Source organism: Pseudopodoces humilis, chromosome 8 (genome assembly GCF_049639895.1).
Source record: "Pseudopodoces humilis isolate 2021_Gansu_Grassland_sample_001 chromosome 8, ASM4963989v1, whole genome shotgun sequence".
In the NCBI taxonomy this organism is placed as follows: domain Eukaryota; kingdom Metazoa; phylum Chordata; class Aves; order Passeriformes; family Paridae; genus Pseudopodoces; species Pseudopodoces humilis.
In genome coordinates this window covers 10,256,645-10,502,831 of record NC_142207.1, presented here as the reverse complement: position 1 = coordinate 10,502,831, position 246,187 = coordinate 10,256,645, and the positions used below count along the sequence as shown (strand labels likewise).

Sequence of the window (246,187 nt, the reverse complement as noted above, 5' to 3'; positions counted from 1 at the left end):
TGTACACAGCAGAGAGGCTGAGCAAGGATTGTGCATCACTTTGTTCCCCAGTGTTGGCTTAAACAAGATATAAATAGCCCACAGGGCTGTGTTAGTCCTGCTAACCAAGACCAAGAGATGAAGGGCAGCAGGGCCAAGAATTTTGTGCATACTGGAAGCTGGAGAGGAAATGGTTTTCCAAATAAAGAAAGAGCCTGAGATGTTGGATTTGTTTCGTCTGCCAAAAGGAGGGAAAAGGAGGGAAAAGTTCCCAGAAGAGTGAATGCTCTGGGATATGGCAAACACAAGTTGGGAGTCCCAAGATGAGCATAAGCTTCTATCCCAGCCCCTGCAACCCCAGAGGATGATTTGGTTCTGTTGTAATCCATCTATCTCTGACCCAGTAACTATGTCCTTACTTGTTCAAACCAGAGCAACTCCTTCAAGAGAGACTGGAAGAGACTTGCTTTCCAATCTGAGCCAAGAAAAGCAGCCTAACAAATCTCCATTTCCTCTTACCTCCCTCTGTAAAATTGCATTTTGGATCTGACAGTCACGTTGACCCTTAAGCCCCTCCTAAATAGTTGCAGTTGGGTGAAAAAGCCTTGGGAATTTTTCTAAACTTCCACTCAGACCAAATTAAGTCCCCAAATCTTGCTAACTTAAAATCCTTTTGATAGGCATCTGCAAAGATAGATTGATATTACTGGTGAAAAAAGATTAGAGGTAAGGCCTGTGCTGTTGCAGCATTTAATTTGGGAGTGAAAAAGCAGATAAAACTCCCATCGTGAGTAAGCTCTAAGAGAATGCTTCAGAGAGTCTTGTTTCAGATGGAATTGCTTTATGGGTGATTTTGATTTTAGAGGCGAACTGCTTTTCAAAAGAAAAGTCAAGACCTGGCAACATAGTCTACAGATGTTTAGTCTGTTTGCCTTTTAAAAAATTAAAGTCAGAATCACTTTCCATATTCTTGATAGTGCTATATTACAAGAAAGAAATGTTGGCTACATGGATTTCCTAGAATAACACTGAACCCCTGCCAACTGTGTTTTACAAACTATGAAACAAGCTATTTGCTCTAAACAACACTCGGGGGAGTGGGGACTGCTGCCCATGTGCACCTCGTTTTAATTTAATAGCTTACTTTAGTGTGATTGGGCCTGTAATGGAACACTGGGATTGCAGGAGTAAACTCTGAAAACTGAGAGGTGGGGGGAAAATCAGCTTTTATCAGCAGGTGTTGAGCACTGTAGCCAAACGCTGGCATTTCCTTTGCCTTTAGCAGCCCAGCATCCCTGAGTGTTCCATGGCTCTGCGGGATCCATAGGAGTGCAGCCCTTTGGCTAATCCGGTTGTGCACATTACTGCTCTGTGCTGGAACTGATTGGAAACCAGAATTTTTCCCATTAGTTTCTTTGACTGGTCATAAGAAAATACTATGTTTTCTCTGCACATCCTGCTTTTATTTACAGAGCAAGGAAGGAGTATACCTGGGTGTCTACAAAGGAAATGAAGCCAAATGTTATTTTTTCTGCTGGCAGTCAGGATTCCTGGGGACTGACCATTGCTGCTGAATTACTCCCTGCAAAGCACTGTTGACTGGCGTGGCTTTTGCAAGGTTTTGGAAGGTACTGTGTGGTGCAATATTGCAAAAGATCTCAGTATCCAAGGCAGCAATTTCCAGCCTCTGGTTTCCGAGGAGTTAAGCTGAAGTGTAAACTCTGTCCATCAGCCCAGTGTAGTTGGTTTTGAGATAGAAAAAAAGATGGTCTGTTAGCCCAAAATTTAGGAAATCACAGTTCTCATGCAGGCCCATGGGATGTCTGGGTGTTTCCACACAGTTGCCCTGGTCCTTGGTTTATAAGATTCCTGCCCCTGGCAGTCATGTCCTCCTACCCAGAGCCATCGGCACTGCTGCAGGGAGACAGCTCTCCTGAAGGAACAGTTATTCTGTGTTTGCTTAGAAAGCATAATAGGGCTAATTATTCTCATTAGCTTTGAGCCACTAATAAATTATCTTTCCTATTGCTCTTCCATCACTCTGTAATGAGAACCATTTAGCCAGATTTTGCAGATACTGCTTGCTCCCTCTCTACAGCATGATTCCCTGCAAGCATCCATCATAGGAAAAGAGCTACGTGAACAAAATCTTTTCAAATTAGTCTCTGGTGCCCCAGTTAAGTGGGTGTCTACATCGCAGGCATGCAGAAGAGCCTTCTTCATTAATATGTGCAATTCTGCGCGAGCTGATTAGCTCTTGCAGCTCATTTGATAGCAAATGTGTAAATCCGTCACACTCTAAATGCCAAATATGTGCACAGCTAAATTATGGAGAAGTAAGAAACTGCAAGAGTTGGGAGTCTTTATTTGGAAAAAGAGGTCCTTATCCCATGCATTAAATTGGAGCTCTGGGTTCATCTAGAGCATTCGTCACTCCTCTGCTTTGTCATTTTACTGCTGGCAAAATGAATAATTCTTTGTGTCGTGTTGCTGGTTCTTTCAGGATGTGTGGGTGTTTAATTTGGTGCCCAATATTTGTAACAGATACCTGGTATCCAGCCTGAGTTCCTGTAAGACAACAGTCATAGCACAATGCCATCTTCCTTGTGCAGGACAGGAAACCAATCAGTTACAACTATATATTATTAATAATGCACTTACCATCACTTCACATTTATTTTTTTTAAATTTTTTTTAATTGTAAAAATCTCATGAAGAAAAGGAGGGGAATGAAGTTAGTTTTTTTTACTGTCCATGTTTTTTAGCCAGGGCAATGCTGCATAGTGTAATTAATGTCGTGGTGCATCTGCCAGCTCAAGGGAAGCACTAAAGAGTGTCACCTGTCAGCAGGGAGGGGTTGGTCTGCTGCTGCAATACAAGTGCCCTTGGCCAGTTAATTCTGGGACCAAAGAAGGAAACTGGCCTTAAGAGCTCCTAATTTATGCATGTTTTTCCTCCTCTCCATGCCAATTAGCTACAGAGCCAGCCCAGCCTCAGGGCCTGGACACACCAGCTCAGGGCAGCCAAGCACCCTCTGTTTTGTTTTCTCTCAGTAAGTAGAGAAATTGCAGTGTGAACCCAGCCTGACCTCCAACATATTTTTGCATTACCTTCTGGGCATACAGGCTGGGGGAAAAGCTTCCCGCTTCCCACTTCCCAAAAGTTCTGGTGTGGGAAGCTGTCTTTCTCCAAGCTGAGCAAACTCTTCAGAGAACATTTCCTAGGAAAATGTGCAGTACAGTAATGGATCTCTGATCCTGGAGCCTCCAGGTTGATGGTGAGGGGATGCTTATTACTGTACCCCACCCCACAAGCACTGAACAGCATGAGCACATCCAGTATTTCCTACTGCATCCCCAAATGCACTGAGACCTCTCCAAGGGTGTAGGCTTTGCTTACCAAGACAGCTCTGGGTTGGTCTCACCTGCAGTGGGTGCACAGTCCTCCCCAGGGGCAATATGGGTGAGAGGCTCTTTCTTTTCCCTTTACACAGAAAGACAAACATCCTTTAAGGCAGTTCTTCCCTGATCCAGTGGGAGGTGAATGGGGCCACAGGAGAGGTGCTGCAGAAATGCAGAGATGCTGCACAGTGCTGCCTGGTTCCATGCAATTCCCTTCAGACTCTGGGGTTCATCGTGCCTTCCACCTGCAGTACACCACAAAAGTATTGTCACTGCTAACCTTAAACTTAACTCTCTGCCAAAGCTTTTCTTAGGCAAAAGAACAGCACAAGAGGAGCGGCTGCAGAAATCAAAGAAACAGAATTCACCGTGGAATAAAGTCATGTCTCTCTGGCAAGGTACTGTAGTATGAGGTGCATTAGGTATATTTTGGATGGATGTATAATCTTAATTGTTGTGTATTGTTTGTGTTGTAATCCCAAGATCCAGGTCCTCATTATTCTAGATGCTGTACAAATATATAAGAGTCTGTCATGCATGGAAAGGCTTTTATTATGTAAATAGTCAGGTTGGGAAAAAGAAGTAGTGTTATCTCTGTTTTACAGATGAGGCAGTGAGACCAAAAAAACCCAACAAAGCATTTTGCCCAAGGACACACAAAGTCTGTGGGTCAGCAGTGGACTTGAAATTCAAGTCTTGATTTCATTTCTTACTAACTCTTCTTTCAACTTGTGTACTGCCCACAACATAATTAAAATTAAGCACAAAGAAGACAAGACTCTGTGCAATTTATCTCTATCTGAAACTATCATGCAGCACCTCTCAGCCAAATCCTCCCCTACTCTTCTCTGTTCAAAACGTGCATTTCTGCCATGCCCAATGCCCGTGATCACAAGTCACTGTACATGTTATCCTCTGATTTTCTGCAACATGTATCAGTTAACTATAAAGCTGTTCTGGAAAAGACCATGTTGCATGTGGGGTTGTGTCTCAGTTGGACCAGCCTGCCAAATTTGTATTCCAATCCTTTAAAAAAGTGATTAACTTTAGTGATTAACTAACACTATTTAGAATAAAAAAAGATGCATATACATTTCTGCTGGGAATATAGAGTCAACCAATCTATAACTGCTGCTCAACACTATCTGCTAGTCAAAATTGTATATTGATGTAAATAACTAATCTATACCAAAGACAAATAAAACATGGATTTTCACTGATAAAGCACAATATATTTTGTTTTGTGTACAGCAATATTTTATGTCAGGCTTTTAGAAAGAATGTGGGAGGAGAGTTGTAAAAGTAATGACAGTCACTGGAAAGCAGAATAAAATGGAACGAGTATTTACTAGGCTAGATAATATCAAACTAATTTGATAGGTTTCTTTGACAGAGTAATTAATTAGCTAGACAAAGAAGGGAAATCGGGCTGTATGGACGTGAATAAAATAGCCGATGAGGAGCCGTGTATAAATTTCTATCTCCTGCATGGAGAACCCTGAGATTTATAGGGGAACTGCCAGGCATACATGGTATTGGAAGATGAGAAGCTGAACTGTACTGAAAGGGACTTATTCAGAGCTCCTAAACTGTAAGACTGATTGTTATTATTTTCATCAGTGACCTATTTGGAAAACAGAGGTGTCTGATCATAAAAATACATTGAAGTCACCAAGTTAGGAGACATCATCAGTGTAGAGAAAGTTCAGAATATCACACAGAAAGAGCTGAACATCCTTGAAGAGTGAGGCCACAGAAGTAGTAAGGGAGGTAGCAGCAGACAAAATTCTGCAGGAAATCTCCAATAATGCTGAAAGATTTCATGTTTCAGTGCAGCATGGGCATGGAAAAGGCAACTGAAACTCTAAAATGCAGTAGGAGACACATTTGCAGCACAGCAAGGGAAGTATGAACATCCTTGACTAAGACCCTAATTAGATTTTGTGGAATAAACACATTATTCTGATTGTGTTAAAGAAAGCTGGGTTCTTAATGAAATGGGTACAGCAAAGGGTTGTAAAGAGGAGACTGGAGAGCCTTCCATGGAAAGACAGCCTATATAAAGGGCTTGTTTAGCCCAGCAGCTGAAGAGTGAGATGTGTTTGATTACTTTCTGTAAATACATCAGGTAGGGGGAACATTAAGAGTAGGCCATCTGTGTGTATGAGCAAGTGAGTATAAATTGCCCATGAATAATTAAGACTATCAATTAACTGTTCTATATCTACCTGCATAGTGAGGGTGTAAAAATTATAGGAATGAAGCCATACCTAATTTTTTGGGAAGCTCCCAAAATGTATTAAATGGACCATGTGATCCAGTCGCCTGCAGTACCTGGGGACTGGATTTGATAATCCAGAAAGTCCTGCCCATCCTGCATCTTAGTGGGTTTCTATTACAGTGAGCCACCACCTCCATTTTATAGTCTTATTACAGTACCTATAATCCTTTCAATCCTAAGATACCTTTCTATCCTTCTGAATTAAATTTCAAATAGAACAACCTAACTGTGAAGTACAAAGCCATATTTGTTTTCTTTCTTACTCAATAAATTTGTTGTGGTGATTATCATAAACAAAGAAAAATTTCATTAGGGACTATGAGTTCTTTTAATATAAATTATAGTGTTCATGGCACAACTGTACTGACAAATAATGATTTTTTTATTTATTTGAATTGTTCAAATGGCTCCTAATGAAATTTTTGGCCTCATGAAGTGATCAGCTTGGAATGACTTTCCCTTCTATGAAAATATTTAAATACAAACAAAGTCTGCCAATGTGTTCAATTACAGTCATGCAGGGAACTGAAGGGATTATGTGTACTAGGAGTATATTCATGTGGCTTTTCAGATCAGCTGCTTCTACCAAAAAGGGAATAAAGTAAGCAGAAAAGCCCCAAAGAGAGACCATCACTGTTGGAATGGCTTGGGACATGATCATTAGAAAAGCTCACTGTTATTTCCATAAGCCCATAATGCTTATGGCCCTGTAAATAAAAATACATTAACAACACATTGCTTTTCAAACTAATTGAGATGCAGTGTGAAGATTACTTTCCAGAAACAGGACGTTCTTCATGCAGGAGATCATACTGGGCCCTGCTGCAACAAGAGCCATTGGGATATCGCTGTATTTTGTTCTAACAGCTGCATTTATTACCAGTGAGAGACTTTTTGTGACATTATGAGGTTGATTCAGTCTTGCAAAGCTCTTGAGAGTTAAATACTAGTGTTCCAGGAAAGAAACTTGTGGGCCCAGTGCAGGACCTTAAGACTGAATCAGCAGAGGAGGTTTTTAAAAGAGAAGCAAGGAAATAAACTGCATATTCTGCTGATGATTTTTATGACCTTGCTCACACTTCTGCTGATGCTGTGTTAGCAAGAACAGTTCATTCCAGTAAGTTTAATCCTTGCTCTTGTGATTATAGACACAAGTTTCTCTAAAATCTCCAAAATCAAATGCAATTTTTTAGAGTGTGAAATTGTTAGAAAGTCACAGGCTTTTAGACAGTGCCATGATTTCAGGAGCCTGAATAATACCTGCAGCTTCAAGCACCAAACTTTAAGAAAGATTTAAGAAAGAAAAAATGGTACAGCGAAAGGAGCAATAGAATGAGAAATGTGCAGTAAACAGAAGCTGGGCTATTTTTTTGCCTTTTGGGTTTGGAAAAAAAAAAAAAAAAAAGAGATTAAGACTTTGAGTTTAATTAGTCTAAATCAGAGAAGGTTTTTATTTTCCCCATAAAAACAGTTACAAAGTGGATCAGTAATCTGATGTATTCCACAGTTTAATTTGCTGCAAAAAACCTGAAGCTGAATTTTCCTTTCAGAACTTTTTTGTTGCTCCTGTGACTCCATCACTGATGAGCACAACTACTGCCAGCTCCTCAAGCTTGGGGAAACCTGATTTTAAAATCATATTAAAATCCAGTGGACAGAGCCTAAGGGTTTGTCTTCCCTACCTTTAGTCATCCAAAGCCGAGGTGTATAAATGCAGCTGGACACGTCTGCTCCCTGAAGTGACTGAGGAGAAATAGCAACAAAGAGCTTCTTCACAGAGGGCAATTTCCAGCTCACTGAACTTCGGTGAAGTAAATCCTGTCCTAACTCATCTCTGAGCATTTGCTCTTGGGCTTTGCTTTCAGCTGGCTGATGACACACTCAGCAGGTGCATAGCTTCTCTGTTTCGCTCATGCAGCAGCACCTCGCTGCATTTCTGAGCAGTCTGGCACCATGGGCACTCTGTCACCTGTCCTTCCCATCTCTTCAACCTCTGACACTGTCCACACCTCTTTGTCTCCTCATCTCTCCTCCTCATTCTGAAACACCTCATTCCTGCACTTTGGCATCCCTTTGCACTGACTGGATTTTCCTCCTATGGATCTGTTTTATCTCTGGCTGCAGCTTTCACTAACGCATTCACTGCACGCTGCCCCTCTGACAATGTTTTACTGCTTCCGTGTCTTAGGGGAGTCAGTGGGACAAGAAAAAGACGCAATGTCAAGTGTTAAGTGGCTTGTTAGCCATGCAAATTCTTGAATAACAGATACGATTTAAGTTCACCATGAGAGCTGGGAGGGTTGGAGCTGCAATCACACTTCTGACTCTGCCACTATCTTCCTCAGTGACCTTGTGTGATTTATTTAACCTCTTGGGCCCAGGTTCACCTGAAAATAAAGAATAATGTGATTTTTTCCCCTTAGGAATCTTAACTAATATATTTGTATACAATACTTGAAATCCTGTTTATGTAAATGAAAAATGCTTATCTTTTTTCTTTAAAACATTTATGAAAGGTTAAGAGAGTTTTAGGGTCAAAAGATAAACATTTTGGAAGAACTAGAAAAATGAAAATTACACATGTAAGCACTTATCACAAACCTTTAGACAGCCTCTAATTAAATAATCACTAGTTCTCTGCATTACAGTAGATGCTATCATAAGCTGTTAAACTGTGTAGCAGCTTGTAATACTGTGCACTCTGTTTATACAGGATAAGGACGCTCTGGAAATTATTCAGATTAATGTATCATCTTCTGTGTGCTTTACTTGTGCATAGTCAGTCAGGGTTGAGATGTTCCCATGCTCTGCTCTGCAAAAGCCTGACAGTTTTTTCCTGACAGGCCAAGATAATGACTTGCAGATGCCAAGCTGTGTATTCAAACACACAGATCTTCCATCCCTTGTGAGGCTTTAGCCAGACCTGTTGATGGTGCACAACCTTGGCAGTTCCTGCCAACAGCCAGATTTCGCTGAGAGGAGGATGCTCAGGAAAGGCTCTCCAGGACATCAGTTTTTCTTGAGCTTTTATGTTCAGAGAAAAACTACCTCACCAAGTAGGTGACCTCTCCTGCTATGGCCGCTCTGCCCACTGCTCCTTTCTTCCTCTGCCACATCTCCATGCCAGCCCCACCTTCTGACCCCCACTCTTCCCATCTCGAGTCTGCTCTAAAAACAGTTGTTCCCTTTTTGCCAGTTCTCCCTCTTCCTCAGCCCCAGAGCCACAGTTAATCCTGTACCCCTTGCTGTGGCACTGCTCGACTCAGAGAGCTCGAGCCCTTGGCTTGGCTGAGCTTTGCTTGAAGCACAGAGAAGAAAGCCTGGAGGCTGAAAGGGTGGAATTAATCTCCAGCAACAGCAATTTACTCTTCATTCTAAGATCCAAGAGATCCTTTTTCCTCACCTGAATCACTGGAATAGGGAGTGATACCCCTCTGATATCCAGGGTTGCCATAGGTATCCACTTAAAATTGCTTGGAGAAGGCAGAGTTGAGGCTGGAGGGCACTGATTTTCTCCAGCATCATCTTCCTGATCCCCTTGCTCCTGAGTAGAGCTCAGCAGAGTCCAGAATGCGAGGTGTGTTACCTCTATCACAATGCTACTGTGCTACAGGCACTTGGATAGTAACAGATGAAAGGAGAAATTAAAATACATTAGTGAGAAAATAAGCTGCTTTCATTTGAGATTTGAGCCAACAGACTAAAACTGTGTGATTTGGTACGAAAACGATGAAGTTTAAGGGTGGTACAGGGAGAAAATTATCCTTGTATCGGTAAAGAAAGTAGTTTTAAAATAGGAACCTCACTCTAGGGTTACTAATGTGGTTTGCAAACTTTCACTTTTGTATTGTCATTTATTATTGAAACATGCCCATTTGATTTGCTGGGGAATGAGTGAGTTTAGCTAGCATCTGGTCTCATCTCAGTGCACCTTTGCTGGTGGCTATTCTGTCCTCATCACACACGGGCCAGCAGCCACGCTTGCTGCCCCAGCAGAGGACCCTAAACACACCTGGTTATTCACACAGTGCCAAGCATATGCGAAGGGCTGTGTGATCCATGAAACCTGGTGGACACCAGCCAGCTGCTGTCAAAGTAATTACATGGAACAGCCCAAAGAGCACAGCTCCTAAAGCTCAGAGTGAATTATCCTGGAGGAGGCTCGGGGGTGACCTTATTGCTCCCTGCAACTAACTCCCAGGGAGGCTGGAGCCAGGTGGGGGTCGGGCTCTTCTCCCAGGGCACAGGACAAGAGGACAGTTGTAAGATGCACCAGGGGAGATTGAGACTGGTCATTAGGAAGCACTTCTTCAGAGAATGGGTGATTGGACACTTGACTGGGCTGCCCAGGGATGCGGTGGAGTCACCATCCTTGGAGGTGTTTGAGTAGACTGGATGCGGCACTCGGTGCCTTGGTCTGGTTGACATGGTAGTGTTGGGTCATAGGTTGGTCCCGACGATCCCGGAGATATTTTCCAACCTAATTCTATGATAAATCCAGCCTCAGAAAAGGCGAGACAGCGCTGGTGGTGGCTTCCCTGCTCCCGCCCGGGCGGTGAGAGACAGCCTGGCCCGGGAGTCTGACCGTCGCATCCCAGCCACGCAAGGGTGGCGTCCCCTTCGCACGCAGCAGCCCCGGGCCCCCCGCAGGCTCCAGCGCGGCTGCTCCAGCCCCGCGGGCCGACAGCGGGGCCCGCCGGGACCTCCCGGGGCGGCGGCGCCGGGAGCGCCCGGAGCCCCCTCAGGGCGGCCCCGCCCCGCAGCGCGCGGCCGCAACGCGCGAGGGCGCTGCGGCGCGCGCGGACGTGTCCGCCCCCCCATTCCCCGGCGGGACTCGCGCGCCGCCGCCCCGCTGCCCAGGTACGGCTTGCGCCCCCCGCGCGGGGCCGGCGCCGTGAGGGGCGCGGGCGGGCGGGACCCGCGGCCGGAGCCGCCGCCCGGCCCTGCCCGCCCGGCCCTCGCCGCGGCCTCGCCTCCCCTCCCTTCCCATCCCGCCTGCCCTCCCCTGCCGGCCCCAGGCCCGGCCGCGGAGCCTCAGGGCCGGCTGCGTTGGCGACTCAGCCGCGGTCGGCGCGGGGCCGCCGCCGCCGTCTCGGGGGTGCCGGTGGCGGCGGCAGCGCCGCTGTCGCGGGCAGGGCGGGCGCGGGAGGCAGCGAGGGCCGCTCGGGGCTCCTGGCAAGCGCCGCCCGGTAGCGGGAGCCCGCTGTATGTAGGGGTCTCCGCCGCCCTCCAGGGTCTGCAGGAGATTGTGTGAAGTTTTGTGATCTGGAGCGGTGCGGATCCGCCTAAGTCAGTGACCACCGAGTCAGCGCTTCTGCTGCAGCTCCAGATGGTCGTGTCGGAGCTGCCACGTAAGTAGGTGGTAGGTGAAAGGATCAAGCTCCCAAAATTTGGGACGCAACTTCTTCCGTTCCCTTACTTTTTCAGAATTGTTTGGACGTTAGGATGAATTTCTTCAGAAGGGTTGATTATATACTGGATTGGGAAGCTAGGAAGGTGATGGAGTCACTGTGTCTGGAGCCACTTGTTAAGGAAAGACTGGATGTGGCACTTAGCGGTGGCTGGTGACGTGGTGCTGGCAAGTCACAGGTTGGACTCGAAGATCTCAGAGGTCTTCTCCCACCTCATTGATTCTGTGAATTTTGATTCTGCCTCTGAGGTCTCTTTCCCTCTGGCTTTATGGAAAGGATTATATTGGCTGGTGATAAAGGATTATTCCCTTGTCTCATACCTGGTGATGTCAGTGTGGCTTTATTTGTTGTGTACTTCTGTGGTGCTCCAGTTTGTACCACGAATTTCTGAAGTATGATGTACAGTGAAAAAATTAAGGCTCCTTCCTGTGTAGTGCAGCTGTCACAACCCTCAGAAGCAGGGGCAATAAATTGTCCAACAGTATTAGCTATACTTAAAGAAAACACGGAAATTTTATCTTTATTTTGTGTCAGACAGGAGTGCAGCTTGCACACACTTCCCAGTTTTATATTTTCTGGAAGGTTTTTATGGGAGGCAGGCATCCCAGCAAGAAAGGCTGTGATTAAGTTGGCTGAAGGCTATCAGGTGCATGAGGGTAGGTTTGCCATTACACTAGATCTGCTCAGAATTTTGCAAAAGCTAGATTTTCTTAAGGTGAAATATCCTGAGCAAATCATAGTCACAGATCACTTTCAAACACTTCTTAAAAGTGTTAAAAAACTATGTCAGATAGGTTTAAAACAGTTAAGGATCAGATCACAAGTTAGATGATGAATTTGTTACAAAAGGCTGGAATGTTACAGTTTCTATTTTCAGGGTTTCTAGGACTTTTCTAGATGCTGCTTCAGGATCAAGTACCATTATAACATGGAAATAAACAACATGATAATTGAATATGTCTTAAAAAAAAAGCACAGTGAAACAGGCTCTGGTTTCCATCACCTGAGGTTTCTCATTCATGGGAGGAAATGAAACCAGGCACATGTGCTAATTCCTAGTTGTGAAACAGTGGATGCTGACACGTGCATGAGAAATTGGACAGCTCTTGGGAAGGTGGAGTAACAGAGGAATAGCCACCCTGCTGACCCTTACCTGTCTGTGGCCACCTTTCTCCATCCTCCTCTTTTCCATGAATTCTCCCAGTCCTCATTTGCAGTGAGGGCTGTGGAGGGGAAATCAATAACGATGGGGCAGAAGTAAATTCTAACTAAGGGAAACAAGAATGGTGCAAGCATGGAGTGATGCTTCTGTGATGTACTGTCCCTGTTGGTGTTCATGTGGGGGTCAGAATCATGCTGAGCAAAGGGTTGTGATTTGATTTTAATACCCCTGGTAGTTTTCTGTGAACTTTTCCAGTTGCCTCTTAAATTCACATAACATGTGAATTTAATGGACAGCAGCCTGTGACAAAGGGTTCCACTGGCTGGTGAGATGTTTTCAACCTTTGTCCTTTGTCATCTTCAGGTGGTTGAGGGATATAGAATTTTTGGAGGAAAACATATGAATTTAGTAGCAATTTGGTGAATTACTTAAAGCAGCTTTGAATAGATGCTTAAAAAAGATATGTAGAGGTAGCTCTAAAAGCACTGCCATATCTTTCTTCAACCTCTAAATGTATAAGTGCATATCAAATTTACCACTTGACTCCTTGTGTAAAGGTGTATTGTTTTGAGAACTGGGTAAAGTAGATTTAGTAAACTTTTTTTTTGTTAATACATTTTCAGGTAATGCTGACTGTTCTGTTACAGTATGTGTATTATACATCTCTTGACATATGTATGATCTTCCAAAGTAATTTTCTTTTATTAGCTCTGGTTTTTAGATAGCTTTCTGATTCTGCTGTTAGGAGGCTGAGAAAAAAGTTCATATTTTCACTGGGTGGATTTTTAAGATGAAGGTAACAAAACCTAACTGGTGCCAAGATCTTCAGCTCAACACAATTTCTACCTTGCATGATTTCGTAGTTTGTTGAGAGAATTGGCTTGTTTCACTAGAACCTTGTCTTCTGTTACAGAGTGTATTTCTCTAAATACAGGTAGGGCTCTTGAAGAAAGTTTTGTTCAAGATTTCTGCAAATATTTATTTACATACAGAATAGACATAAAAGTTGAAAGAATACCTCTAAAGATGTCTTTATCATTTGCTTTGTCTGTTGTCTATGCATACATGCTGTTAGTGGTATTTATGTTCTTCGTCCTCAGTTGTAGGAGCAAAGAACTGTGATGAGATTGGACACTGAAAATCTTAATGCTTTGGAAATAGAGCTGTGGTTGTGCTGTGCTTTGTTCCTGAAGTGTTCTGAGCAGAGGAGATTATGGATTAATCAAGCATAGCAAATGAGGGGAATGATGGAGTTCAAAGTCAAAGGTTGTGTAAAGCTGAGTTACTCCTGTACTGTGCAGACAGATAACATGTTTTCCCATTTTAAACACCTCAAGTGATGTGACTTCCTGAACTTCACTTAAAGAACACAGAAACATTTAAATATCTCTGTTATCCTAGTTTTCCTTTGAGTATCTTTTGAGTAACCTCCCTTGGCTATGTTCAGGCCTTTCCAATATGGCCTCACAAAAAGAGCTGAAGTGTGTTTATACTCGGTAAATATGTTTATTAACTTTTTCTGTTTGTTCTTATCAGATAGCTCAACATGAACTTTAACCATCAAGATCATTTAAAAAGTGAACAGAATAATATCTTTTCTTCAGAGAGCTGGCTGCGTGACTCTGGGTTTCTCCTGCAGTGCAGTCCTATTCACTGCCTTTTCCTGAAACAGGACATGGAGCTATGTTCCTTTCTTCATGTTAGGTGCTAAGGAAGTTACTTGTTTCATCAGGGGAAATGCAGATCCATGAAATTACATTTTGTGCAAGTAAGTTAATGAAGGGTTATTTAAAGTTTGCTATCACATCATTGCTCTTTTGTTTAAATTGATACAGCTCCCAAACATCCCTGTCAGGATTGAGTTCTGAGTGGTAGAGGTGCTTATTGTCAGAGAACCACTGCAGTTTAAAGCTCCTCTGCAATTTTGTCACGCTCTTGAGCTGCTGTCTTGTTTATACGGTTAGGAGCGTAGTTAAGAAAATGAGTCCATGTGCATTCCATGTGAATTGTCCTTCTAGGAACATGAACTCAGATATAGGTAAAAGTTTCTAGAACTATGGGTTTAGTTTCTTGACTGCTCCATGCCAGCAAGCTGATCTACAGGAAGTCCTGGAGTTGGGTTTGTTTTCTGGTTTTGTGTCCAGCTGATGGAAGCACTTTGTTCAGGAGGGAATTCTCTAGTGAAGTGCTGAAATAACAAGAGCACCTGATAAAAGCCTCAAGGTGTTCAGCAGGCTGCAGTCAGCAGTGGCTTCCACTGCTGTTACAGCTTTGGGGAGAGTCTGATGGCGCTGTACAAGTAAAATACAAGGCTATTAATTTGGAATTTATTCAGCTAATGTGATGGATCTCAGAGGAGGTTGAAGTTTGACTGCTGATGAAGCTGGATTTACTAAACTGAAAATGACAACACATTTTTAGTGCTTTCATTATTATGCGTCTTTCTCTCTGAGGAGTAAATAACCTTGAAAAGCCTGAATATTGTTGATTATTCATTAAGTATCCTGATGGATATATAATCTTTGGGGAGTGGGAAATAGAGAAGATGAGAGTTCAGGTAAAAAATAGCTATTGCCTCTCTTTTGTGATGAGGTAGTGTCTTTTTGGGGAAAATTTGGATTTCTGACTTGTGAGAATGCAGTCATTCAGCTGCTGAGGCTTATAAAACACCCTTAACGTCATAGTTTGAAAGGTTCTGTAAAGATATCAGTATCACACACAAAAGCATATTTTATCTGTATCCAGAAATCTGTTTCTTTTTGCAGTTTGTGACTGTATGGAACTTGAGTAGCATCATCTGAGGGAGGCAAAAATATTTTTTCATAGTGTCTGAAGTGATAGGTGTAGTATATGGTAGGAGTCTGCAGAGCAGTGTTAAGAGCTGAGGAAGTGTTTTCTTTTGGCTTCATATAAATTCTAGCAGTTCGCCCACTTGTAGGAGAACAAAATTGTGTACTGATGCTTAGCAGATAAGTAATCCTTTTAATACTTGCCTTGCTAAACTTTTGAATGTTTTGATTTAATGTAAGGTTTGAATAACTCTTTTGTGGCTTGTGTAGACTAGTAGGTCCTGTTCAGTTAAGACTCTAGTTTGAGTTATAGTTGGAAATCTTAACTGTGCCCCAGTTTAGGCCTGAACCCACTGTAGAGCTTGAGAAGTTTGATTGATCACAGTTGACTCTGTTTCTGCTTTTACCTTAATTCTGATTCCTCCTGATTTATGTTTTGTTGCAGGTTGTTGTTAACTCAGTTGGCAATGTCTATGATTTTATCTGCTTCTGTGGTCCGTGTGAGGGATGGACTCCCACTTTCTGCATCTACTGATTATGACCAGAGCACGGGAATGCAAGAATGTAGAAAATACTTTAAAATGCTCTCAAAAAAACTTTCTCAGCTTCCTGATAGATGTACTCTGAAAACTGGACAGTATAATATAAAGTAAGGCTTGTCATTTAAGTATTTGCAACATCCTAGGTTGTGTCTCTCTGTAAGTGAAAAAGTTAACTGTTCACATTAGAAGTGTGTTATCAAGCTAAGATTAATTCTTGGCGCTATTTATGTATCAGAAATTTAAAATCGAGAAATTGTAGAAAGATTTGGACCTATTCAGACTTTCATGGGAGTTCCTTTGTAATGGCACAAAGTCATAGGACATTATGGGAAGAGTGGCTTTACACTGAAAGAGTATGTTTGGATTAGATATTCGGTAAGATCTTCTTTATTGTTTATAGTTCACTTGCACTTTAACTGACATAAATTCTGGCTCTAATTTTGAAATTTTAAATGAGGTGAGTAATTTCATTATAACTCCTAGTTAACCATGTAGAAATTAGAGTGGTGGAAAGGGTACCTACCATCTGAATGATCCTAGAAAGTGCTAAGACCTCTCCATCTACTATAGGGATGTGTGAGTTTCCAGCATTTCTTGGATTAAAGCCCAGGATGGACTAAATAGTTTCAGGGTTTATTTTTTTGTTTGTTCGTTTGTTTTTGTTTTGTTTTGTTGTTGACAGGCCAACTACAATTGGCCTGGAAACTGATTAGCTTAAAACAAACATTTAAAAATGAGGTATTAATCAGGGTAGATTTTATTGCTTTTGTCTTTGATTACTTTTTGTACTGTAGGTTATCCAGCAAGATTTGAAAGAAATTGGAATGTATCATGAAAATTGGAACTCTGATGAATTTCCTAAATGCAACAGAATATGTATATTGAAAACTGTCTTTTTCTGATTTCATTATTTGCCGTCTCTTGTTGTCCTTGCAACTGTCTTTGGAGAATTATTAATTCTGCATTCTGCAGAACAGTTTTATTCCTGTGTTCTAGAAAGAGCCAAGAGCCCTCCCCCCAATCTGAAGAAAAGGTTTTGCATTTTTGGGCTGCACCAGATCATATATTGTACATCTGAGATGAGTGAAAAGCTGTTATGGGACAAACCTGCTGTGTTTCTGCATCCTAAAACTTTGTTATTTTCTGTTTCACAAGTGTGTGTATATGTGTGCACATGCACACATATAGACAGACACATACATGTAAAACAGCTTCTCATATGATTGTACAGTGTGGTGTTCAAGTAAAACATTGCCTAAAAGTAACTTGTTTTTCTTTTAGAATAATGTTGGACTTTTCAGTAAACATGTATTCCTTTGCTAGCCCAGATAAGTTTTTGTTTTCCTGGTTATAGAATATGAGATCAGACTAGAAAAGCAGTTAACTCACTGAATTTAAATTTGAAATTTTGGATATGTTTTCTCAATTCTAGCTTTATAAGTTCTCTGGGAGTAAGCTATATGATGCTGTGCACTGAAAATTATCCCAGTGTCCTGGCTTTCTGTTTCCTGGATGAGCTTCAGAAGGAGTTCATCACTACCTACAATATGATGAAGACGAATACTGCTATCAGACCATACTGTTTTATAGAGTTTGGTAAGGAGCTGCCCTTTTCTCCTTCATTCTCATACTAAGACAAATGAGTATTTAAATAGATGCAACTTAATGCACACAAAAAAAAAATGTCCAAAGCTGTTTATAGCTCTATTTCAGGTGGATTTAGAATCCGATTTAACTCCTGTTAGAGTCAATAAAGAAATGCTTCTGGGGGCATTAAATTAGGCTATTGGAGTTTTATCCAAACTTAGTTCTGTTCATTCCAGTAGGTTTTCATTTAAGCCTTGTGTGACCAACTCTGGAGTTCATCTTCTGGCTAATACTAGGAGTTGTTTGACTTCATACCTGTTGAAATACTTAACCTGTGAAGTCACTGAGCTTCTTAAATTTCTCAAGTAAAAGATTGCAGTTTCATGTTAGCTCTTAGCTGTGCTTCCTTTTGTTCAATACATGAAAGGGAGAAATTTTTATTTGTCTGATAATGTAGTGGAACATTTAATCTTCAGACTCCAAATGCAGCTTATATATATCAGATAACAGCTGTTGTGAATTCCATTAATTTATGTTATATATTAGAAATTACTGTAATTAGATATTCTTATAAAACACATTTGAGCAAAAAGAGCTGCAGTTTTAGAAACATGGGGGAAGATACTTCAGTTGGTTAATTCCTGTCTATAATTCAATCAGTTATTGACAATATCTGTATAACATTATTGTCCTCCTTGTGAAGATTTCTATGAACACTTTTTTTCTTCCACAAGGTAATTTTGAATAAGGATATTTACTAAATTAACAGAAAAGCTTGAAGTGCAGCAAATCCTTTGTATTAGAAATGCATTCAGTCTCATGAAATGAAAAGTCATTTGTTTATTCTGTTATTACATAATTAGATCTTTAGAGCTTAATTTTTTTTTAACTGCAGAATTAAATAGCCCATGATGTATTAGGCACAAAACAGAAATAGCATTAAAAATCCAAGATAAATGCAAGTATTTCAAACAATATATTTCAGTTTGTGAACTGAAAAGTTGCATGGATTATGTAATTAACAAAGTCCATAGAAAAGTACCTTTTTATTTTAAATTTTGCAGATAATTTCATTCAGAGGACCAAACAGAGATACAACAATACACGTTCTTTGTCAACAAAGATGAATCTTGCTGATATGCAGACAGAAATCAAACTGAGACCACCATATCAAATTTCTGTGTCAGAACTTGGTTCAGCCAATGGCTTTTCTCATATACCTGTGGGGGAGTATAAGGGTACTGGTAAGATATCTGCAGGTAAGTTCCAGACTTGCATTGTTGTATCCTTAAATGAGACAGATGCAGCAAAATTCTTTTCTTCAAAAAAAGAAGCTTTTATTCATTTTTCCAAAACATAAAGCTGGTATGACCTTATGTGCATTTTAGCTCAGATGTCTGTTTTGTCTCCTGCTCCAAATACTTACCTTCCCAAGGCACTCAGAGGAAGAAATGACTCTGTTCAATGAACTGCTTTATTGAAGGAAGAAAACCTTGCAAATGAAGATGAGCACTTACCAGAAGATGATTTTTATTTTTTTGCCTTTTAACATTTCTGAAAATACTGATATTTTTGCCTAGTAAGACTCAGTGTTGACATCAGCTGAGGGCAGTGTCAGGAGTTGGAGTAGCTGGAGGGAGAAGCATCTCTTTAGGAATCCTCTACAATGGTGAAAATCCAAAGAGCTGTGCTCACTCAAAGATGCACTCTCTAAAATGAGTGCCTTGTGTACAATATTAAAAATTGCAATTTTGTATAAAACTGCCAAATTCATTTAAGTAGTCATTAATTTTTTAAAACTTTAATTTGTTTCATGTAGGCAGTAAATGTGGAGTTACGGGGTTGAGCTGGGTTAAAGGTTTGTGCTATTAAGTGAATCCTCTGAATGGGTTTGAGGTCCACCTTCAGATGTTTCCCAGCAAGACAGAAGCAAAATGCCAAATCCTTGCACTGATACATGGACTTGACATGTGATACTGACATCATCTGATTTCAGTCATCCAAATTTAGTGAAGCAAAATCGTAAATAGAATGGAAGGAAGTGTTGATTTTAATTAGTTAATATATTTCCCTTTTTTTTTTCCCCAAAAGTGCTTCTTTTTATAAATTATCCTGAGCAGGCACACACTGATGCTGTTCACTTTACAGTGTCAGGGTGCAATCATAAATCATAGAATTGCAATCATAAATCTTAACACCTCCTACAATGTTGTAATAAATGAGATTTTGTGCAGTTTATGTATATGTATATATTAATAGGATCTCTTTTCCAGTATTTTATCCTTATTATGTACTTACTCATGAGGATTACTCTAGAAGATTGAAAACTGCTTTCTATGGAAGATGAAAACCAAACAAAATGAGTAGGGTGACCTGTTTGTACTCCAGGGCCCTGATTCTGAGAATTCCAGGTGCTATGAGACAGTGTAGAAATAGCTTGCAATCTCTGTGTTTGCAATTTGACTGTATTTGAGTTAGATTCAGGAAAATTAGGAAGGGAAAAGTGTGAAGGTTTTAAATTGTTTAAAAGAGTGGAATCTTCTAAACAGTACTGTACATACCTTTGTCATCTTCTTCCGTGTGTGGGCTCTTTTTAAAGGTGTGTAATGCTGTGATACCACTCTTTTGCCACTTTTGATTCTTACATTGTTGTTTACTCTTAATGTTTTCATCTAATCCTGCTTTGTGGAAAGGCTTATGGTGGCAAAAGGGGCAGCTGGTTAACTGAAAATTGTATAGATTCGAACTTCCTGCAGTTGGAAAAATAAAAGGCAATAAACACGAGAGAATTCAGCCTGTGTCAAAATTGGCTGGTTTTTTAAAAGTTGCCCATGTAGTGGGGGATGTGTTTTTTGTCACTTTTTTTGAGTAAGAGTGTTGGAAGGTAATATAGACCTAAATTAAAAAAAACATTGGGATCATTTCCCTTTTAACTAAAATAGAAGATTCAGCAATAATTGGCAGGTGATCTTCTATTTTTTTTTACTTACCTCTCCACAATTTCTTACAGAAGCAATTCTGTTGTCCTCTTTCCTTTCCATGTCATTTTTCTTCTGTTTCTCTTTCAATTGCTTTTAACTTTCTTCTTCCTCTTAATTCCATAGATCTCGGTTCAGTTATCCACTTCCTTCCTTCAGTTGCTGTAGAAACTCACCATCAAAGGGCTGTACATTTTGACAGGCTTGCTATTTCTTCAGCTCTTCACATTTTAGATGCTATTGAATAACAGTGTCTTTTTTAGAAAGTCTGCTAGTGGTTTTGTAGTTCTTTACATTCATCACTTCTCTCCACCCTTGAAAAGAACTTTCTCTGGATGTTTGCTGCCCACGCAGTTGGCTGGACTTCCAGATTTCTCCTTTGCTCTAAGGACAGATTCTTACAAAAAAATGTTTTGCCTAGTGGAATTTCCTGAATATGCTGTACTGTTAAAAAGTAGGACTTTCTGGAGTGAACTGTGTTAAATGAAGTTGGAGAGCATCCAGAGGTGGGAAGTTAGGTGGATGCAAATCTTGTTTAGTTGTGCAGAGTGGCAGGCATTAGCTTGGGCCGTGGGGGGAAGCAGTGGCTCTCACTTGCTCACACTGTGACTGGATGTGTAGCCAGGGTGTGGAGTCCAGGCCTACTGTGCTGGCACTGCTTGCAGTAGCAGCCCTTTTCCCTCTGAGAGTTGTGCAGTGCAGTGAGGAGTAGGGGTAATTCTACATGTGGGAAGCATAAAGTGTGCAGATTATGGATAGAATCTTCCTGCAAAGGTACATGTAGGTGTTGGCAGGCATTAGAAATAGGGTCACAGCATGCTGATGTGTGATGTTTCAGGTTAGGATAAAACTATTATTTTCTGAGCTTTTTTTCAGTGAAGAAACAGTTGTCAGATCAAAGTTTTTTTTTTTGCTTGATACGGTATACTCCATGCTTTTGGGTTTTTTTTTCACATTTTAGTTTTAAATAAACTTTCTTACAAGTAATGTAGTTTCTCATGTCATATAAATTTCCTGAACTTTTATTTAAATGTCAACATTAAATTCAGAATTAATGCTTTATTTGAACTGAGAATTTTTGATATGGCACTTAAGCATATTTCCAAGTTTGGTGGCTGTACCAATTTGAAGTCAACTGTCCTTTACCCTGCCTTCTCTGACAATTCTTCTTAATTCTTTTGGTTTTGCCTTCATCTTTTGTATATAAATGATTCTTGTGGCTTTGATGTAACACTAAAATTTGTTAAGCTCTGTAGAGTTTAATGACATTAGTAATGGTACATAATGTCCTTTATATTTTTTTGATTTATTTTTCATATTTTAGTAAGAGAGAGGTTACTATTTTATGATCTTCGTAGACTCTGTTGATTTAGCTGACCAGACTCTTTACTTTCCCCCCATGGTTCTCAAAGAGGTGTTATAGAAGCTGTTACAGTGCACAATGATTTTAAGTTACCCAGTGCATGGGGAAAAGGAGATTTTCTGAAGAGCTGGAGAGCAGAGAGCAAATTTTATCCACCAGTTAATGGATAGAATTACTTTTGGCTAAAAACAGTCATATACACCCTCAGCTTTTTGCTAGTCTCTGGCTGAGAGGGTTTTAAAAAAGCCAAAACAAAACAACCAGTTTGGAGTCATTGAAAAAGAGTGGTGGTGTATGCAAAGAGCACATTTATCATATCTAACCTTAACTGAGTGATTGCTGGGAGTAATGTGCCCTACAGTTAGAAAACCAATGAACTCTCAAAGTTAAACATGGGTTATGCTTTTCTTTATGAAAAAACACAACTGCTTATACACTACTAAATTCAGCACAAATGAATTAACTGAACTCATCCTGTATTTTATTTTTGTGTTATTGTGCACTCATAATTAGACAGCCCTGCCTGCTTATCAATAGCTTTTGTTGGGGCTTTTTTAGGTTCTGTAACTTCATAAGCTGTTTGAAAAACCTTTTTCCTGGGTGTGTGCAATACAAACAACTGGGATTGACACCCCTCTCTCTATTAATGTTACAGTTCATTAACTTCATTGTTTACATCTTTACACTTGGTTGATTTGAACAGAATGATTTGAGTACAGCTCAGTAGTCCCATTGTTACCCCAGTGTTGCCCAGACTGTTAAGAGTTTTGCATTGTTTTTTCACATTTGCTTTCTGTTATTCATTATGGAAAGGGACAGTAATGAGGAACATACATAACTGTTACATACTTGTACATGTCTTGTGACCCTAGATAAGCTTGAAAGAGTGGGTATGCATGGAAAGAGTGTTTTAATTTTGTGTTTTACTTGTAAAAGGCTAAGCACAATCTGGAAGGTGCATATAAGATTGCAAAAGAGATCCCAGCTGAGTTTCAGAGCAGTTTCTTCATGTGTGTCTTTGGTAGCACTCGCTGTGTTTTTAAGGAAGGGGACTGTGATAGCTCTGCCTCAGTGATCTGTTCAGCAAACAAGCTAAATCAGTCTCAATATCTCACTAATGCATTAATGTTAAAGAAGAGTGGGGATTGTGAGAAAAGGTCTTAAGTATGTGACTTATTAGCTGGTTCTAATAGTGGACAGATTTCACTAGCAAGTGCATCTTTTACTATTGATTTCCTGGCATGTTTGGGCAGCCATCAGTACCCTACCGAATAACTGGAAAATATTGAGATAGAGACTAAATATATCAATTATATATATCAATTATAAATCTAAACTGGAGGAAAGTTTACTTTTTGCTAAACCTTGTGCTGAAACATTTACAATGTTTTGTATTTTTAGAAAACAGAAATGACATTTTGTGGTTTGTTTCAGCAATTTCTTGAGCTAAAAGCCACTGACAAATGAGATTATTATTTTACTGAATTTCTGAAGGCATTGCTTTGACCTTTGATATCTTTTTTTGATCTGCTTTGCAGCTCCTCATCAGCGTCTGGAACCTGTGACTCTGCCAGGGATTGTCTCATTTGTGCTTAGTCTGTTATGTGGAGCTTTGAATTTAATCCGTGGCTTCCATGCCATAGAAAGCCTTCTCCAGGTATTGTACAAGTGTATGAATTTAAAAGTTATGCATCATAGCAATCACAATTTTTGTTTTAGAAGATGCTGTTTGATGAGTTGTGCCAGTTTTATTTGAGAAGTACTGTTTGTGAGGTCAGGCCTCTGTTACAAAATCTGTATTGTTTGTGATCCCTGCATCCTCCTTGAGTGTGCTGCCTCATTCATCGAGGCTGTGATTTCAACAGCAGTGGAAGGTGGGTGGCCAACTCCTTCCCTGGTACCTTGGTAGCGGTGAGGATGTGAACATAATGTTCTGTTTTCTAAATTTATGCCAGGGTGTGAGGCGTTTAATTTCTATAGATGCTATTTAAAAACGTTTGAGTGAAATAATGAACAGCTTTGAAAATCTGGGCAGTTTTATTGAAAAGTCCACAGAGCGGGAATCTTTAAACAGGTTTTATAAAATAGTTTTTTTTAGAGAACTTTTGTAGTTTTTTGTTTGTATTTAATAAACCTTATTTCTCTTTGTGTATTGTAAGGACCAGTGTCAGAAAATTGTTGATTTCTTCTCAACTCCCCTCCCCAAACTGTCTCCCCTGAACCCATATTTTTTCTGTAAAATCTCTACTATGGCCCTCCCTGTAGCCTTTCAGTTTCTTTCTATTCCATTTCTTCTGCTGGTTGTATTCCCACAAGTGCTACAGTGTCTCTAATAATGGGTCATGCTTTCAAGCAATTCAGGTGAATATGCTGACAGTACTTAGCAGGCATGCACAGAAAGTTATGTGTGTTGCCACAAAAAAACCAAAGATGTCTTTACCATTTAATGGCTGTTATTGTGGTGATAGACATAGAAACTAAACACCCCATGGATGTTTTCTGAGAGAAAATGGTAATCCTCTTGCTTACTTGGTAGATAGTCTTTTCATTCTAATATATCTGGATTTCGTAGAGACATTTAGGTTGGAAAAGACCTGAGTCCAGCCATAACCCAGCACTGCCAAGTTCACTAAACCATGTTCCAAAATGCCACATCTACAAGGCTTTTAAATTCCTTCAGGGGTGGTGATTCAGCCACTTCCCTGGGAAGCTTGACAGCTCTTTCAGTGAAGAAATTTTTTCCCTGGTGCAGCATAAGGTGATTTCCTCTCATCTTACCCCTTACCTGGGAGAAGAGCCCAACCCCCATCTTGCTACAACTTTCTTTCAGGTGGTTGCAGAGAGCAGTGAGTTCTCTCCTGAACCTTCCCTTCTCCAGGCTAAACAGCCTCAGTTTCTCAGATGCTCCTTGTAAGTCTTGGTCTCTAGGCCCTTCAGCAGCCAACTGCGATATTTTTGATACCTAGTGGATTTTTTTAGGTGAAGAAGAATACCTGTATTCGTTATCTTACATAGTATTGATATATGTAAAGATTGAATAAACAGTACTGTTGAGTCTCAGCATTTTGTGAAGACTAGTGGATAGATGAACATTTGTGGAAATGTTTCATGCTAGGTCCTTCTTTTTGAGTTGTCTTTGGTTTGTTTTTTAAAGAAAGGCCAAGTTGAACCTACATCTCTACTTTATCCCTAATTAGGTTTTTCTGTGTTATGTGCATTTCTCTCAATGTATAAATAGGAATGATTTTAAAGTATGCTGTAGTACAAATAGTACTGAACAGATTTCTGTCAGTTAGTGTGATGTTGCTAAAACTTATTTTGTTACCTTTCTGCAGCTGAGTTTTAAAAACGAACACCAATGTTCGATTAATCTAAGTGATGACAGGACATCCAGTTAATTTTATTCTCTGTGTTATTGTATCTGGAGGTAATAGATTTCAGTACGGATGGAAGATAATTTTCATTTCTGACAAATGAGGCACACTAAAAATTCATTAAAATTTCTCTTAATTTACTTTATTATGGAAAAATCCACAAGGTTTAGGGAGAAGTAATCCAAAACTTAATTAATGGAATGTATTGTGAGAAGTCATTCAAAAGCATCTCTCTGAAATTACTGTTTGCTTTATCATCAGTGGTTTTATTTGGGTGTTAGTAAAATTCTGTTACAATCTGTAACTGTACTCCACCAGATACACAGTGGCACTGGGGCAAAGACACACTGGGTAGAAGTTACTGCATTGTGTATGTAATTTTTATGTGCAGACATGCAAAGTTTTTCCTTCACAGCACAGGACATGGAAATACTTCACTCTGAACATACTCTCAGCAGACACAAGTTGTTCTTGTGAATGCACCACCATCTTCTCAAGTGATATTTGCTCTCAAGGACAAACATTTGCATGAGTACCCATTGTTTTCCTTGGAAAGTTTTTGGTGGTTGCAGATGTTTGCTAGAAATGCAGTTAGAATAGTCATTGAGTGTGGAAATCTACTCTGCTCAGCAGAGTATTCTCTTATCAACTTATTCAAACCCATTTGAATAAGTTAAAGGATTTGTTTTCTAAACACATCGTAGAAAAATCTGTCACTTCAAGTAAGTTTTTCCATCTTTCCTTCAAGAGAACCTTATTTTCCAAGTCTGTTGGATAAATTCCTGTGCTGCTGTTTGCTCTCACTGTCTGAGCACAGAGCTGCCTTCGTTATTCTCTGTGTAGAGTTTTATCCCACCCTAGTGGCCAGTTTGTGTCTTTTCCTGTTAACCTCATTTCCATTTTGTGAAACTTTAGGAAGGCACAATTCTACAAAGTTGCTATTAAAGGTGGCTACCAGTGTTTAGACTTTAATTTTCGAAGGCATCTGGAGAAGGTAAATATCCAGTGTTAGAGAGGGACTTCTTTAAAGCTTTTGAAAATCTTGGCAAGAGTTGTTTGTTGTGAATAAACAGTGGTCAGACTCCAGGTCATGATTTTTTTGCAGACACATGGGTAAGCACTCATTAGTCCTAATTCTCAGTTTAGTGTGGTAAAGGAATTGCTTTAAATCCCTATGTGAAACTACTTTAACATGCAGTAATTCGTAACTTTTGTACTGTAAATGCCTGGTATTTCACTTGTTTCTTTGTAAAACATGGCTTTTTGTTTTATTCTTGCAGAATGAAGGTGAAGATTTCAGCTATGTTATTGCATTTTTTCTTGGAACAGCAGCCTGTTTGTACCAGGTGTGTTTTTCTGTTTGCATAATTCACTAGAGTTTAGAAACATTACCCAGTTGTGCGTAAGTGTCATTACGTTTTCTTAAATGTCACAGACACTTGAATAGGGTGATAATAAAAAATATTTTCTGCTCTGTTTTTTTTCATTAATCATAAAGTATCGTGTAGTAGTAGATTGATACAAAGAGCTTCTGTTTGCCAGCATTTTTTCTCCAGCTGGATGATTAAGACATTTAATTAAGATAATTATCTCTGGAGTCACAAGCAGTGGAGGTTACATTATTTTCTTGAAATAATAGTTTCATAGTTCAAGTAGACTTAACCATCTGAATAAATTGCTTACTGCTTCTCCCTGATGGGCAGATTTAAAGTAAATACAGTAATACTTAAGCACAGCACCCTGGATACACTTTAATGTGTATCTTCCTTTTCAAAGCTTGTGGCCACTTTTCACTGATTTCCTGCCTGACACTTCCCCTTGTTTTTCTTGTCTTTCAGTATTCCATTTCTGCATCTGAATATTGACTTTCTGTTATAATTTATAGCAAGGTGCCTGCTGGCATCTGTCATTCAGTGACACTGCTGTTACATTAACCTATGTCTGTGTCTCTCATGCTCAGTTGCTGTTACTATAATTACTTTGACTTTTAATCTTAGACTTGTGGAGTATGCAGGTTTTACTTGTTTCTGTGTGCCAGTGTTTAGTACTGTGTCAGACAATAATATAAGAAAATGCCTTTCTATCAGTCTTTTGTCCAGGTTATCTGTAATCTTCATACTCTACAATTTATCTCTAGCAAAGTGTCGCAAAACGTGACTTCTGTTGTTCAGCACTTGTTGACTATCCATCAACTTCTGCCTTAAATAATTTAGATTGATGTTAATTTTCCATGCCAGCAGTCTATTCCATATCAGATAAAGTAGAGCTCCTCCATTCTTTTTTTCGTGTAAAAAATGCACTTCTTCCCTCCTCTCCTGAACTGGAAACCTTATTCTTTATAAAGTATTCATGTCTGTCCATTGAGACATGAGGATGTGTATCTTTCCTTCACTGTTTGCTTTGAACTGAGCTGTCTGAATGAAAGAATCCATGCAACTTGGAATGTAGGCTTTTTATTAATACTCAAAATACATCTATTGAAACTCTGTTTCCCACTGTCTGGTATCATTCCTGCAATATGTGATTGGTCAGTTTTCAGAAGTGAGGGTTGTTGGTTCTCTGGCAAGTTCTGATGTTCTTTGGCTACAGTTAAGAGCTCAGGACATTAATTTTCTGTGTTGCCCAACAAGAACGTTTCACTGACATTTCACTGTCATTCACCCACCAGGCATCCTTCATGCTGTATTGTCTTGTTCAGTTAATAACAATGCAGCGGTGTGTCTCTAGTTCCCAAGAAATGGTTAGAACTCAGGTATGCTGGCAAAAGAACAGGACTTACATGGATGTTTTAGGCTCACTGACAGTCTAGTGTTGATTCATAGTTTCAAGTCTTTTTTAAAGAAGAAAAAATAACAACAGTCTCAGTTGTACCAGAAGTGGAAGGTATCAGAAGCTGATCCTTCAGTCATTTCTTTACGTTCATTAAAAAAAACCAAAATCAAAAATCAAAATCTTCTCTGAAGTAGCACAGAGGAGCCTTCTTCATAAAAGCATGCTCAGTATAACACTTGATGATAACATTTCCCTTTAGTAGAAGAAAAACAACCCTCAGGAGTTTCCTAACAGTACTTGTTACAGTAAGCTGTTAAAACTGTAGTGTTTTGGCCTTTTGACTGTTTTTTGGCCTTTTCATCTGTTCTGTAAGGGGCACATCCAGTAGTTCAGAGCTAGACCAATGAAAGATACACTTCAGAATTCATTTAAAACAGTTCTTTAGTAAAAGTCACAGTCATATGACATCATGTTACAGTAACATTTTTAAACTACTGTTTTCAGGCCTTTATTAATCATTTTGATGAAGCATATCTTGACTCTTATTTTAATCTTGGAAGCAGTCACACTTGTTCATACGTTGTCAGTGGAAGTGACAGCACTAGGAAATTATCTCAATTCTTACTGCTGAGATACCAGTACCAACTAATTGCTCTTTTAGATCTGCTTCTTGAATTTGTCAGCACAAGTAGGTTGCATTTACTCTGCTCAGAATGGCCAAGCAGGTTCAGAACACTTCTGTCTGGGTTTTGAAACATGCAGGTTATTCATCTCTAGTTTTATTTTGCTTTGGAGGAAGGACATATAAATCTTACTGATTGTGCCAGTCTCTGACAATACTTAGATATCCAGACACTTCGAGTAGTTTTGCTGCTCTCAGCTACACTTGCAGTGGAAATGCATGCTTTGTAACAAAAGTGGTAAGAGTTCAAATAGAATATAAAGTAACCTCAATAAATTGCATTGTTCAGTTGCCTTTTTTTTGAAGAACATGAAAAATGAAAAGAAAATTGAGTTTTTTGATTGATAAAACATGGCAAATGCCCAGGAAGAACAGAAATGGCACTTAGATAATCTGTTGATGGATGCTATTAAATATGTGTGACCATAGTTATAAATCCATTTGGAACAGATTTGGAATAGAAAGTAAGCATAAATACTATTGTTATCTACCTTAAAGCTCAGAGAAAAACTTCCTTCAGCAGAAATGACCTGATCAAGGGAAGGGACAGAGGATTTTTTTTTCATTTTGTAGCAGTTAAGGGAGTAGTTCAAACACGAGAAGAAATAAAAATAATGTCTGGGTAAAAGCTGTGTCCTTTTAGAGATAAAAACTGAGGCAAAAGACTTGAACAGATTTCCTGTTACAGTAGGAAGAAGGCTGAGTAGGGAACTGTGGGCAGTCCTGACAGACTGTGTTACACCACATTGTGCAGAACATTGCCTAAAATGTGCTAGAATTCCAGGAGAGTAGTTGTGTCTCTCCAAATGTGATCAGTTCTGCAGCAGACGAAGCAGGGCAGTGGGTGTGGGCCTCTGCATCTGCCAGGTAACCCTCAGCATCACAGCATCACTTCTGGCAGGACACTGGGAGGTGTTTGGGGAAGTGCTTTGTGCTGAGCTCTGGGTCCCTGTCCTTCCTATTGCTTTCCTGAAGAAGACTGCTGTTGTTCCTTCTCCACTGCTTGAGTAGAGCAGAGTTTATTTTGACCAGAGATTGCCAGGAACATCCACTGTCTTTTGTCATAGGCCACTCATTGCAGGCTGTAATTAATTATTGTGAAAGAATTGTTCTCAGAGAGGGTTTAATGCAAGCAAAATGTAGCCTTGTATTGGTATCAGGTACTCTTCATCCTTCTATGACTGCTGAATTGATACTGTTCTTCCATGTCTGATTCAGACTTTTCCTTGGTTTGGGCTGTAAGTTTTCAGTGACCAGATTGTTTTTCTTCAATAGAAGTTATTTTCCATGAAGTAACCTGATTTCTTTTTTATTTCCTGACAGTGTTACCTGTTTGTGTACTACACAGGCTGGAGGAATGCCAAATCCTTCCTGACCTTTGGGTTGATCTGCCTGTGTAACATGTACCTGTATGAACTGCGCAACCTGTGGCAGCTCTTCTTCCATGTGACTGTGGGAGCTTTTTCCACCTTACAGATCCGACTGCGACAACCCCAGGGAAAGTCTCCTGATTACAATGTCTGACAAGTCCTGGAACATTGAGACCAAGTCTTGTTCCAGTAGTTACTCTCAGGAATGTAAAGCTGTTCTCCAAAAGAAGAAGCTGTCTGAATGGGGCTTTTTTTTTTTTTTCTTTTCTTTCTAATATATCAATGTAAGATGCCTATGGACATTTTACACTTGGTGGTTGAACCTTTTTTTAATTATTTTTTTATTTTCTTGAAAAGGACACAAAAGAATATGGGACTAGAGGAGGAAAGTGAAACATATCCATGCAGTGAAATGTATATGTAGAATATGACTGGTGGCATAAAAAAAGCTTCATTCATACATTCCTGGAGATAATCTGATGTGGAACTATCTGATGGTATTGCATGATCACATTATCTGATGGTAATGTGGAAATACATTTGTACATTAATGGAGGAATGTGTAGAGTATGTTCTGCATATCGTGCAAGCTTTTCACTTCCAAGGTCAGTTTTGCCTTTGTGAGGCAGTAGGGAATAGGCTAAATAATAATAATGCTATTGCATATTAGCAAACTAGATGTGGAATATGTAAGATACTAAATTTTGGAATGTTTTATTTTGCATTGAAATATATGTGAATGTTTTCTTAATTAAAATGTAACCTGGAAACTCAGTTTCTGGGGATTGGCTTCACCCATGGCACTCTTTCTTGTGCTGTAAGTTCTTTCATGTATTTTCATTTATGATTTTCTTTTAATTATTCTTTGACATTGATTTATGTAGATAGGGATAATTTTTTGTAATTATCCAAAAAGTTCTGCCACTGAATCCAGGATTCTTGCACACTTCATGTGTTTGGACTCTGGAAGGGTTGAAAGAGAACGGATTGGTGAGTAAATGGAGTGACTTGTACTTGTTGGATTATTGTTCTTTTTATATGTTCTTCCTTTCAGAAATGGATGAATAATTAGCTCAAACCTGAGACAGACAACTGGTGACAGGAAAATAATAAATCAGTCTGATTAGCTTAAACAAGAAATACAGGGATTGTGTTGATTCTTTGGGCTTTATGCGTTGGGTGTTTTTGAGCTGGGATAAAACCTCCGTGATCTAGTTGAGAGAACAATTGTATGCTCCCAAAGCTGGTGAATCAAACACAAGCCCCAACCAACCATACAAGACCACCATCACTTACATTGGGATTTTATACAACAGTTATTTATGATGTTCTATAATGTATAAATAGATGTAGGTTTTTATCTATAAGTTGTAATCAAGCCTTAATGGAAGAGAGGTTGCAATGCTTTTGTGTTGCTGGATTTGGAAATTGGCAGAGATCTGCTGTGCTATGAAATGCTGGCCCAGGCAAATTTTCTTGGGTATTTCATACCAAAATGTTATGTTTTAAAATAAGTTATTTAGTATCAGATATTATGACCAAGAAAAAAGGAACTGGATATCTTCCTTTTTAAATGATGGAGTATTAGTTAATAAAATTGTGCATAATGCAACCAAGAAGAATTAGAGGATGAAACTGCAATGGGAAGTGGTCTGTCTCAGACTGCTGTCTGAGGTGAAGCCTTTGGAGACCCCTTGATGTGCAGGCTTCAGGGCTGGTGCTTTGCAGTTAATTTTCTTCCCTCTCCACTTAGGGACAGGGAGGAAGGTGTTTATGAACATGAGCAGCAAACAGCCTTAGCTTAGTTCCAAGAATTGCTTGTATTAGCATCCAGTGCACCATTCTGAAATGGTGAAGAGCAGCCCTTTGCCATTTAAAATCAGTGATTAAAAAATAGAGCTATTATAAGTGTAAAACTAGGTTTTATTTTGCTTATAGTGTCTACAAGAACTCTTACACCTGTCTTTCCACTTCCACTGATAGGCAGGGAAGCTATTACGAATGCTTAATTTTTAACTCAGGTTGTTGTGCACATACAGATTTTTTTGTTGCATCATTTCTTTGGTTTATATGTTGGCAGAGAATTTTGTTTTCTCTGAGGCACTGTCCTTTCCTTCTATTCCCAAAGATCCATTTTTAAGGAATGAAAACTTCCTTTGTCATAGCATCTGGAGCCATTATTCCATTCCAGTTATGCTGGCATTAAACTAATTGCTGATTAGCAGGTATAATGAACAAATGCAACTGCCAGTATAACAGAAAACAGTTGGGGTTTTGTTTGCTTGTTTTTATAGCACTGATAAAATCCCATTTCACAATGAAAAGTTAATGAGCATGACTGTTCTTCATTATGTGGTATTACTAGGTGCTAAAAACATGGCTTCTTAGCATGTTTGAGTTTGACTGTAATATTAGAACTTGCTGACATTTTGGTATGAGATCAGAACCAAGATACAGCAGGCCAGGCTGGAGGTGAAAATTTATTGAAAATTCCCAGGATTTCCTTTCTGCTTACACAAAGTCAGCATTCAGGCAGGGGCTTCCCTGCTGATTTTACTGGGTACTTGAGTTACCGGACTTAGGAAGATGAATTTAGGAAAGCTGATTACTCTTGAACAGCAGGCTTTACTTCAGTATGAAGTGCAGATGGCCATTTGTGGTTGCTCAATTGTTCTGTGGGATTTAGTAAAAGCAGAGCCCATTTCATGCTGTATAGATAAAGGAAGATCTCCTGAAGGTTGGAATGGGTTCATCCAACACCCACAACAGAATGTTTATCTTTCATAAGGTGTCACTGTATTTGCTTTCAGGAAGGAATGACCAAAGGCTTGCCTGACTTACAAAAGGTAGGTATATAATGCCATTTCCAGTAGATGGCAATAGTTATTTGCATCTAAAATTCTCTGTTAAAAGATCTCTGGGACGAGCTGCTTACAGGGAAGCTCGCTGCAGCTGCTGTCCCCTGGAGCTTTTTATTGGAATGGCAGGGCCGTGCTGCCCCAGCCGCCCCTCGGAGTGTCAGTGCTGCTCTCCTGCTGCGGTAACTCGCGGCTGGCACCTGCTCTCTTCAGGGGGAGCCACGGGACAGGGCTGGCCCCAGCAGTGCGGCCACCTCACCTGCCCTGCAGGCCAGTGCCAGGGCACAGCAGGGCTTGCAGGGACTGAGAGGTGCTCAGGGACAGAAAATACATCTCTGCTTTTTACAGGAAACTACCTGGCTCCCAAATGGCAGGGAAATGTTGCTGCTCCTGCCCCCCATCCTGCTTGAAATTCAGTTTTCTCAGACTTCCCCCCCCACCTCCCCAGAGCCTACTTGCTCCTTCAGTTGCAAGGACAGTGGGTCAAGAGCATGGAAATTTGAGTTTTTTCAGCTTAAAACAGCTAAGCTGCCCTTTTCCCAGCAGCATCCCAAGCTTGCTCTCTCTGACAACTGAACTTCAGTCTGGAAGTGATGGTACTCTGAGGAGCACTTGGGAAACTTAAAAGAATGAAAATATTTGTCTCTGGGCATAATTTTTGGCCAGGTGCTGGTGTCTGTGGATTGTTGTACAACACATAAACATCCAGGCTGGAGATATTTGTAGTGCGAGACACACATATAAGAAATTCAGTGTGTCTCAAATGTATCATTTTATTGTATGCAGGCAGATACTTGATGAAGCAAGATCTGTGTTGGGGGGAAGTGGCTAAACACCATAAAATTTATCAAAATGCTTTCTGGGTGGGAAAAACATACATTTGGGGAAAACTATTCAGCCAGTCTATGTAGAGTAATTTGAAATGAAAGGGCACAGCATTGGAGACTTCTCTCCCCCCAAGAATACCCTTCTCCAGATAGTTAAAAAAAGTTGCTTACATGCACTGTCCTAAACTGATTTTGTATGATTATTTAGGAGAGCATAGAAAGTATTAAATAGTTCTCTGCCAATTTTCATAAAGACTGATACCTTAAATACTTAATGGCTTTTTGTTCCTGCAGCTGTGTTCTCAGTACACTCATAAAATCCCTCCTAACCTGTAACAGATGCTAGGGCATTTGGTTTTTAGCTGCCTGTGTAATGTCTTCTCTACTAAAAGAAGTCAACTGGAAGCTGCAGGGTTTTGTTTCTCAGTTCTACCTGAGGCTCCTGTTAATTGGTACAGTCACGTGCAATGTTTACTTTTACCTGTAAAGATCGAAAACGTTGCATTGGCAGCAGTGCTGCCTCCTTCCGGTGTCCTTGAGAGGACAAGCACTAAGGTACCTGGGGAATTCTTCAGCAAAGGTGATGTGCTTTTGAAAATACAAACTTTTTTTTTTTTTTAACAGTACACACACACACACACACAAATTTAAGATGTTCAGATATGCCAGTATATTTTCTCAGCTGCCTTGAGACTGATTCCAAGGGCAGTTGGGAGTACAAAAAGGATCAGGGCCATCCATCAGTGCCAGACAAGATCTGGATGTTTCTGTTTGCAGATCCAGCATCTCCTACACAACTCTCATCCCACCAGGCAGATGCAACTAAAATAAAACAGAGACACTTTACCAGTGAAACAGTGTTTAATATAGTTAAATTACTTAAATAGATTTCAATTTCCATGGGAAATCATAACTGTATCCATTTTTGCAAGGTCCAGAGTAAAGAGTGTGTGAATACCCCTTGAAATGATCATGACACACTGTCAACAATCACAGCTAGAGATACTGGGGACTTGAAATTTCATTGACAACACAACTTCATAAGATGAATCAAAAGTTAAGAAGACTGCAGACTTTTGGAAAGCAGAAAGCAAACCTAAAACCAAGTGTATGGCATGAAGGTAATGAAACTCGGTGAGGGACAAAGGGGATGGGAGGTGGAGGAGGGGAAAAAGGCATAACAGCATGATGTAACTTAAGTATTTTGCAAACCAGGAAGGATGTAAAGGAGCAAAAGTATAGTACAAGGGCAGACTTGGCAGTTTTACAGAAGTCAATATACTATACTTTTCAGAGATGTTTCCTAGTGGAAGGGAGAAGGAAAGGGGCATTGCCATTTAAGCTCATGTTTAAATGGCTTAATGCTCAGGTCATGCTTAGCAATAGAGCAAATTAATTAAGACAGGTCCATGGATTTTCACTTATTCTCATTGTTGAGTAGGAAAAAGAAATCGCCACCACCATAGTGCAATCATTATGCTGTGAGTACTACAATAATTCTGCCCTGAGAAGAGTGGAAAACTAGTTTATTAAATGTCAAAAGATTGGAGTGATTTTTAGTGCTAGCCAAATTCAATATCAAAACTTTCCCCTCATAGAATATAAAAAATATAGCTTTTTTAAAATTATTTTCTTCTTTTAATAAAATATCAAGGGATTTTTCTTTCATAGTTAGAAAAGGTACATAAATGATAACAGTGAACTATTCAGAAACCCCCCCCACTAGTGATAAAGATGCCCAACACAGTATCAATGGCACTATTTTAAGGTCGACCACCTCATATACACACTTGTCATCATAATAATTTTTGAAGATCACCTAATTCCTGAAAATTGAAAATCTGTGAATCAGTTTAAATAAGTGCTTACTACAGGAAAGTCAACTCGATGATGCAGCACATAGTTCCTTGTAATGTCACACGGCAGTTACAACATCAGACAACTCTCAGATCAGCAGGATTCTATTAAGACCATCTATGAAAAATTATGCTTTTAAAATAAAAGTTCAAATGAGCTTTTTTTCCTTTTCTCATAAGAGCCCCTGGTAATAATTAGAAGGTTTGGTTAGAGCTCTTTTTGACATGTTTGATACATCTCAGTAGCTAAAACTCAAAGGTCCCATTTCCATTGGGAAGCCGCCACCCTCCGCTGGAATGCTGCACGGAACAATTCTGTGACTACCGCGGGTTTTTCCTCTTCTTTGGGGTTGTAGATTTTTCTGGATTTTCATTTTAAAATGCATCTGATTCAGCCTGGAAACTCACCTGTTTGTTGTTGGTTGATTGTATAGTGATAATCTGAAAACTGCCAAGTCTGTGTTCAGAGTATTACACAAAAAAATTACACAAAAGTCTACAGGTTATATACACCTCCCCCCACACCTCGGTGTGGACAGCCTGCCTTCTAATTTATATATAATTTACAAAATATAGAATTTGGTATATCTGTTAGATCTCCATGTTTTCAATATTACAAAATAAAAAATACAAAAAAACCCACAACAAATTTCAGGGGAGTTCCCCCCACAAAGTGTCTCTTGTTTACATCTAGTCTTTCCCCTGTAAACTGATAGATACCAAAGAAGAGCACAGATGACTTTTTAATAAATATGGTTGTAGAGCCATCTTCCTTTATCCTGATCTTCCCCTTCATCAGGTGTGCCAGCCCCACTCAGCAGAGCAGTCATTTAGCCATGGAGAAAAAGGGAAAAGAGTGGGCCAAGGCTATAATGTCTTTTCACACTAAAACATTACCAATGCCCTTCTAAAAGGCCTTTTTGTGTGCTGCAACAGTGGGTGTCAGTTTTGAAAGCCCATTCAAAACAGCTAATAAAAGCACAGTGGTACACTTCAAATAGCTGGCAGTATGGGATGGAAATATGATGGGAGTGCAAATCCATTCCAAAATAATGCTTTGTAGTGAATCATACATTCCTTCAACCAAGTAAATGTTGTGTTGCGTCAATAAATACTTAAATAGCTTCTTTTGCCATCCTGTGGTAGCAGCCTTTTTAAAAATGCCGAATTCATGTCTTATCTGTGAACTCTGTAGTGCACATCTTTGGTCAACTTAGCACACAGCCAGGAACAACTCCAAGGTGGTTTCTTTCTTTTGCCTTTCTTGATGGGTGGCCAAAGAATTTGCTGATACCAGCTCTAGAGTCATGGGGTGAAATTTCAACTGTGCCGCATGTTCAGCTTCACTGCCAAAAAATGATTCTTCTCCGATTCACAATCCTGGGTAATGCAAAATCCGTCTTTGTGTGGTGCTGCAGTCGGTGCTAACTAATTGGAGGCCCTTCATTTAGAAAGTAGGTGGTCATTTCTCCTTTGCCTTTGACCTTTATGACCCCTCGATACTCCAGCTGGTAGTTGTTGGCTGCTAAAACCTGGTACATGTCCGTGGTTACCTGCAGAATAAACAAGAGTAAAGAGATGCTTGCCTTGTCTTCCACAGTCTATCCTTCTGCTTTTGGAGTAATCCATAGACAAAATAAATAGGATCAGTGGTTTTGTTTCTAAGTCAATCAATCTTTGCACATCAGTCACTAACTGAAAGGTTGGCACAAGTTGCTGAACAAACACAGCTATTAAAATCTGAGAAAGTACAGGTGTCATACAGTTTACGTCTGGGGAAACTGCATTTTTCAAGGAGGTCACTGGATAAAGTGTAACAAATTAGTGACATTTTTTTAAACACACCAGTCAGTTCAGTCTACTCAGATGCATTCATTGTATCACTGGAGTTGCAGTAGGAAAACAGGTCAAACTTACTAAAATGTCCTCAAAAATTACCTAGAAGTTACACAGTGAATGTACAGCTTAGGAGTCAGGGGTTGTTTTATGAAGGAGAAGGTAGTGGGCAATGGGAGAGAACTGACTGAATGAAATACTCTAGCCAGCATCCAAATTGTCTCTTCAGACGCCAGTCAAAAATAATCACTTGTGCTGCAGAACAATAGAAGCTTAAAGAGCAGATTTCCTGAGGTATTTATTTATTACAATGTATTTTCTCACCCTTTTTCAGGTGGCTTTACACAGACCATCTCGTAGGGAAGCTTAAAGAGTGATGTGTAAGTATCAATCCAGTTAACAGACATGCAAGGAAACAGCGTGACTTTACATCAGCTGCTCTATTCCTCTAACTCTTCAGTATTTTCCCAAGGAATGACATTCGGTTACTGTGGACATTGGCTCAGCAAAAGCAGGACAGTGGAATTAAATCACTCACTGGAAAGGTCACATCTGAAGGCCAAGGAGATGTGTGATTTAAACAATCCTCTTTCTCTGTTGTGTATCCCCCTCCTGCTGATGCCTGGACCCTTGCTGGCCTCATGCCACACATGGCACAGTGAGCAGTAAACTGAACTACAGACATACGTAGCTGAATCATGCCCTTGGAAAATGAAACCACCACCACCACACACAGCTGAGCAGCACATGTGAGCAGGGATCAGTCAGGACTGTGCTCAGTGCCTGAGAGGCACACGGGGAAGGAAGCTCAGCTCAGCCCTTCTACCCAGAACTGAAGTGCAAGATTTCAAACAAAGGTTGCAATGTTGGTCATGATTAAAAGACAAAACTTGCTGGTACCATCAGCATTCCCTAAGTGGCTTTTCTTTCAGTTCTGTGTAGGTAAATGTATAGAATAAAGGAATAAAATGAAACCAAAATTTCAATTCTAATTAAGTTTAAAAATGTGTAAGTGACACAGGGCTGGCAGCGTAAGTTTTCAAGGGATTGCCTTACCTGAATCCTGTCAGGCACTCCTGTGCTGTCCATTCTGCTGGCTACATTCACTGTGTTGCCCCAGATATCATACTGGGGTTTGCGGGCTCCTATCACCCCAGCTACGACAGGACCAATGTTGAGGCCTGGAAGGAGCGGAGAAGTATGCTCAGATCCATTTGATTGAGGCAGGTTATTTTCCAGACAGTAAAAACCCATCCTGAGGTTCACTGGTTCTAGCTGTGCTTTACCCTGACATGTAAAGCTATGGCCAAACTGTGGGGAGAGAAATGTAAAAATAGAATTTGGCTTCTGTGATCCATTATGCCCAACTGAGCGGCAGCTTGGGCTGGATCTGCTCAATCCAGAGCTATTTTCCAGTGCCAGATAATGAGATAAAGTTTGTTTGCCACCTGGCTAACAAGCCAACTGCTCACTTGAAGTCAGCACATACCTGCTGCAATGCTGAGGGCCTGCAAGGCAGCAGCCCAGAGCCTTCCAGAAGAAACACTACACTTAACATCCTCAAATTTCTTCTCCCTTTTCTGTCACTTTTTGTTCCCTGACTTGAAAGACAATTTAATGTCAAAGAATGCCAGAGCTGGAAGCACAGGGGCAAAAAACAAGCCCAAGGTGAACCACCATGTTAGACCATGCTGTGGTAGGAGCTACACTGCTTCTAATTCCCCAGGGAACTTCACTGATGCTGCTATACCTTAAAAAACCACTGTGATGTTTCATAGAGGCTGAAGTGGTCACCAGGCACTTCAGACAATCAACATCACTGTATAGCTAATGTAACATCTGTGTTTTTTACTGTCCATAAAATCCCCACCTCAGAATGACCACTACCTACATGGAATCCTGTGAGCACAAGGACATTACCTATCTTCATCTGGAAGTTGTTGAATGAATGCTCATTAATGTATTTCATTTGGTCCATTAACCTCATGGCAAAGTCTGCCAGGGCTTTGATGTGTGTCTTCCCTTCCTTGTCATAAGTGGAGTCATTGAGGCCTGAGGCAGCCATGTAGGTGCTGCCAATGGTCTTGATCTTCTCCAGCTGCCGGAACTGGTCTTCACTTATTATCTGTGTCACAAGAGCAAAAGAAGCAAATAAACCCTGACAAACACAGGTAGTGGCTGGTAATGTCCATGCCACATGTCCCACCTTGCTGCAAGCATTACAAAGTAGTGCACAGAGCCACTAGAGAGGGAGAAAGAGGATTAGATATTCAAAGGAGTGACAAGGAAATAGAAGGGATTTCCGTCAGGAAAAAAATAAAACTGAAGACTCCTAAAGTAAGGAGAAATGAACCATGATTTCGACAAACCATCCTCCTCTTCAGGAGCTCAGCAAAACCCAACTAAACTCCTGGATTCAGTTCACTTTGTTCACCCAGATTTTCTGTGACTTACTTCATCAAAATCAGCAATGATCTCATTGAGCAGCCTCAGACACTCCACCCCTTCATTGTTGGCTTCCAGCTCCACATAAAACTCAGAGAAGTTGCTTATGGAGGCGAACATGACAGCCACACACTCGCAGGACTGGTAGTACAGTTCATCATTGCGCCGCTCCTGAGCCAGGAAATGGGCTGCCACATCCTTCGGCAGAATGTTGTGGAGGAGGCGTCTGTTGTAGGCCTGCAGCTCCTCCATCTCCTCCTTCTCTTCCGTGGCCTAGTTTAGGGGGGAGACAGTGATGCACTTACTTTTTTGGTAGCTGCTCTGGGGAGGGGAAAAAAGCTGAAAATTTACTTGCAGTAGGGGCAGAAATAGAACAGGGCAAACTGCAAAGGAGAGCATAACCAGAGAGATGCAGAAACTTCTGTTTTGCAGTGGAAAATGTTCCATCTCTTCATGCACACATGTATGGAAAAGCAGGCAGAGAATAATGCCAGAATCCAGCATTGTATTTCTGAGCCCTGAACTGGGTAACCACTCAGCTCACCCCTTCCATTGTTTTGCCATTTATAAATGAGGATTACAATGTTTATCTGCTTCCCAAGGAGCTTTAATTAATTGTTGTTTCCTCAGTGCCTTGTACTCAAACCACAAAGACCTGTAATTAGAATTATGTCCTGCCACCCAGAAGGTAGGAAATCAAACTAAAACCTGCAGTCCTGTGACCCCCCAGCCATGAGTGCTGGCCAGAGCCCAGGCCTGTCCTGCTTCCTTGGGAATCACATACAGGGCCCCAACATCATGGGACAAGTACTGAAAACACTAAGAGTGAACCCAGGGACAGGAGCACAGTGTAGCATTATCCTCACTGTGCTGGTTACCCAGTGCTGCTGCCTGGGGGCTAATGAGGGCTGGACATTGAGCCAGTTCCCACTGCTTAACAGGAAACTGAATGAAAATGCAAATGTGAATCACACCCTTGAGCACAGCAAAATCACTGAACTCTGGGAAACAATTCAGCAGTGAATATGAGCTTCCTATACTTATAAATTGTGTTACATTACATGTTCCTGCAGCAATAACAGCTCAGTTGCCCAAATAAATTAATCTCAACCTTCAGATCTATAACCCTTTACCATGGGGACCATCCAAGGTATATTTACAAGGAAAAAAGAGGCTGAAGAAAATAACTGGCATGAGATGCACAGAGTATGCAAAGTACCAAAGAAGAGCAGAGCATTATTAGCATGCCCAGTTATAAGCCAGATTCAGATTAAATTCAAAGGCACTTTATCCCACTCCTCAATTTGACAGTAAAGAGCTCAGTCATTTTATATTAACACCAAAGACCACACATGATCCTCCCACAGCCAACACCCACTAACCTGAAGTTTCCAGAGGAAATCAAGCCTTGCAGTGGATTCCACTTGCTGGGCATGCAAGTACAGTGCCAGGACAAAGACAGTAATGATGACAGGGGTCACAATCTTCAGCGCGACTCGTGTCGTCACTGAGGGGCTGCAGCCAAGGAAAAGCAGAACTTCCCCATTACTGGAAGAACACAGCCCTGCTGCCCCCCACACTTCCCACTTTAAGGCTAACCAGCCTCTCAGGAAAAGGCTTTTTTTTTCTTTTCTTTCCCCTCAAAGCCTGTGTTGGTAAAGGGACAAACAGTATCTGCAAAAAGCTGGAGACTCTGGCTCAGGGATGCCAATTTCTAAAGGAGCACTTGGAAATTGGAAATGTAATCCAACTTCTTAGAAAGGGTTCTCACTGATACAAAGGCCACTCCCCAGAGAATGGCCACACATGCTAAGGGTGACAACACTGATATGCTGACAGCCCCTCAGAGTGTGCTCATCCTGTCTTCTGCTCTGCACTAGCTTCTCCAGGTTCCTGAGTCTGGAACCGCTCTAACTCATGGCTTCTCTAATTAGTCACTTCTTAATGGGCTTTGTCGTGTAAGTGCTCTGTAAGCTGAAAAGAGCACTAAGGCACATTCACACCTCCTCTGACAAGCAGGCAAATAAAAACTGTTAAATATGAATTATGGAGTTACACAGCATGAAAATATTTTGATAAAGCCTTTAAATTGTATTATAAATAAGCCCTGAGCTGACATAAGTCCCACAAGAAAGAGCATGCTCTGACAGTAGCTATACATACAAAAGGGCAACACTCAGTCCACTCAGGGCATCTGCACTGTGTTGTATCAACCCACAGCACTGCACAAACCCAGACACTGCTGCTGAGTCAATGCACTGATATTGCACCTTGTGAACAGAAAATACCTACCAACAAAAACCTATAAAATATTTCATGCCAAAGTGACTCACCATGAAGATGTATCATTTGCAGACACGCTGAAAAAAAAGCACAAACATAAGGTCAGTGGAGTGTTTGGCTCCCTGCAGCTCTTGCCCTTCTGCACATCACTACACATCACCTCTGCAGTGTGGAACCTCTAACACTGTGTGGGGCTACAGCTCTTTTGAAGCAGAAAACTACTAAAAGACGGGAGGGGGAAGAGAAAAACAGGCTTCTGAGCTACACTCAAAATTCCAGAATGATCATGTGACATGGTTAATGTGGGTAAAATATCTAAGAAACATTAAGAGTGAGAGAATAATTTGGGATTTTAATGTCAGTGTGGGATGCTTGGCAAATGCCTGCACATCCATCACTACTTCATTAGGTCAGACTACAAAATTTGACCTAAGGAAGAAAAGCTTTGGGCTTTTTTATCTTGTGAGGTATAGCTCTTTTCTTCTCCTTTTATTGTGGCATGGAGATGGTTTAATTCCTTTAACTCTAATTCTGCTCTCTTCTTTTGCACATTCCTCACTGCCAGCTTGTGCCCAGCTGTGGGTACCACACACAAGGGTACTAAAGGAAGCCCTTTAACACATTCCTGTTACTACTGACAATTCTGCAAAGTACCCACGTGTATCAGAGCTGCTGGGGGAGATGGAGGGTGTGCTTTTGACATTGAAAGCACAGAACTGAGCTTTCTGGTAGGTAGCAGCTGTCTGAACTCCTGATTGATTGATTGCTTAATGCTGCTGGCTTTGTTCTCGAGTGTGGGTGGAGTATTAGGTGGCTGAGAACCATGCACAAGCATCTTTTAAAACACTATCTAAATGGAAGGAAAGAGATGAGTGTTTAAATTACTGTAGTGTCATTGATGCAATTAGAACTTTGCAGGCTAGAAATGTGATACTAGCCTGAGAATGTGACAGCCCTCTAGAGAGCTTCAGGCCAGTTTCATGGGGTTAGAGGGAACCTTGCTCCACAATCAGACATCTAAATGATCAAAACAGGCAAGGGAACCTAACTGGGCATAACATCAAAAAAATAAAATCATAGTGACTCTCTAATCTTGTTTGTTCCAAGATATTTTGTGCAGTTCTGAGCATGGAATTTCTTCTGATCTGGATTTTACAACCCACTGTTGTCTTTCACATAATCTATTGCATGGCTCTTGGCCAGCTCCAGCACTGAACATGTATGCTTGGACACAGGCACGGTTTGGAAAGCCTGGGGACTCCCACATTAAAGGCTGGATCTAGCTGGAGACACTTCCCACATGCAGCATGATTCCCCTGCTTCCCTAAATCACCACCTGGCCAAGGATGACTGACTGCCCCCCCTTTCACTCTCTCTTATGATGGGAGCATGGCAGACACGACCCTCAGTCCTGAGGCTGCAGCTCACTGTGGGTGTTACACATGCTCTAAAACCTTCATCAGAGACTATGAAGTGCAGCAAACCCAGTATTTACAATAACTCTCTGGATAAGTGAAGATGCCCAGTGCAAGCAGTACGGGTATTACATTGCTAGGTTGTTCTCCCATGGAACAGACATTTCCAGTAGCAGATGGTTCTTTAATTACTGGAAGGGAACACAGAGAGAAGCTTGCTAACTACACTCCTGCTCAAGTGAAGTGCACATTTTTAGCAGGAATGGCAGTTCATTTCAGAGACAGCTCCCATAGGACCAGAGCATCTCACTTTTCCCAGCCACAGTGGCAAGGACAGACAGCTGGAACAGAGATGATGGGTTTGATGAACAAATCACAGGGCAAAGCTTTTTGGGCTTCCCTGTGCAGGAGCTCAGTTTAGAAGATCACATTGGCCCATCCCAGATTTAAACCAATGCATTAGTTTTACCTTCTGCACACGAAAAAGGTAACTCATGTGCATGATGCCCTGTGCATCCTGTTACACTCCATGCCACACGCTGGTGTGGCTGCAGTCAAGTCTAGCAACTCCCAACGTGCTGCAATCAGCCTTTCAGCTGCCTGCATGCTGGGCTGGTTTGTACACAGAAGTGTGAAGAGACATCTGCATCACTTCTAATTAGTCAGAGTACCACAGTGGCTGCAGAGCAGACACTAATTATGTAGCTACAATGGGCACCCAATTAAAGCAGTATGAGGTCATGGTGGCTTTTCTGTTTTTTTAGTATCAGCTGGACAATAATGTCCATCTCTGAACTCTGTGTTACATGCTGAGCTCCTATTTTCTACAACACACAAATGGCCTTCCAGACACTGGGGCAATAAATAGACATCCATGGAGCTCTTTGGACAAAAAAAAAAAAATGTCCTGGATTCCACTGGAATCCACTGGAATAGAGCTGAATTTCTTCCTAGCTGGTGCAGTGCTGTGTTTTGGATTAAGTATGAGAATGATGTTGATAACATGCTGATGTATTAGCTGTTGCTAAGTAGTGTTTATACTAAGTCAAGGACTTCTCAGCTCCTCAAGAACCCCAGCGAGCAGGCTGGAGGGACACAAGATGTTGGGAGGGGACACATCCAGGACAGCTGACCCCAACTGGCTAAAGGAGTATTCCATACCATATGGCATCATGTTCAGTATGGGAACTGGGGGGAAATCTGGCCAGGGGCTGCTGCACAGGAACTGGCTGGGCATTGGTTGGTAAGTGGTGAGCAATTGTACTGGGCATCATTTGTTTTGTCAATTCTATTATTACTATTATTACTTTCTCTCTTTTCTATCCCATTAAACTGTCCTTATCTCAACCCATGAGTTTTCTCACTTTTCCCCTTCCAATTCTCTCTCCCATTCCAGCACGGGGCAGTGAGTGCCTGTGTGGGGCTGAGCTGTAGCTGGGGCTGAACCACCACACAAATCCCATTTAGGGAGAGATAATACAGCACCACTGAAAGCTATTTCTGGGAAAACATGCTAACCTTCTCCACTTTATTACTGACATTCTGATTGTGAAGTGATGTAAATTATACTTCCAAGTGCTGTAATTTTGCTTAGTGTTTGAATTACAAGAATGAAATTATATTTGAGATATAAAATGCTTTTATTTCACTAATTGTGTCATAAAACGCTAAATAGCTTCTGCTGATGGAACACCTAATATCTGGAAAAAAGGAAGAAAACCTCATTCTCCCTATGTCTCCCCACAGAAAGCTCCATGGGGTTTCCTACCTAATTTCACTCACTTGAGTTAACAAAATAATTTAAGTGATTACTGCCAATGGCAGAAAAAACTACACTTCCATTAACTGGCAATGACAGCAAAAGCTGTATATCCATTAATTATTACTGGGCACTCGGGAACGCTGAAATCATGGAATAGTCACGTGAAGGAGAGGAGTAACCAGATGCATTGGGATTGAAGGGCTGATGGTTAATGATGGCTTGAAGGGCTGATGGTTTATGGCCATGCTGAAATCTGAGCAACTACAGAAGGCATTTCATAACACACTGGGAAGGGCCATGGCAGTCTTCTCGAACACCCTCCTGTCCAAGGCAGGAACAACCACAGCTATCAGCCTTGACAAATAGTTCACCTAAATAGGCATAATTTGATACACTCACATTTAAATACAATTGTTGCCTACAAGGGGAAGTCATCAAAACAGGGAGTTAACACAACAATGCAATTCCCAGCGAGAAACAAAACTTGTGGAGGACAGGCTTGTGGGTGTGCCAAACTTCCCTCCCTGGTGTGGGGACCTCCAGGAGATGGGGAACCACCACAGCAGTGGAAGAGGCTGCCACCAGGATTTATGTCTGACCTGATGACAAGCCAGCTTTTTTAAGTAAAAGGGCAACTGTCCAGTCCCACTGAGCCCAGACCCTTCTGCTGGGAATTGTGCTGAGCCCAGCTGTGATATTGGCTTTTCTAAAAAGGACATATGTCCAGCAGCAACTGGCAGGAGATCACTGACAACATCAAGCACCACCATTTCACCACCACAGGCTGGGTTTGATATACTGTGGTGGCTCACATCACATCTCTGAGCCAGGTCAAGTTTGTTGGAGGATTTTTTTATTTTAATTTTTTTTTTTCTTATTTGAGAAATGACATTTCTATATTGGGAGTGTAATACCAGAATTAAGAATGACTAACTACAGCTCCCCATTTCTGGAAAAAAGGAAATACAGATCCACTCTGATTCCAGTTATATTCTGTTATTAATAGATAGTTCATTAGTCAAGTCCCATATTAAAAAGATCTTAAGGGAACTGTATTCTTCAGAGGTGGAGAGCAGCACTGGCAAAGCTTTAGCTTCAGCCATGCCTTCTCTGGTATCCTGCACTTCCCTTGCTAGCACCACAGCCTTGGCACTCCCATCCACCTAATGCCACACTGAAACCACCGTATGAAAGAAACCAGGTGAAGATTTCAGAAGTGAAAGGCACTTACTAGGTGTTGGCTGTAACCAGGAGATCTGCATTGTCAAAAAGGTTGACCCCTGGCACTTCCACAATGAGAACATATATAAATTCAATGATTAACATAAGGATCAATTTTCCAATACAGCTGATCTGAAGGAACACAGAGCAGGCCAGGAGACTCAATAAGACACTGTAGGTAAAGTACTGTATAAAGACAAAAATGGGATAAATAAACAGAAGAGAGATGAATGTCGGCTGGATAAATCAAAACTGAAAACAAAGGAAACTAAACACAGGATAGAAAGGGATTGGTAGCTATGTAGCTGAGTTGACCAAACTTATAAACCTGGTGCTGCCTGTGGAATTCTCCCATGCTACAGAAATTAAAACTGAATGGATGAAGAAGAAAACTGTGGCATTTTTTTCCAGGCATTATGTGCTTCACTCTCAAGAGGCACGGGCCTCACAGCCGGACACCCCAGGTTGTGATGTAGCTTTTCCCTGGACACAGTTATTAAGCTAGCAAAAAGAATCACCCAGTTATGCTGGATTAAGTCGTGCTTTAAGGCCAAATTCTAGACTCAAATTTGCATATCTGTACAACACATAGGACCAAGGCAATTCACACTCCTGGACAGATGCCCGCTTGAGGCCAGTGGGGAAGCACTGTCCCCTCTGACGGACACACTGGCTCCATCGGCAAGGTACAGGCTGGACAAACGTCCCCATGCCCATCCCATAATAATTTGTCCAGCCAGCAGCTGCAGAGGTGCACATGTGTGGCTGTGGAGCACCTCTGGCACACCTGGGTGGTGCAGCAGCAGCTCCTGCCAGGCAGGGAGCAGGGTGTTCAGCATGCCACTGCTTCCCTGCAGACTGCGGGTGCCATTTATGGCTTCTGGGAAAGGTAGCAGGGATGCAAAATGAAGAGAGGCATGTTACCCAGCACACCACCTTCCTGCTATCAAATCTGTGAAGATTTGTGCTTCCACTGTGTCTGGACAGGCCTATTTCTGGCAAAAACCCCATATCATGTGCCTGAGGCAATCCATCCTTTCACTTAAAAGCAAGCCCTAGTATAAGTAGAAATATGCTTATGTTCTGATCTCCTGTATTAATAGTCTGATATGTTAAATTAGAGAAAACAACTTGTACAGCTTTTACTCAGCTCCTCAGTCTTGACTGAGGGGTAGGATGCCATTGTGGCATCCTGTCCTGTGTGGACACAGGGAGCAACAGGCAGCACCTGTAGCAGATCCAGCATGTGCCTTGCAGAGTGCTGGTGAGGGACTCCTCACTTCTTAGCCCACTGAACAGAAGGACCTGGCTCAAGGCTGCCAGAGCAACCTCAGTATGCAAAATGGTTATTCCTCATTGCTTAAAATTCCTCTCTGTCCTGGGCCAGCACTCCCTACAAATTCACGGTGGGCACAGACTGTTTCTAGATCTCCACTGTGCCAGGTTCTGCTCCTGGGTCTTTCTGCAGATACACTAAAGCCTTTGCAAGGTTAAAAGGTGCAGTAATGGTGGTCTCAGGAACCTCACTGAATCACATAGGGACCATATTCCTGTTAAGTTAAAAGGAAATATGTTCAGTAGGATACCAAGACTTTCAGTAGCACCCTGGACATCTGGATGGTAACAGATCCACCATAAATCTGTCAGGTCCCCATAAACCCAGATGACCTTGACATAAATTCTACCTCCATCCTAGACAAAGTTGTTTTTCCTTTTCAATTTCCAGTAAACAACACATGTAACAGCCGTGACCTAAAAACTCAGAGAAATGTCTTGAATAGCTATGAAAAAAGATTATTTTTTTTCCTTTGTAAAGTAATCTACCAGTGTAAAAAACATATTTGTGCTGGTTTGGGTTGTGGGTTTGCTTTGGTTTTTTTTCCATTAGAAGCATTTTAATTTTTTCTAAACGAGATGTCCTGAAGACACAGGAATTGCATTGCAAATTGAAGCAGACCACTGCCTGGGCTGCTGCCCTGTTTGAGGCCAGACCTACCATACCTTGGGAAAGAATATATAAGCCAAGTTTGTCATCAGGATGTAAAACAGTGGAGGGAAGCATCAAATCTATGACTAGACACTGATTTTCAGATAGAACTGAGCACCCACAAACTCCTTTGAAATGACTTGCAGCTCTGCATGCCATTAAACACCTCATGGAGAGGGACATTTCCCCTGCTACAGGCAGGATCCAACTATTTTAAAAGCATAGTAATTATTCAGCCCTGAAGGAACTTAAACATTAATGTGGATTCATGGTAATAACTTCAGGCACTGAAGTCTGTGTGTAGTAGCCTGTGTCAGTCCTGTAATGTCAGTCAAGAACAACCTTGCTTTCCTTGGAATCACTGAGATTTATCACACAGGTTTTATAGCCTTTTTCAGACCGACCTCTGAAACCCATTTTTCCCAACCAATACCTCTGGAAAGTTGCAGTTGGGCAAAGGACTGTCACAGAATCCCTGCAAGGTGCCCAGGCTGTAGTTGGAAGTCAGGTTGCTGATAAGGCATATGTCCACCCGGTCAGGAGTGATGTTGTATTCAGCAGCCATGCAGCTGGCAAGATCCACAGTGCTGCACATGAACTGGAAAACAAATATGGTATTAAGCTCCACAGCACAGACAAAGAGAAGAAAACAAAATAGTTTATATCAGTTTAAAAGCCCCTTGGAAATAGCTGTAGTAATGTGCAAAATATGCAACATAAAATCATCAGCTTATGTTTTACTGCATGTGCCGTAGCTATGGTTTTTCTCCCCCAAAATATTAATTAACAAAATCCAGGCCCCAGAGAACAGCCTATCGCTCTCTGAGCCCTAACTCAGCATAGGTGTTTGGAATCACAGCCAGACCACCCCAGTCCCAAAAGTGCAACTGGAAGCAGAGTCGCCACGGTGCCCATGAGCTGACCTCTGCACTCGGAGCAGGAGCAGCACCATGCAGGACTGGCACAAAGCTCGAGGAACACTTACATCCCACTCAGTATGGTGGGAGTTAAATAACACATCAGCCTCGTGCCAGCCCTTCCCACAGGGATACGCATCAGGTTGGCTCCTGCACTTGGAGCAGAAGCATTTAAAGAATCACGAAAGGACCTGGGCACAAATCAGTGCCAGGCATATAATGGGCTCTAAGGATGAAGCTGCTGAGATCCCATTTCTCTTCTGTGCCCAAAAAGCAAAGGGCACCGACCTCAGATGCTGTCAGTCCTAGGCAGGATGATGTTAAATTCAGTGGTTTTAAGGGTCACAATGCTGCAGAGCACCAATAAGAAAACAATGAATGGATCAGAAGGAAATAATGGACGTACCATGTTGACAAAGGCAGACAGAAAAACCAGGATAATGGCAAAGACTCCAACTAAGGTACTATTGGTCCTGGACTGTACAATCTTCTTAGAAAGAGTCTGGAGAGGAACTGGGAAAAGCTGCATGAGAGAAAAAAAAATCAGACACATAAAATCCTTGTTTTACAGATTTCAACCTGCATTTGAGCTGCCTGCATCCTTTTACACGGGTCTGTGTGGATGCTGCTGGAGGATGGTGATGGGGGGGATGGCAGCTGTGGGACAAGGGTGAGCAGACGTGACTGCCTCATGGCAGCAGGCCCAGCTGGCTCTCCAAATCTACTTAGCCCTTCCTAATGGGAGCGATGTCTCCCGAGCCCAGATAGCATGGCTTGCAGGGCTGTGCTCATCCTGTCGTGAGAAGCAAAAAACAAGGCATCTGTAACTGAAATAGCCAGGAGCTTGAGCCTGGAAATTACTGGAGCAAAAATTTAAAAAGGCAGAAATGAAAATACACGTCATGTCCCTTTGATCACCAAGGCGTATCGCAGGACTCTCTGGTGCCATTTCAGACACAGACTGTTAAACAGCCCAAGCAAGCCCTGATCTGTCAGACCCTCGGCAAAAGGCGCTGCAGAGATCAGCTGGCCCGGGCTGCTCTGTGGCTCTTGGAGATAAAAATACCGGCGGGTGAGGGCAATCAGGGAGCTGCCAGCTGCCCCAGTGACTTGGTGCTGCCAGGGCCAGGAGCTCCCTGCTGCTGGCTGTGGCCTGTGAGCCACGCTGCGGGTGTGGCACCGCATCCGGGCTGGAAATGTCCCTGCGCTAGAGCAGAGTTTGAGCCGGTGCCCTTCGCAGCCTGGGTCACCCCTGAGGCCTCTCTGCATCGTGCTGGCTGCAAGAGCCTCCAGGAGACGGCCAAGGCAGCCCTGTCCCTCCACGTGCCACCGCTGTGCCACTGGGAGCTCAGGGCTGGAGCAGCAATGCCAGGAAACCCTCGTGCACTGACAGCTGCCACAGGGACTGTCCTCCCACAGTGCCCTGCCCCTCCACACCCCCATGCCAGAGGGGCTCTGCCCAGGACTGCCAAAGCCTTCTCCAGAACCCAGCTCTCCCTTCCCTTAATCACTGCATGAATAACCAAGCCACTAGAGGGTATTTTTAGAGATACAAAGAAACAGCAGCACAGCGCCATGGCACTGCAATTTAACTATGACTAATGTTTCTATTAAAAGTCTTGCTTTTCCCTTTTATCCTTCACTCTTACATCTTTGGATATGCAACATTTTGTCAGGGCTGTGCTTCCCACACAGCAGCCCTACAGTGTAATTACCGAGTGTTGCAGCGGCCAAGGTGCTGATTAGCTGGTGACTTTTTACAAAGGCAGGGAGAGCTTGTGGCAAGAGTTTTGGAAGAGTAGATTTCACCTGCTACCAGCACATGCTCCAGGTGAAAGGAGAGGACAAGGCTCTGTAGGGGACTGGAGAAAAGGGGAAAGTGGGGTTGTAACTTATTTGCACTGAATGAGGATTGACTGAAATACACTGGAAGCTTATGCAATCCTTCAGGCCCAATGGCAGCCACTATAAAACAAAGGAAAACACCTTTCTCTCAGAAATAAACCCTGACGACATAGAAATACTTAGCTTTGTTGATAAGCCATGAGCCAAAATATCTCTTTGCCCTACCATGTCCTGCTGCTTCCACACTGATATCACCTAGCAGACCCCTACTAGGGACATGGAAAATCCAATGGGGCTTTCCTCTGCTCTAGCCCCTATAGGATTTGGAAGGAGAAGGAGGATCTGTACTGCATTTAGAGTTTTCTCACTAGACTGGAGCTGGACAGGTTTTCCTGCCACCTCTTTGTTTATACCTCAAGGCCAAGCTCCACGAAGGTATTCAGGGATCCAACCTCCATCTGTAATCTCTGGGAAATCAAGCACCTAAATAAAACTTTGGAGTTTTTTGTTGTGGATCTTGGCTCAAGCCCCTGCTGCCAACAATCCCAAAAAAGCCTGACTTTGAACCAAGCCTGAGATATCAAGCAAAGCAATCAGTGGAAGACAGTTAAATTGTAATGAAAACATGTTTTCTTTGTATTAATCTTGGTTCTCATTACTTTGCAAACTAGGAAAAATTTTAGGTCAGTAAACAAGTACAGCTGGGAAAAGTCCTGAGGAAGAAAGAAATGCCAAAACCCCTAGGAGGTCAGGGCTGCAGTTGAGAGTGCAACAACACAGTCTTGCCATGCATCTGAGGAACCTCTGCCTCATGAGGACTCGTGAGGGCCCTGTCACGTAAGTCACACTCTCCCCATTTCACAGAGGCAGATGGAGACCAGGAACACCTGCAGCTTGAAGGACTTCTATGATAGACATGGGGAGCCTCAGGTCTGACAGCTCAGCTCCATTCTTGCAGTGCTTCCTCCATAAAAACATCCCCCACTCAGGGGTATAGCACAAACATAGAAAAGAAAGATTACTTTCCCTCCCATTCTTGAAAAATCAAGAATAAGACCTCTTCTGTCTTTGTAAAAGAAGCAGAATAGTAGGACATTACAGTACAGTGAAAAGCCAAGCAGCACTGCTGGTTGGCCCACTGGCTTGTACTGCCCAAAGTGACACCCAAATCCTGCCTGGGTGAAGAACAGGAGATCTGATGAAATGGCAACTCCCAGCTCGCATGTGCACATCTGAGAAGGGGCTGAGAGAAAGGATGTGATCCATTTGGGCAGCTGACATCCATGTTCGGGCAGCCACACAAGAGTGAGGCCACTCATCAGCATTCTTGAAATCCCCATGCAAAGAAAAATAACCACAATGGGGAAAAAAGAAAATTGGATTGTCCAGTTGATTCCAGTTCACTCTTAATTGAAATGCCTAAGTGCAGGTGAAGAAAGGGCACTGCTGTGCAGGTGAAAGTAAAAGTTTAGAAAGTGATCCAACAAGCAGTACGTTGCACTGAAAATAATCCATAACATCCAGTCAGTTGCATGACAAAATTACTCTAAATAATAAAGCCCTTTCTTTGGAACAACAGCTGATCTAGGACAGAAGAGAAATATTTCTTCTTTTTGTCTTCTTAACATCTAGTGTGGGTATGGAAAACTGCTTAGATAATTGCTGTTATGTTGTAAGATGAGGTCTTTAAGGTCTGATTTTTCAATTTGTAATAAAAGCCTTTGAGTCATTTTGAAGTACATTAAGATGCTTCTGGAGTAAAAGACAACATCTCTAGGCAACTTGATGTTGCAAGTCCATTTATGTAACTTATTTCACAGTGATTTATTAGTCTATTAAAAAAGTACCGTTTTCAGAGGGTTTTATTTTTTTCTGATCAAGACAAAAACCCCAAATGCTTTAGGAGCATCTAGACCAGCTTTGGAAGCCAAGAAAGTGACAGGCAAGCTACACCTATGCATAGCTACAGAAAAGCTTATTTTCTCATAAAACTTGAAATTTCTCTCCTATGAGCTCCCAGAACCATACAAGAAGTTGAATTCCACACAGCAGTGTAGATACCAGAAGTTAAAGGATTTTAAGAAAAAAACACAAACTTGATAAGTTAGTAGCAAAACAGATGTCTGTCAGCAGAGTATTTGAGAAGGGACCCTGTTCCCATGACCTTAGGCTCTACTGGGAAGGGACACCACCTCACAGTGGCCAAGTCTTCGTGGAGCATCAAAGCAAAGAACTGGAACTCTTGTTTATTACAGCTGAAGAAACTTGGAAAGCCAAGCTGGCTGTGCTAGCAGCTCCAGGATCAACTTCTAGTCCGTGGAGAATTTTATAGTGGAAGATAATAATGACGGCGAAAGAAAATAAAACATGATCAAGCTGTTCAGAAAGAGCCTGCTGGCCACTGTCAAAGCCAGAGATGGAGAGGCCAAAACAGGGAGAGAAAATCTCACATGAAAACTGGGAAGAGGAAGAAAGAAGAGGCACTTATAATGTAACAGCACAGCAAACAGGCAAAAGTTATGCTTACACTGATGTCCTGGGGTGGACACCTGCTTTCCAGCTTTGTGTGGAACAAACTGCTGGTATTTAAAACACATGCTCTCCTCTCCCACATCTGAGAGTGAAACAAAGCAAACAATGCTGACATCCCTGTCTTCAGGGATTTCATCTGAAGGATCTGTAAAATTGCATTCCTTCTGCAGGTGTGTGAAAGTGTTTCCTGGAGCAATGTGGAGTATAGAAATAAAGTAACACCCCTTATCCAAGGGCTGGGTAAACCCATTGCTTAAAAATCAAAGACTTGAAACACCAAGATCCTGGATGACAGAAGTGGGCTGCAACTATTAGGAGCTGCTGCCATTAGACATGGAGCTGACAAGCTAGAAGTATCTGTTCCCTGAACAAGCCATCTCATAATCAGGTGCTGTCAGCAGAGGCTAATTTGGAGCACTAAGAGGGGTAATAGAAACGGAACTGGAGCTAGAAGGCACAGTATTTTCATTATTTGCAATCTCTGCACAGAAGCCACGCTGGATGATACATGAGCATTATACATGAGCATGTTGTGGGGATGAAAACTCACTGCTGGAAATGTCAGGGGCTTCAGAAAATCCCATTAAATTCTGATGTTATTCTGAATTCCCTCTGATGTCTTGTGCATCCAGAGCCTATCCACCGAGGCAAAGCCAGCCTACAAACAGTTGCTGGCACCAATGAACAGACCTCTTTTACAGCAATTTGGAAGATTGAGGCAAAGAAAGAAAGAATGAAATCTGCCTGCCATCCCAGGGACATGAAAGTCCTGTGTGCCTTTAAAATTAATCAGTAACTAAGATCAGTAATAATTTTAACTAAAAAGCCCAAACCAAAACCAGAGGATTTGAATGATGATAGAAGAATCGAGTGCTGCTGTCAGTATGTGGAAGTGGCCTGTAAAATGCCAGTGAGTGACAAATGGAACCTCGCTGGCTGCAAGTCAGGCAGCTCGGGAGCTCCAGGCCTGGCCCAGCTCTCGTCCCAGCAGAACCAGTGAGCTGGGGTGGCCCTGCTTGGCTGGCAGAGTGCTGGGATGGTGCTGCCAGAGAACTGCAGTGCCGGGAGGCAGCACAGCTCGGCACCAAATTCCCAAGTTCTCTGTGGCTGTGACCAAAATCTTATCACATTGGTGGTTAATTAACTTCTAAGCACATTAACTGCTAATCACATTAACTGCTGATACCAGGTAACAAATGGATTACTTCAATGGATGCATCCTCAAGTGCAATGGGCACATCAAGTACAACCAGGCATCTGTGGGTACCATTCCCCAGCTCAAGGCACCCAAGCTTTCCTATCAGCAGTGTTCTTTCTGACTACTTCTCGCTGCTGGTAAACAAGCAAGACCAATGGGATGCTGCACTTACAAACTAGGCTCCTTTTGATGTTGTCATAAGGCCAAAGGAAACCCTGAGTGGGTACTTAAGTTCAAATAGAAGTTGAAGCTTCTTTCACTGGGAACAATCTGCAACTCTTACTATATGAGAAGGCAAAGTTTAATTTCCAAATCTAACTTTAAAAAAATCAAAAAGACATGTAAGGTGCAAGTCTGTCAAGAGCACCCACATTCAACTGTTGAAAATGGCACAGAGAAGGTAATTAGAGTGAGACAAGTAATCTGCCTGACATTATCCATTATCCCACTGTTTCATCTGCAGGAAACATAATGCTACTGAGCTATTTTATTCCAGGCACTGAGGAACAAAGTTGAGCTTGGGCTAAGGAACCTGAATCTGAACATGTTCCATGTTCAGACACTTCTAGACTAGAAGGATCCCTAAAACTGAAACACATCAATGTTTTTTAATAGGAATACCTTTAAGTGAAATAGATGAGCACAGCACCTTTCCCACAGTGCTCACTGCCAATTTACCACAGGCTGACAAGAAAAATTAATATGTTTTTGGACTTCACACAATGTATTTCTTTTCTGATCAAAGCCAGCTAGCTACAAGAAAGAGCCCAGCAAATGTTGGAAGCTCTGTAGACTCATCTGAGAAAGGCTGATAAAATTCTATATGTTTATGGCTTTTACTTCCCTCCAGGACATTTTTCCTTGATGATATTCTGCTTCTGATTATCTGCCTACCCAAACACACATATGCAGCAGGGGCCAGTACACAGGCAACTCTGCAGGAAGTTTACAGGGAAGAAATGAATGGTCAGGGTTTGGTCCCACACTGGAAAATGTGCTCTTCTTATATCAATATGCGAGTGTCTGCAGGGGACTTAACAGACATGCAGATCCACAGAGTGATTACTTCTTGCTGAGCTACATAGATGCCAACCCTAACAGCTGTTTGCAGCTCATTCTGCCTATCAAAGGCTTTTTCTATAACCCTTATCACATAGTGTGGAAAGGATGGCTAACAAAAACACTCTGTTAGCTGAAGAAGCAGATTGCTGATCTGGTTATCTTAGGCAGAGGACTACAAAGAAACCACAGTACTCACCTTTACACAGGAATAAATGACTGAAACAAACACCACTGTGGTCAGGATCAGGAAACAGGTCAGGTAAAAACCCAGCATAAATGTAGAGCTGAAATCAAGGAGAGGTTTGGTTGGTTTTGTTTTCGTTTTTTAAATGCACACTGTATAGAACAGCTACAGCTCTGCTCTCCAGAACACATTTGTACAAGCTATGACACACTGCACAGGCTTTCCAATTAGGATAGCAGTAGGAGACACGAGGTGCCTGGAATACCAACAGACACTCTGGCCTATTTAGAATTATTCGGACAGGCAGCAGAACAGAGAATGCTGCATCTTTTACAGCAATCACCTTCCTGTTGGGGTGACAGAGGTGGGACAGAAAAACACTCCATGCACTAGAGGAGGTGACAGAACAACTTCTTGTGGCAGTCAGTCCCCAGTTGGCTGTGGGGAGGGCATCCTTGGGAAGGAAGGCAGGCTGAGTGCTGAAGTGCAGCTGGGTGGGAACAATCTCAGTGGGAATCTCACCTGTCTTGCACAGGGGATGTCTGTGCAGCACCACTCTGTGCTCTGCCTCATGCATGGGATGGGAGCAACCACAGCGTAAGTGTAGTCAGGGATAACAGCCTTCTCTTGGCCAGCTTGAGAGGTTCCTGCTCCTCCCAGCTTTGAAGTACAAAGAGGATTCCAGGGCCAACTTTGTACTGTGAATTTTCATCTGTTTTCCTCATGAAGATATTCAACACCAGTTTCCTGGTGATTGGTCTTAGTGTGACAGGATAGGCCCCTCCCAGGAGTCAGCCTTGTTAATAATCTAAAGGAAGTATTGCGATGTGACATTGAGGGCAACAACACCAAAGCCAGCTGGTCTCTGTGTTCTCTCATGACTAGTAAGATAACTGTACTTGCTAATTCACTGTTTGAGCCTTTTTGGAAATTCCTTAAAGCTATTCCTCTTTATCATAATAAATTGACACTGACATTCTGTCTCTGGTTTCAAATTCTGATTCCACGGTGTGTCTTTCATGAAGATCTGATGGTGACATTCATGCACCTGTGATTTCAGTTGGTGTTTAACTGCTACTTTCAATAAAAGACCAAAGCTATCCAATTGAAATATAAGTAAAAACAAAGCAAAAGGTAAAGAGAAGTGTATCTGACCTGCAGTTTACTCTTGAACCAAATCACCTTCCAGACAGGCCAGGCTGACTAAGGACACTTCAGAACTTGCAGAAAAAAAACCCCAAATAAACAACCACCCTCCTTATGGGCAGCATAGAAGGAGACTGAACAGCACAACGTTTACACCACACTGCCATAAGGGATCCTGTGTAGTACAAAGGAGGCAGCCATATGGTTGCCACATATCAGAAATTGTCAAGTTGTCATTTAAATGTTAAACTGGGTTTTATGGAGACAGCATAGTGGCTGCTTAGGGAGTTTGATGAGCAACACAAGGCTGGTAGAGGGCCTCTGCAGGTGTGAAGTTATGACAGCAATATCCAGAAATCCAAAGTGTAAGCCCCTGTTAAATTAGCTACTCTCAGAGAACATTTCTGGATGTAATTAACAATGCATTAATTGCTGGGAATTATCTAGTTCCAATTTTGAGCCTCTTTCAGCTTCAGTTGCCATTTCCCCAAGCAGACCTGTCTGTTTACACAGTGCATTTGTCCTGATGTTATTTTGCTGATTCAATCCTTCTGTGAGCACTCCTGCCTGGGAGAGCGAACAACAAACATCAGACTACGTGTTATTTCTGTGCTCCTCCGAATATCTGATCTGAACACTACAAACCAACCTCTACTCAAAAAAGATCTGTGGTGGGAACAGACATAGAAAACAGTTGTAACGGCATAAAATAGTGCTGGAGCCCTCTTTAGGGACAATTTTTTGTCTTCTTGTAAGGAAGATAAATTTGGAGAATTTTCAGAGATTCTGTGATCTTATTCTTCAGTTTAAAAATGACTAACCCCAAATTTATTTCCAACACAGCATTGCTCAGTGACTGGTGCATTATTGATACTAAATCAGAGCATAGGAAATACCCACATGCTGTAATTTTAAGTGACTTTTAAAGAACTCTTTGAGAAGAAGTCCCATTTCTGCAAAGCTCACGGCTGGAAAATATTTAGTGGGTTGAGCTGTGCCTTGCAGACAACGCTGCAGACCACTGCAGTGGGCCAAGAGCACCATGCCCCACAGCCCTGAGGAGCTTATGCCATTCTTGCCTGAGGAAAGAAATGACTTCAACCCTTAAATCTGGAGTGAGCCACAAGCTCAGGCATGTGCAGCTCAACCCCCTCTCTACCTCTCTTCTTGTCCAGCTGCTCTGAGTCCAGAAGAATAAATGTATGAGAGATTATGCCTCATTTGCTAAGCAGACCCTGAGACCTCAGTGCTCTGAGCAATGAGGCTGTGATGGGTTTTCACCTCCCTGTCCCACTGCGTTAAGAGGACAGCCCAGCCTTGTGCTGTGAGTGTGTGCTGTGCCTTAGTAGGCAATCCTTCCTACTCAGTGATATTTGTTTTCACAGGCTTATAAATCTGCTGAACTGAATTTCCTAAGATGAAGGTAAATTATAGGAGAAATCACATCAAGAAAACAGAAATCCTCCCATGCCAGTGAGGAGGTTTTAATCTGCAGTAGAAATGGTTGAAAACAATAAGCACCATGCACCACTTGAGCATGAATTATTTAAGGATTTTTCTCTTCCCCTTGTGTTCTGAAATTTCAAGAAAAAGAAACAAAGAAAAGTAGGCTGGAATATAGGAGGGGGGCAGATGGGAGCAAAGGGATGAAAGGGTACTCACTGTGGCATGATTATGATTTGAACAAAGCAGATGAAGAGGAAGACTAGGGAGGCACAAGCCACGTAGGCTCCAAACCTGTCATCCACCTGCTTGGAGTACTGCAAAAAAACACAGTTATGTTAGTGGGAAATTTGGCTGGCTGCCTTGCTCCACAAAAACTTCTTACTTGGCTTTTGTCTAGGTCCTTGGAAAGCAGTGCTGGCAGGAAACAACATTCCCAACTCCCCTTCTCCCTCAGGCAATCTGTAAGGGTTTGAATGGGCCCAGAGGCCAGGGAAGAAACCCACAGAGCTGGGTGAAGAGAGGATTCATCAACTGCACCTTGCACGAGGGGAACAGAAATGGGTTGAGACCAAGACTCTAGGTCACTGCCATCAGACCTCAACTTTTTCCATGGGCAGTTTCCTCCAAGAGGGACAAATGCTGCTAATGAGAAAACCTTGAATTTGGTGCAGATGACTTGACTTGTTCTAATGACAGAGCGAGGCTGCTATGGTTTCACATAGTCACTCCTTCCTGCTTGTCAACGTATCGGCCACGTGGCAGCTGTGTCCGATTCCCAAAGATGCTTTATTTAGCTTGAAGCTCAGTTCTCAATGTTTGAACCACAAAATAAAAGGTGCTCTGAACAGGTGAGCTGCTAATTTCCCCGGCAGTTTTCAGCTAGAAAATTGAGGAGGAGTGGGACGGAAATTACATGCTCAAGCTTTTATCCAGTCCCACACTGATTCATTGAACAGCTGTAAATCCTGAAAAGCTCTGCTTTTGTAATAGGTAGTCATTCTTGTCAAGGAAAGACTGTTTCTAAATAAAATTATAAAATAATTAGTGCAAACTTATGAAGTTTTTTCCATTGAATAATGAGTCTAACCCAAAGACCACTCAAGCATCCTAAGGATCTGCTTGAATAAAAAAATTAAAGCAAAAAAAGATTACTTTCTTTGTGCAATTGCATCCAACATTCCTTATGGTACCTTTAACAATGTCATCCAGGTACCATTAGACTAGAAAATTTAACTTTGCAGCCATCTAGAGCTGATGGTAGCTGATTGTTTCTATGATACAGTCACAGAAATGATCTTTGCCTTACAGCAATATCTGAAACCAAATCAGAAAGAAATCAACTTCTCATGAGCTTTAGGTCTGTTACTCCACTTTCTCCCATTTGTGGGATAGACAACTATTTATTGCTTAAAATGGGCTCCCAAGAATATCCAGAGTACAGATTGCATCCCAATGAGCCCTAATAGTATCTGGGGCTCTTTGGGGGGGTAAAGGGCAGGGAAAAGTCCCTCCAGAGGTGTTTCAGAGCTTAGGTAGGCTGAAGTGGGTCTCTCCAGTGATTTGAAGGAGATAAGGTGTGTGACTACAATCTCAGTTTAGAGTCTCAGAGAAACAATCTGGTTTATTCTGAGTTCCCTTTACTGCTTATCACTGCATATTCATGTGTGTCTGATAGAAATGGCTTCATTTTCCTGGCCAGTGCTCTCTTCAGATGACAATGATTTTTTCAGGACAAGTTATATTAAGGTTTCCATGAAGAAGCATGAATTTTTTAAGATCACAACCCCACCTCCAGCACTAAACCATAGCTTAAACCCTAGATATAAAAGCCTGACCTTCTACAGGAGAATTAAAACTCTTAACAAGCCTGTCTGATGCACTGCAATGGCTTTAGGACAAGGTTACCTTTTTCTCCAAGTCAGGCTCCCTGAATGTTAAGAGGAATTTGCGCACGTGCTCAGAGCGTAACCGATCGATGCTTCTGGCGTCGATGGCCCGGCCCAGAAACTCGTCCACTTCATCCTCTGGGTTCATGCTCTCCTGGGTACTCCTGAGGATGTCATGAAAAGGGAGCATAAGAGCACAAGATAATTTCTGCCTCTGCACCATGTGTTATCACTGCAGTGTATAATGAGCTGGAGGTTAATGGCACTTTGCTTATGGCAGCTTCAATTGGGAAAGGGACTGGGAGCAGAGAGGGGAGTGATAGCACCTCTAGAGCTCAATGCCAGTCCTGAGTCATTATTACAAGCCTTCTATTTATTTGCCCTTTTTCTATACATCTGTTTCCTTGTACTCAGGTCTCATTTCCCTCCCTCATTCTCTAAAACCACTGGGCAGCCTCCTTCCCCTCCCCTTGTCCTCTGACTTATTCTTCCCTGCACTGCTGTAGCTATTAATTCCTGCACTGAAAAAATTATTTATTCTTCCAGTTATATTTCTTCCTTTCTAATAACAATTTCTGTAAATATTACTACGAAAATTTCAAAACTTGAACAATTCTCCCTTTTCGAGAAAAAAATTGTCTACAGAACAAACATGTGGCCTGACTCTTCTTCACAGTTACTTATGAGCATAAAACATAAAACAGAAATAAAATTTTGTTTACAAGATATTTACTTAACGAAAGGTTGCAAAAGAAAAAGGCAGCAGAAGAAAAAAATACAAATTAGATTCTGCTTTCTAAATGCGTGGAACAAGATCATAATCTTTTGTATCACTGTTTTGCTGAATCTCTGCTATAGCTTCAAAAAAATGAAACCGATTTTGAAAAACTGTTGAGAAAAAGTAACACTGTAAACTTAATTGTCCTGAGGCATTTTGCACTGAGGATCAGGAAACCTGAAGCACCTCCCCAGATTCTAGTTATTTTTAAAATCTAACAGTTTTTTAATGACTTGATGCTGCCACTTTAATGGTGTGTCCTCAAACGAGCCATAGGCAGAAATTAAAAGCTAATCCTGAAGTGCTGTTTTTCTGCTCTGTTTGCATGATTGCTGAGGTTATCCCCAGGGTTTGCCAATAGTTATCCACGGAAATATGCCCCTCCCTTGCACTGGGGTATATTCCAGCACATAACTATTTCTGTGTGCAAACCCCATGGTGGCACAGCGACTTAGGGCTTATGTTGTGTAACCCTCAGTTTAGGCACTCTGGAGGAAAAATCCTGGGGTCTGACAAGCATGATGAAAAGCTACTCTGCTTTATTTCCCTGGTTTCATTTGTACTGCACCAGAGCACACAACGCACTCTGTGTTGCAGCCAGCAGGCTCCCACAGGTAAGCCTGTACTGGAAAGCAGCTTACAAACTAGAATGTGACTCTGTTTTAAAAGTTAAACGTCTCTTTCCAAAAGGAAGTCTCTTTTAAAGCTTTCTGCAAAACTGGATCAGATTTTGAGAAGCCCTCTGTACCTCAATTCTTCTGTGAACCTCTTGGCAAGAGAAAAATGAATCAGGTCTATCTGCTTATTTCCATTCTGCCACTCCTTCGCCCAGGCAGTGAGTTCAGGTGCCTGCACCTCAGCTGGGCTATGATAACACATCAGTGGCATCTATTTAGTGGCCATACAGCAATTACAAGCCCAGTTTGTCTCAAGGTCTCTATTTTAGCCAGCCTTAGTATTTCAGAGGGGTTGGGGGAAAGAATTTTCTTATTTTTGGGCTCTAAAAGTTATTTAGTTCCTAGAAATGCATATAATCAGAAAATAAAAGTGTTTTTTTGACCTGTAAGGTCAGGACATTCAATTTACTTCCTCAGAGGAAGTACATCTGCTTTAGCATTCAAGGGGATGCTGCTTATTTTCATTCAGTCCTTGCAATGTCTTCTGGGCTCATAAAAATGAACAAGGAAATCATTAGGCTTTTTATTTACAGAATGTCTTCCAAGATCCTGTGAGTTATGCACACACTTGGGTCATTCACATTTCCCCATTTCGTACCACGCACGGGAGATGCGATGCATTTTCCACTGGGACCAAAGCAAAGGACTCAGCTCAGCATCTTGGCAAAGAGAAATCAAATTTCAAGTTCCAGTCTGAAAATGCCACTCAGGAAGATGCAAAGTGAAGAACCTGCCTGCTTAGTCTCCACCTCAGCTGCCTGCAGGTTTATAATAGGTTATTTTACTGCTCAGGGTGTTTCTAATACTACAGTAAGCTCCAAGGTTGTGTAGAAATCCCTCTGCTGGTTCTAAGTTGCCTTGCTGGGACACTGGCAGTGGGCAGCCACCCTCACACTGAAGGGAAGCTCAGTCACCTCACACAGACTGAGCTGCTCAGGTGACTTTCACAGCCCATTGTACCCAAGCTAAATTACAGTTTGGGTACATTTACATAAATGGAATTTTAAATTGGCATACAAAAGTTCCCTGTGCTAAGGAGTGCCCTGGAGGCAGTGCCTGTAAGTCAGGGCTAAGGTACTGCCATGGACTAAAGAAATTCATGTCAAAATGCCATGTCAAAATGATATATTGATAGTGTGGTCGGTAGTTGGGATGGTGTGGAAATGAGGATTTCAGGCTGCCATGAAGCTTCCCAAAACACATCCTAAAAGCAGTGCTGAGATTTCTTCAAATGCAGCCAACAGAAAATTGTGTCAAGGGACAGGAACAGCACAAACAGCGCTTGTAGCAACTTTTTCACTCTGCTTGTAAATGTGAACACTACCAATAATGCAGAGATGCTGGCTTCAGAGTGGTCCAAAATTGTGCTTCCGATTTAATTACTTTCTGCCAATGCAGAGTGTGACCACTGCCAAAACTACATGTATGCCATAATTTTAAATGCTTCATGCTTAGATTCAGTAACTAAACCTGCACTCAGGCATGTAAGGTTTGGTCCTGTTTTCAGGCATGTGTTGGTGCCCATGTCTTCCTCTGCTGCCAGACAGAAGTATTGACCCTCAGTATTTCTGCATGTGAAGGAACTGCCGTAGTACTCAACATGGTTTAGGTATATAATTTTAGCCATTCTCACCACGAACATACTCTTCTAGAGATTTATTTTTGCCAAATCTTTGTACTTGAGTTAAACAGATTCCTGGATGAAGAGAATCAGAGGCAAGTAGTAGCTTCTTTTGGTACTGAAACAGGAATTCAAAAATCCTGAAATCTGTATAATAAACTGGCACTTCTCTGAGTGAGACAAGCTCAGCTATTGGCTGTAACAGCCTAAGGAACCTTTCAAACTACAGGATGGAGACCAGATATTATGGTCCTTGGAGCAACAGAGGAGGTGCTGTTCCTCAGCTTTGGGTGAATCTGCTGTAGACCAGCACTGAGGAAGCTGATTTTTCTGTTTTCTCCCAGAAACCAAGAGGAAAAATACTATTTCATGAGGGATACTGAAAATCTGTTGTAATCTGTTAGTTTTTTTTTTCCCCAAAGCATATCTAACATCAACTGAGTTCCTAGCATCCATGGATACAACAGGAAACTGTGGGACCAGTGAAACATCTCAGGGTGCACAGGGCTAAATGTTACAAAAATTGAGTTTGCAGGGAAGGGCAAGGGGAGGAGAAAATGACTCTTAATATTGCCATGTTCAAACTTATCACTTTCCTTTTAGACAGTTGTTCTCAGTGCTCAACAACCATAATGTGAATTTTCCCACAGCTGGATGCCTCGAGCCCACAGAAGAATTTACCTGTCCCAGCTCACAGAAATCCAATTCTCAGCAGCCTGAGAAACATGATAAGGAGCAACAGCAACATATTTTAGGCACCAGTCTCCTCTACTGTTGCCTAATTCGGTCTAAGCAAGCTTATAATTGATTCCATTCAGTGGGACAGAATGTGAAATTATTCTAAACACCTTCAATACAGGAAATACTTTTGATATGTCCAGTTGTAGAAGTGAATGTTTAAAAAGTGAATGTGTTTGGGTTTTTTCCTCCAAAGGCAATTTTCCAAAATACCACTCTCATTAAATTGTTATTTTATCAATTTCTCTAAAGTTCTATAGGAAAAAAATAAAAATACTGCTAAAATTTGGCTATATTTTAGAGCACGAAACTTTAAATTTAATTTTTCAAACAAGCTATAATTTTTGAGTTTATTTTTATATGTAGAAATAAGCAATGTTCAATAATGAGTAATATAAAATATATGCAAATAAACTCAGAAACAATACAGGCATTTTAATACATACATAAACCTTTCTTACTGGAGATGTCCAACACTTTGGAGGAAGATTTTGTCCTGGGTTATTTTCAAAGAGTGGAGATTATTTGGGGCAAGAGGAAGTGCAGCAAAAGCATTTTAATTATAAAAACAAGTTAGAACCACCAAATAAATAAATGTTTTGAGGGCAGTGGCTGTTCTGAATGCACATCAGTCAATCCTGTGCCCTCAACTGGCTTTCCCTCCAGGGCAAACCTCTGGGGAGTCCAAGCATTATTTTTGGCTTCCGGGCATCAATTTTGGTCCTTTTTTAATATGAGAAAAAAATCCCAAACGTGTAAACATAAGAGTGTATGACAGAAGTAAATTTGCTTACTTGTCCTTGGGGTCCTCGAAACCCTGAAAGAAAGGAAAAGGGCACAAGGGTGAGCAAACAGGCTGACCTTGAGAGCACAAAGCATCCCGGGAACGTCGTCTCACAGGGGACTTCTCAGGGCGCTCATTTGTTAGGTGTGGATGGACGGCTTTTCCCACCCACAACAATATTTTGTGCAGTGGTGTCAGCGGGCAGACAGAGCAGCTTTGGAAAAACACATTCCTTCAGATATTAATTCATGGAAGTGCAGATAAAGGAAATGTTTCAGCTGACTGCTGGCACACTTTACTTCAGGTGTCTTCTTTTTAGCAGTCACCATTACAAATGATACAATGGAAATTATACTGGAAGTATTTTACTTGAAACAAAACGCAGAACAATAACAGAAATCAACCTCTGTATTCAACAAAGCTGCATCTCTTTATGTCAGGGCTCAGCTAAGGACAATGGATGTGTTTTTGGTTTTCATCTCTCCCAGGGGTCTCCCTGCTCCTTCCCTCATCACATGCACACACAGACTATGTTTCCTTGAGAAAGATTTCAGGAATTATTTGTAATATTTGCAATAGCCCAGATATTCACAATTCTTTCAGAAGCATCTGAACTGATTAAGTGTAAGTATTTGTGAGTTATCCATAGTTTTTTAATGGCTAGAAGGCCTTACACGAAATGTTATATGGAGGCATAAGTTTATATGTTTAACATTAACATACCTAACAGACCAAATTGCAACAAAATTGCCATTTTGCACAGGCTGAAACAAAATGTGCCCTCTGACATCTTGGCTTAAATTTAACTGTAGTCAAGAAAAGTTGTATATTTGACAAGTAGGGTCAAATACTCAAGCACAGAGTCTGTACCCTGTGTTCCAAAACATAAAACAAATGTAGCTGGGAGATATGTAGGATTGCTTTTGTTTTTCTCGCAGAGACTTCAGGCCAAAACTGCTTGGGGCACGTGAGGATTTTCCAGCTGCTGGACCTGCAGCAACAACCATTCTGGGGTCAGCATGCTGAAATCCATCCTGACTGAAAATCAAACGTCTTTGGGCAAAAGTCTTCCCACAGCTGCCTTGTCCAACACCATCAGAAACATCAACACTGACCAGATACTAAACGAGAACAGATTTTGCCCTTGCAATGAGTTAGGAATGCGGCCACATGGCAGAAGGAAAGCCAACACAGTGTCCCTGAACAGCACCAGCTTTGCCAGAGGGAAAAAGTGAGGTCTGTCACTCAGATCAGCAGCCAGGACTGAGATTCACTGAGAGAGCAATTTCCATTTTTACCCTCTCTATTTCAGACTAAAACCACACTTCTAAACAGAAACCGCCACTTCAACTTAACCCATTGGAAATTCAGATCAAGGAAGCCTCTCAGTCCCATGTCACAACCACCAGCAGATCCAGTGGGAAGAAGGAAGTAGTAATGTTGATTTAAAGTTAGCATGTCCAGTTATCCAAGCCAAAAAAGAAAAAAAAAATTAAAAAAAAAAGAGTGAAATGATCATTCAGCTTTTTGTTGTGTTTTTTTTCCTTCTTCTTTTGCCTAATTATTTTACAGTTGTCAGAAATATCTGATTGATTTATTTATTTATCCTCGAAGTAATCCTACAACACAGTGCCAAAGCAGAAAGCTCACTGATTAATCATGGAGACAAAATGCTCACTAATTTGTCTGGTGTCATAGTCACTTAGGCTGCAAAAAAAAAAAAAAAAAAGAAAAATCAACTGAAGATGAATAGCTACCAGCCAAGAAATAAGCAGAGGGAAGCGATGAGAAAACAGCCAGTACTTGCTTATTAGATAGATATCAAGGTCACATTTTCAAGCTTAGCCAGTTGGGAACTGGATGACTGACTGCAGTGGGAGAGTCCCCTAAAATGGTCTGATTTTCACAACCAGCTCTGTAACCTTCCATCCCACTGAATGCCTCAAACAAAACACAGATCTACCACTCCTGCCTTATTGATGTACAAGTTGGAGGACACAGGCTGACCAGGTCAAGTTACTAGAACACCTCAGCAAGCACATCTTCAAAAAATTCCCCAATATTTCAAGTGTGGAAAAATATTTAACTAGCCATTTATATGGGTGAACACTTAATCCACATGGAGTTTGATTCTGCCCTGCTTCTTTCCCTCAGAAAAACTGCTACAAGGGAAATAATTAAAATAAAAGAGAATTAACTGATGTAGCTTTTCAATTGATGATACTAAATTGTGCTTGAAATTCTGGAAATTATTCTTGCTGGTAACTCAAATTAAATTGGTGTTTCAAAACTAAAGACCAAAAAAATACGTATTTCAGGTAAAACTGAAAAGGAAAAGACTATCACATTTTCCTTACTGGATCTTCATTTAATAAGGCTAAATATTTAAGAGTGACTTGAACTTTAATTAGAGAGAATCAGCTTAAAATTAAATGTTGTAGGAACTTCTTTAAGTTAAGCAAATTAAATGATTCACTTCAAACACTCCCATTTCATACTAAAGATACTTCAAGCAGAAATGCAAAAAATGGAATTGTTATGGAGAAAAGTCTTTGGAATTATTTTAGGAAAAAAATCCTTAAACACAGCTCCTTAAAAACTGGTCATTTATTACATGATATCTTTCTTATTTGCAGGGGAAGACTTTGACAGGATATAGAGCAAATATACCTCTAGGATCTGGTGGTGACCAGTGATTTTCCTCTGTCTCCACTCAGGCATCCATGTTTCAATCACTCACCAGGAAGCCTTTCAGGTGGAGGCGGTGATCGCATGCTCAGGGTCACACTGCCCTGATCCTTCCCAATCCCACGCTTCCCAATCCTGATTTGGATTGGGAAGGAAATTTCCCCCTGGGTTTTGATTAATGTGCTTTCACCTCCCCCAGTCTCGTGGGCAGGCTTGGTTCATTGAAAACTCTGCACTTCAAATTATTTCCTTCCCCTTGCACAGGGCTTGAGCACTAACGACATATTGGTCTTTTTTTTCTTCTCCACAGCTGGCAAATGGTTTAGTATCTTCAGGTGTTTTGTTCCATTTAAAGCCCTTGGCTCAGAGTAAGGCTGCTCCCATCAATTGCAATGGTCTGTGTTATACACAGGATAAACACACAACCAACCCTGCAGGTATAGAGTCTACATGGATTTTTCTTCATTCCTGCTCATAATCTGGTAGCCAAACTTCCAAACTCAAGCAGGAAAGAGAAACACAAGGCACTAAAGGCACTGTCCAGCACCCCTCATGCCATCTGTGTGTGTGTCCCACTGGAGGCTGGACAGCTGGGCTGGGCTCAGCTTGTTTGGGTACTGCTGCACAGAGATATGCCAAAACTGGCATTTCTGCACAAATGCATACAGAAATCTGAACCCCCAAGAAAAACAAAAAGGCTGGTAAAAATGGGGTGCCTGTCATTTAGGAGAGGATGTGTAAAGGGATAGGAAGAGAAACAAGCAATTCCTGGACATAAGAATATAAATCCTCTCTTGTCTGCTTATGGATTTGTACCCAGCAGGCTGAAACAATGTCAGTGGTTTTCTAGGACGCTATGAAGAAAAGGCTGGGAATTGTCAGCAGGGATGAAAATGGCAAAAGTGATGATGGCTACAAGAATCAGACAGACAGGAGTTCACAGGAGTTCAAGAATAGCTCCATAATCATGATGATAAAGTAGCCCTTGTTCAGGCCAGAATTTCTTTCCTCCAGAAGGGACTACAAGGCATGAGAAAGGCTTTATCACAGTGCAGTACTAATGGACTGCTGCACATAGGACCTCATGCAAATTTTATTCAGTCTCATTTTAAATATCCCTGATACTGGTGTTTTTCTCATTCCCCCAGGAAACTGTATTACTCTGCCATCAGAATGCAAAAGCAAAGGTAACAGCATTTATTAATTGCTCTGAGACTAAGACAGTCCTCTCTTTGACTTTGGAAACATTAACCCAAACTCAGCTGAATCAACTCCCTTAAAGGCTCTGCTCTTTTGTCTTTTCTACAGGAGATTATTAAAAAAGCCTTATTTTTTTATGGCAGGTCAGGTGATTCAGAATCTATACTGACATCCTCAGTGGGAGTAGACATGCAGGAGGAAGAAAAAAAGGAATGTTATATTACTGCATCCATCCCTATGGCCCCTAAGGCTTACTACTTTATGGGGGATATTATATGAATATCTATTGTGCTAAAAGCTCATATGACTGCCATCTCTCTGCTTGACTTCTAAATTAGCTAAGCCCTTTTCTTTGAAGATTAGAACTGATTCCTTAAATAGTATGATAAAGTGTTTGTCAAAGACATGACAAGCTGACTGCAATACCATAACACTTCAAATCAAGAACAATTAGAAATAATAATTCTAACTTCTAGAACACTCACTGGAATTATTACCATATCGTAAATATGCAAAGAAAAGTGGAATAGATTTTACATGCTTTTAACTTTTCATTTAACTCCAAAAATAAGACAGTAGAGGGGCTGATGAGCTTCATGACCTTCTTAATGGCAATGTGTGTGGGAAGTATGAATTCCACCCTTAAAAACTTCGTTCTCAACTCCAGCAAAGATCTTAAAAGCAAAAATGACAAAGAAACTAATTTTTCTTGCCCTGTTCTCATTCCCAGAAGAAAGTCAAAATAGAATTTACATGATGTTAAAGCAGAAATCAAAATAACTTTCAACTTAGGGACAAAATGAGCTTCGTAAGAGTTAAGGCCAACTTGCAGAGGTGCTTCCCAGAGACAGTGACCATGGAAAACAGAAAGGGAGAGTGACAGGTTGAGAGTGGATGTTGTTAAAAACAAACCTGTTTTGGCTCTACCATAAAACTAATTATTCACATCTATTTTCAGCACTGTTGTACCTTCTGCTTTGTCCCTGTGGTCAAAAAGACAAGGCTATGAAGATAGATGCTGTCAGGTGTAAATGTAGAAGCAAAACTGAAGGACTTCAAAGCACTCAAGCCAAAAATAACATAATTTCTGTTTCCAGAGTCCAGAAAGAATAAAGCCTGATAGGAAGGATATTTAACAAGCATCTAAGTGCAGAACAACAGACTGGCAGAAAACCAGTTTATGAAACAGATTAAATGATGAGTGTGTCTGCTATAGCTGGAACACAGACTAATGAGGTCTGAAAAGGAAAGCTGAAGTGCTCCATTTCTGCAGCCCACCCCACTTGATAAATAGACATTCATTCCACGGCACTCATCACAGATGGTAAAACACTCTGCTTTCTTCAACTCTAAAATGATTCTGTAGTCCTCAGCTGGCAGACCAGACCTGGCCAATACCATGAATTTATCTGGGCCATCAGATTTAAATCTAGAGATCATAAGAGGTTACTTTGGTTGATACAGGCTTTCTCTACCTTACTTTTAATTAACTTCTGTCTCTGAACTCACACCACTGAAAAGTGCAGGTTGCTAACACTTTCCAGTTTTCTGAGAACTCTGAATCCAAATTTCTCCAGTCCAAAGGTCACACTTTCAAGTGAAATGGTTTCTGGTTCTGTGCCTCATTTGTGAACAGTTTTTAGAACTTGCAAAGCAGACATAAAAATAAGCAGTCCTAGAAACGCTCTCAATCAGTTCCTGGCTCCATAATCTCTGCCCTTCCATGTCTATGCTCCAAATGATGATAAACACAACAAACTTCTCCAGAAACTACTGTTAGCCTTCTAATCAGATGCAGACAGACTGGATCCAAGCCTAACCAGCCTTAATTGAAATTGCCCACTGGTGCTGGGCAGAGCTGCTCACCCTCTCTGAAACCCAGACCCAAACCTGCTGAGCTGCATTAAGGCTTACTGTCTGTTTGAGGAAACTTTGGAAATCATTCCGGTAAGTGCCACAAATCCACCTGTGCAATGCTTCCATGAACATCAGAGGAAATCTTTCTGTGAATAAAAGGGAATTATATCCTTATTTTTGCAGGCTAAATTTAGTCCCCACTCAAAACCAGTCTGACACATTTTAGTACCGTCTTAATCCAAATGACCTTTCCCCGTATAAGTAAAATTTACTCTAGAAAAGGGTATGGAATGGTGAAAAAATTACCAGTGCAAGGTTTCTGAGCCAATATCAAACTCTATCTTAAAAAGAGGGATTCTTATCCCTCTTTTAAATAAGTAATCAAGGATGACTGCAAGTCCTGATCAACTAGAATAAAAGTTAGGCTAGCAGATGAGGATACAAAACAGCATAAAGCCTCTGACAATTTGAGCAAAGTACACTGTACTTCCGCTCACTTATATGAGATCCCATGGATCATGTGAATCAGGCAAACCCTTTTTCCAGGTGAGCACCAAGGAAATTACACAGTATAACTGCTGGATGGGATTCCTCTCCTTTCTGTTTGAGAGCTATCAACACTAAACTGGCTCAATAAAACCCAGACTAGACTAACATTTTCCTCCCAGATCTACAGCAATACATGGAGATTACAGCAGAAAGGATTTTGAGAGTTTCTCCCTGCTTGATTACGAGTTAGATTACTACAACAGCAGTGAAAAAATATTGGGTCAAATTCTTCTCCATTGGGAGCCTGTGTCCAGCTTTGCTGACGTCAGTGTTGCAATTACTAGATTTAGCAGATGATTGCTGGAAAAGAGGATAATGATGACCTGCAGTTAAATGAAATCTTTTGAAGGAGGGTGAACCCTTGGTGCCCGATTTGTGGACTCAAATCCAATTCTCTTTGACAGAGCTTACTGAGGAAAACTTGTCTATGGAGCTTTTATTTTCAATTTTAATTGTTTCTGATATTTAAGAGGTAGAATTGGCACAGAACCAGCTATGGCATCTGTTCCTCTGAGGCACCTGTTACCCAATTTTGATTTCCAAGTAACAAGATCTATTGTAAGGGCAACTTGGAGACATAAAGAGAGGAAATGAGCTGTATTTACAATACAAAATGCAAAGAACTGTTTGATTTAGGACAGGGGGAACAAGACAAAGAAGTATTTTATCATTGAATGACCCTGCTTGTAGATGAGTATTATTTCATTAGAAAACAAACACCAAGCAACCAAATATCATGTGCAGATGTGCAGAGCTCTGAGCAGCAGCACAAGGAATCAGGCAGCACCTACCTGAAAGAACATGTTCTTTATCATGCCAGCCATATCCAGGATCCATTTTTATAACCTTGTCTCGTATCTTTAACATCTGCATGTAGTAATATTTCCTACACATATATAATCTCTATTTGATTTTATGTCAGTTTTTACTTTGTAACTAGCATCGACTTCATACACAATTTCACTACAAATTAAATGGTTCATTAGCTGCTCTCAGCCTCATGACAGAAGCACGGTCAGACTGAAACCAGAATTGCAATCTTCGGGGCTTCCTTTTCTCTTCCTAAACTTCCTAATGTTTAACCTTTCCAGCAGCTGGAAAATGAAAAGAAATCTGCCAGGCTTGTACACAGCACTCAGTAATCCCGTTAGCCACTCTGCTTATATTTGATTGTGACAACTCAGAGGAACCTGCTTCTGAAGCAAACCTTCCCCAAAGCATGTACCAGTGAAACAAGCTAAGCTGTCATACCAGCCAGTGTAAAACACCTATGATGGCCTTAAGATCCAATAGCAAGACTTCCCACAAATGATTAGAACTCATGACACAATGCCTTTTTTTTTTTGTTTTGGAAGCCAGCATGAGGCTGTGTCAAGTCTGGTTATAAGACCTCAGAAATGTCCAGCATATTCTGAGCAGCAGTCCTGATGTGAGGAGGCCACCATGGTACTGTTGTACAGGGAATTGAAGGGGCATTTTGGGATGTAATGTCTGACATGACAAGTTGTGGATGCCCCTTCCCTGGAATTGTTTAAGGCCAGGTTGAACAGAGCTCTGAGAAAGCTGTCTAGGGAAAGGTGTCCCTGTCTACAACAGAGGGGTTGGAATGGGTGATTTTTAATATCCCTTTCAACCCAGGCCGTTCTTTGATTCCCTGATTAATAGAACCTCAGGATGAGTGCTGGGCTCAGCAAAGGCACTCCCTCTTACCAATGAAATGCCCAGTGCTCAGTGGGAGGAAGAACAACCATTGGGCTGGAAAGCACCAAGTAGGGAACAAACTTGACCAGGGAATCAGAGATGTGCAGAGACTCTAGGTTATAATCTTCAACCACAGAGAGCATAACTGTAAAGGAGAGAAAAACTGTCTTCTGTCTACTGTGAATAGCTCATGCAGCACCATGGCTTCAAACTGAAGTCAGGACATGTGAAGTAAAACACTACAAAAAATCATAAAACTGTTGAAGGAATGCCCAGCAAGACTGTGGGTTTTCCATTCTTTCAGGTCTTTAAATAAGGGCTAGACAAGTATCTGTCAGCAATGCTGGGGGTATAGCTGGCTCCTGTACAAAGAGATTGATGGCACGAAGCTCCATGCAGCCTAGACTGGAAACTTTATAAAATCTTTACAGGTATCTCATATTATTCATATATTATTTATTCCCTATACATTCTCCTAATAGGGTCTTTTTAACCTTATTGTTTTGATATTTGCAAAGGATTTTGTGATTTTCCAGACTGAAAAGCCCTGAATAAAATAATTAAGATTCATACAGGAAAATCAGGGATTTCAGAAGCTTCTTATACAGCCTGTTCCTTGCACCCAAATTTTTTTTTAATTTAGACCCTCCTTTCAGCAAATTGGGATGATTATTTTTAAACCTGCCCTTTACAGTCATGGATAATGATTTATCATTATTTTTTGTCCTTATAAATGTTCCTGTATTTGAAGACTTCTGTTTTTAATCAGTCTTCTCCCTTCTAGGTTAGAGCAAACACAATATTTCAACATATTCAGAGGACACACTATTGAAACTCTGCTAATTTGTAATTTTGTCCACTAGATTAACTCATCCACATTCTGCTAGTTTATTGTAATCCCAAATGGGATGTGCTTTTCTGGATACAAACTTAATAATGTTGAGCAGAGTAAAAGATGCAAGAGAATAATTTGTCAGTTAGAACAGCCCTGTAATTTTGGAAAGAATCAACATTTGCCTTTTTATTGCTGTTTACAGCAAACCTCTTTCAGTTTACAGTCAACTACAATCCCCAAATTGGTTTTTCTTTAATAGCAATTTTGTTTTGCTGATGAAAACTGAGACATGAGTATTATTTCCAGAAGTCTAAAATTCATCAATATTTATAAAAGACCTCTGAAATATATACTGAGAAAAGCAAAGTATTTCTCAGTGGTGTATAAATATTGTTATAGCTATAAATATACCTGTACTCTCAAATGCTTTCAAGTCCACTTATTTTTGACCATTTTGCAATTACAAACTGGACTAGTGGGGAAGACAAGGCTGGTGAGTGGGGACTTGGGGGAATGAGCGGCACCAAAGTCTCCATTTCCAGAGAGATACACTGGTCCAAGACTGATTGCTTTTGTTTAGGAAACGAGCAGATGAGCTGTTGAAAGCCACACAAATAGCAAGCAGCTGTGCTGTTCTGCCAGGCTCTCCTCCTGCTCCGTGCACAGCCACCGAGCTGATGCTGTGCAGGCTGCTCTGCCCACCTGCGGCTGCTCCGTGCCCACAGGACCGGCCCTGCAGCAACCTGGGCTCCCAGGGGGAGGGCTCCAGCAGAGGCTGCCAGCCAGAGCAGGGCTCCAGCCAGAGCAGGGCTCCAGCCAGAGCAGGGCTCTTGGCCCTCCCAGGGCATTTGTATCTGACTTCCCTCTGCACATTTACCAGCGTGTTCAGGGCAGTGGCTCCACCAGCTAATGGAGGTCAGGATCAGCAGTGTGCAACACTGATGTCTCTGGGCTGCTGCCTCCTTGAAGGCTCTGCGGGGCAAGAAAGGGCACTTCTAGGCAGTGGGAAGGGAAAAAGAAGGGCTTGTAATGGTCTGGGGAAGAGAGCAGTGCACAAGGGAAGTGCAGAGGCTGTTGGGCTGGATGGGATGAGCTGACACAGTTGCAACCCCATGTGACTCAGGCCCCAGTTAGCCACGGTAGGAGTGGGAAAGTGACTCCCGGTTTCCAGGACATGTTAGATTGCCACTGTATGGGCACATGTAGGATAATTTATCTTATTCATATCTGCAAGTGTCTGAAAAACTCCTGTGTGCACAAGGGAAAAACTTCAACTAGAAACATTGTGGAAAATCTGCTGGACCTGGTGCAGGTTAAGGTCCAAGCCACAACATGAAGAGAAGCAGGGACCAAAGGCCCCCCCATGCCACTGCCCACGCTGTTATTCCACACAAACCCCACCTGCTGTCCTGCTGATGTGCCCAGACGTGGCAGCACATTGAAATGCCATGAAAGAGAAGGAGGAGGAGGAGAAGAAAAAAAAGGAATATAGGACTACATTTGTTGCTAATCCGTCTCCTCTCAGACTACTGCTAGTATATCCTAAGAATAGAGACAGCTATCTGTGCCAGCATTCACTGGAAAGAAAAATGGCCAAAATAATTCTGTTTTCTATTAAATATGACAGTGCCTTCCCAAAAATGCAATTCAGGGAACTTTAATATTCTCTTTCAGGGAATTGTAAGTAGAGCCACAAAAAAAACAGCATCTCTCCTTTTTTTCCTGAAAATATGGTTGTCTTTCAAATGCAAAATGTATTACATTTGTGACAAAACCCAGTGCCCTTCATAACCATCTGTATTATTTTCTATACACATATGTACTCATATCTACACGTTAATATAGTGGAACTGCACATCACTGCAATATTACCTGGCTCCTGCCTGAGGACTATCTCACAATTACCCTTATAAATACCTGTTTTGAAATTACAGAGCTAAAGGAGCTCCAGGTCTTGAAGAGAAAGGCAATGTTGCAGTGCCCACCTTTGGTGTAATACTTTGACTAATGCAACCTTACATGTCAGCAGCTTCCAAGAAGAAAGACTACATACAACATGCAAAAGGTCTGGGTGAAGGTGGGTGATGTGGAGCAAAGAGCACATTTTCAAGAGGTTTGAGAGCTGGTGCTGCTTACCAAGATCAATGACATGTCATCTCTGAGGAGCACTGATAAAAACCTCTGTAGTTCTGCTCCCCGTCTGTCTCTCCGTGTTTTGTATTTCTAAGCAGGCAGTTTGCAGCCAGCGTGCACTCTGCATGCATTAAACACACACAGCACACATGTAACATGGTGTTAGAGAGTACAAAGTACTGTGCAAAGCTGGATGGTACAAAGAAATGCATATTTAAATTAGGTGTTAACAGAGAGAGAGTTGAGACAGGAGATGGAGAAATTGGTCCTGTGTTCTAGTCACTAAAATGTCCATCTAGAAGATATTAAAATGGGGAGGCCATGGGGACTATGTTTGCATTTTTACTAATGCATCTCAAACATAACAGATATGTAAATCTATAAATAACAGATTTTAAAAAACAATCCCTAAGAACAACAAAAAGTCTAGCTGAAAATAATACATCTGAATCAGATTTCAGTTGGGTTTCAAGAAACAGCCTGATGCATGCAACATCAGCTTCTCAAAAGAGAGCTTAATACAAGAGGCAGATTGAGTAGAAGAGACTATCTGAGGTGCTGAATTTTCAAGAAGGTAAACAGCATTACAGGGAAAGGCTCAAGATAAGGAAAAAAAAGTAAGTCTTTCCTCCTACAAGTGAGGGGCAGTGAAGTTTTTAGGACTCAGCTTGGTATTTCAATAAATAATTATGTTTTTCCAACTGAACAACCAGCTAGACATGGCAATCTGTAATTAACACCAAGAAGCATAATACCATTTGGCATGCATACACCTTGTTTCTGAACTGGAGGCTTCAAGAACCCCTTAAAAGCTATTCAAAGAAACTTATAATTATAATTATGTGCTAGTGTGATTAGTCTCTTCTAATAATGTCATGCCTATTGAGCACACCCTACTGAAGAGCCCACATGAAAAATGCACAGTTCCACTGATCTGTATGCTTATGTCAGAAGCCCTCATTTGGAGATCTGAGAAATGAAAGAAACATTACTATGGAGACTAAGAAATTTGGTTCAGCACTGTAAAATAATATTAAGATTGAATAATATTAGAACCAACTATTAATAAATGTGCCAGCATTTCCCTTTAAAAGTTACCATGTGCAGTTTCTTATAGCTATGCCCAAATTTTTAAATTGTGGGATTGAATCTAATGTTCATAAATTTTTTAAAATATTTAAAAAGCTTTGGTGACCTGGAGCAGAACTTGGACTATAGACAACAAAGTGAGTAACAAATAGACACTTTTGACTGTGCATGAAGGCTCAAAACAACATAAAAAAGGTTATAGAACAATCTGATTATGCACACAATTATAGAGGTGCTAAATATTTCTATTATTTTTTAAAATAGCCACTATAATATAAAGTATCTTCTTAATCTTTATTGCAGAAAACAAGGATATCATCTACACCTTTATGTAAAATAAGCCATAAAAGTCCTCTCAGTGCAATTGAATTGGTAATTAGCTCTTGTTCATTTTAATTTAGAAAGACTGTGAAAGGTACAAGAAAGAAAGGAAGATGCCTGCTACCTTAGGCCAATTAATCCATGTACTCGAGAATGTATTCTCCAGGATTAAACATGGCAGGGACATCCCTGGGGCCCCAGAAGCACACAGCTTAGAGAGGAGAACAGCACCTGGCTGTGACAATGCAAGCCAGAAACCTTTTCAGGTACTGAGCTAATAGAAATGTATGTCAGATGCCTCTCGAATGCTTGGGTTATGGAGCAGTTTTTGCAATAATCACATCTTCTCACACAGCCTGGATGAGTGTTCAGAATGTGGGACAAGTCAGACAAAAGAGCTTTCTTTGTGCCATTCAGCCTCCCTTCCCCTCTCAAACAACCTTGTGCCTCATCTCACAATCACTCACCTCCAGATGTACCAATTATTGTTATTTCTGGAGTCAAAGTAGAATTTTCCACCCCCATTTGGAAAACGCCCTCAGGGCTGTAAAAACCTTCAGACAAAGCAGGAGGGGTATAATGCTGTATTAAGAAGAAAATAAATTAATGTCCATAAAGCAAGGCATTACCATTCTCTTCATCTCCTTGGAGACCTGGTGACCTCCGAGGTGGTTATAAAAGGGCCGGTCAACTCCCCAGTGTGGTGGGTTATGGCTGATGGAATTGGCACGCTGGCGGTTCATCTTGGCTATCGTGGCTTTCTCGTCTTTCTGGAATACAAACCAGAGAAAAATGCATAATAAATTTTCAAACATTTACACAGCAGTCATTCTCCAAGCATCTCTCACATCTGATCTCTCACTCCAAAAGCTGGCTTTGCACCCTGAACTCTATGAAGCAGTCGCTGATTGGAAGCAGTCTCAGTCCACCATCTCTCTTATTTTTAGAACGCTTTAAGTGGTGCCCACCATTTTATTCCTTTACTTGTTCTGAACAACCACCATAACCTGTGTAAACATGGGGAGCATTCCAAAATGGAGACATCTATTTTCTTTATTAGCAAATTGAATCAAACTGAATGATTTCAGATAGAATATTGCAGTTCCAAGGCGAGATACTACACAGAGAGTCCTCAAAAAGCAAAAGAACTGCTATATCTAGAAGAGAAACAACACAGTGAGTGATTTGGTTGAAGAACAGGAGCCTTGAAGCTATGGCAATACAGGACACCTTTCTGCATAGGCACAAGCAAACAATTTTCCACACTTGCAGGAGCATATTCCCAGACATGCTAAGGAAAGCATGAAAATCTTGCAAACAACTCTGTACTGGGGTATTACAAGGGTAATGCAATTGCAGAGTGTGACAAAATGGTCTTCCCAACTAATGCTAGCTTCCAGTTTGACATTGACACTAATTCTCCTGAAGTTTGGACAAAGTCTTTGATTTTGTTATCAAGGATTTGACTCTTGGCTGCAGTGTGAGCTTACTGTGAGGTTAGCACAGGATCTAGGACAGGCTTCATTTGAGCTCAGTTTCAAGAGCACAGAAGTGCAATGTGTTACTGGGCTCAACAACAGGCAGATCAGTTCCTTATTTTGAATATAGTCCCTAGCCAAAAACACAGGCAGGTTTCCACACGGAATGTGTTCTGCGGACAAAAGTCCCTCTAAGCAAGGGCTGCACAGCAGCCTGGCTCAGGGAGGATTGTATGATTTACCTGTACTAACTCAGGAGGCAGAGGGGTGGCAATTATTATATCCTTGCTTAAAAGAGACAAACTCTGGAGAGCCTGAAAATTCAGAAGGTAGGGATTTGTTATTTATTACTTGAGAGATTAAACTTTTTCAAGAGAATTGCTGCTTCAATGACATTAGAGAAGAAAACAGACATAATAGTTAATTTTGGACTTCCAGACAACGGAGTTATTTAAAAAGAAAGCTTTCATTGCTTTCAGCTCTAGAATTTTGGTTCAAGTGTTATTTGACAATACATGTAGGTCCACTGCTTTTCTTGCCTGGAGTCTGCATTCCATACCTATTTATTTTCATTCCCCACTATTCAGTGTAACTTGTACCTCTCAGGAGTTTGCAAAATACCTGGTGTTATCTCCATGGTAACCACAGAGTTAAATGTCAAGTGCTATGCTGCCTTAAATTAGGGTTTTTAAAAAGAAATTTAAAAAGGCTTGCTGAAATTCAGTGCTGAAGAAAGCTGCCTGATTGACAAGCATGGGAAATCATCTTCTCTCTCCTTGCAAGGAAGAGACAGCTACAATGACAACATTTCCCTTGAGACCACAGCTCACCGTGTGGGCACCAAACATTGCTGAGCACGTGGGGCTGCAGCTTCACAGCCACGGGCTGGGGACATGGGGCCACCTGTGACAGGAGCCCCATGCCCCAGAGCCAACTAACTGGCCATGTGACAGCGAGCAGCAGTGGTCCTGCAGCCCCAGGGTGCCAGCAAAGACCTTCACCCAGCCAGGATGACAAATGTAGGTTCACGAGGAAAGCCTGTGGGAGCAGAGCTAAGGGAGCTGTCAGCTCCCAGGGAGGACCATCAGGGGAACCATAGGTGCTGCCACATGGATGCCTCCAGGACAACAAGTGCTCCCACATCACCTCTTCCCCATATTGAACCCACCACTGGTTCATCTGCAATGGATGAAAATGCCAGCACTCGGCACCAGCTGAGTTTCACATGAGCAACCAAGACAGAGCCACTGGATAACCTCCAGGAGAGACATCTTTTAAATGTTTCTAAAAATACATTAATGTGATGAAATCATGATGTCCAGATTTGAGTTGGTTTGAGGTTTTGTTTTTTAAGATTAGCTGCTCTCTATACTCTTTGCCATCATTTGTAGTACTTTCTTGTGGCTTTTTTAAGTTATGCAATCTTATTCATAGTTATGTTTCTTTCTTTTATGATGTGATGCCAGAAAACTGGTAGGAAATACAGTTGCATTATCTCCAAGCAAATAGATACTGTTTTTCAATAGCAGAAGTGACACTGTCAATCCATTTTATTCCAGCTAAGGGGAGAGTTTTCAACCAAATGGAATAAAAAACCCCAGATGTTGCAACTAGTCTGGGGACCCATAAAAGCAAAGCTATTTGGTTACTTTAAAAATATCTTCACATCAACAGATGATAAAAGTGATATACAGCAGGATTTCGCCCCATGAGTTAGTAAATTTGGTTAGAATTTGAGAAAAGCCTTAATGCCAAAGTCCATGAAGACATACTACCCCTCTCAGCCCATGAGTGATCCTCGTACCTGCTGCAAGTGCTAGTGAGTCTGAAGCTCGATGAGTTTGAAGGAAATAAAAGACCTTATACATATTTATTGACACATGTGGATTGAGGCAAGGACAGGACAAATGGGTAAACATGTAATTCTGAGATTGTTTCTAACCATGAGGTCAGGCACCATAAATTTTCCATGGCTTCACAAACTCTGGCAGTATTTCCCCCCCACCTCTTTTAGGAAGTTTCCACTGGATTGTGGACTATGTTTCAGCAGTATTTCCAATCAGATTAAAACACATATATACAAGCACAGTGCCCTTTTGCTTTTCCACATTACATAATGTGCTACTATGTCATCTTGAACAATAGGACTTTGCTGTTAAAATCAACACTTATTAAAGGAAAAATAAAACCTGTTGTTTTAAAAAATTGAGATAATTTATTTTCTGCAAAATCACTTGTTCAGTGGGTGATGAAAATAACAAACTAAAAATGAAGCATTAGATGGGTCACAGCTCCTCTGTGGAAATTTATGAGGATGCCTCCTCTGTTTCTTCCTGGCTAAGTGACAGCATAAGGACAACTTGCACACAAGGCTGCCTTAAGGCACAACAAGAGTGGAAAAGAAGAATAAAGAAAGAGAAATAGTGATACCTTTCAGTCCCACTCATTACAGGCACTACCAACAAGAGCAGAAAGTGCAAAAGTTTCTGACAGCAATGAGTTTTCAGATTTTAAGTGGCTAAACTCCAGAAAGCTGTTGTGGGAACTTTTCAAATCTGGACTCGCAAAGAGACTGTAAATCTGATTCCCAGGGGTTTTATTGTGTTCCCACCACCAGTTCCCACACACTGAGCTACAGTAATGTTACAGCAAAACTGCAGAAAGAGCTGAGGTTTTCTTATTAATTGAATCAAGAATTCCTGGTTACTTCTTTAGAGTGTGTGTGACAGGATTTTCCAACATATTGATCACTATCAGTGCAACAGTGAAATCTGATCGTGGATCAGCCATATCAGATTGAGCTACATATTATTCTTTAAATTTTCTTGAAGCCCTTCTGACATGTGCATGATGTTTCTGGCAGTGTTACATGCTCCAAACCACTGCCTCCATAAATCTACAAGAGTGGAACCCTGCTGAGCTCTGATTAAATGTGTTAAATTGAGGAATCATCACATTGGATTGATTGTATTTTAGGAGAGTCACATGTTCAGCATTTAAAGGACCATTTTGTTTCTTCAGCTGGATGGAATTCCAGGGCGATATTTAGAAAAGAATGAGAATTGTTTTTCTAGGAGTTACAGCCAAAGTTTTGTTGAGCTGTTTTAAGGCCACCATCAACAATCCTTTCTGAAACTGGTGTGTACCTGCTATTGTTAAAAGAAACACCCAAGTGTAATCAACTGAAAGACATTAGAAAAAATAAACATTTTTTCCTTTTGCAGACTTTGTGCACTCAGCACAGCGTGTTTGGTCAGCAGTATTGCTCATCTGTTTGCAGGCACATTTTGTTTCTACTTGTGTTCAAAGCAAAGCATTCCCCAAGTTTTCTGACAGTGTTGAGGATGATAAAATTAGCTGTTAAAGTATGTGTTGTTAAAATCTTATTCACCTTAAGGTCTGTTTCCCACTCCACCAAACACACACATTTCCACCCTTCTTAGAGTAGAGCTTTGAAGTGCTGGGAAGAGTAGTTGTGATGGTTCTGCAAATTAATGCAGCACCTGATGTTAGAGAAGAGCAGAAGTGAGCAACAACCACTGAGCAACACGCTCCTGTACAAACACCAGAAACTTGGGCAGCACAAGAACTGGAGATAATTTAATGGAGTACTGTAAGATTATCAGTGAAGTTATAAGATAGCGATAATGACTGGGACAAATGTTTTGAATAAAATTCAGAAGGGCAGATATAAAAGTTGTGAAGATGGAGGACCAGAGTTATGTAAAATAACATGTAACCTGCACAAAACCACTCTGTAGAAGGGTAAATATATTGTTGTGCAGGTCATTGCAATGCCTAGGGGTTAAGTTTGGGAATCACTAAAATGTGGGCAACGGTTTTTGTAATTCTAGCTGATAAATTGCTGTTTATCTGGAAATACAGACTTTCAGGTAAAGAATGAAGCCAGTAAGGAAGAAAGGCAAAGAACTCCTTGGAGAATTCCTGTATTTCTACCATGCTAATGCATTTAGTCCATTAGAAACACATATCCAAATGATTGTGAAAATTAACTGGATAAAAACTGAAGTTAACCCTGTATAAATCAGCCTAAACCACATGAGCATAACAGAAACTTAAAATTCTTCATTACTGTAAAACTGAAGGAGCAGATTGTTTTTTTTCCAGGTAATCACTACTGCCACAGTACAGGCAAAAGAGAAGAAGGCTCACAAGCATAGGGTTATAAATGGAAAGCATTGAATCATAGAATCATTTAGGTTGCATTTAGGATCATTAAACACAACTGTAAACACAGCGCTGCCAAGTCCCACTAAACCATGTCTGGAAGCAAAACTTGAAGTGTGATGTGCTGAAGTCAGAAAGACAACCTCCATTCCAGATCTGTGGAAAACTGCCAAATTCCACTTCAGTTCTGGTAACAGATATTTTTAATAACTATTTAGTCAGTGATCATGACACAGAGCTTGTAGAGCAGCAAATGCTGGGTTTGGATTAACAGCCTTGAATCCAAGTTTTTCTAAAGGGAAAAAAATGCAATAGTTCTCACTGGTGTTGTTTCTTCCATAGAACATTTGACAGAGTGCTGTGCTGGAGAGTAAGGGCTAAGACAGATGGGGAATATGAAGCTGGGAAAAGAGCTAGTTTCTAGTAAAATGGCAAAGACAGTGTCGAATAAGGAAGTATTAGTCTGAATCAAAGCTACTAGCAGAGTTACTCAGTTACTGCTCTCAGGGCAGATTTGGTTGAATTTTTTTCTTCTCTCAACTGGCAGCAAGTGAGCAATGACAGATTTGGCAAATGAGAGAAGCAGAGGTGTATTTGAGAGATGAAGAAAAGGAGTATTAGCACTCAACATTTGAGGACTAACATAGTAGAAATGGAACTTGAGACATTCAAGTGTACAAAATGCATGATCATTCTATTAGAGATCACAGACAAACTTCATTTCATTATCAGGAATCACAGTTCATCACAGAATAAATAGAAGATGCTGGGATAATCCAACTTTGCAAAAGATAAAGGTTTCCTTTGATGAGCAAGAAAATATAAGAGCTTGTACTTGGCTCTTCTTTGCTGTGTGAAGACATTAGAAGAGTCTCTCAGGAGAAAAAAGGAGAGGGAGAGGGGATACTGACAGACAGCAGACAACCAGAGCAACTAGGTTTTAGAGCAGAACAGTGTTAGCACTAATGGGAGCAAACAAATTACAGCAAAAGATTCAACAGACTTTTATGGCGGAACCTGCTAATTTCATCTTTTTATATGCTTCACAGGCAAGTGCTCACCCATGAGGGCAGCAGAATCACAGGACAGGGCAAACAAAGTTGAAAGCAGATCTGGAGGTAAAAATGAGGAGAAAAAATCCAAAAAGACTGGATTTTAAAACTTTGCATTTTGTTCTTTTTTAATAGAAAGCAGCCTTTGTGCGTATCAGACAGAAAACAAGTACTACATTTTCAGGTCTAGCAATATTATTTAAGACTGAGGGAGCAGAATCTAGCTTTTTCCCTCCTAAAACTGCATTGACTATATTCCAGTTAATAGAATTTTTAAAAAGGAAAAAGAAAAAAGAGATTTTCAAAGAAGAAGCTATTTTCAGTTCCTGGAACAAAAATATTAGATGGATGTTCCTCCCAATTACTCTGTGCCCAAGAAATGGCATTAACATGATGAAAAAGTCAAACAAACAAAAAAGACAGAAAATTCAAACTTGTGGATCCCTGTGGTAACAGTAAGCAGAAAGGGTATGGGATACATACCCTTACATTTTATCTGTTTATCATAACTCATGGCATTGTTGGGTTTTGATGACTGTGGGACTGATGAACCACATATCCAGATAATTCTGCTATGTGAACTGAGGAACAGCTCAGGCAGTTACTTGGATCTGCTCTCAGGTCAATGCTAATGCCAAGTCTTATGTGCGAGGACAGCAGGAACCCAGCCAGACACAACTCACAGGAGCTCTTCACTAAGTTAGGTGAACATTTTATAGCCATTACTGGAACAGAATGAACTGAAAACCTGGCTAAATATATCACAAGAAGTTATTAAAATCAAGCAGAAATGAAGGGAAGAAGTAAATTACCAGAACTTTGCCTGCCATCAGGCAAAAAGTTCAAGACTGACTGAACTGACAATGGGCAAAAGCTTTTCTCACTTCTGACCTTCATGTTATGTGAAAATACATTTCTGAACAGGAACAGCACTTTAACCACTGCAACAGGTTTCCAAGAGAAATACTGGATGTCCCATCCCTGGAAGTGTCCACAGTCAGGCTGGATGGGGCTTTGAGCAACCTGGTTTAATGGAAGGCGTCCTCACCCTGAGAGGGGGAGTGGGACAAGATGACCTTTAAGGTCCTTTCCAATCCAAGGCTCACTATGATTCTATGAAGCTGCTCACAAAGAGATAAAAAGTAGCTGTGGCAACACAAAAGTTACAGCAGTATGGGCCCACCAGAAACTCAAACTCCAAACACCTAATACCCATGACACTGGGTGCTGCTTTTTTATGTTTCAGTTTAGCCCAATAATTACATAAGTCATGCAAATGTCCCAATTTTTAGCTACTCTGGGACGCAGCATGTTACAGCAGCATTATAGCAGTGCTCAGAGACTTGAGCTAAGGGCTACACTATGTAACAGAGCTGCAATAAATACATATGAAGCAGTGAAAGAATGGCCCATTTTATTTTCCTATGGGAAATCAAGGCATAAAGATGCAGGTTCCTCAAAACTTGTGTCTGCAATGGATTCCACATCTCTTATGAGTCTCTGTCCAATCTCCTACTCAAAATACATCCTGTCTTCAGAAATGAAGTCAGGTGCCAAGCACACTGAAGTCTCTGAGATTTTTTGTCTACACTTGCAAGCAGCAGATCCTGACCTTATGTTTTCATCTTCTCTCCAGAGAAACTTTTGGTTCTCCACAAGAACATGCAGACAACCTGGTGACTGCATGATCGAAGAAGTCAGTACAGGCTCTCCACTCCAGGAGATGGACTCTGACCACAAGGGCATTTTTGTTTATATTCTATTTAAATCTCCCAAGCAAAAGAGGAGTGATTTAGATACCTAGAACATCAGCTGGCTCATTGACAGGCAGTGATGCTCAGGAACAATAATCTTGCACCGCAAGTTCTAATCCTCTTTCGAAGATTGACAGTTGTTAATGAGATTTATTTTATGAGCAGATAGAGGCCAAAACATCAGCTTCTCTCTTTAGCAGATGATAAGGGATTTTCTTGGAGATTTTTTACACAATATCCATTAAGGAGATTTGAGGCTTCCATTCTCTCAGGAAATGAGGCAATAGTAGCAAAGTCTTTCTGTACAGGTGTTGGTTATTCAAATCAACCATACTGATGCAACCTGTCACAGACACTAATTCACTTAATCTCACAGCAATCATAAATACAGATGTAGGAAGATTTAATTTGTTTTAGATTCAGAAATATATGAAATTATTTTCAAATCAGGCCAATCTGTATATGCTTGCCCATACTGTGAACAGCAGAGTAGGGGGCTAAAGTGCAGAAATTACTAAAAGAAATATTATTGGCTATGCTCAACTATATCAAAAAGGTCCTTTCCTAGTATTTCAGTCTACCATTTTTAAAAACAATATGAACTAGCGATAATTTACTATTGGCAGTGTCACAAAAAGAAGATTCATCGGCTGAAGTCCACTTGAGTTTGACTTGATTATAGCCTTATAGCCCGCATAGCCTTATTTCGCACAGCCTGACCCATGTCACAGTTGGTATGATCTCATCTTACTGTCACCATGATGACTGATCATTACAGTGGACCAATTTTTCTCATCTTCAGAAAGAGAGGCTGAAAAGCAATGATAGGAACTGCTCTAATCTTCTTCATGTTCATTCATCTGGTGAGCAGGCAGACAAAATCACTTCTGTAATCTGACAGAGGAAAGATTTTTGTGGTTTTAATCTATTCTTTTAAGTACTTCTACAAAATACATATCTATAATAACAACATTTTTCAATGGGACTTTGAAAACAACTGAGGAAAATTTCATTGAAAGAATTAGAAAGAGCTCAATTCAGACATGTTTGTAGATGGTAGCTATTCCCTTTTACGCACATAAAAGTTGAGGAAGAGGAAAGAGAAACGGGAATTTTTTGTCACTGAATGCCAACTGTCTCATCTATAAAGGCTCTACTTTGGTGTGTCAGAGACTTCAGGTTATTAAAGGTACCTAAACCTGCATTAGTTTGTTTGCTCTTACCCGCTTCTGGCTGCACCGCACAATCAGGAAGGTCTCGATGCTGTGCTCTTTCAGATACGCGTTGCGCTCCCCCCCGAAGCCCAGCTCCACCTCGTAGTCTCCATTGAGATAGTTCAGGGTTGCCTTTGTTATGTGGATGCGCCTTGAATGACACAAAAGACAAGCAAGTTTTGTGGGCTCTGAAAAGTGATCACCTAAAAATCCAGGTCCTGTCAGGGATGGTTTTCATATACTGGAACAAACAAGCAATAAACCCCAATTGATTTAGCCATACCACTGCTCCTACACATTTAGTGTGGGAGTTTGACGGATAAGCACAACAGCTTTGATGAAGCAACTTACCCAGCTTTGCCCCCTGCTTCCATGTGGTTGGCTAATGTGACATCATTGGACCACACATCGAACTGCCACTTCCTAAGGCCCAAGACCCCACAGTGAACTCTCCCACTGTGGATTCCGACCCTCATGTTGACATTCACACCCGTCACCTCACGGACCAGTCTGAAAAGAGACATGGGGGAGAAGGGCCATTACTGACAGCTGAATGGTTGCAGTCAGTGGCAGAAACTTGCATCCAGAACACAAAAATCCATAATGAGCCATAAATTATTCACAGATGCACACAGTGCAGTTCATCCACAGCAACAGGACAACACAACAAAACTGGATGATCTGTACTGCTCCTGGATGGCCAGGCTGGCCAAAAAGAGCACTAATTAGAACGTGGAGCTCCTGGAGTAGGTCCATGTACACTGAACTCAGGATCAAGTTGAGAACCATAAAAAAATTGTCTCTGGGGCAGTAAAAGGATTAAAGTGCTGCTCTGCGATTTCCATACCAAAGCTGGACATAACCTGCCAACACTTGGCCTTATTAAGAGTAATAGCATGTTGCAAAGAGAAAAAGGAAATTATTTCAGAGATCTTAATTTGTCTGTATGGCATCAAGCATCAACTCTTCCACAGATCAAATACAATATGTGTGTGAAATACCCCACTGAAGCTGGACAGCTTGAACGGGCCTTACAGCAGCAAAACCAGAGAACCCCATCTATTGCAGTCACTCCAAACAGGCAGCTACAAATACTCAAGTTCTGAATGTAATGAGGTTTTGGATGCTCTGCTTACTCCCCAAAAGACTGCTGGAATACTTTGTGGGTTTTCCCCTTTAGGGCAAAAGTTAACTTCAAGAGCTGCTCACATGAGAAATAAATTTAGGACTGTGGGAAGGGAGAAGGCTTGATGAGGCTTTCAGAACAACTCCACTTCTCGTTATTGCCAATGACATCATTCCCAGAATGGCCATGCTTCACAGGCAAATTCACCTACACCACATACCACTGTCCCTTCCTTTGAGTAGTAAGCTCCTTGCAGTAAGGAAGTATTTTGTATCTATCAGATTTCAATCTCTTCAGTTTTCAGGTTCATCCAGTCCTTTCTAGATAATATCATCTGGATAGGTAAGTCCTCCCACCTCCCTAACATCAACACAGTCCTACCCTATGCTTTAGTTATTAATGAAATTGAATGAATAAAGATAGACCAGCTCTGGACTCCAGTTCACTCCTAACAGTGCAGCATGTCCCTTACAACAGTGTCCAAGATGACTTCTTGTTAAAACAGCTCCTATCCTCTTTGAGTTCCTTTCTCTTTACGATCCCTCTCTTATGTTTCACTACCTACACACTGAAGTGACATTCACTATTTTTATTAGCAAGCAGGTAAAGGAAGCTAATATGGGTAAGGTGTTACAGGCTTATGAACTGAAAGAGCTCCAACCACAACACTTGAGAAAGGAACAGGAACTGGAGTAATAAAAATGTGGCTGCACCCATAAACCTGATAGGAACAACACAGTCGCCGTTCCTCCCTCCACTGGGTGCTACAACCCCACCTGTACCTTGTGCCAAGCCATGTTACTGACACAAGACCAGGGAACTTTTCTCAGTTGAGCCATTGATGAGCAGGTGACTTTGTGCAGACTTTGCAGCAAACAAGTAAGTTTGGTTATTCTTTATAGACAAATGAAATATCCTTTGTTACCTTTCCTTTTGTTAGCTCATTTATAGCAGCAGTACAGTAAATACAATTTTCTTGAAGTCTTTCCTATTTGGGGTAACATTCCCTGCTGTTATTAGACACAGGTGAAATCAGCCTATGGGCAGGGCCCTGTGTTGGTGAAGTCTGCAATCAAATGTTCAGTAGTTGTTACCTGCAATCAAATGTTCAGTAGCTATTGGTTACCTTAATTGAGAAATCTCTTATCTTGATCCTTAGAGGAGGGGAGAAGAGGGAGAGCAGGGATAGTGAGAACAGAGTCACCTTCCAGACTTATTAAGAGATAAGACTGTTAAATGCATTCATTATACAGTGAGTGGGAAACAAGTTTTAAAGGCTGCTGAAGAGCTATTTGTAAACAAACACTGTGTGCACCTCAGCTCTGTGTTTATTCCAGGTAAGGTGGGTTGAAGTTAATCAGTGAAGTCTAGACTTCCTGGTGTTATTTAGCCTTGTGGAGAATTGCACAGCAACACGTGAAGACCTCTGGATTTCATCGGGCCAACAACTGTGCAATGAACACAGTATTCTATGGGGCTGGTGGCTAAGGATTGCCGCTTCTAGGTCTGACAAGACCCTTTGTCACCTGCTGCTTAATTGTATCTCACGTGGAAGAAATAGCATTCCTTCAAGGTTTACTGGAAACTTGTTACTTGCAATTTCTCTTATTTTTCACACTGCATACAAACCCCAGAAGGACACTGGTGCAAGGCAATGGAGTTTAAAACCAGGAAAGAGAAGGTAGTAAGTCCTGACAGTGTATACTATACAAAGCAAGGGAATGCTGTTGCATACTGTGCTTTGAGTGGAGTCTCCTGGGTGAAAACACTGCTTTTCACCCATGTATTTGTGTTATGAAAATGAGGCTGAAAAGTCTGGAGGTGTATTGATGTTCTGGAAGAAATTCAAATGGTTAAGGATGTACTGTACCAAGCTCGGCAAGGAGGTACCTCTAGATTTTATCAAGCTGAAGTGGAAACTCCATCAATTTACTGTACGGAATAAGAGGAGAACTGCCAAGAGATCTTCTACTTCTCTGTTGATACCACTAGAGAAGATGCTTTCAGAAAATAAAACAAACAAAAGACAAGGGAAAGAGCAGGAGAGTCTGTGTAGCAGGGATCGTGTAGATATCAAGGTCAGCTCAGTTACCATCCAGAATGGACTGAACTTTGCACCTAAACTTGCATACAATCAAGATAACTAAATGAATCTTCCTTCCCCAAATTGTGAAAGAATTGGCCTGTGAAAGCACATGCACAATGCAAACAATATTCAACACTGTCTGAAATCCTCTAAGTAATAAAACTAGATACAGGTCTCCTATTTGTTACTCTCTAAAGACAGGAATGGTCTGGAATAACACAGTTGCTAGTCTGACCTCAGGAGCAGGCAAAGCATCACAACAGGTTTTAAAAGAAAAAAAATAAAGATGGGGAAGTAAATGGAAATAAAGGAAAAAGATCACGAATCTGTCCCAGTCTGTGCCAGAGCAACTTCATGCTTTATGCCGGTAATTAATTTAAAATAAGTTGAATCTGACACTTTTGGCACAGGGACACAGAGAGAAGGAGTTGTTAAACTAGACAAGACAGACCTTAGCAGAGCAATTTTAAGGTAAGAAACTGATTTAAAGAAAATGAATAGTGACTGAAATTTAATAAAGTTATTATTAATCCTCCAAACTCACAATTCTGCAATTCACCAGAATCCTTCTTTGGGAATAAGACTTCCAATAAGTACAGTAACCTTTGCGTTCTCATCAAGAGACTGAGCTCTGATATTCACATGACTGTATGGACACAAGTGTCTGTTTTGCTGCTTAACAGCATTTTGGATTTTTGTTCCATCTGGTTTCCCTTTTTGCTGGCTGGGGTTCTCTGGTTTGGTTAACTTGCTCCTAATATTAAGAAGAACTAACAGGAAAGAGAATCTACTAGCATTTTTTTTGAGCTTCTCTGTGGGGAATATGGTACTTACGAGATGGCCTCTATCATATCCATTCCCATTTCAACACAGCAGTGTGCATGGTCAGCTCTTGCTTCTGGCAACCCAGACACACAGTAATAGCAATCACCCAGGATCTTGATCCGTAAACAGTGGTTCTCCTAAAAAAATAAGAATAATAAAGGACAAAGAAATATTTAGCTTATATTCATGCTTGCAATAGCTTGCCTTTTAGGGCAGTGAATATTTAAGAAACCCAGTGAACCAGCACAATATGTCATTCTTGCAACAGAAGAATAAAAACAAGAGGAAACAAAATTGTAATAGAAAACTTACAGCTGCAAGCTTATCAAATCTGGCAAAGAGCTCGTTCAGTGTCATGACCAGCTCCTGAGCAGTGCACTGGGAGGCCAGACTGGTGAAACCCTCTATGTCTGCAAAGAGGATGCTTGGGAAAAGAGAGAGGGGAAAAAAAAAAACAGCTGTTACAAAATTGCTGCTGATATTTGTGTAAGTGTAAATTCCACAGTAGAAGTCCGGATGGGAAGGCATGGAGGAGTGTCCCAGCCCTACAGCAACAACGAGATGAGCAGCCCTAATGGCACATTATGATGCAGCCCCAACCCCACCTGCAGCACCCAGGAGCTCCTCTCAGTAAGGCTGCAAGCACAAAATGACCAATGTGCTGCCAAATGGCAACTGCAGACCTTGCCAGCTGAGGTCAACTGTGATACACGGATATCACATCACACGTCCACCCAGGAAAAGGTGGGAAAGCCCTGAGAAAGCAGCCTGGACTGCTTTGAAAGCACAATCATTTGAATCACAAATAACATTAATGACTCTTTGATTTCAGTGAATCAATATTAATATTGTTGTGCTGCAAGGACAACAGTGGGTTGTGGGTTTTTTTTAAACTGCACAAAGATTCTGTCTCATTGATAATTATGACATGGAAAATACTGACTTGCAGTCAAAGCCAGCCATTATGGCATATCCAAAACTATTCAGTAAAACAAGAAGCAGGTTTTATCCATATAAATCTAAGACAAAATGTAGACATGCACATACATCTATATAAATAGAAAATTCATAAGCTCTACTTGTATATTGGAATATTTATCCAGTGGTTGATTTGTTCTTTGAAGTTGATTATTGCCATCAAGATGTACTTGGAAAAGAAATTAAAAGTCTAAATAACGACCACTTTGGAATTGTTTCTTCTTTGTAAAATAAATCTCCAACATGTTTTAGGCAAATTGCAGAGGTATGTTTTCAGTTGGAATTCTCTGCAATGCCTTCAGTCAGAAAGCAAAACCAATAAAAACATTTTCACAAGCATTTTTTGTAAAAATCCTGAAACACATTTCAATTCTGGCATGCTTTTCGTATTTTCCTTCTACATTTCAACTCCAATAAATCACCAACCAAACATATTGCATTAAGCACTTCTTTGTTAGTCACACTGATGCTAAAAAGTACAAGAAAAAAAACAAGTCAGGAATGCAGGGATGTCTGAATCAAAATATACTTTGCCATTTTTAAAAACTTGAGAAAACACACAGAAATAAATAAAGTTTCCACATATTTACAAATAAAAGTAAACCTCCTGAAGAAACACACTTGAAATCAAATGAAAGCTTAGACAAGTCTGTACTGCTCATAAGCAATTTAAGTATGAGCAAATATGTAATGCGCAAATGGGAGATGTCTCCAGGTCTGGTGGCACTAACAAAATGTGTCTTGTTGCAAGCACGTTCCTCTTCTAAGATGTGGCAAACTGCAGATTACTCATTTTTGAACAAGTTCACACTCTGCTTGTGTGCATGTTGCAATAGCCTTGTGTTAGAACAGGAGAAATCAAGACCAGCTACTGCTCTGACGTTCAAATACCAACGAGTGTGTCTCCCTACACAGGGATCCCCTGAGCCTTCTCCTCATGCCTAATAAATGTGGATAAATGACTGGGGTTGCTCTCTCCATTCCCCACTACTATCATGCTAGATAAATGGATCAGATATTTCTAGAAGTGGAATGGTGGCAATATTTTCAGCCACACAAATGAAGCAATCAGCAGAGACCAATGGAGCTGTTCTACATATAGATTTGTGTCAGCTAACCAAGCACCTGAGTGCATTACAGCCAGCCAGCCTTGTGAGCTGCTCTGCTGCCAAACAGCTACACTGCTGAGCTGTCAGGAGACACTCTCTGGGACTCATGGGCTGCAGGGAATGGAAAACCTCATCGGGGTATGGAAAGGACTGCATTTGAGATGGCAGAGGACAGAGCAGGTATCTGGAAACTGGAGAGGACAGACACACATTTGTGTCAGGTGAGTGGAGAAAGAACAAGACACAAGAGTCAGAGAGAACAGTCCTTGACAACAGGAACCCAGCCTGAAGCCTTTGTCCTCTGCTCTCAGCAAGGAACTCTGAAAACCACTAAAACACATTTTACTGCTCTGCCTAATCTGTCCCCTGCACACACTCTTCCTAGCACTGCAGCTCCAGCAGCAGAGACACCAGCCAGGTTTCTCAGTCCCAGCCCTGCTAATGACCCACAAGGGAGAAATGGGGATCCAGGAACTCCTGCTCCTTCTCTTCCTTCTGTTATTAGCCCTTGTAGCCCTTAAATTCAGCCTGCTCCCTGTACAATCCAGAAGTGACTAGGGAAAGAGATATGTCTTACAGTGGCCATTGGGGAACAGCACATGAGCCTCATCCTGTGTTTAGTCAGAGCTATTATTTGAAAATGAAGCCTTTTATATCTGTGTTCTTATATACACAACACACACAGTGAGAAGTCTGAAGCACCTCCACACCCTGCCAGTGCATCTTACTCAGACTAGGCAGCCTTAGAGATTAAACACACAGCTTCCCACTACCCTTAACTCCTCACTCCACACTTCAGTCTTACATGTCAGACTACCCTCAGCAGTGAAAAGATTACATGAAAGGACCATGGTGTTGGTGATTGTGATGAAGGGCACAACTCATGCCAACTATTTGTCAGTTTTCAGAGGTCATGCCATTTCCTTGCTGGTGGGAGGATAATGCCAGTAATAGGCCTCCCTTGTGCCAAAATGTACGGTAAATGACAGTGGTCAACAAAAGGTCAAATGAAATAATTATTATAGCTATAAAATATCATGAGATAAGTAAGGCAGTGGTTTAGCAGTACTATTAGCTGAAGTTGATTAGAAAGGATTGACCACACAATCTGCAGCCTGGGCATCAGCAACTATTATCAGCCCTCAGTCCCAGTTCCTTCATCTGGGAAGCTACTGCTTTGTGGAAAAACCAGTTTAGCATGTAATTAAAATGTTGTAATGGTTTCAGAGATCTTGATATATTTTCCACTCCATCACTGTCTTCAGATTTACCATCTGATTGGGTTTTGTCCAGCAGTAACCAGGGTATGACCTCAAAAAAATACAGAAAATGGTTTATTTCTGGGAAAGACAGAGAAGAAAAGAGGAGTTATCATTAATTTTATATGTATTTTTAAATTATTTCTGTTTTATTCTGGTTCAAAAGTACCACAAATTGTGTTTTAGGGTAGAGGTGAATACTTTCCTAAGCTCCTATTTCAGTTCCTATTTCCAGCAAGGACTGGCTCAAGATTTCATAGCTGTACAAGGCAAGCTCAGTTTTGTGCCTGTTGCCCTACGTGGCTCAAGATACTGACAGGAAAAAAGGATGAAAAAGAGCCTGATGGCAGATCCTGCCATCCTCCCCTCTGCTTAGGGACCAGCCTGATACCTGCCTGGTCTCGCCCAAGCCTGGGGAATGGGAAGGGCAGATACAGGGACTGGAACACCCCATAGCTGCTGGCTCCTATGGATTCCACCATGTCTGAAGGGCAGCACAGGGCAGGCTGGGTTCACAGCTCCAGCTGCTGCTGCTGCCGTGGGAATGCCAGCCTCTGTCTGAGCTTGGCTCCTCCCAAAACCACGGGGACACAGTGGACTGCAAGGCCTTCCTGAGCAGGATGTCTGGGTGCTTTGTGCACAGTGCTTCGCAGAACTGCAGAGGCAGACTGAGCTGAAATGGAGGGAGGCACAGCTAGGAGGCAGAGACAAGAGGAGAAAATTCCCAACCTGCTGAGTTCAGCTTTCCCATTTTTTGGTCTGTAATGCATTCACACAACAGTTAAAACACACCTGGACAAGCAGCTCTGAAATCAGCAGGAGCCTCAGTGCAACATCCCAGAGATGAGCTCAAGTCCATCCCACTGCACCTGGAGTCCTACCACTGCAGGTCCAGTAAAACCATCTCCCGTAAGCCGGGTGATCCTTGCACTGCTGATGTACCCTGAGGCAGAAGCATCACAGGATCTTTGGGATGGCAAAAGAGAACTTTCTTTGCAAGTGTGCAGGAAAGGGAGAGATTTTGCAGAAAGCAAAGAACATAAGGAATAAGAAGAGCCAAGGACAAGGTGAGAAGTGGGAAACCACGAGACGTTTAAAAACCACACACATCTACAGAGAATGATTTTGCAGTGCAGACTTAAATGTCTGGAGCTAATACAGGAAGGACAAATGCATCCTTATCAAAGGAGGGACATGACACAAGTTTCCCTGCAAATGCAGGATTATTCAAAATGCTAAATTAAATCATGAGTGCTTCTAATGTAAAAACAAAAAAACCCAGTCGTGTTCTATTTCAAGCCATGTGCGTGCCATGCACGCCAGCCACAACATAAATCAAGCAAGGCAAGAAACACAAACCCTATCACCATCACAACGGTAATGCCAGTCATGAATATAAACACCATGTGTTGCTGGAAACCAAACACCACAGGCACTGCATGGGAAACAGAACAAAACCCCAGACTTGGTGAGCTTTAATGGCTTATAATAACTGCAAAGTGCTTTTGACTGGATCTGAACCAAAGCCATGCTATTTTACCACAATGAATGCTACCTACAAGAGAAGGAAGAGTTAATGTGTCATGATAAAATAATCATTGCTCACTAGAAGCATTCATGAGCAAAGGTGTAACAAGAATGCCCCTGGCTATAGACACAGTCTGCCCTTGTCAGTGAGCTCACTAGGCTAATGGGTGAGGACAGGGTCTCAGGGTGCTACACTATCCACTGCAATCGGTGTTGCATGTCATTGAGTCATACTGCAAATAAGGGAGAACAAGGAAGGATGAACCAGGATGAAGCTGACAAAACTCTCACTTGAAAGGCTGGGTCAAGCTCGTAACACCAAAGTAGGCCTTCAGAGAACCACAGTAATGTGAAAGTTGGAAGGGACCTCCAGATGTCATCTTGTCTAACTCTCTGCTCAAGCAGGGCCACCTAGAGATGGTTACCCAAGACAGTGTTCAGACGTCTTTTGAGTACCTCCAAGGTGGGAGCATTTCTTCAGCATTTTGGTAAATGAGTCAATTATTGCACTTGGATGTTTGTTTAAAAGCCAGTTCCCCTCCAGCACTGTAAGCCCAGAATTATTTTCCAGCTCCAGTGGCATAAACATAGTATTAAGTTCATCTAGAAGTTCCTGTAATAGACAAGACATCAGGATATATCCAATCTCTCCTTCCTAGCTATAGCTACTTGGGGATGGGATGGCATGGAGATCCTCTGTGTCTTCTACTCACCCTGTGCACAGAATAGGATTCCAGCTTTCAGAAACACTTAGGACGTCTCATCATGCTCTTTCCCTGTTGAATTTGATAGCAACAACAAAAGGACAAACCAAAACAAGCTGAGGACAAGTTCACAGCAGGGCCACAGTGACCATGGTCAGGCGGCAGCATGTCTGGGAAAAGCAGCACTAATGTGAGCAAGGGCAGAAAAGCCCACCTAGGGAGGGTGAAGCGGCCCACACAGATCATTGTGGCATGAGTGACAGCCCAGTGACCAGTCCAGCAAGCCGCTTCTAGACTATCTCAGGTCTCAACAGCACGTCAGCCTTGCTCTCTAGGGATGTCTATGTGACAGGCTAAAGACACAGCCTTAGCGATGCAAAAAATGTTCTGCAGAACAGCAGGACATCAGACAGACCAGAGGTTAAAATTTTTCCTTTTCCTACAGTCATGGGAAAAAAAGCAAACACAACAGTAAAAAGATACACACTCTATCCTAAACTAATATGGTCATTTCAGAGAAGATCCATTTAGTATTGGAAATCACCCATTGTTTCAAATGAGCCCCAGCACTACTGTGACACAGGAGCTGGCACAGCTCCCCCTTGGAAAGCAGGAGTCAGTCTTGCACCACATTCCATCTTGAGATCAGTCATGCTGGCTCCCACTTGCTCAAGAGGGTGAGAAGGCGCACATGTACACAAATGTTGTGATAAGCGAAGGAGTACTGGCGAGGGAGAGAAAAACACAAAATAGGAGGAAATACACAAAAAAAACCCTCCAAAACCAAAACCCTGGAACTGTGAGTCTTTTCACCTTTACTTAAAAGGCATAAAGCCTACCTCCTACCCCTCTTCCGAAGTTGCCAAAAATGTAAACCAAACCCACGTGCCATATTTGAGAACTTCGCTCAGCAAGGCCATACTAAGTGAATCTGGTGACAGCAAAAACCACCAAAGAAGCAGGAGACCAGATGGCTCTGGGAGACACTGGTGGCAATGTGCAGACTGCCATCCACAGCCAGGCTCATTGCAAAGACAAACTGCAGAGCCCTGCTTTGACTTGATTTTCCTATGTTTGCTCTCAGGTGAGTGTTACTGGAGTCAGAACTGCCTGAGGGAGCTGCCTGAGGGAGAAACATGGCACTATCCTGTCCTTCATGGTCAGTGCTCCTCACCTCAGTGCCTGTGGCCTGTCTCTCACTGACAGCGCAGGAGATGAGAAGAAATTCAGATCCTGAAATCACTAACCAGAAGGGGAAAAATGCACAAAAATGCAAAGAAAAGTTTTTCCATGACCTCCCTAGGTTTGCAGTTTACAAGCATGAGTAGCATCCCCAGTTACTGGAACTTAGCTATAGCTAGGCAACATCAGTACTCCTGTTTTTATTTTAAACATGAAAAACTTGCTATCCTCTCCTTCTAAACATTTTGAGCTACAAGATTTTCCTATTTCAGCAGACTATATTTAACCAGATTGATTTTTCAGTGGAAACAGGAGTAATAAATAGTCTTTTGGGAAGAAAAACTACTTGAGGAAGGCAAAACCAAATAAAAATAGACATGCAATAGCTACCAGCAAAACTATAGGTGTAACACACTATAGATGGCTTTGAGACAAGTGAAAGGAATTTTAATCCTCCATCATTGTCAGCTGAATTAGATGCTGCTGTCTATCAAACCTAAAAGAGATTCAACCATTCTAAATAAGACTTTGTGTTATTAAGAAGGAGGAAATGTAGACCTTTTTCATTTATCTAAGAAGGGGGACTGATGGGAATGCCAATTTTTTTCTAATTGTTCTGGTCAGGGGAGAAAAACATGTAAATTCAAAAGAAGTCAAACCCATTCCATTCCCAAGGAAGTTTTAGAGGGCGAAGTCGAAGGATAGGGCCTTTTGCAGGAAGGAACCATGCATAGCCCTGACCCCAACCATGTACTTGTGCTCTGGCTCCAAGCAAGCCCAAACTCACCCATCTCTGCCTGACTAATACAAAAGAGCTGTCAGATCTGTCCATACTGGAGCTGAATCCAGCCCATGCCAAAATAAATCATTGATTCAATTTTGTTCCACAACACAGCCTAAAATTCAGAATTCCGTGTAAAACAGAAAGGAAAAGCCATATTCTGGTTTTCTAACTTTAAGTGTGTTTTTTCCTTTGAGCATTCCTGCAGTCTGTTTTCTGGAATTAGAGCAATCTCTGATATCAAGATCTTGCTGTAAATCAGTAAATAGGACAACAGAGCTAAGAGAATTCTGAAAAAAGGGACCAACAGCTGTATTTCTGTTCAGGGCAGGAAGACACTATTCCTTTTTGCCTTTGCTTTGAGACAATACCTTGCAAAACTGACTGAAGCTATAGAAGCAGCATGGTAGGAAAGAGAAACAACTAAAAAAGTAAGCATTGAAGCAAAAGAAAACCTGTTGCAAAGAGACTGTGTGCCAGCAATCAATTGGTTGTAAGAGAAGGAAAGAGGGTAATATATTTTTTCACTGGTAACAGTTTCACAAGTATATCCTGGCTCAGGCACATGGCATAAAGATGAAATTGCCTCTAATCAGGTTTGTGCTACTTTCTGTTGTATATTGCTCAGGTCTTTGTACTTGATGGAGAAAGAATGAGCTCTTCATAGCTGTGAAAACTGCCTTCAGTCTGTTCTTCTCTGGTATCATGGATATTCAGGCAAACAATGATGCTTTTGTACTCCCTAACCAAAAAGCTGCAGTAATTCTGCATGCAGCCATCACTTCAGTCTAACCTTACTCCTTCATTCTTTCCTCCAGCTTTCCCAGTGTCCTGTCCTTTTAGGATTTATCTACTTTGTCATTTCAGCAAGTCAGGGTTTTCCCTCTGGAAAGTCTCTACATAATGAAAACATTACATTAGTATATAAATGTCAACATTTAGAACATTAAGGAGCAATTGTGCCTTTCCCAAAGTGGGTAGTTAGCAACATACACCGACTCCCCATGGATCAGCTGAGAAGGGAAAAGCGCTATGATGCTCTGTGTAAACAATTTCCACTGGTAGCTTATGAGATCAATAATACAAAGTGGCCAGTCGGTGGGAAAACTGAGTGCGGAAGAACGTGAACATGAGTCTTCCTGCCCTTTTTGGAGCAGTCAGCATGAGTGGACTTGTTGCCCCCTCTCTTCTACACTTTTAAATGCAGTTGAGCTGTTGTGTTTTTAAAATTACACTGATGAAACTGTCAAGACAAATTGGCCCTAAGCATTTAGAGACACTTAACTGTGTACCCTTTATAATGGTCACTTTTCTGAGAAACACCAGTGAACACCAGTGGAGAGGAACTGTAAAATGAAGACTTAATTCTTCATCAGATATTTTGAAAGTTAAAATGGCTGTCCAAAGAAAACGGTACAGCTCATTAACTGAGGGATCAATGTTATTTGATTAATAAACAAACCTGGTAATAAATTTAATAATAAACCACATTCATGTTTTCAATAACAAGGGAGATTGACTCCAATCTTGCTTTCTTTTTTTCAGAATCAAATTCTTTCTTTCAGAGTCAAATGGAAAGGAAAAAATCCTGCAGGAAATTGAACTCATTATCTGGTTGTTCTACACTGCATTAATTTTCCTTAATGATAAGAACCAGTAATGAATAGATACCCTCAACTCACAACTAAAGTCTCCCAACTTTACAAGGGCTATAATATGACATTAAGGTTTTTTTTTTCCTTTTTAAGATGTCACCTACGATCACATCTGAATTGATTACTGGCACTTGGGTTAATATCTATCTTTGGTTCCCTTTGGTAACCCAAAAAATACAGCTTCTGTGGAGAAACAAGGCAAATATAATGAAATTCTGTACAATTCGTATCAACAGTAAAACCATTCCTCCTCAGAAGGCAGTTCAGGTGAGTTACTGTATAAGGATTTCTATGCAAAGATGGTCCTTGAACAGGGACTATGAAATTCCATTTCACCTCTTCAGCTAATATATCTCATATTCCAAATACCTGGCGTATTTCTGTGATTTCATAGAGAGTAAGCAGTGACATTATGCAACTGTTAAAATGTCATTGGTGCTAGGAAAGCTACAACACACTATTTTCTAGACAGCAGTACAGTATACAGATAAAATACATAAAGATGCTCAAGATGACATGGGAAAACCCTGGCAAAGCAGGAATGTGAATCCTGGCCTCCTCAGTCCAGGAAACATCCACACAAACCCTACTCCTGACATGGAGCAGGAACCATGGAGATGGCAGGTCTGCTCACTGCATATGTAAGTCTCTCCAGCTTTCCCCTAAATCTCCCCTGATCTTTGCTACTAGTGGTTTCTTCTCATAATGAAACAGACATATAATTTTAACTTGATTTCAAGAGAATTACTGTAATTGCTCCACCAGAATAATAGATCTGCATATAAAGAAATGGTTTTCCTCTTCCATTTTCCATTGGAAAATTTAATTCTGTGTTAATGCATCAAGATACTTCACTAAACAATTTGCTTGCTACTCTCATTATTCACAAAATATTACCACCAAATGTAGTTCCTGAAAACAGCTATTAGTTTACCAGTGTACTAATACCAATAAGATCAATAGAGTCATACCAGATATTTTCTATAGCACAGAAAGCCATCTTGGAGACCACTTAAAACATATAATACGGTAATGTGTCTCATAGCATAAAAAAAGAGGAAAGTTGCTGTTTCAGATCTTGCTACATCTATGCAAAACCAATCTAGCTAATTTCTGTTTACTTTCAATGCCACTGCAATAGCAGCAATTTTGGTTTTCACAAAGCTGCATGAAATGGAATTTAAGTGCCAGGGAGGACACATGCCTGTGTGAAGTCTAAGACAGCTAGCAGTAAAATTGTGGCTAACGAGTCACAGGGACAGACAAGTTGGGACCTTCCCTGTTAGGAATCTGAGGAATCCAAAGCTGAATTCACTTGCAGAGAAGGAAGGAGTTTGAACAAGCTGCCTCAAGTGAAATGTCTTTTAGGGTATCCATGTTAACAGCAACACTGATCCTGTCCCGAGCACTGATACATTCAGGTTTCTAACAGATGCCTTGGATTTGTTCTTCCAGACAGGAGTAGCCAAGACTGTAGTAAAGTAAAACACATCCATGTTCTCCCTGGGGGTCTGTGCTGTAGCTGCACCAATTGACCTGGTACAAGCTCCCAGCTCCAACAGGGCTGGGATGTCAGGCAGGTCTGGAGCAGTGGAGAGGGCAGCAGAAGGAAACAGAGCATGCAAACCAAACACAAACTGTAAAGGTCTTTGAACAGTCTGGAATTTGCAAGATGCTCACACAGGCAAATGGCAGCTGTGGTATTTGGTGTTTGTATGGCTGGGTCAAATGCTCCTGTAGTTCAGAGATCAGGAGATGATTCCCTATTCTTATGCACCAAGCCACCCTCCGGAAGCCTGAAAATGCTTAGCACAGCTACTCTATTTCTTATATACCACAATAAACAAACTTGCAAAAGTGCTGGATTCTAATAGCCACTGCAAAGAAAGCAAGCAAGCGGGGGGGGGAGGTGGGGGGGGGAAAGCACAGCAGCCCACACATCAAATGCTGGTAGGCTCAGTGCTAAATAGCAGATGATTCTTACTGAATAACTGCCCTAGATTTTACAAACAATACAGGGAACAAAAATAGAAATCCATTTACATATTGCTGTTAATAACTTTATTTATAGTGTCACAGCTAGAGCACAATAACTGCAGCCATGGCTTAACTTGAAAGCCATTCACTGTGGAAGAGTCAGACAGATACTGTTTTCTCAATCCTTATGCAACTGAAAAAAAATTCTGCTAACAACATCCAGCCACCAGAATCCTTGTAAACAGAACCAGAAAAGAAGTTAGCAGCAGTCAAAGCCAAAAGCAAATAATCCCCAGGATCCCCTTGGCTTCTGCACTTTCTGGCTACTTCGGACATGCTGCAGTTAATCAAAGACCACCAGGGCTAGAAACCCTGACAAGTAATTTTTCACTTCAGTTTGAGCCTCATGATAGCACCTTACAGGAACAGTTGACTGTTGTTTAATTTATTTCTTTGGTTGTTATTTGTTTGTTTGAATTAAGAAATACAGACAGGGCTCAGACTAAGTCAGCAGCTGCAATAAGAAACAGTATGTGTCCAACATTTAAGAGAATCCCTCCCACATCTGTGCTGCCATCTGCATGGCTGTAGCCAAATCTTACCTGGGAGCCAAGACTCCTGCCAGCTAAAATACCACTGACCTGACACAAAAACCTGGCATATCTTTAAGGTATAGAAACACACACAGGAATGTGTGCCCTTTATTCCATAGTATTTTGCAAAAGCCTGCTATTTATAAGTAAATGGAGTGAAATTGAAAGCAAGAAAACCATCTCCTAAGACACATCACCCAAGATGTGAGAAAACATGGATCTAATTTTCCCTCTGCCTGAATCCATCCTGAACTGGACAACTGGTTATTTTGGATTGGGAACAGGGGTGCCCTCAGGACTTCATGCTGCAGCTGCTCATTACATATAAAACACTCAGAATAATTAGAGGCAGAGACAGTGAGCGCTCCGCTCTGCCCTGCTGATTATGGTGCACGCTGTGACATGGGACAGTGGGATTCAAGCTGCTGCTCCAGGGTTTGATTCTTTTTTATAAAAAAAATGAAACAGAATTAACAAAAGAGAATGAGGATGCCTTCTTCATTTACGGCCTCTCCTAGGAGATGTGGCCTCAAACGCCCTCTGGTACACGGGAAAACTGAATTCAGAAAACCTACCCCAGCACGTGGGTTGAGCCTCTCTGCTCTTGATAAGCATGGTGTGCCTCATCACTTGTGCCTCTTCAGGTCTTTGCTACCCTCTGTGTTGCACTTTCTGCCACATGCAGTGTCAACTGAATTCATTAACTCTGGGTTTCCATTTCAGTGAGGAACAGAAAGATGTCTCTTTGGCACAGCAGCCCAGCTGACCTGTCTCACTCGCTCCCCTGCAGCCAGCACCCACAAGAAGTCCCCAGCACAGAGTGTGTGTGTGCTTGTGCACACTCCCTGGTTATTCCTTAGGCACAATTCCTCAGAGCCTTCAAGACGTAGTCATTAGGACATTTCTGCAATGGGAGCCAAGTATTTCTGAACTCTGATCAGCCTCACTACCAAGTCAAATTAAAGAACTCATTGTCCATCTCAGGTTGTAACTTTTCAGACAAGGTACCATTTTCAGTTTACTTCTTCCCCCATTGCATACTTCCAAGGAAAAGCAGCTCAGCAGGTAAGCCACACCAGCAATTTCAATGTTTCTGGGCTTTGCAAGAAATTTGTAATCACTTCCAATCTCAACAACAAAATTTTACTCCATTTGAAGCTGAAAATTATAAAGAGTACTGGATAGTAAGAACAGAAAATCACTTACAATTTACACCCTGTAACACAACTTTGTCTCTACATGAGACCTATCTAAACTGTGACCTCATGGCCACTATTCCACAAAAGGGAAGAATCCTAGGGAAAAAAGGCAAGGACGTGAGTTTTTTCTCATTTTTAATTGAAACAAAGTAGAACTATTAAATGAAAAGGCTTTTTTTCTCTTTCCTGGAAAGGAAATGAATCTCACAAAGGGGCTTACAGTAGTTTTGAATGCAATCCAGAACAAAAGGTTCCAAATGAAACAGAATAATTATACTTTTATGGATCAGCTCTTGGCATTTGTTGAAGCCTGATCTGTAACTGCAATTGCTCAAGTTCCCCTAAGCAGAAGCCAAAGTTTTGTTTGTTTTGTTCTACAAATTGATTCTTATTAGCTCATTCTTTGGAAACAGCCAAGGCATAAAGCAGTGGTGCATTAGTGTGCATGTTCCTGGGAATGGAGGCTCTCCAGCAGCACTGCTGTGGCACATAACTGTCCACTATCTACACCTGCTTGCATCTGGTTTCCACTGTCCCTCTCTTTTCCTACACACATGCTAACAATTGGTAAATTTGCTCCTTTCTTTCCACGTTTTTTGTGGTCTTCCCCACATTTTTTGCCTACCTCTCCTCCCCACTAATATCCCATCAACTCTGTGGCACAGATTCTCTCAGCTCCTTCATGGTCCAGGGAGTTACAAAGCACCTCTCTGAATTGCTGCTTCATTCAGCACTGATGTATGGGTCTGCCAGGCCTTGGAGATAACAGAAATTAAATAGTTGTGAGAAGAAGGAGGGTTGTCCTAGTAACCCTCTATTAGCAGCATTCCCCACAGTGAGCAGGAATGGAGCCAGTGTATGATCACATTCTGCAAAGAATCATGCGTAAGTTAAAAAACCTACCCAAACCACCATCATCAAAAAACCCCAAAACAATGAGCTGACATGGCAGATCAAACTGTCGTTACTGTAACTCTGCCGGGAAAATTCCCCAGTGCCTCCTACATGCACCTTCCTCTTTATGTGAGAGGGAAAGTCGTGCTTCCAGATGCTTTTAACTACTGCTGGGACAAACAGGCACAGCTGATCTTACAACTCACCAAAGCCCTGGTCACCCAGCCTTCTGCATGCCACTTACTCGGGAGATCTCTGCAACAGGAGGCTAGGAGAGAATATTTTGCTGATGGCCACACAGATCCAAGTTTGATAAACAGACTCCACACCAGGATTTTCATCTTGGGGGTCAGTTCTGTAGAACTGCAGATGAGGAAGTTGATTGTGAATGTCGATGATCCCCCTATATATTTAAGGCATCAATTTAGGAAGTTGATTCAAAAAAATTGACATGGTTACTGGTCAAGAATGGCCTTAGATTTCTCAGTGCCTTGGAGAGCATCAGATATTTGTCAAAATCACACACAGCAACCACAAAGAGCCCTGCTGGCCATGGTATCAAAGAATATAACCTATATTGCTATATTTTGGTTGCTTTTTAAATAGCACACACAGACACTTCCCAATCTCTGAAAGCCACCTGCAAACTTCCAGACCCCAGAATCTACACAGTTTTACAAATCCTTATTCCCACCATTTAAAATCGTGTGCATCCTTCTTGGGCTTTGTAACAGAAACACAAATGAGCACAGGAAAATCTCAGTTTTCTAAAAAGTATGCTTTTATCATTCCACGAGGGCAATGTCATACCAATGGGATGTGTGTGATGAAATTAATTAAACCTTTGGTCATTTGCCTCCTTTGCTCTTTTGTGCAGTCCTCTGGTGCTCCTCATTTCTGTTAGTTGTTTCTGAAGTGACCTGTTCTTAGCTTGGTTTCTTACAAAAGCTCCACTTAAGGAATTATGCAGACTGCACAGTCAGTACCAACCTCTCCCCAACTTTTCCACCACTTAGTATAAAGCAAAGTTAATAAAAAAGAGAAAGTTTAGAAACTACACTATGACTTTCATTTACTGAAGGACATAGACTCAAGTTAGCAATGGTACTAACTTGAGTCACAGGATGCCAGACCACTCGAGAGCTCTTCTCCACTAATTGGTTTCAACTTTTGTCTCTTCATTATTTATCCAGTGTCAAAATTATATATACACCAGTAGGAACAGATGCACAAATTAGCAGCAATTGTTGGGGGATATAAATATAGTATAAAACAAGAGAAGTTAATCCATCCCCATCCAAAACTGTGCCTCTTACAGCTTCTGTAAGAGAGCTTCAAATAGTTTTGCAAAGTTTCCTGCATTACAGAATAAAAAGTTTAACTAATTTTGACTGCTTTTCAGTCATTATAATCTAGGCAGGAAGCAAAAAGGTGGGATGATGATTTTAATAAAAAACCTCTTCAAATGTTATATAAACTCAGGGTTCTTAAAACCACTTTGCATGTTAACTATATGACAAAGCAGTTCATCAACTGAAATCTCACGAAGCCTTTACAAGAAAAAAGCAACTCTGTAAAAGCAAGTCTTCACAAAAGAAAAGTTTTGTTCAGAGAATACTCAATTTCTTTTGTCAAGGTTACTCCAGAGTACAGAGGACTGGGAGTGAATTAGTTGAATAAACATAATTTGATGCTTTTTTTTTTTTTTTACTATAAATTTGATACATTCGTTTTTTATCGGACCAATCAGCAGTTATACTTACATTTTAAAAAAAAATAATTTATTCTTAGTACTAGTGAAGAAAAAAAGAGAATCCAAATAACCTTGATGAGTTAAAATTATGCTCTGTAAACTTCTACAGGCACCTTCAGTATTCTCTCCAAATTAGTCTTCACAGTATTTCATCATTAAAACATCTAACACTCTTCAATCCATCACCCTGTGAACTTCACAGGCCCTTGTGTAAACTCAGAATAGCAGGGTGTGAATTATACATCACAGGCCCTTCTTAATTGCTGATGGCTTGCTGGTGGCTGCAGATCTACAGTCACCTGGCATGCTGCACTTTTGGGATGTTATCTTTATTCCAACACACGAGTTTAGGGAGTGTATCCAGCAGGATGCCTTGCAGCCAGTTATTTATCTGTTTTGTTCTTCAGAGGGTACAAGGCTCACTCACACCCCTGATGACACCAGGGGCTCCCAGCAGGAACCAAGATCACAGTATATTCCCAGTTCAAAGAGGAAGATCACAGAGCAAATGAATACTTAAACAAGTTAGCATGTATTTGTTCTTAAAGGTGCACACCCACAAAGAGGTAGATTTGCTAAAATATATAAAGCTGCTGTATGTTTTGGCTTCAAAGTTTCCATGGCTGAACCATCAATACATTTGTTACTGAGAGGGAGTGACCCTGGGTTGCAACATCCCCTGTAATATTAACACCCAGACTTATTGCACAGCTTTGAGGTCAACTCCAGGTTTATCAAGGCTGCAAAGTCAGTGATTTTCTTTACATGTGAATTTTAGCGTGAATGACCATCTCCAAAAGATAAGGGTTTTTTCCTCACAGAAGCAACAAATTGATTGAGACGAGTGATTAGTGGTGTAAGAGCAGAGTATTTCACTTTCATCCATGGGTGAAATCTACTTCTGCACTTCCTAAAACTTATTGCTAACTTGAAAGAAAAAGAAAAATCTGCAACGTTAAAAAGCAAAGATTCACACCTGCCAGGCATAGGTGAAACTCCCAGGAGCTGGCTCTTGACAGAGAGAGTTCCTGCTTAGGTAAAACTCACTGCTGTCATTTGGGGAAAGACGTGGGCAGGCTCATTTTCCTCCTACTCACTTTTCTCATCCTACAGCTTCAACCAGAAGTTACAGCAATTAAATGCTCTGAACTCACATGAAACCCACAGTTACCCCCCACCTTCGGGCAAAAATAACTTTCCACTGCTCGTGGGCACATGCCTTGAGTAAGGAAAAGGAGGGAGAGGTCTTGCCAAGCCGTGGTTCTGAGAAACAACCAACCAAGCCATCAACACTCTTTGGAGGAAATCAAAGCTTATGGGCTGGCACCAAGAGCAGCAGCAAGGATGCAGGACATGGATAAAAGTGGCTCTTGGGCTTTCTCCTGCTTAATGCTGCTCTTCCTTGTTTTTAAACAGAAACCATCAATTTTCATTCTGCCTCACCACAGAAAGGAAAGAAGACAAGGAGGAAGATGGATTATATAGTAAATATTAAAAAAAAGTTACTGCTCCTGCCCTTTCCTGGCAATGAGGCCTTCCAGAGAAATTAAAGCTACACAAACTTTGGCTGAGATGAGGGATTGTGTAATATTTGAAAATATCCACAGAAGAACCTTCAGAAATTTATACCTGCCATAATGTAATTTTATTTATTAAGGAGCATAAGTCCTTCACCACCAAGAAACATTAAGAATGGATGTCCTGTGTGTGAGGACGGTGGGAGGAGGGAAGAAAAAGATGTTTGCTTAGTTGGATTTTTCCTCAAATGTCATAGTTCACAATTCCATAGAACCTTGCAACCGGGGAATTTAAAAAACTTCATAAGCAACTAATTAGGCATCACAACACCTAAAAGGTGAAGAGGTTGAGTTGACACAGCTGGTCTGAATACCCTGACACTCAGCCAAAGTACAACTATTTGGTCATTTTTAAGGGGAGAACTTTTTGGTGTTAGAATATCATTAAATCAGAAGACGAGCTACAAATGTTTTTAATTTAAAAATGCTGAAAGCAAATGTTCGTATTTCATTTCTGCAAATGGTTTAGTTTAAGTTGTCAAGAAGTTTAAGAAACTCTGAAAACAGGTTAATGTTGTTGAGTACATGATTCATAAGAATTATGTGAAGGGGTGAAGAGAGGAAACTGTCACTTTTACTTGGATGCCAGCCCTAAAATAAGCTTCTTGAAACAGTTCATCAAAAGAATTTCAATGACAAAGCCAACCCTTATCCCTTCACAGAGGACTTCAAGCCTCCTTTTATAGCACAGAGATTACTATATTTGGCCAAACCTAGATAACATTAAAGCCATTATCACTGCAGTGAGACACTATAAATAGCAATAGTAATGTAAAACACTTAAAATTCTGTCTGGGAAGCATGATAGATAAACAATATTATCTATGCATAATTCAGGGCTTGTCTATCACACATAATCTCATTCATGATAACATGAACAAATTTAGTTACATAATTCACCTTGTTGTTTACCCAAAATTACTTGCATAGTCTTGGGAACTCCTTTCCTGATTGCTTTTGACAATAGACTTTATATTTAACACACACACATATGTGGGAAAGGTCAAATCATGCTCTGAGGTTCTGGATTTGTCAAAGTTAATTCTCATTCAATAAAACAGGACAGGAAACTTTAATTTTCTGTTTAAAGGTTCTGTTCTTGTGCATTGAAAAAGAGTGAATTAACCTCAAACATTTGCATCTCTGTTTTGTCACCACACTAAAATTTTGAAAAGAATATAATCCTGAAACAAATTTTGCTGCCAAAAATTACAGGAAATTATATTTTCATTGTGGATAAATTAGTCTCTGAACTTTACTTTCCATAACAATAATCAGGAGATTATGAACTCATTTGCAGGAAGTTCAGATAAAAAGATTTGCTCAAAAAAGATTGTCTTTTACCCATTGAGGTAAAAAAGACCACTGTATTTTGCATTTAAAAAATCATCTTTCCCTTATGGGGAGAGAGCCCACCCTCTAAGAGTGTGTACCACAGTAAGCAATATCATAGCAGAATTGCTCTGTATTAAAGGATAATGGCTATGTTTTACAGACTTACTGCTGGTACTTGAGGAAGATATCTTCTACACAGGTTTAAATTGACTTATTTTTTCTTCAACATACAGAAAAAAAAAAAAGGTAGTGTATAACCTCTTCTTCAAAAAAAAAAAACAAACCCCAAAAATATACCCAACAAAAAAACCCTGAACCATAGAAATGAACCTGAACCTAGAATCCAAAACTAAGCATATAACAGCAGAACTGTAAAGTTAAGGACACTTCATTTCTAAACTAGAAAAGAAAGCCTACACACATTAACTTTACATAATTTTAGATTAACATTTTCTGCTGATAGAGTGGTTTGGGTTTGATTTTTAATTAAAATTAGAGGTGGTCCCAAAAGCCCATACCAAATCATCCCTGAAAATTAAAATATTTAATCTTGTCTGGAAGAGAATTTAGTAAGCCACTTCTCCCACACAAAATGTCAAACCAGGGTAAGTGCACAAGGCTGTGTTCCTGCACCTCCTGAGTTCAAAGGACCAAAGTTAAACCCATCTGGGTGGAAACCTCCACAGCCTCATTATTTCCATGTTGATGGTGGGTTTGGAGAGCAACCTCACTCTGAAGATCCAGGGAAAATCAAGATGTCAGGTTCCAGGCATTAAGATGACAAACTTTTAAATCAATAGCTAACAAAAATTCCCATACTTTCATTTAAAATCTACCTGTATACACAATCTGGGAGAACAGGGGAAAATAGAATCGCTGAATACAGCTGATGGAGAAGGAAAACCCACACCTCTGTGCAAACACACAGACCTTCCCACTCCTCTGAACTGCAGAGGAAATGCTCCTGCTGATAAACCATCAACAGGAAGCCAGATTCAATGGCTGGGCACAGCACCCTTGCACTGACTTCACATACTTCTCAATTGCCTTGACACAATAACCTTTAGCTCATAAAAACTTAGCTCTTATGACATTTTTGAATAGTGACGAACACAAACCAGAATTTCTTGGAGCATTCTCATCTCAAGAGGCTCCCCCTGAGCATCTCCCTGTGCAAAGTAAAGAGCATGCTTGCTTTTATTCAGCCAGTTCATTAATCAGCATCACTGAGATGCTACCTCCCTCCTCCATGGTGTTTCTGTGTGCACGTAAATGCTTCAAAATCATCCACAGTCATTCCCACTAGAGGTGGTTTCAGTGCACCCAGGCAAGAGCAAAGGCTCCGTGCTGAACTCCTGGTGTGAAATGAGTCATTTGTTCCAAATCATGTTTCCTTTCTTCAATATTCGCACTTAGTTATTCATTTCCCTAAAGTACATGAAGATGAGATGTTCCCGAGTTATTTTCTATTTGCTCTCAGCACATACACTATTTTATTCCTATTTCTTATCTCACTTTTCCAGCCTTTTCCATGATTTCAGTGGGCTTTGATTTAGGACCTCACAGGCACAGACAACAAAGCCCACATTTTGAGGAAGATATCATTTAAGTTGTTTCCTCTTATGATCTTTTGAGACCTTAGAGTCCCTTTGCAGTGGAGACAGTCAGCACCTGCAAGGGCCTGATTCCTCAACACTCATTACCATGAGGAACAAAGTTAAAATTACTTTTTTAAGTTGCAGATGTGAAACTATTACATAAATGCTTTTATTATTCAATAAATATGCAAGATATGAAAATTAAATGTTTGCAAGTGTTCTGTTAGCTACCCATCAGGAACTGACTGGTGCACATACCCATTTATGTATTTGTGTTTCACCTTTCATGTTTCTTCACAGCCACAGCTGAGAACCATAGCTCTTTTCTCTTTCTGTACTCTTAGCCATGTTTTTGATACATCTTTTGAGATCTCCATGTCTCCATACCAGCCATTATCTTTAGTCTATTTAGTATATTTTTTAACAATTGTTACATCAGATTGCCCTTCCCCCTTTAAAATTTTTCATTTACAAACTTAATTCATTATTGTTTGTTTAGTTTTTGTATATGTAGTCATATAGATTAAAATTTCAAATCGGTATCATCCTATAGAGATAATCATCTTTACTAAGATTTGACTACTGAACTGCTTTCAAACCTGCAAAATAATGACATATGGAAATTGATGTGGAAGACTAAAATACCAGGGTCTTATGGCATAGCTAATGAATTGTACTTATTTTGAATGTCAAGCTGACCTTTGAGTAATGGAAAAAAGTAATTCACAATCAGCATCTATCACAAGAAATTTACACACCTACTTGAACGAGCTCAGTGTCATTAAGGAAAAAATGAACATGAAGACACAAAACTTAATTTACTGTAGCACAAAGTCTGCTGAGGGCACTGTGGATGGCCTCTTCCCCTCCCCTTCATCACCATGCATATATCCTTCATTTTCATTACTGAACCATTATTGTCTTTGATTTCTGATACTGTTTTTGTCTTCACTGTACTGCTAGTGGATCTTTATCTCTTTACTGAGTCACAACCAAAAAAACTGAAGGCCTGAATTACATCCAAACCAGCACACAGACTCACCCTAATTTCAGTGAGTTTTATATAAGACTCTACATTCAACACTGAGCAACCTCTCAGTGCTCTGCTTGTACATTGCCTATCCCAGCTACCCTCAAACCTAAGGTAATGTCTTCAAACGCATTAGAATTTCATGTGGATTTTTTCACGTCAACTATTGGAAGGCGCAGTATGTTAGAAACTCACTTCTCTGTGTTAAGCGTAAAGTATCAGAAAATACAATTCACCAACATACTAAAGCTGCACTGGAGAGAAAGGCTACACAGGGAGTTCACAGGAAAAAACTCTTGTTGTAAGGGAGATGGAAAAGGGAAGCTCTCTGTCCCCAGTCCCTGTGTCTCAAAAGAATTGAGAAACTGACAAGAGCTGTTACACAGTTCCAGGACCTGGCTTAGCTGAGACATAAGTGATCTCCAAAGAGACCAGATACAACAGCGGAAGTGAAATGCATTAAGATTAGGTTAAACTTTGCAACTGCAGCCTACGAAGCTATCAAGTCACCTGAAGTACTTACTCCTTTACTGCCTCTACCCCTGGAAACTGGACAGTGGGAACCAGATGTTCAGTAGCTCCTGGGGCTACAGGAGACAGCAAGGCAGGCTGAGTTTGATTTTGCATGACTCCAGAGACTGGATATCAAATTCTTCTCCTCATCCAGGAGCAACACATTGCTGGGTGACTGAGCAGGTGTCAAGGCTGTAACTAATGGACTCCCTGCTTGTAATTCCAAACTGCCAGAAGCCACTCCAGAAAATCGAGACCTTAGCCAGGCTCTGCAATTCACCCTGTGGGAAGTGTTTCCAATTTTTAACTTGTATTCTATCATGTCTTATGAGAGGGGTGCTTGTCCAGAAATAACTGATCCCCAATATAACACCTTCTCAAAACCATCAACACTTACTCCAGGAAAGAAAAAAGGAAAAAAAAAAACAAAGGAAAATGTAAAGAGAGAGATCAGTTCAAGTCACTTCTGAAAGGAAGATGAGGTTTGAATGAGGTAATCCTCCTACCGCCCTTTAAACAAACTTTCAAAAGTCAGCTAGAGACACTTTAGAGTCTTCACACTGATTTTGGATTCTGTGTCACTGACATCTTCGTCCCTGGGTGTTCAGGGCCAGGCATTGGGAGGGTCCCTCCTCCACCATGACTGGGAGACAGACTGCTGTTCTTACCTGACATTGTCATGCTTCTGGATGTAGATCTTATGAAACATCATGTCTTCCTGTTTGGCATTAATGTCAGCTTTCATCTCCATGGCAACATGTCGAGGAAGTACAGAGAGCAGGAGACGCTCCTGTGGAGTCAGACAGATGAACCAATTAAAACACCTGCTGCCCAGTTAACAAACACACTTTGTTCCTTACTGGGGAGAAATGACTCATCAGTTTGGTGAGAGATGAGTACAACCAAGCAAAATGGGCTCCATAAACCAAGTAGGTGATCTCCTAACCAGTCATATGCAATTCTGTTCCCAACCCCACAACAAGAATTCAGTGGTTTTAGAATAAAATGTATTTTTTTTTCATTCCAGATGAACTGGGCTTACAATTTATGCTTTCCAGTTTTTGCAAATGAAAGAACCATGCAACTCAAAGAGTGTCCGTGCACCACTCTTGGAAGGACTCTAATAAATGATATTGTCTGACCTCCCACACAATTTCTGCACATCACCACGAGGTCTTCCTTCACCTGACACCAGAGGAATGATACCCCAACACCCTTGGGCACTATTTAAAATTCCTTCCTTGCTTATCTAATTATCTAAGCACATTCCCCCAGCAGGCACAAACCTGCACTTAGCAGCTAAAATGTCGTAGAAACGCCCTGATAAAAACAGCATAAAAAGTGCTACTGCTACACTTCAAACTGCTGTTAGTGCCCATCTGCATTAAGATCTGTAAACCCATCCCTCACCTACAAGAGTATATTCAATAACCACATATCATCAATGGCTTGTGGCTCTCCTTGCTCTCACTTAGCACTTTTATTTACTGATTGTAGCTTTTGTGTGACTTTTGTAACATTAATTTGCAAGCTGTTCCTACAGAGTATGCAAAAATTGACAAAATTATGACTTTCTGGTGATTTTCCTAAAAACTCATATAAAAACAAGTGCTTGTTATTATTCTAAATTTGGAGCCAATTTCACACAGAAATTATAGAAGTTAAATCTGCAGGTAATTTGTGCCCCAGGGATGCATTTGTGTATATCAGGAATCACACCTGAGAATTCTGCCCAGAGCTTCATTCTATTCCCAGTCACACCCCGTGAAGTTCAAAAGGTTTTGTTATGGCTCATGAAGGTGCGGAGCATCTCCTTTGGGATCAGCTCTGCTCTGCTCTGGTCCAACCTGCAGGCAGTCCTCTGAACAGCTGGAAGAATCCCAAAAACTTGTGCCACTCTTGTCTTTATTTTTCTTTCCCTGTGCTGAGCAGGAAGAAGAAAAGGGCCTTCCTTCTTGAAGAAACAGACAGAAGGTGGTGCAAGGGAAGGTCCCCAGCCTTATCTAACAGCTCATTAATTCTCAACAACACAGGGAGCATTAATTCTCAACAACACAGGGGTCAAACTCAGGCCTGACTAAGAGGGATCAGCAATCCTGTCCCAAGTACTCATGTCACCAAACTACGTGCCCACACTACAGTTATAGGCACATTTCTGGCTTCTAATTCCTAGTTTTAACTGAAAGCTCACCATTTATTTCTTCCTCTAAGGAGAGAGAGGAACCCTGGTGAACCAAAGGAAGATGAATTCACTGAAAAAGTGCTCAGCATGCACTGAGACATTTTATAGTCTGTAGCACTGCCCAGTATTTTTTTCTCCCTTTCAATGTGCACCTTAAAGAGACTGAGTCTGCCTTCAGCCTTTGAAGAGATAGTAATAACACAGAAGATGTGTTGGAGGGATTTCTATCTCTGCTTGAAACTGCAGCAGTCATGAAAAGATACTTGTTTTTTAAAGTGCTGTCACTGTCACTAGCATCCTGCAGGTGCTAACCATTACATATCCATTTTTTTTAAAAAAGCAGCTCATGAATCATGCACGTGTCCTTAGGCTTCTGTCAGCTATTGGTGCATTCCTTGAGTGGAAAAGCACAACACTTATGCTTTCCAGAGTAAATGGTGTATACACTGTTGTCATTTGCATATTCTAATAGGCATCCTCAAATGTGTGAAAACTGCTATTTTATGTGTGATTTTACACATCCTCTAAATAACTTGGAGCTTTATGGGAGGTTCAGGGGCACCCACAGGTTTGGAACATTCCCTGTGGGCACATGAGCATGGAGGGTTTGCTTCCTTCCAAAACAGGGACAGGAACCTGAGTGTCTGTTATGAGCATTCCAGGAGACTGTTACCTACATGTCTGAGGAGCTTTTACTCCAGAGCCCCCAGCCCTACTCTTCCTGACACCACAGGCACTTGCCAGATTAAATCACCAATATTTTCAAGACACTTGAGATCTCCAGGAGCTGCACTAATGCTGCTCTGAGCTAATAATCAGGGAATAAGACAGGCTTATCAGGTGAAACAAATGCATGCGGCACAACATCCCTTGGTGCAGCTACTAATTAGGAAGCTGAGCTGTGTTACAGAGCTGAGCATTATCTTTATTCTGTTTGCCTGGAGTCATCACAATCACTGAAAATAACCTCTGAAGCTAACAAGAGAAGGCTATAACAAGTGCATTTGTATGGCAAGAGCCACATGAAAAGGCCTTCAAAACAACAAAATCCCTATGTTTTATTTCAAATGGAGCAGAGAAATTAGGGTCTCCACTAGAGTACAATTTTCATTTTGATACAATAACTAGAAAGTGCTGCAGCCCTCTCTATAAAATTACATATTATGCACCAGTGAGGTGAGTAGGACTGCTGCTTTACAAGGATAACAAGGCAGCATTCTGACCTGATAAAAAAGGAAGAGCAAATCCATATATAATTCTCACTTCAAAATAATGTGCAAGTATACCTCCACTGAATTATACATTAAACAACTGCATCCCAAGGAGCACTAATCTCTAAAACAGGCACATAGATGAAGGAGCTCAACACAGATCTACTCTGTTTACACAGGTACACATGGATATATCTGTACATGGGCACACACATTCCCACAATGACTCTGCAAAGGAATTTTAACTATTTACTATATATTTATTTATCTCTCCCAAGATGACCTCAAATCACTACAATATTATCTTAAGATTATGCATTTTTCCTCAGGTTTAGTAACAGTTACTTTTTACCAGAAGTGATGCTGAAATAAATAAAAAAAAAAAATTAGGAGAGAACAATTTTACAGAGACAAAAGACATGCAATGCTAGAATTAAGACGGTGCAGTCCCAACAACCCATCTCTAACTCAAATGCTATTTTCTCCCTACAGAATGTAAAGAATACCTGATTTTTCATCCAAGAATATTTTGTTGTGGGTAAACAACAGTGATTCCTGTTATGGCTCTCCCCTAGGTTATCTCAAGTAATGAGATCCTAAGTAATCTCTTTTCTGCACTGGACATTCTGGATTTTCTATTTAGTTTCAGATTAATTTTGGGTGCTGGCAGATGCTTGATAAAGGAAAATACAAGGTCATTTGCCTGAGAAAATCTGCCTGCCTTTAACAGAACAGCACACAGGAGCACCATCGATCTCCAGAAAAAGACAAGCAACTATAAATAACAGTGTTGGGCTGTGCAGTTGTGTTTTCCTCCACCTGTTTGGAGACTGGCTCTCCCAGATGTAGGCTGAGCTGTCCTTATTTGTACCTGCTGTCACCTCATGCTTATCTCAATGCATTATGCATAGAGAGGCATTTGAACTGAACCTGAAGATCAATGTCAGTGCAGGCTGTTACAGCAAATAATCTCATTAGGAGTCTCCAGCTGCCAGGACCCACAGTTACTGCTGGAGGGACTGAAGAGCACTTGGAAGTGACTGGCTTTGACCCACGTTTTTCTGATGTCCTGGCTTTCTTATGTCTGGTGTAGTACTTCCTGGAGAGGGGGCAAGAAAATGGCATCAAGGCAAGGTATTTGTCAGGACTGCTCTCAGGAGATGCTTCTGGGGCAGAAGCACCCAAATCCAGCACAGCACAGATACCTGAGCCATGCTGCTACGGCAGTCTCTCAGCAGGGAGGACAGAGCTGTAATCAATAAGTAAAATGGCATATTCTCTTGGCTCAATCCTTTCCTCCACTTCAAGGTGTGGAAGGAGGAGTGGCTGCTTATTTCATCTTCTGGAGACAATATTCATTGCAAAGGAAAAAGGAGTCTTGAGTGTGAACCTTGTTTTCATACATAACATACCAAATAAGCATGTGTACACATTATTTCACAGTAAGGATTGAACAGCAGCTATGTCAGCCAGAGGTACCTCATGAAACACTGCCAAAACACAAATATGGGCTGAGACATGAAGGAAAATGAAACTGAATTGCCACAGAGATGCAAAGACTTCCCAGCTGATTAATTCCCCTGACCTCTCCCCAAACCCACAACCAAGCTCTAAGATACCTCCCAAGGGATGAGTGGAAGTCCCACTTCATGATCCATTTTAAACTGGACTGAGCAGACCACTATGAGATGTACTGCAGGGCAGAGAGGTGTATTAGCAACAAGGAATAGTTAAGCTGCCCCAAAAAACTTTCTGTGTCTAATTCCAAGGACACAAGAGGTTCATTGCAAGAGAATCCACAAATTATTTAGGGGAGCAGATACATTCAGTACCCTGACAACTAAGCTGTATGTTGGCAGCAAGTGGGCTTTTTATAGCAGAAAACAATGAAGTTGATGATGAATCTTACTTTTTGAACAAATACAATTCATTTGAAACCAACATGATATAGAGAGGTGTGTATGCAGTAGGAACCTTTGGGAAAGGAGGGAAGAGGACCTTCTTTGGAGGCACCAAGGAACGTTAGGCTGTGTGGACCAACTCTTGCCTGTCTTATGCCACCTTTTGGCAGTGGCTTGGCTGACAATCACACCAGGCTTTGACCTTAAAAAGAGGGTCAGTCCAAAGCCTGTGTGCTGCATCTGCATTTAACACTTGGCAGCAATGATGGGTGCAAAAAACCCTATGCAGACTCTTTGTGCACTGTGTAATTTTAATCCACAGAGCACGTGCTCTCAGGGAAAGTCCGTCAGAGTATTGGACAAGAACTACACCCCTGAGCTTTCTTTCAAACATTTAAAAATCCTGTCCTCTAACAACAACCTATTCTCACTTGGATTACTCACGAAACAAGAAGCCTGCAAATCCCATCCTACAGGAACAATTTGCATGCTAATTCTGTTTCAATGTTTTCATTTTTTATTTCCAACTGTTGCTCTTACCTGCTGCTGGTTTTCCCTTTGAGAATGCAGCCTGGCTTGTATGCATTCCCTGGTCTCCTGGAAAGCCTGTCTTTGGGACACCTCTGCTGGGTAGTGGGTACACACGCCTACAATGTTTGTACAGGAGAAGATGAGAACATTGGAGACCAGCTGCAAAAAAAAAAAAAAAAAAAAAAAAAAAGACAGAGAGAGAGAGAAAATACTTGGTTACTCTTTGGAAAACTGCCATTGGTAATGAAGCACCAGCCAGAATCCAGCCCCTTCCATGACTCCTTAATCCAACACATATTTAAACCTCAGGCTCATAATTCCAGTGTATTTTACCTCTCTAGTCTTTAAAGTATAAAGCTTCCATATACATATATCCATTCAAATACATGTTCTTTCCACTGTGTACTACTTCACAAATAAAAGGTACAATTCCACTGGTAGTTCTGCAATCTTGTTTTTGGTTATCTATTATCTGAGAACTACTGAGACACAAATCAATCTAAAATTGCATCACTGCTCCGTCACTGGAAGTCACCTGTAACTCACACAGAGAGATCTGGCAGAGGAACACTAATATTTTCATGTTTGTGTACCTACATATCTGTCTCAAAAACATTTCAAAGGTACATTTATCATTATTTTGAAATACTGCTTAAAATACTGAAGGTTAAGTGTTGGTATTCACCAGGTTTCAGAGAAATTTTTATAGTCTAGTTCCAACCCCAAATTTTATGTTTCTAGATAAAAACATAAGTTTTTTTACATTTCTGTGTATGAGTACAGAAATGAGTCACTAAGTCTGAAGCATATTTCAGCTGGACAAGCATGGAGGAAGATCTTCTACTCCCAAGTGTATTATGTTTTGTAAGGCAACAGTCACATAACTTTTGCTGAAAACTTGTTCTGCAACCTTTTATTTCCCAACTATTTTTTAATAAAAAGAAAAAAATATTCATGCCCATTGCTGGTATTTTTTTCAAGCAAAATGCTCAAAGTCTGTTCTGATGGCTTAATGTAAATATTCCCTTTAACGAAGGTGAGTCCCAGTAGGACTTTTTGAGACTTGCACAAGCTGTACTGGATCACCTGTGGAGGACAGACTTATTTGAAACACCTCACATCTCTTCCAGGGGGAAGGACTGTCAGACCTCCAAGATTCTTAATAATACAGATATTTGCTCTATTCCCTAATGAGCCCAAATATATCCTTTGCCTTTATTAATTTTTTGCTTGCAGAATAAAAAAAAGCAGTTTCTAGCCCAGCCCATTCCCTGAAGATACGGAGCCACTCTGAATGGCAGGAATGCTGCAGGACACCCTTCAAGCCCTGAGCTCAGAGGGGGTGCTCGGGACTCTCCAAACCAACTTGAACACTGTGCAGGACAGGGGAGCTCTCATGGACTCACATCCCAAGAGCAGCAACCTCTCCATAAAAATCAGACTGGTATCACTCCAACTGTTTGACCATGTTCATATGCTAAGGACAGTGACAATTCTTTTATTGACAACTCTGACTCGAAGCAGGATTTAGGCAGAAAAACCTCATCTCTTTCAGCTCAAAATAAGCAACACCATCAACTGCAGCCGGAGGAGGGACTGGGAGGAGGGACAGCTCTGTGGATGGCTGCCAGTAGATGGCAACACTCCAAACTCCCAAGCTCCTGCATCCAAGCACTGCATTTGGGGCCGTGTCCCCACAGTGAGTTCCCACATCTGTATGCCACACTATAGTACAAGGAGGTCGTGGACACCCCCAGGTGACTGTCACCAATCCAGGTGTATTTGCAGACACCTGGCTTTCTCTGATGAAATTATTCTCAACCTCTACAGATGGGTCCCTCCATGCAGAGCCCACAGCTCACACAGAGGTGGGGCTTTTGAAGATGCAGGTCACACACGTGGACATGAAATAAGTCCCAGTCCTAAACCCACACATTCCCTTCACAACTATATTTTCACTCAGCTCTTTCTAAGCCTGGCTGGACCCTGCCAGATCCAAGGTTCTCCATCTCTTTCCCCCAAGCTGATTGGACACCAGTCAACCCCCACCCAGGTCCTGCCCAGTTAACCTGAGCCAGTGCTGCATCCAATGGGCATCTGATGGTATTTGTTTGGTGATAATGATGATTTTCAAAGATGAAAGATCCCCCAGCATAAAAAATCCTCCAGCCAGTGCTTATTATATTGGAAAAAAACAAACCAACACAACATTAAAAGGGTGTCAAACTAGGGGTTTCCTAGGATTTACTCTGATTCCCACTTCACGGGTGCACTGATTGAGACTCTCAAACAATGAACAGAACTTCTACAAGTTCAATCTAGTTAATATGGGCTCAAAGGGGTTAAAAATAAACAGCATCTTTTCCATGCCCAGATTACAGCAAGACTCCTAAATCCTAGCTAGTGGAGTTGTACAGTAATTAGAAAATTTGTCAGGGCATATAAAATGGTATAAGTATGTATGATATATTTTAAATGGATAAAACTGAGAACAAAGAAGGTATTAAGAAAAAAAGCCATTTTCTGCTTTAATCCTAAAACTGTGAGATTTCATTACACTTACAGTCACTAGCACAAACCCCAAAACACATTTCCAAAACAATGACTCGAATCTTGCACCACCAACAGGAGACAACAGGCGGTTTAGATGCCAGGCAACAGATCAAGAATTGACCCAGCAGAAAGAGGAACACCCCAGGCCCGGAAACAAGCTCAGTTTAGGTCTTTCTGGACATATTTGTGTTGTGCCAACAAGAAGTCCCCCCAGTGGGGTCCATGGACAAAGACACATGCTGTGATGATGCCTTAAACAGCCAGACGTGCTGTTCAGGGTGTGTGGTTCATATTGGAAAGCGAGTACAAAAAAACACCATCAGAATTGACGTTCTGATTGTTAACAATTATTGATAACATTTTTGGAACATCAAGCAGTTTAACTTCTCAGTACTCAGTAATGTCACTTTACACAAACCCTAAGGACTTCACAGACTGATTTACAAGACAGACTCAGATGACCATGCTTCATCAAGTAATAAAATTAAAATTATATTGAAATGTAATTTTTAAGTAGCAGGGGGACAGGTATCTGTATTCTGTTTAGCAGGAGCTCATTTAATTCACAGTATGGCATCTTTGCAACACCCTGAAACAAGAAGTGAAATTACTGTGTAATATCTGTGTTACTGTGCAACTTCTCTGTGAAAATATTAAAGATCTGCAGAGATTTAAAACTGAAGCTCCTTTTATTTGCAGCCACATTTCTTAGTGAGCAAGAGAATTTTGTTCAATATCTCTTCACAGTAATTTTCTACAGAGCCATTTTAAAACACAATAAAGGAAAAAAAAATTCTAGGAGCAATAGTTTTTTCACAGTCCTCTGTCTTAACAAAATAAATTTATATCCTGTTTGCCAAATGGTACTACTTGCTTATCAGCTTCTTTGCCATTTTGCTATGGTAACCAGCTTCAGTCCCAAGAGGAAAGAGATGATGTAGATACTAAAAATCTGATTCCCTAAGCTCCATGGCCTGAAAAGTAAAAACATATTATGGCAGCTATTTCAGAAAATCTGTGCTTGAAGAGCTGTTCAAGGCAATGGAAAGATAAAATTGTTTGTTTTGTAGTTGCCTTCCTTCCCCTGCCTAACTAGAGATTTAAAGCAAGAAAATTCCTACCTTTCTGATTTTGGAAAACAATAGTTTATAGAGACCATTTAACTTACATATAACTCCTGGATAAGCTAATAAACCTGCCTGCAGTATTGGCACATATGAGCATTTCATAAACTAACACATTTACTCTTCCATGACCTGTGTGAGGCAGAGAAATGCTGTTCTCCTGGAGTTACCAAGGCAGAGCTCTTCAAAGGTGATTCAGTACCTAAGGAAGAGCTATGAACTATGAGGGGTTTTCAAAAACCACCGTGACTCCTTCGTGCCACAGAAATAACAGATCACTCAATCTCAGACAACAAAACAGTTTTTCCAGTTGCTTTGATTTCATCGCACAAACAGAGCACTGCAACGCTTTTGTTGAATCTCCCGCAGGAAACTGTTTTCAATAATTTTTTCCCCTGGTGACTGAAGGGGGAAAAAAGACAAGAGATGGAAACAGTTTAGTTCCACATGTTCTAGGCGTTATGAAAACCTGGTATTACAAAATCAAAATTGAGAGCTAAAATTGGCCTGACACCAGTGTTACAAAATTGATGTTTTGGGCACCTCAGGCCAGGCTGAGGAAGAAGCAGGATGTCTCAGTGACCAGGAGAGAGCCTCCAGAACACCACAGCAGAAAAAGTATCAGCTTGCATCAATATTGCCACACTTCCCCCTGCTGTGTTTCTATTCGATAATTCTTCAAACACCAGATGCTATTCAATATGTAATTAAGAGACAACAACATGGTTAAGAGAAATAGCATCAAGATAAATTTAGTTACTTCCCTGCCTCTGCCAGAGCAAACAAGGCTGGTTACTGACATGAGAAGGTGGGCCATATTCCTTGCAGTATCATTGCTTATAAAAGTCACAGGTTCTGGTTTTTGCCAAGTTACTTTGCTTCGGTTCACTTCTGTTGCAGAGGCTCAGGGTTACTCCTCCTCTAAGATCACAGCATTAGGCTATTCCCTTTAGCTTCCAACACCACTAGCCAGTATTCTGTTTTTCTATTTATTTTTCATTTAAATCAAAATATTGTTTTGATATTTTTGTAAGGTCCTGTTTGGAAAACAATTACTTCTGAAGCTTTTACTGTGAGGCAATAAAACTATCACAAGGAGAAATAAAACACATATATGGAAATTAAAAAGTCATGCAAAACAACCTGTGACAAACACCAAACTAGGTACCCCCCTCTTTCCAGAGTATGACACTGCTTTGCCCCAGCTTTCCAAATCTCATGATATTCAGGCAGTAGCAATTTTTTTGTTAAAGTGATCATCTGTGAAACAACCAGATTAAAGCAGATAACACTTTACTTTCTAGGCTACATTTCTAAGTGGTTATATATTGAATAGGTAAAGTGGTCCAATTACTAATTGCAGGGGCAGACACTGAGATTATCTTTACTTTTGAGAGTTACTTTTTTAACCTTTAAAAATTATTATGAAATCTTGAATACTTCTTGTAAACAATGTAAGAACAAAAATATGACGATTACAAAAGCTCTAACTATCCAAGGCAATTCTGCTGCACCCATACGTGCAATCATGAATTGTAAGTATGGATAAATTCTAAAGACAAAAACCACAAACATTATGAGGTGTTGTTGTTATAAGATATAGCTGGTGCTGTTTTTTAAAACACTTTCCCTGAACAGCAATTAACCCTCTATTGCCTCTTTATACACTACTGTCTAATAAAAAAATTGGAGCAGCTACAGAGCCAAAGGCATAATGAAAATTAAAATGAACAACATCAGCTGGCTCCAAGATCAAATTACACGTGTATTTGTGTTGTAAATACAACAACATCTTTCATTTCCCAGAGCAACAGCCAGCAGAGCACTAAGATGGTGAAAACTTGTAGATTATACTAGAAAGATAATTAAACAGTTAAAGTCACATGGTCTTCTCCCAGTGTTTGGCCAGTAAAGAACAGTGTAAATATTACAGAAGAAATCAGAAGGTTTCAATTTCCAATGTGGCAAGTACTTTTACTCAATACTGAGAGACAACTGCAACATCCTAAGATTACATCAATACACCAGAGCCTGAGAACAAATCTTCTGCTGTATGGTGCCTTCCCTCTCTGCCACTGCTTGGATCTTGAGCAGAACAGAAAACCAGTTACAGCCACTGCCTTCCAAAGGCTTCTCTAACAGAGGAGCAGTGCTGCTGAAGTCAGTGTCAAGGGTTTAAATGCCTCCCTAAGTCACAGCTGAACTACTGCAATGTAGCAGAGTTCTTTAAAGAGTGTTAGAGAGTGATGTTCTATATACACTAAATCTCTTCAGCTGATGGTCACAACAAAAAATGTCTCTGCAGAAACACTTTTTTGATGTTTCTGTTGTTTGGTGAGCCTACAAGAACAAAAGCTGCCCACTTCACTCCTTCAACTAGATTCTATATTTGGCATAAAGTTACTTGCTGAGAGTGGCACGTGGTATTTCGGCTGAAAACAATAGAAGAACCCTTATGCCACTTGTGAATATCTCTGTTCAAGAACTGTAGTCAATAAAAACATTAATCTGATGCCATCCCTTCTGTGTATTTCAGTGACAATTTCACCTTTCCAGCCCCAATATACACTGATCTCTCAAAGGTGATGCTATTCTCCCAGAGGAAGGCCAAACAAGTATTTTGCACCACATAAGTCATTCTTTCTTTAGAACAAAAATAATAACTATCTAATTTACCTTTTAAATGCATATTTGCATGTGGAGACACAATACACTATACCCCTAATCCAGAGCAAAAAATAATATATTTATATTTTTCAATTCTCTTGTTTTAGAGGATATCAAAATCTTTGATGCTGCATTCTTAATTGTAATGCTTCACATCTTATTCTATATAAATTTAATTAATTTACTGATTGTTGTAACTGCAAATGTTCTGTGTATTCTTGGCTACCAATACTTGTACTGTCATGCAGAATACAGTATTTATGATTTGGGGTTTTTTATCATTAAAACTTTTAAATCCTGTTTTTATTAAAGAACAAAATATTACCAATACAGATTTTTTATGAAGCTTCTCAAGAGGAAAAATTCTTACATAAAATGAATAAATTCTAGTTCCCTATCAGTGTTTTATTAATTTTTCTGCTGGGATTTAATTTTCTTTCATTACTGACTGATAAGATTAAGAAGCAGATAATATATTGTCCTAACCAAATCTTGGTGTAACATCAGCTAAAAGAAATATTTGTGTGTCTAAGTTTTCCTGGAACTCTGTCACAGCCCCAGAAAAGCATCCTTTGCTTGGTGGCACAGCCTGGGGGGAGGAAGTGCTGCACTTCTCTAGCAATAGAACAGTAAGGAAGGAGATTCCTGGTCTGTCATCCATCCTCAACAAATCTCTGTGGCAAACCAGTTTTTCTTTATCCCCACACTTAAAATACTTTAGAAGCTGCAAATCAGCTCTGGTTTTCATGTAAGGGTCCTCGATAGCGATTCAGATGAAGCAAGGCGAAAGCTGCATGGGAAGCTGGCATTCCAGGGAAACACCCTGTGGCCCTTGGATGTAAGAGTGAGACTCTGAAATAACTTAGGGGAAGCCATCCTCCACTACAACAGGGACATTTCCCCTTTCCTTTCCCCTGCTGACAATTCAGCCCCTGTGTTTTTATTTAAATTATCACCTAAGTCTTTGCAAGCAGGCTGTCTCCTTGAAATCCAGTGGCTTCTTATCTTAAGAGATGGAACACCAGCCAGATGCTTCTACTGAGCACAAGTTGCAAGTTTGGCCTGTTTTAAATCTGCTGTGGCAGCCTCCAGAAGGAACAACATGATAGAAATGGAGGACCTGGATTGAAACACATCTCATGAGCAATACTGTGCAGTATTTTTAACATTTTAACCCTCCAGCTCACTTGACCTGACCCTAGTAAAAATGCATTTGTACCACGAGTGAATTAATTTCCCTGGAAGTGTGCTTATTTCTGATCCACAGAGGTGACAAAGACTTCAGGAATAAAACAAAGTCTTACCAAAATAAAAGCCCTTCAAATGGGCCTAGAAACATTAGGTACTTCTCTTTGAGCATGTGAAAGTGGATGAAAGCTTCTAGACTTTCTGTGCATGACTCACAGCTGTCATTGGATAAACAACTTCCCATAAAAAACATGTCAAGATAATTTTGACAACTGTACAGAATTTTCCCAGATGCATGATAGCTTAGGCAATTTAGACAATGACTTTAGTTAAGAAAATTAAGCAAAGCTCTGATATTGCAGCAAAATCAATTGTTCTGCAAATGATTGTAATCACGTTTGAGTTATTTTCATGCCAGTCCCACCTGTCCCCGTGCTCCCAAGACATGAGGAGCTCATAAGATAAGAAGATACAATAGGTGTTAATAGAAAAATATTATAATTGAATAGAAGTTGGATTAAGATGTCTAGTTACCCAGATTCTGTACAATGTCTCTCAAGCTAAATGGAGCTCTAATCAGTGAGGAGAAAAGTCAAGAAATGTGCTTTATTCATCATTTATATCCCATTTCTGTCCCTATCTGATGGAAGGGATGTGAGGGATGGAAGACAAATACCTAGGTTTTCTATCAGGCTCTCTTAGTCTGCTACACTGAAACACACATGGAAGTCCATTAATACACACCAACTACCTAAACAAGCAAATACATGAACTGATCTGAGCCATAGTGGGAGCAAGATTATGTTTACTTTTCTTCTCTGCATTTTTCCCCCTTAGGAATGGGTTGTGCCTGGCAGCCATACCAAGTACGTGACCTCAGCAGGAGACACTCCTGAAGCCAGGATCCCATTCTTCACCATCACCTCCATTGCTGCCACTTTGTCCCCTCCCCATCCTCCTGTCCAGGGGTGCTCTGCCTTTCCCAACACCCTACACAGTGCCAGGAAATGCTTCACAGGGAAGCAGGGGCCCAAGACTTGTGGTTGTATTCAATGACTACAGAAAAAAACATCTGTACTAAATAGGAAAAATCATGAAGACAAGCACTCCTCTGCTTCCCCCTGTCACAGTGAATCCTAGTCCTAAGTGTTCCTGGGAATATTTCAGGGAGCCCTGGACTCAGATATAGGCAATGCATCACATCCCTTATCTTCCATCGTCATTTATGTACAGGAGTCACCTCCAGGTCACTGGGAAAACAAAAATATTTATCTAGTTACATGAAAGTCTTATTTATTTGGGAAAAAGGAACATTCTCCACTTGCTCAGGAGGCAGAAATGAGTGCCCCAAATATGGTCTGTAAGATATAAAAATTACTATTTCCCAAGCATTTAGAATGCGTGTTTTTAGGAGGTGGTGAGTTAGAGTGGTTTTGTTTGTTTGTGTGGGAAGAAATGTAAAATTGGAGAAAGAATGGAATACAGATGGGTATTTTGGTTTTGATTTAAAAAAGACCTCCTTTCTTCTTCTGTTGCTAGATTTCAAATCAAGCCAGAGCAGCTTGCCCACAAGCTCTGTTCCTTCCTATTAACATCCCTATCCCAACATATATTTTTAATAAACAAAACTTACCAAGCACCATCAGCAAAGTTTGAACTCTTGAACTGAAGCAGTGGCTTGCACTAGATGAGGTGAAGGAGAAGCATTCATAGCAGATTGCAAAGATTGTGCACAGCCACCACTAATATCCAAGTCAATCTATGAGGGACCTGCCTGGATCACATCTTCTCCTTCAAAGGCTGCTGCGTGGTTTTGCCAGCTGTTACAGTAAACTGGGCTTACTTCTGCATCAGAGGGGGTGCACACAAATCAGATTTGTTATCATATCTGGCTGCTCCAGCAGCTGAGTGTACTGATCTCTAAACAGATTTGGATTCGACAACACAAGAACTCAGTAAGCAAATTCCTGAACAATTTTAACCGAGCCCAGTGATCAGCTTGAAGGCACATTCCTTGGCCTTCAGCTTCATCACGCTGAATTTCAAAGGTCTACAGTAATATAATAAGGATTTTATAGAGAAGCTCTAAAATACGCCTCAGAACTGTTTATGAAGGCAAGTGTAAGACAACCCAACGACATTGGTTATGACCAGCTCTGTTTATAATGCAAATTACAACATAATTTTGCTTGCCTCGATTTCACTGTACACAACCGCCCATCTCTCTGACTGTGGAGCTGCACTACTGCACTCTTCATAAGTCTCTCCTACTTTCTTTACATGGTAAATCCTGTTATTATCCACCCTGTACTTTCTTCTCAGCTCCCCAGTTCCGTCTGTCCCCAAACACACACATGAACTCCGCATGATTCCAGGATCAAACCAAATGGCTGTTTATAAATTAGCCAAGATGAACCTCGTTCTGTTCCAATAGCATCAACAATTTGGTTACTCGCTACTATGTGAGTTTTTCACAGCATACTCTGCAAGTCACAATTTACACTGTTTTGCAGAATCTGCAGGAAAACATTTCAAGGCCCATACAAGGCCCCTCAAGACTGCACCATTAAATTCTATAAGCATTATGAAATGGCAGGAAGCTGGATTCTTGAATCAAGATATGATACAGACAAAGGATATTTTGGTAGGATCTTAAACCTGCTTTTTCTTACTGTCAAATGTGTAAGATGAATATACTGAAAATACTGGAACTACAATACTGTAAAAATTCCACTGTTTAAAAGAAGGAAACAAATTAACCTCACTTTCCTGGAGATGCACAGTTTGGAAGAGCCTTTGAATTCTGACAATTGAAATAAGTTGGGTTGGCTGGGAATTGGGAAGGATATAAAGAAACTAAATCTAAATTTCTGCTGCTAGTGGAAAATTTTGAGCCTGTAATTGAGCATGTACTTTTATTCTCCCCAAGATCATTACCAGAGATTATGCAGCTGAAGAGGTTTTCTGAGGCGAACCTAAAATAGACCAAATATCATACTAACCTCCCTAAGAGGATACTGTACACCACAGAATTGAACTTTGAAAAACAATAGATTACAATTATTTAAAGCAACCTAAAATGAGGAAGACAGAAAAATAGGGAGTACTTATTTTCAGAATATTTTGTAATATGACAACATGATAGGACTTAAGAGACCTCCTGGACTATAGAGCTCATTTCCCAATTGCCTCTTAAAAATTGTCATAACCAAAAAATACTGATACCACAATTCTGTTGAAGTTTGAAGTCCTCTGAATAGCAGTAATTGCTTTTCTCATATTATATGCAATATTTCTCTTAATATATTCTGAAGAGACATTTTTCCTGGCGTGGACAATATTGACAATAAACAAATTAGCTGCAATCTTCCTTCCCTGTCATCATCATCTGTTGCCCCACCGCTCATATATTTAGTCATGGCATTAGATTTTTAATTTCCAAGAATACATCTCCTGTGCACTTGGCCTTGCCTAGTAAGCCTTTCACAAATCAGCCCTTGTATTATGTGCAGATGAACGAGTTCACTTCAAAACAAAACGAGTTTATGGAAAGTACTTCAAATGTGAAAGATAACTGGATAAACAATTGCCTAAAGAGGAAAAATAGCCGAGAGGCTTTGTTGTCTACTGAAAAACAGGTACAGTTGTTGCCTTTATGTCTAGGAAATGAAAGCCACACATACAAAGAATTTAGCAAGCGATAATAATAAAAAAGTGGTGTGAAATGTTTCAGTATGTGATCAGATCCATAACTGTGGCTTGAAATCCTAAACTGGTTCTTTGCCATGCTACTGTAATGTGATAGCATTTGTCAGTTTAAATCCAATAGGGAGCTCCTAAGCCATTTTGATAGGATAAAGATATTGGAAGCAGTTGTCTACTCTTACCAGTTTAACTGTATCAGCTTAAGACAGATACAACTAGAGAAAATGTTTAATTATATCTCTAAAATGTTATTTCATCACACACTTCTTTGTGCTTTTTGGTGAAGCAAATATGAGCTATCCCTTCAAATGTGAAGTAGGTGGTCCTTGACAGCAGTGGTAACTGGCACATCCTGCTGCAGAGCTGGTAAAATAACAGTAAACAGAAGAAAAAGTGAAAGGATGGCAAAAATCACAAATCCAGATATGCAATGCAAAGTAGGAAAATACAGAAACATAACAGACTAAACCAAAAGACTTAAATGGGTCATTTTTTGTCATCGACTTCATTCATCCACTGAGGTCTACAAGACAGTCTTTAAGAGTAGCAAACTAAGCACCAAAATAAACTGACTCAGATGTACACTGTCTGCCTATGAACAAAAAAACCTCCAAACAATTGCCTTTTAAGAAGCCATTTTGGAAATTTACAGCAGAAATCAACTGATAAACACAACTAATCCAGCAATCAGACACTAAGCTGTTGGCATAATGTCAGGCATCACAAGCAGTAGTGACCACTGCTAAGTTTGTCTGATGCGTTTGTAATTACCACAACCTGCTTGAGAATTTCTCATGTGGTTATCATCAACCAGTTTTCTTCTTGCATTCATGTTTAATGGAAAAGTTCACAAAGTCTTTGCAGTTCTGGACACACACACACAAAAGGCAGCGAGAAGGGAGAGCGTAGTGAAACCTCAGAAGAGGCAGAACCCACACCAAAGGGGACAGAAGAAAGAAATGGAGATCAGAACAGAGGACCAAGAAAGGTAAGTTACGGACAAAGAAACACAACGACTTTTTGGAATGATTACATATTTCCTGCCTGTAGAACCTGAAATCAAACCACTAATTTTTTCCCACTGTTTTTTCTGCCTCAAAACCAGGTTCTGCTGAATAACAAATGACATGTACAGTCCCTTCAACCATAAGGTCTGCAAAGGACCAAATGGATTCTGTTGCTATCCCCTGCACAGAGAATATGACTGTTAAATATTGTATTTGTCCTGAGACTGCCTTGAACCAGAGAAGTGAACTGAGGCTGCAGCAGCAAATACCTAAATGCTGAATAATGTTCATCAGCTCACAGGCAAGTTTTTATCTGTTTCAAGCAGGGCTCAGTGGGCAATGTGTCACATTTCTGAGTATGAGTACTCAGCTTCAGAGATTCCATTCACCCTTAAAATATCACTTTTACAATGCAAAATCGCTCTATCTGATCATCAGCACTGCACAGATCATGAAGAACTATCTTAAAAATGGCTGTTTAATTACTTCAGAACAAGCTGTGCTGTTTTGAAAGAAAAACTAGCTGGAAAATCAGCATCATAATTTACTGGATTTTCAGTGTGTATATGAGACAGCTGAATATCCAGGACTTGGAGTCCAAGGAGACTGTTTACCTTCCCCACTGTTTCCTACCACTGTGGATGGGTCAGATGCTAGATATCATCCAACTATGTATGCACTAGTTTTAAACAAGAATTAAAATGCTAGACGTTACCTATCCACAAGAAGAATGAGAATTATTCGAGACTGAGAACAAAAGAAAGAAGAAGATAAATTGGTTTACTACCCATGTGTTTCTTTAATTCAAGAAACATGAGCAGCACGATTTCTTGCAGGAGGGGAAAGGTAGAGAGAAGAAAGGCTCAAAAGTATTCATTGTCCTAAGTCCAGTGCCCTACATACTGTCATAAAAGCCACTCCAGAATGGGAGTCAGTGTGGCTGGCACTGACTAAAGAGTAAAACAATTTGGTGGCTCATGAAGAGCCTGTCTGCAAGCATGCCTTCTTAGCTCTGCTCCTGGCAGCCTGAGTGCCAAACATCAGCTCCCACGCCAAAGGAACAAAAGATACACCTGGCAGGAACAGCTTCCACTTCAGGGAGAAGAAAGTCAGCCCTTGGTCTGAATGAAGATGGAAAATGTGCACAAGTACACTGATTCCCAAACTATCTGGAGGCAGATGAAGATCCCTGACATTGAAAATCATCTTATTAACATCAGGTGCAATTGCCTCAGGGGAGGTGAATAACTCCATGCAATGGCTTCTCACTCTTCCCCCAGCTCTAGAGAATTGCCTCAGCCCAGACACTTAAATTTTACCCACCAGCAGTTCCATCAAGCCCCCTTTTTACCTCCTCTGTCTGTAACAGCTGCATTAAACAGAAAACACGCATTTCTTCACGTAACCTTGCACCTCACGTAGTTAAGAAGTTTGTGCTAAGACCCATAAAATATTGAAACTGTCACTAGTACTTTATTCAGACAGAAAGAATTTATTTAATCCCTGCAGCTATTCCTACTAATTTTTACAACTATCACGGGAGGGTTATCTTTTAAAGAAATTATTATGTTTCTCAAGATAACTTTTTTTCATATATTCCCCCTTTCACCAGAGTCTGCTCTGATCTTTAGGCCTCCATGACACTGTTTTCTATCCCCCTGAGTATAATTCTAGTTCTTCTCTATTTGGCAAGATATACAGAAAGTGGATTTACAGTCCAGACCTCTAGGATTGAGATTCAAACAGAATGTTAGCACTTCTAGGAGACCTTTCACTAACCAGATAACATTATACCAGATCCCTTTCCATGTCTATTTCGGTAAATCAGACCTTCCTGTCTTTTGTTTGGCTATTGCCTGTTTTTCTCACTGTGTGCATTATAGAACCCAGTTTTAATTGCTCTGAAACACTTGATTTAAATCCATCTTGGGCATATTCAACATATGCACATTAGAAATATTCTCTAGATCTTATGCTGCAGGATTCAACCACTAATCCATTTAAGCAGCATGAAGTGATAGAAAAGTCACATGCAAATTCAACCAGATGACTAAATAAATTGCCTTTTTCTCCTGGTCCCACAGGGAAATCAATTTTTGGCATTTCTGCCCACACACTCAAAGATCTTTCAGGTGTATAGCTGTCACCAGTTCATTAAGATGGTTTGATGAGGTGTTTTTAGGATCTAAAACTCTGGATCTCTATAAAAAGTTAAATTTGTAAAAGCAGTTTAAACAAATGAGCTGCTCCCACAGTAAAATTTACTTTGGGCACCCAAAATCAAATGCAATTAATGTACTTTTTTACATACTCAAAAAACCTCTTTGTTCTTGTTCTCCTGCACATTCTGTTCAAGCAATTATATCCTGAGTTTTGATGGAGACAGACACTGAAAGGTAATAACAAACAGTAAGGGTCACTGTTCAGAAGAGGAGAGGCTGTTGATTTTATTTCCCACTGGAATCTACTGGGAATAAATGAACTAAAGGATTCCAGAAGAACAGCTTGTTCTCCAGGCCTTGCTCAGTTCAAACAAAGGAAAAACATAAGTTATTAAAATATATACACGGAGTACGAGGACTGAAAACAGGCTGTGAATTTTTTTGCTCTCCAAATCACAAGCCTAGACCAAACGCCTTTCGTTTTACTGCATTACTGCTTTTCATTACTGTTAGTGACATGCCAGCACTCCTGTCCATGCTCACCATACTCAGACTGCCCATACCACAGAGGTTCCCATTCAAAACAAGTTTTTATAGTGGTTTCACAGCAAGGGAGCTGCTGACAAAGGGACAGCAGTCCCCTTTAAACAAGCTCCGTTTTCCAAACCAGTACACAAACCACCATGTACTGCTACCTTTGCTAGACAGCAAAACGCCAATTCTAATTCTTCACAGAAAGGTACTTCAAGAAATTCTACATTAGACCAATGTGTCACTACAATAAACCACACAATATTCCTCCAAGAACCCATTATTTTGGTATTGACTCTTCAGCATCATGGCTAATGTTTCTTTTGCTGTCCTAAATGTAATATGCAAGGGGGAAAGGGAGCACTGATCTCAGTCAGTCCTCTTGGTATTTACCTGCTACAATGCCTGCCCTACCACCAAACTCTAGATTTAGTTTCTGATTTAGGATAGAGTTAATCTATTCTTTCTATATCTAACACTAATAAGCATTAAACGATTTCCTACTCGATCATTAACCTGTCAAATTCAGCATAATAAAATCGTCACCAGTTTTAGGAACTACAAAGGACTTGTCATGGAGAGAATTTTAAGAACACGACAATCATGTATAAATTAAAAAAACTAGTGATGATCCTTTCTAAAGCTGGATCCTGAAGAATAATTTTCCACCTTCACACAGTAAAAGCAAATGCCTCTGCCAGAAGTTTCTTTCTTTAAAAAAACTTCTTAAAACTTTTTGAGCTTTCTTGCAAAGAACTCATTTGAATCACGGAGTCACTCAGTGTGACACTTTAATGCTTTTCAGGAACTAGGCAGTGGTCTGGTCTACTTTAAGTTTATGATTTATATTTCCTTGTAGTCTATCACAGCCTATTACAACTATCAACAAGAGTTAAGGTGGGAGAACTAACACAGTAATTTTCCATCCACATTATGCCAGCTCTCAAATGCCAGACCTCTACTCCCAGTGTGCCTGCAGAGGCAGTGCAGTGAGTATATTGCAATCTCAGCTGTGAGCGAGTTACTGCTGGGCAATTTTCTGATACAGCGTTAAAATGCGAGAGATAATTCCAGGATCTCCACAAGTAGTAGGAGGAGGACAGTATTCCAGGCACAGTTTGCACTCCTGAGTTTGGAAACATCTGCACTATCAGATAAAGAGCCTTTTATAAGCAGTACTAAGTTAATGAATTTCTATGAAGCATAAAGAGAGCCACAGAACAGAGATCCTTAAGTGGTAGCACACTGACAGATGAGGCCTATAATTTTGTGGGAGGAATTTCAGTGTAACTGCTTTTCCCTCACTCAGTTGTTTCTTCTGGTGACCAGCTCCACTACCTACACCCTTCCTAGAAAGAGGGCTGGGAGGGCAGCCAGGGATTTCAGGCTCCAGGATCTACCTGACCACCCTGCTGCTGCCGGGTTTAGCACAGCAGCCACCTGGAGAAACCTTGAGGTTCAGACCCACATAAAAAGGTTCATCCTCGGGACTCAAGAGAAAAGGGCCTTCAAGGTCATTTCAAAGGCTTCCTCTCCTTGTTCTGAATAAATGACAAACCAAGCCCTCTGTGTATTCACAGAAAGGAGGGCTTCTGGCTAAGGTCTGGGTGTCTCCACTGAGCACGTCGTAACACAGCCAACAATTTCACTGGTGAAGTGAGCAGACAATCTTAGGGTGGCCTTGCCTGATAGTGATGGACGAGACTGTCCTATCTCATTCACACACTTCTGCGCACATAGCCCTGCTTGATTTATTTGTAGTATCAATACATTAATGTTATCTGACAGCTACTATTAAAGTGTCACAAGCATGTGTATGCAATAACACAGATGCTGCAGGGAATCTGCTGCAGGCCACTAGCTCCTAGGCACAGAAAGCAAGGGGAGGCAGGGGAAACACCTTATAAAACAGAGATCTACTCCTTATTCCTCTTATTCAGAAAGAAAATTGTCAAGGCAAACTACTACAGAGACCAAGCACAGGCAGAAGGCATGGTAACATTCAGACAAAAATGAATACTCCAAATTTTCCCGCTTGTGTCCTGATAATTACAAAACCCAGCAAAAACAAAACTAAACACAGCCATCCATAGGGCAACATCCCACTCAGGTACCCCATGCAAGAAGATGGGCAGACTCACATGGCAGTGTTGCATTAAGGGTGATAATGGGCTGCTAGAATAGTAGGAGACACAAGAAAAATCTCTCTTCACTTTTCTTTGCTTTACAGTGGTGTTCAAGTGTGGTGATAAAATGGCCTGCCTTTGGTTGATGACATTTCCTCAAGTACTTACAGATCTATTCTTATACCATGCTTGAAAATGACAGAGATAATACCCTCAATGTCTCACACATACAGAACAAGAAAATATTTAGTCCAAGGTCAAAGCAAAAAACAGCAGCAAAGCCAGGATGTGCACACAGATTTCTCAAGCAACAGATTATCCAATACTTTAATAAAAGCATTCACCATATTCTCTGTCTCAGCCTCTGGGACAACAGCTAAATAGGGAGAACTAAGCAAAATATTCTTGCTGTGTCACCTGAAGTCAGTATCGTTACAGAATTTGCCTTAACCATATATTCTGTGACTTCTGAGAAGGGAAAGTCATTCCAGGTCCATAATTCATGAAGGGCTGGAAACACTCGACAGCTGCAAAAATCTCAGATACTGAGGAATAAAATCACTATGATCTAAAGAACAACAACTTCATAACAAGAACCAAAGAATTATTTCTGTTCTGCGTGAGACAGAGCTTTTAATCTCCAAGTATGTGGAGGACATGGAAGAACCTCCCTGGCCCTTTTTCATGGCCTCACTGAAAGCATGAGGTAGTTTTCCCTCAATATTCATGGATTATGGATCAGAATGATCATTATTATATTAACTGAAATTCAAGGCATCAGGTAAAACAGTATAATTCTGTTAATTCTTCAAGGACACTGAAACTAGCCTCTAGAAAGACAGTCTGATCTGGGCTGTTTGTCACCTGTCAAACATATAAAAACCTCTCTATTTTATTATTAGGACAGATGTCTGATGCCCTCTGCTTCCATACTTCAGGAAGTTAACACAACAAAGCCCTTCTTTCTATCAAACAATTACATTTTAAAAAAAATAAAATTATCATATCTTCATGTTGCTCGAGTGAGTTGGCTGAGCCAGTCAATGCAGTCCTGTGGCCTGCTAACACAAAATGTAACAACACTCATAACTGAGCAAAGTATAAAGCAAGGTCAAAAAGAGGTGCTGCTCAGTATTTATTGGTGCCTGTGCCACCATTCTGATGTGGTTTGGTAAAGATTCTAGCACACAGGGCCTAGAAAATGCATGGCTAGAAAGATTACTACTTCTTCTCATGTCAGAGTCCTCTTAAACCATCAGTGCAATGCACTTTGTTCAGCCACCACCATCACCATCCTCCAAGCACCTTTCCTTCTACTCAGCAGGATGGCTGATGCCCCAAGGACTGACAGGGAAACAAGCTGTAACCTATTAACTGCAGAATCTACCCTCTCCTTTTAGTACTAATATGGTCCAAAAAAGGGTATGGGTCAGATTTGCACAAGTATTTAGGCCAGATGTGCAGATAAGCAGTTAGACTATGTAGACATACATTAAACCACATTAAGTGCCTATCTGCACCGTTTTAAACTGAGCTTCTTTCCCTTTATCAGATTCATAGTAATTTAATTGGAGCTGATTAGAAATTAAGGTCTCCAGGGCCAATACGAAAAGTTTACATCAGATCACTCCAAGCCACACTGCCAGCCACAGACTGCTTCTTGTTGTGTAAGCAGAGACCAGGAGATGTGCCAGGAGAGTAAACTGGGGGGGGTGGGACACTGCTGATGTGGGGAACACAAATCCTGAGAGTGAGCTCTGCAGGGGAACAGAGGAGGAGGCTGATGATGGCTCTATTCGTGTGCTGCAGCCAGCTACATCTCAAGCTGTGCCTTGGCTTCAAGTGCCCCAAGGGGTAAAAGTGCACTAAAAACAAAGGCCAAATAAAACATGCTTTAATTCGCAGCCATTAAAACCCCAGCTGCAAATATAACTGAAGTATGTTTCTTTTTAAAGAAGCAACATAACACTTTCTCCCTCCAGCCCTGTTGACTTCAAAGGCTTCAAAAGAAACTTGATGCCACGACTAGAGGCAAAGCTGCCATTAAGTGCCAACTCCTGCAGTTGCAGCGATTTTGAGGTCCTGAATTCTGTTTTGATTATTTACCTCCAAATGAATTTAAAAAACAAAAAGAAGGAAAGAAACAATGGAAGTAAGATGGGAGGCAGTTTCCAGCATGGCTGTCTGCATGCCTTCATGTATGACAAGAGCTGGTGGAGGGGGGGGTGTGAGTAAATGCACAAACCCACAGTTGCAAGATGTAACCTTACAAATACTTCTGATACACTTTAGTGAGGACCATCTCTCCCTGTGTACTACATATGGCTCACCACAAAGGATATCTTATGTCCCTGTCCCCTCTTTTATTAGAGTTTGATCTACCAGCCTTGATGAAGTTGAGCACTTGCAGAAAACAAGTCTGAAACCCCTTTTAAGGTGTCTTCTCTGGCATGCATATCTCACAGCTTGCTGGGTTTGTCAGCACAGCTTTAATCCATGTCTTAGCACATCAACTTCAAAAGAAACTGAGTTCCTGCATCCACATCACAAACAGAGACTCCCTGAATTCAGCTTGCATGGCTTGCCCTAGTTCCTGATTTAGCCTCATGAAACCCTCCCCTGAGCTGGAGCCACAGACCAGGGCCAGGTGAGCTGTACCTTTAGCTGACCAAAAGCAAAGGGTGACAAAGCACCTGCCACACTGTGCTGTGTCAACACCGCCAGTCCTTCCACTGGACTGAAAATCAGCCAGAGCACCAGTCCCTGCCTTGTCAGGACTGCAGCCTAAGCTCTACTGGCAGGTCCATGTGCTCAGCTACAGAGAACTAATAGAGAGGAGAGGGAGGGAAGTAAAAAATAACAAGAAATGGAGGAAGCCCTGTGGCTACCATGTACTTTGAAGAAGCATTTGTCCCTTGCTTATGCTGCTGATGTTCTGGTACAGACTGCACATGAACAAGACATTCCCAAGCTTTTAATTTATTTTGGTGTTCCAAACAAGCACAAACGTAAAAGTTACACTCCTGAATTTCCTGTCCCTGCATATTTAAAAATAATGCAGCCACACCAAAACTCCTTGGCCACTGCTGGGTCTGTGGAGAGAAGACTCAATTCAGACAATAGCCCCTCTTTGCTTTCCAATTCTCCATCAAACAGATGAGAAAGCAGGGAGAAGAAAAAAGCTGAGGAGCAAATAGTTGAGTTGACTCATGTCCTCAAAGTGTCCATTCAAAAGGACCAAGTAACTGTTCCTTTGTCCAAACCAGAATAAATGCAAGTCTTCATATAAAAGTACCTTGCATAAAGGCAGATGCTAATCACAAAAGCCAAGTACAAACTAAACACACTCAAGGATGCATCCCATTTGCGCCAGTGCAATATACAGGAATCTTGCAATCTTTCAGTTAAAGTAATAGGGGTAGTAGAGGATTGAGAGCAAAGAGTCTTGAGGGACAAGGCTGTAATCCAGTCACACTTGCACATCCATTCTCTGGACAAGACCTGATGGAATAAATTAGAGCTGTTAAGTGAGAACAAAAATAATAAATAATAAAGGATTATTATTTTTTTTAGGACATAATGACAGCACAGAAGACTTGAGCTCAGCTTCCGCCTCTGCAGCAGACCTACTGTACAACCCACAGCTACTCACTTAATTTCATTATATGCCAGAGCTTGGCTGTGGATTATTTGTGTTTCATATCCCTTGTCATGTTTAACCAGGCCTCTCAGAGAACAGTTTACAGTTTGTTACTATGCAGCTCCCCAGCCTCTAGCACACTGCAGCTCCAGTCCTGCTCCTAGGGAGAACACCTTAATAACCATTCATTACAGACAGTGTGGCTGGCCACTGGCAGCATGGAAAGGCTGCGGCAAGGCACAGAATACACAGCATAATTACTCTTCATTATTTAACCCCACAGTCCCGTCCCTTGGACAAAGTCTCTCTTAGTGTCTTCAGCTGGTCAGAGTAATCTCCTAATTTCTACAGAAAATAAACCAATGCACTTGCAGCAGCATCAATAACACTTATTTCCTATCACCTACCTCTAAAACATCAACCTGTTGAATCTTCTCTGCCACCCAAAGCCCCAACCAACATGCTGAGTCATAACAGGCAGCCATGAAGGCCATCTTCAAATAGCAACCAGAAATATAATTTCTTCCTTCCAGGCCATCCTTGTCTGTCTATGAGATGTTTTTTCCTATGACAACAAATAAAACCTGTTTTACTTGTGTTCCATTTAAAAGCAATTTGTAAAAAAGAAGCGGTGAAAATAAGAAACAGACAATGCCTTTTTCTTTAAATCTTTCCAACATAAAATAGGAAAGAATGCCTGAAGGTTTCCAGGCCAGCACAGTTTTCTTGTTTTGTTTGTTTATTTTAACATAAGTAATTCGGAAAGCATGAGAGCAGGACGTACTGGTACCAACTATGTTATCTCAGCAGCGCTGCAATTTCCCATAGCCTACACTATCTGCAGGACCTCTGTTTCTTTATGGTCGTGAATTCAGAAACAATGTTAGAACCGAATAAAATCATGAGCCTTGATGAATAATAAAGCACAGAAATCCTGCATTTGACCAAGGCTTCCTGGCTGGTGCCCTAATGGAAAAAGCTTGGCATGGGAGATGCCTTATAAACTCAAGTAATTACTATTCAGACATCCAAAACCCATACTGCCCTGAACCCAACCTTATCACCAGTCTCAACTTTTCCTCACTACCTTTCATCTGCAAAGAGCACTGGGTGTATTGAGTATGCCAGGAGTGTATTCACAGCCAGAACTAATGAGTACCACAGGTGATGCAGGCAGGCAGAAAACCATGTGAGTGCCCTAATGACAGCAGTGGCCCTCCTAAACGCAGCTCAGGATCCTGGTAACGCAGCCACACAAATTTTAGCTGGCCCAGCCAGGCTGACATCTGCCTGCAAAGATCTTGCAGATGTAGCCTATTTCTCTCTGTTGAGGCTGGAGCGCCTTTCCACTGAGCAGAACACCCTGAGTAGCAGGAACAAGGAATGTCAGGCTCTGACCAGCTGAGTCTTGGCTTTCTTCAAAAGTCACAGTAATTTTGCACTGACAAGCAGCTCTGGATTGTGAATGAATGACACACCTGAGAACCTGGTGGGGAGATCTTCACAAGAATTTACTTGGTTTGAAGGTGTAGTAGAGAAAAGTGCATTTCCCCAGCTCAGGAAAGGGTAAATGAGAGGGGATGAACCTACTATATTCCATCATTGCCTAAGTCTAGAAAACAGCAAGTTAGCAGCAGGACAGTGGAGCTCACAGTGTAATTTCCCTCCAGACTACTCTAAACTTGGAATGGGGGTTTTTCCAAATTTATTGCTTCTCTGATTTCATAACAAATTAGCTCCATGTACCATTACAAAAATTGCTTTGCTGTCAGCCCTGCAGGCTTAATTTGGGGTCTGGGAAGCAGAGGGTTCTTCCCTTCTCACACATTGACAACAGCCACACAAGGTTTTGAACACTGAGTTCCACCCACGCTTGTCCTTGTACAACCCCGGTGAGGCCTTTCACAAGGTTGGACAGGTGTAAAATGACAGAACTCGACCTAAAACAGCACTAAAAAAACAAAGCTGAGGGAGAAAAAAAAAAAGCTGTTGCTCTGTCATTACTTAATAGACCTGAAGTGACTAAGTTTTCTCTTTTTTTTTGTTTTATTTTTGAAAAGAACATCAATGTATTAAATCAGAATGAAGATAAGTGAAGGAAAGGGGTAGGAGGAGAAAGAATTGCTGCCAACAGTCAAGGCAATACTACTGTTTTCATAGAGCATGTGTTCCCCTTAAAAGTGGTCTGATAAGGCAGAGCAACAGCCATCCTGCTACTCCAGCACTGTGAGAATGCAAAACAAATGGTTAGAAACTGGGCCTGTGGTGTCACAGGCAATCTCCCACAGATTATGTAGGTGACTCTTGAATCTAATTAACTTTTTCCATCTCTACTACGCAGATCTCTCACCGATCATAAATACTATGCATCCACTTAGCACGGAAAGAACTCCTGTTGGGCGCTTGTTCTATCTGGTGCAGCACTCCTATCGGCACACAAACAGGAGCAAAAGCTCTAGATTAAAATAATCCAAGTTGGATTTGGATGTAGCTGCACACACTAATTGAAAAGATTGCCCCAAAGCTGCAGTAGTCCTAAACACGCTGAGTACACGTGCAAGCAAGCTGCTGTCATGATGCTGACAGATGATGAATTTGTTTGTGTAGTGAATACATACAAGGAAGAAGCAGCTGGAAATGCATTGTAATGTGTGCTCTATATGAATCTAATCTTTGCTAATATTCTTTGGATTCTAGCTGCTGGCCAGCTGGGTGCAACTGTGACAACTTCGGTATAAATTTCTGTTTGTGACTAAAGGACCAAAGAACTTTAGCTGAAGGGCAGATATTTGAGGAAGGGCCAGCATTAGCTATCCTAAAATAATGTTGTTTGAAGGCATAGAAACAACAATCTTCAGCTCGAATTAACTTGCAGCCACACATTTTTGGTTTGAACACTGTCCTCTGGTTTAACTCAATCTTCTCCTGCTCTTATTTGTCTCATTTATACATGAAACAGGGTAAACAACTATATTTAAAAATATTCAATGTTACTTTTTTGTAATTAAGGAGATGCTTTTAATTTCCCTGTGTGAGAGAGAGACTCTCCATTCCTTTGCTAACCCCTTCTTCCATACATTTAACTTCAGGAAATTAATTCCCAAGCCTGGCTGAACCAAACCTGTATGCAGTATTCCGAACTCTACAGGGTCTCATTCAGTGTACAACAGAACTGCTAATGCCCCCTTGGCTAGGGAGTACTTCATCAAATGCATCCCAGGGTCGTACTTGTCTTTCGCGGCTGCAACGCTCCAGCAGCTTAGTCATGCTCAGACTGACTCATGCACTGTGGTCTTTCTCCTTTTCTGTCATTTCCAACTGAGGAAGGCTAAGCACAGAGCTGAAATTAAACCTATGTAATGATTTAACACCTATCAACTCATAAGACCGTACCTCTAAGAAGGAGTGTGCAGCTGTAAACATCACAACAGAGGTCACCCAGAAGACCATCCTAAAAGTTCACTCACATGAATTTATTTTCTCAGATATCCATCTGTATTTGCTATCCTTCAGACCTACGGCATTCTCTCCAAAATAAAGCATTCTTTAAATTCCTTGTAATTCAGTGCACCACCATTTGCCTGTTACAGTTTCTTTACTCGTTTTCCTCCCTTTCTCCACTTCAGCATGCTTAAAACTTGCTTGCATTTAAATATGTCAATTACACCATAATTTCTCCATATCTCTTCCTTAGCAATGCTCCTTTCACCTCTTCCCTCCCTCTCCCCTGCCGTTCAGCAGTATTGTCCTGAGGCAAAACAGTTATTCACCTTTAATCCATTCCTAGGTGGTCTTTAACTCAAACCCAGCCTTGGCAGCTGCTGTTCTTCCCTTGCTCTATTTTTATCTCTGTAAATATGTTCAGGCAGAAAAAAAAAGAACAGGATAGCTGTAATTAGGTGGGTAGTTAAATGACACAGTGTGATGAAGAAAGCCAGTTTGTAACACCTCAGAACTTCGTTCTGTAACCCAACAAGAACTGCACCAAGAAGCAGAAACGCTGAGCAGGGACAGGTTGCTCACAGCTCTGCCACAAACATCAGCTCGTTCCTAGGAAATAACAGGGTACAAGTGGTATCCTTGTACTGTAGGCAGTTACGACTTCAATGGCTGGCAGTTCACCTTGTGTTTTTATTATTGCTCAGATCCATTTTTTTCTGCTTCTGCAAGGTCAGCTCTAAGAAATAATAAAAACTGATCCACATTAACAAACCTCGAAGCAGTCAGAGAGCATGGAATCTTTTGGCAGTAAGTCTGGAACTAAATATTTACTGGACACATTTCTAATCTAGGGACTTGGCCAAAATGAGAGAGAAAGCATGTGAAGCCAGCATTTTCCAAAGCAAGCATAAAACCTCACACACATAATGCCACACATCCCCTGCTGAGGGATCACAGAAACCTGGCTGCCCCAGAGATCATTCATCTGAAAGGAAAAACAAGAGTGGACTGGTAGGCTGGGAGGCACATCAGCCAGCCAGCCAGCTCAGCTGTGGTGTGCCAAGGAATAGCTGATTTGACCCTGCCCCATACTCCTTTTTCTCCAGCAAATATTGCTTCTTGCTCCACTGAGGCAGAACTTCAGCAAGTGTTTACGCTATGGCAGGACTAAGATAAGGTCTAAAAATACATTATTGAACATGTTACTGTACGTGTGATGAGAACGTGTGATTGCCATCATGGGCTGAAATGAGCTGCTAACTTTTGCCACCATCTTCCTTTTCCCATAGCAACCCCTTCCAATCAAGCAATCCTAACTGATCTTGGAAATCAATCAAACTTCTATTATGTTTACATACAATAGACCACCATGACTCACTTTCATCTACAATCCTTAAGCTTCAAACACTGGTTTAAAACAGGCCACAGATTATTACAATCATGTTTACACAAGGAGTGTAATATGCCAACCTGTCAAAATATTGTCAGTATTTATTCCACATAAATCCGTTCCCCAAAACTGAAGCAAAACCGTAATGAAAGATTAGAACTGAGGCAGACTGGAAAGAAGGTAGAAGCAAATATTTGAATCAAACACTAACAATATATAGATTAAGTTTTTTAAAAAAATAAATCCCTAAGTATCAAAAAGAGAGAGACTTGTCCCAAATAAATTGGGCAACTTTCCAACAAGCATAAAGCACATGAAATTAAAATTTTCATGACCCATGGAAGACATCAATACCAAAAACAAAGGATGGCAATCTGCCCTTAAGAGTCAGGAGAAAGTGCAGTGCAAACCTGTGTAAGAAAAGGAAAAACAGCTACCTACATAGAAAAGCAGCAAGAAAAGCAAGCAAGCGCTATGTCTTGCTTTCAGAGGATGAAAAAATATAACTAGATGGCCGAGAATCATGACAAGATGAACTATATATTTCTAAAAAACTGGAAATTGGACATGCCGTTTTAACTGCCACTCCTCAAGGAAAAATGCATGTGGGAAGGGGCTATGTTATGCTGAAGGGCTGCAAGGAATCTTTAAAATCAAACTAAGCTCATTAAGCTACTCCATGTTTCATGTCTCCTCAAGGAACCCTATTTTCTATTACTTCTGGGGAAAAACAGAGTTGATTTCTACATCATTAGTACTTATTTTTCTGAGATTCTGCTCTGTCCTAAGCAATGCAAGCTTGGATGGATTTCAGTGGGAGTTAGCAAGTGAAGTTTGCATACAAATGTCAGGAAGAACTCCATGCTATTTGTACCTAATCTTTTTTTTCCATGTGAAGTCATCTGGGGCAGTTTCGTTCCTGCTGGAACCCTGCAGTTCAGGGGAGTTTCATGTAATCCCTATCTTGAATTAAACACTGCACAAACAAAAGGGCTGACACATGAAAAATTTAGAAGTTCTGCTTTGCCTAAGTTCAAATCTGTATAATATGGGGTGATACAAAATGAACTTGAAGGGCTCATAAATTAGTTCTTATTTCCATATATTTTAATGGAAATAATCCATACTCTCAGTTTTGCTGCACAACTCTCAGCTCTGTGAGTTTACAATAAAATCCTGAAACTGGAAAAATGGGATACTAAGATGAATTCAGTGGTTCAGAACATGAAAACAAATATAGTATTAACACTATTTACTAGCCATCCCTTAAATTCCTATGGGCTAGAAAACATCTCTGACAGAAGTTACAGAATATTCTGAGTTAGAAGGGACCCACAAGGTTTATCAAATCCAGCTCTTAAGTGAATGGCCTGCATGGGAATCTCTTGTTAGGAGTTTGCACAGTGCTCACTACAGCAAGCTCCTGATACATCACTGCACACTTACAGTGTAAAAGAAATTAAGGTCTATAAGGAACCAGTTACTGATCATCTCAGTCCCCCCCATCACAAACAAATTTGTGGAGATAAAATTGTTTCACAGTTTCAGTTATTCTTATGGCCATTCTCTGCTGTTACCTTTCAATTTATCTACATACTCCCTCTACAAATCAGTGTCTTTTCATTACCAAGTTATTTTAATTGACTTCTGATCTCTTTCCCAGTTTCTCTCTCTAAAATTGTTAGGATCTTCAATATCCACAATGACATACGCATACCATTATTGCCAAAAGAGTTTGCAGCTTTGAATGCAAAATTTGTGGGGTTTTTATTCTTGCTTCATTAATATATGGCAGAACAGCAATCATTCTTTAATTTTTCTCTGTTTAGTTTGCTCCTCACTATTCAAGTTTGTCACAACTGGGACCCACAGCCTGTACAGAACTGATCACCAATAAAGGCAGTTTGATTTTTTTGTTATATCAGACATAAAACAACCTGTAATATAAAGCATATATATAATATATATATATAATCAATACAAAAATCAGTGCAAGTCTGACCAGTGTTTGATCATGGAGCAGGTAATTATCATTATCATGCATGGTAACAGGTAAAGTAGAAGAGCAGGAAACTCTTCCAAGTAAAATTAGGTGATAAACTGCACACAGAAGGAAGCTTCTTCCTAAACTCCATCATTTGCTGTAATTCATGATCTGAAGCAGAGGAGTTTTTCCTCTATAAAGAAAAAAGAGGGAGCTTACTGGTGGATATGTTCCAAACCTAGGCATCATTTTGTTCAGATCTCATTACTTTTCTACCAAGGATGCAGCAGTACTAGAATGGGATTAGTGACAGAAAATGCCTACTAATAGTAACAGAAAACATTACTTGCTGTCCTCTTCTGACATATGTTCTGTTAGATCACGACAATACAATGAGCAGACATGCTCATTCAGCTTCCCACAGTGGAAGCTCCAGAAATAAATAATTTTTTTCCTAAAAATATTTTTCCACCCACAAACAATGGCTGTTAATTTAAAATTCCCCAACATGCACAAATCAGTCTTTTTACTCTTTGTTCTGTGACAAAAATGCATTTCATATACCATCAAGTCCATTCATCTAATTTTGCCCTAGCCTTCCTTAATCTTCATTAACCTCTACAGTTCCCTGCCATATTGAACTATTCCCTATGCTTCATCACATTTTCCCAATTATATTCATACTGTCCATGCATCACAACATGAAATACTAAACTTTGTACGAAAGGAAGTATTCCTAAACCTTTATTTGTTGTTTCTTGGCAGGATGCATTAGAAGCTGAAGCAATTCAGCAAAGAGGATAACAATGTTAGTGAGTAATTTTACCAGCATATTGTGACCTAGGGGTCTCCCCACATGTAATACAATTATTGGCTTCAAAAAAATAGAGAACAATGATGTTTGTAATCCAACATTTAAGGAAACTTTGTGCCCTTTGGCATCAGGGCCAGCTGGGTGATGACAGCTTCACTTCAGTGAAGACACCAGTAGTTGGACATAACTAAAACATAAAGGAAGTTCAAGCCTTTGAATTCCTCTATTCCTTGATAAAGGAATCCTATGGGTGGAGCTGGGGATGAGTGGGGTGCTAGGATGGATGAGTATTTGGTGAGGAGCTAAAATACAGAGAAGTATTTCTTCACTGAAAAATAAATCCTGCTGGACTTTCCACAATTCTGTTGGACAGTGACCTCAGGCATTATGCTGACCTGGGAACAAAAAAGCTAGGGTAAGTTACAGAGCAATCTTCCCTTCTCTCCCATGCCATGGAACCTGCGTTTTCCAATGTGCTATTTCAAGACAACACGAGAATCTTAGAGAACTCCTTTAATCCTCTTTATTCCCAAGTGTTGGCTTTGTATGGGCCAGCACTATTTGTGCCCTGACATCTCCTGGTCACTTCTCTGGCTCACACCACTTCACAAGACAGCAGCAGGGATGAAAGCAAACACCTCCTTAAAATTCTCACTGCAATCCAAACAACAGCTGCTACTCCTTCTGAGGATGGTACACATTTTTCAGCCTGGTTATTTCTCTCATCTCTTTTAAATTCACACATGCTAGTAGATTTGGATTTTTTCTCCAATAAATCTTCAGTTATACCCTGACACTTTTCATTTCAGAGCTGGGTACAACAATAAGGACAGTGGGTCTCTGTCTGCTTTTGCTTTGCTGCTTAAATGGTAATGCATTTCACATAGCCCTGGATTGCTGGGTTCTGAAAGCCTTTCCCTTTCAGAATGACAGTATGATACATCAGCTTCTGAGCTTGGTCCTTAACCACAGTGTGCTCTGCACACATCCAGAGCTGTAAAGAGACCATGACAGCCTCCAGTTCTTGAGAGGTTCCGATCTTAGTAAGACTTTTGGTTTTGGATGAAAGATAATCCAAACACCCTTTTCTTTGGCTGATTCACCAATACATAGCACAGATCATCATTTGGCCATAACTCTGAAGCTAAGAAATTCTATCAAGCTTTAATACATGCCCAATTCCATTTAAGTTCTGGTTGTAATACAGAATAAATACTTAATCTATTATATCTATATAATTTGTCCTATTTCAATCCTCTTCATGTCACCTGTGATCCAAAATGCACTGAAGAAGATAAAATATTTTACACTTACTTTCAGTTTAGATCATGAGATCTGCATGATTATCAATCTCAACATCAATTTGCAGAATTTTTCACTATGAAACAAATATTAAAATAGAGGTGCCAAGGTAGTTTCATTCTGGGGAATTTCTTATAGGAGAAGGAATAAATTAAGTTGTAAAGAAATACCCTAATGGGAAATTTGAAGGCTACCGTATTTTTAAAAATTATGCATTTATTATAACTATCTATGTTTTCCTTCTCTGGCATTTTTTAGCATTAAGATGAACATTTGCATTATGGTAAACTGTTAGTGAGGTCTAATACAGAAGCACTGTTTGCAAATATTATTAAGATAATAAGTAAGATCTTCATTAGTCTGCATTTTCTCATTTATTTCTCTGTTTTATTCTTAATCTAATTTTCTATGCAGTTTTTCTACCTGAAACTGAAGTATTGTGGGTTTGACGCTTTTCAGAGTGAAAATGCTTAAGGAGTCACAAAAGAAGATGATTAACTGTGAAAGAACAGGGTGCTAGTCATGCAAATTCCCTTTGAAGAGATGGAGTTCTGGTGCATGGGCCTGGAATGTTGGTTTACCTGAGGACATCTTGTGTCCCCTAGGTTCAAGATTGCATTAGTTTAACAATGCTGCCAAACTCTCCCAAGAGCTTCTCTTTTCACAGCTTTCAAGAAGTCCTTTATTGCCTTTATATTTCCCTTCAAATAAAAATTTATGGGGGTTGTATTCAATTTATGGCCATACACAGAAACCTTAAGTTGTTCATCTTTTAGGACATCTGTGAGGAAGTGGACAAGTTTACATGACAACACAACAGCGCAAAGAGACATGAGTTATTGCTGGCCCAAGGCAATATGTCTGGCATGGCATAGTTCAAAGCTATGTAAGTCATATTAACTCCAGTTTAAGGTGAGTTTATTAGGTTGCACTAATGCTAATTTAAGGAGGTCATTAGTCAGTGACATTCAACCTGAATGCAGCCAGCCAGCTCAGGTGCCTTTGCACTGAATTCCTTAGCATTGTAGGCTGCAAGGTCAATAGAGACAAAGGTGCAAGCTATTGGAAAGATGGAAATTATGTTTCCTCATGTCTTCAGTGGCAGCACTGATCAGCAGTTTTCCAGTCGATCTCTCTAAGTTTCTATCATTATCTCCAAGTCAATCAGTCCAGGCTGTGGTGCCTTCTGCATTTTTATATTCCAACTGAACACATCTCAAGAACATGAGGAACACTGAGATGACATTATACTAATGATACTCCCCAGAAACGTTGTGATGCTCAACAAAATCAAGATCCAGATTTGTGCTGGAAACAATCCAGAGATCATTGCTGAAAGAATCATTTCACCTCATTAAGAACAAAGAAAACCACAATACTACAAGACCCTGTGAGAGAGTAATTTGTAATTATTAACATGAATCAATTCAAAACTAATAAAACACAGCATAAATGGTAAACAATATAGTCACTACAATTTCTACTAGTTTTCTTCTATTTCAGCATTTTATTTTTCCATTGTCCCCACTCTAATTTCAGCCTCATCTGATTTGCTTTGAACAAGACCTGTTAAGTATTGTGTTTTAAGGATTTTTTCCTGAAAACAAGATAAATCAACCTTTTGCAAAGATGTGAGCAGTTTCTTTGATTTATCTCAGTGGCCATAAGCAACTATCGTTAGGAATCTCCTTCTCTGGAGATACTCTAAAGCCATCTGGATACCATCCAGACTAACCTGCACCAGAGGACCCTGCTTGAGCAGAGATGCTGGATTAGATGACCTCCAGCTGTTTCTTCAAACCTTACTCAGTCTGATTCTGCGAAATAGATAATGTGAGTATTTACCAACGTTCCCTGTAAGAGCTACAGCAAAACTGTAATGTTAGAAAATGGCATTTAAATTACAAAAATACTCCTTCTCCCTTTATATACCATAATCCAACATCTTCACCTCTTTTTTGTAGGCAAAACTACATGATGTAGTTGACATGTATTTCATCATACATTCATGAAATAGAGTCAAATATTAAAAAAAACCAAAACAACAGAAACTCTGGTACTGGTATATAAACAGGAACCTGATCTGCGTGATGCAGACAGCAGTGCTACCATTCTGCTCCAACAGGAGAACATAGATGATTAAAGTAATACTGTAAGAAGTAGAGCAGTTGCAAGACTGACATTATAATATATGAAAGGCTACTGCAAAAAGAAGGAAAATCATCTGTTCTGTTCTTCATGTTCTTCACTGTTAGCCAGGACAAGAACTTAATAGGAGAAAAAAAAAGAAAAATATTATCATTATTAGTTTTCTTTTTTTTTTTTTTTTTAAGGAACAAAACCAACTTTCTAAATGTGAAGATAATTAAGCAGTGAAACAGATTGCCTAGGGAAGCTGGGAAATCTCAAATTCCAGAGATGCTACATAATAACTGAGACAGGTCAAAAATGACACTTAAACCTTCCATCTTGCTTTTTAAAATTATTATCTTACAAGCGTGACTTCTTAAATGGCACAGTTTCTTAATAAATACAGTGTGTCAATTAACATGTCTAAGGATTATACATCTCAGTTGGCTTATGCTAGGAGAATGAAACATTGAATAAATATTCAAATTATTTTATTTATTAGAAGTACTTATTTTCTAATTAAGAGGAAAATGCACTCTTGCTTGTATAACTAAGGGATTCAGCAGTGTTCCCAATGAGGCCAAAACTCTCACCCGTTTCAGTGAGATAGCTGTAATTATGAGCATCATCATCTGCATAAGACTTTTTAACACAAAATCAAAAGAAAAACCAAACAGAACAGTCTTTTGCTTAAGAAGAGAAAAAGCACCCTCATGCTTTGCCAAAAGAGGTTGGCATGGATGACAAGTTCCTGCTGGATGAGAGAGAGAGAGCAACGTACTAGCTTCTTCCTACAATGTGCTTATTTTCGTAATTACATTATAAAAAAGGAATTTCATTCCATCTGCTTCATTGGTGACAATTTGCTTGTATTATGGAGTTACTACAAAAGTCAATGACACAAACATAACAAATGTGAAACAATAAAATACATGCAAAGTAAGAATGACTCTATTAGTTTAGATGTTCAGGCTGGTTTTCACATCCAGTTTCACATTATAATGAAAAAAAACTTGCTCATCCTCCTAATCACATCATTTTTAATACGGGTTTTGTTCACTGCTACAATTTAATCTCTTCAGACACTGAAGTCTTTATAGGACAGAAGTCATTTATCTGCTTAAAGCAATCTCAGTATTGCAGTTTGGGTTCTGATGGGACTCTGCTTCACTGAGACCTTCATACTTAATCACTGAATATCTAAAATGAGAATTTTATATCAGCAGGGCTTAAGGAAGAACAATGGAAAAGGAAATCCATCCATCTTCCAAATGATAAGTGTTCCCTTTCCACAAAGTTGTAGGAAAAACTTGTTTAAACCAGCAGTTCACTCTCATCTGGAAGACTGTGTACCAAAGTATTCCCTCTATTAAAAGAAAAAAGAACTTTCCAGTATTTATAAACAAATGACAGTGATCAAGGGCATGGGAGGAAAAGTTGTTCTCACAAAATGACATGGGAAACTGGAACTGCATACCTGAAGTAAGAAGGTAACTGACAGAAGTGTGTGCTGTCACAAAATACCAGCAGAATGGATATCAGAATCCTTTACTGTCTTTCATAACTAAAGCACAATGGGTTATTCAAAAGTTTACCAGGTCCTTAGTAAAGCTTGAAAAATACTAATGGTGCTAATGAAGCCAAAGTCTGATAAAGGTTCAAGGAAAAACTGGACCCATCTCTGGACAGTTGATCATAGAGGTGTCCAGAAAAGAAGTTCAGAAATGGCTAGTGGTGAAGGAGTTACATGTCTAACATTTTAGAGTTTATGTTAACCTCAAAGCTATTGGCTTTCAGAAGAGTAACTTCCTTGGGCAGAGTAACTGCTTTCTTCTGAGTTCTGTAAATTGACCTCTGAAACACCCGGGACTGGTTACTGTCAAACTCTGCAGATGTAATACCATATGCTCCTTCCTACGCTTTGTTTTCAGAAACAGTGCCATGGAGATGCCCTGAAAATGCCCACTAACTGGTATTTTTCCTCAAAGAAGAAAGTCTTTCTGCTAAGTTTCCTAAAAAGAAAATGAATCATTACCATTTTGAGTAAGCCTGTGGTTTAAAATCAATACAAAATTACAACAATCAAATGTTGCTCATATTATTTAACCATTAAACAGAAATTTTAGGAGTTGAAATTGTAATAACATTTCCACTGTGAGCAGAGTTCACATGTCAAATGACTTAGTCAATTCTAATTTGTGACTGCATACTAAGTGGTGTTATAACATGTTTGGCCACCAACCTCAAAATTATTAAATCCTCACTGCTTATTTCAATGTGAGATACTCAGCTGCATTCAAAACACACTCATCCCATGAATTTCCAATTGACTTGTGCTGTGTGATGCAACAGAACTGCAGAAAGATTCTACGCTAGGAGAAAAATCCTTTCCCCCTCCACTTCTACCATACAGCAGATTCCCACACCTTGAGATGAAAAGGGTCTTTGAAAGCTAAGCCTGTTGCCTCCACGTAGCAGGCAAATGTCACCTTGCTGGAAGTAACAGCGAGCCCTTGATACCTAAGGCTGTGTACAGGTGAATATTATTTCAGCTAGCCTTGTTAATTTAAAAATAGGGTTTCAGTCCTGTCCAATACACAATGACAGACTGCCTTTTGGGTTGAGTTCTTAAAACCTCCCTGCAATAGGTTTTCTCACTGTCTTTCAAAAGGAATTTTAATTCTGTCTCAAATTCATCTGTTTATTAAAAAGGGATGCTACTTCCTCACTTTAAAGAGAAAGGGAAAAGTAGTGTTAATTTGTAGTAGTCCTAATGCACGAACTGTTGCCCTCTTGGGTGCAATACTGCCACTGAAAAAGCAATGTGAGATGTTATCGCTGCAGTAATAAAACCAAGAAAACATTTCACAACAGCAGAGTGCCTTAATCCCACAGGCTTTACAGAGATACCAGTACAGGAACTGAGGCTCTCTGAAATGCAGTCACACACACTCAACTTGGTACCATTGGATGAACCTATTGGAAAAGGCTGAGGCAGCTCAACACACATAGGACAGCAGAGAGGAGGAACTGAACAGCACCATCTCTAAGAGAAATTCCAGTGGAAATTTAGGTAGATTGAATGCAATCTGGTGTTTAAACAGATCTAACATTTCTGATTATACAATTTTAATAATAAATATTCAACATGTGCCAGAACTCCCATTTTCTGTTGTTGGATAAATTGGTCTCATATTTAAATGACCTCAAAGAGAAAGAAACCCTACCCACTGTCAAAGTTGGAAAAGAGATACTTGGGACAAAAACACCCCACAAAATCCTGTAGATGTTAACTGGCCTTTGAGAAATCATTAAATACTAGTATGACTGACAAGCTTTAAAATGGAAAAATGCCAGACAGAAAATGATCTAAACATCAGTATTTCAAAGGACACAAAACACAGTTTTCAGCTGCAAAATACATTGTTCTAAAGCTTTTGTGCATGAATCATGGCTTTTTTATTTGGTTTACTTGTATTGCAGTGATGAGCAGGAAGACAGAGGAAGGAGACAGAAAAGCAGAAGGCACTCCTATCTTACCCTAAAAGAGCTCTCAGTTCATTAGAAAAGCCCTGGAGAGTCCCCTTCTCTCAAGCTAATCATCCTGGAGAGCTCATTTCTCTGCAGTCTGTCTGTCCAAGACCAACAGAACGACCCTTTAATCTGTGCAGGCTAAATTGAACCAACGGGGGCTGGCTGAATCATTAAATTAATGAATCATTTGTTTTTTGTGAGAAGCAAGTGTCTGAGTAGAAAAATAACAATAAGAAAGGCTAGAGCTCTGAAGTGCAGTGGTTTCATGCTGGCTGCACAATATCCATCATAGCACGACTCAGAAATCCATCTTCACATAATGTTTCAGCCCACTCTCAGTAAGGCCCTTGGATAAGTCCCATCTCTCAAAGTCATATAAGTCAAACTGTACTTATTACTAATTCAGGCTAAGCAATGCAACATCATTAACTCTAGCATGAAATACCACAAGCAGCAGATATCCAGCAACAGCTGTTTTCCTACAAATAAACAAACTAGAGTGTTGGATTCTTGAGTAGCATCTAAAGAACACCAAACTTCACTTAGAGACCCAGCAGAGAACTAAAACAAAGCAAAGCATACTGCTGTGAGATGCTGAGCTTCCTTATAGGGGCAAAAAATGTCTAAGAAAGTGAAATGAAATCAAATTTATATCCTAGAAAGGAGGAGGAGGAGGAGGAAGAAAATATCCATAGATTGAAATAGCTTATTTTATTGAACTTTATTTAAATAAAGATGCGCTTATGTAAGTCCATCATTGTTCACAAAGTTCTCAGTGTCAATTCAGTAAAAACACTTTAATTACTGCTTTGAGTAGACACTTTTTACATTTCAAGCACTATTCTCTAAAAACAGAGCTATCAGCTTCACAAAAGGTGGGGATTAAAAGACTGAAGAATCAAATTATTGCCTTTGTTTAGAGCAACTTGCTAAACTCCCATTTTCCCCCAGCCGCCATACATAGCTTTTCCATAAAAGGAAACTACTTTGGCTAACTTGGGCTCAGAAGTCAAAAAGTCTTTCTGACCCTGGCCTGAGAAGTACCTGTAGTAAAACTCTTAAAGAATGGTAGAAGAAATTTCACGATGAAACCTAATGTTCTCTGCATGATGGGACATGGTGGGCTGAGGCACAAAGAAGAGTTTTCAACTAAGAGAACTTGGGTGAATGCACTGCTATTACAAATCCATTCTGGGATTAACACCACCCACACAGAGACTTATTGGATCCAAGAGACTTCAAGGCACAGAGTGACTGCTTCATCGTCAGCATCCCTAACACAGGCAGGACCAGTTAACCCTACTGATATTCTGCACCATGTGTCAGACATTTCTGTGTTGCACCCAGCTTTCAAACCCAGTTTGAAACAAGGGAATCAGGAAACCCCATTAGTGCTGAGCTATCAGACAAGACCACAAAGCGTTCCTTGTTTTATACCTGGAGGTTCAGGGGATGAACAGCAAAGTTCCTCTTGCAGCATTCCCAGTTTTGCTATACAACACTTTGCTTGGACACTTCACTGTGCCCAAATTTATCATGCTATGCAATGGAATAGCCTTCACTTCTGAGGGCTTTGGGATGGTGAGAAATACAGCCCATAATGAGCGCCACAACCGCTCCCTGCTGGGAGTTTGGTACATTCATTGTTTGATACTGAGCCACATTACCATGATGAGTTACTATCAACTTTCTAATGCCACTGCGTAACTATTTTTATGCTACTGCCCTCATAAAAGCAAGTATTTCCTTAAATATAATTCCTGTGTGCATTTTCCACAGCTGCCTTGTGAGCAGAGAAAACATTCCTCCACTCAGGAGCACTTTGCTTTGGCAGGGAGATGATGCAGAACACTATTCCTGCTGCAAAGCCATCACACTACCATCTTTTCCCCTCTTTCCTGCAAAAACTGTTCACAGTGTTGGCTGAACAAACCAGCTCCACACACCACTGCCAGATACCAGCCACAAACACTTCACAGATTTGACTGTAAATGCTTTCTAGAATTTTTGTCCAGAATTAACTCTCTCAGAAACCTCACCACAGTATTTTAAGTGACATTTAGACCTCAGACACGAAAGGAGCATGTTCTACATCAGTGGCACCACTATCTCATTTAATATATAGGACACCTGTTGAGTTAGATGTCCCTCTACAACACACAATACCCATCAGATTGTCTGGAACTCCTCTCTTTGAGGACTTTGCTAAAGGCAAACTAGTTTACAAACAGAAAGTATTGTATGTGAAATATGGCCAGGAAGAGAAGGAAAGAATCTAAGGGAGAATACCCTCAAACATAAATGCCAAATAATCCTATGTTTTTTATTTATTTACAATGAAGATGCTCAATTTAGAAAAGACAGATGTCATCCACATTTTCAATCTCAAAAAAAATAAAATAAATAAAGAGCACACCTGGCAGCTAAAGTTACTGATTTTCAAATTCCTGTGGTAAATAAATCTGAATAAATTGAATTAGGCACTTTAAAAATATAAACTACTTTGTTCCTATAAAATCAGTGCAAGGGATAGAAATGCAAGGTTTTGATTTCCATTTCATCTTGATACAAGTAGAAGAGATACTTTCTATCAAAAAGTACAACATGAGATGTGAAAGCTTCCTGCCGGAAAGCACTGCTAAAAGAGGAGATAGATCCTCTTAATTAAGGTTGTCTTGTATTTGTCTCCCTAAAACAGACATGATCAATAGGTGCAGAATAAAATTGATTGCTGTAGCACATTTCATTAGGTGAAGCAAATGTCTCCATAGAGATTAAGCATGTCTTTAATATCTGAAGGTGGTAACAGCTGTCTGCTTGAAATTGTGATCTCTCTGGAGAAAGGTTAAAAAAACCCCAAAACAACCCAGATTTCTAGTAGCTACATAATTCTTACTGCTGTCTCCCCCACTCAAAATCACCAAACCCCGTATTTCAGAAATTATCTTTAGGGCCCTTATCTAATTGACCCTTTGTACTAGCACTAAATGTCACATCCGTCCCTAGCAACAGCTGCGCAACTGAGCAAGGTCCTGTCTGTCACGCATATTTCTGCATCCGAGTCACCCTGGAGCTCCAGCAAAAAGCAGCTGGGGGGACAGGGAATGCTGCTCCTGCATGGCCAAGACGGGAAGGCGAGGAGAGATTCTGGGGGGAGCATCTATCTGCAGAGCAGCACTCAGCAGCAAAGGCACCCTGCCAGAGGAAGACAAATGACAAGGACAGCTCTCAAGTAAGAGGCTGAGCACAGATTTACTGCAATTATGGCCCTGTGTGTGCCTCCTCCCAGCTTCCTCTCACCCCAGTTTTTTTCCACATTGCCAAGTTGCTGTTTTAAAAGGAACGCAGCCAAATGGTGAATAATGAGCCAGTGCAAGGGAATGAATCAGGCAGGGGTGGATGGATGGATGGATGGATGGATGGATGGATGGATGGATGGATGGATGGATGGATGGATGGAAGGAACACACTCATTACACTGCTTGTGGGGAGTCTGGTTTGGTGAGCTTTGCTGGTGGTTCTTATTTCCGAAAAGGGTTCTTGGTTACTCTTCTGTTTTCTCCAACCACCTCACCTGTGCACGTGGGAATGAGAATGCAGAATATGGGTCTGGCACCACAGGAAGTGTTTTGCAGCACTGTAAATGATTAACAGAGGATGTGAAGCCCTAACAAACCAATCCCACTATTGTTTTATGTTTTCTTTCACAGAAGGGTAAATAAAAATGCTTCTTGGAAGCCAAACAATAGAAAGATCAGAACAAAAAGCAGCATTACCCTTCATCCCGCACCTTTGCTGAAGTGAGAACTGTTATAGGACTCAAGCTACTTGGAATGACATGAAGCGATTTTCTGCCAGCAAAAGCCCTGTGCTGAGGAATTACTCCACACCCGGGCTGAGATCCTGCTAGAGCTTCCACACAGCCAAAGATTCATGAAACGTTCCTCCACCCATGTTGAAGGAATTGTTTTCATTGTAACTACAGTCACACCATCTGTCTGAGTTGCCTAAACAGTACCATGTGCACAGTTTGAGCTGCCCTCTCAGTACAGATATTTACATGCTCTTGCACAATACACTTACTGAAAGATGGATGAAAAGGAGGCATAATCCTACTGAGCAGCTGCAGGGAAAATTTAGGGAGAGGCATTTGGATGTGGCATGACTTGGGATGTTCAGCAACTCATTAAAACATTCTCATCAACAATCCACAAACACATCCACAGGACTGGGAAACAACATTCCCACTTTCCCCATTCCTACTGAAATTTATATTTCTCTTGCCAACTAGAAGTTTAAGTCCTGCAAGAGATGCCTAAAAGGTGGTGAGTTCTTCACTATATGTGGTTCTGACTTGAGAAAATTTCAATCAACTTCTGATACTGACTTGGAACAACCATCGCTGCAAATAAGTCACTTGTTAATGGTGCCTTTTCTAAAGTAAGGTTTGTGAGCACTTCACTCTTCATGTTTTCCCTTCAGACCATCTGCAAACCAGCAATGAAAAAACCCCATTTGTACTTAAGCAAAACCCACACAACTGGCTGGCATGGAAAGACTAAGAGGGTAACTACAAGCACCATCCACCAGTTTCTGGGGCTGAGGTTTGTGTCTCCACACTCTGGAACCTGAGATCTCCATGACAAACAGTTTTTCTAGGTTGTGACTAATTGTTCCCAGTCAAAGGAGATGTTGGCCAGCCTTGTCTAAACAAACCAGATGAGGCATGCCAGGAAAGGTGTTAGCTAATGTTTTAAACACCACTTAGCTCCTACTCTAGGTAAACAGTTTAGCTAAAGCAGTTGGTAAACACTGGCCATGTTCCAAGTCTGGACAGTGGCCGAAGTTGCTTTGTCCAGATTTTCACTCTGGTGGTTTGTATGAACTATTTTGCTTTAAACAATTCCTCAAATGGAATTGACTATGATGTCCACTAGGAATTTTCTTCTCAGGTGTGGCAGAGCTACACCACAGGATCAACGGGCACATCCACTCCTTCCCCCTCCTTTCCACCTACCTAGAAACAACAGGCTTCTACTGAGGTGGGATGAAGTAAGCCCATCCTCTAAGATAAAACAAGGCTTGTAAATTGAGGGAATATTCTTTGGTGAACTGACATAGCAGAAAAAGCAACTTTGAGACACATAAACTGTTCTCTTTGCTTCTTCTGTCCCTGCCCTTGGACCATCCCAGCTCCAACAAAATTTCTTCCTCTAATGAGGTAAACTGCCCTACAGGTACCTGTTATTTACCACTGTCTAGATGACCACCCTGAATTACTGCAAAGATTTTAGGGATCTACATCTACATTTAAATAATATGAAACTCAAACACTTGATAATTTATTTAAAGGAGACTCAATTATAATTGGGCTAACTCTTTTTCAAACCTGCAGGAAGTTACAATAGAGGTGTTTTTGATGTAGTTCTGGTTTACAAGGAAGAACCTTCTCAGGGTTCAGAAGGGAAAGGTGACTGAAACTGATGTTATCCTCTGAGTGAACAGACAAAGAACAGAAGAGATGAAATGAGGATGATGCGACTTAAAAAAGGCTTCACTAAATTCAGGGAACTAGTTTCAGAAAGAAAAGACTGAAAAGCTGCCAGAGGGAAAGGATAGAAACAGGACAGAAGCAGGACAGTAGACAAGAAGGTATTAGCTGCTCAAATTCACATGGTTTGAAAATTCAACACAGAAACTTCTTGAGGCTAAATATGAATGTGAAATAACAGCAAACATCTTTTGCCCCAAAATCAGCACCTACATTACAAAAGCAATGCATGTACTGAGGGACATGAAAGATGAAAAGGGAATATACTATAAATATACTGGAATTGATGATTGAGAGAGACTAAAAGTAATCTCTGCTTTCATTGCTCCATGTCTTTACAAAAAGAGCTTAGCTGTGACCAGAAACTTCACACAATTCTAAAAATCAGTCAAAATCACAAACTAAAATAAGGAGGGAAGCAGCTGAAAAATGTAAGACAGGGTAACTGCAGTCAAGGCTGCACTTCTGGTAAAATCCAATACTGAATATAATCAGAAAAAAAACTGTGAATCATTGCCAATCATCTTCAAGAATCTCCCATTAACACTAAACGCTGAGCAAAATGGGAGTCAAATGTTGCAATTCTCTCTAGAAAATGAAGGCTTTGGGGAATAATTAGAAGCAGAGGGTGAAAGATCTAGATTAGTTTAAGAAGGAATGTGAGAGGACTACAGTAACGTAATATATTTTAGCAATATTTAAAAAAGACAGCAATTAATTGTTCATCACATTTACAGAGTAAAAGGCAAGTAGTTGGCTCTGTTTGAAGAAGAGAAGGTTTATTAAGGTCAGACTCTAGGGAATTTTTCCCTAAATATGGACAGTTAAGGATGGGAACATGTCCCAGAAATACTTGTTGAACTTTGTTCACTAAAAATGTCACTAAAAATGCTTATGAATAAAAAAAACAGCTTTCAGGAACATCTTGGGATATAGTTGTGTCATAAAAAAAGGGAGTGAGTCATAAAAAATGAAGCTGTGTAGTTTCTTGAAGTCCCCTTCCGAGGTAGATTAAATTTCTGATTCCCAAAGGCTTCAGGAACAAACCTGAGCTTATATTGGGAAGGAAGGGGAAAATAAAAGAACAAAGAAGCAGAAAGCAAAGCCCACCTGCAGGTAGCTGCTAGTCTCACAACTTCTGGTTCTTTCAGAAAAACTGAACTGAACAAACAAATTCAGAAGAATATGCTTTTTTTGGATAGTGATTCAAACCCAAAGCTGTGCTATGGGTGCTCTGAACTGCTCCCAGAAAAGCCTCTTAGTTTGCTCTTTAGGCTGAGAAAACAGCCTTCACAGTTAAATCAACCCTCCCGAATACTATTCACTGCTCTTGTAACAATGACACATCTTAGAACGTCAACTATTTCACTTGAAGAACAAGCAAAATCCTGCTTGCAATGAGGGATAATGTATGTGACCCATATTAGACATGGACTGGGCCAAAGTTCTCTTTCTCTAAGCTGCCAGCAGGTCACAGACCCTTACATTTAATCAGCTACTGGAGCTGGGGAAACATTTCCTCTGCCTGAGCATGGCTGAAGTTACATCACCGGTGTGAAGAAGAGAATTTGCACAATGACTGCAACCAGAAGTTTCTGTGCCATTCTGTGCCACTAAGCAGAAGGGCTCTCTCAACAGAGATGTGCTACTTATTATTATCTGCTGGACAACAAAATTTACTGACAAAGTCTTCGTTAATTGAACTAAAAAAATGAATGTTTATTTCCCTTCAAAAGATAGAAATGTCACTCCAGTGAAAACAAAATTTTCTCTTGCTTTTTTTTTAAAACAAAAAAATCACAAGTGATTTTGCAGGGGCAGGTTCCTACAACAGGAGGAGGTACACCTATGCCAGACATCATACCTTATACTCTTACCATAAAATTACCTGCCAAAGCAAAGCTTCTTCTACCTGAGTAGAGAACAATGCTGCTTACAACACCAGCTCCTGCCTCCATGACCTCTAGGAGTCAGGGGTCATCTTTCCTCTGTCCAGGACTAGTAAATGTTTCTAATTATAGCTAAAAAAACCTCTAGTATTAGGGGGAATAATACTATAATAATACTATAGGGGGAAGCCACTGTCTGCCATAACATTTATAGTAGTTATACACATTAAATGTTGGAGAAACGTGATCTGGTGATATAGTGAAACTGGCTCAGTAAGAACTGCTGTGAGTTTGGGAGGCTGATACAAAGATATTTTTAAGCAAGCAGTTAAAAGCAGCCCTTCAATAGTTTGCTGCTCATGAAATTAGCAAGACATACAAACAAAAATATTTTGGGAAATTTATCTTCAGGATTATTTTTGTGGAAAGAAGAACACGTTCCAGATGAATGAGGCTTTGGTAAGTTTAATGCTAACCATGTATTGTAAATACTCTTCTATAAAGCCACACAGCTACAACCCAGTGTGGTGAATACAGACTGTGTGCAGAGTTTAACATGTTTAGTTTGTATGCAGATAGAACATCAAGTTATGAGTAAACCTGCTTTATGTTCCTTTTCTTCTGACTATTCTTGTGAAACACAATGAACTGAAAAAAAACCTGAATTACAGGCCGACTTGAGATCTGTATCCTATTTTGGATCACTTAAGCTTCATCCCTGGACTTTTACTGTACTATTCTACAGTCACTACAAACAGAACAGATGCTCAGTGTACTTCCATTGCCATCAGCAGCTCTGCATATTCCTATAGCTGTCCTGAAACACAAATGCTTAGCAAAGCTTTCTGGGTAAGCTCTTCAGCTTGAAGCTTTAACCCTTCCTTGGTTAAAAGGAAAAATGGGAATTATAAGCATGTCCCTTATAAAACAGCATAATAAAAATTAAATTTATCTAAGCAGTAAGCTGAACACCTGTCAAAGGAGAGAAACAAAACTCAACAAGAAGCCCAGTTCAGTGGCTCCTACCCACTTATACCTTCACATTATCTCTACTACAATATTATCTTGAAGAAGTGCCCTCACACTATAGTTCCTGGAAATACAAAATTTCCACAATTCCCACACAATAAAAGAAACCCCAACAAAACCCAACTGTAGATACTCAGGAAAGAAATTAACAAAGAAATACAGTGAGGAATGACACACTACAATCAACACTTTCAGGCCATTCCATACTCTAAAATCTGTGCTACTAAAAATCCCTCAGAAGGGGAAGCTGAAAATTATTTTCTACACCTTAGGCTTGGACTTCACAAATGCCATTGTGGGATCCACTGAGGCCATCTCTCAGCAGTTACTCTAGAAAGCTTGCCAGGGCAAAATTAGTTCACATCACCTTTCCTTGAACAGGCAGAATGTGGTATATGCGTCACATCACCATCACTGTGGTGGTTTTGATACTAGAGTATTAGAAGACCTAAAGCCAGTTTTACTACCAATCAGTCTCTCTGAAAAAGCTGAATTTGTAACACAATTTTAATGAATGCTTTGTCATCAAATGGCTTCCAAGCAGTACACATGTCTAATATCAGAGAAGTCCTAAAAAGTTTAGTTTCAGTATAAATCCTGTTTCTATGTTGCATATAAAAAAACATACCCCAGTGAAGAATTCAAAGTTGTTTCCCCAAATCTGTCAGCTTTGAGTGCCAGAACTCCACAAGCCACACAACTGGGACATGCATATGCTCACTAGTTGTAAAGATTCTGTGTTAACAATTATTTTACTTTTTGTTTCAAAAATAAATTACTGTTTCTGAAAGCTTTCTATACATTCCCCAAGATCAGGAAAAAAAAAATTAGAAGGGAAGCTGCAAACAAAATCTAGATGAATATATTTTCAGTGATGCACTTCACTCATGAGTCATTGCTTATTTTTGCAAAAAAACACACTTAAGCTGAAGAAGAGACATTCCTCTCTGGCTCACACAGCATTGCATAGTGGATATTTTCTTAACTTTGAAAAAGTGGGTTTTGCTAGCAACACTGCTCATGGATGGCCCTCCATTCCTTTGGTCACAAACAACTGCCATGTCTTTGCAATTTGGTGAAAATCAGCTGTTGAAAGATTCTGAAACTCCTACACACTTGACTTCCCCCTCCTGCCCCCTCTTCTGGAAGTCATGACACTCGCCCTCAGGCCACCAGGGTTCTTTCCCACAGTGACACAAGAAGTCCCATGTTCCTCATGCAGTGCAAGACAGCGTGATTCTGGAGAAGGAGCTGCACCAAAGTGGCTTTGCAGTGCTCAGAGCAAGCTGCCCAGAGCCCAGAGAAACCAGGGCTCCCACCTCATAATTGTATCTTGCTTCTGTGTCTCCACAGCATTTCTGGGACACATCCACCCTCCCCCAGAGAACACATCTGCACCTAGACAAGGACAAACTCTCATGGTGCAAAGGGAGCCGCAGGCAACACAACGAATGGCAACTTCACTTTCAGTTTTCCAGGAATGTGCAAAAGAGGTTTGCAACTGAAGTCGTGCTGCAAATAGGGCTTTTACAGGACAGTCTCATGTCCCTGGGAAAAACACTTTATTTTCTAGCAGATGTCATGGGAACAGGTTAAGAGCAAGGATACTGGTGTGTTCCTCCAATGCTCAGCAGAAGCTGGCTTCGTGTCCTCAGGCTGTGGCCATGCCCTTACCCTACTGCCACAGCAGGGAATGGGGTAGTGAGGTGACACAGGGACCTCACTGCACCAAGGAGGATTTTTATCTCATGAACACAGAGGCTGGTTACAGGCTGTCTGGGTTCGTGGCCTTTTCCATCATTCTCTAATGCATTTCCTGCCTCAAAGGCTCTGGTTATGTGAATTAAACTGTGACTGGAGAGGCCCTGAGGTGGCTGAGCAAGATTCCAAATCCCACTACCCATCATCTCCTTCCCTCCAGAGGCCACGCCTCACGTGACTTAAGTGCCAAACACTGATTTTTCAGTAAACTCAACTCCTTAAAAGCTCTGTGTAAAAGGAAAGCACAAGTGAGTGCAGACATTTGGCATGTCAGCTGGAGAAGGGAGTTCAGTGCACAAAGAGAGGCTGATTTACAGATCCTACACGTTTTCTGCTCTTACTGTGGTGCCCTATTTCCCTGCCCCCTGGCAAGGAAGGGCTGTCCAGGGCTGGTTCACAGCAATGGCCGCTAGGCCACCACCCCCTTCACCCTGGGCACCCAGCTGCTGCTTCTGGCCCCAAGTTTTGCCCCTCTTACCCTCAGCAAGGGATGAACTTGGCTTGCCTCCCTCTCCCCAGATGCTATTTTATGCAGTTGCTGGGAGCCTCGGTAACTTCTGAGATCTCTTCTGCATTGTCAAACATGGTAGAAAACCAGTGAGCTGGTTTAAATCTGTCCTGGTGAGGGAATGAGGTGAATTCACAGACAGTGTGATCACACAGCTTGGAAAATCAGGCTGAAAATCCCAAATAGAAACAGAAAAGCCTGTCAAAGGTTGTTTCTAAGATCTGCTGGAATGAGAGTGTGGGTTATGAGGAAGAGCTCCAGGAGCTGGCCTGCTTGCTCCCCCATCCCACACGCAGGGTGTGGCTGAAGGCCCCTCACCAGCACTATGGGGACTGCGTCCCCCTCGGCCTGGCCCAAACCAGAGGGGCTCGTGTCCCACAGGAGACCAAAGGTTAGGCAGAAAACGAGCAGACAGTGAGGGGAGTTAAGCAGGCCCTTCCTGAGGTGCAAAAAATCACATTCCTTCAGACCCAAAACCTCCACTGTTGTCTCCAGTCAGGATTGGGCCCTTTTCCCCCAGTATAAATGAAAGACTTCCCCTTCTTAAAAATGAAATTCAGAACAAAGCCCATCTGTACCCTATGATCCAGAAGGCACAGAGGGGTTTCCAGTTTTGCTTTCTCCAGACCCCCTCTGCAAGGTCACCTCCTCCTCACATGTGCCCACCCTTGGCATTAAAAAGCAACCAGAAAATCCCCAGGACCCAGGTGAGCCCCAGTCACTGGCACTGTGCACCTGCTCTCCAGACAGGACTAAACACAAGTAACAGTGCTGATTTGTTTCTAGTAGAACACAAATTTACTACAAAAAAAACCTCACAAGTAAAACAGGGTGAAGCTCCAGGCACTCACAAACTGTTCACAGAAATACAGCCACTCTAGCAGGGCTTCATTTGTTTTTTAAGCATATGCAGTCTCAGATCCCTGAACTGTCAGCAATTTCACTGGCATACATACAACTGACAAAACCACTCAGCCTCTTTTGCAAAAATTTCCAGTCCTCCCATGATGTTCCAATTAGATCTGCTACTAATAACTGTCAGCTTTGCAAATAATTTCACATAATTCACTTGGGCAGAAATCTTCCTTACAAATCCACGACTGAAATAATTGAAATAATCAACCATCACTCACTTTCACACCGTAACACAGCCACATTTCATCCCATTAACTTTCCTTTCAATGCCCCACAGTGCTGCCCTAGTGACACTTTTCTATGTATTTGTCGAATTACAATATACACAGGAATGTGTGAAAGTGGGAGGACTCAGGGCAGACTTACAGCTCTCTTTGCAGCCGAAGGATTGCCCATAGTCTTTCTCAAGGACCTTCTCCCATAGGGAATTCAGGAGAACACATCCACTCATTAACTCTGATGCTATCAGTCTTATTGCTCTTATTCTTCCTAATCTGGGAAAATTATTAAGAGTCATGAATCTACCCTAGACCAGAAAAGCACAGATATTAAAATGAGCTCAATGGTTCCATAAGCATGACAAGGTGCAAATCTGACCTGTTTGTAATGATAACTTTTTTTTCCTACTTTCTAATTTACTTAAACTGAGAGAAAATACATGGCAGTCAGTGCAGCATGCAAAATTAAATCTTGGCCTAGCAATCAGAGACAACACAGTCAACAAAAGCTGAAGAATTTCTTTCATCTCCTGTTTTTTTGTTTTAAGTAATGCATATCTACTTTGAGCATTAGATTGGGAAGCTTTTGATGTTGCAGGGCAATGGAAAGGAAACCTCTGCAGAAGTTTGCAGCTCATGCTCTGTTGGCAGATGGCAAACTTTATTTATCAGAGCAGGAACAGGACAAGAGGACCCCTCTTTGTCTCCAAATTGTAGCTGTGGCCTGGGACACATTTATTTTGTTACCTGCCCTGAACTATCACACAGTGGTGCAATACTCTTCTAGTAAGTGTCCACGTTCCTTTTCAGAGGTGGGTGCAATGACTCATTTTCTATATATAGACTTGAAGTACAAAATGCTGCTCCATTTTTTTTCCCCCTGTAGTTGTTCTCAACATATGCTTTTCCATTTCTCATTATTATGTTACTGAAACAGTATGCTGAATATTTATGAGACTGAAATATAAGTTAACTGTGCCATTTCTCATAAATGTAGATTTTAAAAGCTTATCTTTATTGTAAAAGTTTCACGATTCAGAAGTAATCTAACAAGAGCATTCCTAGATAAATTATTTCCACTACCAGTTTGTCAGGTCCAGTTGTTCAAGGGCTATAGGATTAAAAAAAAATAAATCCATGTATGTTTATATATAGTGATACATTAGAATATAATAGCATCCAGTCAACAAGGAAATTTTCTTTTGTGTATTCTCCACATGTCTGTAAACCATCTGCAGCTGGGAAGTTTCATTGTTAGAGGTCCATTAATGAGATCAATACAAGCTATATCCACAGAGGATTAGTTGGCTCATATGCTATTGAAAGACTCTTGGGTTCAGCAAACGGTTTTGGTTCTCATGTGCAGTTACGCCTAACCATGCCCCTCCTTTCCTCCTCCAGCAATCCAAAACCTGGAAATGGATGCATTCCCATGTTTCCTCAAGTATCAACTTACACACACAAAAACCAGGCAATAAATGGATTCAGGGTTTCTAAATTTATCTTCAGGAGATACTCTGGGAATGATGGGGAAGGGGGTACATAAAAGGAAAGGCTCTCTGCCAGATATTGCATTTACTTTATTTATTAACTGACTTTTTCCCTGCTTTTATTTGACTCTGACTTACCTCAGGTCTAGTTATGCATTCAGCAGTTTTAGTTTTGGTTCCTGAGAAAGCCCAGCTGCAGTTGCTGCCACCTCATATCAGTAGCACTTAATGGCTCTCTTGTACCCTCTACTCATACCCAAGAAGTCATAACTTCTATTTCTGGATAATAATAGGTGCAGGTGAAAAAAAAAAAAATAATAGACAGCAACAATAATTTAAAAAACACTCCCTCCACTTTCATCCCCTAGTATAAAGTGGCAGAAGGACAATAAACACAGAGATGCAGAGAACAAAAGTCTGCTTGTTTCTCTGGGAAAGAAAAAAACATCAAATTGTGCTTTTGCCATAGAAGAAAAACTGCCTTTCGGGTTGTGTCTGAGCTCACACGACAGATACAAGTTGACATAATGCTGCAGTTATTTATCACACAGATGTTTAAAGATGCCTCTTAATAAAACACAGTAATCACACACAGTACCACTAATCCACCAGACCAGGAAAGCTAATATTTACTCAGTACTAAATACCTAATGACCATGCAAGCCTCTGAGGAACCAAATTTGGTTACTGCTTTGCTACTTGGAAAGCCAGAGCTTCAGAGAAAATAGATTATTTGGATTTTTTACCAAGCTATTCAGCTTTACATTTTCCATCCAACAGTCAGTCACAGCACACAAGTTTTCCATTTCCAGAAATACTGTGCCTTTCAGCACATCAAATGCCAGTAAAATGGACTTTTACCTTTGTGTTTAGTTTTGCATTGGTTTAGCGCTCATACAGAAACAGGAGAGAGAAAGGGTTTGAAGAACAAAGCAGACCTTGACCTGAGTCATGCCTGTGCACCAGGAGGTAAGGAAGGAGCTGGAAGAAAGTAGGGTCCCTTGCTGCACCCTTTGTCCTCTGCTCACACCCCTCTTTTCCTGCCCAGGTGGTATTTCCTGCCTTGCCTTTGTGAAGGACAGCATGAAGAAGCCTTCATCCACTTTTCATCTGTTTATTTCAAGAATTTACACAGTCATACTCTGGCCCTACATACACCACATAACCTTTAATGTTATTTTTTTAAAAATGTATTGTTCACTGCAATTTTTATCACTCAGGAAAGTGTTACTGAGCGACAGCTTTCCTCTCAGACCAGTTTCTGTGCAGGTAGAGACACTCTAAACAGCGCAGGGCTGTGTTAGAACTCCAGAGCTAGCTTGGATCCCAGGAAAAAAACTAACAGATCTCTGTGGTTTTTTGCTTAAGCAAACGGCTTGTTTTCCCCTCACCACTCAGTGTTACTTTGTACAGCAGTGGAAAAACCTGAATTTGAAGAAATTTCAATTCAACTGAAACAGGCAACAACTGAGGCAAAAATCTTCCCATACATTATTTGCTCAGTTCTACCCATTAGGCAGAGATACCACTGTAAACGGGAGGGAGGAAGAAGGCTGCTTTGGGATCCTGGGAAATACAGTGTCACTAAATGCAGTGGGTAAAACCCATGGAGTTTCTGCATACAGTTATGTGATCTAAGTTACCCTTTTTACTCAGGAGGGAGATCTTGAAACCATAACATGGAATCCTCTGAAAAGCACCAAATTGAATGCTTGGGGATGGTAAAAGGAAAAATGGGGTCAGGGATGATTACAGAAGAAACAGAGAATATTATCTCTCTGCATATAAACTGAGCTTTGCCCACATCTTCATTACTGGGTGCTGTTCTGAAATGGACTTGGGATGATTAGAAAAAGACAGGGAGAAGGAAGACAAATAACAGAGGTACAAGACAGCTTTTTTTACAAGAAGAGATTACCCAGATGAGAACTTTGCAGCCTGCAAGAGGGATCACTGTGGAGAAGAATATGATTATGGTCTAGTACCAGGAATAGCACAGAGACAGTGAGCAGGAACAACTGTTCTGATGATGTAAGAAATAGGGGGCACCAAATGAAATGGTCGGACAGTTTGCTTAAAACAAGAGGGGCCAATTTTATTTTTTTAAATTATACACTACATAATTAAGTTGTGGAACTTATTGCCACAGGATGTTTTGAAAGCCAAAAGCATAAACGGATTAAAAGAAAAGCAATTAGAGAAATTCATGGAAGAAAGGTCCACCATGGGCTATTAAATACAATGATGCAGATACAACCTCTGGCTGAAGCAGAACCCAAATGGCTGGCTGCCAGAAGCTGGGAAGGAATACTGCTGCCACTGCTGCTGCCCTATACTGGCCAGCAGCAGATGCTTTGGGAAAAGAAAGTGAAGGGCCAAGCTCTGGTCTGAGTCATAGAAGGTCTTTTCTGTGACCCAGTGTAGCTGTTTCAATGGTCTTCTCATATGGACGAATTTATCTTTGATAATCTGATGCTTATTAATATCCAAATTTAATTCCTTCCCTATACCACAAATGAACAGAAATATTAGAAAAAAAAATTATTTAAAGTAATGTGATAACCTATACATCATACTTTTGGATTTTCTTTTATCTGGGCATTGACTACATGACTTAAAAGCCACTGCAGCTAAACCTACTGCTGCATGAAATTTCATGTCCATGACAAAAGCTTTCTATGCCACTGCAATAACGCTTCCGTGTTGAAACGAGAAAAACATCTTGCTAAATGCACAACAGTTATTGCTTGGAGGAAGAGAAATGTATCAAAGCAATGAAAGGCCCCATCTTCTGTCATATATATCAGTATAAACTAAATCCAGTGTCATGAATTTCCACAGATCAGCAGTGCCACAGAAGGATAGGATCACCTCATAAAAGCCATTAAAGACATGCTAGATTGTCTCAACAAAACAAATTAACAATTGCATTCTTGCAGGTTTCTCTAAGGGCAGTGCAAATATGCAGAAAAATCATTTACTGAAATAACAGCTAATCAATAATTCAGGGCTTTGCAGAAATGCATATGCACGAGGCAACACAAATCACTGTCAGCTTCTGGAGTTCTTCTGTTTCTGCTTTAATGTTACCCTAGCATAGTTTTAGAATACTGAGTTATTCAGGTGCTTAAGGAACAAGATGAAGCAATTTTATCAAAGTGAGATTTGTTCCTCCTCTGCATCTTCAAAAAACAGGGAAGATGAGATTCAGGTAGGTGGACAGGTTTGAAGTGAGAGTGATTTGCACTAAACCTTTTACAACTTTGTAAGAGTTTTCAGTATTTGAAAAGTGTCCATTCCACTTCTCTTTTAGACAGTCCTCATAAAACTGGCTGGAGAGGGCCCTGTTCTCATCCATTCCACAAAACATTTGTGGGGGGAAAGTACATACAAAGAAAAACATTAAACAAAGGAAAATGTTGTATCACCCTAAAGAGATAGGTCTTAAATTCAAGATACACATTCAAAAGATTTAACATGGTTGGCTTCTCAAGCAAGTCCTTAAAATAAGCTGTAATAAAGAGCTTTTAGACACAAAAGGGGCAGCTTAACACCAACTCCACCTTCTCTGGTTCTTCTACGTGGAGTAAAAGGTCTGTGTGAGGTCTCTGTAGGGATGGTTTTACACTCCCCTCCTTCGAGAGGCCTTCAAGCTGCAGACCTTGGATGCAAAGGGGAGCATTGGGGCAATCAGCTCCCAGCCTCCAGAGGCAGATGCCACTCTGACACAATCTCTAGGTTTTCTATTGATAGTAGATGCCCAAACTCACTCTGATAATGCTGTAGAGCTCATTCTCAGAGGCTGCACTTCCCAGAGTCACATGCAGGGGAGAACTGGAAGCCCCACAGCTGCACTGCCAATATGGTCCCATTGCTAAATTCCCAATGCCCACAAAGCATCATGGGGTTTCCTGCAGCATCTTTACAGCTAAGAGAAACCAGGTTCTGCCTCACGCTGAAAAAAAGATCTCATCCAGATCAATGTAATTCAAATATAATGAGCCCTTAATGTTGAATGAAAAACTTGCAGTAAGGGACCATAGAAAAGGCACAGCTTCAGCTTCCACTCCATCTCTGGGTAAAACAGCTCAGTTACCATGGGAACACATCTTTCCACAGTACCATAATCTCCCCTCTCCCTGTGCCCCCCAAAACAAGCCCTACTTTGAACAGTTCCCCCTCTCCTCTTGCACAGGCACACAGAGTGTGCATGCGCACATAAGCACAGAACGACTCGGTGCTGTTACTGCCTGGGATGCACAAGTACAACAGAGCCAGAACTATGCACTAAGTAAGGGAGAAGCTCAAGGAAAATGCTTTATATTTTCACCCTCTGATGCCAGTCTAAGGCCACCTAAACCACAGCTTCTCCAAGGGAAATCAAGGGATGCTAGCTAAGGAAATGCAGCTTGATAGACTTTTTTACACATGCCAAACTTGTTCTTGCAAAGCAGCCTGAAACTTTATCAACTGACCCTCACCATAAGAATATGAATAATTTTTTTAATCTCTAGACAACTAGGGTGAATTCATGGCATTTGGGAGCAGCAACCTTCCTCTGAGACCGTGACATATTACAGAAAGAATCAGTGAAGTATTTAAATCCATACATACATAATCCAGCTTTAAACACACATCAAGCCCTATCTGTATGCTTTACCTGGAAGCTTGGAAATGCCTGTTGGAAGTGGGGAGGAGAGGTAATCCATGGCATGCTGGATCCAGTTCATTTAGGAATGGACACCACATGTGTGATTATGTCAAGTGGTGAGAAACGAGATTGCCTATGCTTCCAATTATTCATCAAAATAACTTTTTCCAAAACTTTTTCATGCCAAATGGTAATGAAGCACATGGACAATGCAAACTTAAAAAGAAGCAATTTTGGGGAATCCTTACAGAAAATGATGATTCCATATCAGTAATTGTAGTGCTATGTAGTTGATTAGCTATCTATCTCCAGACCTACATGCACTCAAATTATTAAACAGGAATCAGTCTGATCCTAGACAATAGGGCAGGAATCCAATGACTGAGGAAGGTTACTTGATCAACAAATAGATGTTGGATTTAACACCAGTAGTCTGTGACCCCTTTTATCTCTGGGCGTCAAAGCACTTTAACATTAATTAGCCTTGTAAGATAGCTCTGATACTCATTTTATGAACACAGAGCAATTATGTCCACTTGATGGGCACACAGCAGTTAAATGGCACCCATGAGGTCAAAGGAGAGCTCTGGAATCCAGCAACCAAATCTATCCAGCAACTCATTCCACTAGTAATATATTTAATATATTATAGTAAATAATATATTTATCAGATCAGTTCCCATGCTTGTGTGGACAATCGGAGTGAAGTTTCAAGGATCTGATATATCCCACAAGTACACGGCCAGGAACAGCGAAGCATTCCCCATAGTGTAAATCTACACCAACATCCCACTGCATGGCAAGTCTCAGAACCAGCATTTGGAGCCTTAGAAGTCTTGTTTTTCCCATAACTGAAGTCAGTATTTCATGGAGACCCCTAATGCCACACAAAAACCACAGTGCATTCATTCCCTCCCTAACCTGCAACCCTCTCAGACTAGAACTGAGAGACCATAACCAGTCAACACCACTGAAAAATTCAGTTTAGCATAAATGATTGTCAGTGAACCGTGGCTGAGAGGAGGAGGGGTGTTACCAGAGCACGACAGATGAGCCTTAATACCACACTTTGACTAAAGTGTGCATAGGCACAAAGAGGAGCTCTGCTCAGTCTGTCAGCCACAGGCAGGCGTTTTCCTCTCCTGCAGAGGTGAGAGGGAGCAGTGATCAAGGCACTTAAATGTGTAACCTGTTCAGTTCCATCACCAACTTGTGGCGTGATTTTTCATGTGCTACTTCACCCTTGTGTTTGTTTCTTCTTTAATAACAAACTGAGAGGATAACTGTTTTTCCAAATTCAGCTTCCTCTGCTTTTAAATTTGGGAGAGAATCTCCCTGGACACTCAACCACTCAATATGGATGGAGTGCACAGATCAAAGATGTCTCCTTTTTTTGAAAAAGCTGTAATAAAATAATCAAAATCATACCCAAATATGTCTTTTTGCTTATTTGAGGGTATTTTTGGTTGTTTGGTTGGGTTTTTTTCCTGAGGTTCACAAATTGACTTACTATTAATTAACTGATTTATTATTAATAGTAATATTATTACTATTAGCTTCAGATATCCAGATGTCTTCTTAACGTTCAGATAATTTTAAAGGTAAAGACATGGCTTCAAAACAAAGCAGAAAATGCAATTTACCTCTCCTCTAAGCTGTTTTTCTTCTTATACAAACCTGAATGAACTTGTGAATAAGTTCATCAGCTCCATCTAAAAACCAGCATTTTCGTTTCTCTTTTTTCAGCTCAAAAAGCTAAGTAACATTTTTTCTAATTTTACCTGTCTACTTACAGAGAAAACAAATCAGAATTCCATTACAGAATCACAGAGTCCCCAGGTTGGAAGAGAGCTTTAAGATCATTGAGTCCAATCCATGCCCTAACACTTCTACTGAACTAAACCATGACACTGAGTGCCACATCCAATCTTTTTTCAGGTACATGTGATGCAAGAGCTGATATGTAGTTGCACCATGTGGAGAATAGAGTATCTTAATGGATCACAGCTACCCCAAGCTCTCTAAGAAAACCTTAGATGCTGACATTTTTGAATTTTAAATACATGACATGCCACAAAACCGCTTCCCAAATACTGCCTGTAAGCACTGACTAAACAATAGGATCTGGGGCATGTTTGCAAGTATGCAGAATGCAGAAAGTGCTCTTTGACTGACACACTGGAGAGAGGACTGGATACTACTAAACAAAAAAAGAGCATCTTCTTTTTTTCCTTGCAACTGCATCTCAGGTTGCTAAACCAACAGGACTGCTCTTTGCATGGGAGGATGATATGCTTATTTAAACTGCTTAAATTCTGTAACTGACAGTGAATTATAATTTCTTTTCTCAACAAACATACAAATTGATGGTGTAAATCACCAGTTTCACTCAAAGAAGAAAGTGCCAGAAAGGGGCAAGGCTTAAACAAAACCTTTTTACAAGCACAGTGACAGCTCCTCTTGGTGAAGAAGCAAAGCTCAGGGCTTCCTGGAAGCCATTAAGCTTATTAACACCCAGGGAAGAACAGCTGTGAGACCAATGATTTGAGGAAAGAAAGGTGAGAGAAAAACTCATTCCAATAAACAACTTTCACTTCCCTTGGGGACACTCCACACTGCCCTACCCCTTCTCAGTTTTGTTTTTTATCCTGCGGCCACCAGTGACTGCTCACCCCATCCTGGTGACACCATACCACAAGATTCAAATGCCTCCCCACTACTCTCAACTGGCACAAGACAGCACACTTGGGTTGTCATTTGCCCCAAATTAGAGAAAGGCAGGGCAGCAGGGAGGCAAAAGGATGTACAGGGTGGTAGGTGCTTCCAGGATCTTCCTGTAGCCTGGTGAGTGGAGAGATTTTAGCAGATGAAAGCCATTCCCTGCTCTGCACTGTCATCTTCTACACAAATCATGCACAAACAAGGGAACAAAAGAGATGTGTTTGTTCCAGTTCTGTTAGAAACACAAAGACATTGTTTTGGTGGACAATTTGTTTGCTCAGGAAAGCTCAGCTCAATTGCAGGAGTAGCAATTGCTGTGAGGTCCTGCAGATGATTTAAAAAGATAAAGCTAAAAAGCCCATGTTCAAATATCATAGGCCTTATTTTTATCATCACAGAGCACTGACCCTGGTTTGCTTGTGCAACTTTTCCATGTAAAATAATAAACATGAAAAGACAAAGCTTCCCTTTAGATTTACTTGTACAGTCATTAACTGTGTTCATAAGACGCTGCACCCACAACAGATATTCATCCTTCTAGGAAATGGGACTTTCACTAATTCTTCCGAAGTTTTGGTCATGTACAAGACAGCATCCACTGGCTTGGCTTTGTCTATCTTGTGGTTTAATCCCTAGCTAACACATAATGCATGGATGTTTTATATTGTTTATATTCCAGACTTTCCCACCAAAAATGCACAAAATCTAGAAAAACAAGCATTTTTTTAGAAGTTGTTAGATGTATTCACTTATAAAAGAAAAAGCAGTCACATCTGTACTACATAAGATGTGTTAGAAGGCCAAGATGTAATTATCTCATTGGTGGTTTAAATATAGCTTTCACCAGAGAGAGTAGATCTTCAACCATGCTGTAAATTGGGTTAATTTTTCAGCATGCCAAATGGCAATTTTTTCTCTTAACATGAATGGCTTTAGTAGCATCAGCTGCAGCTTCACAATATTAACATGTACCCTTTAGAACTCTGAAAAATGAATTATTCACCCTAACTTCAACAACTGCTTCATTCTCAAATCAAACAAGCAATATTAACCCTCAATTATTCTGCATTAGAGTAAGCAAGAGCTGTCTGAAACAGAGATGAAGTCAGTATTTACTCCACTGAAAAATGAAGCATCTGTTTAGACATGCAAGTCTGTGACAGTGTTACCTATGGGAGCAAGAAGTGCTGAGTTGTGAATGCGCAAAATTTTGCCAAGGGACTGCTCAGTTAAAATAGCATTGGCTTAGCCCACATAGGATACAGCAAAGTATGTATTTATTTAAATGAATTGCAAAACTCATGGTGGAATAGTTGGCAGATACTTCCACAAATATAACAGAAAATTATGGAGAGTTTGTAGAAACATAGCTAGTCTGCATTTCTGACAAGGGAACTTTAAAACAAACTTTTATTGATTTCACTGAAAGTTATATGATACAACAAACAAACAAAGAAAAAAAGCCAACAAAACCCCCCAAAACAGACAAAGAGAAAAAATCTCAGAAGTGTTTATCTTTTTTTTTTCCTCCTGCGGCCACCTAGATTCTAAAACGCTGTTTTCTAAAATGGGAAGATCTCTTACATGTTTTTCTTGAAGCCTCCCTATTCCAATATTTTATCCTGTTTTTTTAAGAATATATGTTTATTTGAGGGCTATGTACAATATGCTGAGATCACTAAACTCTACATAAAACAGATAATAATCCTACCGCCAGATACATGATTAATTAAAAATATATTTGCAACTTATTTTCAAGGACAACCTTTTCTGATGAAAAAAAGCTGATGAAACTACAGGTATACCAAAAGCACTATTTAGTATCAGATAAACCTGGAAAGTATCAGGTTCCCTTCCATGCATTTCCACCTACAGACTTGTGCACCTCCATGGGTCTGTACGAATGTGGAGAGATACATCAGGCACACAGCTTCTCAGAAATCCAAGAAGAGCTGCAAAAGTGGAATTACATGATTGCACAATGGCTTTCCCTTCTTAACCCCACTTGATACTTTGTATGTGACACAACTGTAAAAAATTTGACATCCCACAAATTCTAACATTTCATCCTTCCTAAGGAGCAGGAAGAAAATGAAGACTGACTCTGAAGTGTGCACTTCTACTTTCTCCCAATTCATGTATTTCTGACCTCTAAGAGAGAGAGAGACAATAGAGGTATTCCAAGTGTGTGATGGAACCACCTGTACCTTTTACACCCTGTCCCATCTTTCCTATTTCACATTCCGTATTTCCAGTGTGAGCAGGTTCCACAGGAACTGTAAGGAGCAGAGGTACTGTGACCTCTGTTGGAAGGACTGGTGGTGCACCAGCTTCCTCCGAGACAGAAGCAGATACAAACCTGTTGCAAACACGCTGTGGCTGCTCTGGAAGAATTGGTGTTATCTAAGCTATTCCATTTGTAAAGCCACCTCCATCTGGGAAGCAGGGGAATTAATTCTACAAAAAGACAATTGATAACATGAGGTCAATTCAGTGCAAAGCAGCAGTGAAAACTTCAGGGATTATTATCTCTTTCAGAAGGGTTCTTTCCATCAGCCCTGCCTCCTTCCACACAACACTTCACTCTTTTCATGTTTCTCCTGCCCATCTTTCCCTGACTACAGGTATTCACACAAGGACTAGCAACAATAGGCCCTCACTGTGATTTAATGAAGGGGAATTTAAGTTTAGAGTCTGAGTAATTGCCAGAAATAAAATCTGGTTTAAATATTATGGTTTATTTAACACTCCTCTTATTCAAAATGTAGTGCCCTATTTACAACCTAATTAGAAAGTTTTATGGTGTTTAAAGAAAAGCTATTCCATTAGGAAGCCATCAACAACACAAATCTTGTACAGATGTCTGTAAGACATCCAACAGAAGCTGGCAGCATCAATCAACTGTCTTCACTGTCAATATAGTTAATAAATTATTAATATAGCACACTAGTTGAGGACAAAAGAACCAGATTTAACCTACAAAATTTGAAGGAAAACAACAGAACCAACAACCATCTTCTCTAGACCTCTGAATATCGACACATTTAACAAAAACTCAAAGTTCTACTTTTTATCTTTTGTTGGCAACATTTGTGATAGAACAAATTAATGTAATATACTAACAGATCTACAAAATGAAAATAAACCTGTGTTGTCCATCACACGCAGGAGCAGTTTTAAAGCCTCTCCTAGGCTATCTCGACTTTGCAATTGACAGTGAACATATTTTCAATACATAATTCCTTCTAAGTCTTTGAAAAATATGTTAATTTATTGACCTTGGAAATGCATCAGGAACACAGAACATGTGTGTGAGTGAAAAGCCCAGTCCCTAACCTCTCTGTAATGCATCTTTTGGTTTTATCCTCCCACCCACAACCATCTGAGCATGCCAGACATAAAACCAGACTGGCTGCCATGCATTTTCCAGCCTATTTCCTAGGGGATAAGAAACAATCCTTGCAGAGTCTGTCAGTGCGGCTCTTCCTGTGAAAGGTGAGTTATATTGATAAAGGTGTAGCTGCTTGGGTACCATTCTGCCCTCTTCTCAATGATGCTAAAAGGGCAATCAGATCAGGCATCTGAAACCCAGGCCACGCTTCTTTTGGGTCACGGAGCTCAGCATGCACAGTCCCTACAGGCAGTAAAGGTGTGCCTAGGAGCTCCCTGATTAAAATCCCCTTGGGCAACACACACGTTTCAGTAACTTAAAATGATAGACCACTGCACTGTAGCTACAAATCATCTGCACCATGCTGAACTGTAATTTTAGCCCATTTATTTGCAATGCAATCTGGGTCTCTGTAAGAGAACCATTTTGTATCAGCAATTGCCTGTGGGAGGAGGTGTGGGTGAGTGGATGGCAGGTGCAGTATAATAAAGCCACAAACTATGCAGTGATGAGGCTGCCCATAAATAAAAAAGGCCTTCAGGTAGCCATATTTCTCAAGAGCAGTGATAATCAATCAGCCTTAAACAGATGACCTGGAAACATCTCATGCATTCTATTTTATCTACACTTCTCTCAACATTTTTTCCCCACCTGTTCTGAAAAGGAAGACCTTAAATCCACTGTCCCAAGATCATCAAGCTTTCCAGTGAGCAAATAAACAGTGAGTGCACATTCAAGAGACAGAAGTGGAAATAAGAGGCAACGGGCAGAAACTGATGCACAGGAAGTTCCACCTGAATATAAGAACTTTCCTGTGTGGGTGAGTGAGGACTGGAACAGATTGCCCAGAGAGGGTGTGGAGTCTTCCTCACTGGAGATGTTCCAGAACTGTCTGGACACAATCCTGTGCCATGTGTTCTGGGATGACCCTGCTTGACCCAGTGTGGTCCCTTCCAATGCTACCCATGCTGTGATTCTGTGAAATGTGCCCACAGGGCCTCCAACGAGCAAGATCTGCGAGCACACCTTACACAAAGATGAAATTGCAGTTTAATGTGAGTTACTTATCGCAGCCTGAGACAGAACTTACTGATTGTTGTGGCTCTCTCTCAACACTGTGTTACAGAACACTTGAGAGACTTACTGCAAACTAGTATGCACAGAAACACTGGAATATGTCCCACTGAGCATTAGGCTTCCAGTGCCAGGGATTACTCTCCCAGTCTGTTTAATTTGTGTTACCAGCTTGACTTTCTGTCTTTTTGGTTATTCCAGTTTCAGTCTTTCTAAGGTTATTCTCCTTAATAAAGATATACTCAGACAGAAGGGTTTTATCTACAGAAAGCCTTGATTCTGGAAGGAGGCATAGCTTTAAAGTGCAACACCGATTTCAGAATATGAAATAAAATGTTGCTCTTGCAAAGTACTTTATTGTACAATAACTGCTTGGGTCAGCTTCCTGCAGAAGAACTTGCTGTGGTTTTACAGGAAAGAACAAGATGAAGGAAAGCATCCCTTCCCTGTGCCAGAGCAGATTTCTTTACATCCCGTTTCAAATTAGTTCGAGTATCACAAAACTTTGGCTGTTAAGAGATATCAACTCTTAGAATCTGCTTGTTGCAATGAGAGGCATCACCATCCACAGCTACTTGTCACCAGGTCTTTTACAGGTATCACAGGAGAAAAACCTGGGAGCAGTAGAGCAACAGTGGCAGCAGGTCCCCCATCTTCCCTTGGACAACAGGGATGTGGAGCCCAGATGTTTTCCACACCCTCCAGGGCATAGGTGGCAAATACACAGGTGGGAAAAATGACATACTGCCTTTAAACTGTTTGGATGCTGCCAGCAGCATGTGCAGTCCAGCCCCTAACTTACAGCTCCAGAGAGGTGCAGGGGGTGCTGCTGTGCCTTCCCTGAGGGTACATCCCCTAGTCTAAAGGCAGGTGAACTGCATGGGCAGAGCAGTGCTGCCCATGAACACCAGCCCTTCCCAGTGCTGCCCGTGAATCCCAGCCCTTCCCAGTGCTGCAGCACGGCGGGCTCAGGTGGTGCCATCGGGTGTTAGCCCAAGGTACTGTCCATCCACGGAGCACACGGCACATCCTGCCCAGCAGAGCAGCATCACAAGGCCTGCCTGGGGAGTCAGTGAGTGGAAAAAACAAAGATGACCCCTGACAAAGTTCTTGTGCTTCCCACAGGCCTGTCCCCTGTATGTTAAGTCATGCTGTCCCCTTCAGAAATCAAACAATTTAGTTTTTCTGACACAATGTCCTGGCCATTCATCCCACCTGTGTTATGCTCCCGTTCATGCAAAGCTAGTATTTTGCCTTTTTTATTTCTCTCCAAACATTCCCTGGAGCCCGAAATCCCAGGCCCTCACCCTTTCAATCACCTCTTCCTCCTCAGCAGAGAGGCTGGGACGTCTCTCACGTTTGACCTTGTCCCTACACAAATATGCAGCACTGCTTCGTTTCCCTTTTATGGTGTCTCTGCTTATTGCTGATGGTGGTAATTTTAGTTTGTATCAAATCACAGCTAGATTGCTATCCCATAATGTTTACAGTCTCCTATAATGTATATTTTGGAAATGCTAATGAAAACAATTTTTAAAGAGGAGAAAGGAATGGCATTCAAATTGCTCACAGAGCATAAATTAAAAAAACCCATCTTGTCAAGAGTAGCTGTGGGTCTCTAACATTATTTAATGGCAGTCACAGGCTCCCATGGGGAAAAACACACTTCTGAGCCTTCTGAAAATCACAACCCATTGTTTAGATTTGAAGTTTTATAGGGTGTGGGCTCTGAACCTGTCCCTGATACCAAATTTGACCACTGTTAGCGCATGAAGAGATTGTTTTAATCAAACAACTGGGATGTTCTTTCCAAGAAGCAACACATGCACTGAATACAGAAGCCTTTCCAGGGGATGCCACTAAGACCTGAGAAGAAGCAAAAAATGCAGCTATGGCTACAGAATAGCTGGATCCTGCACTCTGATGCCTTTGAAAGGAACGCCCTACACCAAAGTACAAAACTAGTTACATTCTCTGCACAGACTTCAAAACTCATGTTTCAGTCTAAATTAACATAGATCTACAGTATCATACTCTTAAAGAATACTATTGAACTCTTCTGTATTCTTCTTTCTCATTACAGATCTGTTGCAGCTTATCACATGAACAATATTCCAGCCCTTAAGGGTGGAGAAAAAACCCCTGTGGCAGAGAAAAGTATCTTAAATTTTCACATGCAACTAAATATTAAGTTAATAAAATAGTAGTAAGTCATACAAGTTACTTATAAGCTGCTAACACAAGATGAACCCCAGCTTTGCTGTGCACAGGATGATTTTTTTAATGGTGTTCTCTCTAGCTGTTATCACTGATATGGCTTTTGCAACAGTTTTAGAAATAAATTGATGCGATTTTGCAGCATTATGCATTATTCTGGGAGTAAAATAAGGGCAAGATTTCATCCTACATCCATAAAGAGGAGCAGTTCTGAATTGAGAGCCTAAGGGTAGGACAAACTAGGGAGACTTTGTGTCACCTGCTGGCACTCATGCTTGTGCTCCTTTGGCTGCTCTGACCTTCGGGCCTTTCCGAATTATGGTAATCATGTGAGGATGTCCCACGGGCCACAGCACTGCTCAGAGCTGTGCTGCATTAGGGATGGGAGATGTGTCTAATCACATCAGCCCTGCCTATGATATCACTGCCCTCTGAAGCTTTTATGCTGGAGGGATCCTGCTGCAGCCACACATGGAATTAGAGCATTTACAGTCCCTGCTAGCTGTTTAAGATTGGAGGAGTGTCACAGGGCAAGGATTTCACCCAAAAGAGCCAGAAAAATGGCACTTACAAAGACCACGCAGAGTGCTCAGGCTCATTCAGCCTGCCACTCAAAGAACAACATGAAGCTACAGTTAAAAGCTGATAACTCTGAATTAGGGGGTACAGTCATATCTGTCCCTATCTATGCAAAGCTGACAGCATGTATGCAAAGCTGCATGTACACAACCACAGCCTTTCTGGGCTAGCTACTTAATTAAATGTATTGTTGATATGGTTAAAAATAAGAACAGTCCCAGAAAATCCTGTCTCCTGAGGCAGGCAGATGCTCAGTTCTCATTCTGAGTCAATACAGAATTGAGAGCCTGAAATCTGCAGGTTTCAAGTCCACTGCACCAAAACTAGTTGTCACCAGAATTTGCAAGTTGTGCCTCCAGCAGAACAAGAAAAAAATCAAAAAAGGTTATGGCTAAATACATTAGACAGGCATCTAGAACAGGCACATCTGAATGCATTTCACTGGCACCAAGGTTTTTGTTATACCACTGGCTGCCATCTGCCTTCTGGAGAGAAATACAAGCAAAACCTTCCCCTGAGTCCACAAGAAGCAGTTCTGACAAAGGAGGACTAGACTGTGAAAAAGGTCTTCAGAGGTGTACCAGGACTGAGCAGGCTCTAGACCTCCCAAGAACCAATGGATTAAAGAATCCCACTACAAATAAGGCACTGGAATCGTCACTGAACAGATTATTACCGAATATTAGCTCTGCCTACAGCTTCAGGCAAATCACTCTGCTGATCATGCTCTCTCTCCTCAATTTTAAGTGCAAAAATGAGAACATATACCCCTTCTCTCTAAATTTAAATTTAATTTGGTGCTGACAGTGAAAATTCAGAGCTTAGATTTCAGTTAGGGTCTTGAGGCACTCAAGTGACAACAGCATGGTGTTTAGAAATCATCCTTGAAGCACAGTATTGATAGTTTCTATCCCAGTGAGCCTTTAACAAGGCTTCCATATGCTCAGTAAGTTTACCTGTTCAAAGTTGTTACCATCCATGAGTTATTTTAGATTCATGGACTGTCTATGAATCTTTGCTATCTTGATCAGCTGAAAGGTTTGAAATTAACAAGACTGGTATTAAGGGTTTAATTTGGATTAAAAATGGATCTCAGAGTCTACTTCAAATCCTGTGGCATCTTTTCTAAATATAGCAAATTATTTCTAGTCTTAACTTTTTCTTAGTTATTAAAACAGTCATTTATTAAAACTTCAAGCACACATTTTCCCTATCAAACAATTTCAATTCTGTAGTCAAAAGGATAAACATATGTAAGATATAATCACTGGTTTTTGCCCACTCTGGCATAGATGTAGTTAATTAGATCACCAGAGCAGCAACTTGTCAAACAAATTTCTCAACAATATCAAACAGCAATTTCTAAACAATATGACGACCACAATTTCATCACCAAAGATCATAAACACAACTGGAGAGAGAAACTGACGTTTATGAGGGAGACAGAGGGTTTTTTCTAGTGTTCAAAAGCTGATTGATGATGTCTGACCTTAGCAGCATGGATCAGTCAAAAAATGATAGAATTTTTAAGTTACCTTTTAAAACCACAGACCCATGAGAAACCAAAAGAAGTCTCAGCTGTGGGACTTTTACAAGGTGGTTAAGTTTCCATGTTCATTCAAAGTGACAAGCAGCTACAAGATTCCTAATCTGAATACATGAAGTCATTCTACTTGAAGATATATAAAACTGAACAAGGTGCAAATGAAGCGAGGCTCCAATAAATTTTTCTGAACAACATTTATTTTTTAAAACTTGAAAGATTTTAGAATTTGCGAGTTCCAGGTTGTTTTAGTGTCTAAGAAATTCACTCCCAGAAGATAGCTGTAAGCAGTTCTCCCTATATAAATAATGGAACTTGATACAGCAAGCAATATATATCAAAAAAATCATTCTTCCAAAGATTTTACATATTTAAAAGTTCCAACCAACTCTGTAGGCCACCAAAATAGGATTAGTATTGTTTCTGCAGAGGTAAAAAATTGCTTCAAAGTATTAGAGGTCAAAATGAAGATTAATCTGTGCTGAAATACATCGTAGGTGTTCTGAAGACCTGTGAAATCTTGACTCTTCTGTTTATTTTCATGCAGGGTGGATCTTTCAGTAAAATGGGAACTTCAGTGTTAAATTCCTGCTTGCTAGTTTGAGGTTTTAAAGGAGATATGTCAATTATACTGTTATTTATTTATTTAGGAAATACTTCTTTGAATGAACACAAAAAGAAGCTTAAAAGGCATTACCCCATTTTGTGAATTTGAATACAGAACATTACATTACAAGATTTATGACACTTATACCCAGTAAGAAGATGCTTCTCTTTACTGGGTGCTCAGATAACTTTCCCCTCCTCATCTTTTACCCTAGTTTCCCCATTTCTCTGCACCAAGTTTAGTTTCTGCTTGCCCCATTTTCAAATGTCCTTTTTTAGTTGTCTGCCCTTTCTTCATAACCTTTTCTTCTTACTTTTCAACTTCTTTATGCCAGCAGTACCAGTACATAAGACCTTTCCATGAGAAGCACAGCGGACTTAAGAGCTGCTAAGAACCCAGAAGCTCACAGAAGCTGAAAACCACAGTATCAATACATTTCTAAACAGATGATGTTTTGGACAGTGGATAATGTGAAATTCTGGGAGTAGATTCTAATTCGCTATCTTTCCCTTGGAAAGGATAGAATGATGATGATGATGGAGCTTGAATCCACCCTTAACCTTTGCCCTCCACTTCCATGCTTTAAAATCACAACCATCAGAGCTACCATTGAATATTTCTTTAACTGTAGCTGTGAATAGTGCTGTTTCAAGCTCATATCATTCTTTGAGGCAAACCACTCTACTCTGGGCTCCTTAAGTTTGACAAAGTTCATTTTTCCTAAGCATTTTCTGGAACTCATCACTGAGTAAAAATAGTAAGGAATTGGCCTGAGGAGCATTTTTTCCTGCCTGTTAATGTATTTCCTGCTAGCTCTGTCTTGTGAAGTTAAACACGTCTCAGAACGGAGTCTGTGCTAAAGAACCTTCCAATAGCTCGTTGGTTTCAAGCAGACCTAGTATTCATTTAATCTGACAAAGTATTGCCCCTGCCTTGAGCAGTCCAGCAGCCTCTTTATCACATGGGGTATGAAACATCTGTACAGCAAGGCCGAGCTGCTCCTGCTGGGTTTATTATTTCGGTCCCTTCCCAGGCAAAATTAACTGCTTTGTCACCGTGTTCATTTTGACTTCCCTGCAGATTAAAGCCATCAGTAATCACTCCCCATCCCTCCAGCACTTTCCAGGGCAGTGGACTGTTTGTTCCCATACTATCTTGATGAGGTGGAGTTGTGGCACTGCTGATGTAAAGAGCTGGTCAGTTTTACGGCGGGTGTGTTATCGTCTGCTGGTGCTGTGCAATCCGTGACCGCTCACCCGCCCTCCCTCCTGCCGTCAGCAGAGACCTGCCCATCACACAGCCCACGCAAACTTCTGATTAGAAACACTTCTGCAGAAATTAGATGATAAAGCATCATGGCACAAGATAGACTGAGCAAGAGACAAGCCTTATAATATGCAAGACCATATCTAAATAAGACATTTAGCAGAATGTTATATGGCCTAATTTTTGAGGATCTTTAATACTACCCACAAGTGAAATGTGAATCAGTGTTTTGCAGAGAAGCCATTAGCCAGGTCAGGATCTTGCTGTACACTCCAGGATTGTAAAATAACAACCATGTCGAACTGAAGTAAGTTATAGTTTAATATCTATGGCTATCTGACTAATAGAAGAGAGGTTAGTGGGCAAGAGGGATCAAAGCAATGCCAGGATACTTCAGTACTGACACAAGTTTAAACTTACTAAATTTGTTTTCATTTCAATTCACTGTATCATTTCAAGACTCATGGCAGACAGCTCGCTCACCTTGGACCCTGGTCCTAGGATCTGGCTCTGTTTCCCACCTGCAGTCACCATCCCATATCATCCTAATACTGCACAAAAATTAAGTTACAGAGATTTGTTTACCAGCTACAGGAAAGTACAGGCAGAGGAAAGTGGGGAAGCAAGGAATGAATTCTTCAGAGACCAGCCTCACTGTGTGATGCACTGCTCAACACGGCAGTCTAAAAGCTTTACTCTAAGTCAAGCCTACCTAACTAGCTGGTACCTTTTGTGATCTGGCAACATTTGAATCAGCACTTCTGAGTCTATGCCAAAGCTTTCTGTGATCTAAACACTGGGTGACCAGTTCATGTAGCAGTGTCTGAGTCAAGGAGCTGAGGACCCTTATGCCACATAACAAACACTGTTCTGTGGATCAAGATCTCCTTCAAGTAGTGGATGAAATAGCACAGCAGGACACTGGCTGACAGGCCCAGTGCAATCCACAGAAAAGGATGCTTTTAGCACAGATTAACAAAAAAACATACAAAGGAGGAGTATGGCTGAACTGTACAAGCATAACCAGAGTTCTATTAAATGATAGTCTGGTTGAATATAGCAGTTATTTACAGTGCACCCTTGCGAATTAACAACCCAGAGAGCTACAGAAGCTCCAATAATCCTACTTTTTAACTTTCCCCCCCCGTATTTCCAGTCGAAAAATTTCATAGACAAAGGTCATCAAGAAAACTTTTTCAAAAGTAGCAAATGTATTTCGCATTTTGGTATTTCCATGGAAACCTGTAATACCTTGTGTAGCACAATATGTTCTTTAAACCCACTAAGACCATGAGAGACTGCATTTTGTCAAGAGAAATGGATAGGCTTGTATTACTGCTGGCAACACTCATAAAATAAACAATGTCTTGCACTTTCCTTCAAGTGTGTTTATCCTACATTTTCCTCTGAAAGAAAATGATCCCACAACATGGAAAAAGGATATTGAATCCCAGCAAGTGGTTTAGGGCTTCCTCGAGCAGCAGAACTGCCCAGTACAATTCCTCTGTGCAGATGGCTACAGCACAGCTCAGACAGCTGATCTCTGACATTGGTCTGGTGACATATTTCTCCCTGGCAATTTGTCCATTAAAATAACTGGCATTCTTATTAGCATGGCTGGCCAAGACCTGAGTGGGTGTGGAAACTGAAGCTGCAGGGCTCGTTGTTCCAGGTCAGGGAGCAGACACCTGGAAATGGGCCTCCTTGCTCCTGCCTGTGTTGCTCATACTGCATAAATAGTTAAACTTCACTTGCCAGAGGGTTTGGTCCAATGCAAGTAACAAACATTAAAAAGTCATCATTGTTATAAATTACAACCACAGCTGCCAACTGCAAAAAGCTTTGCATAGCTGTAACTGATAATTGTGCAATGCTGTCAAAACTCTATCAGAAACTAGATTATCACACACACCCTAAAAAAGTATCCTGTTCCACCTCATTTTTGTCTTAAATGGTGTGAAGAAATTGCAGTTTCCAAAGAAACACATACTTTTTCCTGTTAATCTCTACCATGTTTAAACACACACACCTTCATGAATACCAAGGGTTTTCTGTTTGCTCCTGTAGCACACCCACCATGCACAAGGCACATGCTGCTACACACTGCACTTGTACTCCCACCTGCTGTAAATAAGATAATAAGTTTGCAACACAAAAGATCAATAAAGGCTATAACTAGATATTGCGATTAACTGAAATAATTTAAGCAGTCTGTTGTTTGTCACTGGTAGAAAAACATTTTAAACTGACAAGAGAGTTAGCTTTCATAGAAGTCATATTCCTAATGCAAGTACTATCTGGGGAGCTGTAATCAGTATTACTTCTTCAGAACCACATTTTTTGTAACCTAGTGAATATTTCCCCGAGTTTTAGTTTGATGCGTGGGTTAAAAACAGATAAATGAAGGGGGGATAAAAAGGATGCCAGCACATCAGTGTATCACCACAGAGCTGTCTTCCAGGCACAGAGTGAGCCATCAGGACTCTTTCTATCTTGTTCTAAAATTCACCCCCCCTTGAGCCTAATTCTTCTACAGGTAAGAGACAAAGCTTTTACTGACTTCTGGTGGGAGGAGAATGGGGTCAAAAATAAGTGTTTCTGAAAGATCTTTCCAGAGACACAACATCAGGAACGTTTCCTGTCTAATGTATCATTACAATGAGATATACATGGCCTATAGAATTCACTATCCAAATAAGCAGAAAAGGTAAAGATTCTCATGCAAATTGGCCAAAATGGCAGCAGGAACCTGTGGCAGAACTACCACCACAGATTTCTCCAGTGCTGTAGGACCATGTTCAGTCCTGCTGTGTTCCACCTCCACAAGCATTTCATGCTCTCCTAATTGATAAAAATGTTAATAACCAACTTCACACTTTTTCCTGGTAAAAACTAGGAAAGCTCCTTCCAGAAAGGAGTTTTGGCACCAAGGCAGAAGAGTGATCTGATAAAAGCTTGGGGAACCCACACTGGTCTATTCAAACACACCCCAAAAGCTATCAAGCTTGGGCAGTCAGGACTATTTATATGAATGACAGCTCTGTATTGGATCTTTCTATACTCTGCCTCACCCACACAGGCTCAGTTAGCTCAGCTTCACTCCCAAAACTACAGTCACAGATAATACACAAGGAAGTAAACAAGAAAAAAACCAAACCAAATTAACTTTTTTTTGGTGGTAAAAACAAGAGAGGCTCCAAATGAAAAAAAATGGCAGCAAGAAAATAAGTTTATAGGGACACAGTTTTGTTCCATCCAAAGTCTTCAAAGGATAGCTTTGCAAAAGAGGACGGAGTTTAATCACCAAATCCAGTATTGCAGTTAAGAACATAAATCTACTATATTTATACACAAGAGACTTTGTGTCTTCCCTTGTAACAATGCGCCACTCCATTCTTTGGATGCTTGTTCCTGTTCAAGATTCTCCTTTCTTAAGCAATAAATCCAGTGGGCTTGTGCGTTGGCAGACCCTCAGGTTTTGTGTGTTCCCAGAAACAGATGTGTTTCTGGCTTGTTTTCCTGCTGCCAACATTCTCGTGCCTCTAAGAGAGCCTTTGTAAACACAGTGTTAGGAATAGCTTTTGAGACACTTCCCCAGGTAGAAAATGACAGATACAGACCCAGTGAAACACTGGCAAAACAAATCCCAAAAACCAAACCAAAAGCAAACAGACAAAAACAAGAAAAAACCCAACAAAAAATAGGGACTAAAAACTAATTGCTGCAGTGATTAAACTGGCAAGTGAGACAGAGGAGTCCATTATAAGACTTTCTCCGTATCAGTACCTTACTGTCAGATTTCTCTATTTCATATGAATGTTACATCAAAAGAAATACCATGAGAGAAAGCTGAACTTCTCAATTTTCTGAATCTTACATATTTAAATGGAATAAGACTTATATATACTTATATTTCTATCTGTATTAAGCAGATACAAGACACTTATCTCTATCACAGCAACACAAAACCCACTAAGTACAAACAGTCTCATGGAATAGTATTTCCACCTACCAAAGCTTAATCATTGAATGTACTCATCTTTCTGATAACAGGTTCCCTGACTCATTATTTTTAAAAATAGCCTGATACAACTTTACACACTGGCATGTGTACACACACCGTGACTAACTGGTCCATGAAAGTTCCCAGGACTTATTCAGCCCTTTCAGATTCATCAGCATCTTCAGCTTTCAGCTAAACATAGCAGAGATTAGTAGGAAACCAAACACCTCAAGCATCACTGAAGTGCTGTCAAATGATTTAGCTCTCTGCTTCTCCAGCTAAAAGAGCATCTTCAATAAAAAATTATTCCCTTCTACTATTATCACTTCAGTCCCTTCCATCTGTCAGGTGATTTGGTACCTAAAAGACATTACCAGCTAAGAAGGATTGTGCATGGAAGACAGATCATTTATTGAAAAAATTATGAGAAGTCACATGTTTTGGTTTACCTCTCTAGAAACACCCTTCACAAATCTAAACCTGATGGAGACACTAAAACCAAGGGACAAATAACACATAAAACATGGAGAAATCATTGCAGATTATATTTGACAGCCCCCTGGATCACATATTCTAAGTGTAGCACTGTACAGCTGCATGCACACACACTCCCAAAGGTTCACACAATGGATATATTATCCTCAACATTGTCTCAGTATCCAGAATTGCTGTCATTTTAATACTGTTGATGGTCCATATGATAGTAACTAAATCTTAAGTCAGTTTCAAGCAGATCTACTCAACTTCATGACTTCAACATAATTTTTAAGAGGAACTCTCAGGTACACACCCTGTCTGCCACAGCAGCTACAGGTTTGATCTTAAAACCTTCTTTCCTGAGAAGTAAAACTTCCAGCAGAATATGCTGCTGAACATCACAGGGAAGTCTGCAGTACTTCTTCACTCTCCTGTGGAAACAACTCCTCCACTGTTCACCAAAAATTCCATTTCACAGCCTTCGATCACAACTAACTCAGCACCATCCAGGCATTCATGCAGGAACTCTATTCCTCAGCTTTTGAAAAGGAACAATAGGAGCTAAGTGTACCTTAGAGGAGTCATTCTTTGCAAGCTATTCTTTTTCAGGCTATGCTGCAGAAAATTTAGAGATGATTTTAACCGATCTATACATGTTATGACAAAATGTATAGAAACAGACATAGCTCCATATTCTTTGATAACAGAGAGTGTTTTTCTTCCTACCCATCATTCTGCCTTTTCTGTATTCAGAATTACAGTGAAGCATATGTTCCCAGTACCATAACCACCGCTGGATTTCTTTAAAGCTTTAACATATGAAAAGCCTGAGATACACCAGCTTCTCTCAAAATGACTACAGTGAATTATTCCTCAAACAGGATCAGTTCTATTTTACGGCTTACAAGCAAACATCAGAATGACCTATCACATGAAACAGATAAAAAGTTTGTTTATGGTTTTTTGTACCATAATTTTGAACTTTTAATTTTCCAATTATTTCTCGCAAAAACTGAAAAGATTTGTTTTATGATACTCATAATTTAGGAGACCTTGGAAGTGCATACAGTATCTTTCAGCATTGCTGCCAAACAACTTGAGTTAAAGTAATAAATCAAGGCATAACTGTCCTGTGCTGATAAGCAGAATTACCAGCAACACATGTTTTATAGCTTTAGGATATCAGTTAATTGAAACAGTTATTTCATTGTATATTCATTCAATTTCATTGAGAGAAATGCACACAAAATACAGTCACAAAGCAACAGTGACACATTGCACAAACACAACCAATGATTTTAACTTTATTGCTGTCCTTTCCATTCTGATTTTGAAGAACATTGCTGGTTAGGAACTGCAAGCAGTGTTACACTTCATTCAAAGAAAACTGAGGTGAAAGAGGAGTTTTATTCTTCATCAGGACACACCCTACTCCTTTCATACAATTTGTTCTCATTTCAGCTGCCTGAACTTTGGAAAAGCAAATACCTTAATAAATTGGCACGAGGGCATTGTAGTGCCCTTGGCACCTCTGTAAGCCTCATACTAAGGTCCAGTCCTGCACCAGCTTTCTCCTGTACAGCTGTCTGTACTTCAAGTCTTTGGTCTCATTTTTCGTGTCACTTTTTTCTTGGAGGAAACAGAATAATGGATGGGAAAGAAATGCACCAGCAACTACCTGTATGCTACCGTGACTCATTTTATTTTGTGTGCAGTCAGGGTGAAAGGGCTGGCATTGATTTTTACAGTATCATAAAATACTGAGGTAGGAAACAAGATGAAGCATTGTGCATCCTTTGCCATGCTCTGCGGTGAACACAGCCAGCCTAAGAAGAAACTGCTTTAGAAAAGCTTTACAAAAGGAAAGGTATTGCTTGTCTTCAATGCCTCACAAGGCTGACTTGGTGCTTTCCTTTGGCTATCTGGCCTTGCTGGGTGTCCCTGGTCAAGAAAGAGTTCGTCACCCAAATGGGGCTGGCTCCACTCATTAAGAAGTGCAACAATTCCTCATCAGCTTTAACCATGTGGATTTTATAACTTCTCACACCAGCTGGAAGACCCAAGTAATGCAAAAGAGAGCAAAGAAGCGCTGGATTCCATCTGCCCTGGAAGAGGTAAACCCATGGAGCAGCAGCTGGTAGGAAAGCAGCCTGTCCATCATGACATCTCCCATCTGCATTCCCAGGTGCCAGCTGAAGGCAGGGAATGGCAGACTGTGTATGCTGGGGCCTCAGGAGAATCTGAGGTAGCAGATGACAGCAAAGCTGTACCTACTTCCCCTTTCCCTCTTTGCCAGTCCCAAGAGTTCTAAGCAGGCATGCAATGTAGCCCAGGGACAGTGCAGTGACCTGCCAGCAAGTGCCTATAGCTCCCTGCTGGGAGGGATTTTAGCTGAATTCTCCATTCCTCCTGGCTGGCCTGTGGGTGCTGTCTGGCCTCACATCCTCATGTACCAGCCGTAGCTCCAAGGCAGCAGTCACATCTCCTCCGTGGCTTGTGTGACTCGTCTTCCCTCTCCTTGCCTTACAAGAGAACAGTGGCAAATGGGCCACCATCAGGAGATGGTGAGAGCTGACCAACCCTCATCAAAGCTGAGAGGGAAAGGTTTCTGTGTTTTCTTCAAAGATGAACACAGGTGTGACCATAAAAGGAGTATTTTTACACCTAAAAAATACTGCAAGAAGGAGTCCAGATTTTTATTTGCCAATTATGAAGACATTTATTCCTATCTCTAAATTCAGAGCAGTGAGATTCTGCAGGAAAAGGCATGCTATTTCACTGCCAGAAACTTAATTTTTCTTCTTCCCTGTGGAACGTATTTTTCATTGTGGCAGTTTCTGAATACAGAAACAGAGGAAGCCTGCAGATCTAGTGAAATTACACAGGACTGAAAAAGTCTTATCCTCTCCCTGCTGTGTGTCTCCCCATGGTCTGGGGGTACATTTACCTCCATAACTGCCCAGGAGCTTTCCCCAGTGTTTTGACACCACAGAAAACTATCCAGTCTAATGAGTTTATTCCTGAGCAACATTTTTAACTGGAAACAGTAAGCTGCGGTGGACAGAAGGAAGAAGATTATCCTATTCAGAGAGATTTTCCTTGGGGAAAAGTATTGAAACAAAGTCAGCAAAACAACCTACAAGCACAAGACATCTGAAATCTCCAATGTAATTTAAGCTGCTGCAGGGCTTCATTTGTCCATATCTGTCTCCCCTCACCCATAAAACCTGTATTAGACCTTAATTTGCAGATCTGTTAAAAATGCACTGCCATTTACCATCTGTTCAACATCCTACTAATCTACTCTGGACACGACACACCTTTCTCCTAGCTGTCAAAGAAAGAAGCAGAGTTGCAAGAGTTGCCAAAGGATCTGCCTCTTTCTGAACACTACCACCTTTACAAATTATATTAGCACTTTAGGAAACTAATTTCAATTAGCAGGCCTGGCAGGTCACTTGGAATGAAAGGCAAGAGGGAAGATGATGGTATTTAAAAAATACCTCCCAAATCACATCAGGGCAAAAAAGCAGTAAAACTACACATTTGTCTGGCACATTTTGTTGACTCAGAACTCTGAAATCTGACATTACCTTGTTATGAAAGAAGCATTTTCAGCCGCATGTTATTTTTCTACAGGGATTTGACTCATTTTTCCAAACTTTAATTTAGAATCAATTGTTTGCTGTGTTATTTTCACACATAAAAGGCAGCACTGGCTCTTATTACCCCACAGAGATTTTTAAAAGCCTAGAATACAGTTGTGGAATAAGTTGCTCCTTTATTTAGGGAGAGGGTAGAGTGGGGGAGGAGAAGAACAAAAACACCCTCAATTGCTTGAATCACTTAGTTAGCCAAGCATCCTAATGCCTTTCTGTTTCAAAGAGCAATTCTCTAAGCCACTAGGAGTTGCAGGTTTGTGAAAATTGAAGGCTAATAAAACCATTTGACTGTCATTTCTGAGTGGGTGGAAGCTCTCTTAATCCATTTGGAAATGAAATCACCCACACATTTCCATACTTGAAAAAGACCATAGGGCAAATGACCACGTGCCAGTAGAGAGAGGGAAAAGGAGCAGGGGAGAAACAGAAAAAAACCCAAACCCTAACATGAGGTTTTTCAAGCTGTGTGTTTGTGACAAGATGCTAGAAACTAACATTAAACTGGTTTTTATTCCTCAGCAAACCTACAGAGCTATGGAAAATAAATTTTCCATAAGATTTCTTTTTTCTGCTTCTCAAATAGGGCTCACAATTACACAGACTTAATATAAAACAGCTCCACAAATTCACTAAGATCAGTACCGTGCCTTCTAAGACCTGTCTCAAGCAAGGTTTTGATCTGTGAATCAGAACTTTGCATGAAAAGGCTGCGGAGATAATGCTGCTTAGAAATCAAACATCTTCTCCAAGCTGCAACAGTTCAATCAATCAACTTGTTATCATTCTGAGAAACTTGTACTGTCTGGAAACCTGCAGTCAGCTGAAGCAACAACATCACACCCATTTCTATGCTGAACTGATAAGGCATATTACACAAGTGGGATGTGGAAAAGGCAGTGAAAGTTATTTTAAAAAGAAAAAAAAAAAGAACAAAAAAACTAAACTAAAGCCAAATGAAACAAAAAAATCCAAACAAACAAACCCCCCACAAAAACAAACAAGTAAAAAAACACAAAACAAACCAAAAAGCACCACAAAAATTCATACAAACTGTCCTGGGAATTTAGTATTCTCTCTGTGCTGAGGATCTCAACCCTGACATTAGTCCTGAGTTCATCAATGCAAAAAACAAGAATTTTGGGAAGTCTAGGTTCTGTATCTGGCCCAGTGACCCCTGGTTGTCTTGGCACTGTAGAAGGACTGTCCTGGCACACCTTTAGTAAAAGCCCCTCTTACTCTAAGGCCCAGCCTGCACAAAAAAAGACTAAGCCTGAAAACGTTTCAAGGAAAAATTACTAGAATGATCTGATCTTGAGAGCCGATCACAAGGAGCTCATTTGCGCAGCTCAATGAAAGCAAGACAGAGAGACAATTATTCATATGCAGCAAAGAGCACTGATGCCACAGAGCTTCAAGTCATGCAGCTAAAGGCAGAACATGATGGGAACGTTTTCCACTGAAGCATCCCAATCATCAGAAATTTAGAAACAAGATATTCAAGCTGGAAACAGAAGGCACATTTTTACCATGCAGGTAGTCCCTTGTTGTGATGGCTTAGAGAGGACAACGGCAACTAACTGTCATTTAGGAGTCACTTTAATCTAAACTGAGTATTTCACATGAAGATTCTCTAGTTGATCAGTACACATCCCAGCTTAAAGCAAAAATTAGTTGGGACTCCCGCGATGTGTCATTTAGGAGTTAAAGCTGTAGGTCTGAGCACAACTGTGATGGATGATGAATTACTCTTTACAGGGCTTTCCCAGCTGGGAGTTTGAGGAAATTCAGTACACGTGCTCTTGTGCAGATACACAAACACTTATCAACCGCAGGCACATTCCCTTCACCGTGGCAGAGATGGCTCCTGAGCGAGGCTGGAGGCTGGCGTGTGCAGGGAAGGAGGTGTGCTGCTGGAACTGAAGGCTCCTCTCACATGGAGTCCTTATGGCTCCTCCACTGCCATCCCCAGGGCAACACCGGCTTCTCTTTCCCTGGACTGGTACCCATACATGCTCTGCTTCATTTTATCAATCCAAAGTCATACAGGTTTTTAGAATATCCCCATTTTACAGAAAAAAAACCCGTTTCTCTCCCTGTTTTCTACACTCATTTACTAAGCACACCCACATCAGCTGGTGGAAGGTCAAATGGACAGCTCTCATGTTCCTGAAGGTGAGGACTACGACCTCTATACTACCAAGATCCTGCAACATGTTAGACATTTAGAACAATGTCTAAAATTTACATCAGGATGCAAAATGGTAATTTTACATGAACAGAAAGCCCAGATTTGAAGACTAGCTTATAGTCTCTAAAGCCCAAACACATCATAGTGTGGTGTGGATTCTTTTTATCAGCAGTCATTCAGAATATGCTACACTAAAGTGATTTTGCTGCTAGCAAATAATGCAGTACTCTTAAATTTTCTGCAATAAAAGCTTTATACCACATCATTACTAATTTATCACATAAATGCTATTATCTTCAGGATGTTCTCCTTAATAATTCCTTCAGAATTGTGAAAGCTGGCTGAAAGCCAGCCATAGTGACACTGAAATGAAAATAAAAGATTCCTGAAAGCTGAAACACAAAGTGATACTCATCAAAAACTAAAGCAGAATGTCAGTGTATTTAGATGTTGACATTTTAAGTAAAGCATGACCTTATGCTTCTGAAATTTCAGTGTAATTGTTATATGGAACCAATTTCCCATTAAAACTTTGAGAGACATAGTCATTAAAAAAATTTAGAGAAGAAACATCCAGCTCTTTCAGCCTAAGAACATTGCATTTGATAATTTCTCATGCTTAAATATACTACACAACACATGACTGTGCACCTTGTTCTGAGTTGTATGCTCAGAAAAGCTGAAGAAAGATGCAGAGCCAGAGGAATAAATGCCTTCATGTAAACTAAGAGCAGACAGTAGTTATGAAAAAGAGGATAGGCAGTCAACAAGGTGTGATAAAGACTGGATTGCATGTAGGTCCTTACGTAAGGCTGTTCTCTAGGCACCACCAAGATGAAACTTTGAGTGAGGACATGCAATTTGACAACATATAGCAGCTCTCACCACTAAGCAAAGAGAGAAACCGCAAGCCAGAAGACTTAGCTTTTCTTTCTCCTGCTGTTGTTCTGTCACAAAAACACAGGAATCACAGAACCTCCCCAAGCTTCTCGCCAATGGAAGATAGAGAAAAAGCATCTCTTTTTTTTTTTCTTTTCTGTGACAGAAATGGCTCATGTTTGTACAGTGGTACAAAGCTGAGCAACTTCCACAGCTTGTTGAGCACATGCAAGCACAGCTCCATGAGCCTGGGAAGAAACACCAGTGCTGTCACTGATTTCAGGGTGCCTCTGCTGAGCTACAGTGGAGCACACACAAGAATATAACAGGGGACAGATCAAAAGTGAGACTGAGCTTTGAGAGGGAGCTTGCCAGAGAGGCACAAAGGAAGAAACCCATCTGTTCTCCTGTTATGACTAAGAGAAGAACATGACCACATGACTCGTCCAAAACACTGATTCTCCATCAGCAGAGATCAGCACAGCCTAACAAAACAGGGGAAGCAGTGGATAAAGCTGTGCAAGACCAGTGGTGTCCAAGCAGGAAAAGGAAAGGCTGTTTTGGTTATTCAGAATCTGGTCTCCCATTCACTGCTCTGTGGGGATAACTTTTAAAAACGTGAGGTTCAAGGAATTTCATTTATCTTGAGCCCAGTAACAGAAGGATATCTCACCTCATTTAAGGTAATGCAAGACTGAGAAACTTTGCCTGTCTTAAATACGAGTTGGGGGAGGGAGGGAGGTAAAACACCATAAGCGAAGTACTTAACCAGCCATTATTGATATTCTGAGTGCTTTCCTTCTACTTCCTTCTCTTGATGGGGAAGGTAAAAATTAAGAATGTTTTGTAGCAGCAGTGCAACAGGCTATGAAGAATCTCCCTGCTGAGTAATCCTAATACAGATGAGGCTTTTGCAAGACTCAAATTTAAGACAATCCTGATATCCCAATTTCATCTGTCATAATTCAAGTTCCTATTATTGAGGCTTTCATTTTTACAGAAACTGTTTAATTCCATCACAGCCAGAACATCCTGAGGCGGTTCTATAGATCACATGAATAGTATATAATGTAACTGAGGTCAGAATGGAAAAAGAAACTAAAATATATTTGATCAAAGTGAATGTGAGCCAAGATGAAGCAGAGGTCAAAAAATAACTGGGATTTTATGAGCTGAAAGAAGATGCTGCTTTTTTCCTTACTGGTCCAAGAGGGAGGATTCAGGCTGTGATGCAGTAGGATGGGCTTAGGTCTGTATGATTTTCAGATGTTACAGTGATGAGTATGAAACAAACACAAAGAAGGAACGCTAAAGAAATAAACTTCCATCTTAGTAAATATGAATAGCGTTTTTAATTAAGGACCCAACTATACTGTATTTGGTAGACACTAAACACTGGCTTAGAGCTGTTCACTCCAGCATCCCAGTGTACCATCAACACTGTCAGAATGGAAATCCCTCCAGATACTGCCAGTGAAACCAGCTTTTTCATCACAAAGTTAGTTTTACATAGCATTTTAGGCCTGAAGCAGAATACAGTGAAAACAGCTCTCAAAGTACTTGAAATAATTAAAGAGAGACTAAAGGAAAATTCGGTAGAAAATATCTGGTTGAAAACCTCAAGATCCCTCAAGGGATTATTTAAAATATCTAGAGAGGGGAAGAGCAGAAATGGGACAAAAAAAAAAATCACTTGTAGGCTATGCATCATGGAGATGAGACTGCAAAGCCCAGGAGTATAATGAGGATTGCTTCTGCTTTGAAAAACTGTTCAGCAGTATTTCTATTTTGCAAAGAATAAAGATGTCATAACAAAAATTAGAGATTTTAAACAGTAAGAACAACTGAAGGAGGATTTGTTTGTTTGAATGAGACAGAGGCAGCACACAGATACCCAGGAGGCCCTTCTGAGATCCAAGCCTTGGGGTTAACTGGCTTCCAGTCTAGTCTCCACCAGGAGGTCCTCATGCTACAGAACACTGCACAATAACACAATCCTAATCTAAGTCAAGCTACATACACAGGTTTTGCTGCCAGTTGATATGGAACATGTAATTCATTGAGCCCTGGAATCAAGGAGGTGGTTTCCTGAGAATCTGCAACCCCAGCTCAGTGATATCTCACAGTACAAGCTTCCAGCAAAGCTTTTCCCGTGGCTGGGACCGTGTTGCAAGGCTGTGTCCTGGGAAGATTTTTCACTGCTCATAGGAAGAAGCTCATTTGTAGTAACACAGTTATCCTCAAGACTTCCACCAGCCTGTAGAATTTGGCTGTGATTGGCCAATGGGGTTAGAAAGGGGAGGGGAAAAGAAGGAAGGAAAATATATGCAGAAGAAGCTTCATCTTGTGAGCTTGTTTCCTATGGAAACAAGGCTAAACCAAACAAATTCTGAAATGAACACTCAGTTTAGTGCCAGTTTTGTTTCAGAGCATAAGATGACAGAGAAACCTCGAGCAGCAGAAAGGATATGCCCTTCACTGTCTCAAGCAAGAGTGTCAGCAATAGTTGCACTGATTGTTTTTTCATGATGCATCACACTATGGCAGCACAATAAGCAAGAAAGGAAGGAAGGAAGGAGAAAGAGCAGGTATCAGTAGATTTTGAGCACTGGTTAGAACAGAGATACTCCAACACTGAAAGGCTGCTAAAGAGCCAAATTAATGATGTCTAACTGGATGGTCTGGACTCTTTATTATCACATCTCCTGCACACAGTTCATGGAGCTTCTCCTCACTGATGTGGTTGCCATATAAAAACAATGCATAGTACACATAAAGGGAGGGTATAAAGAAAATATACGGCGATCCATGTATTTAAGCTTGCCAAGTGTTGCCATTTGCCTGTATATACAGATCTCAGAGCTACTAAAGAACAGAAAAAGCTCAAAACGCCTTTGCATTTCCAAGCATCCTTTCTCTGTAGACTGACTCCTCTTTTAATGTCAAGATGAACATTCTAAGTTAGCCAGACACATTCCAATCCAGCAGAAAGGAATTATTTTCCAAACCCATTCTAAGTCATTTGCTCTTAGTGCCATGTAAAGCTCTGAGTCATCAAGTAAATATAACTTACTTTTAGGGAGGCAGCTTTGCAGGATAACTTCTGTTCTTCAGCACCCACAAGGAGCCATCTAATTTACCTACATGCAGAAAGACACTAGCTCCACCAGGCAGATAACCAAACTAAACACCAAAGCCTCAAGCACCTTGTACATTATCTAAGATAAAAGCCTGTTTAGGTGAATCAACAGCAGAATACACAAAGTATTTAAAAGACTCTCGGTCTGATTCTAGTTAAATTCCTTACTGGCTTAGCAAGTGCCTTTTCCAGATCCACCACTCCCCTGCGTATCTGCTGAGGATAGAGACCACTGTCTACTGCTCATTCCCCTGGGGCCCAACAAGGCAGCTTTGCTGGTGGCTCCTCTACACTACCAGAGAGCAGATTCTGGGATCTACCACTAGACAGATAAAAGAACCTTCCGCTTGCATGGAATTGCTTTGTCACAAAAGAAATCTTATCCAAGAACAACAGCCTTTCAGTTCTCTAACAGGGTTGCAAAATCCTCTGAAAGAGGAATTGGCCCTCGACACACAGTTCCCAGCGCATGAAAAGAAAGGCTGCTCTTTGGCACTGCTCAGAGGGAAATCATGACCTTCACTCAGCCAGCTACTGGGCAATGCCACGTCACCCATCTTTCTTCCAAGCTTCATCCCAGTACCACTCAGTCACAAGTATAACATTTTCCACTGTAAAACTCTGATGCCTCCCTACAGCCAAGTCTGCCATCACATTTCCAGGAGTATTCCAGCCTCTTTATTAAAGACTTCATGGACATGGAACAAACCATCTTCTGGTAGTTGGTCAGAAAAAACATTTCTTGTTGTTTCTTTTTATAAATTTCACATTCCTTATCATCAGACACTATGCTGTACTTACAGAAAGATGTATTCTACCTACCCACAATCAACAGTTACCCAAGACCTTGTCTTAATATCCCCCTTTGAAAGTTAAAGGACACCATTCTGACACACAAACACTGACAATTAGCTTTACAGGGCCTTATTTTCCAGTAGAAATAGTAATTCACATATTCACACATCTGTCCCTAAAGATCAAGCCTTTTTGGAGACAGCCATATTATCAAAATGTACAGACATTTGGCTAGTCCTAGTTTATTCTAGCATTTTACCAAGGAACTCTGTAGCTTTTATAGTCAGTAGGTTTCCATTTGGTCAGACAAAACAAAGATCTGCACAAAATTAATTCCTTTGCCCAGAAAAACACCATTTTTAAGAGGAATCCACTAACTCAACTGGTAACAGAGTGAGGTAAGCTAAAGGCAATGTCTTTATTGCAGCCACCAAGACTCGATAACTCAGAAAAAAGATGGTCTAGACAGTCCACTTAAAATATCTGGATGTGGAAGACAATTGTTGATTCTAAAGTACACTTATCATAATGAAAGTAACTTCCTTTTCCCCAGGTGATTTTGAGACAAACAACAGGTCCCTTGCTGCTTCCCGTTTGGAAACACGAAGCCAGAGTTTCCATGTCATGTAACAGGAAGGTGTCATCTTTCCGTGGTGTCACTTACTCACTAGCTCGCACCACCCACACCACTGCTAGAGAGGACTCAGCTCTGCGATGGAGCAGGTTTTTCCCCAGGCACGGATGAAACAAGCCAAGGTGCTAAAACATTCAGAGGGAGAGAACTGACATTCAGGCTGCACACTGCCAGTCTGCTGTGGAATGCTGAGTTACCTGCAGACTCATACCTGGAAGCCCAAACTTCCTGAAATGCCACGTCAGCCTCTGCCCCTTCTGATCCTCCTCACCTAATGCTAAGTACTAGCTTATTTCACAAGTCCCTCAGGACCCTGACACCATGAAGTAGTAAAGTCAGGTAAGTAATCACTAGCAGGGGTTTCCTTTATCTGTCCTCTCTAATGTTAGAGGAGACCAGCATGTTTGATAAGCCCTTTGCCCAGCTCAGGCAACTTAAATTACAGAACCGGATGTTTGGGTTCTCCACTTAGGGAGAACTGGATATTTCAGGAAAGTGGTGCTCCAGACTCACATGCCATAACAGGGAGTCACCTACATCCCACTGTTAGTTTTGTACGTGAAAGTCTCCAAGTCCCCATTTCTCCCTTGGATACAGGAATGAGAGCTGAGCACTGAATGTCTTCATGTAAACATGAGACCCTGACAGACAGACACCTGATTGAGCACTGAACGCGAGATTCACTCTGAAGATTTCTTTGGTATACGTGTCAAGCAAGAAGGAGGTCATGCTGTCCCTGCTCAGCTTTAATTAACAGTTTATTCAGCCAGGAAAAATGAAAGATGCTCTCACTCAGTTAAAGAACATTTACAATTATGGTACCCACCTTCCTGCACTATCTGGCTGATCTAAGTGAAGGCACTCCCTAAATGCAGTCAGAAAGCAAATGCCATGGGAGCAGAAGGAAAACATGACATCACAGCCCCATGGTTAAAAGACTCTCATGGATATGGAAGAGCTCAGTACGAGGTATCATTCCAAGAAGCATTAAACAACTGAAGTACCTGGAACTACATCTAGGTTCAAGGAGCTCTCCTCCCTACGGATGTGGTTATTGCAATAGCATGGGCTGTTGAAAAATCAGGACTGAAGCATGCAATTCTGGTGAATGATGGCAATAAATTAGCATGTGATGAGTCTTCATCTTTTAAAGGCAGCTCTCTCCACTCATCTCTAGTGCTATGGATCTTTACATTACTTTGAAGAGATGGCAAGATAAAAAACACTGCAAAAGCATTACTGAATACTATTTTCTGCTCTCTCCTCTCCTTCAATTTATATTTATCTCATCATTTTGCCAGTGAAAATCTTATTTGATAATCTCTCTAAAGTCTTCTGAAACAATTTTAGAAACCTGAGTCAACTGGATGTTGAATTTTGACAAGTTTTTGAGAAAAGGAGTTATGCTTAACATGTGATCCAAAAAGGTAGTCTCAGATATTTCAATTTAAAAAAGATTTTCTCTGTAAAAAAACAACCTAGATTTTCTTTAGACTTTTTTAAGCCCGTCTGTCTTCCCTCAGAGACAGCTGCTCCCTTGTTAGTAGTAGCAGAAGCAAGTAAGTGTAAGCCTCATGACTGATGATAAACACATCATGCCATAGTTTCCCAGAGAAATGAATCTCTAAGATCGAGCACGTCATTATAATCACCTTTTAACTTTGAGATTGGAAACTGTACATAAGGAGACAGCATCTCTGAGAGACTAAGAAAGCATAAAATCACCTGGAACATCTGCCACAGCATCAGTAATGCTGCATGGCTGTTCAGCATGGAAGCAGCATCTCAGATGTCTCATGCTGATTGAGATACACAGGGAGGTTTATGAAATGCTTTTTTCACTGAGCATTAAGTTACCAAATGCCAAACCAGCAAACCCCAGAATCCACTTGTAAGTAAAACAGATATACTTTACTAATGTGTGTGCATGAAGGAAGGAGGCTGTGAAGGATATCATGACCTCACTGAGTGATAAGCTACACACAGAGCCTGCCTCTCGATGGACTGCTGGGAGTCATCAGGGCATAGGAACTGCAGGCAGATTGATAAGAGCATCAAAGGAGGCTCTTACCATTTGCATTGATGTAACTGGCTGTGGCACAGAGATGTAGACAAAAGATAATGATGCCAGTAGTTTGTTATATTCACTCATTGTTCTTCCTTCTCCTCCCGTAATTAGAGCAACTATACACATAATGCAGTGCAAGATTATATTGCCCAAATTCAGTGTACCAGCCACAGCAGACAGTTTCTGTTTAGTTTGTTGTCTTTCAACACGCAGCACAATGCAATATCAGAGGCTTAAGATAAACAGCATGGGCTCCTCACCAAGATTCATTACTGATTATGCCATCAGCATTGAGCTCTGTTTTTTTCCAAAATGAAACATTTGTTTTCTAGCAAGAGAAACATAGCTATTTCTGTGTCAGAGTCCTGTTGAAGCATCCAGTTTGTAAACAGGGACAGAATATGTCAGGTCTGTTTAAATCCAGGATGGGATAAAATCACTCAGGTTTTGCTGGAAGGATGTATTCTCCTGTTATCTGGGACAGCTCCTGTGTTCTGTCAAGATGCAGGAGTGATGACAAAGTGGCTTGGCAACCATCTTGTCAGCAGCAACAAGAAAGAAGGAATAGCACAGCTTAGAAAGAAGAGAACAAACACACAGTTTCCACCACTGTGACCTTTTCCTCACAAAGGCAGAGAAAGTGCTGTTATCAGGAAGATATTAGAAGGGACCTTGGAAGAAGAGTGCTGCTTAGCCAACTGGTGGAGATTGTTCTGTCCTCATTTGAAATGTTCAGGGGAACATTCTGAAAGTACAGCAAGGAATTCCAAAAAAAAAGCATTATAAGTGATGACCCACAAAGGGCAAGGAAAGGTCTTAAGCTGATGTGTTTCATTACAAATCCAACTCTACAATTTTAAACAAAGCAAGTGTAAAGTACATGGACATTCTGACGTGCAACAACAGTTTTGTAGTGGAACACTTTATAACTAAAGGACCACCACTAATTCTCCATATGAGAGCCAGAGATATCTTTCACTTGCTTATACAACAAATGAGCCATTATAAAGGCAGAGTTTGCTGAAGCTACCATCAAAGCTAAAAACTAATGGAAAAGGTGGGTGCACTTAAGGATAACAACACTAATCATGCTTTCATTGACCTTGAATCAAGGACTAGAGTTGGTGTTTCTTCTGGATTTAAAAGCAAAGTGTAAGCACCCGTGCATGCAGGAGTGCCAATCTCACTTGCACCACGGGTCCATATGAGCAGCTCAGAGGTTCCAGTTACTGGATTCCTTATACTTACAAAATGACAGATTACTGGGACATAAAATTCAATCATGAAATTAAGAAAGTGAAAGAAATTACCTGCCCTACTTTAATTTTATGATAAGATCTATTTCAAAGGGAAAGGTTGCTTTTTTCCCAGCTTGCCTAACATGGATTCTTCAGCTGTTTCTGTTTTGCGCATCAAAATGCCTTGGTTAGGATTAAGTCAGAATCAGTACTATTTAGCAAGGTGCTATTTGCCAATTCTTGTTCCCTTGGTAGGTGAAAGAATACAGCTCCCCAATGAGGTTTTTTCACCTACTTTGTTTCCTGCTTTACATTACTTAATTCTGGATGCAAGATAGGGAGAAATAATGAATTTCCCGGTAACTGAGTCCTCAACCACAAAGCACATCTGTGCCTCAGAGACAGGAGCCTCATTGACCCCATCCAAAGAAATTCAATGTTGGAAATGAGTTATCACTCAAGAAATACACCTTTCTACCACGTGGAATTTACATTCCAGCTTGAAAACAAACTCCTGCTAAAGGAACAAAGTTTCTGCGTCAAAAGAATTTTACATCGAGCTGAGCCTGTACGATCACCATTCAAACATGAAGGCTCAATTCTTATTTCTATCAAAACTGCTTAAGCTCAAAGCTTCCCTATGAGAATTTCCTGGTTCCTTATCCAGAGGAAAACAAGACCTACATGCAAGTAGGAATTCAGCATCCTGAAAGAAGCAGCATTTGTCAACTAAATTATTTTCCAAAGCAAAAAGTTTAAGAGATGAAAACTTCATCCACATGTGAAAGATCTGAATGCTGTAGTGACAATAGTGGGAAACATAGATTCATTCTCTGTTAAAGACCTTTTCTTGACTAGCAGAATCACATTGCACTCTGAGTAGTCTGAATCCTCTTGAAATTAAAAAGGGAGCATTTACGATACAAGGTGAAGAAAGAGACATTCAGGAAAACATTTTAAGGTAAACATGTGAAAGCTCCAGCTTAACTGGTATGGCTGAAACTCAGGGATGATTTATTGAGACTCCACTAATACAACATTTAGAAATCTTAGTAAGAGGAGCTAGCAGCCACTAATAGCAGCAATATGCAACTGAGTCCAGAAATGATGGCCTATTTCCAGCTCTGCCACTGACTGGAAGTATGTAATGGTCTGAGTGCCAAGACAGCATCAGTATGAATTACTCATTTTTGCCACTTTAATACAAAGGAAAGATCTCTTTGTAGATTAAAAGAAACACTGCTAGCTCTTCTTCTACTTGTCCATAGAAAGTGGGATCTGTTTTTCCCCAATTCATAAACAGAGCTTAAATTTTGCAAAAGTAATTCTCTCACTTTGTATTACCAACAGCTGCATGAAGACACCATGTACAGGAGTAAAAAAGAATTACGTATTTCAGCCCCCCCAGTATCTGGTTTTGTTCCAATGATACATACCACAAATTCTTAATTTGAATAGATAGGGAAGCAATTTAGCAAGATATTGAGGAAATAGGGATAAAATTTGCTTTCTTCTCTATCTCTTCATCTCCTTCATATGTAAACAGATGTTTTAAACTCACCTCTGGTTCCGTAGTAAGTTCATCCTCACATTTCACAAATGCTTTTCTTTCTTCCCACTATCACCACAAGTCATGGTCCACAGCTTTTTGGACTTTAGTATGAACAATTAGTTTCCTTACTGCCATTGGTCTTCAGCGTGAATTGTTATCTGCTAAAAAGTTGTCTAAGCCCACAAGCAGCCATCAGAGGAAAAGAAACTTTCAGTTGCAGCAAATGTAGTCTGAACAACGACAGATGACAAACTTGAAAGGTTATTTTGTTCTAAGTAAAAGCAACACATTCAACCATCTAAAACTGCATGAAGTAAAGAAAGGCAAGGCATTCTACTCACATTTCTTTTTCTCCTTTGCACAGTTCACCCCAGCCTTTTTCCAGGAGAAGGGAAGGGAGCTTCTGATTATGGTGCCCAAGAAGAAAAAATTGTAAAATGTCCTTGGGTTGACCAGCAGGGAAGAAAAAGAGACATTGCAGACACACTGTGTGTCCTGCCCCCATCTAACAATGCCTATTCGAGAGGTAAAACCTGGCAAGCCAAATCTTTCAGCTCAAACAGGAAAGCTTCATAGGTTTTGGGACAAAGACCTTCAGCACAGAATACCTAGCAGATGTGTGCTCCAAGATGTGACTTCTGCCAGAGTTTGACCACAGGGAAAATAGAGCTGAAGTTTTCAGCTTTGTTAGCAACTGCTGGACATCCCTAGGCTAGGCCACACTAAGCTTTCCCTTTTCATACAAAGAAGAAATGGGAACAATTTTAACACAACAGTAGAGCATTTTACATTAAGGGCTCAGGGAAATACCTTTAAGTTACCTGCAGCAGCCTGCCCTCAAATTTTTATAGTCTGCACAAAAAAAACTAAACAAAAAAAAAAAGGCAGTACAAACACTGGGAAAACAAGTAATCCACATAAAAATCCCTCCATTATCTCACAACGTTTTCTTCCAAGGTAACTTTATCACTAAAACATAGATATTATTAACACAGTGTCTCTAGGGATACTGCTAACAGCAAAACTGAGGGCCCACTAACAGGTTATGGAGTTGCTGTTCTGGGCATTGTATGAGACAAAAAGTAATCTGCTTACATTTAATTTTTAACACATGAGCTGAGCTTTCCCTGACCTACTCAATTCTCACCACTAAATTAAAGAGAAACAACCGAAGCATGATTTAAATCATTGAGAAATACAACTACTGATTAAGCATTCAGCAGCAGCACATGGAAGTCCAGTTAAAAACAACTAAATGCACAGATCAGCATTGCAGAGAGTCTGCCACTTCTGCTGTTTTTCCTTCTATATGGCTGGAAAGGAGCAGAGCCAGGTCATAAACACATTTCAGACACTGGTCTTCTGCAAATCCTCTGGAGCCAGGAAACTGCCTGCTGGGAACCTCATTGCAGTTGCAGAACTGTTCCAGGTTCTGGTTCTCAAGTTCCAGCCCTACAAATGCTGGAACGAGAGCCTCAGCCCACGCCATGGCCCCACCAACAGGGGAAATAAATCTTGTTTCCCACAGATTTACTCTTTGGTTTGCTGAGATTTACTTTAATTGTTGATTAAAGCTTTTATTTTACAGTTGGGATATTTGTAACTTTTTTCTTCTCTGAGGATTCAAAATGGCAGAGGTCAATCTCTCAGTGTTACCATCGTGGGCACTAATACATGAGTGTCTTGTCCTCCACCTGCCTAAATACATGCTATTTTATCTGAAATTGCTACAGTATCAGAGTCCTATTTGGTTCAAAATAACGGAAGTCACTAACATTTTGAAAATTACAGTGAAGAAGGGAAAAGAAAGAGCCTGATTTCCTTTGAAAGCCAAGCCAAAAGTATCACAAAACTATTCATATTAACATTTTATGTTTTATACCACCTCCTGAGCTCTAAGCTGGTCCTCTGAATCCCAAGAGCATCCTTTAAGAATGCTGCAGAAATCCATGTATTTTCACATTTTTTTCAGCATCTTGTTTCCAATATGCTAATTAGAGGGGAAGCAATTAGAACAAAATTAATTTACCCATCTATATTTGCTGTTCCAAGCTTTCCCCAAATGCTGAAGGAAATTGACAAAGTCAGCATGTCAAAGTGCTATTTCTAGCCTGTCATACAAGGTGTGAAGAAATACATGGCATTTGACTGGTTTCTCCTGTCCCTACTAAATTTATGGCTTTAAGCATCAAACTGTCAGAAAGGATGATTGTCACTGACTGTAAATGGTAATTACTTCCTACAGCCCATGCAATGATGCTTGTATCACTTTAACTAAGGCATGCTGTCCAGCCCAGCTGCAGACAAAAGAAAAAAATCAAAATTTAAAGACCAAGTCTGTGTCTGAATTTTATTTCTGCTTCTGCTGGGGTGGCTTGCTTAATGTGCCCTCTTTCTGGATCAGTAGAAACACTACAGTGTTGTGGGGTGGTATGGGGGAGGCATGGGGTGGCTGAAAAGCTCTGTAACCTTCAGGTCACCTTAGTTTTTATCAGAAATCAGGTCTGGCTAACCTCAGCTTCAAATTTCCACTCCACTCCTAGCACAAGATCAACAGATACTCATCACTGACTACAACCAGTTTGGATTTTATTTGTAGCCTTACAGATAGAGGCCAGAGGAAACAGCTCAGGTTCAAGGAGAGGTTTGCTGTCTCACCACCAGTACTGATGGCCTTACAGTTCTTCCAGGGATTTGGTCATCCACACATTTGATAGCTATATCTCTTCTGCTAAGTACTGAGTAGAAGCAGTTCCAGGAAAAAAACCCCAAACATACCTACAGAATCTCACCCAGTGCAGACAATAAATTTTGACTCTCCTGTCTGACCCCAACTGGGAAAATACACTCTAGATACTGTTTACTTCCAAGATTGTTGTATGAGACAGAGTCAGAAGCTGACCCAGAAGACACAAAACTTTACTATTATTATAATTTTATTTTTTTTTACTGCATTTGCAGAAGGAAATGTGACTGTATGCCATTTGTTCTCAGCAAAGCTACTTTGGCTGTTCCTCATCTGTGTTATGACCCAGCTGCGTGCACACTGTGCTATTATTTCTTTCAGATTTTTCCAGGAACTGAAGCTTGATGGATCTACAATTCCAGTACTTCCCACTCCCCTCTCCCTTTTTTTAAAAGGCAGGCATTATGTTTGATACTTTCCATCATTCCCTTACCTCAATGACCTCTGAAATATAACTAACACAGTAAGTAGGGGGTTTCAGACACTTCTTGAAGTGTTCCAGCAGGCCTTCTCCCAACAGCAAATGCAGCTTTTAAGAAAATGGCTCCTACCAACACCGAGAGAAGCACCCCTGCTCCAGTGCCCAGAGCACAAGCTGTCAGCCCCAGGGCATGACAATTTTCTGGCAGCTTCATCAATCACTTCTCTCATCACATGAGAGGGTCACCAGAGGTTTGAATGTAACAGAGTCACATAGCTGCTCCTGAAACAAAAACTCTGAAAATCCAAGCCTGAAACAAAAGCCTTGCTAACATCCTGATGTGGTATACATCTAGCTCAACCACCCTCATGGAAAACAGTGAAACTTCCTTAGCTTGGATGAAACTACATTACCATGAGAACACTTAAAATATTTCATGTAAAAACCACAAGTTTTTGTAAATGGTACTGCATGCTGTCACACAACTCAATACAAGCTAAGATTTATGTTGATGTAAGCCATCATCATAATTCAAAATAAATATTCAGCTGCTAGAAATCCCAGGTATAAGCCAAGCCTAACATGTCTCACAGCCAAAAGCAACTTTCCCTTTTAATGCGACCACAGACTTCCACAATTTTCTAAACACTTATAATTTAAAATGGATAGATACATTGTGTCCAATTTCATATCTGTAAAAGAAAAAAATAAAACTTCTCAAACTGATTGCAATGAGGTACTTGCAGAAAATTCACACCTAATCTTGCTGTCAGAAGAATAGCAAATTTGCCAACTATAATATTTAAGAACCACTCCTCCTTCAGCAGAGAAAGTTTAAAAATATTTGTCTCAAAGAGTTCATGAAGTTCTGTACATGCATTTGGGAGTTTGTCCTAGGGGACAGAATTAGAAGATGAAAAATATTGTTTTGTACACGAGTTATCGTGGGCTCATCTAGAACACCTTAGGTTGATGCCAGCCTAGCTGGTTTCCCTGGTAACTAGGGATAATCAACAAGCAAAGTTTGAGCAAAAGTGCCTGCTGCAAAACAATTTACACAAACAAGAAGCTATTCTGAAAGACTTGCAAAAAGTCATTGAAGAGGAAATGTCAGTATTCCAAGAAACCTCATGTTGCTTTGGCTCTTGAGCAGCCTTGCCTTAATCTACAGAGAGCTTGGGAACACAAGCCCACTATTAGTAGTTTAAAATCCCTTCACAGGGATTCACACTGGGGCAAGGTGCTAAACACATCCCCTTAGTTACATATTTAAATACAAGAAAATCCTGTAAGCTTCTTCTCAGCATGCTATTGCTTGTCTGCATTGTACTGCAACTTCCCTTGTAGAAGGAGCCCATGTTACCTACATTTGAGCTTCTGATTCCATTCTGGGGTGTAACCATGGAAGTTCCCAAGACTTTCATCCAATTTAATCCTGAACCAACAACCAGATTCCACCTTTGCATCACTCTTTTTCCTGAAAGAATGCAACTGTATTACAATACCTTGCTTATAAAACCTTACAGATTCTGATATGATATTGAGAGGTTTCCAGAAATAGTACTTCTGTTAAACCCAAATTTCCTCATTTATTTTCATACTTTAAGTTTAAAATATTTCTATCCCTAACCTTAATAGTAAAAATGGCACAACCCATGGCAAGAGTATTTTTCAGTTATAACAAAGTCAATAAAACACACTAGACACCACACAAAGCCTGTAAATTCAGTTCTATAGGCAGTTCTTCACTATTGATAAATGCTGCTCTTCTGAAAAAGCCCTTGTTAAACAGATAGTTTTAGGTAAAGGTCCCAAAGGTCAGCCTACTTTGGCAGAGATTATTATAGAATGGACAGTTGGAGTAGACTTACATCCATGTGCAAAAATTTAGAGGTAGAGCCAAGCCCAGGATCTCGAAATTGGGAAACTGAAGCATTCAGCAGAGTTCCAAATTTCCATCTCCATTTAAGCATACCACTCTTTTGGGAAAACTGATGAACCTCAGGAATACTGAAGGGTGGAACTGTCAACAGAAGCTATCCTGCTCTGCAGGGTAGCCCAATTTCCTGCAAAGGCAATGAAAAGAATCCTAATGGTTTCAAGAGGGAACTTGATCACATTTGCATAATGCATCTGTGGAAGTCTGAAATAGCTCCATGGATTTCTGCTCCTTAGCCCATGTAAGATGCACTGGCTTAAGGAAGTAAAGAGTTTGTACAGCATCTGCACAGGCCTTGTCTGTGTAAAGCCTTCTACAAATTCATTAGTTTGGAGCCTTGAAGCCTCACAACTGCCTATAACCTCTACAAATATATCCAGAGCAGACACAGGAAAGGCTTCTTTGGATATCTGACGCTTTTTATTTGCAAAAATTATACTGATACCAGGGACTCCCATCCATTTATTTTAGGCTGATCAAACTTAGCCTTTATTTATTTCCTGGTGTATGTTTCTATTGCTATATTAAAGGTCAATGTTGATAAATATAATTAAATTTTTTTTTTTTTTTTTTTTTTAATACAGGAGATACGGAAGGTAAAAGCTACACAGAATACTACAATCTCTATCAAGTAGTTAATATAAACTGTCTCTGGCAAGGCTTAGAATAAACAAGCCATCCTGTAAAACTGAAGGAAATGTAGGTACTTCCCTATCTTTCCACTGACAGAGGTGAAGTGCTGCCAGCTAAAATTCAGTTCTCAGTTATGGGTTTGGAGGACTGTAGCCCCCTGTCCCTTCTCTGCCATGTTTGTGTATCACCACCAATCACACCACCTGACAGCAGAAGGTTAAAAAGCTATAAGTCACCAAGAGTGAAGAAATTAATAGTAAAAGACTTTCAGACATTCCAGAGAAACCTGCCACCCCACTGCTTATCAGAGGATCTAAGAATACTGTTCAATTGATTTACCCTTTAAGGGTAATTTAAATTTAAATTAACAGTTCCTCACTTAATCAATATTGTTACTTGATTACAAACACGGAAAATAAATTTGGAAAATAAAGGGAAATTGGAAAGGTACTCAGCCAATGTTACGGCCATAGGCAGAAGAGCCTCATCCCATTTCTCTCCATGTTCTCTGCAAGAAAATCGACTGGAGGGAAGGTCCATAAACTTCACAAAACACTGACAGTATTTATAAAATGTGCTTTTAGGAAATTCCCATGCAGCAAGGGTTAGGTTACCAAAATGAGTCTCATTTCTCTGGAAAAGGTAACACTATCTCAAATATTCAATTATGAGCACTGGCACAAGATGGAAACATTGTTCAGCATCCTCCTTTGGAGCATGGACTTCCCAACCTGTTTCACAATGGGAAGATGAACCGAAGAAGGAAATATTTAACAGAGAGCCAAAAATGCAAAAATTTGGGAGCCAAGTTGAATTTAAAAACAACAGCAAATTTGACACACAGAGAAACCAGCAACAGATTACTGGAATGTTTTTTTGTTTACCTCAACATGATTTTTAAAAGCTACTTTATTTTTAAACATTCAAACATTACTCCATAGCTAAAGGTAAGAGACACGCTCTTTCATGTTTCACACAACTTAAACAAGTAAATGAAAGGTAAACAGCTTTAATTGCAACATTCAAGCACATCTTCAGAGATTCTCAGCAACTCTCTGAGATTATTTCACTAGTACAATATCATTAATTTAGGAATCTAGTGCTAGGATCTAAGCTCAGCTGCTGCAGCAGTCTAGCTGCCTTTTACATGATGCCAGTATTTTATGTTTTACAAAGTCCATGCTTTTCTAAGCTCAACAAGACCATTAGCATTTCTGCCAGCATTCCATGAGATAAAACACACTCTTTTCCCAAATATAAGACCCACTACTAGTAGGAAAAGTGTTCTACAATTTTCCTCATTTTACAGGTAGGGACATCCCTCAGCAATGATGCATCCACTGCAAATCAGAGGTTTAGTGACAACCAGCACAGGAATCCAAGTCTTATCCCGTATTCCTGTCCCCTGTAAGACACAGCTCTCCTTCTGGGCCTGCAAACCATAACTTCTGTCTGAAATCTCCAGCATCTTCCCTGCTCCTGTGGACATTTAGAATATAGTTTAGATAGGGGGAGAAAGAAAGAGAGTCAAGAGAGGTGAATCCAAAAAGCTGGTGGCTGGAGGTATCAGGATGACAGGAAAGACAGATCCAGGGAAACTGACAATGGAAGCAGAGGTGATGAACACTAACCAAAGAGATCTGGATACAGGGATGCAGTCAGAGCTACTGGAAACAAACCAATGGTAAACAGTGATGGAACACAGCAAACACAATCCCTTCTTCCTGTATGCAGCAATGACTTGGCAAAGAGAGGCTGAAAGAACAGACCAGTCTCTTGGAGGGAAGGGTGGTAATAAGAGAAAAAAGCCAAAAAGTTATGTGAATCAACAGAGAAAGTGGTGGCAACTTCATCAAGAAAATGACCCAGGATCAGTGGAAATGCAGTTGCTGTTGGTCACAGCTGAACAGCCTTTGCCAAAGGCTTTGAAGTTTGTTTCTTGGCAGTGGTGATGTGGATGGTAAAGGTGGCAGCACAAGTAGCTGACCACCACCATTTCTGAGACAGCAAAGGACCCCAGAGCAGGGCACTGGTTTTGATGGGTTACCCCAGGGACTAAGTGGCCCTTCACCACCACTGTGAGCTGCAGGCTGTGTTTCCCTGAGCACGGGGAGCTTAAGTCAGAACAAGCTGTTCACTTTTTGTCTTCTCGCAAGTGTCTCCTTGGAATGAGAGAACTCAAGTGGGGGCTACTCTGTGGAAATCTCCAAGAAGCACCATCCAAAAGGGCTGGGATACATGGCAGGGGGAGGGGTGCTCAGCCATCTAAGCCATGGCCTTTCTTTCCTAATTACACTTTTTTTGCCAAGATATAATTATTCTGCCTGCTTTGTCTTCAACTTGACAGTCTGCTGATCTCAGACTCACCACCCCACATGCTGACCTGGCAGAGCTCCTCTCCATCCTTTCCTAGAATAGGGGTATGTTTATTTAAAGCCCTTATAGACAAAATAGACTTCACAGAATCAGCAAAACTACTCCTATGATTCCCACTTCCATAACTGCCTTATACCTCTGGCTATAAAATTTCACCCACCCCTTCTTCCCACACCTACACAAAGCATTTCATTCCAACTATGCAGGGAACAGAAGCTGTAAGTAGATATTATCAGCATTATCCCAGACCCTCCAAAGTCAATGAACTATTAAGTTAAGCAGTCACTGCAGCAGGATCTGAGTACTTAACTATTAAATAACTGAAATTAACCATCTGTCTTAATGCAGGGTTATTCTATGTCCACGTTAATATCAGGGGAACTGCTACAGCACACAGTTACAAAAAGTACTTCAGTCTTCTGAGAATTTGTATTTGCATATTTCCTCTATGATGTCTGATAAACCAAAGGAAATCCATTACATTCCAGGTTATGCAGGGTCACCGGCCATGATCAGAGTTATTCAACTTATTGTAGCTCCATGACAAATCAGACAAATCAGTCCAATAATGCTACAGAACAAGAAGGAACTTTTTACTGTGGGCAAGGACTCCCTGAGATGAGATGCAGTCAGAGCTCTGAGCCGTCTGGCCTTTGTCCTTGCAATTTTCTCATTCCATCAATACTGCACTGAAACCCTGAAGATCATCTCACTTTTTCACTGATGTAGTAGTAGTATGCACATCTGGTGCCAGGGGAAAAGACAGAGCCCTGTCCTGTCACTTCAGCTTTGTCATAGAAACTGAGGATTCTCCCTCTAGAAGAGCATTTAACAAAGAGCCCTTGTTTTTTATCACCCTGCAAAGGGGCATGGAGTTCCCAAGAACTGAAAGACTCCAGGGATGCAGCTAAGGCCATTGATTTTCTCTCTGCATCTTCTCCTCACAGGAATGATGCTCCAGAGCAAATTCCCTCCCTAAACCTGGTAGCTGAAAGTACAGGCATCCCAGAGGCCTTTTGTTTATCAGCTTTTCCCCACACATGACTTAAGATTGCTCAATCTTAAAGGCTGCTTCAGGGTGATTCATTTGCCTTAGAAAGATTAAGCCCTAAAGTTTCACCCAGAGTTCACTTTAGCTTTCTCCATAGATTGGAAGGCTTTTATAAAAACAGTGGCTAAATCAATGAAAGAAGGCATGATGGGTTTCCTAATGCATGGTTAGGGAAAAAAGTAAACTTACAAATAAATAGAACTGTAATCCTAGTTTGTGCTGGACCACAATTTTCCATGGATGTTCTCGGTGTCCCTCTTCTACAGATCCTTTGACCCATCACAGCTGTGCAAGCGCTCATCCTGCATACCTGCAGCCAAAGCCCTGCACAAAGGGATTGGTGTCATGGTAGCTCCCAAATTACCACACAGCCTCCCTCAGAAACAATGTGCACCCCTAGATGGCCCAAAATGGAGCAGACATCTCAGATATTCAAAGGGATTTCCTCTCCCTCATTATCCCATATCATCTGAGACTAACCCTGGTGTTGAAGACAGAAGTACTTTAAATATTTCTCTTCTTCAGTCTGCTGGCCAACACCCCAACTGTGAACAGCTTTATTTTACACTCCCAGCTCCAGGTGAGACCACTGACAGACACATCTCCACGGACTGGCTTGCATGATAGGAAATCTGCAAAGCGCATTTATCTTTGCTACCTTGCCAGTTCTCTAGGCCAAACATTATTAACGCAGACAATAAAGCTAAGGGAGAAAAAAGAGATACTGTGCCCAGCCTTGTCAGTGAAACAAATTTACCATGCCCCAAACCAGCCTTTTCTGCAATTTCCATGCCCATACCAGTGCAGCAGGTGTGTGCCTATCTGGGGATGTTTGATTATCCCACACTGAGGATTTTTAAAGCCCGTGGGAGCTAGACTTAAACCTGGTTGCCACCCGTTCCTACTGTGAACACTCTTTCAGGAACATGCCTACAGAGGAGCAAGTCTGAACGTTTTGGTGGGTTTAAAATAGCTCTCAACCAACTTGAGAAAAGCAGGTCTGGTTTGGGGAGTGTTTCTGGCAGGGTTGGCTGAGAAGGCACAAGTTTGCATTTGTACTTTTGACTTCTCTGTTGTAGGCATGATAGTGCAAGAACTGTGCCGATTGTTGTGTTCTGGTATGTCCAAACAGCTTTTCTCTTCCAAACCCCTTCACTTCTCCTTAAAGGGGGAAAACTAAACTCTTTTACTGTAAACCTTCCCACCTGCTGGCAGGCTAATTCTCACCAGAGGGCATGCACTTTCTTGGATATCTACTTTCCCAGACATTCTTGATAGAGGTAACTGTCTGCCCAGGATTCAGATGCATTTCTTTCAGGTCCTGGTACCATACACTGTGAATATATGGCATGATAGGAAATGGGAACGAGGTATGACAGCTCCTATCCTAAGATATAACTTCTAGATTGGTGTGGGACATCACACAGTGATTAAGTCACCCTGGGGATTAAAATGGAGCCCATTGCAGCATTGGCTGCAAATTCAGAGCAGACTGAGCAGTTGGCGCTGCAAGTGCCAGAACGCACAGAGGCTGGTTTCCTCCTCCTTCCTTGCATCTTGTGGCTGACCCACTTGCTCCAGCTGAGCCTTCTCTGCAGTTTTGGCACTTACAGAAGTTTTGCCTGAGTTGATGCCCCAACTTTCGTTCAGGGGAGCACCGACACCACAGCATTTTGCCTCCAGCTGCGTGTTCCCCCACACTGCTGGGCGGAGGGTCCCATGTTCCCAGCAGAGCCCTGGAGCCCACACCACCGGGCAGCAGGCACAGTTTCCATCTGAGGTGGGGAAGGGAAAGGCACTTTCCAAAGAATCTGAACAGACTGATGTGAGCGCCACAGTCTGAGTTAACATCAGATTTCAAGTGGAAGAGCTGCTGGCGACTTGCCCAGATTCCCTGGCCTGCTGCCTGCCAAGTCCTCAGAGACTATTTTTATCATTATTTATTTATTAAAATTAACTGTCTTGGGGCTGGACCGCAGACAGACAGAACCTAAAAATGCAGACACTCAGTGGAAAGCTAGCTGGAAGGTAGGTGGAGAGGTTAATAATAATATCTGGTCCTGTCCCATTGAAGGGCAAAAAACCCCAACCTTCTAAGACAGTTTGTGGCTTCACAGGCTTAAATTCTTGCAATTCTTCTAGGCACCAGGTTGCCTAGAAAGACAAGATGCTGGCTCACCTGGCAGGTACATGTGCCGTTTCCACACAGACTGGGCCACAGCTTATGAATTTGGAGAAAGGTCATGAACTAGAAGGAGCAAGAAAACAGGCTGACAACCCACTGTACCAATACTGAACGGGAGACCACTTCAAGGAGCAAGCTGAATCAGGAACTGATCCTTCACTACAAATCATTTTTATCTGCTGGGATCCTCTACAAGGCACTCTCCTTTTTTTTTTCCTTTGGCTGCCTGAGACCACCAAATTATACCACATAGGATGCTTGAAAGTGAGCAACCATGTCAGCTTCTGCTTCTAGATACCTTGCATTTTTCTAGTGCCTTACAAACCTAAAGAGAAGTTCTCCCCAACCTGTGCTGAAACCAAGCCAAAGAGGCCATATATCCCACACTAAGCCCAAACCACACTCTGCTATTTGGAGAATGCAAATCCAGTCAAAGCCACAAACAAAATGGATTGTTCTAAAATGCATTTCCAGATGGATCGCAATGAATGAAGTACAGAACACCTACAAAGAGATTTTCATCTTCAAAAGGAACCAGTGCATCTGATCTCCCCAAAAACCAGGTCTGGGAATGGGGAAACTATGGAAAGAGAGACTATCTCTTTCTACCACAGAAATACTTCACACTCAGATGAATGCTTTCCACCCACAGAACATAAAGCATTTTTTCTAAAAGCAAGCACTATTCTGGTTTCACTCAGAATAGCAGAAGGCATGTAAACCACTTGCTCAGGGTCACGCAATACAATACGGCATTGTCAGCTCTTTGACCTTGCTTTTCCAGGGCTTACCTTGCCCTATTGTGCTGCCTGGACAATGTGTTGATAGACAACAGGCTTTCTAATCCGACAGAGCCCTGTAAATCACAGCTACCAGTCTGCCCACATCGTGCCTGGCTTTAACTGATTCAGGAGCTGGCGGCTGTTGCCACCACAACACTGATGCAGGAAACCTCATCGTATTCACACATTAACAGCATGAGCCTTGCAATCATGACACAGCACACCGCTGGGAGTGCCACGCAGAAATCACACTCACTTTGGATGCTACTGGACAGACACTCTCCTGCAGGATCAGAGAGGGGGTGTCAGGAGTTCACACGGCTCACACAACTGTCCCCGTGGTAGGACGTTTACCCTGCTTTCTGTGGGATTTCTTGATGCAAACAGATTCACAGGTACAATGATGCTTTAGCACACACTGAAAAAAAGCCAGAATGTGTGTGGATCACCTCACAAATTCAAGGTCTCTCCTTGCACTAATCCAGGCCTGGAATTTAGGTGTCTTCTTTAGTCAGATTGAAATCACAGCCCAAATCACTGCAATGTTATCAGCACAAGATTTTAGTAACACCTTACCGACTACATGGAAGTATCTCCCTAAAGAAAGCTTATTCCAAGCCTCACAGCCTATCAAACATAAAGCACAAAAATCTTCTCTTCTCCCATTTAGAACAACACTTGAACTAGGAAGGCCATTTCCATGAGATGTGCACACATTTCAAAATGTAAATATAGCAGAGCAGGAAAAGAAAAAGGACTCTTTGACTGCTAATGAATCACCCTTGTTGAAAGCTTCCTTTGGGGCATTCTGCCATCTGAGTCACTTTGCATGCTTCTTAGCTTGGCTCTCTCCAGCTTTCATTCACCTGACTTCCTTCTCTCTTTAGGTTGTAGGGATACCTGCCTCTGCTTTTTTAATTCTGTATTAGCTAGGCAATGGGTGAATGTATGGGTAGAGATATTTTAAGGGGATTGTAAGGACAATGATGAAGGGGACAAAAGCATTCTTTAAAACAGCATTTTTCTTTCAAGAGCAATCATGGTACAATCAGAACAGCACTTGTATACCACTCCTCATCTTCAGTAGAACTTTGCTAAACATTAACCAGCTGCTCTTCATATCAGTTGTGGCATGGACTCTATAAACATGCATTAATTTCCTCATCAGTTTAACAAAGATCAAATTGATAAATTAAAACGAGTTACTAGAGAGCAGGGCTTAAATTAAAGACATGCATGAGGACTTGGGCCCTCTCAAGCCCTACGATCTGGCCTACCTGTTAACAGAGGAAGTGTTAACTGCTTTCTCCTCTTTTACTCTGATGCAATCCAGGTCAGATCCCATTAGTTAGATGCATTTAACCATATATAACCACTTCAAGAGCTGTGCTCTGGCCAGTTTCTCACACTGAGCTCAAATACAATTTCACCCACACAAGCACTAACAAGCATGCTATGTGTCCTGTCTTCCCCTGTATCATCTCAAACTACCCTTCTTTCCCTTCTTCAGGCAATTTCAGATCCAGTCAGTTCCCAGGTTTGGGTCTCTACGTGCCCCAAAGATGTCTGTTCTGCCACAGCAAATGCTTCATTTGGTGGCTGTGCCAGGCTATCCAGGTTCATAGTGTGCATTAAACCAGGCCAGGAGATTTCTCTTCTCCTGAGGAGAAATCACGTCTGGCAAGCACATCCCTGACCAGCACTTCTTCCAACAGAGGAGGAGTCAGAGTTCCCTGTCTTAATGAACTAAGCTGTCACTCCTTCATCCTCAGCAGCTCTCTCCCCTCCACCTAGCCCTGGCAGTCTCCAGCTGCTCCTTCTGGAAGAGGCATCAGCAGGTAAAACATGACTTCAATAAAAGCATGGGAAGAAAGTTGTGTGAAGCCTACCCTATGCAAAAGCTCAATACCCCACATTCAGGATTTGCTTTAGCACAAGATCCAATGCCCGCCAAATAACACTGCTGCACATAACTACTGATCTGTGCTGCTGGGCAAGGGCAAGCAGAGGGAAAAGTATTCTGCAGAGTACTCTGCTTTGCCTCCTGAAGGTTTTCTGACCTGATTAGACAGTGTAAAACACTGAAAAGAGAAACTGAAATACACCTGCTCAGCTGTCGTGCTGACTGACTCACAGAACCGCATGAACATCCAGCCTGACTGCGGCCCAGGTGACACCCAGCTTCACCTATTCCCAGGCCTGCCTGCTCCTGGTAATTCTGCACGTGCAAGTCTTGATCTGCGAAGTTAACTCTGTCCAACTGCACAGGCCTGGAGCCTGGAAGAAGAGGTAGTGGCAGCAACACAAAGACAGGGCACAGGGATCTGCCAGCAGCGTGCATTAGATGGATACTAACCCTTGGATGATTGAGCTTGCTGGCAGTCTGCTGTGTTTACAGTTATACAGCAGATGGTTCCTTTAAAACAGAAAAGCTCAAAACAGGAGGTAGCCCTACCACCAAGTTGTTTAGTGAAAGTTTCCTACAATTTTTCCATTGTCAGTCCCAGCTGAGAGATGTTTGTTATGGAGAAGTCACACGTGAAGAAAGGACAAGCACATGTGTGCCAGGAAATTTCTGTCTTAGTCCCAATATAGGATCTGTGACAAGACATTGTGGGTCTCATTTTCAGAGTGTTTCTTCCACTCAGACCCTTGTCCTCTTTTCCCTTCACCCTCTTCTTTGAATCCTCTTTCATACAATATTGAGCAAACATTACCCACTCAGCCTGGTGTCATAAACCCACAGCCCCCTACCAAGAGCGTGGCAGGTCTTGAGCACACTTGGCCCATTTTGGTGCCACAGCCAAGACTCTGCACTTCCCTACATCATACACAGCAGACTGCTAGTTCAGCTAGCTCATGAGATTTTGCTCCGCAGGCAACAGTTAACACTTCACAATTCATTTTAATTGCAACTTCTTTGTAGTTTTTTCCTTTATTCAAGGGAGAGAAGAAAATTCAAAAAATTCTTGATCCGGCCCAGATTATAACACTGATCCTTGCTTTCAAAAGAACAGAGTTTACTCTGAAAATAACTCCAAATGACATCTCACAGCTGTTCTCCTCAGCTCCATGCACCATCCCACTGATCCTCCTGGTTTCTCAGGCTGTTGTCCTTGCCATCTCCATACAGGCCCACAAGCCTCCTCCACCTCAGAAAGGTGTTTCCTGTCTCCTCACACACACTCTCTTTTGCACCCCAATTTCAGTTTGACCCTTCCCAGGGTCCCACAGACCTAACTCCACCATCCCATATATCTCACTTCTCAGCAGTGAGCTGCCACTGCCTTCTTTTTCCATGGATGGCACGGAAGGGGTGGAGAACAGTGGAAAACAGGCAGGCAGGACTGCAAGCACAGAACTCAGCAAGGAAGCTGTAGGGAAGCCATCAGCACCTCTCAGTGCTCATGCTTTACCTGCACACCACAGACCAGGCCCTTCCTCTTCAGTCCAACACACAACGGATTTTCAATAGTAACCTCTTCCCTTCTGCTCCCACACATTCAAATTTAAAGTTGTATTCCCACAAATAACAAAACCAGACACCAACCCTCCAAGTCTACTGTATTTTCTTTAATTCCTAGCAGAAGTCTGCTGTTCAGAGCTTAGTCAAAGGCGCTGTGAGAACCTTTTCTGCGCTGCCACACCAATTTCCACTGCAGATCACATCAGTAATCAGCATGCTGTGGTATGCAGGAGTGGTCAGGCAGCTCATGCCTGTTCAAGTGCAGCTACATTCAAAAGTTGGACTGAACAGTAGGAAACACAGAAGCCCACAAGCTTATTATTTATTCTGTAGAAATGGCTAGAGGCAAGAGGAGGCAGTCACACTGTTTAGTCAATGAAAAATGCTCTTTAGGAAGATTTTAGATGTCTAAATTCACAAGAACCACTTGGGAACTTTCAGATGCCTGAGGCATACCATGCTGAGAGCCAAGGCACCACAGGAAAGAATAGCTTTGGAAATTTCATTTCACATTTCAACCAATCCAGTAGGATGCAAGAAGGTTCTGCTCCTTCCTCAGACCTCTCCTAAGCTCCCTCATTACTGAGGCTGGAACGCCAAGGACCTCAGGAATCCATAACTATTCCCTTTGTACTGCAAGGTAGGTGGGTCAAGCCAGCTGTCCCATAAATTCACTTCAGTAAATATGAGATGCTGCACAACATAACCCAACACACTTTCTTCTGGTACCACGACCTCACCATGATCAAGACAGACAAATTCTGTGCATGCTTATCCAGGAGGATCAGACCAGTGTCTTCATCACAGTCCTTGAACACCCCAGCAGAGAGAGGAATTCTGCTGGCTTCAGGGGCTGCGCCAGCCCCAAATCTTGGATTAGACACGTGATCACTGAAGAGGGCTATAATGCAGCCCTCCAGACTCAAATAAAGGCAATGCTCACAAACACAGCTGTGCAAAAAAAAAATAAAACAAAACAAAACAAACTTGCTATACCATACACTGTTCCCTTAGGACAAGTTATTCTGGTCTGAAAACAACAACAAAAAAAGAAGTAACTTTTAGTAAACATAGCTAAGTGGAAACAAAGCTCAGCCACCCTTTTCTGCACCTTCAAGGCAGATGCTAACACATGCATCTGTGCAAACAACAGCCCCAGAACATGAACCAGTTCAGAGATATGGAAAGAGGTGCTGGCACAGCTTCCTTGGCCATTGCTGACAATGCTGTTTTGTTCTTCCATAAAGCTGTTTTGTTTAGGGCCTTCTTTAAAAATTCCATCATGACATATGTGCAAAGTGCCAGCATGGATAAATGTGCTCCTCCAGGATTATTTTCCCCATGGTTAATATTCCAGCCCCCACAACCTCCTCAACCACAGTCTGTTCCACATGCTCACTCCTTCATGAGAAGGAACACACTGTCCTGCCCAACACAGTTTCTGTCCATCTGACCCTGCTACTCCCAGAAGTCACCAAGCACTCCTGGGGCACCTGCTTGTCATGGATTTTGGAGCTGCTTTGAAGGCATCCAGGATGACTGGGCTTACACATCCTTCATGAACTCCATCCACCTCTGAATCACATGAGCCAGTGCTCCTGATGACCCAAAATCACAGCTCAATGCACACTTCTGTTCCAGAAAGCATGTTATTCATCAGCACAACAGCCCAGGACCTTGGTGCAAGGAAGTTGGGAAACACTTGAGTATAAATGCTAGCTAAGTGAAAAACCTCCTGATTTCCTCAGCAAAACAGCACTTGATCCACATTGTCTAGAAAGCAACAGCTTTCATGTTACTCTGTGCAAACTCTGCTTAGAAAGAAAGAACAACTGACCCACATTTGAACTGTCTCAGTAATCAGTGGTGCATAAGAAAGGCTCCCAAAGTAACACCATTAACCTGGTGTGTTATCTCCAGTAGATGGATTCTCTAAGACAATTTTACAGAGACTAATGCTGAACTTTTTCTTGCCTACAGCATCTGCTCAAAGCAAAGCTGTTTTCTACATACTTCCATCCAGGGCAATCATGTCCTGCTTCTGGGGAAGCAACCAGATTCAACCCCAAAAATATACATCCTAAACCACCAGCTTCCTATGAAGAGACACTCTAAAAATATGACCTTTCAAGCATTCAAAAATAAACCTAGATGTCTGGTCCATGGTACAATGAGAAAAGCCACACAGGAAGGCCTGCGCCAAAACTTCATTATCGATTTAACATGTCCCATCTACACTTCTATGCCCTCCCCCTCCTGTCAGTGACTTGTAGGTCTCTTCTAGTATTTTAATCTCTTACTTTTCCTATAATCGTTGAGTATTGAAATGCAAGGTTTTTTACCCCAGACTTTTCCTATTCTGTTTCATTTTAAAAATATTCTGGAACAATTAAAATTTTGGTTAAGAATGACTTCATGTATATGGGACTTATACACATGCTATCTGTACCCCAGCATACACTCTAGAGCCATCACTGGTCACAAATACACACTGGATATCACTGATATTTGAAGGCCTCCTTCCCTGTGATAGTTAGTTCAAGAAGATGGGTAACAGAAGAATTGCTCTGCAGTTTCCCACCAGCAGGTTCCTTTGCCAGGCACCGCCACTTGCAGCGCAGCTCATCAGAAACCAGCCCAATGTTCTGCTGAAAGGAGGTCAGAAACCAGGAGTGACAAAGCACATCAGGGAGAGATGGTGCTGGATGTCTGTGAGGCCCAGCTGCAGCACATGGGCAAGTCATGGCCTGATTTGCCAGAAATAGGGATCATTTCCTCTGCAGCACTGGTAGCAGAGCAGGCAGGTGGGCCAGGCGCGGCAGCAGAAGGAGGCAGGATGCCAACGTAAGCCTGAAGCAAATTAAATATCAGAAGGCAGCAGGTTCCTTTGAGACTGCCTGGTTGCTCTTTTGGCAGAGGAGAAAAGCAAGCCATTAAAGAGGCAGAATATACCCGTGTCAACTTCATTTGCAGCACTAATTGCCATGCACGTGCGCTAATTGCCCTCACATGAAGTGCAAGGGACTGGGCACTACTTGAATCCCAGGCAGTAGGTGAGTCTTCCAAGTACCACTTGTTGGATCATGCTCTCACCACACATTCCACTTGTACCAAAGAAAAATGGAAGGAATCAGTACAGTCTTGTTTTTTTTCATAAAGTTATCTACTGCAGCTTACTTAGAGACCAAAAAGGAAACTTTAACCAGACCGCCAGAGATATTCAAAACATTAAAGTTTGGAGCTTCTTACCAAGGTAAGAGAAAGTAAAAGGCACCGAAACCAACTGTTCCCTGCTGTCACTCTGGAGGACAGAGCAATGGAGCTCTATCCTGCAGCCACCTTCTGTGACTGCTTTTTCTTTTGTCAGTAATAGCAACACTATTTGATTGTTCTTAGTAACAGAGGATGGCTGTCAGGGCTCATCCTAGTTACCTGCACAGGTCAGAAAAATAAACACTGGTGGTAGGAACACAGAGCTGCACTGCCTGGGGACTTCTCCTGGGCTGTTTATGTCACTGAGGAGGTGAAAGCAAGGAAAAAGCAGAGAGAGGGAGGACTGCAGCAGGTGGACAGATCATGCTTGGCCATCCTCTCTCCTGTTTGTTTAAGAGTTTCCTGGAAAAACAGAATTGTGAGACAGTGGAACAGATTGTCCAGAGAAGCAGTGGATGCCCCATCCCCAGCAGTGTTCGAGGCCAGGATGGATATGGATCCAAGTAACCTGGTCTAGTAATGCCCATGTCCATTCCAGGGGTGTTGGAACTGGGTAATCTTTAAAGTCTCTTCCAACCCAACCATTTTGTGATTCTACAAAAAAGGGGTTTATGTCCTTCCCTCCATCAAAGTATGAAAGCAGCATATGTCTCTATCGAGATGTTAACATGTCCCTAACATCCTTCAGCTGCATTTGCTCCCAGCTCATTAACATTCCTTTCTCACTAGATGATACCCACCCCCCTAAACTGCTTGCTCAGGTGTGCAAGTGCACCTCCCAGACTATTTTGGTCCAAATATATGGGCTAAGCTAATTTCGGGTGAGTTGGGCTGCAAAAAACATTTCAGTTACCGAGTTTTACTGTTTGACAGTAATGGTATTGCTGCTGAAGAAAACACACAACTAAAAAAACCTGGAAAACCAGACTCAATGATCCATTACAACATAAGTGAAGAAGAGGAAATGCACCTCTCACTACTAAGTTTTTTTACAGTATTTCTTCCCATTTGTTTGTTTGTTTTTTTCCCAGGGACCTACAGAGAAGTCAGGTTGGGGAGAGATACAGGAGACATTGCAGACACATCCTCCACCAGCATGTCTCTGGTACACTGCAGGGTGTACAAGACAGATGCCTCCCAGTAATATGAGGATTGATCAGTGCAAATCAGGCACTATTGTTCTACACCAGATGTCCCTTCATACAGAAAAGCCCTGAGGGGAGTTAAAGGCATTTTGCAAGCAGCCAGAGGGAAAAGGGTATTTTTGGTGATAGGCAGGAGGCATTTAGATTCCAACTCATTTCTTGTTGTGCTAAATAAAAACTAGACAAGGCAACAACGATTTAGGGTATGGTTCAAAGACAGGTAAGATTCCTTTTAGATCTAATTGGGCAGGGAATAGCAGAGGAAGAAGTAAATATTATGGCCATTAAGATTCAATAGTTGACTCAGTTCTGGAAATTGCAGCCCTGCCTAAGACCACTGTTTGTGCAGAAGGCACCCCTCAGGCTTTTTTCTCTTCTACTGAAAGGAAATCAACATTTTCACTCTGCCCAGACCCAAATGCTGTTTCAATGAGCGAGCCAATGTTACAACGCCACCCATCTGAAGGGAGCACAATATTTCTCCAGTAAGCTTCAGCAGGAGGTTTGGCAGGCAGGGAGCTGTCACAGCATCTCCCCATGAAGTTTGACATGCAGAAGATATGTTCATGTTGCAGCAAGGCACTGCCTCAATAGCGTATGGAGTATTGCAAATGGCTTAAACAGAAGGAGAGCTGCTGGAAACCAAAGGAGCTTCTCTCAGGAAAGGCACAGAAGAGCATCACCTGCCACTTCTGTGGCATTCCAGGTGGCAGCCTGGGATCTTAGACATACAGTATTTTGTCCTGGTCTCAGGTGCCAAGGAATTGCCAGTGAAAAAGTTTGGTCTTAGCCCTGAGCAAGAGGTCATGCTCTGAAAGCACATAATTTCTTTGGGAAGGAGGAGTGGTGAGCAGTCACCCCTTGCACAGAAACAGCCACAGAGGGGACACTTGTGACCTGGCTCCTGAAAAGCACCTTTGGAAATGGGACCAAGAGCTGGCTATACATGACAGATAAGCTCCTCTCCTGACTTGTCCCATACCACAACCAGCCCCAAACCTTGCCAAGGGGGAAGGAATGTAGCACAGACTTACACTATCTCTTCTAAAAGAATATACAAGAGCAATGCACTAAGTTAATAGTATAAAGTACTCTTCACTTACATAAGCTACAGTCTTAGCCTGAAGATATTATGGTAAAGATTGGTCTGTTCAGAAAAGTTCATAAAAATAAATTGAAGAAAATTATTTAAACCTGTGAGAACACTTCTTTTAACAAGCATGACTTTATTTAGTTTGCATTCCCTCTGGAAGTGAATTAAATTAACTAGGTCCATTTGCATCTGAAATAGACAAGTAAGGTGGTTTCAGCAGTGGACTACAGTTTCTGTATAGTGGGCTCTATATTGTGGCTTAACTAATCCAGAGTGTTACCTTTCCTAGACATCATTACTTGGACAAACCTTCAGCATCATGACACAGTCAGATACTCATTTACCTGCCTTAGGGAAGAAAGAACAAACAAAACAAACAAACAAAAACAAAATTGCAGTTTCCTAACTTTCTCTCTTGAGATATGAGAATATTTTCAGGAAATACTTCCTTAAGTATTTGTTCACAGTCATTTCAACCACAGTGCAAAAGGCATACACTTTTAAGAGTCCCTGGAGCAGGCGTGGAGCTCTAAGGAGCTTCCCAAATACAGTTACCCTAACAGCTGAGAAGGGCCAGGCACTGAAAAGGTCACCTGTGAAAGGATGTGTAACCTTCAAGCTTACTGCTTGTACTGCACTGCTTTCAGGAAGGCCCCTCTCAGGAGTGAGACCCAGCTGTGCCAGATGTCATGTTTGTGACAACAGAGAACAGCAGGCCCTGGGTGGGATGGGAATTAAAGCCAGGTGAGACAAGGAAACAGCACCAGTTTCATCTGAGAGCAGCCAGAGAGCTCTAGTCACAGACAGCTCTTCTTGACTGTCTGTTCCTACCCAGGGCTGTGCTTACTGATTTGCTTAAAGAAAAACACCAACAAAACAAACACACTAAAAAGCACATCAGTACTTTTGTGACCTCCAGGAGCACATAGACAAAGGAGAGCTTCTTTCACACAGGTCTGTGATTAGTACCTGCCACAAATGGTTTAGGCTGACTTGGTCTTGTCTTGGTGCAGCAGGATGGCATATCTGAGCTCTGGAAGTATCCTTCAATCATATAATTTCTGGTTTTGTACCTTTCAAAAGTTATCAGTACATCTGTCATATCAAGGGGGTGGCTCTTGTTCTAGCACACCGACACAACAAAGAAGATAAAAGCCTGAGTTCTAGTCCCTCATTTTAATGGCTTGTCAACAGCCTTGCAGATTTCTCAGATATGATAGTAAACCCATATGCACAGCATCTATTTGGTGGTGTACTGCTATAAAGTCCAGAATAGACATGGAGCAAATAAAAATGCCATATTCAACATCAATTAAGAAGGCAAGAACGTAATTACCCAGTACAAAATCTGGGCATGATGTCAGAACCCCTTCACAACTAACACCTCCATCTGTGTTATATCTAAGTAGGTGCCACCAACTTGAGCAGAGAAATATCCCCAATATGTTCCATCACAGGATATTAAAATCCTGTCTTACTAAGAGGAGAGGTGAAAAAATAAGTATTGGTTCAGTTCACCTTCAGTTCAGAAATCACTGCAGATTGCTTTTTCAACTGACAAATAGTATGCAATTTAGCATTTTAACATTTTTTTTTCCCCCATACCATCTGAATGGAAGAAATTTTAAAGTGTAGGAGAATTGTTCAGTGGGTACTGTTAAATGAGCTCTGAAGTCCATCCTGGCCTTAAGATCCAGAGAGCTCACCACTCAACAGCAGTTCCCACACTAGTAACCTACTTCGTGTTCAACGGTCTGAAAGACTGAATTTAGCTTTCAGCATGAGTGAGACTGACACTGTGATTACACATTCTCCCACCACACTGCAGAGCCTCCTCTTTCCTTTGCAGCACAGAGCATTTCTTCCTCTCCCCTATGAGATTACTAGTAACTACCTGCCCGAAAAAAAGAAATTAAACATCTTCATTAATAACTTGTTGCTTGGTCCCCTGATTTGTGCAATTCGCGTTGTATAAAAAATGATATAAATACCCACACATTAAGCAAGAATACACAGAGAAAGCTGCCATTGGGACCTCCCAGAAAATGGAAAGAGTTCATCACTCAGCATGCATGTCTGAGGAGCTCTGTCATCTGTGGGCTGACCAGCAAACTACTGTTTTTAGAAATACTGATTTGAGTAGTCCCTTACCACATCGCGGGCTCTAAGAATTCAGTTTGCAGAGTGAGAGGGACACAGGGATCAGTGATTGTAGCATTTAGTCTAGAGCAAGGAATTAAGGGAAGGAGGCAAGGCTTTTTCTGGAAGGGAAGATACAGCCAGGGAACTGTTTGCATCAGCAACATTTTATGACAGATCCTTGCAAGCAATGTCACAGCCTTTTCTTCTGACTATGAAGTGAGACAGAATGTCTTATACAAGCTGCAAACATATTTGAAGAATAAACAGTTTGCGTAAGTTGCCTCTTTGAGAGATCAATTTCTAATGTCAGTGGGGAAAAGAAAGCGGAAACACAAACCTTTCTTTATTTCTATTCCCTCTGTGTTGCATCAGCACAGTCCTTTGTTTACCATCTGCAAAGATGCACTCTGATACTAGTGGAATGTGTATATTGAATTTGAAGAGTAGCTTTAATTCCCAAAACTCAACCTCCCAAAAGCAAAGTTTCCCAGGAAAACACAGGATGATAGCCAAGCACGGCAATACCACAAAGACCCAATTCACAGTAAAAAAATTGATGGGTATTACATGGGTGTGTAAAACTTTTCATGAAAAGAAAAGGCAGTTTAATATTTCATCTGGAAACTCATCACTCAAACTGCAGAAGACGCAGTCTAGGTAAAGGAATTATAAACAAAATCAGGGCAGGATTGAGGATGCTTTGAAACATTCTTCTGTTCTGCTATTTCTGCTGCTATGAAGTAGGAGAAGCCACAAATGATGACTATACAATGCACACTGCAGACAGTCCTGATAAAATCTTAAATACACAAATATTATTTGTGTTCCTGATGTCTGGGGAAGGGAATAAAGATACATGCCAATTACATTAGTGACATATAAATAAGAAGAAAAAAGTACATAATGGCATTTTATTTGCAGAACAAAGCCTGACAATACAATGAAACATTCTATAGTGAGTGCTGTAACAAAAATCCTACTTGGCATTAGGGAGACCAGCCTGGCACCAGAAGCAATACTGTTGGTGATGCCCATTAATTTTCAGCTGTGGGGGGTCCTACCAATTGTAAACACATCATCTTTGTGGTACAAAACCAACTCTGTCTGGCTGAAGCAGTTCACAGGCTTGTCTACCTACCAGGCTCCTGGTGGGACAGAGCTTCCCAAATGTTCAAGAGCAAGACTAGAAGAAGAAGGCAGAGCTTTAAACTGTGTTCAGTTCATTTCTCAGAGCGTCAGAACAAGACCATCTCATGCTAAATTCTACTGCAGGTGTGCTGAATGATGCCATTCCTGTACCTGCCAGTGATGAAACCAGCAAGAGTCAGCACCACCATAAAACATCACGGAGAGTTTCACTGGGAGTGGTCCAGTTGCAGGTGCTAAAAAGCATTTTGAGTCTTGTCTTGGCCTGACAGCTATTTTATGTGTGACCTTATTAAGTGCTAGAAACTTCAAACTTTCTTATGATAAGGTGAGAACATTTAGGAGTTCAGGAGACAAATATTAAAATTCTTGTCTGTTTCCCACACCCCCTCATAACTAGATTATCCTTTTTAATATCTTTGGGGTTGTGTTTTTTCATTCACATGAGATTTCGCCTTGGGTTTTTACCTAGCCTAAGGACTCCATAATAATGAATCAAGTTTCTGGCAGCAGCAGGCCACATCTCAGGTAGAGACAAAAAAAATATTTTTTTAAAAAAATATCACCAATGTCAAAACAAAAAGAAGAAAGAGCATCCCATGGATGAAAGATATCACAAGTTCAGATCACTAGGCTAGACTTCAGAGGGAGGGAAGGAACTAAAACTGAGCATATCCCACATCAAAACACAGAACTTGCAGGAGATGAAAAAGTCACACAGCAGTTAGACAGGAACCCCACCCACTTCCCAGAAGCTGTAAATCTTCACATTCCTTGCACACACTTTGTCACCGTCTTACCCCTCTGGGCCATAAAAAACCAACATGTAGCACACCATGAAATCATGTAGTGGCTGGAAGGCTCCAGGGAGATTCTGGTGCACTCCAGCTCCCTCGGCACTACCTCTTCTGGGTACAGATTACCTGTGCAAGATGCCATGTAAACCCTATAGTAAAAAGCATACAGGAGGACAAACCTTGCCCAAGGCTGGTAAAACTTGGAGCCCTGTCTTCTGCCTCCTCAAAAAAAAGTGGATATTTTCTCTGAACCGCACCCACCTGCACAGGGAAAAAGAATGAAAATAAAAAAAACAACAAAAAAAAAAACCAAAACAAGACAAAAAAGAACACCCCAAAAATTAAAAAAAAAAAACAAACCCAAAACCAGAAGACAATGTAAAAGAAAAGAACAGAAAAACAAAAAATCCCACAGTTTCTCAGAAGCCACTACCAGCTACAGGGTGGATCACTTTACCACAGAATCTGCTGTCAAAATAATTTTGATTTTTACCTCTCAGTTCTTCAGCTGTTGCTGGGATTTTTCATTGCATCTTCTACCAGGATACAAACACAGTTCTTTTAGTTCAGTTAGAAAATGACAGTAATACCCAGTCGTACCAAAATATGACGACCAAACCAGCTATTCCTGAAAGACTGTAACTATTCCAACTACTGCAATGGCTAAAACGTTAGCGATTGTTCCACTTTTCTTAGAGACAGATAGGGAACCATGGTACATGACTGAAAGATTAGCTAATCAGACACAAATTGAATGCATTTGGAGAACAGCCTGGTGCCCAAAGTTCACATTCCAGCTGGGCTGAATCCCAGTCCTCTTCCACCCCAGACCTTGGCAGCGCTGCCCACACAACAGTGGACTCAGAGCAAAAGGGCATTTAGGAAGCACTGAGCCATTCAGGCTCCAGGAGGGCACGACCAGTTCCAGTGAGCCTTTAGCACCAGGATAATCAGCATTTTATATCCACTGATGTTCAGGTTTATAAATCATCTGAATGAGGTTCATGACAAAAGGCCACCTAAATAAGATGTCCTGACTTGGACAGGTCTCTGACAGAGAACAGGGGTCACACTGGTGTCAAACTAAGCCGTCATGCCCAAGACACCAAGGGACAGACCAATGGCTGCTTTGTAAGATTAGGGCATGGAAATTTATCCTTCCGCCTCCTGTACCTTCATGAATCCTGATGCTGCTCCAAAGTATCTTCGCTTCTCCAGAAATAACCAGAACTAGTATACCCTGCCTTTTCAAGCATGTCGTAAAAATGCCTAGAAGGACAAGTCTTTCTGCTACACACCTCAACCATCCCCATTATGTTTTTGTCTTCAATTCACCAAGATCCAAGCCAGCTATAAAAGTGTGATTATTACCACAAGGCTGAGAGAAATTACTCAAACAGGTCAGTTTATCAAGACAACAAACCTATTAAGAATCTAGCAACATGGAGAAATTAGACACACAGCACTCTATCACACTAACAGGTTTTGGTACTGGTGAACATTACAGTGAAATATTAAACTAATTCATCGTGTGGGGAAGGAGGATAAAGCAAGGGGATAGATTAGGAGGTGTCAGGATCATAGGGTAATTTAGGAGATAAGAAAAACATACGCTTTTGTAAAGCTCAAGCAACACATGGCCAAGAGATAATGACAATATTCTTACAAAGGACTAAATTGTACACAATACCTCAGAGATTTACTTAATTACTTCTATTACAGAATTACCCTAGGGAGGCAACTAACAATGCAACAGTTACTGAATATTTCAGGTTGCCATTTTTTCCCTGAACAGAAGACCGCAAATCAGTTTTCACTAACTTTGGTGCAACTGCTGTGCAGGCAGATTCTTCAGTAGTGAGCAGTACTAGAGCTCTTCTTACTGCATGAGAGCCCTACTGGTATCAATGTTTATGCACAACAGGCCATTAAGTGCTGTCTGAGGCACCCAGTACCTGGCCCCATGTGGCTGAGCACCTTAAAAATCCCATCCTATACAAACTCAAATCTATTTTCCAGGTGACAGAAGTACAAAAGGCAGCGCATAACCACAGGAGAGCTGACACACAGATCCCTCTGCATTCCAGGTAGTTCATCTCTTCTTCTTGATGAATAAAGACAATGCTTCTTGAAGACAATGAAAGCACAATGCAAGGATTTGATTAACACACTGCTGAGAATCTGTCTCTAAATCAGTCATCACTTACATATATTAAGCATGCTGAGGCTGAGATGGAACATACAGTACTTCTCCTACTGTGTGACTAACTTCTTGTTGAATGCCATTCAAATTGCCAACTAGAAAGCATCTCTACGAGGTGCTAGGAGATCTCCACAAGATTCAAGTCTATTCCGTTCCAGTAAGAAACTGTTTTGAGCCCTGCCGAAGCGAGTTTATTTATGAAAAGGAGAGACACTGGCTTTCATACCAACATCTGGGGAATGGTTAAACTGAAATGCTACACTTTCACCATGCAGGTGCAGATCAATCATCTACCTCTAACATGCACTGCCAGAGAGAATGGCCAACACATACACACTTCTCTGAAGTGAAGGATAAGGAATACTAATGTTATGTTGTTATGATGGAGACATGGAAAAGGATCAAGCAAGAAGGAGCCCTGAATCAGAGAGACAAACAAAAGATATGTGCTGAGGTAGTTCAGAACTTTGCTATCAGAGATCCTTTGCAGGTTTGCAGTAGTATTTGGGGAGAAAAGAGATCAGTGCATTTCAGTTTCTCTTTCAGTAAGGTTACTGATGCAAAACAAAAAAAAAGGTATTTATTTTTTGTGGTACAGTAACAGTCACCCACTCGCCCTGAGTTAATAAACAACAAAGACTTAACTGTATCCTTGAACAAGGAACCTCAAAAAGTTACAATAAAACAGGTTTGGATGGGAAAATAGGACTAAATCTAACCTCAGTCCATGGGCTTGTTTGATGTTTGTATGTACGTTCTTACCCCTACTCCTGGTCCCCCACCCACTCCCACACACAATCCCCATCCCTTTTTAAGTCTGAATCAGAGTCCAGTAAACTCTCTTGTGAAATTCCCTGTCCCTTAGCCCATAGTCTTACAAAAACGCCAGTGCTTACTCAAGACTATCTATGCTGAGGGCAGCTGTCTCCTCACATGACTTCAGTTAAGCATCTGCAAGCCACAGGCTGAACCTCTTCCCATGCGCCCGTACAAGCCTGTGGGTCAGCTGGGCAGTTCGCTCCGATCCACAGAGAATAAATCTCACTGTTATCTCTGCTCTGAATGCAAGGCAGATTGCTGATAAATAGTACATTTCTTTTTCAGTTAAGCAGTAGAAAGCCTCATTCACATGTAAAGTAATGTTTACGTGAATTTTAGTTGAGTGTGTTTTCAGAGCCTGAAAGTGCATCAAAGCCAACACATGGAAAAGGCTGGCCTGAAAAGAGATACATGCAGAGAGAACACATTTCCATGCAGTGAAACATATTTGTAATCTGTCCCAGAATGACATAAGGACATCAACCTGAAGACAAACACAGTCACCCCCCTCCCCAGTAAATCCAAAAGCAGTTCCTCTAGAGCTAACTGATCACAGGAACACATGAAAATCCCCCTTTTAAGCAGTCAGGAATTGTAGTTGGTGGAGCATCACCTATTCACTGTGTTCTGCTTCCAGCAGCATGTTGACTTTGGAAACAAGTAAATTCTCAAATACAGGATTTTTCTCCCCTCCCTCAGCATTGGATAACTTTTTAATATAATGCAGTAAGTAGCACTTTTTCATTCCAATCAAACCTTACTTCAAGAAACCAAGATCATTGCCTCCAGCTGATCAGACTCGCAGAGCTACCAACTATACTCAGCTTTTTGACAGACAGACTCCTCCAGGTAGCAAAGAGAAGTGACCCCAGAAGAATTATTTTAAGAACCAGCTCAGGTAAGACTGAACAATGACAAGTGCTTTTACTCCTGTTACCTTATGGATTCAGAAACAGCAGACTGCATTAACTCTTCCATGAAGTCTAACATAGCCTTGGACCAGAAAGTTTGGGGACAGAAAAATACAGCAATGATAGGAGAAGATAATTCAGACAAACTCATGCATCCTCAGCTAAGGAATGCAAGAAGCTGCCTTTCCCCCAAAATGGACCACTACCAAGAATTTCACTCACTTGAGAAAGAGGAGTTTTTAACAGGCTCCAGAGCCTTATAAAAGTGCTCAGGAGTCAACACAAGAGTCACCCTGCTTTAAATGTCAGGGGATCATAACATAAGAGTGTATGATTTCTCCTGGTTTGGAAACCATTTGGAGAGGATTAAAAGCAAAAAAAGCTCCCACAAAGTAAAACTTGCTTAAGTATTATAGCTTAAAATGCCATGGAGAAGAGAGGAAAGGTGATATACATCCTAAGCAGCCTTTCTTCTGTCACTGCTGGATGTAAAGTACCATCCGGTCACATAGTCACAAACGCATTCACATCCACTCCTGCTCTACAAAACCCAGGCTGATGTGACTGCAAGTGTGAAGTCACAGAAAACATCTTAACTCCCTCTTCTTGACTTATCTGGTCTTCACCTGCCTTTGCCTTTGGTAGTTTGAAGGTGGAAAATGGGGCTTGCGTGCATTAGGGGGGCAGAGCTGAACACAACGGATTTCCACGGCAACAAGATTCAGCCCCAGTGAGGGAGGCCTGTTAATAGCTGTGAGGCAATGTGCTCAGCAGAACAGATTTTTCTACCAGACAGCCAGAGATAGCAGCTCATGTTCATACACAAACGTGTAAGGAATCTGATGCTTGGCCTTGTACAACCCCACTGAATTCAGCCTGTGCTATGCCAGTGTAGACCACAGCAAGATAGAGACTGTGCCAGTAGGAAAAATGAACGGGCAACGTGGAGAGACGCTCTGCCTTTGAAGACAAAGTAAAGGTGCTCCTAGGACACTCCTGAACATTTATTAATTAACTGGACATTAATTGCCAAACCGTAGGAAAACCCCAGCATTACTGTGAAAGCGAAAGCAACTGTGTAATGCACAGATTTGAGCATCACCTATTGCCCATGCTGCTTCTTTGACAAGTGCACATTCATACACAAGCCAACCTCTTTACAAACAACCTGCTGTTTGGAAAGGGAGGGAGCTGTAATTGTTCCAAATTTTCTACTGAGGGAGTCAATCATTTGGCCTTTGTAATTTAGGCTCCCTCCCACTAAAATACAGTTACCAACGTTTTCCAACATACTTTATTCATTTGTTAGTATCCTCCAAACTCTGCTCATAACAGACTGCTAAATCTAGCCACAATCATGACGGGATTTGCCTTGACATGTAAGGATACAGTCTCCAAACACACCGATTTCAACAGGAGAAGACTCAGTTTATAAAGCAAAAAAGCACACATGAGGTTTTGCAAGATCAGATCCCTAGTGGGGAAGAGCTGAGGCCATTAGCAAACTTTTTCAAGTCAAGCAGAAAAACACCAACTGTCCCACTCACAGTGTATGCTCTGCTGGAAATGCACAAAAAGCCATTTATATCAAACATAAGAAAAATATGTCAAGTACAGTTTATAAAAATATCTGTAGCAAACTAAGAACAAAGCCAGAAACTCTCCAAGTAGGCTTAACCAGGCAGGGGGGAGAAGAGAATAATTTCATGGGCTATTTTGTATAGCAGAACAGTGACAGCCTCATCCTGGTGAGGTTTTATTTAAGTCCTATAACTTTTCTTGCCACTGCAATAGGAGGAACTCAAAACAACCCAGAACTGAGACTCAAAGCAGGCACGAGGCTTTATTTCGTATTACGTGTTAGGGCTATAAAACTACCAAACACCTGATTTTAATAAACAATCCCTGGTTACACACAAGCATCAGGGCTGGTTCTGTGAAAGGCTGATCCTTGCTCAGAGTCCTGCACATCAGAAGGATGACAACTGCCTCAGAGCTGCAACGTTTATGTGTGGTAAGCTTAAAGCATGAGTCCCAAGGCTGCTTGTTTCGCTTGAAGAGTGGCGCCTTGTACTGCCGTTGTTTATACAGATATGGTAATTAAAAATTGCACTGTAATGCATTTGATAATAGTCTTATTGTTCCCATGAACCGAACTGCTTCAGTTAAACATGGTATCACAGCTAAATAAAAACCTGCATTTATACTTCTTTTTTTGTACTTTTTATCTTTCCTGTACAGGAACTCTGGGCTTTTTCACCATATTGATTTCCAGCACATCTCAGAGCAAAACACCTTCCCGCTAAACCAAAAAAGCCTACCCCACATTCCCGTGGAGCATGCTCTCCTAAGACTCCTAAGCTCTGTGCCAACACTAAACCCAGAGTGGCACACAAGGATAACCTCTACCTGATAAAAACAAGACTTTATACACGTTTCTCAGTAAAACAGCAGCATGCTTGGATACTGTTCCACAGGTGTGCTTAGCACAGGGCTGTTTACATTAAATACAACTGAAGGGCGCTAGCAGGGCTGCTGGAGCAGCTGTTATGGGAACCCAGTAAGGCACACTTCTTGTGTGTTTAGAGTCTTAACTTGGAGCAACGAGGGAACGCCACAGCTATGAAAAAAAAAGCAAGATTACAGGCTAGCCATTACATTGCACACCATCCCATCCTAGCAGGTAACCTAGGAGTTCAGCTGAAAGTCCTGTCAGCCTTCCAGCATCAGGCAGGCCTATGGAAGTCAGACTACCCCACTTCCCTTGCCCTTCAATGCTGAGCACACATCCAAATCACTCAAGCCTTGCCTACCTGCTTCAGGAGGAACTTATCCTCTGCGTTGATCTTGAGGGAGACGGCCAGGTGGATGGCGGAGAGCACCACCCCGCTGATGACCGCAGCTCTCATCCGCACCGGCAGCAGCGTGTAGATGCTGTAGATAAAGAAGACGGTCCACCAGATGCCCTCCGAAGCGCTCCTGGGCCACACCAGCAGAACCCCTACCACTTGCACTGCCAGGATCACCAGGATGACAGAGTAGCATGCCAACCACATGTGGTCCTGGTGGAAGTTGTTGCGGTTGCACACCATGCACAGCACCACCATCAGCACGATGGCCAGGGAGAGCACCACGACATAGGATACCTCATAGCGGCCGTGTGCGGCATGGAAGATCAGCATGACCACACAGACCAGCACCAGCACGGCCATAAGCATGGTGAGGCTGCTCTGGTTTAGCCGAAAGAAGTAGCGCTGATAGAGACGTTCCAGTTTCTCAGACTGGAACTTCTTGGACCTGAAGATTTGCAGCAGGCTACTGCAACAACTGCCCATGGAGAAGGCCGCCTCGGAGTCCCCCTCGTCCCCGTCCTCTTCCTCCAGCTCCTCAATCTTGGCCTTGATGCGTTTCTCGTCCAGCCCCAACTCCACAGAGCGGGGCCGTACCTCCCCCTGCTCCCCCAGCTGCCGGGGGCTGGCATTGTTGGGGGCAGCGGGGGAATCACTGCCGGGCGGGTGGCGGGACCGGTGACGTCGGCTGTCGTCACCGTGCTCTTGCCAGGCGGATTTGGACCTAAAGCTCATCATCCTGCAGCCGCTCTCCCCGCGGTTCCGGGGCTCGTAGTCTTCCTCGCTCCTCCACCTGCTCGACATGCGGGAGGCCTTCTTGCCCGAGGACCTGTTGGGAGGCGGCGGGTAGGAGTAGCCATTGGCCCGGGCCTCCGCCTCGCCCCAGGCCGAGCGGTGCTGCTCGGTGCCTGCCCAGGGCGCGGGACCGCCGAAGCCCGGGGGGCTGACGCTGTTGGACCGGGACATGCCCTGAGGGACGGGGCCGCGGGTGAGGGGATGACCGCCGGGCAGGCGCAGGGGACGAGCCGCCGGGAGAAAACACCAAAAGGCAGCGGAGAAGGAGAAAAAAAAAAAATGAGGGGAAAAAGAAAAGAAAAAAAACAAGAAAGAAAATAAGGCAAAACCCGCAAACGCCCCCAAAGTCTCCGGAACGGCCGGGCGTCCCCAGAGCCGGGGTGTCCCCGGCGGGACGCTCAGGGCAGTGCCATCGCCGGCCCCGGCACTTCGACACCGCCGGGCGCGCTCGGCTCCGGGGGGACCGGGACGCCCCCGGCTCACGGCCGCCCGCCCTCAGCCGCGCCTCGGCGGCCGCAGGGGCTCGGGGCGCCGCGGGGGAGCCGCATCGCAGCGCGCCCGCCCCGCCCCGGCCCGGCCCCCGCCGCTCGGGGTCGGGCGCAGGGCGGGCGCTTCGCCGCTGGCCGGTCGGCGGGGAGCTGGCGAAGGCTCAGGCTCGCAGGGATGCGGCAGCCGGCGGCGGCGGGAGCATCCCCTGCCCGAGGGGCGCGGCGGAGGGGCTGCCCGGGGCGGACCGGGCTGCGGCGGCGCTCCCGGCTCGCCTCGCCTCCCAGCGGCGGAGCCCCGGCGGGATGGCACGGCCGGCGGCAGCCGCGCCGCTCCTGCTCCCCGCCGCCGCTCCCGCTACGCCGCGGTGCCTGCCGGCGGCCGCGGCGCCTCTCTCACCGGCACCGGGGGAGAGGGTAGAAACCGGCAAATCTGAAAAAACGGAAGGGTAAGGGGAAAGAAAAAAATTCCAAAAAACCCGAGCAGGCGCAGGGGCGGGGGCTCGGCGCTGCCTCCCCCGCGCTGCCGGCGGGGCTGCGGCGGTGCCGGAGCGCGGCTGCGGCGGAGCGGGGCTGCGGCCCCGCGCGCGGCCCCCCCGGGGCGGGTCCCGGCCGCGCTTTGTGCTCCCCATTCAGCCGCGCGCCGTCCGCCCCGCCCCCGCCCGCCCCCATTGGCGCGGCCGCGCCGCCGCCCGCCGCCATTGGCCGCCATTGGCCACCGCCCCGCCAATGCGCGCGCCCGGGGCGGGGCGCCTTAACCCCTTCGGCGCCGCCCGCGGCCAGCGGGGCCGGCTCCGTGCGCTGCCTCGGGGCTCCCGACCGGGACCAGACCCCTCCTGATCGGCGTGGCACGGGCGGCGGCATCGAGCACCGCCGGCCGGGCTGGGGAACAGAGGTAAATCAAGCCCCAGAAAAGCCTCTCAGAACATCGGCACCTGTTACTGGACCTACCTGAACACAGAAATCAAGGGTAAAATGCACACACCGGTAGGTTTACCTTGTTTTCTTAGCCACATAAGCTACGGCCCTCACCTTCACCCGACAGCGTTTTACTGCACATTCCCTAACCTGGGAGTGATGCATGACGACATCACAGCAGTTCCCACCAAGTTTCAATCTCCAGACTCTTCCACAATGTTCTTTCAGGTGAACCACTCTTTCTGCAGATGCGAGTGAGCCAATTAATGATTTACAGTGTTTTGAAGGTAAGCATCATATGCACTAAGAATAATATTATTGCTTGATGCTCTGCATCGTGTTTTATTAAAAACAAACTGTCATATCAGATAACTGCTTGGCTTAAGCTGCTGAAACTGGTAATTGTCTAGATGTTTGTTCAAACACTGACAATCCCTGCTCAGGAGTAAGTCCTTAGCAGTAGTAGTGTTGAAGCTGTGGTTATCAAGGGACAGAGATAAGCAACGTTTATAGAGAGGTAATATCGCTGGACACAGCTGGAGAAAAAGAAGCCAAACCAGATAACCTTCCCAACAGAAGCCCTTCACGTGTCCTTTACACGTGCAAGTAATTCCACAAACAATTTAGGCCTTTGTGCATTTCAGTGGTTTGTAAAGCCATATGCTGAATTTTCAGCAGCTTCTTCCGCGGAGCATCTTTTACTTACCAGGAATTCACAGTTAAAGCTTTTCAGTAAAACAATGCACACAGTGGGGCTCACTTACGTGGCACTTTCCTGACAGATGCTACATACTGCAGCCGATCACTATTGGACTCACAGTTTGCTTTCCATGAGGGGACATTTTTATATATAAATGCCACTACCCTTCACATGGAATTTATCATTTCTTGTGATACTGCACAACACTGTCACTATCTGTACACTACTTTTGTTCTATTTGAGTAGAACAACACTCAGGAATTGTGTGGTTGGTTACCCTGGCTGCACAGTGCCTGAACCCAAGGGATAAAGACAATAAAACAATTAATCAGTGAGCTGTAAACTGGGGCAGTTCTTTTTCTTTTGAACACAAAATCACATTTTGGAGTTCTTCTCTCAAAGTCAGCAGTAAAAGATCTCACTTTTTCACACTAAAACTAAGAAAAAGGAGAAAGGTGATCCACAAAATTAATTGGTGACCCTAAAATTAATTGTTTCACAGAAAATTACTATGAAGGCATGTCTAAGAACCAGTCAACATCCACATCTTGTCACGTTTAGTTCTGGATATCAACAAAGCATTGCTCAGGTAACAGACCAAGTAATTTTAATATTTTTATGTTTCACCACTGGGACTAAATGAGGTCTTAGCTTTTGCATCATGATAGCCTCTGGAAGCCTGAATCCTAGGCAGGACTCCAGTCACAGAAAGTTATATCCCCAGAAAGTTTATATACAGAGGTACCAGGAAAATGGTAGTTTCAATTCTATGGTATCATTCGTGTTTCTTTTCACTATGCCATTTTGTTTGACATGCAGTTTTGCTTTTCGGTAATGTCATAAGAATTGATGCTTAATCAATTTCAGGGTGTTTAAAAAAAAAAAAAATCAGCCAGAGGGGAAAAAACTTTTGTCCTTGATACACGGAAAAACAAGTCTTCAACCAGAAGTTTGTAACTTTAGAAACAGACAGGTAAATATGAGGTGTTGAGTTTAAAGAAGTAAAGGAGCACTTAGAAGAGATTCTGCAGAAAACCCGTAAAATGTGAAAAAAAGAATGTTAAGAAGCTAAGAGTAGCATCAACTAAATGGGTATTTCACACAATGAAAACATATAGGGCTATAAAAAAGATGTAAGATTCCACTTGGATAGTAAAAAACTTTAATGCCCACTTGTAGCTAATGATGTTACTGGATCACACAGAACAGTAGTAGAACAAAGGCAACAAGCAGGTATTTTAGTATTAAGGATATTGACCATAATACAGACAGCTTATCCACAGCTCTCCTTCTAACATGCATTTTCTTCAAGCCCTGACTCTTGTTTCTAATTCAGGAATCTCATAACAAATGGCAGTAAGATACAGTGTTTGTCTCTCCCAAAAAAGTAATGCCAAAAGCAAAACACTGCATATCCTGGGTGGCTGTAAAGTCATGTAAAAATGCTGAGCATTTATAACAAGAACATTCAGGCAATCATTCTTTGTTAGTGAATTATACATAGACAGGAGTTGCCTTTTTCTTTCACAATTCAGCCCAGCCATTTTCTAAAGAATGAGTGTAAAATTGAGGAGCTTCTATATCTCACTCCAAACACGGTTATGTACAAATCATGACCTTGGTGGGCAAAATTCCATTCACTACCTTCAATCATACCTTAATAAAATTCTGGATTAAAATTGAACCATGCCTCTTTTTCAAAAAGTATTTATCTCCTTAAAATAATACCTAAATAGAAGCAAACACATGGAAGATGATTTAGAGACTGCTTGCACAAAATCACTCAAATAATGAGGCTTCCTCAAGAACCTTCAGGAAGCCTTGAGGCAATCAACAGAGAGCCAGTGTGGCAGATCTAAACTTCAACACACAAGTTCACATAAATTCTGGTTTCACATGTAGTCTCATGATTTGTATAAAAACATTTTTTACTTTATTATTATTACAACAGGTGCAGTAGACAAACATTAGCATTCTTTCTTTCCATTATTTACTTCAAATGGGGAATACCAACTAGACAGTGACCTCAGAACATCTGTGTCACATTTCACTCTTCATGGTCTTCATGCACTACAAAATTCATGGAAGCATTAAATCCAGAATGTTAGAATATCCAAAGCAGCCCTTTGAAACCAAGAAACAATCACACAATCCAGCCTGGAGCCATGAAATATTCAAACTGAACAAGCTGCTGTTACAAATTCTCTTGCTCCACACCACCCCTCTCCCAATAATCTGATGATTCAAAAGGAATAGAAACATAAGTGAGAAAATAGTGAAAACACAAAACCACAGTGACTTAAAAAATAAACAGAAAGCCCAACCCAAAACAATCTGACTCATTACTGACTTTTGGGGTTTTTTAGGGATACACAAGAAGCCTAGCAAGACAAAGTGCTCATTGAATCACATTTATGTTTTTTCACAGCAGCACCCATATTTTACCCCAAATGTAGAAATAAAATATCCTGCATGCCCATGCTGTTTAGTCCAAGGAAAGCTGGGGTACAGATCTGCATGTGCATGTTTGCAATTTCAGGAGGACTGCATCATGAAATTCACCGTAACGCACGTAATTCACATACTCATGACATTAAGAAAAAAGCAGCCAAGGATTCCAGTTCTCACAGAAGGTGAACATAGCAGCTCATTTGTTAACTGTAGCACAGATTTTTACCTGCTCACCTTTGGATAACAGGACTGAAATGTCTATACCAAGTGGACTCATGGAGCCTGCATGAAGCTCAGAGCAGAACAGTAGGTGTTTTACATCTTTCTGTAGGAATTCTACATCTTTCTGTCAGAGTTTACTTACTCAAAATCCAGTATGCTTAGGCCTCATCTGCAGTTATGCACTACCAGGAACCTGGAGCACAGCAGCCCATGAATGCTTACATCTTACACCCTTGTCTGAACACACCTGTCATCCTACAGCAGGTTTCCACACGTTGTGTGACTTGACAATACCTTTTTTGAAGAATAATTCTGAATTTTCAGACTGCACAGTATGCTTCTGCTAAAGGGCTCTAACAAGGTAACAGGGTTTTCGATTGTCTTACTAAGCAACTAGTTAAGTAACAGTAACAGTATCCAGTTTTACTAAGTAAACTATCCAGCAATGTCTGACTTTCAATTTCACATCCATTTTCTTGCCTATGCAAGACAGCTTTTTCCACTGTTCCAGTCTGCTAACAAAGTGCTTTGTTTACTTAATCTAAATTGCACCAAAAAGCTGGGTAAGGAAACTCACTTGACACTCTCAAACCAGCAATTTTCCCAGCAGTAGTTTATACACAGGAGCTAAGGACTAAAACAAAGCACCTAAGTCAGTGCATCCAGTTCTTACAGTCTTGTAGTAAACACCTGGAGGAAAATAAAACTAACTTCTTGTCATCGGCACACTAGACTAAACATTGCAGCATCTCCATTAACTGCTGCTGTACTGTCTTAATAAACAAACAAAAAATTCCTCTCAAAACCAAATACCACCACCCTTGCCCCAAAGAACAACTACTACTGGATTCCAAATGGAACAGGAATAAAGTTTCATGTTTTGTCAATGCCCAAATATTCTTTGGGAAACACAGTGGTAGAGCTCTGTAACCTCCAGTACCTCTTCTCTTCCATCTCACCTTTTTATTGACGGTCATTACGTAGAGAAGATCAGCACTTACTATCTTTTCTTATCCAGTAAGTGAAGAGGATGTATTTTATCCAAAGAAACCTTTAAATGGCAAACCGATTTCATAAAAGCCATCTATTGTCAGGTGGATTGGAGGGTCCTCCACTTCCTACGTACTCTCCACAACTGATGGTTTTTGTGGGCCTGCTACATGAAGAAAAGATCTTTACATTGCCATCAACTTAAAACTAATGTTAAAGAAGATACCCGAAATGCCTGTATCCCTTTATATGTATTCTTTGGATTATCTCTCTAGAGTGAGACTCATCTAGTGTCTTACCCAAGAGGTCAAATGTAATTACACAGGAGCTACGATTCTGCAACTTCAGGTGCTCAAACCAGAAAATGTCAGTACTAAAGTTTTTCATGTAGTTTTACAGGTGGTAACAGTTCATAAAAGACTGAGCAGACTGTCTGTAGCAGGAGCCAAGAACATAGGACAAAATGTAATTCACTGTTCACAATTCAGTTCAATAGGCTTCTGCAAAAACTTCCACCAAAGAATTTCCCAATAATAACATCCTCATTGAGTACCAGGTAATGTAAAATTTCTATGTACAAACTGCACAGAATAAATGAAATCTAGAGAGAGGCAGCTGTGGCACAGTTTGTGCAAGTATAATTAGACATGGAAATGTTTCTAAATATTGTGAATTATGATTTCATAGAGGAAGATTGAAATAATATGCATCTACTTAAACCATTGGAAAAATTAAGATATAATACTGACAGTAACTTCTCTTTCCTTAATATTAGCACATTACCAATGTCAGCACATCAAAGAGAAAAACAAACCTCTGATAACACTAATGCCCAAGCTAACTTGTGAGGCCATAATAAGGGTTTTAGGATCTTTCACATTTGTAAAGGGAAGTATTATCCTGGAAATTAGTGATCAACAGTATCAAAGGAGCTACAAATTTTTCATCCACATTTGAAATTGCAACTACTTCAGACAGCCTTCAGAAACCACCTAAGAAGCTTTATTAATTATATTACTATTTTAAGTCTTCTGACAAGTGTGGAAGAGCATTTATTTAGGAGGCAGGAAGCAGAATTTAAAAGCCACTTGATATTAAATGGAAGTTCCAGGCAGTTGGGTGGCTTGAATCAATCACTCCCAACTGTAGAAATGTTCAGTTCACATCACATGAAACTGAATCACACAGATATTCACACCTTTTTATTTTATATTCAGCAGCCCAGCAGATCCCTCCTCTAGTCTCATGTCAAGAATTGCCAATGCTTTGAGATAAGCCTTACACATTATTGTGACATTAACTTGCTGACAAGCACAGAATCCTTATGCTTTTCAGACTTTTTACTGTTGCCCTAGGGAACTAAAATAGTTTCCACACACAGAGTTTTCAAAATGCAGAGAGGGAACACAAATAGCCAGTGATAGTTACTGTTAGGCACAAACAGAGCTCAGCACCTCTCCACGGTGCAGCATTTCCGAGTTTTTAATTACACAGCAGTGCTAAGCCACAGCCGTCATGCGTAGGACATGTGCTGATGCTGGGCATGACAACATCATTTCATCCTGTCTTCAGTCAACAAAAAATCACTGTAGCTGTGCAATCTTATGACAAGCATATGCCTAGAATAATAGCACTCACACTGCAGCTACCACTCAGTTCCTATTAGAGGATTATAATTTGTTATTTATGAGCATTAATGCCATCTAGACGCAGTTTTTAAATCTCTTTCAGGAAGTGTTAAAAATGCTAAAAACGTTGCCGTGGAAGCAGACATATTATATTTAGT

General features: G+C 41.2%; 2 protein-coding genes across 5 annotated transcripts; one reads left to right on the top strand and one right to left on the bottom strand.

Annotated features, from left to right (window-relative positions):
• The first annotated feature begins 10,496 nt into the window (after window positions 1–10,496).
• Window positions 10,497–30,831, top strand: SEC22A (SEC22 homolog A, vesicle trafficking protein). Of its 4 annotated transcripts, XM_014249568.2 has the most exons (9): window positions 10,497–10,521; window positions 10,895–11,012; window positions 13,839–14,002; window positions 15,469–15,672; window positions 16,998–17,161; window positions 18,217–18,411; window positions 23,032–23,150; window positions 26,148–26,213; window positions 29,645–30,831. In XM_014249568.2, the coding sequence occupies exons 4-9, from the start codon at window positions 15,491–15,493 to the stop codon at window positions 29,843–29,845; spliced, it is 927 nt and encodes a 308-aa protein (XP_014105043.1). In that variant the 5' UTR covers window positions 10,497–10,521; window positions 10,895–11,012; window positions 13,839–14,002; window positions 15,469–15,490; the 3' UTR covers window positions 29,846–30,831. The 4 variants fall into 4 exon arrangements, with proteins under 4 accessions (XP_014105043.1, XP_005519705.1, XP_087915135.1 ...); XM_005519648.3 differs by lacking the exon at window positions 10,895–11,012 and having other exon boundaries at window positions 10,503–10,521; XM_088059009.1 differs by lacking the exon at window positions 10,497–10,521 and having other exon boundaries at window positions 10,806–13,938.
• Window positions 30,832–34,218: 3,387 nt separating this feature from the next.
• Window positions 34,219–239,081, bottom strand: ADCY5 (adenylate cyclase 5). The gene is made up of 21 exons (XM_005519647.3): window positions 237,805–239,081; window positions 118,590–118,739; window positions 113,424–113,545; window positions 91,404–91,515; window positions 91,101–91,228; window positions 87,406–87,564; window positions 87,064–87,205; window positions 77,998–78,138; window positions 65,006–65,028; window positions 60,417–60,561; window positions 58,728–58,825; window positions 55,932–56,019; window positions 49,505–49,621; window positions 48,615–48,779; window positions 46,205–46,380; window positions 41,847–41,873; window positions 40,896–41,028; window positions 39,523–39,786; window positions 38,989–39,193; window positions 38,125–38,249; window positions 34,219–36,785 (listed from the first exon to the last, which is right to left on the bottom strand). Exons 1-21 carry the CDS (start codon window positions 238,804–238,806, stop codon window positions 36,657–36,659), a joined length of 3,651 nt encoding a protein of 1,216 aa, XP_005519704.3. The 5' UTR covers window positions 238,807–239,081; the 3' UTR covers window positions 34,219–36,656.
• Between the last annotated feature and the right edge of the window lie 7,106 nt (window positions 239,082–246,187).

Coding starts and splice junctions, on each gene's coding strand:
- SEC22A (XM_088059009.1), top strand. CDS start 13,781: ATGAACTTTAACCATCAAGATCATTTAAAAAGTGAACAGAATAATATC. Junction 15,673..16,997: donor ACTGGACAGTATAATATAAA/GTAAGGCTTGTC, acceptor TCTCAATTCTAG/CTTTATAAGTTCTCTGGGAG. Junction 17,162..18,216: donor ATACTGTTTTATAGAGTTTG/GTAAGGAGCTGC, acceptor TAAATTTTGCAG/ATAATTTCATTCAGAGGACC.
- ADCY5 (XM_005519647.3), bottom strand. CDS start 238,806: ATGTCCCGGTCCAACAGCGTCAGCCCCCCGGGCTTCGGCGGTCCCGCG. Junction 118,740..237,804: donor ATAAGTTCCTCCTGAAGCAG/GTAGGCAAGGCT, acceptor TTTTTTTTGCAG/CTGGTCTCCAATGTTCTCAT. Junction 78,139..87,063: donor TGCGGTGCAGCCAGAAGCGG/GTAAGAGCAAAC, acceptor TTTGTATTCCAG/AAAGACGAGAAAGCCACGAT.